The sequence below is a fragment of the Plecotus auritus genome, assembly GCF_963455305.1.
Source record: "Plecotus auritus genome assembly, chromosome: 6".
Classification (NCBI taxonomy): Eukaryota; Metazoa; Chordata; class Mammalia; order Chiroptera; family Vespertilionidae; genus Plecotus; species Plecotus auritus.
The window spans coordinates 73,008,601-73,296,958 of NC_137773.1; the positions used below are offsets into that span (position 1 = coordinate 73,008,601).

The 288,358-nt window shown below is 39.1% G+C and overlaps 3 protein-coding genes across 14 annotated transcripts; 2 read left to right on the top strand and 1 right to left on the bottom strand.

Moving 5' to 3' along the window:
* Positions 1 to 7,177: 7,177 nt before the first annotated feature.
* Positions 7,178 to 177,587, bottom strand: NEK1 (NIMA related kinase 1). 5 transcript variants are annotated; one of them, XM_080675790.1, is made up of 34 exons: positions 177,437 to 177,555; positions 177,012 to 177,135; positions 160,123 to 160,271; positions 159,621 to 159,717; positions 155,894 to 155,991; positions 145,335 to 145,418; positions 142,221 to 142,288; positions 142,006 to 142,092; positions 134,390 to 134,444; positions 132,134 to 132,334; positions 126,310 to 126,370; positions 117,213 to 117,367; positions 106,001 to 106,060; positions 105,694 to 105,753; positions 105,552 to 105,599; positions 105,314 to 105,388; positions 99,585 to 99,748; positions 93,381 to 93,483; positions 78,841 to 78,924; positions 78,363 to 78,437; positions 77,679 to 77,774; positions 62,383 to 62,514; positions 60,441 to 60,506; positions 60,129 to 60,357; positions 51,114 to 51,266; positions 43,179 to 43,355; positions 40,827 to 40,947; positions 27,247 to 27,335; positions 25,945 to 26,192; positions 19,656 to 19,807; positions 16,437 to 16,645; positions 14,768 to 14,898; positions 14,462 to 14,594; positions 7,178 to 8,407 (listed from the first exon to the last, which is right to left on the bottom strand). In XM_080675790.1, exons 3-34 carry the CDS (start codon positions 160,237 to 160,239, stop codon positions 8,394 to 8,396), a joined length of 3,642 nt encoding a protein of 1,213 aa, XP_080531916.1. In that variant the 5' UTR covers positions 160,240 to 160,271; positions 177,012 to 177,135; positions 177,437 to 177,555; the 3' UTR covers positions 7,178 to 8,393. The 5 variants fall into 5 exon arrangements, with proteins under 5 accessions (XP_080531916.1, XP_080531917.1, XP_080531915.1 ...); XM_080675791.1 differs by having other exon boundaries at positions 62,383 to 62,463; positions 177,012 to 177,587; XM_080675789.1 differs by having other exon boundaries at positions 177,012 to 177,587.
* A 158-nt stretch (positions 177,588 to 177,745) lies between these two features.
* On the top strand, positions 177,746 to 178,662 carry LOC308251995 (NTF2-related export protein 1-like). The gene has a single exon (XM_080675794.1). It carries the CDS (start codon positions 178,087 to 178,089, stop codon positions 178,426 to 178,428), a length of 342 nt encoding a protein of 113 aa, XP_080531920.1. The 5' UTR covers positions 177,746 to 178,086; the 3' UTR covers positions 178,429 to 178,662.
* Positions 178,663 to 192,639: 13,977 nt separating this feature from the next.
* On the top strand, positions 192,640 to 287,917 carry CLCN3 (chloride voltage-gated channel 3). 8 transcript variants are annotated; one of them, XM_080674085.1, is made up of 15 exons: positions 192,693 to 193,234; positions 206,318 to 206,421; positions 208,741 to 208,916; positions 255,371 to 255,528; positions 258,540 to 258,639; positions 260,444 to 260,631; positions 261,435 to 261,557; positions 262,920 to 263,126; positions 267,468 to 267,548; positions 268,472 to 269,017; positions 271,668 to 271,854; positions 275,511 to 275,909; positions 278,460 to 278,676; positions 283,300 to 283,375; positions 285,058 to 287,917. In XM_080674085.1, exons 3-15 carry the CDS (start codon positions 208,757 to 208,759, stop codon positions 285,214 to 285,216), a joined length of 2,601 nt encoding a protein of 866 aa, XP_080530211.1. In that variant the 5' UTR covers positions 192,693 to 193,234; positions 206,318 to 206,421; positions 208,741 to 208,756; the 3' UTR covers positions 285,217 to 287,917. The 8 variants fall into 8 exon arrangements, with proteins under 8 accessions (XP_080530213.1, XP_080530210.1, XP_080530215.1 ...); XM_080674084.1 differs by lacking the exon at positions 206,318 to 206,421 and having other exon boundaries at positions 192,683 to 193,234; XM_080674088.1 differs by lacking the exon at positions 283,300 to 283,375.
* Positions 287,918 to 288,358: the final 441 nt, after the last annotated feature.

Consider the following 288,358-nt stretch of genomic DNA (forward strand, 5'->3'; position numbering starts at 1 on the left):
TGTCTCTCTCTTGCTGCTTTTAAGATTCTTACTTTGTCGTTGGTGTTTGCCAATTTAATTATAATGTGCCTTGGCGTCGGTCTTTTGGGGTTCATTTTGCTTGGGACTCTCTGAGCTTCTTGGATTTGTGTGGGTTTTTTCTTCCCTATATCTGGGAAATTTTCTGTCATTATTTCTTCAAAGAGGTTTTCTATTCCTTGCTCAGCTTCCTTTCCTTCTGGAACCCCTATTATGCAGATGTTGTTTTGTTTCGTGTTGTCCCAAAGTTCCCTTAGACTCTCCTCCTGCCTTTTAATTTTTTTTTCTAGAAGTTGCTTTTCTTGGGTATTTTTTTCCATCTTGTCTTCTAGCTCACTGATGCGGTCCTCTGCTTCTTCTAGTCTACTCTTGATGCTTTCTATTGAGTTCTTTACAGCAGCGATGTCATTTTTCATTTCTTCTTGGTTCTTCTTCATTTCCTCTTGGTTCTTGCTCATATTGTCGAATTTGTCTTCCATTCTTTTCAGCCACCTTATGACCATTTCTCTGAATTCTTTTTCTGGAAGGTTGCTTGCCTCCATTTCGTTTACTTCCTTTTCTGGTGATGCCTGCTTTTCTTTCATATGCGGACTGCTTCTTTGTCTCCCCATGGTCTCTCTTCTCTGGGTGTCTGGTTATGTAGTTCTCTCTCTCCTGGGTTGATTTAAAGGCACAAAATACAGCACTACCAGGTACAACTCACAAGGCACTGAACAGGAATGTATTCACGATATTAATAACCTCCAATAAAGGTGACCACCAGAGAAAGGCAAATTAGGTGATAGGAGAGAAAGAAGAAGAGGAAAAAAGAAAGAAAGAAAGAAAAAAAGAAAAAAGGAGTGTGAAAATGAAATTGGGAAAAGGGAAAGTAAAGAGAAAAAAAAAAGTAAGAGAGACAAGAAAGTGACTAAGAGAAAGGGGAACAGACTATATATATTGGGGATAAAACTCCAATAGAACAATCACTAATCCCAGCAAATGCCAGCAACAAGTGCCTGGGGATTAGTACAAACTACAACACCAACTAATATGGAGTGAGGCAAGGGAAAGCTGAAGCACAAAACAAACAAAAAAATAAACAAAAGAAGAATAAGCAAAACAATCTCACAAAAAAAAGCATAAAAATTGGATATAATCTACATTGAAGCAAACAACAACAAAAGGACAGAGAGAAGGACAAGTTTATGGATAGCTCAGACAGCGAAGGGAGAGGTGTATGTGGACTTGGAGCAGGGGATTGGAGATTAGATATGTAAGTAGGGTGAAATTTTAACAAGGGGTAAACAGAAAGAATAGGGAAAATCTAAAGCAGTAAAAGGGTAAGACAAACAGGACACTGAAAAGGGGGAGGTTAGGAAGAAAGTGATGGCCTAAAGGTAGAGTTGAGATAGAGTAAAACGATGCTAAAGGAAAGATAAAAAATAGAATGTAGAACCCTAATCCCAAAATAAAATGAAGAGAAAATGAAATGATACTTTAAAAAAAAAAAAAAAAGATAAAATAGCAGTAGTAATAATACGGATTGAAAATAAAAATGTAATCATTAAAAAGGTAAAATCAAGTGATGAAAAAAGAAAAAAAGTTTCTTGATTAAAAGATGCAAAAAATGAAAATAAAAAAAAAATAAAAAAATAAAAAAATAAAAGGTAAAAATAAAATGTGAAGTAGTGAAGGTCATTCACTTCCTCTGTTTTTCTGTTTGGCACGCCTGTTTCTCAGTCCAGACAGTATTGCAGTTCCCTGCGATCCACTGCTCTTCGGAGTTGTAAGCCAGTCCTGATTTTAAGCAGGCGGTGTGTCTTAATTTCTCGTATTCCTTTATTTTTGATTACACAAGAGTCAATTTGTGATTCAGCCCCTGGGTGGCAGTGTTTCTGGATTGACTTCCGGGTCTATCTATGGCCTCTCTAGGCAGTGTTAGAGCCTTCTTTCCCTGTGGCACTCGCCACCGGCCTGTGGGAGTGGTCTGCCTCAGAGCTGACTCTCTGATGGTCACTCCCCGCTCCGATCCCCAGGTTCCAGAAAAACAACCTTCCCCTGCAGTCTCCCAGGGTGTCCCCAACTGGGTGATCCTATGTATTGGGCTTAGTAATCGGAAGCATGGATTTGAAGAGGAAAAAGCCCAAGTGTGCGAACTCCAGGACTGCGAGTAAGCCCAGGCACCCAGGGAGCGCACGGGCTGCGCGTAAGTCTGGACTGCCTGAAATTCTTAGGGTGTCCCTGCACTTCAGATCAAAATGGGTTGCTTTTTAGAGTGCCCTTCTCTTAGCAGCTCTGAGGACCCCTTTCCACAATCACAGATCATGCCAGCCCCTACAGCCACGGATTTTTCTAGGCACAGACTTCCCTGGTCCTCCAGCTCCCGCAAAACGCGCGTTCCTCTCTCCCGCCGGGACCAGAGACCTCACCTTATCCCAGGCGAAATCTGACCTTTCCGTGGTGGAGTGTAGAGCTCCTCTGAACCCGTGTGCTTGCGCCAGTTGGGGAGCGTTGTTCTGGGGCTCGCAGCTGTTCCTGGGGTGCCGCAGTTGTGGATTCTCAGGCTTCAGATAAGCTCCACTTTCCGGATCAAGATGGCGCAGACTCCGCGTCCAAGCCCGCAGCTCCGGGAGGGGACCCAGCCGCAGTTGGTGCTGCCAGGTCAGGGGAACCCCGTTCAGCAGTCCCCCACTTCCTTCTGGAATTCAGCTGTCTCCCAACCAGCCAACAAACACTCCTTGTGCGACCCTCAGCTGTTCTTTCTTTCTGCTCTGGGACAAGGCTCGGAACACGTCTGTCTATTCCGCCGCCATTATTCCCTCTCTTCCACCTCAGTGGCTTTAAATAAGGGAAATGTATCCTCTCACAGATCTGGAGGTCAGAAGTCTGAATCAAGGTGTGGACAGGGCCACACTCTCTCCGGAGGCTCTAGAGGAGGAACCCTCCTGCCTCTCCCAGCTCATCCTGGACATGGCTTTTAACCAGTGCCTGAGGATATGGGATTATGAAAGCCCTGCTCCCTTACCTTGGGTCTGGACAAGTTCTCAAACTTCTCCCTGGGAGATCAGCTGAAGCTACCCTTTGTAAAACCTGGCCTTAAACTGCACCCTCCCTGTCCTATCCCCACCTTCCTCTGTACCAGCCTCCCCTGGGGGCACTCTCTTAAGAAATCACCAGCACACAAATCCTTGTGTGGGGGTCTGCTTCTAAGAAACTTGGTTTAAGACAATATGACCCCCTCTTCCCCAGATAAAGGAAAAATGTTCATCCTTGTACTCACAACATACCTTGTCTACCTACTTCAGTGACACAGAACTAGCTCAGAAACACTAATCTGACACTGTTACATGAAACAGAAACAGAAAACTAAACAGAAAACTCTTAGAGTTACAGGGCGGGTACTTCATATTCTTCTCCAAGAAGGGACTATTTAATGAGACTGATTCTCCTGCTAGCATAATTTTACTTTTAAACTTTCTGATTTTTTTAAAAAGATGTCTCATTAATTTTTTAGAGAGAGAGAGAGAGAGACAGAGAGAGAGAGAGAGAGAGAGAGAGAGAGAGAGAGAGATACAAACATCAATCAATGATGAGGGAGAATCATTGATTGGCTACCTCCTGAATGCCCCACACTAGGAATTGAGCCTGCAATCCGGGCATGTGCCCTGACTGGGTATTGAACTGTGACCTCTTTGGTTCATAGGCTGACACCCAACCACTGAGCCACACGGGCTGGGCTGTCAGGTATATTTTTTGTTGTTTTTGTTTGTTTTTAAATAAATCTTTATTGTTCAGATTATTACAATTGTTCCTCTTTTTTCCCCCCATAGCTCCCCTCCACCCGGTTCCCACCCCACCCTCTGCCCTTAAGTCCCCCCCATTATCTTCATCCATAGGTGTATGATTTTTGTCCAGTCTCTTCCAACACCTCGAGCACCCCTTTCCCCCTGAGAATTGTCAGTCCACTCCCTTTCTATGCCCCTGATTCTATTATATTCACCAGTTTATTCTGTTCATCAGATTTTTTATTCACTTGATTTTTAGGTTCACTTGTTGATAGATATGTATTTGTTGTTCATAATTTTTATCTTTACCTTTTTCTTCTTCTTCCTCTTCGTACAGAATACCTTTCAGCATTTCATATAATACTGGTTTGGTGTTGATGAACTCCTTTAGCTTTTTCTTATCTGTGAAGCTCTTTATCTGACCTTCAATTCTGAATGATAGCTTTGCTGGGTAGAGTAATCTTGGTTGTAGGTTCTTGCTATTCCTCACTTTGAATATTTCTTGCCACTCCCTTCTGGCCTGCATAGTTTCTGTTGAGAAATCAGCTGACAATCATATGGGTGCTCCCTTGTAGGTAATTAACTGTTTTTCTCTTGCTGCTTTTAATATTCTTTGTCTTTTGCTCTTGGCATTTTAATTATGTGTCTTGGTGTGGTCCTCTTTGGATTCCTTTTGTTTGGGGTTCTCTGTGATTCCTGGACTTGTAAGTCTCTTTCTTTCACCAGGTGGGGGAAGTTTTCAGTCATTATTTCTTCAAATAGGTTTTCAGTATCTTGCTCTCTGTCTTCTTCTGGCACCCCCATAATTCTGATGTTGGTACGCTTGAAGTTGTCCTAGAGGCTCCTTACACTATCTTCAAATTTTTGGATTCTTTTTTCTTTCCCGGTTGAGTGTTTTTGGCTTCTTTGTATTTCAAATCTTTGACTTGATTCTTGCGATCCTCTAGTCTGCTGTTAAGTCTCCGTATAATACTTTTTATTTCAGTTAGTGTATGTTTAATTTCTAGTTGGTCCTTTTTCATGTCCTCAAGGGTCTCGCTAAATTTATCGGCCTTTTCTAGGAAATTCTTGAAAAACCTTATAACCATGGTTTTGAACTCTATATCCAGTAGTTTGCTTTCCTCCATTTCTTTCATTTGTGATCTGTTTCTTTGTCTCCGCATTTTCGTTGTTTCCCTGAGTTGATAGAGTGGCTTTGTGTGCTAGGTGTCCTATAGGGCCCAGTGGTTCAGCCTCCCCAGTTACCTGAGGTGGACACTCTTGGTGCACCCCTTTGTGGGCTGTGTGCACAGCCTTGTTGTAGTTAAGTCTTGATTGTTGTTGGTATCACTGGGAGGAATTGACCTCCAGGTCAATTGGCTGTGAGGATCAGCTGTGTCTATGCTGGGAGAACTTCTGTGCTGGAGACATCCTTATGATACAAGACTTGCAAAAGCCTCTGTGCTCAGCTTGGATGGGGCGGAGTCTCAGGTCAGAGCAGACAGCCTGGGCTTCCCGTCAGTCCTACCCTATGAGGCGCCCCTGGGTCTCAGTGTCCCTTGGTAATCGCTGCAAGCACCTCTGAGAGAAAGCCGGCCTCGAGTTTCGCCCGCTGCCAGACAGTCCAGTTTCTCCCCTAATGGGTCTGGGATCCCAGATTCTTGCCGGAACTGGAGTTCAGTTCAGTCGGGAACTTCCGTCCCCCTCCCGCTTGAGAAAGCCAGCGGCGCACTCAGCACCCAGTCCTCTCCACTCGCAGTCGCGCCTCCAGACCTCTGCCTTTCGCAGCTCCCCTGAGTCTCTGTGTGCTTTTCTCTTTTCCTGACAGTCCAGATTCCCCCTGTATGAGTCTGGGTCCCCAGGGTCTCACCCGGGACTGGGGTTCAGTGCGGTTGGGAGCTTCCATTTCCCTCCCACTTGGGATAGCCAGCCAGGCACTCAGCCACCCATCCTCTCCATGAGCACGCGCGTCTCAGTACCTCTGCCTCCTGCAGCTCCTCCGAGTCTCCATGTGCCCCTCTCTTTCATTCTAGTTGTAGAATTTCCACTCAGCCAGCCTTCCTGTGGTTCCTGATGATGTCCGTGTTGTCTTTTAGTTGTAGTTTTGAAATTGTTGTGCGAGGCAGCAGTTTAGGTGTTTACCTATGCCACCATCTTGGTTTCTCCCCAGGTATATTTTTTTGCAAACATTTCCCAATTCATGACTATCTTTTTTCTTTTTATTAACAACTAGAGGCCTGGTGCATGAAATTCGTGCACGGGGGAGGGGAGGGTGTCCCTCAGCCCAGCCTGCACCCTCTCCAATCTGGGACCCCTTGAGAAATGTCTGACCGCCCGTTTAGGCCCAGTGGGATCAGGCCTAAACGGGCGGTCAGACATCCCTCTCACAATCCAGGACTGCTAGCTCCCAACCGTTCGCCTGCCTTTGCCTGATTGCTCCTAACCACTTCCGTCTGCCAGCCTGATCACCCCTAACCACTCCACTGCCAGCCTGATCGACACCTAACTGCTCCCCTGCTGGCCCAATTGCCCCTAACTGGCCTCCCCTGCCAGCCTGGTCACCCCTAACTGCCCTCCCTGCTGGCCTGATTGCCCACAACTGCCCTCCCCTGCAGACCTGGTCCCCCCCAACTGCCCTCCTCTGCTGGCCTGGGTCCCCTGCAACTGTCCTCCCCTGCAGGCCTGGTCTCCCCCAACTGCCCTCCCCTGCTGGCCTTCATCCCCCCCAACTGTCCTCCTCTGCCGGCCCGGTCACCCCTAACTGCCCTCCTCTGCCAGCCTGGTCACCCCCAACTGTTCACAACTGCCCTCCCCTGCAGGCCATCTTGTGTCCACATGGGGGCAGCCATCTTTGGCCACATGGGGGTGGCCATCTTGTTGTCTTGGTGTGATGGTCAATTTGCATATTACTCTTTTATTAGATAGGATGTCCTTTTAAAAGTAAAATTTTATGAAGTCAGATATTTTTCTTTTATAATTTGCATTTTTAAAGTCTGTTTAAAGAACTTTTGCCAAACCTACTGACCAATAATACCCTCTTCGCCATGGGTACAGATGACCTTTCCATAAGAATACTCCAGAGCCACTTACCACCAAGATGAATGGAGATGACACAAACCCTGTTTGTCATTCCTAGTCATATATATATGACATTTTAAAAAATATGGCTAAACAACCTTTCTATTGTGTTATAACTTTTACTTGCTTTTCTAATACTTGTAATAGGTTAAAGACTTTAAAAAATCATTCTCATCTTTCAGGATTATAGAGAATTAAAGTACAGAATTCAAATATTCATCTACTAAGAAAAAAGATAAAAATCATCAGGTAAAAGAAATGAAAGTGTTCTCAGCTCTGTGTAGAATCATTCTATTGAAAACAGTGCTAATAAATATATGACAACCAACAGCGCACTTCAGGTAGATAATAAAAATTTAATAGTAATATCACAAAATAAACAAATTTATAAAAGTATTTAGTTTTAGATGCTAGAAATAATATACATAATAAATTCAGCATGGTACTGATAGTGCTGCAAGATTAGATTTTATTGTTCAAATTATAGATTATGCCAGTCAGGCTGCTTTGTACTTAAGTTTCAAAAAATCTACTTTTATTACTAAAAGCATCTGGACTTTATACATTGCTACTGAAACCATGTAATGCCTGGCATATTGCAATTGAAGCTGTCTGACTACCATCTTAATGATCCTCTCATAATGGAAATAAAAGAGGCAAACATTTCCCCCCTTTGGAATAACAGTTAAAAAAACTGTCAGTGTCAAAAACGATTCCTTTCTCCTTTTTAATCTCATATAAGCACATGCATGAGAGAACATTAAAAACAAAAAGGGCAACTTTATGCTATATGCTAGGTTGATGTTAAAATCCACAGACTAATTTTTAGATATAATATTTCTAGTTCTGGTCTTTTAAAAAAAGAAACAGAAGTAATTAACATTTTTAACATCAGGAAATATAATTTTGTTATTCTTTCATAATCAAATTTTTCAATTATTTCTAAGACTGTTTCTATAGCCTGTTTTTACTCAGCTAGTTCAGGAGACACACTGGTTGAAAAAGGGCTGAGGATATAAACTTTAAGGCTAAAAAATTCCATCTTCAAAATGTAAAGATTTAAATAGAGCCCTTGACAAGGTTATTTAATAACTAATTGCTGGTCATGAAAACAAGTAGACAGAAAAAAAGGGCCATATTTAAATGCTTAAATGAAAAACCACAGGCAGGTCTTTCACAACATAAGTAATTCTTTCAACATAAGGATATTTGCTGAAAGTAAAAGTTACCTTACTTCATGATACATCTTCTTCAAAACCATTACGCCCAATTCTGGATCAATGTCTCTTATGCTTTGGTTGGAAGATTTAATATAGTATATAGTCTGTAGGAGGTAACTATAGAACTCAACAAACAAAATAAAATAGATAAAATATTAGAATCTTAATTGAAAAATGTCATATTTGTCCATCTTTTCCATGCAATCAGCATGCCCATCTTAAATCTGACATATCATTTATAAAAGATTGCTACAGTCCCCACTGAAACTTGTTATTCTGATGAGCCAAATTCAAATGCTTCCATACAGGTGAGGATTAAAGAATGTTCTGAGGATTATTCATCATTGTCTGTAAAAAAAAAAGAAAGAAATTTAATTTGTATCTACTTGTAAAAAAATTGTATTTTTTCATGCTAAAGGAAAAGAGCTTTAATGTAGTTTTTATTATAATATCACATACTCAGTGTAAAATATTCAGACAATACAATGAACAATAAAGTGGGAAGCAAAAAATCATCTATAAGCCAAAGACAACCAACATTAATTTTATATAAACCTTCCCAGATCTTTCCCTGTGCATGTACAAATATCTTTTTAAAAATTACAATAAAATACAGTTTTGAGACATGAGTTTTCGCCCTTAAAACACATAACGAACAAAGAGATGAATAAATAATAAAACAAGATTATAAAACGTTAATGGCAGAATCTAGGTGGTGGGTATATGGGTAATAACTTGGAAAGTTCTTTCAACATTTCTATACAATGACAATTTTACAATAAAATGTTGAAAAAGAATAAGTCATAGATATATTCCATTTCAATGGCTGCATTTTGTCTTATTTTATGGATATGTCACAATTCAGCATTTCTATTTATAGACACTTCAGTTATTTCCATTTTTTTTTGTTAGTCTAAGAAAACACTGCTGAATGAATTAGAGCACTTAATTTAATCTACGATAACCATCGCTATCTTCCACATGCTAGCAAAGGTGATTGTTCATTTTATTCCTAGTGCCATCTCTAATCACGGCACTGCCTAAGACCCTTCACTAGCTCCCCACTGCCTCAGGACAGAGCCCTATATGGATTGCAAAGCCCTTCTTTTAAATATGTCTAGCCTTATCTACTTTCATTGCCCACTTTCCCTAAGCATCCCCTTAATTCATGCTTTAGTAACAGTGAATTGCTTATTGTTCCCCTAATGCAATATTTCACATCCCTCTATGTATAAGTACACATATTGATTTGGGGGTTAATTCCCATTAATATTTCAAATTCCAACTCTGATGTCCTCTCCCCTAGGAAGAATTACCCTGAAACCTTGATTTCTTCCAATATAGCCAGATCATTACCTTATGCAACATATATGTTACAATTATCACTCTGTATTACAATTTAATTACTTTTTTATAATCACACAATGTCTCAAATAGTCAGGAAAGTACAGAGAATAAAGTAATGAGCACACACTTACCTAATCCTTAGAATTAATTAAAGTTAACTTGTAGCTATATTGATTTGGATTATTTGTTAAGAAAAATCATGTTACAGGTACCAAGTACTCTTCTCCAACCTTATTGACTTCTCTTCTTCCACAGGGACTGTATCCTGAGTCTGATGTGTGTCCTTCCCTCCCATGATTTTTTACTTTTATTAGATATAAAATTGCCTTTAAACATTACAAAAATGATATCATGTACTAACTACTTACTCAACTGATCATATTTGTGGGGCTTATCCATATTGATAGATGAAAACTTAGTCCATTTGTTTTAACTGCTCTAGAGAATTTCATTACATAAACACAGTACAATATTTAAAGTGAATGTGGAAAGAAGGTATGTATTTCCTTCTTAAGAGACTACAAGCTTGGACGTATGCTAGTAACTTGCACCATGCCATATTATGAGAAAGAGCCACATGAAATCTAACTACTGTAAAAATTACTGAAGGTATTTTTCAGTCTGATATAGTACTATTTTATAAAATGGGGCTCAAGATCTCAAAATCAGGAATTCACAAGTTCCAGATAATGTTTTAATTTTATATTTCCAATTCTCTAATAATAAAAATAATCTTTTAACATTTTGGAGGAAAGCATTTGCTTTACACTAATAAGTCACAACTGATGGGCATTTTTAAGGACTAAGACTTGAGTTTTTCACTGACGTCTATGGACTTAGATTAGGGTTAGGGTTAGTGAAATAAGCCAGTCAGAGAAAGATATAGGGTTACATTCTTGGAATCTGAAAAAAAAAATTTTTTTACCCTTTAAAGCAGTGGTTCTCAACCATTTTAATGCTGCGACCCTTTAATACAGTACCTCACGTTGTGGTGACCCCCAACCATAAAATTATTTTCGTTGCTACTTCATAACTGTAATTTTGCTACTGTTAATGAATCGTAATGTAAATATCTGTGTTTTCCGATGGTCTTAGGCGACCCTGCTAGCGGTTCTCAACCTGTGGGTTGCGACCCACAGGTTGAGAACCACTGCTTTAAAGGAATCGACATATTATTCGAGCTCGAGGAACATTATATCATAGTCATCTCTTTTTTAAGAATAATGGGAATTGTTTCCTTTCTTTCAATACCAAAAATATCTCTGCGTAACTGACATGTTTTGTCTCATGCACATTGTGACTCATGGACTTAATTAGGTTTCCTGCTTTGCTAGAAAGATCAGCACCAAATTTCTGACTTATTTTCACAAAATGTAGAAACCATTTGAACATACACTTTGTATTCTTACTTCAGTCTTGGCTTAATATTATATTGTTTGCACTCATTTGCCTGATATGGTGAATTTCTCAAACACTTGTTCTTATTTTTATCTTGTATTGTATGTATTTTTAAATGCAATCTTTAATGTTTTCAAAACAAGATAAAATCTTATAAAAAATTACAGTTAAATTTAAGCATCGACATTTTAAATCCTCAATTTCAGTCTACAAATCATACTTATAAAGTAACAGAATTTTCTGACCAATATTCTAGAAATATATTCTTGTTCAAAATCATCAGAATCAGTTTATAAATTAATTTTGAAAAATTGGGTTCCTTACTTCATGATAAGATACTTAAAACAAAAAGACCAAATTTTATTATTTTGTTTGTTTGTTAATCCTCACCCAAGGATATTTTTTCCATTGATTTTTAGAAAGAGTGGAAGAGAGGGGGAGAAAGAAACATCAATGTGAGAGACACATTAACTGTTGTCTCCCACGCGCGCCTGCAACCAAGGTATGTGACCTTGACCAGAATAGAACCTGCAACCCCAAAGTTCTCGGGCTGATGTTCTATCCACCAAGCAAACTGGCTAGGGCAAGACCACATATTATTGACCTTGATAACCCACTTCATTCATTAAACTTGATTTTAAGTAACGTTGAGTTTTTCCAAAGAATTAAATGCTCTCAGAAAAAGGACTTAAACCAAAAAGGATAAACTCACTACAGACTGATTCATTTGCCTCTCAGCATAACCATTATTGCTTGTCTCATTTTTGGTTCTTATAAGTGTATTTCTAGTGTCACATGATCTCACTCATCTGGGGGAAATAACGAACAACATAAACTGATGAACAAAAACAGACCTGGAGACAGGGAAGCATCGATCAGACTGTCAAACCTCAGAGGGAAGGTAGGGGAGGGTGGGGGTAAGGGAGAGAGATCAACCAAAGGACTTGTATGCATGCATATAAGCCTAACCAGTGGTCACGGACAACAGGGGGGTGGGGCATGTGTGGGGAGGGGTTTGGGATGGGAATGGGGGGATGAGGACAAATATGTGATAACTTAATCAATAATGAAATTAATAATAAAAATAAAAAAAAAGAATCTGGTATATAAACTGTCACAGGGAAATTCCAGAAGAGAACTTTCAAGGTATTTTGTGTAATGGAACATCTTCATTAGACTACGTCTATATCTCTACGTTAAGTTCTTACATTTTTCCACCAAATGCTGTTATAGTTCTTTAACAATTTTTATAGAGAAGTGCTCCCTTAAGTTTCTATTGATAGATTTCACAGCAACCACCATTAATATAAAACATTTTATGTTTATTTGCTATAACCCTAAGGGGGCTAAAAGAAACCATAATGAAGAATAAGTGCAGCACTAATTACTGGCTTATGAAGGAAGACTGGTATATATTCAATGTATTACTTGTTGCTAACAACCCTAACTTTTTCTTGACAGTTATTCTGTTAAAAAGAATAGTACTGAAAATAGTGATTTTTTTAAAAATCCTCACCTGAGGACATGCTGAAAGAAAGAGAGGGAGGGAAGAAGGGAGACAGGGGGAGAGAGAGAGAGAGGGAGGGAGGGAGAGAGAGAGGGGAGGGGAAGAGAGAGAGAGAAACATTGATGTCTGAGAGAAACATCAATTGGTTGCCTTCTGCACATGCCCCAACAGGGGATCAAACCTGAAAGCCAGGTATGTGCCCTGACCAGGAATCCAAACTACTACCTTTTGGTGCACAAAATAACATTCAAACAACCGAGCCACTCGGCTGAGCAAAATACAGTGATTTTTGAAGCTATAAGATAATAGTACTGACTGTACCTGAAGATTTTCTAATTTTGATTTATCAATAACTATTAGAGTTTTTACAAGACTTACTTCTATTAAAACAATCCAAAGAAACATTTTTTTGTTGAGCTTTAGAAAACATATATCATAAAACTTTAGGAAAAAATAGTCAATGTAAATAAGTCTACATAATTATAAAGCTGCTCCCCAAATTAAAAAAAATATTGAATTTCATTTTAGTAAACAATTTTTCATGAGTCAAACTATCAAATATTTTTATAAGAAGCCTTGCTCTGAAATACTTGAACTGAATATTAACAGCTCTATTCCTATGGAAATCCAGGTATTCATCATCTCATGCCCAAACTCACCTACAGTTTCAAAACAGATTACTTCCAATCTTGGCACACTCCAAACCATCCAGAATACTGCTGCCAGATTGAACTTTATAAAACACCTCATTCATTACGTCAGTTTTTTTAAGTTCAAAAATCTTCACTGATTTCCTCTGTGTAGTTTACACACTTCACAGTGTCAGATCACAAAGACTAATTCTCAATAAGAAGCTTCTAATATGGTCAATTTAATCCTAATAGACATTAATCAGTTCATTCTATTTTCCTCACAAATTGTTCACTCTATATTTCTTTCAATTTTTCACAAACCAACCTCCTCTTCTCTAATTCCTACTGTACTAAAAAGTATCTTAGGATGAGCAATCAATTATATGTATGTATATATATTCTATAATAATAAAAGCGTAATATGCTAATTAGACCGGACCGCCGAACGACCTTCAGGACGTCCTTCTGGACAACCTTCCGGATGAAGCCAGGACTGAGAGGGCCGAGCCCCTTGCATGAATTTCGTGTATCAGGCCTCGTGTGTGTGTGTGTGTGTGTGTGTGTGTGTGTGTGTGTGTATATGTATGTGTGTTTGTGTTTGTGTGTGTGTGTGTGTGTATACCCACACCCGAGGATATATTTTTATTTTTATTGATTTTTAGAGAGAGAGACATGGAGAGGGAGAGAGAGAAACATCAATGTGAGAGAGAAATATTGATTAGTTGCCTCTTGGATGTGCCCTGACTGGGGATCGAATCCACAACCTAGGTATGTATCCTGACCAGAAATTGAACCAGCAACCTTTGGTGTACGGGACAACGCTCCAACCAAATGAGCAACCCAGCCAGGGCTATATATAGTTTTAAATATTTATAACTTATCTCCCAAGGAAATTGTAAACATGTAAGCAAAAATTAGGTCTTTTACTGTCCAGAGTAATGAAATGGGAGGCATTCTAGTACAAGAAGCACACAATAACTACGTTGAAAACCAATCTAAGTACATTAGATTGGAGATCATCTTTCTATTTTTATAGCAAAGGAAAGTGAAACTTAAGACAAAATAAATCACTCAATGTCACATCATTAGCCTCCCAGAGTCAGGACTGTGATACTGGTCTCTTGGTTCCGTGGTAAGTGCTCTTGACTACATTTATTTATTTATTTATTTATTTATTTATTTATTTATTTATTTATTTATTTCCCGCCCCCCCCCTCCCCCCCGTCCTCCACCTCCCCCCGTGCCCCTCTTGACTATATTTAAAGAGAAACAATTTTTAACTAATAACTTTTCATAAAGTCCTAACATATTTTTGAGTGATTCTATAGGTAAGTAGTTTCCAAATATAAAAATGGGTTACATTCCAATCCTTATGGATGAACTCTCCTTACTCTGAAAGAGATTACATTTAGTATTATTTAGGATACACTTTGCATATTGCTGAAGCTCATCAATTTACATTTGTCATGTTGTTATTTGCACATTTACTTAAAATATAAAAATGGGAGGAAATCTTACCTTCCTGATAGGCCCCATCTGCCATGACTAAATGAAGAATCTTGGCATAAAGATGCTGATGTTCGTTTCCCAAAATATTCTGAGCTATTGTTGAACAAATCTCTATATTTTCATCTTCATCTTCATGAACAGCCTATACCAAATTTCCAAATATAAAGTAATATTTGAATATTATCTTTCTCTAATTGGATACTTTGTTAGTCTTTTACAATAAATTTACTTACCAATAAGAGTCACTGACATTTCACTAGTAATTCAAACAGAGCATATTTCAAAATTAAATGTTTTAACTGACATTTCACTTACCTTTATTTTCTCATAAACTTCAAAGAACTTTTCAAAGCCTATTTCCTGCTCCAGGTGAAGTCTCAGCTCCTCTAAATGGTTAAAGACACTATCATATTCACACTCACTAGTTATCTCACCATCACTGTTATCTAAAAAACATTAAAAAGGTATTTTATAATTAAAAAAGACTAAATCAAATAATTATTACCCTAATATACTAAAATTCTATAAGTGAACAATGTCATTGAAATAGAATACTTTGGCACTGGCTGGAGTGGCTCAGTTGGTTGGGTGTCATCCTGTGCACCAAAAGGTTGCCAGTTCAATTCCCATTCAGGTACATGGGCTCAATCCCTGGTAGGGGGCATGCAGGAGGCAGCCAATCGATGTTTCTCTCTCTCATTCTCTCTCTCTCTCTCATTCTCTCTCTCTCTCTCTCTCTCTCTCTCCCTCCCTCCCTCCCTCCCTCCCTCCCTCCCTAAAAATAATGATAGTAAAAAAGAAATAGACTACTTTGTACTTTAAATATAAAGTTTTTGTCATTATAATATTTGTCATTTATACAGGTAATCAATCCACATAAATCTGTCTTAATAAGAACATTACTCTGAAAATCTTTTCTTTTGATAAAAATAAACAGTAAACCAGGATAGAATAAAAGCTTCCCTAGAGATGTCATCAAATGTAGCAAAAAAAAAAAATAAAAATAGAAAAAGCACACCCATATGTTCTGCATCATGGCAACCAACCCTAACTACTATTTTTAAAAAGTAGATATTAAACATGAGCCAAAACATTAACAAGCATGCAAAAAGCAGACAACCTAAAATACATACCATAAAACTTTAGTAAAGCACCTAAAAAGTATTATAAATGTTCTATATGTTTTATGCATGCCAAAGGTACCTTTGAAAAATTCCAGTAAAAAACAAAATTACTGAAGGATCACTCCTTTTCACATTAGTTCTTCTTCCCAAATAAATGCAGTTATTGGAATATACAAATTTTCTTTATATCTTAGCAGTAATGCTATGAATAAAGAATAGTTTCTAAACCAAAGTTTAAAAAGCTGCTTTAGTATTATCCCTTCTGGTTAACCACTGTATGTAAAAGCTCTTTGCAAAACATAAAATACTAAGAAAATGAAGTTATCATCTTTATTACTAAAGAAATAAATCAAGAAGTAAATATTATTCTGTCAAGAAACAGAATAAAAATGCTTCAAAAAAGCATTTCCATAATTTGAAGGGAAAGAAATGGAACAACTGTACATGTGCATTTGTGTGAAAAGAAAAAGAATAAATATGTCAGACAAAGAAGCATGCTTCAGTTTTATTTAAAACTGGAAATGGTTCAGCCTGACTGGTGTGACTCAGTGGTTGAGCATCGACTTATGAACCAGGAGGTCATGGTTCAATTCCCGGTCAGGGCACATGGCCGGTTATTGGCTCAATCCCCTGTGGGGGGTGTACAGGAGGCAGCCAATCAATGATTCTCTCTCATCATTGATGTTTCTATCTCTCTCTCCCTCTCCCTTCCTTTCTGAAATCAATAAAAATATATTTTAAAAAATAACAAAAAATAAAACTGGAAATGGTTCATATTAGATATCAGAAAAACATACTCTACTTGAAATACGTGTACACACTGGAAAAGGAAAAGGCCCACCACAATCGTGATCACGCACCCGAGTGCCACTCTTCATTGAGAGCGCTTTCGCTGCTGGGATTGTCCTCCTCATCGGCTGGATCTGTCCCATTCACAGTCTGCTCTAGGTCACTGTTCTTCAGGACTGATTCTTCCTCCTCGCTATATTCCTCCCCAGGTTCTTCTCTGAGTAACTGCTCCATAGAGGCCTGAAGCTCTTGTAAATCTGTGTCAGTTTCTTCAAACACACTGAAATATAAAAAACTAAACATTACTAAAGCCCACGTTTTTCTACTCAAACACTTAATACTCCAATACTTTTCTTTTATGTAATTTTGAAAGTTCAGCAAAATCTTGGTATGGATGTAAATAATTGCACACTATACAAAAAGCTTTCCATATAAACCCTCACTGGGCATCTGAACTCTTAGAAATGGAAATACTTAGGGAATTATACATTCAGGTTAATTGGATGATTTAGTAAATAAAATGGTCACCAGAAGTCTTATCTTTAGATGCTTATTCTTGAAAATATTTCTAAAGTATATAATAAGTAGACTTTACTGTAATTATAATATATTAACCATAATAATCTTATGTGGGGAATGTTTACAAGAAATTGTTCAGGATATTAATTCTATTTTTATGGAAATATAGATGCTGAAATGAACTAATTTATGTAAATAGTATTATACATTTATATAGTACTTTAGTTTTATCCTATTATTTAAATCTTATTCACACAATACTCACTTAAGAGACATAGAAACTGAATCAAAGTGTTAAAATGACTTATTTAAGGCCACACAGTCAATAAATGACAATTATAGGACTGAAATCTAGGTCCTCTGACCACTTCTATAATACCCCCAAAATGTACTCATACTCACAACATTATCTCTCCTATGATTTGTTTCTTTCTTCTAAAGTGGCATGTAAATAGGATAACGCCTTTCCTAAAGTTTACACTCCAATCAAATAAACAAATGTTTACTGAAGAACTAAAATATCAACAATATTATGTGAGACAGTGAATAAAATTTCCATTAATGGAAAAAGAAAATAATCTTTTAATGTAGAAATATCTTTATTATGTACTTATGTGTACAAACTCCTACACTTCGACTTTGTAGTAGCTATAGAATAGCAAAGCATCTATGAGGAAGAGAGAGTATCTAATTTTTTTGATCATCCTACTAGTAGCATTTAACTTACTACATTTAATTACAAAAGTAGCATAACAGGCACATCTGCTATGTGCCATTACCACAATGACTGAACACTGACCTGTGGATAAAACCCTCTAGTGGCCACCGGCCTAGAGGAATTAGTGGCCTCCATAATGGTAGTAAAATAAGCAGGACTGCTAAGTCTGCCATTGCAAGGAAAAATGAGATTATGATCTTTTATGAAATGAACATTTCAAAATTTGTCTCAGGTAATTCAAAACCTGATCCCAAATTCACCTTTTAGTAGGCTTTCTTATTAGTCAATTATGAGTAAAGTTTTTATTTAAATAAATTAATTTTTTCCCCAAAGAACACATGAAGAGAAATTTCCTGTATAGACATGGAGTAACTTACTTGAAAAAAATAACTTAGTTTTCAAATTTTAAAAATCATGTTAAAGGCTTCTAACTTAAATTTTAAAATAAAATTGTAATCAACTGGTAATTAAAAGAACGTAAGCCACAAATAAACGATAGTTTACTCAGATAAAATCGGATGACTTTATAAAAATTGAGGGAAAAACTGCTACCTAGCACTTTGTCAACCATAAAGATGCTGAAATGTTGTGTTCTACAATAGGCGTAATAAAAAGATAGTTAAAATGCTTAATGACCAGAGGTAAGCAGAAGAAAACAAAGATAAAAAGGTAACTTTTCCTCTAAATTTTGAGGGTATCAGCAAAATTCTACAGAAACCCGTAAGAATTTTTAAAAAGAAGGCAGAATTTAAGAGATAAAATTTGGTTAGAGATTTAAGAAGGGGTAAGACTTAAGAAAAACAAAGAGAGAAAATAAAATATAGCAGATGAAGTAACGCTGGCTCAAATATTATAGGAGGGGAAATGGTGAGACTGATATAATGCTTTCAATCAGACCAAAACCAAAGTTCTTTCTATTGAATGGCAGAGATGAAAAAGGAGAAAATTTAATTAAAAAAATCAGAAAAGAAATCACACAAATTCTAATATTTTGAATGTATTTCCTGGTGACTTAAATACACTGTACCTTCTCAAACACTTTATTCCAGGGTGTCCTGGTTTTATTCCCTGCCCCCCCGAAATTTGTAACACTTGTCTGAGGGGTGAGAGGGCTGACTGATATCAAAGAATGTGAAGCAGGATTACTGTCTAAAGGGCCATCACTTCCAACCATTCTCAGAAGTACTGGTTAAATGACCCTGCTAGATTTTTAGATTCCATATGAATCATGAAGAAAGGAATTTTGTGAAAGCAACTAAGTTACTTTACATGTAGAACACACAAGTAAGCATGTGCACACACAACCAAACAACTATCCCACCCACTAATTCCTCACTACCATGGTTTTGAAATCATTCCCATCAGGCACTAACCGGTTTGGCTCAGTGGACAGAGCGTCAGCCTGCGGACTGAAGGGTCCCAGGTTCGATTCCGGTCAAGGGCATGTACCTTGGTTGCGGGCACATCCCCAGGTGGGGGCGTGCAGGAGGCAGCTGATCGATGTTTCTCTCTCATCGATGTTTCTAACTCTCTATCCCTCCCCCTTCCTCTCTGTAAAAATCAATAAAAAAAAAAAAATGAAATCATTCCCATCAGAGATAGATGAGGACGGAGCTTTCTGGTCATCTTCTTGGGGAATTGTAGTGTAGTAAGTAAGCACTTCACAAATTCCCACTACAACTCGTATATCGTGTGGTGTTGCACTATTTAACAGTCATTATTCTGCTAACATTCATTCACTTAATATTTATTAAGCACCTACCAGGTGCAAGCCATTATGCTGGATGCTAAGTGGTGAATAAGACAGAGAACATCAGGAGAAACCATTTTCTTATATTCTCCAAGTGAGATTAAGTCATACTATGTTGAGGCAGAAATACATATCAAAATTTGCATGACTGTAGTTTAAATATGTTGTAAAAAGTTAAAGGAGTAGTGAAAAGTTAGCTACAGATCATTTTTAGAAAGTGTCTAGGTAAGTTAACATCTCTAGAACATTTATAAACTCAGAAATGCTGTTAGTGTTACTATCTATTAATCACTTCGCACTCACATGTCTTCAGAATCAGAAGGTCCTTCTTTAATGTGCTCGTCTTCAATGTCATCCATTTCAAGGTTGTCTTGCCGGACATCTCCTACCGTGGGGACATCCATCAGTGTTCTGAACAGCTTTGAGAGATCTGGAAGTGAACATGTCCTCAACATCTAAGAAAAGGCAACAGATTTCTTATCAGGAGTATGATTAGAAAATAAAAACAAAAAATTATAAAATTAGAGCTAAAGATAATTTTGTTATTATATATCAAAGGTTCACTTGCCCAAGGTAAGAATTCTTTTGAATTTCAATGAGGAAACTAAACATGGAGTTATGTTGGGATTCAACACATAGGTTTCAACATGAGGTCACCTTTAAATGGTAGAGAGAGGTGTTTATTTGGGATGTACTCATAGCATGGAACTGGAAATCTGTCAGGAATCAGGCATTGGTAGAAACTGCCAGTTTGCTCCTTCTCACTCGTGGTCCATACTGTGCCCTTTCATGGTATCTCTGCCAAGTCTTCCTTTACTGTCCTATGGCCAACCCTCCATATATATAGGGTGTCCCCCCAAAAAGTATACACGCACTTTGAATAATTATAAAGGCATTTTTTATTAAAATACATTTCATTTTCAAAATTGAGCGATCAGCTATTAAGTGTGCATACATTTTTTGGAGACACCTGTATTTTTTCCCAAATCTTGAAAGTTAATCTGAAGTGTGGCTAAGCACCATTACACATAATTGATGGCTCTTTGTACCACTTTATCACTAGGAGTTGCTGGCTAGCCAACAATGGTTAAATCAGAGTCCTCAAATTAGTGGGGGGAAGAAAGGAGGGAGGCAAAGTCCTAGCCAGTTTGAGAGCGTCGGCCTGGGGACTGAGAGGTCCCAGGTTCGATTCCAATCAAGGGCATGTACCTCTGTGGCAAGCTCGATCCCAAGCCCTGGTGGAGGTGAGACCAATCAACATGTCTCTTTCACATCATTGGTTTTCTCTCTCTCTTTTCCACTCTCTCTAAAAAATCAATGGAAAAATATCCTCAGGTGAGGATTAACAACAACAAAAAAGCCTAACAATGCTAAATGAACAATGGGCTGTGAGTGGAGCCTTTCCCACTCTGGAAGGCTAAAGACACTTCCATGTTCATGCTGAAAATCCTTGGTAGCAGCAGGTGAGAAGGAACTCTGCAAACCCAGCTAAGGAAAAACCCTGCTTACAGTTGAGGTGTTTACAATTTGATTTTTTTGTTGGATAAGACTGGGAATATGAGGAATGGCTTTTGTCCACTAACTTTCAACCATTAGAATGTCAATGGACAGACAGGGCTACAGATCAAGTATGTATTACAGTATAAGTCTCAGGGTTGGGTTAACCCTAAGGACTCTGTGAGATCTGAAACACGACTCCCAAGCCCCTGATGAACAGCATATACACCAGACGGGAGACTGTGAAAACACAACATTTAGCATATTAATGAAAATTTATCTACTTGGACAATTTGATTGGTACAATCTGTTTTTGAGAATAAAAAAGGATAAATTTCCATTATTGGAACATAATTTACATATTAAAGCACTCAAGAGGAAAAAATGGTTTCAATGGGCAAGATGGTGAAGATACACTGCTTTTTAAAGCATTTAATAGTATTTCTTTTGCTGAATCTCTCACTGTCAGCAGAATTTATCCTTGACTTATTATTTTAATGTTTTGAACCATGTATATTATAAACTAGCAGTATGCAAAATACACACCTAGTAACAGTTTCTCCAGAAACATGCTAATCAATAAAAATTAACGGCATATACTCCTGGATACGAAAGAGAGTGATTGCAGGGAGAGGTGGCTAGAGAGTAGAGAAGAGTCTACAGGGGGATAAACAGTGATAAAAAATTAATAGCATATATGCATTACATACCTAAATACAAAGCAACTACACAAAAAGATGCACTATTTTTTAGGTTGACATAAATTTTAGCCTGGAAAAAATAATCTTAATTCTAATTTATTCCTTTCACTCCTTAAAATAGCTTTCATAACTGAACATAAAATAACAGGAAGAATTTCCAGTGGTATGTCATTTGACAACCTTCCTCTCAGAATGGGTTTACACACCTACCAACCCAACAACTATCTGTCCTATGTTAAAAATCATTTAGGTTCGTAGTCTTCTTTGAAAGGCTGTTAAAGTTTTAAACAGAATATTTATCTTTAATCAGAAAATTTTATATAAGCAAACTTTCAGTTCTATAATTCTGATTCTAAGTTTTTTCATGTTGTTAAAGTAATATTCTATAGTTTTAACAATCATAGAAAGATATCTTTCTGAAAATAGCTATCTATAACATGTTGCCTTACATCTTCATTTATAGTCAGACTAATCTTTTTTCTAGATTCTTTATAGAATGATTTCACACAGCTAGCATTTGGTGCCATTATAAATCAATCAGGAGATCGATGTTTTAGAAAACTTTAAAACATAAAATACTCACTTTTTCATCAGTAGTATTTTTCATATAAAATTATTAATTAGTAATACTTTGGTTAGACTGTGAAATGGTTTATGATAAGCACATCTGTTTAGCTTCTGTTTACTGCAATTAAATATAACATTTCACCCTTGAAATTGTTTTTACAGTCCTGACCAGGTGGCTCAGTTGGTTTGAGCATCATCCCGTATACCAAAAAGATTGCAGGTTCGATTACCGGCCAGGGCACATACCTAGGTTTCAGGTTTGATCAAAGTGGGTGATCATATGGGAAGCAACCAACAGATATTTCTCTTTCACATTGATGTTTCCCTCTCTCTCTCTCTCATTAAAAAACATATCCTCAGGTGAGGATTAAAAAAATAGCTTTTATAAATATTTGCTTATTCCAACCCATAAACTGGGTTAAAAATGAATTTAAAACACTAATTAAAAAATTATGAGCACTTACCAAAGGCAAAAATCATGAACATTATCTAAGAACTAGAGGCTCGATGCACGAAATTCGTGCAAGGGGCTCAGCCCTCGCAGCCTCGGCCCTCACAGCCCCAGTTTCATCCGGAAGGTTGTCCAGAAGGACATCCAGAAGGTCACTCGGCTGTCCGGTCTAATTAGCATATTATGCTTTTATTATTATAGATTGTTATTTTAGCAAATAAAAAGAAGACATTTAAGGTACATGCGCTAGTTGTAAATTGTACATTAATATTTTCCCCACCTTACATTTGCTATAACAAGAAATCTTTGTAAGAGGTTAAATTATCCCACTTAAGGAAACAAATTATATAAATGTTTATCTTCATGATTCAAGGTCAGCATTATTTCAGAGATTTATGGGCTAGCCAGATATAGTTTTCTATCCTTGCCTGAAATGGCTACAGATTGCTTTGACTTTCTAGTGTTTTTTTCTTGCACTTTTCTCCCAAAGTACTTTTACAGAACTAGTGAGGTATAAACTAAGGTCATGAAAGTAAATCAAATAATTGAATGTATTATGTAAGGAGTCGTAATTTTATTTTTTTAAATTTATCTTTATTGTTGAAAGTATTACAATGTCCTCCTCACTCTTTCCGCCATTGACTCCCTCCACCCCGTACCCACCCCTCCCAAACTTTCACCACACTAGTGACTGTGTCCATGGGCTATGCATATATGCATATAAGTTCCCCCATTAATCTCTCCCCCTGACCCTTACCCCTGCCTTCCCTCTCTTTAAAAAGCTTTGGGCAAAAGACAGCTATACACCTTTAATACAAAAGAAATACATAACTTATATGATAAACCTTGTCTGTCACACCAAGTTTATATCTTTGAAAGTCTAATTACTATTAAATAAGTGAGTATTTAGCAATATCTATACTTTAAGATAAGCATAAGAAAATACTCCACAAAATAAAAACTTATCTAATTGGAAAATTAAATTGAAAATCAAAATGACATATTTAAAAAGCAATAAAGGACAAAAGAATTCAGCCCTAGCTGGTTTGGCTCAGTGGTAAGAGCGTTAGCCTGCAGACTGAAGGGTCCCAGGTTCGATTCCAGTCAGGACATGTACCTGAATTGCAGGCTCGATCCCTGGCCTGGTTGGGGAGTGTGTGAGATAACCAATTGATGTGTTTCTCTCACATCTATGTTTTTCTCTCTCTCAGGTGAGAATTAAATAACAACAAAAAAAGAACTCAGGCAACTCATTCATATGTAGATAAATATATAAAAAATATTCAACCTCCTAGGGCAGTGGTCGGCAAACTCATTAGTCAACAGAGCCAAATATCAACATTACAACGATTGAAATTTCTTTTGAGAGCCAAATTTTTTAAACTTAAACGTCTTCTAACGCCACTTCTTCAAAATAGACTCGCCCAGGCCGTGGTATTTTGTGGAAGAGCCACACTCAAGAGGCCAAAGAGCCGCATGTGGCTCATGAGCCACAGTTTGCCGACCACGGTCCTAGGGAAATACAAAAATACAAATTTAAAAAAATTAACACCATTACTCATTCATTAAATACACAATTTTTAAGTAAATGATAACAGTTGGTGCTATTTAGAGTACACACTCTCACATACTACTGACAGCATTATAAACTGTTTCCTAATGGGGGAAATGAGGCAATATATATATTTTTAAATTGCACTTACAGAAATTTATTTTATGGAAATAATTGTGGATGTGTAAAAAGATAAGGAGGATGGTAATCACAAAAATTGAAACATAAAGGCCAAACCTAAATAAAAGATTGGCTTAAAAATAATGATATAGCAGCCGAAACCGGTTTGGCTCAGTGGATAGAGCGTCGGCCTGCAGACTGAAAGGTCCCGGGTTCGATTCCGGTCAAGGGCATGTACCTTGGTTGCGGGCACATCCCCAGTGGGAGGTGTGCAGGAGGCAGCTGATCGATGTTTCTCTCTCATCGATGTTTCTAGCTCTCTATCTCTCTCCCTTCCTCTCTGTGAAATATCAATAAAATATAGTTTAAAAAAAATAATGATATAGCAGAATAAATGGAATTTGTGGCCATTAAAGATGATATGAGAGACTTTTTGACAATATGACAAAATGCTATTTTTTTTTTGGCACAAGGGTTTGTACTTTTATTTATTTTAATTTCTTTATTGAGTAAGGTGTTACATATGTGTCCTTATTCCCCCATTACCCCCCTGTATGCCCCCCTCTCATGCCCTCATCCCCCTGTTGTCTGTGTCCATTGGTTAGGCTTATATGCATGCATACAAGTCCTTTGGTTGATCTCTCCCCCTTACTCCCACCCTCCCCTGCCTTCCCTCTGAGGTTTAATGGTCTGATCGATGTTTCTCTGTCTCTGGATCTATTTTTGTTCATCAGTTTATGTTGTTCATTATATTCCATAAATGAGTGAGATCATGTGATATTTATCTTTCTCTGACTGGCTTATTTCACTTAGCATAATGCTCTCCATCTCCATCCATGCTGTTGCAAATGGTAAGAACTCCTTCTTTTTTACCGCAGCATAGTATTCCATTGTGTAGATGTACCACAGTTTTTTAATCCACTCATCTGCTGATGGGCACTTAGGCTGTTTCCAAATCTTAGCTACTGTAAATTGTGCTGCTATGAACATAGGGTGCATATATTCTTTCTAATTGGTATTTCTAGTTTCTTAGGATTAAAAAAATGCTATTTTTGTAGTATTATTATTTGTAATCATTTTATAATACATATTACATAGAAAAGCGGGTGAGAAAATGATTATGCATATATTCTATTTTGGTAAAAAGTTATATATAAAAATTTTGTATATTAAAAGTAACATAAAATGATATGTAATTTATTTGTATTTTTAAATTCTCTATAGAGATAATGCTCTATTTTCTTACCAAGAAAAAAATTGGTTACATATTTAGCAAGTGAGAAAAGATGTCTGAAAAACTTAGAAAGTGCATATAACATCTATTAATCTTTCTATATACAAATTAGGCAATATGATACTTCTATCCATTTAAAATACATTGCTTAAACTTAGTCTCATACCAACACTGGAAGTTGAGTTGGGTAGTGGGAAAGAAAGATAATGTAAGAGGGATCTTTTGCTAAATAAAAGAAAACCCTATAAAAAGAACCCTGAACAGGGAGCCAATGGAAGAGTCTTTGTCCTGATTGTTTTCAGTATCTCAGATGATAAAATGGAAGTTTCTTTGTTGTTTTGATGTATGTCTGAGTATATGTGCTTGTGTTTTTAAGGGATTAAAACTCAATATTATAGTTTATCAAAGAAAAACAATCCATAAAAATGTTACCAAATGAATAACATTTTCCATGTGAGGAGCATACTTGCCTTTGGGTTGTTTGCATCAAATAAACCAGTTGAAAGTCCAATCAGCAAGGAATTCTTGTTTTTCTTTTTTGGTGGTGAACCAGAGCGAGATCGAAGTGGAAAGGATTCTTCTGGTGAACACAGAATGGACTGAATTTGAGAGACTACATTCAAGTGTTCTGGGTGAACCACTTTATGGAAAAATGGTTCTGGGTGAATAGATTTATCTACATCACATTTAGAGTGCGGAGAATCACCTATTCCAGGTTCTGTGGTGTAAAGCAAAAATTATGTGATAAACTTATATAGCACTTAAATAAAATTTCTAAGTTATATTGATAAGGCACAACATTTAACACAAATTCTAGCAAAAAACCTTTATGTCTTCCAGAAAAACAAAATCAAAATATATACAGTAGTCCCCACTTAATGTTGTCAATAGATTCTGCAATTTTAACTGAAATGACATATAACAAAACCAATTTTACAATAGGCTAATTGAGATAAACAACAGTAAGTTCCTACTATGTCTCATCAATGTTATAAAGAAATGACTTTGAACAAAATGATGTTATTAGAGGACCTGCTGTATGTAATTGTACTATCTTATAAGTAATCTAATTTTCAGAAAAAAGATTTAATGTTATATACTTCCATCACATTGGAAACTAAAATGTACACACAGATTCAAGAAAATGTGAAGAAACACTGTTTAGACCAGGGGTGGGCAAACTTTTTGACTCAAGGGCCACAATGGGTTCTTAAACTGGACTGGAGGGCCGGAACAAAAGCATGGATGGAGTGTTTGTGTGAACTAATATAAATTCAAAGTAAAGGAGCAGAGGGGAGAGCAAGAGAACCCTCCGCTCTTTCGGCTCCGCGGGCCAGATAGAACAGCCAAACGGGCCGGATCCGGCCCGCGGGCCGTAGTTTGCCCACGGCAGGCTTAGACACTCATCTTTAGTTTCAGTTTATCTTTATTCCTATATGTTAGATAGAAAAAAAGTATGCTTTTTATATTTTAATTAATACTATTGAAAACAAGACAACTTATGCATGTCCTTAGTATATTGCCTTAGTTTTAGGAAGCAATTCTTTTCATTTTGAACATTTAATAAAATAACTGACCTAAAAGTTTTATTGCTCACACTGTCAAGCAATCCAGGCTTATAAATGCAGAGTCCAGTGCTCTATGTCTATTATATTTTTTAAATGATTGAGGTGACTGATAAGGAATAGTTTCCATTAATATCTTGTCCAAATAAAACAGGTTAGTGTTCACAACCTTCCAGAACGTAATTAGACCAATACAAGGATGCTTACCTATATGAACTTCATTAAGTTGATCCACCTTCCTTAAAATTCCTTCTTCAGAAACTTCATTTTGCTGAATAGTGATCCTATCTTCTAATCTGTCACATATAGGTACACCAGTTTAAAAAAAAAAACTTCACAGTTTACTAGAAATAGCACTCTCAAATATAAAAAAACAGAACTCAAGTTCACTGGCATGCTGTGATTCCTCTTCTAAATATTTTTCTCATTTATATGTATACTTCCTCTAATAAGCACAATATGTTTTTTACCCGGTTCAAACCTTCACCAATCATAATCATTCACAACAACCTCCCTCACCATTTCTTATAACAGCTGAAAATCTCTAGACTAGAATAATATATTTCAAAAGGTAGCAATAATTTATCTCTGTGGGTTTGGTTCATAGGCAGTTTTTATTTTCTTAATACTTTTTCATCTATCTCAAATTTAAGTAGTTTTTACTTTTTTAGTTATAAATTTTGAACAATTTTCTATTTTTACTTTTAAAAATATTTATTTTTAATCATACAAGTAATACATTTCTTCATTAAAAATGTAGTATTCCTTGGTTCCTCAAAAAGATCAACACAGGATTATCATATGCTGCAGAAATTCCACTCCCAGGTATACAACCAAAAGAACTGAATACAGGTATTCAAATGAAAACCTGTACACAAATGTTCACAGAATTACTATTAACAGTAGCCAAAAGGTAGAAACAACACTGGAAATGACCCATCATCATCTGCTGAATGTATATCAACGGCTGAATTGATAAAAATATATGCTATATTCATATAATGGAATAATGTTTGGCCATAAAAGGAATGAAGTACTGATCCATGCTACAACATAGATGAACTTTAAAAACATTATGTTAAGTGAAAGAAGACAGATACAGAAAGCCACATATTTTATTATTTCATATGAAATATCCAGAATAGGCAAATCTATAGAGATAGAAAGCACGTTAGTGATTGCCAGGCTGGGAGGATGGGAAAATGAGGAGTGCTGTTTTACGGGTACAGGGTTTCCTTTTGGGGGGTAAAAATGTTCTGGAACCAGACAGTGATAATGGTTGGACAACACTGTGAATGTATTAAAAATTATTAAATTGTACATTTTAAAATAGTTAAGACGATAAATTTTGTTATATAAATTTACCTCAATTAAAAAAAAAGTAGTGTTTCTTTTAGGACACCCCTAACCACTCAAATCCTAGTTTACTGTGCTGCTATCAGTTTGTTGGACATCTGACCATACTTTTCCTTTAAAGTTACAGACATATATATATGTACATCTATAATGATTTTACATAGAATTATATTTTCTAGTATACGGAAATGTTTTATTCAATATAAATTTGCTTAATTAATCACTCAATATTTTAGACCTACTTCCATATAAACAGAACTCACAGAAAATAGAAATGAAACTTAAACATTTGAAAAGCTATGTTTGACTTTACCAATAATAAGAGAGATAAACTAAGACCCTAAACCAGGGGTCCTCAAACTTTTTAAACAGGGGGCCAGTTCACTGTCCCTCAGACCATTGGAGGGCCGGACTATAGTTTAAAAAAAAAAACTATGAACAAATACCTATGCGCACTGTGGGCCCGGGACAAGTTGGCTGCTAAGCAGGACAGGCAGCGGCACCCGGTGGGCCAGATAAATGTCCTCAGTGGGCCGCACGTGGCCCGCGGGCCGTAGTTTGAGGACGCCTGCCTAAACCATGATACTATCAGATTGGCAAAAATAAAAACTCTGATAATAAAAGGTTAGCAAGGCTGTGGGGAAAATAAGACATTTTATACATTTTTTTCTGAAAGCATAAATAAGTACAACCTTTGGGGAGAACAATAATTGAATTACAAATGCAATTTATAAAAATGGAATTGACCCATTAATTACACAGCTATGTATCTATCCTATAGATATATTTACATTCAGGCAAAATGACTTTATTAAAAGGTAATGAAGGGACTGGAGAAAAATGGCAGCGGAATAGACAGGCTTGTTCCAAGCCTTGTCCCAGAGCAGAAAGAAAGAACAGCTGAGGGTCGCACGAGGTGTGTTTGTTGGCAAGTTAAGGGACAGCTAAACTCCAGGAGAAGGTGGGGGACTGCTAGACAGGGTTCCTCTGACCAGGTAGCCCCCACTGCGGCTGGGTCCCCTCCCGGAGCTACGGGCTCGGATGCGGAGACCGCGCCATCTTGAAAGGGAAAGCGGAGCTTATAGGAAGCCTGAAAATCCACAACTGTGGCACCCACCGAACAGCCGCTAGCCCCAGAACACCGGTCCCCAGTTGGCGCAAACACACAAATTCAGAGGAGCTCTACACTCCACCAGGGAAAGGTCAGATTTCGCCTGGGATAAGGTGAGGTCTCTGGTCCCAGCGGGAGAGAGAAACTCGCGCACTGCGGGAGCTGGAGGACCAGGGAAGTCTGTGCCTAGAAAAATCCGTGGCTGTTGGGGCTGGCGTGATCTGTGAATGTGGAAGGGGGTCCTCAGAGCTGCTAAAAGAAGGGATCTCTAAAAAGCAACCCATTTTGATCTGACGTGCAGGGACAGCCTAAGAATTTCAAAGGTGTACCGGCTGCTGAGACTTTGCGCGCAGACCCATTGTTCGCACACTTGGGCTTTTTCCTCTTCAAATCCTTGCTTCTGATTACTAAGCCCAATACATAGGATCACCCAGTTGGGAGCACCCTGGGAGACTGCAGGGGAAAGTTGTTTTTCTGGAACCTGGGGATCGGAGCGGGGAGTGACCATCGGAGAGCCAGCTCTGAGGCTGCCCACTTCCACAATCCAGTATTGAGTGCCACAGGGAAAGAAGGATATAAATACAGGCTAGAGAGGCCAAAGAGATGCGGAAGTCAATCCAGAAACACTGCCACCCAGGGGCTGAATCACAAATTGACTCTTGTGTAATCAAAAATGAAGGAATACGAGAGATTAAGGCACACCGCCTGCTTAAAAATCAGGACTGGCTTACAACACTGAGGAGCAGTGGAACACAGGGAACTGCAATACAGTCCGGACTGAGAAAAAGGCGTGCCAAACAGAACAGTAGAGGAAGTGAATGACCTTCACTACTGCACATTTTATTTTTTTTATTTTTTATTTTTATTTTCATTTTTTGCATCTTTTACTCAAGAAACCAATTTTTTTTCGTTTTTCCTCACTTGATTTTACCTTTTTAATTATTACATTTTTATTTTCAATCAGTATCATTACTACTACTATTTTACCTTTTTTTTAAAAGTATCATTTTATTTTCTCTTTATTTTACCTTGGGATTAGTGTTCTACATTCTATTTTCATCTTTCCTTTAGCATAGTTTCACTCTATCTCAACTCTACCTTTATGCCATCACTCTCTTCTTAACCTTTCCCATTTTGGTGTGCTGTTTATCTTATCCCTTTCCTGCTTTAGATTTTCCCTATTCTTTCTGTTTACCCCCTGATAAAATTTCACCCTACTTATATATCTAATCTATAATCCCCTGCTCCAAGTCCATACACAACTCTCTCTTCGCTGTCTTAACTATCCAAAAAATTGTTTTTCTCTCTGTCCTTTTGTTGTTTGCTTGAATGTTGATTATATTGAATTTTTATGTTTTTTGTGAGATGGTTTTGCTTATTTTGTTTGTTTGGTTTTTTTTTTGTTTTTTTAAATAAATCTTTGTTCAGATTATTACAATTATTTCTCCTTTTTCCCCCCATAGCTCCCCTCCACCCATTTCCCACCCCACCTTCTGCCCTTACCTCCCCCTCACTGTCCTCATCCATAGGTGTATGATTTTTATCCAATCTCTTCATGAACCCCCCATACCTCTTTCCCCCTGAGAATTATCAGTCCACTCCCTTTCTATGCCCCTGATTCTATTATATTTACCAGATTATTCTGTCCCTCAGGTTTTTAATTCACTTGATTTTTAGGTTCACTTGTTGATAGATATGTATTTGTTGTTCATAATTTTTATCTTTACTTTTTTCTTCTTCCTCCTCTTTAAGAATACCTTTCAGCAATACATATAATACTGGTTTGGTGGTGATGAACTCCTTTAGCTTTTTCTTGTCTGTGAAACTCTTTATCTGCCCTTCAATTCTGAATGATAGCTTTGCTGGGTAGAGTAATCTTGGTTGTAGGTTCTTGTTATTCATCACTTTGAATATTTCTTTCCACTCCCGTCTGGCCTGCATAGTTTCTGTTGATAAGTCAGCTGACAGTCTTATGGGTGCTCCCTTGTAGGTAACTAACTGTTTTTCTCTTGCTGCTTTTAATATTCTCTCTTTGTCTTTTGCTCTTGGCATTTTAATTATGATGGGTCTTGGTGTAGTCCTCTTTGGATTCCTTTTGTTTGGGGTTCTGTGCGCTTCCTGGACTTGTAAGTCTATTTTTTTCACCAGGTAGGGGAAGTTTTCGGTCATTATTTCTTCAAATAGGTTTTCAGTATCTTGCTCTCTCTCTTCTTCTGGCACCCCCATAATTCTGATGTTGGTACGCTTGAAGTTGTCCCAGAGGCTTCTTACATTATCTTCAACTTTTTGGATTTTTTTTTTTTTGCTTTTTGCTTTTTGGGTTGAGTGTTTTTTGCTTCTTTGTATTTCAATTCTTTGACTTGATTTTTGTGTTCCTCTTGTCTGTTTTTGGGTCTCTGTATAATATTTTTTATTTCAGTCAGTGTATGTTTAATTTCTAGTTGGTCCTTTTTCATATCTTCGAGGGTCTCGTTATATTTATCGGCCTTTTCTAGGATATTCTTGAAAAGCCTTATAACCGTGGTTTTGAATTCTATATCCAGTCGTTTGTTTTCCTCCATTTCTTCCGTTTGTGATCTGATTCTTTGACGCCGCATTTTCACTGCTTCCCTGAGTTGGTAAGGTAGATTTCTGTGCTAGGTTTCCAATATGGCCCAGTGGGTCTGCCTCCCCAGTTAACCTGAGGTGGACACTCTTGGTGCACCCCTTTGGGGACTGTGTGTACAGCCTTGTTGTAATTAAGTCTTGATTGTTGTTGGTATCACTGGGAAGAATTGACCTCCAGGCCAGTTGGCTGTAAGGATCAGCTGTGTCTCTGCAGGGAGAAGTTCGGTGCTGGAGACAGTCTTATAGGATTAGACTTGCCAAATTGCAATAGCCTCTGTGCTCAGCTTGGATGGGGTGGAATCTCAGTCTTGGCTTCCCGTCAGCCTTGCCCTTGCGCGCACGTGCATGCCTTCAGACCTCTGCCTTCCCGGCTCCCAAGTCTCTTCCTGAAAGTCCAGACTCCCCCCACAGGAGCGTGGGTCCCCAGTGGCTCGCCTGGAACTGGGGTCACTGCAGTCAGACTGGGGCTCAGTGCAGTCAGGAGCCTCTGACTCCCTTCCACTAGGGAAAGCCTGTGGCAACCTCCGCAAACTTTGTGCGCACTGGTGCGCGCGCGCTTTCAGTCCTCCGCCTTCCCCGGCTCCCGAGTCTCCGCCCGAGAGTCCAGACTCCCCCCGTAAGAGCGTGGGTCCCCAGGGGCTCGCCCGGAACTGGGGTTCAGTGCAGTCAGAACTGGGGTTCAGTGCAGTCGGGGGCTTCCTTCCCCCTTCCGCCAGAGAAAGTCAACCAGGCTCTCAGCCGCCCTTCCTCTCTGCGCGCACAAAGACCCTTTGCCGTACCTCCAATTCTCTGTGAGCTTTTCTCTTTCCTTCTAGTTGTAGAATTTTCACTCAGCCAGCTTTCCTGTGGTTCTGGATGGTGTCCGTTCTGTCTTTTAGTTGTAGTTTTGAAATTGCTGTGCGAGGCAGCATTTTAGGTGTTTACCTATGCCGCCATCTTGGTTTCTCTCCTTGTTTGTTTTTTTGTTTGTTTTGTTTTTGTTTGTTTTTTGCTTCTGTTTTCCCTTGTCTCACTTGATATTAGTTGGTGTTGTAGTTTGTATTAATCCCCAGGTACTTGTTGCTGGCATTAGTGGTTTCTGGGATTAGTGGTTGTTCTATTGGAGTTTTATCCCCATATATATAGTTTGTTCCCCTTTTTCTCTTAGTCTCTTTCTTGTCTCTCTTACTTTTTTATTTCCTTTTCCCAATTTCATTTTGACACTCCTTTTTTTTTTCTTTCTTTTTCCTCTTCTTCTTTCTCTCCTATCCCCTAATTTGCCTTTCTCTGGTGGTTACCTTTATTGGAGGTTATTAATATCGTGAATACATTTCTGTTCAGTGCCTTCTGTGTTGCACCTGGTTGTGTTGTATTTTGTGCCTTTAAATCAACGCAGGAGAGAGAGAACTACATAACCAGACATCCAGAGAAGAGAGACCATGGGGAGACAAAGAAACAGCCCGCATATGAAAGAAAAGCAGGCATCACCAGAAAAGGAAGTAAACGAAATGGAGGCAAGCAACCTTCCAGAGAAAGAATTCAGAGAAATAGTCATAAGGTGACTGAAAAGAATGGAAGACAAATTCAACAATATGAGTAAGAACCAAGAGGAAATGAAGAAGAACCAAGAAGAAATGAAAAATGACAACGCTGCTGTAAAGAACTCAATAGAAAGAATCATGAGTAGACTAGAAGAAGCAAAGGACTACATCATTGAGCTAGAAGACAAGGTGGGGAAAATTATCCAAGTAGAGCAACTTCTAGAAGAAAAAAATTAAAAAGCAGGAGGAGAGCCTAAGGGAATTTTGGGACAACAAGAAACAAAACAACATCCGCATAATAGGGGTACCAGAAGGAAGGAAACCGAGCAAGGAATAGAAAAACCTGTTTGAAGAAATAATGACAGAAAACTTCCCTGATATAGGGAAGAAAAAACCCACACAAATCCAAGAAGCTCACAGAGTCCCAAGCAAAATGAACCCAAAAGACCGACACCAAGGCACATTATAATTAAATTGGCAAACACCAACGACAAAGTAAGAATCTTAAAAGCAGCAAAAGAGACACAGAAAGTTACATACAAAGGAACCCCCATCAGACTAGCAACAGATTTCTCAACAGAAACTCATCAGGCCAGAAGGGAATGGAATGAAATATACAAAGTCATGCAAAGGAAGGGTCTGAATCCAAGAATACTGTACCCAGCAAGGCTATCAATCAAAATTGAAGGTGAAATCAGGAGCTTCACAGACAAAAAAGAACTAAGGGAATTTATTACCACCAAACCAGCAATGCAAGAAATGCTAAAGGGTCTGCTGTAAAAAAAAAGAAATAGGAAGCGAAGAAGGAACACAGGGGTGAAGAATAAAAATGGCGACAAATAAGTACCTATCAATAATAACTTTAAATGTAATGGATTAAATGCCCCAATCAAAAGACATAGGGTAACGGATTGGATAAGAAAACAAAATCCATATATCTGCTATCTACAAGAAATGCACCTCAGAAAAAAAGACGTACACAGACTGAGGGTGAAGGGATGGAAAAAGGTTTTCCAGGCGAATGGAAATGAAAAAAAAAGCTGGGGTAGCAATACTTATATCTGACAAATTAGATCTCAAAGTGAAGGACATAACAAGAGATAAGGAAGGCCACTTCATAATACTAAAGGGAGCAATCCAACAAGAAGAAATAACTCTGGTAAACATATATGCACCCAATACAGGAGCACCCAAATACATAAAAAATCTCCTGGAGGATATCAAGGGAGAGATTGACAACAATACAATCATAGTAGGAGACTTTAATACCCCACTATCACCAATGGACAAATCCTCTAAACAAAAAATCAGCAAAGAAACATAAATCCTAAACGACTCACTAGACCAGATGGAATTAATTGACATCTTCAGAACATTTCACCCCAAAGCCACAGAATATACATTCTCAAGTGCACATGGGTCATTTTCAAAGATAGACCATATGTTGGGACATAGGCAAAGTCTCCTCAAATTCAAGAAGATAGAAATCATATCAAGCATCTTCTCAGACCACAGTGGCATAAAACTGGAAATCAACTACAATAAAAACAACCCAAAGAAATCAAACACATGGAGACTAAACAGCATGCTATTAAACCATGACTGGGTTACCAGAGAGATCAAGGAAGAAATAAAAAACATCATGGCAACAAATGACAATGAAAATACAACAATCCAAAATCTATGGGACACAGCAAAAGCAGTCTTGAGAGGGAAGTTCATAGCTCTACAAGCCTACTGCAAAAAAACAAGAAACAATGGTAATAAATTACCTAACCCTACAACTCAAAGAGTTAGAAAGAGAGCAACAAGAAAAGCCCAGTGTAAGCAGAAGGAAGGAAATAATAAAGATCAGAGCGGAGATAAACAACACAGAGACCAAAAAAAACAATACAAAAGATCAACAAAACTGAGAGCTGGTTCTTTAAAAGGTTAAACAAGATTGATGAACCTCTAGCCAGGCTCACCAAGAAGCAAAGAGAGAGGACCCAAATAAACAAAATCAGAAATGAAAGAGGTGAAATAACAACAGATCCCACCAAAATACAAAGGATTGTTAAAAAATACTACGAACAACTCTATTCCAACAAACTGGACAACCTGGAGGAAATGGACATATTCTTAGAAAAATATAACCTTCCAAAACTCAATCAGGAAGAATGTAAACAGCTCAATATGGCAGTAACTATGGACGAAATTGAAGCAGTCATCAAAAAGCTTCCAGCAAACAAAACCCGGGGCCAGATGGCTTCACAGGAGAGTTTTACCCAACATTCAAGGAAGAACTAAAACCTATCCTCCTCAGACTATTCCAAAAAATTCAAGAGGAAGGAACACTTCCAAGCTCCTTCTATGAAGCCAGCATCACCCTAATACCAAAACCAGATAAAGACAACACAATGAAAGAGAATTACAGGCCAATATCCCTCATAAACGTAGATGCCAAAATCCTCAACAAAATTCTAGCAAATAGGATCCAGCAGTACATCAGAAAGATCATACACCATGACCAAGTAGGATTTATCCCAGGAATGCAAGGATGGTTCAATATCCGCAAATCAATAAATGTGATACATCACATAAACAAATTGAGAGATAAAAATCACATAGTCATATCAATTGATGCAGAAAAAGCATTTGACAAAATCCAACACCCTTTCTTGATAAAAACTCTCAACAAAGTGGGAAGAGAAGGATCATACCTCAACATAATAAAAGCTATATATGATAAACCCACAGCTAACATCATACTCAATGGGCAAAAACTAAAACCATTTTCCCTAAGAACAGGAACAAGACAGGGATGCCCACTCTCAGCACTCCTGTTTGACATAGTACTGGAAGTGTTAGCCATTGCAATTAGACAAGAAGAAGAAATAAAAGGCATCCAAATTGGAAAAGAAGAAGTAAAGCTGTCCTTATTTGCAGATGACATGGTATTGTACATAAAAAACCCGAAAGACTCCATAAAAAAACTAATAGACTTAATAAATGAATTTGGCAATGTAGCAGGATACAAAATTAATGCCAAGAAATCTATGGCATTTCTATACACCAATAGTGAACTTACAGAAAGAGAGACTAAAAAAGCAATCCCATTTACCATTGCACCAAAAAAATTAAGATACCTAGGAATAAACTTAACCAAGGAGGTAAAAGACCTATACACGGAAAACTACAGGACACTGAAAAAAGAGATAAGAGGAAGACGTAAACAAATGGAAGAACATACCATGTTCATGGATTGGCAGAATCAACATCATTAAAATGTCCATACTACCCAAAGCAATCTATAGATTCAATGCACTCCCCATTAAAATAACAACAGCATATTTCACAGACCTAGAAAGAACTCCAAAAATTCATCTGGAATAAAAAAAGATCCCGAATAGCCACAGTAATCCTGAGAAAGAAGAATAAAGTAGGAGGGATCTCAATACCAGATTTCAAGCTGTATTACAAAGCCACTGTCATCAAAACAGCCTGGTACTGGCACAAGAATAGACATATAGACCAATGGAATAGAATAGAGAATCCAGATATCAACCCAAATCACTATGCTCAATTAATATTTGACAAAGGAGGCATGAACATACAATGGAGTCAGGACCGTCTCTTCAATAAATGGTATTGGGAAAATTGGACAGATACATGGAAAAAAATGGAACTATATCACCAACTTACACCATACACAAAAATAAACTCAAAATGGATACAGGACTTAAACATAAGACGGGAAACCATAAAAATACTAGAGGAATCCACAGGCAGCAAAATCTCAGACATATGCTGAAAGAACTTCTTCACTGATACTGCCCCTAGGGCAATGGAAGCCAAAGAGAAAATAAACAAATGGGACTACATCAAAATAAAAAGCTTTTTCACAGCAAAAGAAACCATCAACAAAACAATAAGAAACCCCACTGTGTGGGAGAACATATTTGCAAATGTTATCACTGATAAAGGTTTAATCTCCAACATCTACAGGCAGCTTATACAACTTAATAAAAGGAAGATAAATGATCCAATAAAAAAATGGGCAACGGACCTAAATAGAATCTTTTAGAAAGAAGACAGAAGGAAGGCCAAGAGACACATGAAAGCATGCTCAAAGTCACTAATTATCCAAGAGATGCAAATCAAAACGACAATGCGGTACCATCTCACACCTGTCAGAATGGGTATCATCAACAAATCAACAAACGACAAGTGTTGGCAAGGATGCGGAGAAAAAGGAACCCTCGTGCACTGCTGGTGGGAATGCAGACTGGTGCAGCCACTGTGGAGAACAGTATGGAGTTTCCTCAAAAAACTGAAAATGGAACTCCCATTTGACCCAGTAATCCCACTCCTAGGAATATATCCTAAGAAACTAGAAACACCAATCAGAAAGGTTATATGCACCCCTATGTTCATGGCAGCACAATTTACAACAGCTAAGATTTGGAAACAGCCTAGGTGCCCGTCAGCAGATGACTGGATCAGAAAACTATGGTACATCTACACAATGGAATACTATGCTGCCATAAAAAAGAAGGAATTCTTACCATTTGTAGCAACCTGGATGGAATTGGAGAACATTATGCTAAGTGAAATAAGCCAGTCAATGAAAGAAAAATACCACATGATCTCACTCATTTGGGGATAATGAAAAACATTATAAACTGATGAACAAAAAGATAGTTACAGAGGCAGTAAAGCATCAAACAGACTGACAAATTACAGCGGGAAGGTTAGGGAGAGGTGGGGGAAATAAGAGATCAACCGAATGACTTCCATGCATGCATATAAGAATAACCAACGGATGCAAAACATTGGGGGGTGAGGGCATGTATGGGAGTGGGGTGGGGGGGAGCAATGGTAAGATATGTACACATATAATACCTTAATAAAAAAAATTAAATCTTGAAAAAAACAAAATAAAAAATAGCCAAAAAAAAAGGTAATGAATACATTGCAGCATGTAATATGAATCCATAAAGGACTTTGAGTTGTGGTTTATCCTATGTAATAAAGAGGGAATATGCTAATTGACCATCACTCAATCACAAAGATGGTTGCACCCACAGCTGAGGCCAAGTTCCCATAAGGAGCCTTAATAAGCAATCAGCAGGGACCTGAGGCTACGCTCTCCCCCGCTCCTGTGGGGCTTGACAGAGGACCTCAGGCCATGTCCCCCACCTGGCAGGTCTTGACAGGGGACCTTAGGCTGTGCCCCCCCACCCGGCAGGGCTTCTCAGGGGACCTCAAGGTGCACTTCCTGTCCTGGTGCTGGGCTAGGGGACCTCAGGCTGCTCCCCCTGCCCCAGTGCCAGGCCGGGTGACCTCAGACTGCAGCCCCTGCCCGGTGGGGCTTGACAGGGGACCTCAGGCTGCGCCCCCACCCTGGTGTCAGGCTGGGGGTCCTGAGACTCCACCCCCCACCCCAGCACCAGGCTAGGGGACCTGAGGCTGTGCCCCCCTGCCTGGCTGGGCTTGACAGGGGACCTCAGGCCATGCCCCCCCACCCAGGGGGCTTGACAGGGGACCTCAAGGTGCACCCCCAGTGCTGGGTCAGGGGAACTCAGGCCGCGCCCCCCACCCAGTGGGGCTTGACGGGGGACTTGAGGCTGCGACCCCTCCCGGAGCTGGGCCGGGGGACCTGAGGCTGCACCCCCCCTCCCGCCTGGCAGGGCTTGATGGTGGACCTCAGGCCATGCCCCCCAACCAGTGGGGCTTGCCCCCTGCCTGGCAGGGTTTGACAAGGGTGGGACTGGATCTAGCCCAACAGGGGGGCAGCCGGGTCTGGGTCTCACGCAATTTTGAGGAGCATATGGGTGGGCGGGGACTTGAGTCTGGGTTCCGTGGTGTGCCCCAGACTCTGACAGGAGGAAGGTTTTCATATACATTTACTAATTTTCTTTCATCTCTGACACTTCTATTATAAAGGGCAAATAGCAATATCGAATTATTTCCTCTAATTAATCCCCTTTTAATATGCACGAATTTCGTGCACCAGGCCACTACTATCCTATGAAAGAGACATCTTGAAAATGCCTAAAGAAAGTTGTCATTTTTTCATGGTGAAGGGACTGGAGTCCGTGTTAATGAAAACACCTTGGTGGCTGTGGTGGCTGGCAGTGGCTGCAGCAGCGGGGTGATGGGGCTGGCGCCTTCCCCTGATCAGCCTGGTCACCTCCTGCAGAGGGAGACCAGACTGTGTCTAGGCCCGTAAGCCATCAGTAGGACATCCCCTGAGGGCTCCCAATCTGTAAGAGGGGGCAGGTTGGGCTGAGGGACCCCCCACCCCCCAGTGCACGAATTTGGTGCACCGGGCCCCTAGTCCATATAATGGAATACTAAGTAGTCATAAGATAGAGGAAACACTGTATGTATTAATATGAAAAATATTCCTGGATTACTGACTAAAAATGTAAAGGATTGAAAATACTGTGTACATTGTATTAAGAACTAATTGAAAAGGGAGGTGGACTATATATTTGTTTTTGCTTATGTACATATTAAAAATATTTGGAAGGAGCAGAGAGTGGGAATTTATTTGGGATAGAGGTGGAAAGAGACTTCTTACTGTATGTCTTTACATACTTGTTGATTTCTGAACATAATGTCTAAAAATTAAATTACTTTTATAAGATATAGGATATAGGGTAATATTAGATTATGACAGTATTTTTTGAACTATATTTTTATTTATTTCAGAGAGGAAGGGAGAGACAGAGATAGAAACATCAATGATGAGAGAGAATCATTTATCGGCTGCCACCTGCATGCCCCACACTGGGGATTGAGCCTGCAACCCAGGCATGTGCCCTGACTGGGAATCGAACCAAACCTCCTGATTCATAGGTTGACACTCAAACACTGAGTCAGGCTGACCGGGCCATGATAGTATTTCTTAAAAGGGAATTATAGCCCAGCTGGCATGGCTCGGTGGTTGAGCATCTACCCTATGAACCAGAGGTCATGGTTCAATTCCCGGTCAGGGCATATGCTTGGGCTGCGGGCCAATCTCCAGTGTGGGGTATGCAGGAGGCAGCCGATCAATGATTCTCTCTCATCATTGATGTTTCTATCTCTCTCTCCCTCTCCCTTCCTTTCTGAAATCAGTAAAAACATATTTTAAAAAAAGGAAAAAAAAGAAATTACAAAATGGGATCCAGGTTTTGACAGATAAGAAAAAAGAGGTAACATACTCAGTTTCCTTTGTTTCCTCAGTCTCACTAATCCACACTTCAGTGACAGGGAAAGGTAAGCCATCATCTTTGTTTGTTCCACTTGGCTCTCCTAGAACTTCTGTTTCCAAATCATCAGGCTCTGAAAGCAAAAGCATAACAAAAAATGTCTCAAAGCAAAATTAGTTTAGAGAAAATGGAATAAATTTCTATAAATTATCATTACTTAGTTTTAGGCTAATGTATTAATGATAACAGTAAAAAGTACTGTGTTAACTCTGTAGTTCAGCTGTGTTTGAAATGACAGATTTTTCCTTTTGCATTTTTCATTGCAATAAAAATACTGAAAAGAAATAATGCACACTGTATTTTTATTGGCATATAAAATTTTCTCTTCCTTAAAATTTCAGTAATATACAATTTGCTTTTAAAGAAGATATAAAAAGTAGTTTAAAAATAACAATATCTGTGATTAGAAACAAGGAAGAAGAATAGACTATAATATCATGGATTAATAACTGACAGGGAAGTTCAATCACCAAAATCTATCTTCAAAAAACCAAAAAAAGAAAAAAATCTTATTACCTAGACTTTTACAATGATATTAAGAACATAATTGAAGTGCACTAAATCTAATTTGCTAGACCTTCAAATAATTAATAACCAGGGTACTACCTCTATTTTCTGGCAGTGGCTCATTTTTTACCTGGTTGATATTTTCTGAAAATAAACAATAATGAAAAGAGTTTTTCTTCTTCCTTTGTTAACTCCTCTCCAATTCTGATATCTATGTTATCTTATTTAAGCCAGCAGCATCCCCTCTTTTTTCCTAAAATTCAAATACTCTTTCCTTCTAGATTTAAAAAGTTTCCAATTAGCAGGCCTATTTAGAAAGATAATTTATATTGTATCAATACTTATAGTTACCTTTTATTCAAATGACCTTTTGGGATTATTCATATAAGGTAAGCACTTGGGGGAAATTCTTTTTTATTTACTTTTTCATGAACAATTGTTCTGTAGCACCTTAATCATATAAATATGACTCATTTTACAAAGTAGATTTGTGATTGTTTTGCTTGCTAAGTCTAAAATATTTACCATGTGGTTCTTTTTAGAAAGTTTGCTGACTCTTGCACTAGGCTATACAGCCTCTATTCTATGCCTAAAAGTGTTTTTATTTTTTTATTTTTTTAAATAAAAGGCTTATGATACCTACTAACTATGATTCTAATGAATAAGAATATTTAAGTTATTATGATGAATTAAAAATGGTCACACATACAGCAAGTCTCTGACATCTGTCTCATCTAGAAAGGGCCTCCTTCTCCCTGCCCCTTGAATTTGGCCCGGTGCTGTGATGGCCTTGACCAACTGAGTATGACTGAAATGTTGCTATGTCTGTTCTAGATCTAGCCTTTAAGAGAACTGGCATTGTCCACCTTGGAATCTGGAAGCCAAAGCCACCCTAAAAGAAGCTCAACTATTCAGGAAAGACTGAATGGCAAGGCCATGAGACTAAAATGAAAAAATGGAACCCAGCTGAGCAGGCCCAGCTGAGGCCTGCCAGGAAAGGGAGCCACATCATCTTGCACCCTCCGGATAAGCCCAGCTGACAGAGGAATACCCCTGAGTGATGCCAGCAATTGTTCTTCTCCAGCAATTAAGGGTTTCTCCACACGGCAGAGAAGGATCTTCCCAATTCCTAACTCACAAAAGTGTAAGATAAAATATAATAGTCGTGTTAAGCCACTAAGTTTTAAGACTAATTTGTTTTCCATGAATAAATAACCGAAACAGAATTATCTCAAAAACGGGTGCTGACATGACAAAAGCCTAAGTAAGACATGTGCACTGGCTTTGGGACTGGGCAACATGCAGAAGTTGAAAGGCTTCAAAGGGACAGTTGGTGAGAGACTGGCCAGTGAAAAAAAGTTATTGGCTAGAAAAGGGGTTTCTTGTTATATAGTAGCAGAAAATTTGGTACCTGTGAAAATAAGAACAACAGAAAATGTTCTTAACAAACTCCGTGATTAGCTAAGGAACTATCCAAGCAGAATGTTAAAGTGCCAGCTACCTTTTCTAGTAGTCTCTGATAAAGTGCAAGACAGAGAATGACTGAAGAAAGAACTGTTTCGTTTATATAAGAATTTAGAAGAGAAAACCCAAAATAATTCCTTCTAGGCTACAAAAGTTTCTTGAGGGAGACATGGCCTCAAGAGTTTCATGGACAAATGAATTTGGTAAATGATACATAGCATATCCCCTTCTTGGAGATTCATAGGCACATTAAAATATTAGAAACTTAGAAAAAAGAAGAGATTAAAGTATTATTCAATTAAATACAGCTCATTTTGACCCTTTAACACATACCATCCACATTTCCTTCTGGTTTCAATGACATCTGTGGAGACACCTCCCTAAACTTTGGACTGTTTGTCTCAACAGAAGAATCAACAGTAGTTGATGGGTTCATTTCAAGTGAAATACAATTTACTTGTTCTTCTCCAGCAATTAAGGGTTTGTACTTCTCCTCTTCAAGAGAAATCTCTGAAACAAAAAAAATGAAAAATCATGCTACATTTTCAAAGTGTTTTACCAGTAACATCATTTACAGAAAAGTTCAAAAATTGCATTCTTATAACAGGTAATTACTGATTAAGCTCTGTTATATATTAGAAATTAATAATTAATACCTTACCCCTCCCTTTCCACCTTGCAATGTCCAGTATTCATAGTCACAACCATTTTGCATTTTCTAGATATCTTTCCTGTTATATAATTCTTACTGCTACATAATGAATACTACTTGGTTTGCTAATATTATGTAGTATATAACAGCTTCCAAACACAAAAGAAGAAAATTTAACTCTTTCATAAAATCATCTTTTTTCTCCAAACATGATTCTTCTCTTCTAAAATTCATCATTAAATCAATGTTAAATAGTTACATCATTTTTCTGGTAAATGCTGTTATGCTAACCTATATTGTACAATATGATTAGATTTTCATTCTCGTACATGACCTTTCTTCTGAAGTTACCAGTTGCCTCATCTTTTTATTTTTTATTTTAATAAATCTTTATTCAGATTATTACAATTGTTTCTCCTTTTTCCCCCCATAGCTCCCCTCCACCCAGTTCCCACCCCACCTTCTGCCCTTACCTCCCCCTCACTGTCCTCATCCATAGGTGTATGATTTTTATCCAGTCTCTTCATGAATCCCCATACCCCTTTCCCCGTGAGAATTATCAGTCCACTCCCTTTCTATGTCCCTGATTCTATTATATTCACCAGATTATTCTGTTCCTCAGGTTTTTAATTCACTTGATTTTTAGGTTCACTTGTTGGTAGATATGTATTTGTTGTTCATAATTTTTATCTTTACTTTTTTCTTCTTCCTCTTCTTTAAGAATACCTTTCAGCATTTCATATAATACTGGTTTGGTGGTGATGAACTCCTTTAGCTTTTTCTTATCTGTGAAGCTCTTTATCTGCCCTTCAGTTCTGAATGATAGCTTTGCTGGGTAGAGTAATCTTGGTTGTAGGTTCTTGCTATTCATCACATTGAAAATTTCTTGCCACTCCCGTCTGGCCTGCATAGTTTCTGTTGAGAAATCAGCTGACAGTCGTATGGGTGCTCCCTTGTAGGTAATTAACTGTTTTTCTCTTGCTGCTTTTAATATTCTCTCTTTGTCTTTTGCTCTTGGCATTTTAATTATGATTGTGTCTTGGTGTGGTCCTCTTTGGATTCCTTTTGTTTGGGGTTCTGTGCGCTTCCTGGACTTGTAAGTCTGTTTCTTTCACCAGGTAGGGGAAGTTTTTGGTCATTATTTCTTCAAATAGGTTTTCAGTATCTTGCTCTCTCTCTTCTTCTGGCACCCCCATAATTCTGATGTTGGTATGCTTGAAGTTGTCCCAGAGTCTTCTTACACCATCTTCAACTTTTTGGATTTTTTTTTTTGCTTTTTGCTTTTTTGGTTGAGTGTTTTTTGCTTCTTTGTATTTCAATTCTTTGACTTGATTTTTGTGTTCCTCTTGTCTGTTTTTGGGTCTCTGTATAATATTTTTTATTTCAGTCAGTGTATGTTTAATTTCTAGTTGGTCCTTTTTCATATCTTCGAGGGTCTCGTTATATTTATTGGCCTTTTCTAGGATATTCTTGAAAAGCCTTATAACCGTGGTTTTGAATTCTATATCCAATCGTTTGTTTTCCTCCATTTCTTTTGTTTGTGATCTGATTCTTTGACGCCACATTTTCACTGCTTCCCTGAGTTGGTAAGGTAGATTTGTGTGCTAGGTTTCCAATATGGCCCAGTGGGTCTGCCTCCCCAGTTAACCTGAGGTGGACACTCTTGGTGCACCCCTTTGGGGACTGTGTGTACAGCCTTGTTGTAATTAAGTCTTGATTGTTGTTGGTATCACTGGGAAGAATTGACCTCCAGGCCAGTTGGCTGTAAGGATCAGCTGTGTCTATGCTGGGAGAAGTTCAGTGCTGGAGACAGCCTTATAGGATTAGACTTGCCAAATTGCAATAGCCTCTGTGCACAGCTTGGATGGGGTGGAATCTCAGTCTTGGCTTCCCGTCAGCCTTGCCCTTGCGCGCACATGCGCGCCTTCAGACCTCTGCCTTCCCCGGCTCCCGAGTCTCCGCCAGAGAGTCCAGACTCCCCCCCACAAGAGTGTGGGTCCCCAGGGGCTCGCCTGGAACTGGGGTTCACTGCAGTCAGAACTGGGGCCCAGTGCAGTCAGGAGCCTCCGACTCCCTTCCACTAAGGAAAGCCTGTGGCAACCTCCGCAGCCTTTGTGCACACTGGCACGTGCGCGCCTTCAGTCCTCCGCCTTCCCCGGCTCCCAAGTCTCCGCCCGAGAGTCCAAATTCCCCCACAAGAGCATGGGTCCCCAGTGGCTCGCCTGGAACTGGGGTCCAGTGCAGTCAGAACTGGGGCTCAGTGCAGTCAGGAGCTTCCGACTCCCTTCCACTAAGGAAAGCCTGTGGCAATCTCCGCAGTCTTTGTGCGCACTGGCACGCGCGCGCCTTCAGACTTCTGCCTTCCCCAGCTCCCGAGTGTCCGCCCGAGAGTCCAGACTCCCCCCGTAAGAGCGTGGGTCCCCAGGGGCTCGCCCGGAACTGGGGTTCAGTGAAGTCAGAACTGGGGTTCAGTGCAGTCGGGGGCTTCCTTCCCCCTTCCGCCAGAGAAAGTCAGCCCGGCTCTCAGCCGCCCTTCCTCTCTGCGTGCACAAAGACCCTTTGCCGTACCTCCAATTCTCTGTGAGCTTTTCTCTTTCCTTCTAGTTGTAGAATTTTCACTCAGCCAGCTTTCCTGTGGTTCTGGATGGTGTCCGTTTTGTCTTTTAGTTGTAGTTTTGAAATTGTTGTGCGAGGCAGCAGTTTAGGTGCTTACCTATGCCGCCATCTTGGTTTCTCTCCAGTTGCCTCATCTTTTAATGCAGTTGCTTTTTAAATTTAATTTTTCATCAGTAATTAACAGGAAAACATTGCTATAAGACTCTCCTAATATGGTCAGGCACAGGAGGTAATTGAGCCATTCCTTTTTTCCTCTTTAGAGAGATCTCTTAACTTCTTAATCTAATTGTATAAGCTGCCCTTCTATTTGGAATTCTCTTTATTCTCAAGAGTAGGAATCTATTTCTCTCTTTCATTACATCTCCTCTTTCCTAGATTCTAAGTCTTTCTTCTTTTAATCCTTTTCCTTTTACCTCACACCATGCATCCCGCCCACCCTCCCTTTCTTCCTTTTTGTTTAATCCCTCATTTATTTATTATTTTTTGTGGATAACATCCTATAGTAGCTTCCTAATATATGAAGGGTAAGTTTTGAGATGTTCCACTCTTGAAAAACATGTTCCCATCTAACACATAATTGAAACTTCACCTTGGTATATAATAGTAGGTTGAAAAGAATTTTCCCTTAGAATGTTTATGAAATTCCCCTGTTCTCTTCTAGTATTTCTGTTGAGGAATGTAATGTCATTTTTATTCCAGATCACTTTCTTTATGAATTGAATTATCAAAACAGACTTTGTACTTTTCTCATTTATTTCAGACTCCTCAGTTTGCTGAAGTACAATTTTAATCATGTCACCCTTTAGTTGTCAGACTAAACTAGGAGAAAATGCAAACTCCTTGGCATTTTATACACCATTATATATACTCTGCCTCACCAGCCTCCTCTCTTCCCACTCAAGTCTAACACTATGTCCTAAAATAATATGTATGTTCTTTTAGCTAGCTGAATATATAATGTTCTCTTTCACAAATAGTTTTTTTTGTATATATAACCTCTCATCCTTTGCCCCTCTCTTAGCTTTAACTTCTATTCATCTTTCAGGTTCTAATCAAGGTTTGGTAATTCCACATTATGCTAGCTCACCACATGTCTCCAAACCAGAAAGTGACACACTGAATTTTTCTGTTTATATCCTTTTTTCCCCAGTAAGTTGACAACTGCTTTAAATAAAGCCTGTACTGTGACTTGTTTAGCATATTCCTTAAAGTCCTGGAGAAATGCTTGGATGTAGTAAATATTTTCTTTTAATAAAATGGATTGGCACAAACTATATCTGTTTTTCAATCCTCATCTGGTATGCTATAACTTCCTTGAATCTTTTATCATTTTCCTATCAAATCCTTACACTCTTTGAACTTTATGTACATACCAGAGGCTCGATGCATGAATTCATGCACGGGTGGGGTCCCTCGGCCTGGCCAGCGATCGGGGCCAGTCAGGGCCACCTGGCCCAGTCCCAATCAGGGCAAAGGGGGGCTGGCTGGCCAGGGGGAGGGGCCATGGGAGGTTGCCTGTGGGAGCACACTGACCACCAGAGGGCAGCTCCTGCATTGAACGTCTGCCCCCTGGTGGTCAGTGCACGTCATAGCTACCGGCCGGTCGTCTGGCTGAGGCTTTTATATATATGGACTAGAGGCCCAGTGCACGAAATTGTGCACAAGTACGGTCCCTAGGCCTAGCCTGCAATCAGGGCCATCTTCCCTGGCTGCCAGCAGCTGGCCCCACCCCCTGCCACCACCCACCCTGGATCCCCATTTGCCATCTGGCAATGGGAGCCTGTTGGCCAGGGAGAGGGACCGAGAGGTCGGCCGTTCCCACCTGCTCACCGGCCCTACCGCTGCCACGGGTCGCCCTCTGTGTGTAGGGTGACTGGTGGGGTGGGGGCCTTGGCCTGGTGCTGCGTGCATCCCCCGCCACCCGCCCCGGTTCCCTGTTCGCCATCAGCGATCGGAGCCTGCAGGCTGGGGGGAGGGACCAAGAGGTTGGCCGTCCCCCCACTCGCCAGTCCTGACCCCTGCCGCCACCCACCCCAGTTCCCAGTTCGCCTTTGGCAATCGGAGCCTGCAGGCCAGGGAAAGGAACCAAGAGGTGGTCAGTGCACCTCATAGTAACTGGTCGAGAGGTCGTTCTGCTGTTATGGTCACTGGGCTTTTATTATATAGGACTAGAGGCCCGGTGCACGAAATTCGTGCACGGGGGGGGATGTCCCTCAGCCCAGCCTGCACCCTCTCCAATCTGGGACCTGGTGGGATCGGGCCGAAACGGGTAGTCGGACATCCCTCTCACAATCCAGGACTGCTGGCTCCTAACTGCTCGCCTGCTTGCCTTTCTGATTGCCCCTAACCGCTTCTGCCTGCCAGCCTGATCACCCCATAACCACTCCCCTGCCAGCCTGATTGATGCCTAACTGCTCCCCTGCCAGCCTGTTTGCCCCTAACTGCCTTCCCCTGCAGGCCTAGTACCCCCCAACTGCTCTCCCATGTAGGCCTGGGTCCCCCGCAACTGCCCTTACCTGCAGACCCAGTCACCCCCAACTTCCCTCCTCTGCTAGCCTGGTCCCTCCCAACTGTTCTCCCCTGCTGGCCTGATTGCCCACAACTGCCCTCCCTTGCAGGCCTGGTTCTTCCCAACTGCCCTCCCCTGCTGGTCAAAAATGTGTCCACATGGGGGCAGGATCTTTGACCACATGGGGGCAGCCATCTTCTGTGTTGGAGTGATGGTCAATCTGCATATTACTCTTTTATTAGATAGGATAGAGGCCTGGTGCATGGGTGGGGGCCAGCTGGTTTGCCCTCCTAAAGGGTGTCCCGGATCAGTGTGGGGGTTCCCTTGGGGTGTGGGGCAGCCTGGGAGAGGGGCCTGTGGTGGTTTGCAGGCCAGCCACGCCCCCCGGCAACCCAAGCAGAGGCCCTGGGATCTGGGATTTATTTATCTTCTACAATTGAAACTTTGTAGCCTGGAGTAGAGCCAAGCCTTCTGCTTGCTCCATGGCAGCAGCCATTTCTATTGGGGATTTATGTATCTTCTAGAATTGAAACTTTGTAGCCTTAAGTGGAGGCCAAAGCAGGCCAGGGCTGAAGAAGCTTGGCTTCCTCCATCACCACGGGCAACCCTAGCCTCCTGCTTTCTCCAGCTCCATGGCTGCCGCCATTTCTGTTGGATTTTATTTATCTTCTATAATTGAAACTTTGTAGCATTGAGTGGAGGCCTAGGCTGGCAAGGGCAGACGGAAGGCTTGGCTTCCTCCATTGCCAGGGAAACCCAAGCCTCCCTCCTGCTCTCTGTGGCTGCAACCATCTTGGTTGGGTTTATTTGCATATTCCCTCCTGATTGGCTGGTGGGCGTGGCTGGTGGCCATGGCTTGTGGGTGTAGCGGAGTGATGATTAATTTGCATATTACTCTTTTATTAGATAGGATATATTAGAGGCCCGGTGCATGACATTCATGCACTGGGGGGCGGTCCCTCAGCCTGTCCTGCACCCTCTTGTAGTATGGGACCCCTTGGGGATGTTCGCTTACTGGCCAGCAAGTAGATATCCTTCTCGCAGTCTGGGACCCCTTGCTCCTTACCGCCTACCTGCTCGCTGCTCCTTACCGCTTGGCTTGCTGCTCCTTAGTGCAGCTGCAGAGGCGGGAGAGGCTCCTGCCACCACGGCTGTGCTCGCCAGCCATGAGCTCGACTTCTAGCTGAGCGGTGCTCCCCCTGTGGGGCAGCTCCTGTGTTGAATGTCTGCCCTGGTAGTCAGTGCGCATCATAGCGACTGGTCATTCTGCTGTTTGGTCAATTTGCATATTAGGCTTTTATTATATAGGATGGTGTTGAACAACTGAACAACCAAAGGCCAAAAAAAAATGTCTAGACACAGACCCTACACACTTCACAAAAAATTAACTCAAAAATCGATAGCAAACCTAAATGTTAAATGCAAAACTATGAAACTCCTAGAAGGTAACACAGCAAAAAATCCTGATGATCCTGAGTTTGACAAGGACTTTTCAGATAGGATATCAAAGGCAAAATCCATAAAAGACAGAATTAATAAAATGTGCTTCATTAAAATTAAAAACTTTCCAAAAAAATTTAAAGACTTTCATTCTGTGAAAGACACTGTTGAGAATGAGAACACAAGTCAGACTGGGAAAAATTATTTGCAAAAGACATCTATATATATAATAGCCTAAACCCGTGGTCGGCAAACTGCGGCTCGTGAACTACATGCAGCTCTTTGGCCCCTTGAGTGTGGCTCTTCCACAAAATGCCACGGTCTGGGCAAGTCTATTTTGAAGAAGTGGCGTTAGAAGAAGTTTAAGTTTAAAAAATTTGGCTCTCAAAAGAAACTTTAATCGTTGTACTGTTGATATTTGGCTCTGTTGACTAATGAGTTTGCCGACCACTGGCCTAAACAATCGAACGACCAAACTGACCACCAGGGGATAGATGCTCAACGCAGGAGCTGTCCCCTGGTGGTCAGTGCGCCCCCACAGCCAACCTCCTGCAGCCCCTCCCCCTGGCCGGCCAACCTCCTGTGGCCCCTCCCCCCACCCACCCCAGCCAGGCCAAGGGACCCCACCCATGCACGAATTGTGCACCAGGCCTCTAGTAAATACATAAAGGACTGTTAAACAAAATATATAAAGAACTCTTAGAACCAAACAGTAGGTAAACAAACAATACAATTAAGAAAAGGGCAAAAGCTGGCCAGTTTGGCTTAGTTGGTTGGAGTGTTGTCCCAAACACTGAAAGGTGGTAGTTCGATTCCTGGTCAGGGTATACACCCAGGTTTATTAGTTCATTTTGTTCATTAGATTCCACAAATTAGGGAGATCATATGGTATTTGTCTTTCTCTGACTGGCTTATTTCACTTAGCATAATGATTTCCAGGGTTCCTTCTTTTTAGCAGTTACATAATATTCCATTGTGTAAATGTACCACATCTTTTAGTTTAATTTTTAATATTACTTCCAGTATAGAACAACAACTAGTTTATGCTTACCACTTGTAATGGTTGTGTTTTCCAATAGTTCTGTCTGCAGCTGTAGTTCAGCTTCTCCAAGTATCTTTAGAACAGAATCTGTGGGGCTTTTCCCCCAGACTTTTCTTGGAGATCCTCCAGGATCTAATTTAATAACCTCTCCCACTGTATGTCCTATAAGAAAAAGATACGATTTCAATGAAATAACATAATTTAGCATTATTAGAGGCCTGGTGCACAGATTCATGCACCTGTGGGGTCCCTCGACCTGGCCTGTGGGGATCAGGGCAAAACTGGCTCTCAAACATTCCCCAAGGGGTCCCAGATTGTGAAAGGGCACAGGCCAGGCTGAAGGACATCACCAGTGTAGGAATCCATGCACTGGGCCTCTAGTATGCATATAAGATCTTTGGTTAAATCTCTTCCTGCCCTCCCCCACCTTCCCTCTGAGATTCATCAGTCTGTTCCATGTTTCCATGCCTATGGTTTCAGCTCCTGCGTTGAGCATCTGCCCCCTGGTGGTCAGTACGTTTCATAGCTACCACCCCATCGGCCAGCCAGCCAGTTGCTTAGGCTTTTATATATATATATATATATATATATACACACACACACACACACACACACACACACTAGACTAGAGGCCCGGTGCACGAATTCATGCACCAGTGGGGTCCCTTGGCCTGGCTTGTGGGATCAGGCCGAAACCAGCTCTCCAACATCCCCCTAGGGGTCCTGGATTGCGAGAGGGCGCAGGCCAGGCCGAGGGACCCCACCAGTGCACAATTGGGGCCAGGGAGGGACACAGGAGGTTGGCCAGCTGGGAAGGGACCGCGGGAGGGCTCCAGGGCCTGTCTGGCCCGTCTCACTCAGTCCTGATCAGCCGGACCCCAGCAGCAAGCTAACCTACCGGTTGGAGTGTCTGCCCCCTGGTGGTCAGTGCATGTCATAGTGAGCAGTTGAATGGCCTTAGCATATCATTAGCATATTACGCTTTGATTGGTTGAACAGATGACCGGACACTTAGCATACTAGGCTTTTATTATATAGGACTAGTGGTCCGGTGCATGAAATTCATGCATGGGAGGGTGTTCCTCAGCCCGGCCTGCACCCTCTCCAATCTGGGACTCCTCGGGGGATGTCCAACTGCCGGTTAAGGCCCAATCCTTGGCAGTAGGACATCCCTCTCGCAATCCGGGACTGCTGGCTCCTAACCACTCATCTGCCTGCCTGCCGATCTCCCCTAACCACTCTGGCCTGATGGCCTTCTCACACCCAACTGCACCCCCAGCGGACTTCTCGCACCCAACTGCCCCCCACTGCCGGCCTGCTCGCCCCCAACTGCCTCCTCTGCCAGCCTGCTTGTCCCCAACTGCCCCCCCTGCCAGCCTGCTCACCCCCAACTGCCTCTGCCTCAGCCCCGCCACCATGGCTTTGTCCAGAAGGTCTCCCAGAAGGTCTCCTGGTCTAATTAGCATATTACCCTTTTATAAGTATAGAAGACTAGTAGATAAGGCAGATTCATGGTCTTCTATCCAACTGAGTGCTTCATGAGAAATAAAGGTTATATCAAAAAGAGCATATGATGATGATGCGTAAGAAAAGACTTTTAGGAAATGAATGATGAATAATAAAAGAGAAACAACTGACACTAATAATAAAAATATATCTATAATTACTTTTTAAATACTAAATAATTAAACTGTAGTTTTAGGGATTATAAAAATAAAAAATATATTATGTTTCTATAAAATTTTTACTTGAGAAAAAAAGCAATTATTGGGAGAGCACAAAAAAGATAAAATATAAATGAATACTTTTTCTATGAATTTAATTGAAGAGAATAGAAAACAAATCCTAAGCTAAATGCACTTATCGATTAAGAGTAGAGAAAAGTATATCTAAGAAATTTTGTTTTATTTTCTTATATATCTTAAGTAGGCAACTGCACTTTCTTTTTGACAATAATAATTTTGGGTAAACTTGAAAAATAAAATTAGGAAAGCAAAAATATGGGAAATTATCTGTTGAACTTTGAATTTTCAGAATGTTTGTTAATAATACCTTTAGCACTTAGGTATCTAGCAGTAATAGATAGAATATAATTTCAAATAATATGGGGTATAAGTCATAAACTTTCAATGGTACCCAAATATTTACTGATACAAATTTTGTGTACCAGTTCCATGGGAGTAAGTACCTGCAAATTAGCAGGTAATAATCAGTTTGTACAGTCAAAAAGATTACCAACAGGGAACCAATTAAAAAAAAAAGATGGTTGAAAAGAGTAGAGAACCCAAAAATAGACCTATGACTTACAGCCACTTGGTGTTTGACAAAGATGCCAAAGCAATGTAATATGTGTTTGGGGTCTCTTTAACAAAGGAAACTAGAAAACTGAATGTTCATATGAAAATATATACTAGTATATACTTCATACCCTTCGATGCAGGGAGGGAAAACCAGGTGGAACTGGTGGTCTCTGAGCAGAGGTGGCGGAACTGGAAGTCTAGGGTGGCAAAAGTGGCTTACGTTGGCAAGAAGAGTGCTGAAGAGTAGAAAACTACACAAACAGAGAATTCAGGAGAACTGTAAAGAGTCCCTTCGAGTCTTAAGCTGAATAATGATCAGCACATGTGTGAGGAAATTACTGTAGTCTAGAAAAAAGACCACCCGAAAGGAGTAGAAGGAGCAATACTTGGAGTTTACACAGGATCAGAAGTAGTCCCTGTTCCCACCAGCCAGAAAAGCAAATCTTATAATCCACAAGGCATCAAGTACATTACTCAGAGAGGTCTTTGACTCGGTAAAGGGAGAAAAATTAGCTACAGACTAAACATTGTTTTGGCTCCATCTAACAAAGCTTAAAAGCAAGACATAAAAGGGTCAAATGTTTTACAAATGAATTGTGTCTCAGAACAAAAAGAACAAAAATATTTACAGAAACACAAAAATATATAGCACCCATCAAAGTAAAATTAACTGCTTGCCCTCCAAACAAAATTTATCAAGCCTGCATAAAAAAGCAACTGAATTCAACTTATATTAAATAGAAAAAAAGTCTATCAATCAAAACCAAACCCCAAAAATGACAGAGATGATGTTATTAGTAGATAGGGATGTTTATAACTGTCATTATGACTGAATTCCATATGTTCCACAAACTAGAGACAAGACTGCTGATGATACTCACAGATAAGGAAAACATTAACAAGATCTATATTGAACATCTAGAAAGGAGCACTGAAAAATATAATGGCAAACAATCTGATGAAAACGATATACTCACAAATCCAAGAAGCTCAACAAAACCCAAGTAAAAGAAACATGAAGAAAAATGACATAAAGGTATGCCATAATCAAATTTACTAAAACAAAAGCTTAGTGAGAAAATCTAAAAAGCATTGAGAAGAAATAAGACATATTAATACTAATAATGAAGACTAAGAATAAAAGAAAAAGAAAGAGCTTGGCATGTTTTAAAAGAAGTGAGAAGTGAGTAGGTAGAAAGAAGTAGATAGGTCAATAGGCAAGGGAAAACCTCAGGAGAGCCTAGTGGACTATGAAAGGGACTTTGGATTTTTGTTCTAATTGCCATGGAAATCACTTGTTTTAAAATGGGAGAATGATGTGATATACTTTGACCCAATTAGCATAAAATATTTTCAAGTCTCTTTCTTCATAAAGTTTCACTGACTCTAAATTGCTACCAAGTAACACCAACCTACATCTCTATTGCCCTTCATAGCTCAGCTTCCTTAAAAGGTTCTAATTTTTTTAAAATTTATTGTCTAAAGATTTACATATGTCTCCTTATTCTCTGATTGACTCCCACCCCAGCCATTCCCACCCCGGGCAAGCCCCCACCACCCCAATGTCTGTGTCCATTGGTTAATTTTTTTTTTTTAACTTCCTCACCTTCCATTTGCTTCTTAATTCCTAGGCTCTATTTCTGCCCCTGGCACTCTAATGACACTGCTGTTATCAAGATCACAATGCCTTTTCCTGGACAAAACTAGTGTAAATTTTTTAGCCCTCAACTTGTCATCACTCTTTCTGAAGTCTTCTCTTCTTCCTTGTAATCCAGGCCACACTCAATTTCCTAACTCTAAATGTTCCTCATTTTGTTTTCAAAGTTTTTCTTCCTCTGACAAACTCCTAGAAGAGTTTCACATAAAGCCCTTATAGGCCTGTCTCCAAGCATATCATACATGTGTCCTCTTTTCTTTATCATCTTTCAGCAACTCAGTGAAAGTTATCAATACTTTTTGTCTATATTAGTACAAGGCCTTTAAAAAATGGTCTCAAGGACTTTTTAATCCTGAGTAAGATGGAATCAGATACTGGATTGTGCCATTGCCCAAATAACCAAAACAATTGAGAAAAATTTCTAAAACAACAATTTCAAGACATACCATCAAAAAATGCCATGTTATATAGAGAGGCACAAAGATAAGAATCAGATTTTTAGTCAGAAACAGTGCAAGTAAGAAGACAATGGAGCAACATCTTTAAAGCACTGCAAGAAAACACTGCCAACCTAGAACTCTATTCCCAGAGAAAATAACTTTTAAAAGTTAAGGTGAAATACTTTTCAGTATAAAAAGTTGAAAGAATCTATCACCTATATTACAAAAAATGTTAAAAGAAGTCCTTTAGTCAGAAAGAAAATGATACTACATGGATATGTGAACCTAAACAAAGACATTAAAAAATAGCAGAAATTGCCATTACACAGATAACTATAATGACTAATTTTCTTAGTATTGAAATCTCTTTAAGGATAATTATATTTTAAAATCTTGGGAAGATGAAGTAAGCATCAACCTGTGCCTCTTAATACAGCTGTAGAAGCCCGGATGAAATGCATAAGCTATTTGAGAACTCTGGGATGCAAACAGTAGCAGCCAGATTAGGGAAGAGGACAAAAATTCAAAGTACCACCAGTTTGGTGGTACCATTATCCCCCCTCCTCCACCCCCCATCTATTATTCCCCAGTCAGGATTCAATATGCCAGAAAACCATAAATGCACACTGTTTGAAGACCTCTCTCAGGAAGGGTAAGCTCATACTGTTCAGCAGAGCCGGTGTATAGGACCCTTCATGATATGGCCCTGCTTACCTCTTCCAAGGTTTCTTGCTTGCCATTCTATGTCTTGAATTCTGAACTTTGCCATCCATGCTGAATTATATCCATTCCCTGGGCTTCACATGCTCTCGTACTTTTCAGTCCTACTAATTCTCTGCTGCAAACACTCTTCTTGGCTTTGGTTTATTTAGCTAACACTTTTTTTTAAATAAATCTTTATTGTTCAGATAATTACAGTTGTTCCTCTCCCCCCCCCCCGCCAATAGCTCCCCTCTACCTGGTTCCCACCCCACCCTCAGCCCTTACCAACCCCCCACCACTGTCCTCATCCATAGGTGTACGATTTTTGTCCAGTCTCTTCCTGCACTCCCCTCACCCCCTTCCCCTGAGAATTGTCAGTCCACTCCCTTTCTATGCCCCTGATTCTATTATATTCACCAGTTTATTCTGTTCATCAGATTTTTTATTCACTTGATTTTTAGATCCACTTGTTGATAGATATGTATTTGTTGTTCATAATTTTTATCTTTACCTTTTTCTTCTTCCTCTTCTTAAAGAATACCTTTCAGCATTTCATATAATACTCGTTTGGTGGTGATGAACTCCTTTAGCTTTTTCTTATCTGTGAAGCTCTTTATCTGATCTTCAATTCTGAATGATAGCTTTGCTGGGTAAAGTAATCTTGGTTGTAGGTTCTTGCTATTTATCACTTTGAATATTACTGGCCACTCCTTTCCGGCCTGCATAGTTTCTGTTGAGAAATCAGCTGACAGTCATATGGGTACTCCCTTGTAGGTAACTATTTTTCTCTTGCTGCTTTTAATATTCTTTGTCTTTTGCTCTTGGCATTTTAATTATGATTGTGTCTTGGTGTGGTCCTCTTTGGATTCCTCTTGTTTGGGGTTCTCTGGGCTTCCTGGACTTGTAAGTTAATTTCTTTCACCAGGTAGGGGAAGTTTTCTGTCATTATTTCTTCAAATAGGTTTTCAGTATCTTGCTCTCTCTCTTCTTCTGGCACCCCCATAATTCGGATACTGATATGCTTGAAGTTGTCCCAGAGGCTCCTTATACTATATTCATATTTTTGGATTCTTTTTTCTTTTCCGGTTGGGTGTTTTTGCTTCTTCATATTTCAAATCTTTGACTTGATTTTTGGGATCCTCTAGTCTGCTGTTGGATCTCTGTATATTATTCTTTATTTCAGTCAGTGTATGCTTAATTTCTAGTTGGTCCTTTTTCATATCCTCGAGGATCTCACTAAATTTCTCGGAGGTTTCTAGAAGATTCTTGAGTAACCTTATAACTGTGATTTTGAACTCTATATCCAATAGTTTGGTTTCCTCCATTTCTGTCATTTGTGACCTGTTTCTTTGTCTCCGCATTTTGGCTGCTTCCCTGTGTTGATTGAGTGGCTTTGTGTGCTAGGTGTCCTATAGGTCCCAGTTGCTCAGCCTCCCCAGTTACCTGAGGTGGACACTCTTGGTGCACCCCTTTGTGGGCTGTGTGCACAGTATTGTTGTAGTTAAGCCTTGACTGTTGTTGGTATCACTGGGAGCAATTGACCTCCAGGCCAACTGGCTGTGAGGATCAGTTGTGTCTATGATGGGAGAACTTCTGTGCTGGAGACACCCTTATGGGTCAAGACTTGCTTCAGTGGGGCTTTGGTGCTCACTAAGTCTGCCCCCTGAGTGTGTCCCTTATGGATCTGAAGAGCTGTAATCTGGATGGTCCCACTCTGACCACTGGGTACACTGGCTCTTGGATCTCCAAGGAGGTGCAAATTTAGCCTCTGCCTGAGGCCACCCAGCAGGAGCTATGGAGAGATATGCAGATTCCTCTTCTTTGTTTGGGGTTTGGAGGTGCCCAGATGAGGCCCAGCTGTGAAGCAATGTAAGCTGCTGTCAAGCCTTGGGCCTTCTTTTGGAAGTTCTGGGGCTCTCTGACCCAGCTGCAGTTTGTTAGGTAATTTTAGATTGCAAAAGGCTAGGCCATTCATATGAAAAAGCCTCTGTGCTCAGCTTGGGTGGGGTTGTATATTGGGTGGGGCAGGGTCTCAGGGAATCAACAGGGCAGAGCAAACAGCAATGGCTGACCATCTGCCCTGCCTAGAAGAGGTCCCGGTATCAGTGTCCCGCGGTAATCACCACAAGCACCTCTGAGAGAGAGCCGCCCTAGTGTTCTGGACCGAGGCCAGACAGTCCAGAAGACAACAGCATACTCAGTTGCCAGTCCCTTTCTGAGCGCGCGTGCCTCCGTACCTCCGCACTTCACTTCTGCACCTCCTCTGAGTCTCAGTGTGCTTTTCTATTTTATTCTAGTTGTAGAATTTCCACTCAGCCAGCCTTCCTGTGGTTCTGGATGATGTCCGTTTTGTCTTTTAGTTGTAGTTTTGAAGTGGTTGTGTGAGGCAGCAAGTTCAGGTGTTTACCTATGCCGCCATCTTGGTTTCTCTCCTAGCTAACACTTTTTATTCCTTAGCACATCACTGTTTCCAAAAATCATTTTCTTAGCTCTCCCCAGAATGATTTATGCCCCGAGATACATATTCTTACAGTGCCTTCTGATTATTTCCTACCATATTAGTTATCAACTATAATGAATTGCCTCTTTTCTTGCCTCCTTTTCCAATAGACCCTAAGCTCCTTGAGTGAAGAGAATATGTCTTAACCATTATTGTATCTTCACTGCTTAGGAGTATGTGGAATATAATAGAATTCTATAAAGAATTGTTTCCTCAAAAAAATTAAATATGGAATTGCCATTTGAGCCAGTGATCCCACTTCTAGGAATATATCCTAAGAAACTCGAAACACCAATCAGAAAGAATGTATGCACCCCTATGTTTATAGCAGCCCAATTTATAATAGCTAAGATGTGGAAACAGCCAAAGTGCCCATTAGATGAGTGGAAAAAAAAGTTGTGGTACATTTATACCATGGAATACTATGCACCTGTGAAAAAGAAGGATCTCTTACCATTTGAGACAGCATGGAGGGACCTGGAGAGTATTATGCTAAGCAAAATAAGCCAGTCAGAGAAATACAAGTATCACATGATCTCACTCATATGTGGAATCTAATGAACAAAGTAAACTGATGGACAAAATAGATCCAGAGACATAGAAGTATGGAACAGACTCTGGAATCTCAGAGGGGAGGCAGGGGTGGGTGGGTCAATCAAAGAACTTGTATGCATATATGCATAACCCATGGACAGAGATGACAGTGTAGTGAAGGCCTGGGGTGGGGAGTGGGAGGCATGCTAGGTGGGGTCAATGGGGGGGAAAAGGGGAACATATGTAATACTTTCAACAATAAAGATTTTTTTAAAAAAGAACTGTTAAATAAGTAACAAATGCTGTGGAATCTTTGGGCTTTTCTCCAATAAAGAATTCTACAAAAATAGTCCATTAAAAAAATTACTTAAAACTTTAGTTAGACAGGGGTCAGCCTCGCTCTTTTAGAATGTAAGCTCCAAAGAGCACATATGACTTCATTCATTCACTGTTATATCTCTATCTAGTGCCTAGGAAAATGCAAGACAATAGTAGGTGCTCATAAATATTGCTGAATAAATATATTATTAAATGAGATCTTCTTAATACACCTGCTAAATGCCTAAGGGACTTAGTTCTGAGATTTCTGGCAATTTACTACTCTATTTCTCATCAAGAATTATTCCTGAAACAGATTAGAAAGTGTTAAAGTAATACAATTTAAATAGTATATATCATTAGTCTCCCCTCTCACACTTTACACTTCTATAATAAAAATCCTTGCTATTCTTAAGGTTGAATAGATTTTCCCCCATGTTTCACATATAACAGTATGTGAATTTCTTTCAGGTTCTTTCAATCCCTCTAAAGTGTTCTTTCCCTCAGAGTGTTCAGTCTACAAGTTTACATGTGTGCTATGCCAATATAGGATAAAAACACTGTCATACATACTGTCAGTTGCAGAGAAGGATGTATCCAATGCAAACTCATCCAGAGGAATCACAAGTTGACCTCCTGCCTCCCACTTCTTGCGATCAGGTGAAATCAATTTTTCTTTTTCATGCTCTTCGGCATTTTCATGCACAATTACCTCATCCGTATCAGGGTGACACTGCTTCCCCTTTTCATCTTCTTGAGCTTTAAGATTTTGATTTAATCTCCGTAGTATTTCTCGTTTATTCTGAAACAGTTAAAATGCTATATTTTATGATGTATATGATTAAGTAAAATGATTGAGGAAAAAAAAAGGAAAATTGTACCTACTGAAATGGAATTGTTAGTTTTTTGCATTTCTTCTGAGGTTTCCTGGGTATCAGTTAAACTTCTGTCCTTTAAACACAGATAGTTTCAGAGTAAGAAATAATGTTATTTTAACATTCTACCTCAAAATTTTTGTTACTTTTTGTTTTTCATTAAATTGTTCCTTGTAAGTTATTTTATTCCTATAAAAGTTAACACAACTTCCCACATTATCAGCAGTGAGAAATAGTTAAATATGATCAAGTAATAGGTTAAATATATAGTAAAAGGGCTAATTCTCAATTACTTGTCATATTTTTGGATTACTGATTACCTATTTAACTATCTTCTTCCTCTTGGCACCTGAATTTTTTGGTAATTTTAAGTCAATAATAGAAATAAAAAGAAAATTAATTCATATAGGCTCTTAATTAGAGCTAAGGAAAGTTTTGATGAATAAAGTAATTCGAGATAGGCTGTGTTATTTTGAAGCTTTCTTTGTTTCATGTACATATGTATGCTTATTAAGCAATACTACTAAACATAATTGAGAACTGGCTTTTTTACCTAAGCAAAGAGAGTAACAATAGTGAGTTCTGAGCCCATGTACCAAGGATAATATAAATTCTATCTTTTGATTAGCAAAATCATAGCAATCTTAGACACCTAGAATTTTTACATATATGAAAAGAAGAAGTTAGTAGTTATGAAAGCAAACTATATATGGACGACTCAGAGTATGGAAGAGCAATTTTAAAAGAATAAGTAAGCAATATTTACCAAGAAAACACAAAGAAAAACCATTTAGTTACATGAATTACCTTAATTTGTAGTATTTGAGAAAAATACAAAAAAGTATAGTGGTCAGTTTTAAAGCAATACATGTAATGAGACAAAGAGCCTTTTACCCAGTACAGAAGTCAGGAATTAGCAGTCACTACAACCAGAGAGGTCACAGCTACTTGAGATGTGAGACTGGGTACCAGGAGGGAACCACACAGTGGTATCTAAAGTTGAAGTGAACAACGTAGCACATGCAAAGTCGTTATCAGAAAGAAAAGAGACTAATCCTACTTAAAGAAAAACTATGAAGTTTTTAAGAATGACTAAGAAACTTGTCTTTTCCTACTCTGTCTTATTTTCAAGACAAACACAAAGGCTGTAAAAATTGGTGCACCAATAACAACTGTGTTGTCTACAAAAATTTAATGAAACTCAGCAATTAAAAGGCACAGACATTAATTACCAGGAGAGGAGAAATCAGGTTAATGTGTTGTATTATATAGTTCAGGAGACTTTTCCCCTTCTGTCTGATGAATTCTAGACTGAAATTCCACATCATGAGCCCATTTCCCTTAACCGTAGAACAGAGTTTTCATATTTTAGATGAGTACCTGGCACATTCTTCGGAGCTTAAACTTTATACTCACCCACATATCTGTGTTTTACTATCCATATGGCATGACAGATTCAGAAATAGGAGGTAAAAGAAATAACTGACGCATTATTTGTAATTATACTGACTCCTCTAACATTTGCTATGCCAAAACAATGAAAATAAATGTAAACATGTCTTAAACTTTATTCCTAGAGTTAATTACTTTAAGTACCAAAGACATTATTTCTTAAAAAGTACACCTTTGTTAATTATGAAAGCTGGGATATAAAAATGTTTTTGCTTTATTTTTGGTACATTTGTATATATATTTTATTTGTTCGATATTATTTTAAAGTAAAAGAGGGAGAGAGAATAATTTTAAAATAGTATTATCTACCAGGTGGTCCTAGATATAAAACTTATGAGCAGCAAGGCTCCAGAATTCAGAGTAGAGCAGACACAAAAATCTTAGGTAATTTTATTCCTGGAAAAACCTAATGGAACATTAGAAATTAATATAACTTCATTAAATTTAATCCTTTTAATAATCTTTTGACTCAAAAGAGTTCTAAATTTTAGGAAACTTACCATACCCACTTCCTTCAAGGCTGAAGTCACAGAAATAACAGGTCTTACATGATGCTTTGATGGCGAGCCACTTGCTTCATGCTGTCCCAAAGGAGGAGACATATCAGAACACTTTACTCCTTTAGACACCAACTATAATAAAGAATTTAAATACACACTGGGAATTTATATTTGCAGGAAGAGATAAAAGCTATATGAAGGTATATATAAGATCACTGTTTGCTTATACATTCTATCCGCATATAATTTTCTCCATTCCTCAATTTTCATGATGTAGGCAATGTGCCAGATCCTGAAAGCTCAGTGAATAAAGAGAAACATCTCAGGCCTCAGATGTAAATATAATTATGTGTCATGTCGTACCAAATAATACCTTAATATTTTATTAACAGTATTTCATTAAATGCTCTTAAAAAACAAACTGTCTTCTAAAAGACTAAATATTAGTCCTCTCACTTTAATACACTAAAACATTTAATCAGGAAAAAAACCATTTCATGGGAAGAAAAACTATTTCTTAATTTTACATTTGAAAATGTTTCTGTAATTTGTGCAAGTTTGGTACAATCTTCTTAAAGTTTAACACCAATCACTAAATGTAAGAACCCTCATTATAAAACTGTCAATATAAATGAGAATGGAAGAACTATTACGCACAGTGAGTAAGATTTATGTCATTAAATTATCATTTGTTATATTCATATAAGTGTTCATTTTTACCTTGCCACTTAGACTCTAAACAATGCAAAGTTAGATTCTGAAACTTTAATAATACCAGGAAATGGCATTTACAGGTATGGTCACATTAATATGGCAGCATCTCTGCTTCCTACTTTTATCTCTTTTTCAAACCAATAAACACAAATTTCTGGTGAGAATACATTTCACATGCAATATTTATTAAGTATCTTCTAAGCATAAGGTAGTAACACAATTCTAATATTTAGTCTTCTGGACTTTCGTTTTATGCTAGTATATGTTGTTAAAGAGAAGACAGAAGTATCTAACATGGTATTGAAGGAAAAGAACAAAATTTGAGAAATGACTTCAAGCCTTTTTATAAAGCTACAGTAATCAAGACATTATGGTATTGGTGTAAGAATAAACAAGTAGATAAATGGAACAGAACAGAACTCAGAAACAGAGCACACAAATATAGTCAACTGATCTTTAACAAAGGAGCAAAGGCAACTCAATGGAGCAAAGATCGTCTTTATAATATATGGTGCTGGACATAGATATCCACAAACAAACAAAATGTATCTAGACACAAACCATACACTCTTCACAAAAATTAACTCAAAATCTATCACAGACCTAAAAGTTAAACGCAAAACTATAAAACTCCTAGAAGATAACATAGGAGAAAATCCAGATGAACTTGGGTTAGGCAAGGAGTTTTTTAGATAGAACACCAAAGGCACAATCCATGAAAGAGAGAATTAATAAAGAGTACTTCATTAAAATTAAAAACTTTTACTCTGTGAAAGACACAATTGAGAGAATGAGAACACAAGCCACAGACTGGAAAAAGTTATTTGCAAGATATAAACACACAAAGAACTGTTAACCAAAATATATAAAGAAGTCTTAAAATTCAACAATAAGAATACAAATAACCCAGTTTAAAAAATGGACAAAACTAAAAAGACACCTCACCAAATAAGTGTACAAATAGCAAATGAGCATATGAAAAGATGCTCCATGCCATATGCCATTAGGAAATTGCAAATTAAAACAATGTGATACCACTGAACTTTATCACGAGTGCTAAAATCCAAAACACTAAGAGTGCCAAATGCTTTTGAGGATGTGGAGCAATAGGAACTCTCATTCATTTCTCATGGGAATGCAAAATGGTACATTCACTCTGGAAGATGTTTTGATAGTTTCTTATAAAACCAAGCAGTCTTACCATGTGATCCAGCAATCATACTCCTTGATATTTACACAAAGGAGTTGAAAACTTATGTCCACGTAAAAACCTGCACACAGATGTTTACAGCAGGTTTATTTATAATTGGTAATACTTGGAAGCAACCAAGATGACCTTCAGTAGGTAAATGGATAAAAAAAAAAAGGTGTGTATATATACATATATATGGGATATTATTCAGTGCTAAAAAAAAATGAGCTAATATGCCATGCAAAGGCATGGAAGAAACTTAAATGCATATTAACTCAGTGAAAGAAGTTAATCTGAAAAGGCTACAATACTGTATGATTTTAACTGTATGACGTATGACATTCTGTAAAAGGCAAAACTATGGAGACAATAAAAAGATCAGTGGAGCCCTAGCTGGTTTGGCTCAGTGGACAGAGCATCAGCCTGTGGACTGAAGGGTCCCAGGTTCGATTCTGGTCAAGGGCACATGCCCAGGTTGCGGGCTCATCTCCAGTAATGGGCATGCAGGAGGCAGCCAATCAATGATTCTCTCTCATCATTGATGTTTCTTTCTCTTTCTCCCTCTCCTTTCCTCTCTGAAATCAATAAAAAAAAATACATATATATATATATTTTTAAAAAGATCCAGGGGTTGGAAGGGGAGTGAAGGTGGTGGGAGGGATAAATATACAGAATATAGAGACTTTTAGGCTAGAGAAAATACTCTATATGATATTATAATGATGAATACATGTCATTATACATTTGCTCAAACCCACAGAGCATACAACACCAAGAGTGAAACCTAATGTAAACTATGGACTTTGGATGGTGATGTGTCTGTGTAGGTTCATCAATTATAACAAATGTACCTGGTAGAGGGTGGTAATAATAGGGCAAGTTATACATGTGTGAGGCAAGAGGTATATGGGAAACCTTTGTACATTCCTTTTAACTTTGCTGTGAACCTAAAACTGTTCTAAAAATTAGTCTTTAATAAAAAAAACAAGAGAGAGAAGAAAATACGGTTTTAACCTCATAGTTCAGTATTTCAGTATTGTGGAGAAAGTATGCTGATGTTTAAAATATCTATATATATAAAAGCCTCAGCAACTGTTATGACCGAACAACCGGTTGACCAGCTGCTATGATGCGCACTGACCACCAGGAGGCAGATGCTCAATGCAGAGCTGCCCCCTGGTGGTCAGTGCACTCCCAGAGCCAACCTCCCACAGCCCCTCCCCCTGGCTGGCCAGCCCCCCAACCAGCTGGCCAACCTCCTGGGGTCCCTCCCCCTGGCCAGCTCCCCGACAGTTTTGATTGCCAGCCAGGCCGAGGACCCCCACCCATGCACAAATTCGTGCACCAGGTGTCTAGTATTATATATAACTTTTTAAAAATCAAAGCTCTCACAAATGACTATAATCTCCTTGAAAGATTATATAGAAATATTTTGAAACTTTATGATTATCTTATAGAGTATACTCAAAAAAGGTTCCATAAATTTTGAGGAAATAAAAACAAGCTCCAATTAGATCTGAACAAATAGCCACATTTTTAGAATAATGTTATTTCCCTAGATGATTATTTTGAAGGAAACAAATTAATTTAAATTCTGTCGTTATTTTGTAAATCAGTAATAATTTCCCTACTACGTATCACATTTATTAGTTGTATTATGCCAATTCACTTAAAAATGATTTCTGCTATTTCAATGAATAAGTTTGATGTGATTTTTGTGAGAAAACAAATATACAATATCTGATTAAAATTAATTAAACAACACATTCAAAGATGTATTAAGTGTGAAGCACAATTCTAGATAATAAGTATTGAAAATGAATGATACATGGGAACTATGTGTGATGATAGATGTATTAAGTAACCTTATTGTGGTAAATGTTTCACAATATCTACACATATCAAATCACACTGTACATCTTATACTTAACACAATGTTATTTGACAATTATATCTCAGTAAACCTGGAGGCGGAGGGGAACCCAATATATTGTAGACCAGAACCAATGGCAGTAAATAATTTCAAACCAAAGAAAAACAAAATAAAATGAATGACACAATGCTTTCTCTCAGAGGATTATAAACTAGAAGAGAAAGGGGAACACATAAATCAATCAGTGTGGTACAGAGAAATAAAAGTAGATAGATGTGTGTTAAATGATCTGGGGAAAAACAAACAAAATAGAAACCACAGAAAGAACTGTGTGAAAAGCCAGGATGGAAGACAGTTTGAGTGGCCTTCCTTCCAGAGTAGCCAGTTTGAATGGCCATTCATTGTTTAAGGAAGTCATGAAATACAACTGAATGGGAAAGGTCTGCACTCAAAGTCCAAAACGCCCCTTCACTAACCCTGTGATTGTTATCATTGTTTCTTATCCTCTCTGCACTTCAAAATGCTTCTCTCTAAAATGGGAATGCTGCACTCACTGTCTCTTTGGTATAGGGATTAAATGGGATAATTTACGTAAGGTGTACAGCTGTGTGTGTAATAAATGGTAGCAATTATTATAGTTCAGCAAACATCTATTTAGATTTTATTAAATAAAGTCATTTGGCTTAAACACTAAAAGTCTGGTTTTGAAACCTGATGAAATGAAGAAACTTGCACAAAGCAAAATAAAAACAAGACCTTCCATCTATGTACAATCAGAATTTAAAGTTTTTGTACTACAAAAAAAGGTTTTATGACACAGAGGTCAATAAGCAGTAGAAACCTGAAAGAAAATACTTTACATTATAAAAATTTAAACACTAAGATTTTAAAAAAATAATAAAGAGTAATTTAATTGTATGAATAATTAAACAGGAAAAATAGCATTAATTTAAACAATTTTACTAAAGAAGAGCACCAATTTCCCTTCTCAACCTATGATACAATTTGCATTTATGCTTATAAAGAGTATCTCAAAAGTCATTTCCAGAAATTATTGGGCAGATGCCTATGATAGGAACATTAAGAAAACTCATAATAAAAGAAAAAAAAAGTCACCCATATGCCTACTGCTCCAACTAATTATAACTTAATTCATCTATACTTTTTAAAATGTTTATTCATATGCACACATAATTGTTATACAACTTAAACAAGGCACTGGCACAACTCTCGGAAACTGTAGACTTATGGCCTAAGAAAAATTTTAAATTCTCTTGGGAATACTTAGCAGGTATTAAAGAATGGCAAAAGTCACATAAAGAGACTGAAAATCCTTTATCTTGACTTTATATTATTAAGATGTAAATTATACTGAAGAGATATTTCTATATTAATCTCAACCTTAAGAAAAACCAAAAGTAACAGAGACAAAAATATATACTGATAAAATGTATGACTTACAGTATGAGACTAAAGATAATCACATTTAGGACAGTGCTAAAATTATGTTAAAAGATGGACGATCTCTACTAAATTCTCTTCATACTACTCATCTTCGTGCCCACAGATGCAAATCTCTTTTTTTAATCAACTAAAGATACTTTAATGAAGAAAATGTTTCACACATTACTATTAAAATTTCACTTTATATTATTAAAATCTGCCTGGCTGACATATTTGTATATGGCTAATAACTAATAGATAGTCTATGATCTAAGATATATTTGATCCAATGTATAATACAACATTATTACCTTTGTAATAATCACTGTCAGCAGCCTTCAGTAAATGCTTATGTTCTACTAGAGGCCCGGTGCATTCAGTAAATGCTTATGTTCTACTAGAGGCCCGGTGCATGAAAATTCATGCACTAGAGAGGGGGGGGGGTCCCTCAGCCCGGCCTACCCCCTCTCACAGTCCAGGAGCCCTCAGGGGCGGGAGGCGACCCAGCGATCAGGGGGAGGTGATGCCCCATCACACCTCTGCTGCTGCCACTGCCGGCAGAACAATCCTAGGCCGGCCCTGGTTACCTGAGCCTCAGGTGGCCCTGGGCGGCTCTGGGTGGCTGGGCAGCAGCCATCCGAGGCTTGCCTGCGCCTCGGGCCGGCCCTGGGCAGCTTGGGGGGCTGAGGAGACTGGGGGACTCCAGCCTTGCTGTGTGCCTGCCACCCCAGCGGGGCTGAGGGGACTGGGCACCGCCATATTTGAGGGCATGGCAATCAATTAGCATATTCCCTCCTTATTGGCTGTAGGTGCCACCATCTTTGAGGGCGGGTCAATTAGCATATTCCCTCTTTATTAGATACTATAATCAAACATATACTAGTTTTTCCCTGGGTCAACTAAGCTAAACAAATCAGAAGAAGCTAAAACAATGAGCAAGCAAAGAAACTCAGACATTTGAAATTTAAAGCAAAGAACTAAGACCAACAGAACATCCTGCTAACTCTAATAATTACAAAACTAAGTAGCTTTTTGAAAATTTAAAGGTAATTTGGGGTAACTATTGAGACATGGCAACATTATTCATTATAAGCCAAGTTAACACATATCATTAACTTATTAGCACAGTAGGACTTTGGCCTTCTGTGTAAACATCATCAGCATATGATTTATAACCTGAATTCAGCTTAAGGCTATTCTTCAATGTTAACCAGATCTTGAGACAAAAGATAATAACATATTTTTTATTGTAATAATAAGAGAAAACATTAGACAGAGACCTTAATTCAGAAAGTCCGTCCAATGGGACAAACAACACAAAGGTTAAATTAATTAAACTACAAAAACAAAACAAAGTTTCATAGAAGACAAAAGTATAAAATCTCAAAACAAAAAATTTTGTTACAGAATTGGTCATCCACTTAAGTCCAGAATACATATTTCATTCTATACACAGTCTTTCAAAATCCATAGTTTTAAAAAAAATTTGCAACAAGGATAATACATTGACCTGAAAGTTTAATAGGTCAGGTTAAAAAAACAAATTGCTTTAGGAATCTTTTATTCTAGACATTTTCTCACCAGGTTCATAAATTCAACACTTTTCCACAAAAGGTTTTTAATTATCAATGTAAAACTTATTTTATTTTATGTCAATTATTCTGTTCGCCTAAATATTAACCCGCAGTGCCACCAAAAGACAAAACTCAAAATTTCACCAAACAGTGAAGCCATGTTTATAAACATATGAAACTATCAGTTTATATTGCTCTTAAAGCATAGATAAATGCAACTACTATTTCATCTCTCAATGATGAATGGTCAATAAAGATTTAATATATATTCAAAAATATTATTAAATGGCTTGATTTCATATTTTGAATATAGATTAATTCCACATGCAATTTTATATAACCTAAAGATATAGCATGGTCAAATTTTATCAAATTCATAAAACTCTTGTCTCTAAAGGACCAAAAATATAAAGATATTTGTATATGAGTAATTTTTCTGAACTAGTATGGCTATAATGCATTTATAAGAATGTCTAGCCCTGACCGGCTTGGCTCAGCGGATAGAGCGTCGGACTGAAGGGTCCCAGGTTCGACTCTGGCCAAGGGCATGTACCTTGGTTGCAGGCATATCCCCAGTAGGGGAAGTGCAGGAGGCAGCTGATCAATGTTTCTCTCTCATCGATGTTTCTAACTCTCTATCCCTATCCCTTCCTCTCTGTAAAAAATCAATAAAATATCTTTAAAAAAAGAATGTCTAACGAAAAGGGAGCTAAAAGGGGGAAGTGTTTCCATCTTGGAGGAAGCCTATAGGCAGACCTATATGGCAGGCACAAAGAATAGGATAAATAAATAAAAATGAAATAACAAGAAACAGCTAACCACAATTAAAAAGGAACACATCGTATTCAAAATATAGTCTCTATTCTAAGACAGAATTTCTCTAATTCAATTTTTTCACTGAATTTTAACTATTAAATGCACTGTATCCATTTTATAAACTGAATTTCTTTCTTACATGTTTCACTCTCAATATGAGTATATATGCTAGCTGAGAAAGGCTAGCTATTCTTCAATGTTAACAGATCTTGAGACAGAAGATAATAACATATTATCTACTTGTCATAAGAGAAAACATTAGACTGAGTCCTTAAATTCAGAAAGTCTGTCCAATGGGACAAACAAGACAAAAGTTAAATTTATTAAACTAAGAAAACAAAATGAAGTTTCATAGAAGACAACAGTATAAAATAACAGGACAAGGACTCTCTGCCAAATCACTACCTCTTGTAACCACAAATCTGTATTATTTGGGGGGGAGGGGTGGAATCCTATCATTGTACATGAAAATTACTTTCCATATTAAAGTCCTAATTAGTACTACCATGTTTTAACATTAATTATGTCAAAGAGAAAACTTATAAAATTGGGTATACATGCCAAATATTTAATAATTAAGGCAGCCATTTTTACGATTTATTAGATCAAAGAAATTTGAGAATTCAATGAAAGATATGTGGTCTTACTGAAGGAAAATGCAACAACATACATACAGTGAAACTTTTAACTAACATTTCAGAAAATTTAATAATGCTAACTCCAACTGTGAATACTATGATAATCACTCCTAAATTAGAGCAATGGGCAATACATACATATAAAGCCCTTTATACTGTATCTAGATTATGCTGTTAGACTTTCTATTGACATAATTACTCAGTAAAATAACTTTAATCCATTTTATATAGATTAATCTGGAGGTAAGTACTTACATTATAAAGACTATTATTCTAGTAATTTAGACTAAACAACATTAGAGATCAAGCCCTTCATTTAGGACAGTGGTCGGCAAACCATGGCTCGCGAGCCACATGCGGCTCTTTGGCCCCTTGAGTGTGGCTCTTCCACAAAATACCACGGCCTGGGCGAGTCTATTTTGAAGAAGTGGTGTTAGAAGAAGTTTAAGTTTAAAAAATTTGGCTCTCAAAAGAAATTTCAATCGTTGTACTGTTGATATTTGGCTCTGTTGACTAATGAGTTTGCAGACCACTGATTTAGGAGATGAGGAAATAAAGGCCTAGAAACATTAAGCCAGTTCCCCAAACAGATTAATTGGCAGAGCTGAGACTGAAATTCAGGTGTTTAGATTCCCAGTCTCATTTTCCTCCCAGTTTATTGAGATATAGATATACATCACTGTATGATTTCCAGGTATACAGCATAAAGGCTTGGCTTACATATATTGTCAAATGATTACCACAATAAGTTTTGTTAACATCCATCATCTCATATAGATACAATATAAGGAAAGAAAAAAATCTTTCTCCTTGTAATAAGAATTCTTAGAGTTTACTCTCTTAACTTTCTTATATATATCATATACCAATGTTAGCTATATTCATCATGTTGTACATTACATCCCTAATACTTATTAATCTTATAAATGGGAGTCTGTATCTTTTCACCACCAATTTCTTCTTCCCCAATCACTACCTCTAGTAACCACAAATCTTGATTTTTTCTAGCCTCCTTTTGTTAGTAAACAAATGTTTACAGAACAGTTCTCTATGCATAACTGAAATATCATGAGCCACAGAATTCCCAATGAATTTATTTTGTGTTACTATTCACCAGGTACCCTGCTGACATTTGACATGGCAAATCAGTTAAGCTTCATTGGTTGAAAGCAATAGAAACTAATTCTGAAGAAAGGGAGGAGGGGAACAGAGGGGAAAAAGAGAAGTAGGAACTCAAAAGCAAAAGGAATCTCTGCCAAAAACCTGAGTACCTTTATGAATCTAGGTGACAGAAACTAATCTGTGATTTTCTTGAGGTTCTCTTACAGCATTAAACAAACTCCAACTTGAAATCTTGTGATATTCTGCTCAAGCTTCAAGCCCTGGGAGAGAATTCAATTGGTCTACTTTAGATGACCTGCCTATCCCTCAGCTAGCAGAGCCAGGAAACCTCCCCAAGTGAAAATGGGTCCCTTGCCTATTGGATCTCAAAAGCCAGGCTCACTACCACAGTTTAATGCTGCCACCATAAAAACACTTCTGAAGGAACGTGAGGAAATACAAAATTGTATCATACTAGCAAGTAGTATTACCTATCAATAATATAGTCATACACCTGTCATTTGTGCACTTTACAACTATCTAAGCCTAAGGCATATCTGCCATTAAAAAGAAGATATATACAGAGAAAAAAGTTTTATACTGGTTTTATGTAGCTTGGAAAACTTTAAGGGGAGTTTTTCTTAGGCTGCATTGTAAGTACATGAATGCTCTTGAAAGTACCTTGAATGGGTATGAGGTCTAATGCAGCCTTCTGATAAGAGAAAAGCATTGGCTTCAATTGGTCATCTGAGAAAACAGAATGATGCTGATACTTTTGCAGGTTTACAACTGTCCAGTCATAATAATATTATCTCTATATAATAAAAGCCTAAGCAACTGTTACGGTGGAACGACGAGAATGACCGGTCACTATGATGTGCACTGACCACCAGGGGGCTGACGCTCAACGTAGGAGCTGCTCCCTGGTGGTCAGTGTGCTCCCACAGGGGGAGCACTGCTAAGCCAGAAGCCGGGTTCACGGCAGGTGAGCACAGCGGCAGTGACGGGAGCCTTTCCCACCTCCATGGCAGCGCTAAGGAGCAACAAGCCAAGCAATAAGGAGCCTGCTGTGAAGGAGCAGTGAGCCGAGAGGTAAGGAGCAAGTAGGCAGGCGGTAAGGAGCAAGGGATCCCAGACTGTGAGAGGGATGTCCGACTGACTGCCGGCTTAGGCCTTATATAATAAGAACTAGAAGGTCGGTGCACGAAATTTCATGCACTTGGGGGGAGGGGGTTCCTCAGCCTGGCCTGTGCCCTCTCACAGTCTGGGAGCCCTTGCTCCTTACCGTCCGCCTGCAGTGGAGACAGGAGAGGCTCCCGCCCCCACTGTTCGGCTCGCCAGCTGTGAGCCCGGTTTCTGGCTGAGCGGCACTCCCCTGTGGGAGCGCACCGACCACCGGGGGCAGCTCCTGCATTGAGCGCCTGCCCCTGGTGGTCAGTGCACATCATAGCAACCAGTCATTCCACCGTTCAGTCAATTTGCATATTAGGGTTTTATTATATAGGATGTAAAGCATCCACTCAGAGCTGAATCACTATTGGACATAATTTGTAAAATGTACTTGTTAAACTATAAAAACCTAAAAGTGCTCCCCTCCTCCTCTCCTTCCACCTCCTCCACCACCTGTGAAACTTTTTTGCTCCAGAGGCTTAGGGAAAGTTAAGGTCATACTATGAAGACCATCAGAGGAGCAGCTTTGAAATAGGGACCTCAGTATAAGTAGTATCCTAATTCTCTTTGTGTTCTTATGTCTATTGATGTCAAATAAACATATCTTGCAGAGATTTCTGAAACTGTTAATGTCCAGTGATACTTGCAACAAGGAGCATGATTCTAAATTGAGCTCATAATGTGTCAATTTAAATGGATAAGATTAATGGCAAGACTAAGGATAAGAACATTGTGAGGGAATGAAAGATGGGGAGTGTGTCCACCAGTCTTATAGGCCTGTATGGCAGGTTGAAAGAATGGGACAAAGACAGAAATAAAATATACAACCAAGAGTAAAATGCAATAAAGGAGGAACTCATCATGTTCAAGATATAGACTCTGGCCGAAACCGGTTTGGCTCAGTGGATAGAGCGTCGGCCTGCGGACTGAAGGGTCCCGGGTTCGATTCCGGTCAAGGGCATGTACCTTGGTTGCGGGCACATCCCCAGTAGGGGGTGTGCAGGAGGCAGCTGATCGATGTTTCTCTATCATCGATGTTTCTAGCTCTCTATCCCTCTCCCTTCCTCTCTGTAAAATATCAATAAAATATATTAAAAAAAAAAAAAGATATAGACTCTGACTTAACCACAGAATAGATTTCCACAGATATGATGTGTGAATTCTGGAGTTCTCTTTCACTCATTCTTGTATAGCTAAATGTTTCTTTCTCATTAGGAATCTGGTAAGAAGAGAATCTACCTCTATATTACATCAATGGGTGGATTTTCAAAAATCACATTAACAGATGCACAAAAAATGTTTGATAAAAATCCAAATCACATTTCTGATAAAATTGTAAAATCTAGAGATAAAACCCTATTCCTTACTATTTTACCATACACAACAGAGAAATAAATGAAGTACATCCATTAAAGACAGAAACAAAATAGTATCCCTATCCTTATTTAACATTATCTTGGAAGTTCTGGCCAATGCAGTTAAGAATAAAATGGAAGGCACAATTTTCAAAAAGAAAAAATCAATGTGAAGTGCATAAGAATAAAGACCTCAACACTAGGTAAACCCAGTTTCAAATCCCTGTTCTGCACTTACTGGAAATGTGACTTCATCTAATTGCTTTACCCTTTCAAATACCTGCTTTGTAAAGCTGTAAAGATTAAACAAAGCAATACATGTGCCATGGTTATAATGTGCCTGACATAAAGTAAATAGTAAATAAACTGTAGAGGTTATTTTTATGATGTATATCATAACTATTTGCCGATGACATAGTCTCATGCTACAAGCCCATAAAATTAACTGAAAAGTGGTAAAATAGGTAAACTCATTGCACAATAAGCAAAACAACAATTTCTCCAAATATCAGCAATATTCTATCAGAAAAAGAAACCTATAAATACAGAAATGCAATTTTAAACTATCAATAAATAACCTTTACAAGAAATATAACAAGCCGAAACTGGTTTGGCTCAGTGGATAGAGCATCGGCCTGCGGACTGAAGGGTCCCCGGTTCGATTCCGGTCAAGGGCATGTACCTTGGTTGCGGGCACATCCCCAGTAGGAGGTGTGCAGGAGGCAGCTGATCGATGTTTCTCTATCATCGATGTTTCTAGCTCTCTGTCCCTCTCCCTTCCTCTCTGTAAAATATCAATAAAATATATTTAAAAAAAAAAAAAAGAAAAGAAATATAACAAGTATCCATATATATAAAAAACCATGGGCCATCACGAACGAAACAACCGGATGGATGACCAAACAGGCTGCGTGGGGCAACCAGGCGGCAGGGGGGCAGTGAAGGTCGACCAAATGACCAAACAGCAGGCTGCATGGGGTGACCAGGCTGGCAGGGGGGCAGTGAGGGGTGACCAGGCTGGGGGGGGAGGGGCCAGTGGGGGCAACCAGGCTGGCAGGGGGGGCAGTGAGGGGTGACCAAACGACGGGACAGCAGGCTGCATAGGGTGACCAGTCCAGGCGGGGGGCAGTTCGGGGCAATCAGGCCAGCAGGCAGAGGCGATTAGAGGCAGTCAGGCAGGCAGACAGGTGAGTGGTTAGGAGCCAGCGGTCCAGGATTGTGAGAGGGATGTCCGACTGCCGGTTTAGGCCTGATCCCCGAGATCGGGCCTAAAACGGCAGTTGGACATCCCCTGAGGGTTCCCGATTGGAGTGGGTGCAGGCTGGGCTGAGGCGCCCCTCCCCCCATGCACGAATTTCGTGTACTGGGCCTCTAGTCTACATTATAAAAGGCCAGGGGCCGTCATGACCTAAACGACCAGACAGATGACCAGTCACCAGGAAGTGCATGGAGCACCTCTAGGTCCCTCCCCCGCGGCCCACAGGCTCCTATCACAGCAAGGCTGGTGGCCGGCGGGCAGGCAGGGCAGCGGAGGGGTGGGCGGGGCGAGGCAGGCATGGTGAGGTCATTAGCCTCCGGCCCAGGGCCGGGCTGGAGGCCTAACGATCTCACTGCTGCTGCAGTGGCTGCGGATCAGGCCTGGAGAGAGGCCCAGAGAAAGAGTCAGGGCCTTATCTGCAGCCACCACGGCTACTGGCGGAGGCTGAGGATCAGGCCGGAGATAGGCCCGGAAAGAGAGTCAGGGCCTGATCCACAGCTGCCGTGGTGGCTGCAGGTCAAGCCCAGAGATAAACCCAGAGATAGGCCCTGAGATGCTGACTGGCATAGAAACCGACCAATCAGAACCTAATCTGGGTGAACTCGAAGGCAGAACCTAAGGTGGACGCTAAGGAGGGGTTTTAAGGGCAATAGCTGTTTGGTGTAAGGTGTAAGAAAGCAGTTCAATTTTTTAATAGTCGGTTTGGCAATATAGTGCACATGGCTGGCTATCAGTGCAGTTATAGGGATTATGTAATTTTGTCTGCCAAGAGCATCTCCTCCTGCTGAAAAAGCCCCCCCCCCCACATTTAAGCAATCCTATCCTATATAATTTATCTATACTATTAAAATGGTAATATGCTAGTTAGCCCGGGTCGACCGGCCATCTTCCATCCGGACAAAGCCATGGTGGTTGGGGCCGAGGCAGAGGCAGTTAGGGGTGATCACGCCGGCATGAGAGGGCAGTTGGGGGTGAGATAAGGCCGGCAGGGCATTAGAGGTAATGAGGCTGGTAGGGGAGGGCAGTTGGGGGCAAGATCAGGCCGGCAGGGGAGGGCAGTTGGGGGCAACCAGGCCTGCATGGGAAGGCAGTTGGGGGCAACCAGGCCAGCAGGGGAGGCCAGTTGGGGGCAACCAGGCTGGCAGGGGAGGGAAATTAGGGGCAATCAGGTCAGTAGGGGAGAGCAGTTGGGGGCGATCAGGCGCAATCAGGCAGGCAGGCAGAGAGGTTAGAGGTTAGGGGCAATCAGGCAGGCAGGCAGAGGGGTTAGGGGCAATCAGGCAGGCTGGCAGAGGGGTTAGGGTTGATCAGGCAGGCAGGCAGGTGAGTGGTTAGGAGCCAGTGGTCCCAAATTGCGAGAGGAATGTCTGATTGGAGAGGGGGCAAGCTGGGCTGAGGGAACACCCCTGTGCACAAATTTCATGCACCCGGCCTCTAGTGAGTTAAAAATAATCAAAATTGTGCAAGAGATAAAAAAGAAACAATGAGTAATGTAGATATTTAACATACTCCTGATTAAAAACTATTATAAACTTATCAGTTCTTCTTAAGCTAATTTGTAGGTTTAAGGTAATACTGATCAAAATTCCAACAGGATTAAAAAATTATCCTAAAATATATCTGATAAAGAAAGAAACAGCAAATAACTAAGCATAACATATGTTAAAAAGAAATGAGGGACAAACTCTATTAGAAATTAAAATATATTCTAAATTCATAATTACTAATACAATGTGGTACTGGTAAAATAGAAAGAATGGAGCAGAAAAAAGCATGACACATATTTGCTATAGATGCTTTCTCTAGTATAATAGAATTTAACATATCTTAAAGGTAGCACTATAAACAGTGGAAATCGAAGGAAGGTGTAGCCAATATATGATGCTGGGACTTTGATTAGCAATAATAAAATAAATAAATAAATTAGGTTCTCACCTCAAATCAAACCCCAAAATAACAGATCATCCTTAAATAGGAAAAAGAGAGAGAGAGAAAGCGGGCAATACAGCAATAGAGAGGAGAAGAGGAGGGAGGGGAGGGAGAAGGAGAACTAATGAGAATTTTAAAAAAATAGAGTTACAAAATTATAATTCTGACATACTACGCAGTAAGAGATACAAGGGCATTAACATGACCAGGATTAAGAATGAGCTAAATCTTACATTATCTTCCCATGCTCTCTTTTCTCTCTCATATGCTTCCTTCCTCTTTCGTTCCAATTGTTCTTTTAGTACAGCAGCACGTGCATTTGCTTGGGCCTGAAAATAAAAACAACAAAATTAGTTACCAGAAAGAAGGGCATAAGAGTGTGTGTTTTTCAGGTCTATACAAATATTTACTTTTTAGCCAAAAAAGAAATGTGTGTGCACACATGTCTTTGGTGTCCCAGAATAAAAATGTAAGCTCACTCTATATTTCCAGCACCTAAACCAGGATTCAACAAACAGCAGCTGCTCAATACATGTTTGTTGAGTGAAAATAAATGCAGGCACACTCTAATGGAAACACAACTGTGAAAATTTTAAATGATAATTATTATACATGAACTTTATTATTTTTCATAGAAGTGAACAATTACATTTTTCATTTATAAGGTTACCATTTTTCCTTTTTAAGGTTAGCTCTGTGATGGTTTAATGTATTTATACCATGGTTTCATTAAATTTATCTCCATAAATATGATATAAAGAGTGAAAAAGTGCTATTTCTTAGAAATCAAAAGTTGAGGAATAAAGGGGAAAGAAAAATTAAGGCAAGAGAATACGATGACTGGACTACAAAAGGCTTAACACAATTCTCTATCTAAGGTTTCAATTTTCTCTAAGAAAACCATTTCCAGTCTATACCTTAAGAGCTTCAACTCTTTTACGTCTCATGTCAGCCTCCTCACTTCCTTGTCCTTCAGAATTATCAGCTGCTTTCTGTAAAATAAGTAGGGAAGCAAACCACTTAGGATAGAACTTCAAATTCGGTTCAGAGAATATGAATAAACTAACATCTAACTATGTAAAATGGTAAATTGTTCAATGTTACTAATTTGTTCTCACAATTAATTCTTATGTACAACAAGGAAAAAGATAAAAAGAGGATGATAGAAAACGTAGCATTTAATAGGTCCATGGGTACTATTTATATTTTCCTCTGAGAATTCTTCTGGAACAAATAAATGGTATTATCAATTTTAAACAAGATTTACTTTACCCCCTTTTAGAGTTTTCTGGTTTTTGACTTTCACTGTCTTGATCAGATTTTGTGTTGCATTTTAAATCTTAACCTATTATAATGTCATTCAATTATGTTTTCTAAAATTGAATGTCAACCTGCCTTTTCACCACGGAGTTTGGCTCTAATCTGTTGGCGCTCATTGAAATTCTGCAATCTTATTTGTCTCAGCCTTGCAAGATAAACCTATAAGGAGAAAAAAAACAAACACATTTTAATTTAAAAGAAAAACTACCAACATTTTTTTTTACTGCTAAATCATTGTTAAATTAAAGAAAAGGATTAATCTGAATACCACAAATAAAAGTTTCAAAATCTTAGCTTTCAATTTTTTAATTTAGATCAACTTATTTCTGAAAAGAAATACATTGCAATTATAAATTTTTAATTTTATCAAAAGAAAAGAAATTGAACTCAGGATACCGAATAACAGTTATGGGGCAAAATTATGACACAGTATGTCAGTCAAAAAAATATTAACAGGTCCCTATAGACCTACAAAAATCCTCAAATAATTGTTAAGCATTTAAACCATGCAGGAAAGGAAGGCAATAAACTCAAAAACGGCTATGTGACGGAGGAAGCGAACATGCGGGAAGCATACCTCTTCCTCTTTGTTCCTTGGCTTCCCTCCTCTTGAAGAGCTGGACCTGCCTCCATACATAGCTGCCAGGTTTTGCAGGATTCCCTGTTCATCATTTAATGTACTAAGTTTAAAGAATGACTAAGGCTACAAGAGCATCTTACCTAGGAATATCCAGGTGCCACTTTATTTCTTTTGGCTAATACTGGTCATTTATTTCTAGCTGATAAACTGAAAACAAACCCTGACCTTTTCCTTATCAGTTTAACCAACATATTCAGTGACAACAGAAGGAAGCAATTAAACCCCATAGATAATTATCTGAAACAGAGACCAGCTATGTTTTTATTAGCCATATAAGTAAACAGGTTTCCAAAACTGCTTTGGAGGTTAGCTGAACCCCAAATCAAAAATTTCCTCTACAAAGGGCCAATCATTTCTACATGTTTGTTTACATACTAAATACACAAACACAATACAAACTATTTGAGCTTAAACTTTTTGCACTCGGGCACGTCCTATTACTATACTACAAAGAATCATAGCCAATCACAAACTGATTCATTTTTTAACATAGTTTATCATAAACATGATAATTACCTTACTAGAAATTAATACCCTTCAATAAAAGTATTATAGATTGTTGAATTATCCATTTTCTCTTCCTTCAGCACATAATTGTTTCATGTTCCTCCTAATTAAAAAAAAATCTTCAGTCCCACTTCTCCATCTAATGTCTTTTTATCAGCTTGTTGAAAGTGTACTTTTTATGCTCATCACCTCCATTTTCCTGCCTGCCATTTCTTTTTTAACCCACTACAATCTGTTTTCTGATCTCACTGTGACTGAAAATTTTCTAAGGTTACCAATGACCTCTAGTTCACATTCAAATGAGTAGATTTGAGTAGATTTTGCATTTAACATTTCCACTGGAAATTAGTTTGGGCTAAATCTACTAAATTTACATAAGCATTCTTTTCTCTCATAAATATAATGTATGTTCACTGTGCAAAACTTATAAAGTGAAGAAAATATAAGTAATTCATAATTCTATTACCTGGCAGGCAAAATTTAAGAATATTACCTTCCAAATTTCCTTCTATGTATATGCATGAATATACACACGCTTATTTTTACAAAAATTAATGGAATTTTACAATATTCCAATTTTTTTCACTTAATATTAACATTAATGTTCTGAGTCTCTTTCTACATTCATTATCCTTAAAAACATTATTCTTAACGGACCACATGATATGCATAATATTCCACTAAATAGTGAATTATAATTTACACATCAAAAAAAAACCCTCTCTTCTCTTTCAGTATTTAAAACAGCACTCTCTCCTGAGATCTTCCAATCTTTACTATTTTTCACAGGCTTTTCTCTTCTTGGCTCATTGCTAATGTCAATATTTTCTAGAGATTCATTCTCTGGCCCTTCTTTACTTTCTCATTCCCAGGCCTTAACATATGTTGCCAATTCCCAAATCTAAACCAACCTCACAGTCCTTTTCTCTTGAACTTCTGTGTATACTAGTATACAATTGACATCTGGACAATGCTCTTACGTAGCGAAGGTTCTTCAAATTATTTATAGACCTGACTTCATCATTCTTTTTACTACATGATCTTATTCCTACCTCAGTTATTGATCACAGATGGATATCCAAGTCAGAAAGGTGGGAATTACCTCTTTCTCTACTTTCTCTCTCTGTGTCTCATCTGACTAATATAAATGACTACCAAATACTAAGTCTACCTTACAATAACTCCATAATTTTTATCTCTAGTTTTTGCCTCCAGAAGAGCTTCCTAACTTATCATCTTACCTCTGGTCTCACTCCCCAACACTGCCCCCCCGACCCACCCACCCAGTCTAGTCTCAATGCACTCAGAGAAACCTTTCTAATATTCTCTTTCACACTGAGCCCCACATAAATCCATTATTTTCAGAATATATTCCACTTTCTGTTGAACAGCAGATAAAGCATCTCTAGTCTCATCTCTCAATCATAAAGCCTACATCCTAGCCATGACAACTACTTGTGGTTTACGGACTATCGTCTACTCATCATCTCAAAATGGCTAACTCATCTTCCAAAATGCAAACCAAACTTCTCACCCCAGGAAAGCTTTACCCACGCCTCCTTCAGTGAGTTAAGTGTGACCTGCCATACCATTTTTTGTATATAACTCCCATAGTAGCATTCATCAGAGTGGTAGAAGGGCAATATTCTATGACAGTTAAGACAATGGACTGTGACAGGCTGTGAAGTCTGGCAGTTCATGTATTTGTCAACGCCACCTAACCACTGCTGACCTTCAGCAAAATTACTAACTAGTAAACTTGCTGTAAGACTGGCATAATAATACCACCCACTTCATGGGTGTGCAGAACATGTAAGCATGTTCTGCCTTCCCCCTCTTGCAGCCTGAAAAAAGGATTCTACCCACTCAGTTTCCTCCCCTCTTCAAGATCTTGGCATTAGCTTGTCAGTTACTTGAGCTTTGGGGATACAGACCATAGGGTGGGGGAGGTGAGGTGAGGAAAAACAAGGAATAGGCAAGGCTGGTCAAAGATATGAGGTGAACTCTGAAAAGATGTATGGGAATATCTACATAGTTACAGGAGAGTGGGTAGCAAAATGAATACTGGTACAGATTATATCTTCCGTTCATGGTATTTGAAAAATACAAGTAAAACATATCTGAGTTATTTTGATGCAATCTTTTTAACATTTTAATTTGAAATATTAAAGGTGAAAAGTATAGGGATGTTCTGTACATCTTTTATCCAGCTTCTCCCAATTTTATCGCCTTGCATAACTATAGTATATTATCAAAACTAGGAAAACTGGCTCTGGTACAAACCATAGAGCTTGATTTCAGCAGTTATACATGCACACATTTGTGTCACTACACCAATGTAATTTTATTACACGTATAGCTTTGTTTAACCACCAAAATCTAGATACTTAATTGTATACCATTTCTGTAACACTTCATAGCCATATTCACTACTCCTATTCCTAACACCCATCAACTATTAATATGTTCTCCAACTCTATAATTATATTTCACAAATTATATATATGCACATATATATGTATATATATGAAATCATACAGTGTATATCTTTTTGAGATTGACTGTCTTTACTCAGTATTATTTCCTTGCAGTTTGCTCTTGAGTATATGTCACAGAGAAAGAAAAATTTTTTATATTCATTTAGAAACTTGTATTCAAGTGTTCTTGGCAAGTTTACTCTTATAGCCAAAAACTTAAAACTACCCAGATGTACTAAAATGGATGAACAAATTATGTTATATTCATACGATGGTATCATATTTAGCAGTGAAATGGAATGAAGCATTGAAGTCTTTCTTTTTAGAGTGTCTCTAACCTATATAGTTTTTAAATTTCAGTTATCCAAACATGGAAAATTTTGAATTCCTACACAAGTATATAAAATAACTTAAAATCCATAGTTTCTTTAAATTACAATTCAACCTAAAAATTATATAAGTTTCAAATGTTTATTCATAGGTCAGGAACTTTGACTTCATTTGCCACAGAACCAATATTATGATTTACTAGGATTTCCCAAAGCCGTTAATAAAATGTATTGATCAAATAATTTAACTGTAGCAGTTTTCCAATTCTAGAGGATTAATCTTTAAGATCCAGAACTTAATCATAACTATTTAGGTTTGTTTATTTATAATGTGATTTTTAAAAGTATTAGAAAACACACATTAGGTTTAAGACATAACCTCTTTACAAATATATCATGAGTACTAATATGTATCAATGGAAAAATATTATGTGCTGCCTTAAATTACTGATGTTGACATACTTTTCTTGAAGAATCAGGGTTATTATTTTAAACTAGAGGCCCGGTGCACGCATGCACCAGTGGGGTCCCTCAGCCTGGCCTGCGGAAGCGGGCCAAAACTGGCTCTCCGACATCCCCTGAGGGGTCCTGGATTACGAGAGGGCACAGGCCAGGCTGAGGAACCCCACCAGTGCACAATCAGAGCCAGGGAGGGATGCGGGAGGTTGGCCAGCCAGGGAGGGACCGCGGGAGGGCTCCAGGGCATGTCCAGCCCATCTCACTCAGTCCAGATCCGCTGGACCCCAGCAGCAAGCTAACCTACCAGTTGGAACATCTGCCCCCTGGTGGTCAGTGCACGTCATAGCGAGTGGTTGAGCGGCCTTAGTATATCATTAGCATATTACACTTTGACTGGTTGAACGGATGACTGGATGACCAGACACTTAGCATATTAGGCTTTTATTATATAGGATATCCATCACTGTAGTGTGTTATAGGTACAGTTATTATACAAAGATATTTAGCAGTTATAATGTTGAATTGAGAAGCAAAAGTTGTCGTAACCCAAAAATTTGCATTAATGACCAGTATAAAATTAGTCCCCACAAATTACTCCAACCCTACTTAACACCAGTGTTTAGTTACATTCAACACATCAAGGTCTCGGTTAGTCAATCTCTCCCTGATTGCTGGGTGTTGTAAATGTCTGACAATATAATGCATACCTAATACAAACTGACTGACAAAGTAAATTGCTAATCTTGCCAAAGATGAACGATTTCATGAAAATGAAGACAGTGATATTGGAAAATTGTTCAGATTACATGCAAAATCATCTATAAATATGACAGAAAGAAAATACAAAGAATTATGATATTAGTCTTTGAAAATAGTTTGTGTATTAAAAATTAATAAAAGATCTTTGGAAAACTGACAAAGGCTCAGCCATTTTTTAAAAAATGGCTCCCTTTTACGATGTTATAAAAGTAAAACCTAAAAAACAAGAAGTGAAGGATATAGCATCTTTCATCAATATGAATTATTTTTCACATGGGTGCATTATCATTATTTCAACGACATATTATAATCCTATATAATAAAATCCTAATATGCAAACTGTCCCCTCAACCAGGAGTTTAACCAGGAGTTCAACCAAGAGTTTGACCAGGGGGCGGGGCCAGCCCTCCCTGCCCCAGACAGCAAGGCAGGTGGCTAGGAGAAGGGAGGCCCAGGCCTGCAGCTGGCAGCTGCAAGGGACCCTACTCGTGCACAAATTTCATGCACTGGGCCTCTAGTATGTTATAATCTTATGAACTATTGGCCAGGCAGGAGTTACAACACATATGTTACTGCCTGAGTAATTTATGAATTTTGTTAGTTTTTTCTTTTTTTTTGGTATCAAAACTGAACAACTACAATCCCTCAAAGTTTCAATTTTTAAAAAAATTGAAGGCTTCTTCAAGAGGAAATACGAGTCCCAGCAGTTGTTAAAAGCCTTCCACTGATTCCTGCTAATAAGAGCCAAAGTGTTAGCATTAAAACGTGCAGACTGGTACTGACTCCTTGAAAGAAAAATCCCAGGGACAAAATTAGAATACTCTTTTAAGAAAGGTTAAAATATCAATGCATTTGGTGGCATGAAAGCTAATATTATTTGAGAAAATATGAACATCAATGACTCTAATGTAATAAAGAAAGGACTGAAAAATCAAATTATAAATGTAAAGCAGATTTAGGAATGAATACCTTTATCAATTTATCTCATTCATATTTTCCTTTTTGTGTATGCACAAGAATTATATAATAAAAAATAACTCTAAAAGAAGTATTTAAAAAAGTATAAAATAAAAAAGTTAAGTGATAAAAAGCACTATATCAAGTTAAATTGGCAACATTTTTCCTCTTTTAATCATATGTAAATAAACAATATGTCTTATAGCCAGAACTTGAATTTGATAAAAATACATATAGTATTCATTACACAATCGTGTCAGAAAAATTATAATCCTCCCCAAATTAATTATTTTCCAAATACAGATTTGCAAATATAACCAAAATTCTGATAAATATAAGACAGAGTATTTTTAAATTATATTTTCAAGGTAAATACCTAATTAAATTATTTTTTTACTCTTTACTACAAAATGTGAATCCCCATTTTAGCTGGATTTACTTTAAATGTTCTTTTCCCAATATCAACAAAGCTGGGCTAAGGAGGGTCTTCTGACAGGGTTGAGAGAATTAGGCATATCACTCTGAGTGACTGTTCCCATGGATTTCTGATTATGTTTTCAAAGTAGGTACTCCATGAGTTGTCTACCATACTCCTCTCACTCTCTCCTCTCTAATTAATTAATTAGTGCTGATAAACTCTTGGAAGGGGGTCATGCCTTACTTATTTTTATCCTAAGTGCCTAATAATACCTCACGCAGTATAGATGTGTAATAAATTCTTTTCAAAATTTTTTTACCTATTTTTTGTTAATCCTCACCCGAGGATATTTTTCCCATTGATTTTTAGAGAGTGGAAGAGGGCAAGGGGAAGAGAGAGAATGGAGAGAAGAACAAGGAGAGAGGAGAAAGGGAGAGAGGGAGAGGAGGAGACGGGGAAAGAAGGGGAGTGGGGGAGGGGGAGGGGGGAGAGAGAGAGAGAGAGAGAGAGAGAGAGAGAGAGAGAGAGAGAGAGACATCTATATAAGAGAGACACATGGATTGGTTGCCTCTCACACTGCCTGGACTGGGGCCTGGGATTAAACCTGCACCCTGAGGTACATGCCCTTGACCAGGAATCAAACGTGAGACCCTTTGGTGTGCAGGCCAATGTTCTATCCACTGAGCCACACCAACCAGGGCTAGATGTGTAATACATTCTTGTTGCATAGAATCAATTGTTTACATGCTGAGCATATTAATAGCAATTATTCTATTCCAATTCTATGGTTAATGATCATCTCGTCCACAGCAGGGAACTAATTCAGTGGTACTGAAAACTTGTTTCCTTTTCCCCAACGAGGCAAGAGAAAGGTACCATGAACTATCTCTCCAAGAAAATAAGGGAGATAGAATTCAGGTAAAAACTACAAATGGCATTATCAGGGAACTGCAAAAGTCTGATATTGTTAAAGTTCAAGGGATAAAGAAGGTAACAGAGAGAGGGAAATCAAGAGCAGTGAGAAAGCCAAAGGATGAAAGCTTTGTGCTAAGCTGGAGAGGTTTTAATTTACTCTCAAAGCAATAAAGAACCACTAAATAACTCTGAGCACATGAGCAATGTGTTCAATTTTGCTTTAGAAAGATCACTTTGGCAGCTCAAGTAAAAGATGTGTTAGACTAAATCAAGACTAGAAGTAAAGAAATGAAAGAACTAGCAAGAGATAATTATCACAACTACAGCAGAAATAATAAAAATAGAAAGGAGAAGATGGATGTAAGATATTCAGAAAGTAGAAAACACGGAATTTCATTACTGACTGAATATGAGTTGGGTGGGACAGTGACAGAGAGGAGATATCAAAAGATGTCTTGAATTCCCAGTAACTCAAACCAGAAACTTCAACATCAAGCCATCTTTGATGGTGTTTCTCTACAGCAGTATGGGTAACACATGAAAGCCAGTGGGTTTGAAGACAATGACATGAATTTAGTTTTGGAAATAGTAAGGATGAGGTACCCGGTAAGATGGTTCAGGTAAGATGAAATAAGCACATGCCACCCTTATTTCCCACTGAATGTAATTATAAAATCTACAGAAATGTCCATAAAATCTGAGTACTCTGTAAAGAAAAATCAGCAGGAAAATTAGAGAATACCAGAACTCAAAGTACCATATTAGCAAACATGTGATGAATGTACCACTCTAAAAAACATGGTTATCTTCTACCTAAACCTAACTTGGCGAAACTCCTGAAACTGAGCACTCTGGTAATGACAGAGATGAGAGAAACCTTCTTGTTCTGGCTTAAGGAGTAGGAGGGACTCACAGGGAAAACTCAGGGAGCAGGTAGGAAATCTCCCCCCTTTTTTCTTTTTCTCTTCCTTTTCCCCTTTCTCTTGTGTCACAGCCCCCAGGAAAGCTCACTGCTGTGGTGAGAGCTGAGACAGCAACAGGAGCTTATAGGAACTAAAACTCAGGAAAGACAAGTTTTGTCTCCTGGGACACTAAAGCTCCAAGAAGGCAGAGTCAAAACCTGTGCCCCCTCCATTCTTCTTTTCTCCCTCCCCCTTCCTCCCTCCACTTGGTCCCAGAAGTGGTAAAATCCTAGATATACGAGTCTTATATCTAGAATAATGAAAAGTGAAGGCCCAGAGAATAGGAAAGCATCAAGTCTATGGCATCAGAAAAATGACCCCATAAGTTATTTATAAAGTCCTAGGCTCACCTATTACCTGTGTGTATGTGGATATAATCCTGTTCTGCATACCAAAGTCTTTGAGCATGGAGCAAAGAAACAGACTTCTACCCAGATCCCAGACAGACCTCACTAGGCAGTGCACACATGGAAAGGACCTGAAGGACATTGTAAAGCTATGAGAAAGGAAGTGTAAGTAGAACCACAGAAGAAGGGTTAGGAACTTGCAGCCTGAGTCTACAAGCCAATTGCCTGCTAAAACAAATATAATCTATAATCTCCATAAAATTTAAACAAAACCCAGAGTCTAATAGTATAATATTCCAAATGTCCAGGACACAATCCAAAATTAATCAGCATACGAGGAACCATAAAAGTCTCAACTTCCTTGGGAATATACAATAAACATAATTAGATGATATAGATGGTAAAATTATCTAAAAGAAACTATTATAAAAGTGCTTGAACAGCAATAAGCAGTGGTAAAAAAAAAAAAGGTTAAAATAGAGGGTACTAGAAAACAAAGAGAAGATAGAAAAAGAAAACATATGGAAACACAAAATAAGAATACAATTACCAAAACAAAATACTCACTAAATGGATTAAATAAAGTAAAATGAGTATAAAAAGGGAAAAAGTAATAAACCAGAAAAGAGAACAGAAATGATCTAAACTGGATAACAGAGAGAAAAGAAATGAGCAGAGTTTCACAAACCTGTGGAACAAGTTCATGTCATCAGAGAACCAGAGAAGAGAAAAAGTACAGTGTTGAAAAATAGCTGAAGAAATAATGGTTCAAAATGGCATAAGGCAAAGACCTACAAGTTCAAGAAACTTAACAAACCACCAACAGAATAAACTTAAAGAAATCCAAGCCCAGAGAAAACTTAATCACACTGCTGAAAACTAAAGACAAAGAAAAAAATCTTGGAGCATCTAGAGACAAATAAGACATTACCTATAAGAGAAAAATAATTTGAATAGTAGTCTCATCAAAAACTATAAAGTAACATTTTTAAAGAGAAAAATGAAATAAACTGTTAACCCAAAATACTACATCCAGCAAAAATATTGTTTAGAAATAAAGATGTTTAAACTTTTTGTTTAAAAATAAAACTAAGAGGATTTATAGCCAGTACACCTGTTCTAAAATAATAAAATTTCTTCAGATGGAGGAAAATGATATAAGAAGGAAACTTGGAAAATTAGGAATGAAGGAATACCAAGAGAAATAGTAAATATTTGGTACATATTACAAAGTATTCCTGTTCTCTTGAGTTCTTTATATGTTTGAAGTTATAAGCAAAAATTATAACATGGCCTGATGGAGATTAAAATTGTATGTAAATGTATATGTAATATACAAAACAACTATGGCAAAAAAAAGTTTAAAGGGAAGAGAGTGAAGTGACCTATAAGATAGAAAGATTTCTACATTCTAATTGAAGTAGTAAATTATTGTTTATTGTGAAAAGTAAAGTCTGTTTTTTAATCCTGTTATCAACCACTAAAAGATATATAAAAGGAAGTTATAGCCAAAATCACAAAGATTAAATGAAATTAAATAACAAGAAGTATTCAAAATGTCTAAAGTCAGCAAGGTTTTAGAAAGAGAAACAAAAACAGAGGAAACAGAAAAAAATAAAATGTTATACCTAAATCTAAATAAACCAATAATTATATTTAATGTCATTAAATGTAATAACATGATGTAATTACATTAAACACCAATATAATTACATGATATAATTACATTCCCAACAATTAAAAGGCAGGAATTGTCCTGGCCTGTGTGGCTCAGTTGGTTGAGCATTGTCCCATGCGTCAAAAGGTTGCCGGTTTGATTCCGTTTAGGGGCAATTTCCCAGGTTGTGGGTTTAGTCCCCAGTTGAGAGCATGCAGGAGGCAGCCAATCTCACACTGATGTTTCTTTCTCTCTCTCTCTCTCTCTCTCTTTCTCCCTTCCTCTCTAAAATCAATAAACACATAAACATTTTTTAAAAGGCAGGAATTATTAGAAAGGATTTAAAAATCCACACAAACATAGATTAACTACATAAAAACTCACCTCAACCAATCATTATAGATTAAAAGTAAAGAACATAGAACTATAACTATGCCTGTCACACAGTAAGCACCCAATATATGATAAATGTTAACAATATCAGTACTATAATCATCAAATTGAATGGAGTGGGAAAGATTACTTTTGAATAGAGGAAGTTATAGTCTTCTCTGAGACTAGAGAAAACAAAGAAAGATTGAGTACCATAATGGATAAATTTTTAAGTATGGAGGCAGAATATCTGAGGAAATGTGAGACTCAAGCTTAATTTTCTCTGTAAAGTAAAATAATCTTACCTAATAAAAGAGAAACATGCAAATTAACCATCACTCTGCTACGCCCACAGCCAATCAGAGTATGCAAATTAACCCAACAAAGATGGAGGTTAATTTGCATATGCAGGCGTGGAGCGGAGCAGAGTGAAGCCTGCTATGAGGGGGAAGGGGGCGGCGGAGGGAGCTACTGTAGTGGTACTTCAGACAGAAGCGAGGACTTGCGGCTCCAGGTGGCCCGGGAGCGAGGAGGTGCCCGGGACCAGGGACTTGCCGGCTCCGTACAGCCAGGGAGCAGGGACTTGCCGGCTCCCGGGCGGCTGGGAGTGAAGCCAGGGGAAGGCCTTTTCTTGCACAAATATCGTGCAACGGGCCTCTAGTTATTTTCATAGAGAAGGATGAAGGACAAAATCATTTAGGAAAATTCCCACTGTGGGCAACAGGAGAGGCTGTTGACCATGAAGCTATAAAATGATTGTTGAGTAGGACTGACAGCTTGGCAGAAATCAGAAATCATAAATTGATCTGACATTAATCATTAGAGCTTTAATTTTGTCCAGCACTGCTCAGCTTGAGTGTAGAGATAGTCCATTCACTAGCTAAATTAGACATAATAAGGAGAGATATGCCAACTCAGTAAAAAGGGCTCCCCAGGGAGGACAGGATAGTCAATTATACTTATTAATATAAGTGAGTGAATGTAATTTTCATGTTACTCCAATGAGTTTAAAGGCATCTCTTTTGGAAAGCACATAAATGTCCATCAACTGAAGTATAAATAAAAAAAACTATGGTACAAGCAAATAATAAAATATGACTCAAGAATTTAAAAAGAACAGACTACTGACAAACATCATCCTAAAAAATTATAGCCCATATGACCGATAATTTTATATAAAATTCCAGAAAAGACACAACTATAGTACAGGAAACAGATCAGTGTTTGCCTATGGCTGGTGGTAGACTGACTGTAAAGGGGCAGAAGGAAAATCTTCCCCCCAATTTTATTAAGATATAATCGACATATAACATTGCATCAGTTTAAGGTGTACAACATCATGATTTTGGGTATATGTATATACTGAGAAATGAGTACCACAATAAATTTAGTTAATATCCATCATTTCATATAGTAGCGATTTTTTTTCTTGTGGTGAGATGAAGAAACTTTTAAGAGCTGATGGAATAGTGCTATACCATGCCTGTGGCAGTGGTTCAATGACTATAAATCTTCTAGACTGCAGCACACATCCCCAAACAGAGCTTAGCAGTTTCCCTGAGTTAAGGAAACAGCAGTCAGGATCCTAAAATTTGCAGGATGGAGTACCAAAGAACAGAGAGTTGCACAGAGAGGAGTACTGGAGATTTGTAGGGGGTTTCCTTTGAGTTTCTTGCTGAGTGACAACAGCATAATGTCAACAATATCACAGGTTTACTTAGGACTGGGAAAGTTTAATTCTTCCAACAGCCAGAGTGGAAAGACCTCCAATCACAGGGCATTAAGTACTCAAGAGTACTGTCCCAACAAGGGGCCAAATTAGACTCTAGACTGCAGGCTGTTCTGGACCTGCCCCCAAGTTAGAAGCAAGCCTTGCAAGACTCATACTATTCCATGTAACTTAACTGCATCCTAGGATAAAACCCCAATATATTAAAAAAGAAAGATAAAATACACAATGCCTGGTATCCAATCACAAATTACCAGGTATAGACTCAGGAATGATAAACAAAACAGAATTAGTACACAAGGTCATTAAAACAGCTATCACAATTATATTTCACATGATCAAGAAGATAGAGAAAAGAATAAGTATTAAAAAGACAGACATAAAAAGTATTAAAATTAACTAAATATACTTTAGGAGATAAAAAATTTAATATCTGAGGTAAAAAATATATAATATCTGGATGGGATTCAAAGCAGATTACACAAAATGGAAGAAAATTAATGCACTGTAAGATATAGTAATAGAAGCTATCCAAAATGAAACAGAAAAAAGAGTGAAAACAATTGAACAGAACGTAGCTGTTGAGAGAGCATCACACAGTCTAATATATGGGTACTGAGCATCCTAGAAAGAAAAAGAGAGAGAACAGAAAAATTTTGTTGAAGAAATAATGACTGCAATTTTTCCAAATTTTGATAAAAATTATAAACCCAGATCCAAGACGCTCAATGAGCCCCAACAAAATAACCATGAAGAGCACATCAAGATACAGCATAGCATAATTAAATCGCTTCCAGAGATAAAGAATGTTAAAAGCCATCAGAGGAAAAAAACACATTACATCTAGAGAAAAAAATAAGAGTAACAGCAGACTTCTGGTCAGAAATAGACATGCCAGACGATAAGTAGAGTGATATCTTTAATGTACTGAAAGAAAAAAACTTTCAACCTATAATACTATATGTAACAAAAATCTTTTTAAAAAAGAGAAAAATATTTGTTGAGACAAACACTGAGCAATTTCACCAGCAGACCAGCACTACAAATTATCATTTAATAAAGAGTACAAAATAAGAACATTTCCCAACAAATCTTGCAAAGTTTCTCTTGAAAAAGATTACCAGAAGACATTCTCCAGCATCAAGAAAAATAAACTGAAGGAAGAATAGGAGGATGCAAGGAACAATGCTACAGGGAAAAAAATATATAAATCTTGATAATTCTAAGTACTGTTTTAAAACATTTTAAATTAAAACCTGTAACTAAAATTCCTGATGCTGTTAACATGTGAGGTATGGGGCAAAGGAAAATGCTGGAGGATCTCTTCTACTATCTATAAGAAGCATGAAAATAGAGATTAATTCCAAATATTAGAGAAATATAAACTACTGTTTGTTAAAAGGATAACCATTAAAAAACTTAGCTATCTTTCTATGACATATTTCAAAGAAAAATATCCTAAATTGGAATAACTGCATTAACTCATAAAGATACCAGTTATGAACTTACAGTAGATATGTCTAATCAAAATATGTTACAATATAATTGACCTATTTCCTATGTGAGCATGATATTTCATGGAGTGCTGAGCTGAGAGAAATAATCAGTGTGTACCTCTACAAGTCATAACTTTTAATACACTTTTGTTTCTAATTTGCTTTTGAGTAAATGTGTAATTACACATACTTATCCAAATGTTTATTTCCTTTTTTCTTTATATTCTCTGCTACTTAAAAGTATTTAAAACCAAAAGCATATGGAGAAATAAAATGAGCAATAATATAAAAACTAATTTATTCACTATAAATATCTGGGTTGCTACACTTACTTTAGCTATTTTTAAAGGGAAGATACAGCCATGAACTTACTCCCAATTAATCAAACCAACAACAGAATTTTACCCTAGCTTTAAAAGATATAGAAGAGGAGTTAAGTAAGTTAAGATACATCACAACTTTACATTCTCCCAATGTTTACAGGAAATGTTTGTAAAAGATTACACTTCTTTTCATTTATACCTACCTTATTCCAGACCTTCACTTTGAATACTAATTATGTTCAAAAACCTCAAGAGAAAAAAATCATACCATATGTCCTTCAGCTCGAGCTTTATTCTGCCTTGCTTCCCATTTTCGTTGTAGGTACTCTTCTACTTGTTTAGCTCTTTCCACAGCTAGCTGCCCCCTTTGCCTGAATAATATAGATAAATAGCAAATTCAGAAATTCTGAACATTAAATATTCCATAAAGTTAAAAATTATTCTAAATCTTTTCTTTGTTGCAGAATATGAAAAAAGGCTGATATGAAATAAAACCTTCCTCTATAATGAAGAAATACCTACATGTATATTAGTGTCTACTACCTAGAACAAATTCTTTACTGTTTTAAGTAGAAATAAAATCTATACTATTATTCCAAATCTTAACAAGGTTACTCTTACATTTATTTAATCAATTCTACTTATAGATACATAAAATTGTTTTAGACTATACCTAATTAAAGAAGAATCTCAATAGCTTCCAAGTACAGGCAGTCCTCAGGTTACGTTGGACTTGACGTACGTCATTTCGTGGTTATGTTGCCATCTCCCATTTATTTATTTTTTTTTAAAAAAAGTTCCGTCATTTCGACGTATGTACATATGTGCTTTATGTTTTTTATTATTTATTTACCACAAAGTCAGGAATTGTTATCTTTCTTTTAAAATTTTTTTACTGTTTTACTTCATTACTGCTCTGTATGTGCTCCACGTGAGTGACGTAGGTGCTTATGTAGGTGGGTTCCGACTTACGGTGAAAATCAAGTTACGTCGTGCCTTAGGAAAGGATCTCTGATGTAACCCGAGGACCTACTGTAGTTAAGTGTATTTCAGAACTCTGTGTAAAATATATCTAAGATCTTTCTCTTAATCAGTATTGAAGTAAAATTAAAGCAGTATAGTAGCAATTTCAAAAATGATTAAAAAGTTTATTTGTGTGAAATTTCAAAAATACAGTAAAAAGCAATGCCTGAATTCCTTAAATATCAGCTCTATGAAAAAGTAAAATAGTTATGTTAGAAAAAAAATTAATAGCACAGTTATTTGTTTTTATCTTTTCCAATTATATGTCTCTATCTTCCTTTGACAATTACTAAAGAATGTAAGCATGTTGAGTCCAGACTACAAATAAAAATATCAATAACATTTATTGAACATCTAATATATATTGTGCCTATTACCATGCTAAGTATAGGAGACACAAAAATAAATACAACCCAGCCCCAGTAAATCATAGAACTCAGAGCATAGTATCAATTCCAGTTAATTTTGGAGGTGAGGAACAGAGATGGAGTTATTGTCTGTGCTCCTATTGGGATTTTGGCTACTAAACCACACAAGCTTCCTACAGTCTTTCTTTAGGACCGTAACTAAGTTATGGTCTGAAAAACACATGCAATATGCCTTTTCTGTCTTTCAGTAGGTTTAAACACTCCTGATTTTTATGCCTCAAATAATAATTTCCTTTACATGTTTTGTTAACTACTAACTGAAATATAAACATTTTTTAGAAATGAAATTAAGCTATTAAAACTTAAAATCTGTTCCACCACAAATCTATGAATGAACGTGCTCTAAGGTTCATTTACCTTATGTGATGCTTAAAGGAGATTCTTGTGAAATTTCCATCCCTGGAATTTTCTAGGATTATATAATCTCTAAAGCTGGTTAAGAGCCTTTTATTATGACTCTCTAAGATATATCCTTAGATATGTCTAGGTAGCTAAATTTTAATCTAGTTTCACATTACCAAATTCAGAAAAACACTCCACCCAAGCCATGGTAGCTTGAGTAGATTAAGAATAATGAAGGAGAAAGTTGTTTATGCTTCTGTAGTGCACATGTGCTATACTCTACCAATCATATTATGCACTGCATAGCTCTGAGATTAATAAGGTACATCTGGTCTGGATGCAACATATGTCCTCAATATATATAGGCAAGACTGTATCCTAGCCTACTACAGCCCCATTTAAATAAAGCTGGGCCTAAAAAGGGTAGACAAAATTTCAGAGGGTATGATGCTCAGTCATGTCTACTGAAACTACAGGTTAACTGTTAGGCTCTTTTGGGGGGTCCTGGAGGCTTACACCACCATCTATAATTAGATTAAATTTCTGTCTCTCTGGTATGTGTCTTCACTGCATCAACTTCCTTCTTTAACCTTTACAGAACTAAATTGGGTTTTATTTTCCATCCTAAGATACTATGTCTAATATTTGTCAGTCTGAACCTCCAACTGACATATGTTAATACAACAGTTGCACAGAATTATTTTGCTAAAAACCTGGTTATATGTACTATAGCTTTGATTTATAGACTTTTCACACAATTTATATTTATACTAGTGGCCTGGTGCACAAATTTGTGCACATTGAAAGAAAATTAATTAGAAGAAATATTTTAATATTGCTATTTGCCTTTTCTCTATAATAGAAGTGTCAGAGATGAAAATTTGTAAAATGTATATAAAAATAATATATATATTAATAAACAATAACATGAAATAACAGAGAAATGTTATAAAAACAACAAAAGCATGATATAAAAACATTGATAAAAACAATGACTGATAAATTGATTAAACTTATTCTAATATCTCCCTGTATACCACACCACATTAAGAGTAAAAACACTTTCAGAGTGCTTGACTAATTTCCCTTGTGATAAAGTATTTACAATTTTAACTTTAACGTCACACGCTCTTCGAACTCGAAAGCAACATATAACTGACCATGTACAAAAAAGTAGGAATATTCCTACTCTGTCTAGAGTTTGCCCTTGTGATTTATTAATAGTCATCGTAAATGCTGGCATCACGGGAAACTATCTTGGAATTAATTTAAATGGGAGGCCAGTGTCAGACGGGGACAAATATCATGTGACAAATCAATTCTTGGAATCAGAACAAACTTCCACAGATCCTGTTAATACTTTAGCTTCGATTATGTTAGATCGCAATCTTGTGATAAAAAAACTAGTACCATTACAAAGGCCCCATTTAATATTAAGATTTCTCAGTAGCATGATGAGTGCACCTACTTTCAATTTTAATTTATGACACGGCATTCCCGAAAGAGTAATACTATTAAGAAATTCGACGGGAAAATTTTCCTTTTCGGCATTATCCGTTGAATTAATGGAATCATCCCTCAAATAGGTGTGAAAATCTCCATTGAGTATATCCAAAATTTCTTCATTTATGAACATGCTCATTTTTTGGACAAAGAATCGCATGTTTAGATATATTTTAATATTATCTATAGATATACTATTTCCAAAGGCAGCTTCAATAATAGATCCATTACAAATCATTTCATGGGGGATTTCAATAATATCCATTCCTAAATGAAAACTGCTATCAAGTTTGCCATCTCCAACTTTTACTAACCATTCGCTATAAGCAGAATTCTCTGATCTCATATTTGTTTTTAAGAGACAACTGTCTGAAACATCCCCAAACACTACAGTACTTTAAACTCGTTTGTACTATAGCCGATCGCATAGCAGTTGGTCTTCAAATACATTCTGTTGATGACTCCAGCTTCTTTCGGCCTCAGAGGTACATTGTGCCAATAGTTGGTCTTCAGACATATTCTGTCAATGCTGCTGCTTTCTTTCAGCTTCGTAATGTCAACAAAAACAACCAAATTCATGATCGACAATGACAGATAGAAACACACGTGTGCAATTGGCACCAGCGAGAGCTTTATATGTATTACACATGCACAAGTCAACATTTATTTTTAAACTAGAAGCCCGGTGCAATCCGGGACCCCTCGAGGGATGTCAGATTGCTGGTTTCAGCCCAATCCCTGCAGGCCAGGCTGAGGGACCTCACCAGTGCACGAATCTATGTACTGGGCCTCTAGTATGCATACAAGATCTTTGGTTCATCTCTTCTCACCCTCCCCTCTCCCCCTTCCCTTTGAGATTCATCAGTCTGTTCCATGCCTGTGCGTTGAGTGTCTGTCCCCTGGTGGTCAGTGTGTGTCATAGCTACTAGTTGAACAGTCGAATGGTCACTTATGCTTTTTTTTAACTTTTCTTTTTTCTTTATTGATTAAGGTATTACTTATGGGCCCTTATCCCCCATTCCCCCTTCACCACCCCCCCCAGCTCATGCCCTCACCACCCTGGTGTCTGTGTCCACTAGTTGTGCTTATATGCATGCATACAAGTCCTTTGGTTGATCTGTCCCCCTTACCCCCACCCTCCCCTACCTTCCCTCTGAGGTTTGACGGTCTGATCGATGCTTCTCTGTATCTGGATCTGTTTTTGTTCATCAGTTTATGTTGTTCATTATATTCTATAAATGAGTGAGATCGTGTAATATTTATCTTTCTCTGACTGGCTTATTTCATTTAGCATAATGCTCTACAGTTCCAGCCATGCTGTTGCAAATGGTAAGAATTCCTTCTTTTTTTACCACAGCATAGTATTCCATTGTGTAGATGTACCACAGTTTTTTAATCCACTCATCTGCTGATGGGCACTTAGGCTGTTTCCAAATCTTAGCTATGGTAAATTGTGCTGCTATGAACATAGGGGTGCATATATCCTTTCTGACTGGTATTTCTAGTTTCTTGGGATATATTCCTAGAAGTGGGATCACTGGGTCAAATGGGAGTTCCATTTTTTAGTTTTTTGAGGAAACTCCATACTGTTCTCCACAGTGGCTACACCAGTCTGCATTCCTACCAGCAGTGCATGAGGGTTCATTTTTGTCTGCATCCTCGCCAGCACTTGTCATTTGTTGATTCGTTGATGATAGCCATTCTGACAGGTGTGATCACTTAGGCTTTTACTAGTATATACATATAGATTGCCAGTGTGCGTCATATGCACTGGCCAGTCAGTCAGTCGGACGGACATAGAGTGGGTCACTCAGCCTTTTATATATATAGATACACTTACTTTAGGAAGATCTGACTAAAATAAAACAAAATAAAGCCAAACCAATTATATACTAGAAAGATCAATAAACCAGGGGATAAAAGCCACACATAAAATTTGCTTTGCCATCTCAAAAAAATGGGCATTTATATGAGAGTCTTTATAGCCTCCCTTTCTCAAAAATGGAGAGTCTACAAGTAGCTTAACTTCAGGCTACTGTACATTATTCAATAACTAGAGGCCCGATGCACAAAATATGTGCAAGAGTAGGCCTTCCTTCCGCCGGCTGCTGGCACCGGCTTCCCTCTGGCAACCAGGACCCAGGCTTTCCTCGCAGCCCCGGCTTCATCCGGAAGGTCGACCAGAAGTACGTCCAGTCTAATTAGCATACTATGCTTTTATTATTATAGATGTTAATTTATATTCACCTCAATTATTTATCTCCGCTTAACTACCTTTAATCATATTTTTAATTGGGGGAATCATAAAGTATTCTCCTTAAAATGACAAGGAAGAGGTAATGTTTTTGCAAAATGATATTCTGAAAATATTTTATAAAAGAAATTGTCTAAGAAAACATATTTGCATACTTAAGAAAAAAGGAACTATGCAAATTAAAACTACTGACTGCTACCATATTAAATTAATTCAATGGAAGAAAAGAAAAATCTGATAAACAGGATCATAGCCATAAATCAGAAATGAATGTGAAGAGAAAACAAGCCAAAACAACAAAGAGAAAAGTGGAGTTCTAAGTGATGAGGAAAAGGAAGACAAAAAAAAACCCCATGGCTTTGTAGTTTTGCATAAAGTGTGATTCCATTTAAATATATTCTGATTTATTTAAAGCAAGTGGATGAAGTTATTACAACCATATGTTAACTCAAAGTTATCACATGTTCCTTTAAATAGTACATTCAGTCTATAAAATACAAATAAGCTATGAAAAGTCAGCTGAATTGAGGAGCTATATGTTTGCCTAATCAAAGGCCAAATTTGCACCTGAGAAAATTACTGCACCCAGAAGGCAAAAAAAAGTCAATGAAATCAATGGAGAAAACATTCACAAAGTGTAGATACTAAACTAGACATGACATAAAACAAAATTACAAACAAGGATGCATTTATGGATCATTACAGTCCGACCTGTTTGCATTGGCTTAGTTACACATGGTCTTCAATCTCTTCAAAGTTTCTCTAATAGCATCAGCATTAGAGAAATAATGATGGACTGCAGCCCCATTGGGAAATCCTGAATGTACTCCAGGTGATACTCCTCTTTAGGTAAATATGCACAATGACTTTTACTACTTTCTCTGAAGCAAAGCACAAGCAACTTCTACAGAACACAGCTTACCTTTCTGGAAGCCTTCGGCCATATATTTCTCCTTTCCATTTAGCTTCATTATCTTCTGCTCTTTGTTGCTGCATTCGATCAAAAATAGCATGATAATGTTCATATTGTCCCCGAGGAGAAAAAGATGATGGAGCCACAGCCCCTCCACTGCCAAAAAAGGTAGCCTAGGAATAAAAAAAAAAAAAAAAAAAAAAGAGCTCTCAAATGATTGTCTCATAATACCTTAAAACACCCATACCATCTTCAAAAGAAAAAAATTCAACACTTGACTTTTAAAAGGCAATTATCTAATTTGAAAATATTAATAAACATATTGCCTAAGGAAAATGTCTTCCTACTATATTATAATCATTAATAAAAAAGTAATATGCTTTATAACTAACAATAAAGCATAATTTAATGCAACAAACAAAAATATAAAATGTCACTAAATTCATGTAAATAGGAAAAAATCTGGTCTTAATTAACATGTTTTGAAACAAGATTCTAGTATACATTTTATGTGATCCCATTCTTTTAAGTTTAAATATGTATAGCTTATAAATAAAGCAGAGCTGCTTTTGTAACATTCAAAATTATATTTAACAAAAACATTTGCATATGGTATTTAACATACCCCAAATCCTTCAATTCAACAAGCAATGAAGACACAAACACCACTGAAACATGCTCTAGGTATAAATAAAAGAAACAAAAACACCATATAGATTCTTAAGCACAAAACTAGAAAAATATTTCATGCCTATGGCAAATGAATGGTCATAGGCACACTCTAAAGCAGGCGGTACTGAGCAAATTTACAAAATAGAAAAAAAATTGTCAAAAGTAAAAAAAAAATCTCTAAAAATAAAAAAATTAAAGAAAAAACACTGGAAAATATATTGTTCAACCCAGCCTTGAAAGCAATGGAGAGAGAGAGAGAGAGAGAGAGAGAGAGAGAGAGAGAGAGAGAGAGAGAGAGATTTTAAATGAGCCAGAGTATTAAAGCAAAAATAAGCAATGTATGTATATATTTGGGTGTTGGCAGTAGGAGGAGAAATTAGGAAGATATATAATTAGAAGGAAGGCAAATAGGGGGCATTAAGCTTGGTCATTAAAGGTTGGTACAGCTAACTACTATCAAACCAGGGTGTTTGAGTTCATTTAATAAACAACAGAAACCATTTATAAACTTTCTAGTGGGAATAAAATACAAAAACAGTTTTTAAGAAGTTCAGTTAAGGCAACTTATTCATAATAAACAGGAATAAGAGAGAGAACAAGGTTGAGGATAATTAGAAGACTTGTTGCCCTGACACCAACTCAAGAAGCCTAGAAATAAAAGGCATTCAACTAAAAAGTAAGTGATTGTAGGGAGCGGCTATAGAGTTAAGCCTAAGATTGACCTGTGGCAGAGCCAAAAACAAGTCCCAGTTAAGCTTGACCTTGTGGCCACCTTCCTGGGTAACTAATGGGCTGTGGGAGGTGCAGCAAGTGCTGCCAAAACAAGTGAAACTCACAAGAACATTGTAACTATGGTGACCAGCTCCTTGTTTGTCTGACTATAAAGTAAAGCCTCAGCTTACAGGCTGGGGTCTTTCTGTGTCCTTATCCTGGCACAGGAGATCCACCAAGACCCAGCTATATTCTCTTTGTCTATCTTTTCTTCAATCCTTCACCACCCTCACTCAGGCTCACTGAACCCTTGGCTGAGCTGGCCTGGCACAAGTGATGAAGGGAGTTCTGGATTCTCCATGGGAATGATGGATAAAGGCAAAAACTAAGGATATAACCTCAGACACATAAGAATTCAAGCACATAGAAAACTCAAAGTTATAAACTAGAGATATCAGAAAAGGGTAAGAGTTAAAAAGAAGTGTATAATGTTGCAGATGTCACAGTGGAAGATTATCACTGAGATGAGGAAACCAATGACCTCAAATGCAGAGGTCAAAGCACTGAAAATAAGACATACTGCTATGACTAAAGTTGAGTGGTAACATTTAAAAAACCCATTTCTGTGAAGTGATGAGAACAGAATCCAGAACACTGACAGTAAAGAAGAAGAGCTTCCAAGTGATAACATCTTAAGGAAGAAGTCTGAATAAATAAAAAAAATACAAAGAAAAGTATTAGAATCAAATAAAAGAAATTTCAGTGTACTCTACAAGATAGAATTTGTGTTAACATCTTGACACAGTGGGTTGCAAATATTATAAGAAAGATTAATTTTGCCCAGCCAACGTGGCTCAGTGGTTGAGCATTGACTTTATGAACCTGGAGGTCACAGTTGGATTCTCATCAGTCAGGGCACATGCCCGTGTTGCCCATTGTGGGGTGTGCAGGAGGCAACCAGTCAATGATTCTCTCTCATCATTGATGTTTCTATCTCTCTCTCCCTCTCCTTTCTGTCTGAAATCAATAAAAATGTATTTTTTTAAAATCAGAAAGATTAATTTTAAAATATCAGCTCAAGATAAATACTGATAACTGATTAAAGATGTCTGAATAGCAAGAGACGAAAGTTGCTAGAAATAGGTAAGAAAATTAGGCAGGAAACTCCATCTAGGTGTTCCTCACACATCTCAAAATGTCAATCTCAAGGCAAGCATCAGAATCAGAATTCTGATGAAAGATAGTCATTTCTCCAGGAGAGGGTTTACTATTTGAGTTTAGTCTGGTGTGAATATCTTCTTAACTTCATTTGAGTGCTTCAACTTTTTTCTTTAACAAAATTATGTAAACAAAAGTATGTAAACATCTCTGAAGAGTCCTATATTGAAAATAACGTTGAAAATACTGTACTAGAATACTGAAGCAATATGACCTTTGAAAAGTCACTTATTTCACCCAATATAACTACAGGTTGATGAATTTTGACAAATGTATACATTTGTGCAGCCACTATCACAATCAAAAGCACATCCATCACCCCAGCAAGTCCCCTCATGTTCCTTTGAAGCCAATGCCTCCCCACTCCAGCAACTACCTATCTGCTCTGTCCTATAAATGAGAGTTGCCGTTTCTATAATTTCATATAAATGGAATCATGCAATCTGTACTCATGTCTGGCTTCTTTTACTCAGTATGTTTTGATTGTTCTATGTTGTTGAATGTATTAACAGCCTACTCCTTTTTATTGCTGAATAGTATTCCAATATATTTTCAAACAACAGATATGCCTCTTAAATATTATGATCAACACATGATCAAACTATATATGTGGAATATTTCATAATTTTTCTAAAAACACGTTCATAAGAGATACATCAAAAATGGATAAAGCAAAAGTTTCCCAGATTTTGCAGATACTAAATAATCAAAGACAGCTGGTTATTTATACTATGAAGAATGACTTCATTATTTAGAGGTATATAATAATATTAATTTTGAAATACTTCCCTTAATATTTATTTTTTATTTCATCTTTATTTTGGGGATTTCCTTTATTTGATTAACATTATACTGAGCCTCCAGGTCCTTATAAACTGTTCAGAAATCAAATGGTCTAGGAAGTTAAATATTTCAAACCCCACCGGGAATAAGCACAGAAATTAACATAGATTTAGAGTCATGAGAAATATTTTTAGGGCAAATAAATTACTTTATGAATGCTCAGTGACAACATTATAGAATTTATAAAGTGAAGCAGAAATCTGTTAAATACGTATTATCTAACACTGTGGAAAAATTGTCTCAATTAGTTATCAAACAACATTGACAAAAATGAACTTTAGGATTAAATACACCTTTAGACAGGATAATAAAAAAAGACAGGATATTTTATTGCACAGAAAAAGATATACACAAAGGGAGAAGAAAAAAATCAAACTCAACATTAGTCATGGATTTGATATGAAATACTTGACAATATCTGAGGGCCTAACTCTGATTGGTAAGTCTTTACTTTCCAATCAGATAAGAGGTTATTTTAGAATGAGTCAAATTCTGTCTGAGTTATTCCTCTTCATTCAGGAGGTAATAAGTTGTACTTCCTAGTAGATAGTATAGTACAAAAATAACAAAATGAAATTTTAAAGTAAAATTGTATTACAGAAGATTGTATGTCTATACTAATACAGAATTAGAAAAAGTGACTCAAGAAAGTCAGGATAGAACATATATGTCTACATAAACCAGACAAAGCAGACTTTTATTCATATCATAACTTTTGAAGAATAGAAACAAGTAAGAATGGTAATCAATTCAAACTGACAAATATATATTCAGCACCTAAATATCAAGTTTAATGAGCATGTGTCAGGGGGATTAAGTTTAAAGAAGGTTGACTAACAGTTGATTGGATGGTACAAATTAATACAGAGGAATAATAATGTATTCATTTTTACGGCTGTGTAACAAATGCCCACAAACTTAACAAATTAAAACAATATCCATTTATTATCTCATAGTTTCCCTTGCTTAGAAGTCTGGGTATCCTGCTCAGAATCTCACCAGGCAGAAATCAAGGTTCAGCCAAGGCTGCAATTCTCAGCTGAGGCTCAGGGTCCTTTTCCAAGCTCACTGGTTCTTGGCAGAGTTCACGTCCTTGTAGCTGTAATGGCTAAGGTCACCCTTTCCTTGGCCAGAGACCACCGCCAACTCCAGGAGATCACTAACTTCCTTGCCATGTGAATACTTGCCTTTTTCCAGGCCAGCAGAAGCATACCTATCTCTAACCTTCTTCTCCCCATCCAGGCTGCTATGAGGGAGTTGTGAATCAGATATTAATGAAATCACAGGAGTGACTATCGCCTCTACCATCACCGTCTGCCATAAAATAAAGCCTAATTAAGGAGCTGCTATACTACCATATTCACAAGTTCCACCAATACTCAAGGGGAGGGAAAAATACAAGGTGTGTACACCAGGGGTCAGGAATTTTGGGAACCATCTTAGATGTCAGCCTACACAGATAGGTAAAGATGCTCCCCAAGCAAAAGAGGAAATGCAGTGTAAAGATTAGCAGAACACAGAAAGAAGCAGGACATTAACATATGAGACCTGGCTAACCAAGCTCCAGGAACTGCTCTTAAATTTTTTAAAAATAAGAACTTAAGGCTCAGAAAACTTAAGTAATTTGCATACAGTTATATATTACTAGTCTGGATCTATCCAAAGCAAATGTTTGAATTAACAGGGCTACATAAATTGTTAGTTAGGTAACTGGTTATTTAATAAATAATTAATGATTAGCTTTCTTGTGTTTTTTTTTTAAGGTTGGAGATGGGAATGAGAGTGAGGAGGTAGGGAAGGCTACTATCAAATACAGAGAAACACAAGTGCAAAAAAAAATTAAGTAGACCTCACTCCGTAAGGAAACTACAAGTACGGTCTTTAGTTCAGCATGACTAGAGCATACCGTGTATGGTAGGGAATGGATGGACAGAAGCTTAGAGAGATTGATAGGGGCCAGATTAACATAGGTCTTCTAAAAACTTAAATCTTGGAGGACACATGAAGCTGCAGAGGATTTAAGGCAAATTTGATTTGACTTGATTTTAAATAGATTCTTCTGGCAGGAAAAGTGTACCCACAGCCTTTACATAAAAAAATTTAAGCAATTATCAGTCACATATTAGGTATCAATACAAGTTACATATCAAATAAAAACTAAGAATTCATAATAGATGCTGAAGAATTCTAGATAAAATGTAAATGTACACCTAAAGAGAGCCAATTATATATTTTAAAAAGCAAGGTGAAACTAGGAAAAGAGTGGCAGTACTATATTGGTATCAAGTGCCTACCTTTACTTCACCACCTCCTCCAGCACTTAGCACGTTTTTCCATCCTTGTTCCCTGGCCCTATTTATTCTCTCCAACTTTGGGGGGAAAGAAACAAACAAACAAAACACCATTTCAAGTATTTAATATAAAATACATAAAATACATTTAGTGATGAAATGGAAATCAGTGTTCTTTTTTTAAAAAGTGTATGTGGGGAGAGAGTGGAATATACCAGGAAAAAATGAATTATCCTCTTACCCTTTCCTTTTCTTGCCTTTTCATCTGTTCAGCCTTCATTAAACTAATCTGTAACAATTTTAAAGACAAATTTCTTAGAACCCTTGAAACTAATATCATCTGCAGCTTGGCAAGGGAAGAAGAATAAGAGCAAAAAAACTACCTGATCTTTTTGTTTCTTTGCTTTATCAATAAATTCCAACCTTCTCTTTCTTGCTGCTTCCTTAAATAAACAAGAACATTTTTATCAATAATAATTTCTACTTTTTCTAGGACATCAGGAAAGTTAGCACACCAAAGGTAGAGAGAGGTATGCCCAGGGAGGTAAAAAAGAAATGTCAAAGGTTTTTTTTGTTTGTTTGTTTGTTTAAGAAATAAGGAGGAAAGGTTTGGAGGTTTTTCTATAGCTTTTGTTTCTTTTATAATTATTTTTGCAAAGCTTTAAAATAAGCAGACAGATGTCTTTATACCTCAAACATTTTCCTCCTTTCTTCTCCAGGATTCACTTTCTTCAATGGAGTTTGATGGGCCTGGACAAAAAGTAAAACTACAAATTAGATAAGGATTTGTTATCTACATTTGTATCTGCATTTGTTTTCTACATTGATATACATAAAGAACAGTGGCTTTCAAGCTTTTCCTAAAAGTAACCAGCAGTAACAAATATATTTCACATCCAGACCCAGTAAAGACACACACACACACTCCCAAAGTTTCATAAAATACCTTTACCATGTTTAGTAGATTTGTTACTTTCCATTCTATCCCCTTTTAAAAAGTCCCTGCTCTTCACCCATTAAAATAATTTTGCCACTACTAATACAGAACACTCTACAGTTTTTAAATAGTCAAGAGAGAGCTCTGGGGTCACTGTTATGGAAGTTTAAGGGAAAAACACACAACTGTAGATATTGCTCTTCATAGTTTACAAACACAGAGTTAACATTTTAAATTATGTTCTATTATATAAAATTTAAACTAGTGGGAAATGCTACTCAGAAGCTTTGTAAAAATACACATTCCTTCCATGTAACAGAATATTATTTGGCAATAGAAAGGAATAAAGTAACTGATACATGCTACAACATCAATACATGCTACAAACTTGTAAACATTATGCTAAATAAAAAATCCAGTCGAATATTGTATGATTCCAATTATATGAACTATCCAGAATAAGCACATGTATATAGAGACAGAAGTAGATTAGTGGTTCCTGAGGGGTATGAAGGTGGGGGACAAATGGGAAGTGAATGCTAATGGTGGAAAAGATTAGGTTGTTATAGAAATGTTCTAAAATTGATTGCAGTGATGGTTGCACAACTCTGGGAATACACTGAAAATCATTTAACTCCAAACTGCAAATGGATGAATTGTATGATATGTAAATTATCTACATACTTTATAGATAAGACAATTGCATATCTACATGTCCACCCAGGTATACATTCCTATTGAGCTAATAATCGCAATAAAGCTGTTTTTAAAAAATACGTATCCCAAAAAGTTGTTGAATCATAATTTTTGGACCTGGGGCCCTGCATTCTATATATTGACAAGTTTCATGGGTAACTCCTATCTGGCAGGTCTAGCACCAGTATCAAAATTGGTGAACCACAAACACCAAACAATTTAAAAATATTAATGCAAGCATTACAGATTCTTACTATAAATGATCAGCTTTTAAACAGGTTAATAACAAGAATAATGTAGAATAAGAAGAGAATGTTTAAATAAGATACCTACAAACTCTAGTGTAAGTTACAAGAAGTCATAAATTATATTCACCTTTTAATGTTCCATATTGCCTTACATATAAAATACTCAAACATTTGTGAAATAAAAATATCAAACTGTTTCTCTGACATCACACAAGTAATTTCAGAACACTATGTCTATACAGAAGAGAAAAATATGATAACATAAAACATTCACACTAAGAGAAATGTTTTTGTGTTCCTTTTTAAAATCAGAGGCAAAATACTGAAATGTGTTCATGGAGCGCCCTCTCGTGGCTTAATAACCACTCTTTTGTTATAACAGAGCCTTTAAAAAATAACTTACAGGGGAATGGAGCAAAGACAGTTTTATGATATGTAAGTATTTTATGATATGCTGAGTAATACGTAATATATATTAGCTAAAATTGTGAAATTAAAATTAAATGAAATACAATATCATTAAGCAATATGGTTTTCCTTATGAATTCATTTTTAAGTTTGATAGAAAGTTAAAAAATCTAAAAGATGCTTCTTTAGATTTCCAGGGAAAAAAAAAGTCTTTATAAAAAACAGTCATGTAAAAACCCAGGGGGAAAAACTTACTTTTAAAATCTTATTTAAAACAATTCCAATATTTTGTTAGATTTGAAAAACTTTTCAGACATTTGATTGCCACTTCTTTTTTTCTATTTATTATTTTTCCTCTTAAATTTTTTTCTACTTTTTATTGTGGTTAAAATACACATAACATTTACCAATTTAACCATTTTTTAAGTACAGTTGTGTAGCATTAAGAACATTCACATTGTGTGCATACAAATATAGTTTTAAGTGGTATATATTAAAATAAGCTGTATGATATTTCAAGTACTGATTAGTATCTAGTTCTCATTGTTCTGGTTTAGAAAAATCATATTTATTTGCCTAAAAAGTTTAAGGACAACAACTTGCCTGAAATCCAGAACATATAATTATCATCTAAATCATTTATGGGTCATTTAGAATATTTGATAGAATATCTATTATTCAGAATATTATTAACTAGAATCTTAACATATCAGAGCATGCTGCTCTTGCATACTGAATAATATTAATTGAAAATGAGAGAAACATTAAGAAAACCCATATATTTCTTGATTCTATCAGCCATATGAAAGAATAGATTATACACTTGGCTACAATCCTCCCTAAACATAAGAGGCCTTCTGTTATATCATTAGTCCAATCTCACCTAGAGTTCTGACCCCTCCACTCAGTCAGGCTAAAACTTGCTCAAGAGATTAAGACAATTGCATATCTACATGTCCACCCATGTGTACATTCCTTATTGAGCTAATAATATAAAGATAGTCCCCAAAATGATAGATTCATTCCCAGAAAGTCTGCATGTGTACAGCCAAATGTTAAAATGAACTGTGGATGTAATAACTGCCATTTTGGAATAAACATCTCAAAAACCGTCTATGAAATATCTTTACTTTGAATCATATTTCACTGAACTCCATTAGAAGACATAAAACATTTCCAAAGCAATTTTGATCCAAGGCATGATTTTTTAAAAAAGAAGACATTCATAAGAATGCAATCTGACTCATTTCATAACATTGAAATATAATTCAATCACTAATAATAAAGAAAAATTTACAGAAAGTATATATAACATTAAATAAAAACATCAAAATACAAAATCAGAGCTACATTAAAAATACAGGCAATATAAATGTAATGTTTGACTACTGGGAATATGTTCCTTTCCTTTCATTATATAAACTGTCAAAAGTATAATAAAAGACCACAGCAAATTTATTGAAATACATACTTTATAGAAAGAAATTCAGATCAAAATCATACTACTTAAATTACTTCCAAGAACCAAATCAAGTTTCTATCTCAAGAATTAAACATATATATAAAGGATCATTTTCTGCTCAAATTTCTCTTCATCACCTCACACTGAAATAATGTTACCTTTAGGAAATAGGGATGAAAATTCAAAAATACTGGACTTCTGATTGTGCCTAAAAACAGGGTTTTTATTTGGCCTTTAACCAACCCTATTCACTGCTCTTAAAATATTACAGGATATTGCTTTACTGACTTGGAATTCACTTTATTCAATAATTTATTCACTCTTTCTTTTTTTTAAAGAAACTTATTAGACTCTTACTTTGTGCAAAAATGTATAAAAGATGGTTCCTAACTTCAGAGAGCTGAAAGTCTAATAAAAATAATAAGAGAATATATATAAGGTGCTAAAGCAGTTCAAATAAGGAAGAAATTATTTTCCTGCCTTTTGTGGGGAGGGTACATTTAGGGAAGAAACAAGAAAGGTCTTGTATTTGAGGTGTTTCCTACTACCTCTCTTAGATCAGTGAAGAGGTTTTTTTTTATTAATCCTCACCAAATCAATTTAAAAATTGGTTTAAAAGAGAGAGGCATGGAGAGAGAGAGAAAGAAACATCAATGTGAGAAACACTGATCGGTTGCCTCTTGCACATGCCCCGACTGGGGATTGAACCCATAGCCTGAGTATGTGCCCTGACCGGGGATTGAACCTCCAACCTCTTGGTTTATGGGACGATGCTCCAATCACCTGAGCCACCTAGCCAGGGCAGTCAGTGAATAGCTGTCAACACCAAAGCCACACTGCCAATGTGACAGTCTCCCAGGCCAGTGGTCGGCAAACAGGCTCGCAATCTGCCGAGGTTTGCCGCTCTGTTGACTAATGAGTTTGCGGACCACTGGGATAGGGGCTTAATCACAAGGAACAACAACAGCCTGTAATTATTGGAATCGAGAGTCTAGGTCAGTGGTCGGCAAACTCATTAGTCAACAGAGCAGCAAACCGTGGCTCACGAGCCGCATGTGGCTCGTGAGCCGCAGTTTGCCGACCACTGTCTCAGGCTATAATACCAGCATTATATTTTTACTAGAGGACTGGTGCATGAAAATTCATACACTCGGGCAGGTCCCTCATCCCTGCCTGTACCCTCTTGCAGACCAGGACCCCTCGGGGGATGTCCACCTCAGGGGATGTCCCTGGGGGATCGGGCCTATGCTGACAGTCAGACATCCCTCTGGCAGCCCGGAAGCCCTCAGGGGATGTCCGACTGATGGCGGGGAGCGGGCCTAAGCTGCAGTTGGACAGCCTTAGCACTTCTGAGGAGGTAGGAGAGCCTCCTGCCACCGCCGCCGCTGCACTCACAGCCCTCAGCCCGGCTTGTGGCAGAGTGGAGCTCCCCCTGTGGGAGCGCACTGACCACCAGGGGGCAGCTCCTGCATTGAGCGTATGCCCCCTGGTGGTCAGTGCGCATCATAGTGACCGGTCGTTCTGGATCATTCTCCCATTAGGGTCAATTTGCATATTACCCTTTTATTATATAGGATAATCTAGTGCTAACAAAGTGAGCAGTCATCACACAACTTGCTCATTTTTTTTTTTCAGGCCTTTGTCTCTTTATTTGGAGTATAAGATTTGAGGAGAGAAGAAATATGGTGTTTACTTTGTATTTTCTAAGGATTTACAAAATAATCCAGTATCCATGTGACATATACCTAGCTACACAGAAAGAGAGGCAAAGAAAAGAAGAACATTTAAAAAGAAGGAGGGGCTAACTAATGAACAAAGACAAGAAAGAAAAAGCATATACATGGTGTAATCAGTAACTAGTGCTAATTATATTAAGTTTTAGTATCTTTAGTACTACTATTAATAATACTTTTAGCAGACCACTTATCTTTCTAACTAAACAAAATCATTACTAAACCTACTTTTTTCCTATTGACCATATGAAATAAGCACACATTCCAGTGTTCTCAAGAGACTTAACCATTATCATTTTCTCTCTCCAGGTTTTGTTTCTTGGTAGTTATCTATTTGCTAAAAAGAATAACAAAATGGCTTTTGTAGAGGGTTTTGGTTGTTATTCATTCTTTTAAAGAACATTTGAATGACTTGTAAAAGTCTAAGCTATTTGTCCAGAACCAGTGAAAACAACAACAAAAATCCTTGCTTTCAAGGGCTTTTGCTCTGTTATGGAGGAGATGGACAGTCGGCAAATAAAGGAAAAACACATACAGCATTAGACAGCGACAATGTGGAAAAAAACAAAGCCGAACAGAGCAGAGAGAACTCTGGGCATGGGGAAAGGGACAGTTGTCAAGGATGAAGGCTCTATTCATAGGTCTTAAGCACAGACCTGAAGGAACTAGTAGAGAAAACTACAGTTTTCCCAAGGGAGAGTCCTCCAGGAAAAGGGAATAGAAAGTACAAATGCATTTTTGTACTTTATATTAAGGGCTTGACACGTTTGAAGGCAATGAGGTTCAGTCAGCATGGCTGGACTGGGAATAGCAAGGGGGGTCAAAAAGTGAGGCTCAGGGAGGTAAGGGGGCATAAGAGGGCTCTGCAGGCCATTGTAAGGGCGCTGGCTTCACCCTGAGTGAGAAGGAAAGCCACTGGAAAGTTCCAGGAGGAAAGTGCAACAATGTGACCTTCATTGTCAGAGGATCATTTAGGCTGCTCAAGTGAGAACAGACTGAAAAACCCAAGTTTGAAAGCAGTGAAATCAGCCAGGAGATTACTATTATAACACAGGTGAAAGATGAGGGGGACAGGGAGGACTAATGTGGTGAAAAAATAATGAGAAATAGTCAGGACATGAATGTATTTTGAAGGCAGGGTTGCTAGGACGTGATGTTTAAAGAGTGGACAATGATGACCCCAAAGGTTTTGATGAGAACAAAGGAAAGGACTGAGTTGCCATTTACTGAAATAAGAAGGAACAGTTTGGGAAGGAGGTGGAATCAGGAGTTCAGTTTTACACAAGTGAATTCTGAGGTGCTTATTAGAAATCCCACTGGAGATATGAAGACAGAGCTCAAGCGCGAAGTTGAGGCTGGAGATACCAATTTGAGTGTCTGTTTAGAGATGCTGTCAATTAGAGAGAGAATCTAGTACAAAAAGGAAACTATCCAAGGACAGACACCTTAAGCCTGTCAGCATTTAGAGGTCAGGAACATGAGGACTTGCAAAGGAGGCTGAGATAAGCAGTCAACAAGGTAGGAGAAGAAACAGAAGAATGTAACACTTTGGGCTCAAATAAAGACAATGCTTAAAGAAGAAGAGGGTAATCAAGGGAATCAGAAGCTGAAGGAGAAGAAGACAACTGACCCCTGGACTTAACAACATGGAGGCCACTAATGCCCTAGTCAAGAGCTATGTTGTAACAGCTGTGTCGAGGAAGCCCTGAGCGGAATAGATCAAAGGGAAATGAGAAGAGGGGTGGCAGACAGCACAGACAATGCCTTGGGAAAGTTCTGCTGTTTAAGGAAGCAGAGATATAGGGAAGCAGCAAGAAGGAGATATGGAAGATAAGGAAGTGGTTTTTTTTTAAGAGACTGAAGACACAACATGTTTGTTTGCTAACAGAGATGACTCAGTAGAGAGAAGAAATATAATGATGTAGAAGAGAGCCCCAAAAAGGAAAATAATAATAATAATATACTAGTACACAAATTGCAGAGCTGATTACAATTGAGAACAGATCATCCAAAGTAATAGAAACAAAGGCAGAATATTTCAAACAGATATGACTGACTGGCAGAAGTAGTGTAGAAAATTTTTGTTATAATGGCTTCTATTTTCTCAGTGAGATAAGAAGCAAGGTCATTTGCCTGAAGTGAAAAACAAGGAAGTAAAGAAATTAATCACCTAGAAAATGGAAGGGTAAATGAACTGAGGAAATATCATAGGGTAGCCAGAAGGTGCTCATTTGACATTGTTGGTTATAAATGTAAAGTGAGCATAGTTAGAATACGGCAGGAGAGCTGAGATGGAATTTAAGCCAGAAGAGGAAAATATAGCCAAAACCGGTTTGGCTCAGTGGATAGAGCGTCGGCCTGCGGACTGAAAGGTCCCAGGTTCGATTCCGGTCAAGGGCATGTACCTTGGTTGCGGGCACATCCCCAGTGGGAGGTGTGCAGGAGGCAGCTGGTCGATGTTTCTGTCTCATCGATGTTTCTAACTCTCTCTCCCTCTCCCTTCCTCTCTGTAAAAAATCAATAAAATATATATATATATATATATATATTAAAAAAAAAAAAAAGAAGAAGAGGAAAATATAAACTAGGAGGGAATGGGCAATGAAAAAATAACAAGTTCCATGGGTCCAAATAAGACAAAGACATTTTTGGAGGCAGTCTTTGAGGAATGCGCAGGAAACATAGGAGGTAATGGTCAGGGAGTGGGAAGTTTACTGTTGAAACAACAGAATAGTTGCTACTATTATCACATTTGATGGCATATTACAGGTGAGAGTTCTGAGGTATGGTAAGAGACAAGATCATTCATTGAAAGAGAACAATCAAGAAAATAAAAGGCCATGCACTGTTGGAACGGTCATCATTTTGAGATACTAAAATCATCAAGAATGATGACAGAGAGAAACCAAGATGGTGGCATAGGTAAACACCTGAACTTGCTGCCTCACACAACCACTTCAAAACTACAACTAAAAGACAAAATGGGTATCATCCAGAACCACAGGAAGGCTGGCTGAGTGGAAATTCTACAACTAGAAGAGAAGAGAAAAGCACACTGAGACTCGGAGGAGGTGCAGAGGTGCAGAAGTGAAGTGCAGACATACGGAGGCACGAGCGTGGAAAGGGCTAGCAACTGAGTACGCTGTTGTCTTTTTCAATCGGGAGGGAGACACAAGCTCCCAACTGCTCTCAACTCCAGTTCCAGGTGAGACTCTGGGGACCCAGACTCATACAGGGAGAAACTAGACTGTCTGGCATTGGGCCAGAATGTGAGGGTGGCTTTCTCTCAGAGGTGCAGTGATTATTGTTCCTGCAAGGTGCCGCAGGACACAGAGACCCGGGACCTCTTCTAGGTAGGGCTGATGGTCAGCCATTGCTGTTTGCTCCACCCTGGTGATTCCCTGAGACCCCACCCCACCCAATTTACAACCCCACCCAAGCTGTGCCCAGTGGCTTTTGCATATGAATGGCCTGGCCCTTTGCAGTCAGAAACCAAACGTACTGCAGCTGGGTCAAAGAGCCCCAGAGCCTCCAAAAGAAGGCCCATGGCTTGATAGCAGCTTGCATTGCTTCACAGCTGGGCCTCATCTGGGCACCTCCAAACCCCAAACAAAGAGAAGGAATCTGCAGATCTCTCTGTAGCTCCTGCTGGGTGGCCTCTCTCCTTGGAGATCCAAGAGCCAGTGTACCCGGAGGTCAAAGAGAGACCATCCAGCCTACAACTCTTCAGATCCATAAGAGACACACTCAGGGGGCAGACTCAGTGAGTGCCAAAGCCCCACTGAAGCAAGTCTTGACCCATAAGGGTGTCTCCAGCACAAAAGTTCTCCCATCGCAGACACAACTGATCCTCACAGCCAACTGGCCTGGAGGTCAATTCCTCCCACAGATACCAACAACAATCAAGGCTTAACTACAACAAGACTGCACACAGCCCACAAAGGGGTGCACCAAGAGTGTTCACCTCAGGTAATTAGGGAGGCTGATTACCTGAGGTGAACACTGGGCCCTATAGGACACCTAGCACACAAGCCACACTATCAACACAGGGAAGCAGCCAAAATGCAGAGACAAAGAAACAGGTCACAAATGACAGAAATGGAGGAAAGCGAATGACTGGATATAGAGTTAAAAACCACGGTTATAACGTTACTCAAGAATCTTCTAGAAACCTCTGAGAAATTTAGTGAGACCCTCAAGGATATGAAAAAGGACCAAGTAGAAATTAAGCATACACTGACTGAAATAAAGAATAATATACAGAGATCCAACAGCAGACTAGAGGATCCCAAGAATCAAGACAAAGATTTGAAATACAAAGAAGCAAAAAACACTCAACTGGAAAAGCAAAAAGAAAAAAGAATCCAAAAATATGAAGATAGTGTAAGGAGCCTCTGGGACAACTTCAAGCGTACCAACATCCGAATTATGGGGGTGCCAGAAGAAGACAGAGAGCAAGATATTGAAAACCTATTTGAAAAAATAATGACAGAAAACTTCCCCTACCTGGTGAAAGAAATAGACTTACAAGTCCAGGATGCGCACAGAACCCCAAACAAGAAGAACCCAAAGAGGACCACACCAAGACACATCATAATTAAAATGCCAAGAGCAAAAGACAAAGAGAATATTAAAAGCAGCAAGAGAAAAACAGTTAGTTACCTACAAGGGAGTACCCATATGACTGTCAGCTGATTTCTCAACAGAAACTATGCAGGCCAGAAGGGAGTGGCAAGAAATATTCAAAGTGATGAACAGCAAGAACCTACAACCAAGATTACTCTACCCAGCAAAGATATCATTTGGAATTGAAGGTCAGACAAGAAAAAGCTAAAGGAGTTCATTACAACCAAACCAGTATTATATCAAATGCTGAAGGTTATTCTTTAAGAAGAGGAAGAAGAAGGAAAAGGTAAAGATAAAAATTATGAACAATAAAGTGACAACAAATACATATCTATCAACAAGTGAATCTAAAAATCAAGTGAATAAAAAGTCTGATGAACAGAATAAACTGGTGAATATAATAGGATCAGGGGCATAGAAAGGGAGTGGACCGACAATTATCAGGGGGAAGGGGTGTGGGGGGTGTGGGAAGAGACTGGACAAAAATCGTACACCTATGGATGAGGACAGTGGGGGGGGGGGTAAGGGCAGAGGGTGGGGTGGGAACCGGGTAGAGGGGAGCTATGGGGGGAAAAAAGAGGAACAACTGTAATAACCTGAACAATAAAGATTTATTAGTAAAAAAAAGAATGATGACAGTGAGTCAGGTATTAAACTCTTCCAAAAATGAGGGGCTGCAGATGACCCTAACATGGAGGGGTAGCCGGTGATTCAGTCTAGTGGCAAAAGTGTCAGAGCTTGGGGAAGAGGTGAGGGGTTAGGAAGCAGAAAATAGTCTGACAATGAGAAGGAAAACACCTCCCTCACCTTACCCTAGAGTCCAGGGCAGGGGTGGGCAAACTTTTTGACTCGAGGGCCACAATGGGTTCTTAAACTGGACCGGAGGGCCAGAACAAAAGCATGGATGTAGTGTTTGTGTGAACTAATATAAATTCAAAGTAAAGGAGCGGAGGGGAGAGCAAGAGAACCCTCCGCTCTTTCGGCTCTGCGGGCCGGATAGAACAGCTGAATGGGCCGGATCCGGCCCCGGGCCGTAGTTTGCCCATGGCTGGTCTAGGGCAGGGGTGGGCAAACTTTTTGACTCGAGGGCCACAATGGGTTCTTAAACTGAACCGGAGGGCCGGAACAAAAGCATGGATGGAGTGTTTGTGTGAACTAATATAAATTCAAAGTAAAGGAGCAGAGGGGAGAGCAAGAGAACCAGATAGAACAGCCGGATCCGGCCCGCGGGCCGTAGTTTGCCTAGACTCAGCAGTAATAAGGGGTTAGAAAGAAAGTAGTGACCAAGCAAAAGAGCTGCACAACAGTGTGGTCAAAGATAAGCCAGACTTTAGAACAAGAGCAGTGAGGGCAATCTTTAGATTAGAATACAAGGAATTTTGCTGACAATGTACTATAAGTAGGCTTTGTGGATATATTTAAATGCTTGTGAATTCTCAAGTACAAAAATTTCCCAGATTTTTATCAAGTGTATCACAGATTTTTACTTGTTTTATGCACACACACACAAATGGCTCTGCTTAGGTTGTTTAAAAAATTATTTCACTTATAACATCACTTTCTTTTTTAATGTGCTAACTACTTTGGTTAATATAACTTAATGTTTCTTTATGACTTCTGTTAAGTCTTCTTGGTTTTGGAAGACTGGTGAAGCAGAGAACAGCAATGTTCTTTAGTAACTAAATTAAAGCAGTCCTATGAATGTCAAGATAATGGAACTGAGCTGCAATAAAAAAAAAAAAAGGTCAAAGTGAATTTGTTACTAATGACACAGTTTGTAACATGATCATACCTGTTTATTTTTTTGGAGTGGCTTCTTTTCATGTAATTTTTTCTCTCCATATTTCTTATATGTTAAAGGCACTCCATATTTAGCAGCAGGCTTTGTAATTTGCTGAGCAGAAGACACAACAGAAGCCAAGCTTTGTCCTGAGGCAGGTCTTTTAGCTACATGAAAAGATAAAAATAATTTTTCCAGCGTTCTATATGTTAATCTTTAATTTCAAAATTCTTCAAGATAGAACTTTTTCATTTTCATAATCATAAACAGCATGTAGTTTGAAACTTTTCATTAAACATATAATTCCTTAGCACACATCAATGCCTTCATTATAACTATTTTTCTAAAGCCACTTTTTGAAAGAAGCAAAAGTCACACTCCTATAAGATGCTGAAATTTCTCATATAAAAAAAAGTACATCCCTCAATTTGACTGTGGGTGATTACTGCACCCATCTGTGAATATTCTAGAAAGCACTGAACTCTAGGCTTTAATTGGGTGAACTGAACAGTATGTGAATTACATCTCAATAAAGCTGTTAAAGATAAATTTTAAAAAGAACATTCACTGTTTTAGAAGTTACTTTCAAAATCAGAACATAAACTTTAAGAACAATTGTTAAACATTAATTCTATAGCTATGAGCAGCTTAATATTTTCTTCATATACAGTCTGAATGTCTATACTTACAGACTTATTGAAGAACACACACTTTAAAACAATTATTATATCTAAGGATCCCATGAAACAGGTACCGTTATATACTCCAGGTGGAAATATGAATTGGTCAAACTATCTAGAGGGCTATCTATGTTAAGAAGAATGTTTACTGAACTCTTCAAAAATTCATCTGGAATAAAAAAAGACCCCAAATAGCTGCAACAATCCTGAGAAAGAAAAACAAAGTAGGAGGGATCTCAATACCAGATATCAAGCTGTATTACAAAGCCACTGTTCTCAAAACTGCCTGGTACTGGCACAAAAACAGGCCTATAGACCAGTGAAATAGAATAGAGAACCCAGAAATCAACCCAAACCACTATGCTCAATTAATACTTGACAAAGGAGGCAAGAGCATACAATGGAGTCAAGACAGCCTCTTCAATAAATGGTGTTGGGAAAATTGGACAGATACATGCAAAAAAATGAAACTAGACCACCAACTTACACCATACACAAAAATAAACTCAAAATGGATGAATGACTTAAACATAAGATGGGAAACCATAAAAATATTAGAGGAATCCATAGGCAGCAAAATCTCAGACATATAACAAAGCAATATCTTCACCGATACAGCGCCTAGTGCAATGGAAACTAAAAAGAAAATAAACAAATGGGACTACATCAAAATAAAAAGCTTCTGCACAGCAAAAGAAACCATCAACAAAACAACAAGAAAGCCCACTGCATGGGAGAACATTATTTGCCAATGTTATCACCGATAAGGGTTTAATCTCCAACATTTACAGGGAACTCATACAACTTAACAAAAGGAAGATAAACAACCCAATCAAAAAATGGGCAATGGACCTAAGTAGATACTTTTCAAAAGAGGACATAAGGAAGGCCAAGAGACATATGAAAACATGCTCAAAGTCACTAAACACCTGAGAGATGCAAATCAAAACAACAATGAGGTATCATCTCACACCTGTCAGAATAGCTATCATCAACAAATCAACAAATGACAAGTGCTGGCAAGAATGCAGAGAAAAAGGAACCCTCGTGCACTGCTGGTGGGAATGCAGACTGGTGCAGCCACTGTGGAGAACAGTATGGAGTTTCCTCAAAAAACTAAAAATGGAACTCCCATTTGAGCCAGTGATCCCATCTCTAGGACTATATCCCAAGCAACTAAAAACACCAATCAGAAAGGATATATGCACCCCTATGTTCATAGCAGCACAATTTACCATAGCTAAGATTTGGAAACAGTCTAAGTGCCCATCAGCAGATGAGTGGACTAAAAAACTGTGGAACATCTACACAATGGAATACTATGCTGCTGTAAAAAGGAAGGAACTCCTACCATTTGCAACAGCATGGATGGACCTGGAGGGCATTATGCTAAGCGAAATAAGCCAGTCAGAGAAAGATAAATATTACACGATCTCACTCATTTGTGGAATATAATGAACAACATAAACCAATGAACAAAAACAGATCCAGATACAGAGAAGCATTGATCAGACCCTCAAACCTCAGAGGGAAGGCAGGGGAGGGTGGGAGTAAGGGGGAGAGATCAACCAAAGGACTTGTATGCATGCATATAAGCCTAACCAATGGACACAGACACCAGGGTGGTGAGGTCATGAGCGGGGGGGCATGGGGGGGGGGGGGAGAATGGGGGGATAAGGGCACATATGTAATACCTTAATCAATCAAGAAAGAAAAAAATAATGTTTATGAATTGATTTTAAAGAAATGGAGAAACAAAAATTTATACACGAGGATAAACCCTGCAGCATTATGTATTGAAGCCTAGACAAGGTTCTCTCTTAAGACAAGGATACATTCAAGAAAAACAGTTAAACTAACATAACTAAAAGAAAAGCCTACTCTACAGAGAAACCAAGATGGCAGCATAGGTAAACACCTAAACTGCTGCCTAGCACAACAATTTCAAAACTACAACTAAAAGACAGAACAGACACCATCCAGAACCACAGGAAAGCAGGCTGAGTGAAAATTCTACAACTAGAAGGAAGGAGAAAGGCTCACAGAGAATTGGAGGTACGGCAAAGGGGCTTTGTGCGCGCAGAGAGGAAGGGCGGCTGAGAGCCTGGCTGACTTTCTCTGGCGGAAGGGGGAAGGAAGCCTCCGACCGCACTGAACCCCAGTTCTGACTGCACTGAACCCCAGTTCCGGGCGAACCCCTGGGGACCCACGCTCTTGTGGGGGGAGTCTGGACTCTCGGGCGGAGACTCGGGACCCGGGGAAGGCGGAGGACTGAAAGTGCGCACGTGCGCACGCGCGCACGCGCTGGTGTTCACAAAGGCTGCGGGGGTTGCCACAGGCTTTCCCTAGTGGAGGGGAGTCAGAGGATTCTGACTGCACTGAGCCCCAGTTCTGACTGCAGTGAACCCCAGTTCCAGGCGAGCCCCTGGGGACCCACGCTCTTGTGGGGGGAGTCTGGACTCTCGGGCGGAGACTCGTGAGCCGGGGAAGGCGAAGGACTGAAAGCGTGCCCGCGCCGGTGCGCACAAGGGCTGCGGAGGTTGCCGCGGGCTTTCCCTGGTGGAGGGGAATCAGAGGCTCCTGACGGCACTGTGCCCCAGTTCTGACTGCAGTGAACCCCGGTTCCAGGCGAGCCCCTGGGGACCCACGCTCTTGTGGGGGGAGTCTGGACTCTCAGGCGGAGACTCGAGCTGGGGAAGGCGGAGGACTGAAAGTGCACGTGCGCTCAGGGGCGGGGCTGACAGGAAGCCAAGACTGAGGCTCCACCCCATCCAAGCTGAACACAGAGGCTACTGCAGTTTGGCAAGTCTAATCCTATAGGGCTGTCTCCAGCACCGGGCTTCTCCCAGCATAGACACAGCTGATCCTTACAGCCAACTGACCCGGAGGTCAATTCTTCCCAGTGATACCAACAACAATAAAGACTTAATTACAACAAGGCTGTACACACAGTCCACAAAGGGGTGCACCAAGAGTGTCCACCTCAGGTTAACTGGGGAAGCAGACCCACTGGGCCATATTGGAAACCTAGCACAAATATCTACCTTACCAACTCAGGGAATCAGTAAAAATGCGGGGTCAAAGAATCAGATCACAAACTAAAGAAATGGAGGAAAACAAACGACTGGATATAGAATTCAAAACCACTGTTATAAGACTTTTTAAGAATATCCTAGAAAAGGCCGATAAATATAACGAGACCCTCGAAGATATGAAAAAGGACCAACTAGAAATTAAACATACACTGACTGAAATAAAAAATGTTATACAGAGACCCAGAAACAGAATAGAGGAACACAAGAATCAAGTCAAAGAAGTGAAATACAAAGAAGCAAAAAACACTCAACCGAAAAAGCAAAAAGCAAAAAAAAAAATCCAAAAAGTTGAAGATAATGTAAGAAGACTCTGGGACAACTTCAAGCGTAACAACATCAGAATTATGGGGGTGCCAGAAGAAGAGAGAGAGCAAGATACTGAAAACCTATTTGAAGAAATAATGACCGAAAACTTCCCCCACCTGGTGAAAGAAATAGACTTACAAGTCCAGGAAGCCCACAGAACCCCAAACAAAAGGAATCCAAAGAGGACCACACCAAGACACATCATAATTAAAATGCCAAGAGCAAAAGACAAAGAGAGAATATTAAAAGCAGCAAGAGAAAAACAGTTAATTACCTACAAGGGAGCACCCATACGACTGTCAGCTGACTTCTCAACAGAAACTATGCAGGCCAGACGGGAGTGGCAAGAAATTTTCAATGTGATGAATAGCAAGAACCTACAACCAAGATTACTCTACCCAGCAAAGCTATCATTCAGAATTGAAGGGCAGATAAAGAGCTTCACAGATAAGAAAAAGCTAAAGGAGTTCATCACCACCAAACCAGTATGATATGAAATGCTGAAAGGTATTCTTAAAGAAGAGGAAGAAGAAAAAAGTAAAGAGAAAAATTATGAACAACAAATACATATCTACCAACAAGTGAACCTAAAAATCAAGTGAATTAAAAACCTGAGGAGCAGAATAATCTGGTGAATATAATAGAATCAGGGGCATAGAAAGGGAGTGGACTGATAATTCTCAGGGGGAAAGGGGTATGGGGAGTTCATGAAGAGAATGGACAAAAATCATACACCTTTGGATGAGGACAGTGAGGGGGAGGTAAGGGCAGAAGGTGGGGTGGGAAAGGGGTGGAGGGGAGCTATGGGGGGAAAAAGGAGAAATAATTGTAATAATCTGAATAAAGATTTATTTAAAAAAAAAAAAAAGAAAAGAAAAGCCTACTATTTACATCTTTCAAAGATATTACAGAAGGTCAAAGAATATAATCTATATCAACAGCTTCCCCAAATCTTCTTTCCTCTATTTTCCACATCTATTAAGGCACCTCTCTGATCAAACTGCCCTTTATCCTAAGTAGCAGCTTTTTTTTCTACTTCTTCCAGCCTACTATCTCAGGATCTTATCATGTGATAAATCTATTTAAATCAGTCTCTTCTAACAAATATTCTTCCTTTTTAGGAAGGGAAAGGAGAAAAAAAATTAACCAGTAGTTCCCAATGAAATGCCACCAGTAAACTCAGTTCTTCAAAGAATATTTAGCTGTATTAGAAAATGATCATCATATAATATTGAAATTTAAAAGAAACAAATCTGTTTATATCACAAACCCAATTTTCAATTGTTATACATGTGTTATTATAAGAAAAAACACAAATATAACAGTATGTGTTAAGATTCAAGTTTTTGGCCGAAACCGGTTTGGCTCAGTTGATAGAGCGTCGGCCTGCGGACTGAAGGGTCCCGGGTTCGATTCCGGTCAAGGGCATGTACCTTGGTTGCGGGCACATCCCCAGTGGTGGGTGTGCAGGAGGCAGCTGATCGATGTTTCTCTCTCATCGATGTTTCTAGCTCTCTATCCCTCTCCCTTCCTCTCTGTAAAAATATCAATAAAATATATTTTAAAAAAAAAAAGATTCAAGTTTTTGTTGCTGTTGTTACTCCTCACCAGAGGATATATTTTCATTGATTTTTATAGGGAGTGGAAGGGAGGGAGGATGGGGGAGAGAGAATCATTGATGTGAGAGAGACATCAATTAATTGCCTCCTGCACTCACCCCAACGGGAGCCATGGATCAAACCTGCAACTCAGGTACGTATCCTTGACTGGGAATTGAACCTGCAACCATTCTGGGCACAGGCCAACACTCTAAGCATTCAGCAATACCAGCCAGGGCAAGATTCGAGTTAATTTTTATTTTCTTCTTTTAATTTTTATAAAGAACACATATTATTCAAATAACTTAATAAACTTTTATAAAAATAAAGAATAATATCCATTTGATCGGCAGTTTAGAGATTAGTAAGCAAGTTGGGTTGAAGAGATGAGATATATAGTATGCTAGCGTAAGGTTTTTCCAAACACATACTCCAAATGTATCCTGACAGGAGCTAGGAAATGTGAAAAAAATTTTCCTGTGAGAGTTCAACTGTAAAACTAATCCAGGCCACAGATATACAAAGTCATAACATTGTAACCCGGCTACATGTATTAACATCCCCCAAGACATACTGGGTATGCCAGTAAAGGGGCAAGAGGCACAAAAGATTAAAAATTTAAGAGTCCCAAGAAACTATATAAATAGTCCCCATTCACTTTCTAGAGAAGAGAATTACTTATCTGATCTTTGAGCATTTTTCAGACTCAGAGACAAAGCTACCAGGAGGATAAAGAATATAATAAAGCATTGGAGCCCACCAAATATTTATAGGCCCATCAGCAATACAACTCCTATTTTAGTCCCATGCTATTAAACATTTCATCCATCCAACTGCTCTTACAACAAAATAACTTTCTAATTCCTACGCAGGCTTACCCATGTGGAAAGAATGTGCTGACATGGTGCATTTCTGGCCTTTGTGACAATGAGGCTTTTAATTAAGATTTGACTTATAGGCTTGACTTTGACTGCAAAGAGAGATGTGCTGATTTTGCCGTGTCTGTCCTTGTGAATTTTATTTAGAGTGAATTGATTTGCCAGGAACTGACAGTCTCTGCACACTGAGAGAATGAGTCAGGAGTCTTTAAGGAGAGCTAAGTATAGCTGGCCTTCCTGGGGGAACCACCACACCACTTGCAGCTTATAAGGACCCAGTTCAGGATAGATCATTCATTTTTATTAATCTGCTCACACTCAAAATGGAGTAAAACAGGAAAAACATTATGTTTGAAAAACAATGTACTAGCCCTGGCCATTGGTGCACAGTGGTTAGAGAGTCGGTCTTTGCAGGACACGGGTTCAATTCCTGGCCAGGGGCATGTACCTGGGTTTGATTCACCTGCCCCTATGAGAGGAGTACAGGCAACCAGTCAATGTGTCTCTCTCATGTTGATGTTTTTTGTTTTTTTCTCCTCTCTCCCTCTCCCCTCATCCCTTCTTCCCTCCCTTCCACTCTCTGGAAAAAATATCCTTGGGTGAGGATTTACAAAAAAAAGAAAAACAATATACTCTTCAAATCTTAAATAATGTCTACTGATTTTAGAAATCCATTCTGAAGTCATTCTATATGCAAAAAATATTTTTCCTCTCACATAAATATATGTATATACATATGCATGGTATAAAAACCATACCCACAATGCTACAAATATTCTACTGTGGCCACATTAAAAAAATTATCCTTGATAAAGTACCTAACTTCACATTAATTTATTTGTTAAATTATAGAATATAAAGTATTTCTCAAGGAAAAATATTTTACATAAAGATGTACACACTTAGTTAAGACATTTTAATAACATCTGTGACAATGTTCTCAGAATATCACCTAAGCATTTGATAAAGACAGAAATTTTCAAAACAGATGACACTTGATATGTTTATTTTTTCGTTTAAAATATTTATTTTACATCCGTGGAATCTAGACCAAGCCTCCCATGAACAGTGAAACGTAACAAAAGGCCTCTATACATATGCATCACATCATGTGCTCCTTGGCCTCACTGCAGGCTTCACTCAGTGTGGATGTGCTGGCTTAAAAAAACTCTCTCTCATTAACGGAATGGAAACCCATCACCAAATGACAACCAGAGAAGAAACAGAACTACCATTAAAGTAGTCATTAAAATAACTAGTCCACCAAAGAACTTGTGTGCATATATGCATAGCCTATGAACACAGACAATAGTGTAGTCAAGACCTGGGGGGAGGGGGGGAAGATGCTGGAACAGGAAGGAAAATAGGGGACATCTGTAATAGTCAACAATAAAAATAAACTTAAAAAAATAATAATTAGTCTGCATTTAATGCATATTAACCAACTCATCAACACAGTTTCAGTACAGTGTCTTAAAGCAGTTTTTGGTCATGAAAAATAGCAAGACATAGATCAGGCTTTATTTGTTTATCCACAGGCATTTCTTAAACCCTAGGAACACCCTCAACGTCCAGGAAATTTTCCATACATCATCCATGGATGGCATTTCTTACAGCCCAATGATCTACAGTCATCATAGACCACTGTGCATAGCTGGTGCTGCACACACACTGACAAAGGGAGATGGAAGTTGCCTACATTTACAGGGACTGACAGAAACACTCAGCGGAAAGTCATACCTGAGTGTGGTGATAATGTCAGGACACTGGACTGAGTATGACATTCAGAAAGCTAGGCTTCTGTTTAGGAGGCTGACAGTGCAGTACTAGCAGAACACCAAGTTATAAACTGACTCTTAATTTTTTACTCCTTCACTATCATTTTATTAATTCTTTAAAAAAAATTTTTTTAGCCGAAACCGGTTTGGCTCAGTGGATAGAGCGTCGGCCTGTGGACTGAAGGGTCCCAGGTTCGATTCCAGTCAAGGGTATGTACCTTGGTTGCGGGCACAACCCCAGTGGGGGGTGTGCAGGAGGCAGCTGATCGATGTTTCTCTCTCATCGATGTTTCTAGCTCTCTATCCCTCTCCCTTCCTCTCTGTAAAATATCAATAAAATATATTTTTAAAAAAAAATTTTTTTTAGCTACAGTACAAGGAACAATATTATATTAGTTTCAGTTATACAATCTGGTGATTAGACATTTATATAATTTACAAAGTGATCACCCCAATAAACCTAATATCCACCTGGTACCATACATAGTTATTATATTACTGATTATATTCCCTATGCTGTAATTTACATGTAAGACAGATTTCATTTAACTAAGGCAGACAAAAAATAAAAATTTTGCAATTAATCAGAAGGCATTATATATTATATCATAAATAATTTAAATATGCATTTCATCTGGATTAAATTTATCTATAATTATACCAATTTATTGTGTCTACATATATCTCTAGTATAATTAGTAAGTATTACCACTTAGTATAATTAGTATATTAATTATTGCAAACAGGTTAAAGGATTCATTAAATTTCATTTACCTGGTATAAGCTGCGCTCCAACTTTGGAAAATGTTTTTAAACAAAATTCTTCTGCAATAAGCTTAGATTGAAAGAGAGGGCAAAGTAAAAAAAAAATACATTAATCACAATGCATTTTTTCCTTCCTCAATCACATAATTCATTCATCAAATTCCTCTTATGCTCACTGCCTCCCAATATTACCAATTTATTTTTACTTCTCCAAACAAGCTTTTTTCCAAATTAACCTAATTTGGAGGCCCCCACACACTGCTTGCTGTTCTATAGATCAGCAATTTAACACAACTACCTCCTATCTGAAATAACCTCTGTATTCTATGTGTATTCGCATCCCTTATTTACTTCAAAACTGATAAAGAATTACTTCATTACCCCCTTCTCAGATTAACCTCTCAGTTATTTCAACTTAACTCTGAATCTTCTCAGCATCTCTAATAAGTTTTCACTCTTATCAATATATAACTGTAAACATTATTGGCTAATATTTATTCTAACAAAATTTAACAAGTGTCTTTTTTTTGTTATTGTTGTTAATTCTCACTTGAGGATATTTTTTCTTCTCCTTTTTTTCCCCTAAAGCCAGAGGTTTACTGATTTATTTTTATTTTTTATAATCCTCACCCAAGGATATTTTTCTATTGATTTTTAGAGAGAACGGGAGGGGTAGAGACAGAGACAGAGAGACATCATTTGGTTGCCTTCTGCACACGCCCCGACCAGGGCCAGGGATCAAGCCTGCTACCAAGGTACATGCCCTTGACCAGAACTGAACCTGGGACCCTTCAGTCCACAGGCCAACGCTCTATCCATTGAACCAACTGGCTAGGGCCAGAGGATATTTTTTCCATGGATTTTTAGAGAGAGTGGAAGGGAGTAGGGAGAGAGGGAGGGAAGAAGGAAGAGGAGGAAAGAGAAAGAGAGGAAGGGGAGGGAGAGAGAAGGAGGGAAGAAGGGAAAGAGAGAGAAAGAAACATCAATGTGAAAGAGACACACTGAATGGTTGCCTATCGAACCTGCAACCCAGGTACGTGCCCTTGACTGGGAATCAAACCCAAAACCTTTTGGTGTGCAGGCCAACACTCTAACCACTGAACAACACCCAACACCACCAGCCAGGGCAACAAGTGTCTCTTTTTACTATTACTAAAATATTCTGTGAATATTTTATGAACATATTTTGGGAAGCAAAAATCATTAGTATTGCCTGCAAGTAATTTTCTCCCCCTTACTACATTTGTTCCCCTCTTTAAATACAAACTATTACACCAACCAAGATTTAACTCAATTTAAGTCTGCTCTTTTTTCTTACTAGGTGGCAGAAGCAAGCTAATTTTTTATTTTCCAAGAGAAATGAACGATGGTGGACAAAATATTCCTACAGTGGCAGTGGACCAGAGGCTTCAACAGGCAAAAACTGTAACTGAGATGGTTGTCTTTCCCAGCAAGGATCCCCCTAAAGCAGTTCTTAAAGTCTCATACCAGCAGAGTCAGCATCACCAGGAAAATATTAAGTATGCACATCCTCAGGCTCCACCTCTGAATGTGCTTTACCAACTCCAGGCTGCTCCATATTGGGTAATTTCTTCCATTGTTTGAATTTAAATCTTTCTTTTCCACAGTGTGAATGCAAATATTAATTGAGAGATGGGGCATGTAGACTCCAAGAAGATTCTGGAATCCCTATGTTGTGCTGTCCAATAGAATTGCTACCCATATGTAGCTATATGGATTAAAACTTTAAATAAATGTAATTTGAAATTCAGCTCCTTAGTCACACCAGTCACATTTTAAATGCTCACTAAGCACATATGTCTGTCTAGTGGCTATAAAGTTGGATAATGCAGATACAAAACACTTCATTATCACAGAAGGTGATGGACAGCACTCAATGGAATACCTAGTGAAGCAGAGCTTATTCATGATTTGTCAAGCCACATCCAAGAAGAAGTTTCTAGAGTGTGCAAGACTGAGAAGTAGTGATACTGAAAATAATAGTTCGTAAGTTTCAGTAAAGCTCATAACTTGTTTGAAAGTTAAAGCCTTAAAAAATGTATCACAAGCTTTCTCACTAGAATACTGAACAAGTGATATTACAGTCATGCATCACATAATGTTTCTGTTTCCCTCAACAACAGAACACACATGTGATGGTGATTACCATTTAGACTAGGTGTGAAGTAGGCTATATAATCTAGGTTTGTGTACTCTATGATGTTCACACAATGACAAAATTGCCTTAACAATGCATTTCTTAGAACATACATCAGTGGTTAGCGACACACAACTATACAGCAGAAATAAGTCTGAAGAACAAAAGATAAAACTTTGCATGAAGAATGAAATCTCAGTGGTGCTTAAATAGCAAAAGGGGCTAAGTATATGGAGAAACCAAGATGGCAGCATAGGTAAGCACCTAAACTGCTGCCTCGCACAACAATTTCCAAACTACAACTAAAAGACAGAATGGACACCATCCAGAACCACAGGAAAGCTGGCTGAGTGAAAATTCTACAACTAGAAGGAAAGAGAAAAGCTCACAGAGAATTGGAGGTACGGCAAAGGGGCTTTGTGCGCGCAGAGGGAAGGGCAGCTGAGAGCCGGGCTGACTTTCTCTGGTGGAAGGGGGAAGGAAGCCCCCGACCGCACTGAACCCCAGTTCTGACTGCACTGAACCCCAGTCCTGGGCGAAACCCCGTGGACCCAGGCTCATACAGGGGGAGTCTGGACTGTCAGGTAGAGAGAAAGGCACCCGGAGACTCGGAGACCCGGGGGAGACCTGGGGGAGCCCCGGCAGGCAGGGTTCCAGAGGCACACGCGCCAGTGTGCACAAAGGCTGCGGAAGTTGCCACAGGCTTTCCCTAGCAGAAGGGAGTCCGAAGCTCCTGACTGCACTGAACCCCAATTCTGACTGCACTGAACCCCAGTTCCAGGCAAGCCCCTGGGGACCCACGCTCTTATGGGGGGGAATATGGACTCTCAGGCGGAGACTCGGGAGCCGGGGAAGGCAGAGGTCTGCAGGCGCGCGCATGCCAAGGCGCACAAAGGCTGCGGAGGTTGCCACAGGCTTTCCCTAGCAGAAGGGAGTCCGAAGCTCCTGACTGCACTGAGCCCCAGTTCTGACTGCACTGAACCCCAGTTCCAGTTGAGCCTCTGGGGACCCACGCTCTTGTGGGGGGAATCTGGATTCTCGGGCGGAGACTCGGGAGCCAGGGAAGGCAAAGGTCTGCAGGCGCACACGCGCGCAAGGGCAAGGCTGACTGGAAGCCAAGACTGTCTGCTCCGCCCTGAGACTCCACCCCATCCAAGCTGAGCACAGAGGCTATTGCAATTTGGCAAGTCTAATCATATAAGGCTGTCTCCAACACTGAACCTCTCCCAGCGTAGACACAGCTGATCCTTACAGCCAACTGGCCTGGAGGTCAATTCCTCCCAGTGATACCAACAACAATCAAGACTTAACTACAACAAGGCTCTACACACCACAGTTATAAGGCTTTTCAAGAATATCCTAGAAAAGGCCGATAAATATAACGAGACCCTCAAAGATATGAAAAAGGACCAACTAGAAATTAAACATACACTGACTGAAATAAAAAATATTATACAGAGACCCAACAACAGACTAGAGGAACACAAGAATCAAGTCAAAGAATTGAAATACAAAGAAGCAAAAAACACTCAACCGAAAAAGCAAAAAGAAAAAAAAAATCCAAAAAGTTGAAGATAGTGTAAGAAGACTCTGGGACAACTTCAAGCGTACCAACATCAGAATTATGGGGGTGCCAGAAGAAGAGAGAGAGCAAGATACTGAAAACCTATTTGAAGAAATAATGACCGAAAACTTCCCCTACCTGGTGAAAAAAATAGACTTACAAGTCCAGGAAGTGCACAGAACCCCAAACAAAAGGAATCCAAAGAGGACCACACCAAGACACATCATAATTCAAATGCCAAGAGCAAAAGACAAAGAGAGAATATTAAAAGCAGCAAGAGAAAAACAGTTAATTACCTACAAGGGAGCACCCATACGACTGTCAGCTGATTTCTCAACAGAAACTATGCAGGCCAGACGGGAGTGGCAAGAAATATTCAAAGTGATGAATAACAAGAACCTACAACCAAGATTACTCTACCCAGCAAAGCTATCATTCAGAATTGAAGGGCAGATAAAGAGCTTCACAGATAAGAAAAAGCTAAAGGAGTTCATCACCACCAAACCAGTATGATATGAAATGCTGAAAGGTATTCTTAAAGAAGAGGAAGAAGAAAAAAGTAAAGATAAAAATTATGAACAACAAATACATATCTACCAACAAGTGAACCTAAAAATCAAGTGAATTAAAAACCTGAGGAACAGAATAATCTGGTGAATATAATAGAATCAGGGGCATAGAAAGGGAGTGGACTGATAATTCTCAGGCGGAAAGGGGTATGGGGGGGTTCAGGAAGAGACTGGACAAAAATCATACACCCATGGATGAGGACAGTGGGGCGGAGGTAAGGGCAGAAGGTGGGGTGGGAACCGGGTGGAGGGAGCTATGGGGGGAAAAAGGAGAAACAATTGTAATAATCTGAATAAAGATTTATTTTAAAAAATTAAAAAAAATTAAAAAATAAATAAAAATTTAAAAAGGGGGCTAAGTATATACTAAACATGTAATGTCAAATACTCCATTTGTTAATAATCACAATCTGTCCTTTTCTCTTTCCATACTACAAATTCTACATAAATCAGGATTGACTATTTTCTTTTATTGCTGGCAAGTTGAATTCCAGTGCTTCAGCCTTGAGACTGTATGTCCTAACTGCTGGTATTGAGGGAAAGAAACCTTAGCAAGATTAAATGAAGTCATTCTTTCTTCTTTAGTACTTGCCAAAAAATAATAGTACATTGCATCATAAAACTGCCCTTGAAAATGTTATTGATAACAAAGGAGTCTCATAAATGACACCCACATTTCAGAGACTGTTGCTGTATCCTATACAAGTAAAAAGTGACCTTAAGGATGGAGGCTGGTTGACAGAGAAACCCATCAAGTGATTAGAAGGTTGGATTTTTAGTCCCACTCTCCCCTCCAGGAGAGCAGGACTGGAAGTCGAATCACTCACTAAGGGTTTATGATTTAATCAATCACGCCTCCATAATGAAACCTCCATAAAAAATCCAAATTTGGACTGGTTTGGAGAACTTCCAGGTTGGTAAACATGCCAGGAGGGTGGTATACCCCAGATCCACAGAGACAGAAGCTCCTGCACTCCGACCCTGGTGAACCTTACCCTATACACCTCTTCCTCTGGCTATTCATCTGTACTCTTTTAATAAACTGGTAAGTGTTTCTCTGCATTCTGTGAGCTGCTCTAGCTAATTAACTGAACCCAAGAAGGGGTTGTGGGAACCTTTGATTGGTCAGAGCACAAGTGACAACCTGGACTTGCAGTAACTTAAGAGGGGCAGCCTTGTGGGACTGAGGGATCTGAGGCTATCTCCAGGTGTAGTGTCAGAACTAAGCTGAATTGTAGGACACCTGCTGGTATCATAGAATTGCCTGGTGTGAGAAAAACGACCATTTGGTGATCAACAGTTAAGGATTAACTTAAGAAGAGACATAGAACGAATGTGTTCCCTCCTAGAGACGGACTGAAAAGTAAATAGGGAGGGGAAGTACACAGGAATGGAAAGAAAGGTGACCCCAGAACTGTTTGAAAAAGCAATTCCCCTCCAAGTTCTGATGTGTTTGCTCTCCTCAAAACAGAGGAGGGCATGTTCTACTTAAGACCATAACCCTACTGTTCAATTTTAATTCTACAGTAAAAAAAAACATACCTGAGGTGAAAGAAACTTTTCAATGCGTTTGGCTATAAAACCTTTCTCCAATATGGAGTTGACTGATGGTCTATCCCTAGGATTTCTTTTAAATAACTGAGAGAGCAAACAGCGGAGATCATAAGAATAATGCAAAGACACAGGTGGAAAAGATCCAGATATTATCTTCAGTACCAGGTTTTTCATATTGCCAGCTTCAAACTAAAATTCAAAAAATAAATTAATATACATAACACATACATACATTGGAAATGGGAATATCAACAATGACAATAGTTCATTTCCTATCCATTATAGAACAGAAATACAGTCCTCTTCCAAATATTTTAATCACATATGCTCTCTAGAGCAAGGTTCACTTGGTTATTTATAAATATATTTAAAAGAGAATACCAGTCCTCATAGTACGCTATAACTTGCTATAAGAGTTTTAGTTATTGATAATATTAAGAGATGGGGTATAAGTAATAATTAAATATTTTATAAAAACATAACAATAATAAAGATGAAAACAAACAAACCAACCTGGTGGTCTTCATTTAAGACCTGCCTTCCTGTGCTCTTATTGTAGTAACTACAACAAGACATCAATTACAGAACTAAAATATTTTGGGGAAATATAATAAAGTACTAATTAGTTGCCTTTTAAATACTGTTCATTATTTTTAAGTGTGTTATGTTCCCAAAAGCCATGGAATCAACAAAATGCAGCAAATATTCCAAAGTCATAAGTCATATTAATGGGAATACTATATATTAGTATTAAGCACAATATAATTCTAACTGAAATTTAAAAAAATGGACTGGGCAGTTTAAAATCTTAAGATGATTTCATTTGGAGTGTAAGTAAAATTAAGCTTTGACATCTCAGCTAAAATAGTATAGAATGCAAAACTTGGTATAAATTAGGCACTGGTGATTATACCAATTATAGTATAGTTCTGTTAAATGTTAAATTCTCTTAGCACATTTCAAATATGTCCTTCAGTTGATTAAAGATTTGAACACAATTCAATTGTATAGAAATATTTATGTACATAAGAAGAACTCCTAAATACAAAAAGACTTGTTACTCTATCTCTTCACCACGAAGAATTTTTATCTATCTCTCAACTGACAAACTCTTCATAAATAAAGGTAAGAGAATTACTTAATTTCATGTGTCCACTTAAGAGTCAACAATTCCAAAATACAGAAGCAATGGTGACAGGTAAATGTAAAAATATTCTGATTTAGACTTAAAATGACTGTCACAGAAAAACTAACCCATTCTTCTAAATACAGATCCAATAATGATCATCCCATATCACTTTGGCAGTCTGTAATTTTTTCCTTAAGAAACAAAAATAAAATCCAAAGCAATACAGTAGGAGAGTATGCAAACCTAAGAAAAACAAAACAAAACACAACAAAGAAAAATACTCCTCAAATAATATCAGGAAATAAAAACAGGCTATAAAACTGCTTAAATAATATAACTAAACTTTTCAGGGAAAAACAAAACAAACGCACTTTATAGATTATTCTAGAATAAACCTAAAAGGAAATGATAAAATATTACAAGGAGTCATTACTGGTTGAAAACATTGCTTTTGGTATTTATTCACTTCTTTATATTTTTTATGTATTTTCTTAAGTTTTCTGTAATGAAAACACCCCACTGTTTGAAAAATTTTTAAAAAACAAATTCTAAAATGGAAAGTGATTAAAAATCAACCTATTTAGGACAAGGACTTCCCCTTTTTGGTTTGGTATGTGCCATGTCAAAGAGTCTCAAAAGTGAAATTTTTAAAAACTCGGAATTAAAAGGTATTTAAATTGATAAAAAAAATCCCTTTATAAATATGTTGAAAATGTTCCATAGATAATTTCAATTCCAAACACAGATAATTTGGTTGTTTTGATAAAAACTGCTAAAATAAAACAAATACAATTTGTTAAACTAAAATATCAAATTCATATATGAACTTAACATTAAAAGTACAGCAAATTTCTGTCTTTAGAAATAATTTTTCAGAAAAATGTATGATATATGTATTACAAGAACAAATACATAACATGAAATATGTAATATATGCATACATATTAAGGGAAAATAAATTAAAATTTATACTTATGAGAATTTGAGAAGTTTAAAAACTGACAAAGAATTCCTAGTACAAAAGGGTCATCTGAAAGATGGCATATAATTTTTAAAAAAATATTATAGTCACTTTTTGACATAATTTTTAAAATATTTCAGAAACTTCTACTTACTGCATGTTTCAGTGTGCACATCTCATAAAGAACACATCCCAGAGCCCAAATGTCACTAGGAAACAGAAGAATAACACATTTTTTTAAGTTTCAGATTTTCTTAACATTTTTTTCACTTAAAGAAAACAACAGCAGCATGAAAATGCAGTGCAAAAATATGTTCCATAAAATATGTCCTTTAAAACTTAAAATTTCAACCATAACCAAATGATGAAAGCAGCTATCTCAGATTAGACAAATTTAATATTAAAAAAACAAAATTGGTAAATTTTATGAATATTCCATTCTTATATTATTTCAATTCAAATACTTTATTCAATTATTTCCAATATGGTACATCTATACAATAGAATACTATGCAGCTGTAAAAAAGAAAGAACTCTTACCATTTGCAACAGCATGGATGGACCTAGAGAGCATTATGCTAAGCGAAATAAGCCAGTTAGAGAAAGATAAATATCACACAATCTCACTCATACATGGAATCTAATGACCAACATAAACTAATGAACAAAAATAGAAACATCAAACAGATTATTGAAACTCAGAGGGAGGGCAGGAGAGGGTGGAGAGGGGGAAGAGATCAACCAATGAACTCATATGCGTATATGCATAATCCAAGGACACAGACAGTGGGTGGTGAAGGCTTGGGGAGGAGAGGGCAATGGGAGAAAAAAAAGGGACGTATGTAATACTTTCAACAATGAAGGTTTATTTTTTAAAAAATATGATTTCTAAAAATATTAAAGTAGAACACTACTACTTTAGTAAATATGAAGAAAATATTAATTTACTAAAATTAGATCTCAAATAAACCTGAGAGCCAAGTGAAACATTAGGTAAGAGTAAATATGATAATTTATTTTACTCTAAATTAAAGACTTAGTTATACTATCTTCTTTACATATGATCTCTTCTCCTCTTTTTTTTTTTTTTCTTAAATATATTTTGTGGGAGTGCACCAAGATGGCAGCATAGGTAAACACCTGTACTTGCTGCCTCCCACAACCACATCAAAATTACAACTAAAATACATAACAATTATCATCCAGAACCGCGGGAAAGCTGGCTGAGTGGAAGTACTACAACTAGAGAGGTAAAGAAGAAAGCGCATTGAGACTAGTAGGAGGTGCAGAGGCACAGAACGGGCTGGGACCCGGGTGTGCCGCTTTTTTAATCAGGAGGGAGATACAAGCTCCCGCTTGCGCTGAGCTCCAGTGCTGGGCGAGACTCAGGGGGACCCAGACAAATACAGGGACTGTCTGGCATCAGGGCAGGAATGCAAGGGTGGCTTTCTTCCAGACGGAGGTGTTTGCAGCAGTCATTGTTCCCGTGCTGGGACCTCCCAGATGCAGGGCTGACTGGCAGCCATTGCTGTTGGCTTCACCCTGGAGATTCCGAGACCCTGTCCTACCCAATTTACAACCCCACCCAAGCTGTGCGCAGCGGCATTTGCATATGAATGGCATGTCCTCTCTCAGGCTAAAACCTGTAAAACAAGCTGCAGCTGGGTCAGGGAGCCCCAAAGCTATCAAAAGAAGGCCCAATGCCGCACCAGCACCAGCCTACCTTGCTTCACACCTGGGCCTCGTCTGGGCACTTCCAAACCCAATATAAAGAGGAGGAATCCGCAGATTTCTCTGTAGCTCCTGCTGGGTGGCCCCAGGCAGTGGCTGACTTTGCAACTCCTTGGAGATCCAAGAGCCAGTATACCCAGTGGTCAGTGTGAGACCATACCAGATTACAACTCTTCACATCCATAAGTGACACACTCAAGGGGCATACTCAGCAAGCACCAAAGCCCCACTGAAGCAAGTACTGCTCCATGGGGGCATCTCCTGCACAGCAGCTCTTCCATTGTAGACATAGCTGGTCCTCACAGCAAATTGGCCTGGAGGTCAATTCCAACCAGTGATACCAACAGCAATCAAGGCTCAACTACAACAAGACTGTGCACAAAGCCCAAAAAGGGGTGCACCAAAAGTGTCCTCCTCAGGTGAAGGGAGGCTGAGCCACTGGGCCCTATAGGACACCTACTACACAAGGCCACTCTATCAACTCAAGGAGACTTAGCAGCTACCCAGTACATAGAAACAAACACAGGGAGACAAAGAAACATGTCACAAATGAAAGAAATGGAAGAAAGCAAACTACTGGATATAGAGTTCAAAACCACAGTTATAAGGTTAAAGATCTTAGTGAGAATGCCATAAAAATGGAAAAGGACCAGTCAGAAATTAAGCATACACTGACTGAAATAAAGAATAATATACAGAGCCGAAACCGGTTTGGCTCAGTGGATAGAGCGTTGGCCTGCAGACTGAAGGGTCCCAGGTTCGATTCCGGTCAAGGGCATGTACCTTGGTTGCGGGCACATCCCCAGTAGAAGGTGTGCAGGAGGCAGCTGATCGATGTTTCTCTCTCATCGATGTTTCTAACTCTCTATTCCTCTCCCTTCCTCTCTGTAAAATATCAAAAAAATATATTTAAAAAAAAAAAAAGAATAATATACAGAGATTCAACAGTAGACTAGAGCCGTGGTCGGCAAACTGTGGCTCGCGAGCCACATGTGGCTTTTTGGCCCCTTGAGTGTGGCTCTCCCATAAAATACCATGGCCTGGGCGAGTCTATTTTGAAGAAGTGGCGTTAGAAGAAGTTTAAGTTTAAAAAATTTGGCTCTCAAAAGAAATTTCAATCGTCGTACTATTGATATTTGGCTCTGTTGACTAATGAGTTTGCCAACCACTGGACTAGAGGATCCCAAGAATCAAGTCAAAATTTTGAAATACGAGGAAGCAAAAAAACACCCAACTGGAAAAGCAAAATGAAAAAGGAATCCAAAAATATGAAGATAGTGTAAGGAGCCTCTGGGACAACTTCAAGCATAACCAACATCCGAATTATGGGGGTGCCAGAAGAAGAGAGAGAGCATGATATTGGAAACCTATTTGAAGAAATAATGACAGAAAACTTCCCCTACCTGGTGAAAGAAATAGACTTAAAGTCCAGGAAGTGCAGAGAAGCCCAAACAAGAGGAATCCAAAGAGGACCACACTAAAACACATCATAATTAAAATGCCAAGAGCAAAAGACAAAGAGAGAATATTAAAAGCAGCAAGAGAAAAACAGTTACCTACAAGGGAGTATCCATATGGCTGTCAGCTGATTTCTCAATAGAAACTATGCAGGCCAGAAGGGAGTGGCAAGAAATATTCAAAGTGATGAATAGCAAGAACCTACAACCAAGATTACTCAGCAAAGCTATCATTTAGAATTGAAGGTCAGATAAAGAGCTTCACAGACAAGAAAAAGGTAAAGGAGTTCATCACAACCAAACCAGTATTATATGAAATGCTGAAGGGTATTCTTTAAAAAGAGGATGAAGAAAAAGGTAAAGATAAAAAATTATGAACAAAGTGACAAATACATGTCTACCAACAAGTGAATCTAAACAGTAAATGAATAAAAAATCTGATGAACAGAATAAACTGGTGAATGTAACAGAATCAGGGGCATGGAAATGGAGCAGACTGACAATTCTCAGGGGAGAAGGGGGTGTAGGGAGGGAGCAGGAAGAGACTGGACAAAGATCTTTTATGCATGTATGCAGTACCTATGGACACAGACAGTGGGGTGGCGAGGGCCTGGTGGGGTGAAAACCGGGTAGAGGGGATCTATGGGGGGATAAAAGAGAGACATCTGTAATAATCTGAACAATAAAGATTAAATATATATAAACATATATATGTATATATATGTATATATATATATATATATATATATGTGTGTGTGTGTGTTTGCTGTTGTCATTTTTTAAAATAATGCTTTATTGCTGCAAGTATTACATATGATCCCTTTCCCCCACCTCCAGCCCATCTCCCCAACCCTGCTTTCCCTCTGAGATTCCACACTCTGCTCCATGCTTCCATGTCTCTGGATCCACTCTGTTCATCAGTTTGTTATTTAGATTTATTGATTTCAGAGAGGAAAGGAGAGGGAGAGAGAGATAGAAACATCAATGATAAGATAGAATCATTGGTCGGCTGTCTCCTGCATGCCCCCTACTGAGGATCAAACCCGAAACCTGGGCTTGTACCCTTGACCAGAATCGAACCTGGGACCCTTCAAGTCCGTAGGCCGACGCTCTATCCACTGAGCCAAGAAGAGCTAGGGCGAGCTCTTCTCTTTTATCTTAAAAATAAACAAAGGTATTTTTAATACTAAAAGAAAATACCTCTATTTTTAAAAGAAAAATAATACTCAGAGTTACAGTGGTCCTTAGAAATCAACAAAAGCAAAAACCACTGCTCCTGAAAGTTGAGTTTACTAGAAAAGAATAAAACCCATTATTAGAATTTCAAGATTATCTTTATCAGATGTCTCACAAGAAATCTACAAATATACACTTGTAATCATAATCACCAAAATCTATTTAATATTAAGATTCAGCCAAAACCGGTTTGGCTCAGTGGATAGAGCGTCAGCCTGTGGACTGAAGGGTCCCAGGTTTGATTCCGGTCAAGGGCACGTACCTTGGTTGCGGGCACATCCCCAGTAGGAGGTGTGCAGGAGGCAGCTGATCGATGTTTCTCTCTCATCGATGTTTCTAACTCTCTATCCCTCTTCCTTCCTCTCTGTAAAAAATCAATTTAAAAAAAAAAAAAAAAAAAGCCAAAACCGGTTTGGCTCAGTGGATAGAGCGTCAGCCTGCAGACTGAAAGGTCCCAGGTTCGATTCCGGTCAAGGGCATGTAACTTGGTTGCGGGCACATCCCCAGTAGGAGGTGTGCAAGAGGCAGCTGATCGATGTTTCTCTCTCATCGATGTTTCTGACTATCTATCCCTCTTCCTTCCTCTCTGTAAAAAATCAATAAAATATATTAAAAAAAAAAAAAAGATTCAACTGGGAAAAGAATGTAAATGTAATTAAGATATTTAGTAACTTGTACATGTTACAGACTAAACAGTATAAACAAAAACAATAAACTAATGATTCTATTAATAAAATACTTTAAAATACATTTATAAAAATATGAATTGTGAAGTATAATCAATGCTGCTTATCCATTACATTTTTAAAGCATTTTGTCACAAAATTAATTTTATATAAAATTCTTTAAAGGATGATTAAATCCATTCTTACTTGAAAGAATATTATTTACAGTTGACTTATCCGCAGGACACCGAAATAACATTAAAATGTAAAATTACTTTAGTTCAAAGAAAATACTGTTCTCTTTTAGAATATTCACTAATAATATATTCAATAAAATAGACTTACTGTAACAAAAGTTTATTTAAAATATACATTGGTAGGATGATGTTCTCAGCCTCTATGCTCAACTCTGAAATAGAGCTTCCTCCTCATCCTCAAAAAAAAGGTGAGGGAGAGGGAGAATAGATAGCAATAATACCACGTGTACCAGCTAATAATGCAGATTTTTTTTGCAATAGATGGAGATACACATATGTTGATATATATGCGATTTGATATGTATGCTATTTTGTTGCATTGAAAACAAGCTTCAAAACTTCATATGTAACATTTTCTGAGGGTGTTAACATCATAGATATTTTTACACTTAAAAATGTCGAATTTTGTGCCAAAAAAAAAAAGAGCATTTGCGGGAAGTTTTAATTCATTACTTTATTTTGAAGAAAAGTGCTGCTGAATACTTCAGGAAACTTATGAACATGCTCCATCTCAAGATACTTGTAAATGCTGGTTTAAATGCTTTAAAAGTGATGATTTTGATGTGAAAGACAAAGAACATCCAGGTGAACCAAAAATGTTTGAAGACCAACAATTACAAGCATTATTGGATGAAGAAGCGTGTCAAACTCTAAAACAACTTGCAGAAAGATTAAATGTTGCTCAGCAAACAATTTCCAATTGTCTACAAGCAATGGGAAAGATTTAAAAGGAAGGAAAATGGGTGCCACATCAAATGAACGAAAGACAAATAGAAAACCGAAAAGTCATCAGTAAAATGTTGCTTCAACGGCACAAAAGAAAGTCTTTTTTGCATTAAATTGTGACTGGTGATGAAAAGTAGATTTATTTTGAGAATCCCAAATGCACAAAATCATGGGTTGATCCAGGTCAGCCATCAACATTGACTACAAGGCCAAATCGCTTTGGAAAGAAGACAATGCTCTGCATTTGATGGGATCTGGAAAGTGTGGTGTATTATGAGCTTCTAAAACGAGGTGAAACCATTAATACTGATCGCTACGGACAACAAATAACCAATTTGAACCACACTTTGATTGTAAAATGACCAGAATGGGCCAGAAGACATGGAAAAGTAATTTTGCTTCATGATGATGCACCATCACATACTTCAAAACCAGTTAAAGACACCTTAAAAGATCTTGCCTGGGAAATATTAACCCACCCGCCATATTCACCAGACCTTGCTCCTTCAGGTTACCACTTGTTCTGATTGACGGCACACGCACTTCTGAGCAGCACTTCAAAACATACGAAGGAGTGGAAAATTGGGTCTCTGAATAGTTTGCCTCAAAACAAAAAAAGTTCTATTGGGACAGTATCCACAAATAACCTGAAAGATGGGGGAAATGTGTAGCTAGCGATGGACATTACTTTGAATAAAGCACTTTTGATGTTTCTCTTGAAATTATCGTGTTTTCTTTGATTACAAAATCCACATTATTAACTGGTACACCTGGTACATGCATTATTGCCAGCTATCAATTTTTACCTTTTAGCTTCTATGAGCACTTTCAAAATTAACATCAATGCTTTTTGGGTGGCATTTTTCTATTAGAAAGACTGAGAGAAAATAAAGGGTAATTGGAATTCAGTGGCAGAATTTCTTTTTCCATTTACATTTATAGTCTGGTAACCACAGCACAACTCAGTAATTAGAAAATTTGAGGTTGGAAGCCAGATGCCTGGGACTTTGAAGTTACTTTATATTGCTCTGCATTTGAATTCCACCTCGTCATGGTCATGGTGCTGGAGGAGAGCGTGGAAGCCTCACGCCTGCTGCAGAGTTTCGAGCGCAGCTTCCTGGCAGCGTGTGCGCTGGGCTCCTTGCCCTGGCAGGTGGGCAGCAGGGTGCTCTGAGTGAGAGCAGTGGGTGGCGAAGGACTGGTGAGGGGGGCGCTATGGACTCTCACCCCTGCCCCCCCCCCCCCCCCCCCCCCCCGCCATGGGATGGTTCCGCCTCCTCCGGGTGCATCCCCGCTTCCACCCCGTCTCCGGAGCAACGCATCGGCGCCGCCCCACTGCGTACGCAGCTTCCTGGTGATCGGTTGGTCATCATGGCGTAAAGGCGTCACAACCATTAGCATATTAGCTCTTTATTATATAGGATTATAATTCAGTAGGAAGTTACTATTACAAAGAGAAAGACCAAAGAAAGCCCTCTATTTCCAAATATAATTTCAATAATAAACTGATTCTTTCTATAGTTCCTTTAGCAAGATAATGAAATAGTTTCTTTACAATTCCCCTCATCATATATTTTTTAAAAGTGTGTGTGTATATATTTGCATATGTATATTACTGATTTTAGAATATTCTTAAGGCTAATATAGTATAATAGATGTAGTTAAAGGAAATATACATGTAACAAATATTTTAAATACCTTTTATTATTGTAAGGTTTGTTTTCACAGATTTCAGGTGACAAGTAGTACGGGGTACCTATGCAAGTTCGAGCCAGTTCTACAGTACTAGAACAAAAAAAGAATTATTGGAGAAGCTTAAGTTACTTAAAGATATTAATTATCACATATACATCACCATGAATTTAAACTTTACTGAGGACATATCAAAACAAAGTTTAAAACTGATATATTACCTATTTAGAACTCTAGCAATTCCAAAATCTCCAAGTTGTATTGTCCCATCTTTGGTTAAAAATATGTTCTATAAATGTAAGAAAAAAACCCAAAATTATTATTACAGTTCGGTTCTGAGTCAACTTTTTTCATAAAAATGAATGGAGTTTTAAAAATGCTAGGATAACTCGACATCCACATGCAAAAGAATGTACACCTGTATCTTATATCATATACAAAAATTAACTCAAAATGGACTCTAGATGTAATATAAGAATTAAAACTCTAAAACTCCTAGAAAAAAATACAGAAGTAAATCTTCACTGGGCTAGGCAACAATTTCTTAGATATGACACCACAAACTGAAGCAAAAAAAAAAAAAAATAGAAACTGGATTTCATCAAAATTTTAAAAATTATTATACATCAAGGAACACCATAAAAAAAGTGACAGCCCACAGAATTGGAAAAAAAAATATTTGCAAATCCTATATCTGACAAGGAATTTGTATCCAGAATAAAAACTTTTACAATTCAACAGCAACAATAAAAGACAAATAACTCAGTTTTAAAATAGGCAAAAGCACATATTATATGAATACATTTACATCATATGTCCCAAATAAGCAAATCCATAGAGACAGAAAGTAGATTAGTAGTTTTCAAGATCTATGTGTAGTAGGGATAGAGAGTGATTGCTAACAGGTACAGGGTTTCTTTTTGGAGTGATAAAATATCTTCAGGAATTAGGAAGTGGTGATGATTTCACAACCCTGGGAACATACTAAAAATCATTGAACTGTACACTTTAAGTGGGTGGATTTTATGGAATATAAAATGTATCTCACTAGAGCTTTAAAAATTGAATCCCAACCTCCCCCTCAGTCAACTGTCTAAAACTTCTAAGTAGCCCTAACCGGTTTGGCTCAGTGGATAGGGCATCGGCCTGCGGACTGAAAGGTCCCAGGTTCGATTCCAGTCAAGGGCATGTATCTTGGTTGCGGTCACATCCCCAGTAGGAGGTGTGCAGGAGGCAGCCGATCGATGTTTCTCTCTCATTGATGTTTCTAACTCTCTGTCCCTCTCCCTTCCTCTCTGTAAAAAATCAATAAAATATATTTAAAAAATAAATAAAATAAATAAAACTTCTAAGTAGCATAAATGTAACAAATTAATCTTAAAATTTTCCAAAAATGGGGGGTGGGGCAAGGGGCAAGCAAAATAGGTGAAGTGGATTAAGAGATACAAGTTTAAAGTAATAAAGTAAGTCATGGGTTGTAATGTACAGCATAGGGAACATAGTAATATTTTAATAACTTCATATGGTGACAGATGATAACTAGACTTATTGTGATCATTTTGCAATGTATATATTAAATCATTAAGATGTACACCTGAAACTAATAGGATATTGTATGCCAATTATACTTCAATTTTTTAAAAAAGTGCAGATCCTTGGGCATCATCCAAAAAAAAAGGTAAAACCGTCTGTAGAAATAGATTAAAATTTTTTTAAATTTCCAATAATTTACCCAATCATTTTGCATTTATAAATACAGAACTCCAATACCCTATCAAACAGTGAAGTCAAGATTTTGTGGGATAACATGAATTAAAAATTCATCTTTATCAGTCAGGGGATTTGAATCAGACACATGCTCAAAGCCAAAGATGACACAAACTGGGGTTAACAGGGATGGAGTAAAATGGGATGAAATGGGACTAGGTGGCAGAGGGTTGGGGGACAGAAAAACTGAACTTCCACTACAGTTTCTCTTCTTCTCATTATTCATCTTGTGGCTGTTAGGCTATAAAGAAGCTTCAGGCCTCAGGTAAGACAGACACTCAGCCCTGACACAGGAAACAAACTTCCTTTCTGAAACCAAGAGAGCCTAAGTGAGACAACCATGGAACCTCTATGCAAAGATGAGTGAGATGTGGGGACAAGCCATACATATGAAGAATATAATGCAAAGAAAAATAGCCCCCAAAATCATCAGAACATAAATTCACTCTAGATCTAATTATTAAAAAAAAAGTCCAACAAAAAATTATAAGTAAAATGTTTAGAAATTGCAGAGATAAATGATGAAGGGATAAACATCCATTGAAAAAGAACAAGGCATTATGAAATAAGAACCAATCAGAATGTGAAAATCCATTTTAAAATCTTGCAGAGAAAAAAATTATTATTAAAAAAATAGATGAGAGCCCTGGCAGGGTAGCTCAGTTGGTTAGAGCACTGTCCCAATATGTCAAGTTTGCACGCTCAATCCTCAGTCAGGGCACATACAAAAATCAACCAATGAGTGCATAAATAAGTGGAACAACAAATCAATCTCTCTCTCTCTCCCTCCCCTCCTCTTTTTCGCAAATAAATACATATAAAAAAGTTTTTTAAAAAGTAGATGAGATAAGCACTAGTTTACACAAAATTAAAAAGGTAGGTTGATGAAATTGACCTATAAAATGCAACAGAGAGACAAAGAGATCAAATATGAAACAAGATACTTAAAGGGATAGATTAAGAAGCTCCATCATGTCTAGAAAAAAATCCCGAAGACAACCTTGAAGATAGTAACAAGTCATATTTGAAAAAATATAGCTAAACATTTTCCATAACATTTACTGAGAAATACACATTCCCAGAACAAAATTACACAGCATAATGAATAAAAGCTGACCCTCATCAATGCGCAACACTGAAATTTCATAACAGGGACGAAGAGAATATCCTAAAATCTTCCAGAGAGAAGAAAGAAGGGTAAGAATTATGGCTTTAAATTCCTAAACAGCAACTAGAAGTCAAGTGACAAGTGAGCGATATCTTCAAAATTCTTTAGGGAAACAATTTCCAATCTAGAAATTTATATCCAATTATCATTGCCTTCCACAAATCCATTTTTAAAAATATTTTTCTGTTATAATGAGAAAGCAAAGCAAGATATAGGAAGATATAGAAAGTAGGCAGGAGGTCTAACATAAGATACTGGTGAAGACTTCTAGGATTAGAGTGAAGAGAGAAAACAGATAATCTGATGCAGATTGGATTGGGTTCAAAAATTTTGGCTCAAGACAATGCTGGTTCCATGTCCATATACATTCAGAAGTTACCAGTAAATAAGTGGAACATACCTGTGATTTTATGTCTCGATGAAGAATTTTTCTATCATGTACATGTTTCAGGGCCAAACATATCTGTACAAACCAGTCCAAAATCTAGAGGAGGAAAATGAGAGCTGTCATTTCTTTTAAATTTTACATTTCACAGTGCCCTTTTCTTCACCACTGAAAGGATTCAGGAATGAGTTCAAGTCTTTCAAAAAAAAATGTAGCTATAATTTATTTTTGATTTGTAGTAACTAACATTACATAGGTATTCAAGCCAACTGGCACATTAAAGTTAGGCATATACTAACTTTAAAATGTAAGAGACTGCTACTGAATGTCAGAATAAATATGTAAAGAAATTTCTAGAGAGCAGTAAAAATGGAAATAATTTATATTTTATTATAGTATGATAGGCGACTTCTGTTTTTAAGTTGTTGTTTTTTTCTATAATGCTTTAACATAAAAATTATAAGAGGAAAAAAATCAGGGTGAAAAGTTGGACAACATGTCTTGCTTTTTCTCTCTCCCCACATTTCCCATACATAAACACATTCTGGAATCAGCCACTTGAAAGTAAAAAGGTTTCATTTATTCCTCAGATAAAAATAATTCCAAGCAGATGGCATTTTGAAATGAAATATATATATATATATACAATAGAAGAATACATAGGTTCTTTGATTGAAACAGGACTTTCAAATGATGACACAAACCTCACAAATCACAAGAAATAAGAATGACAAAGTTGACTATAAAATTTAAAGCATCTGCATAACAAAAGATATAATCAAGTATAATAATCATATGAGAAAATATCTGCAGCATAATTGAAAGATTGCTAATTCTCTAATATGTACAAGTTCTTTCAAATCACTGAGAAAAATACTGGCAGCCAAAATAAGAAGTGGACCAAAGACTAGAAAGGCAAGTGACTGGGGAAAAATAGCCAATAAACACATATATAAAATACTAACCTTCCTCCAAATAAAAAAAAATTCTAAATAAAATACTAACTGAACCTGACAAAAATGAAATAATATTTTTTTGACAATGTTGGTCAAAATGTGGGGAAATAGGTCTTTGCATACCCTATTTGTGGTAACGTTAATTACAGTCATTTTGCAAAATATGCAAAAATTTTATATTCACATACCAAATGAAAGAACTAATTGCAATTTCAAATTTATCCTACAAATACAGTTACAAATACAAAAGGAAGTTTACAAGGATAAACATCCCAGCACTGTTTGTCAGAGCAAAAAAATATAAATAACCTAAATGCTCTTCAAGGGACCTGGTTAAATATATTTGATAACACTACACTAAAAATGCTATGCAGCCACTGAAAAGAATGAAGTAGTTCTATGTACACTGTTAAGTGAAAAAAAGAATGGTGCAGAGCATACTCTTGTTTTTTAAAAGTATATTTATGTATATTATATACCTGAACTCTACTAGGTGTACCAGGTAATAATGCGGATTTTTTCAATAGTTGGAGTTACACATATGTTGATATACACTGAGTGGCCAGATTATTATGATCTCTTAACACATAATAAACTGGCTACTCAGTGTATATCCTATATAATAAAAGGCTAATATGCAAAATGTCCCCTCGACCAGGAGTTCGACCAGCAGGCAGGCCGGCCAACAACCCATGTCCCCTCCCCCTGGCCAGGCTGGCCAAACCCCAACCATGCACAAATTCATGCACCGGGCCTCTAAAATATATATATATATATATATATATATATATATATATATACATATATATATATATATACACACATACACACACACACACACACATATATATATATATACATACATACACACACACACGTACATACATACATATATATATATGTTTGTGTATATATATGTGTATATATGTACATATATATATATGTACACTGAGTGGCCATATTATTATGCGTTCAGAGGTCATAATAATCTGGCCACACAGTGTATATGGGATTTGATATGTATGCTATTTTGTTGCATTGAAAACAAGCTTCAAAACTTCATATGTAACATTTTCTGAGGGTGTTAACATCATAGATATTTTTACACTTAAAAATGTCGAATTTTGTGCCAAAAAAAAAAGAGCATTTGCGGGAAGTTTTAATTCATTACTTTATTTTGAAGAAAAGTGCTGCTGAATACTTCAGGAAGCTTATGAACATGCTCCATCTCAAGATACTTGTGAATGCTGGTTTAAATGCTTTAAAAGTGATGATTTCGATGTGAAAGACAAAGAACGTCCAGGTCAACCAAAAATGTTTGAAGACCAACAATTACAAGCATTATTGGATGAAGAAGCGTATCAAACTCTAAAACAACTTGCAGAAAGATTAAACGTTGCTCAGCAAACAATTTCCAATCGTCTACAAGCAATGGGAAAGATTTAAAAGGAAGGAAAATGGGTGCCACATCAACTGAACGAAAGACAAATGGAAAACCGAAAAGTCATCAGTAAAATGTTGCTTCAACGGCACAAAAGAAAGTCTTTTTTGCATTAAATTGTGACTGGTGATGAAAAGTGGATTTATTTTGAGAATCCCAAATGCACAAAATCATGGGTTGATCCAGGTCAGCCATCAACATTGACTGCAAGGCCAAATCGCTTTGGAAAGAAGACAACGCTCTGCCTTTGGTGGGATCAGGAAAGTGTGGTGTATTATGAGCTTCTAAAACGAGGTGAAACCATTAATACTGATCGCTATGGACAACAAATAATCAATTTGAACCAGGCTTTGATCGTGAAACCAGAATGGGCCAGAAGACATGGCAATTTTGCTTCATGATGATGCACCATCACATACTTCAAAACCAGTTAAAGACACCTTAAAAGATCTTGCCTGGGAAGTATTAAACCACCTGCCATATTCACCAGACCTTGCTCCTTCAGATTACCACTAGTTCTGATCGATGGCACACACACTTTCTGAGCAGCACTTCAAAACATATGAAGAAGTGGAAAATTGGGTCTCTGAATAGTTTGCCTCAAAGCAAGAAAAATTCTATTGGATGGTATCCATAGTTTACCTGAAAGATGGGGGAAATGTGCAGCTAGCGATGGACATTACTGAGATCAATTTCTTCACATGATTTCAAGTCACTGTTTAGTGTTTTATCATTTCAATCTGCAAGACTCCCTTTAGCATTTCTTTCACTGCAAGTCCAGCAACAACAAATAACCTCAGCTTTTGTTTATCTGGGAATGTCTTAATTTCCCCCTCATTTCAAAAGACAGTTTTGCCAGATATAGGATTCTTGGTTGACATATTTTCTTTTAGAACTTGAGTACATCAGCCCAATTCTTCTGGTCGCCAAAGTTTCTAAGAAGAAATCTGCTAACCATCTTACCAGAGCTCCGTTATATATAATAAGTCACTTCTCTCTTTGTTTTTGCCTTTTAACAGTTTAATTATAATGTCTTGGTGTGAGTCTGTTTGAGTTCAACCAACTTGAGAGTTTGCTGAGCTTCCTAGCAAATTTTTGATTTTTTCAGCCATTAATTCTTTTTTTTTAAATATATTTTATTGATTTTTTTACAGAGAGGAAGGGAGAGGGATAGAGAGTTAGAAACATCGATCAGCCGCCTCCTGCACACCCCACCCCCCCTGGGGATATGCCCGCAACCAAGGTACATGCCCCTGACCGGAATCGAACCTGGGACCCTTTAGTCTGCAGGCCGACGCTCTATCCACTGAGACAAACCGGTCAGGGCTCAGCCATTAATTCTTCAAATGTTCTCTCTGATCCTTTCTCTCTCTCTCCCCTCTTTCCAGGACTCCCATAATGCATATGTTGGTCTACTAGATGATGTTCCACAGGTCCCTTATGGTCTGTGCACTTTTCTTCCACCTTTTTTCTTTCTGTTCCTCAGATTCAATAATTTCCACTGTCATAGCTTCAATTCACCAATTCTTTCTACCTGCTCAAATCCACCTTTGAATCCCTCTAATAAATTTTTTATTTCAGTTATTGTACTTTTCAGCTCTAGAATTTCTTTTTGGTTTCTTTTTAAATTTTCCCTTTATTGATATAACCATTTTATTCATACATTGCTTTCCTGACTTTCTCCATGTCTTCCTTTACTTCTCTGAGCATCTTTAAGACAGTTGTTTTAAAGTTTTTGTCTAGTAGATTACCATCAGGTCTTGTTCAGGGACAGTTTTTGTTTATTTTTTTCCTTTGACTAAACCATACTGTCCTGTCTGTTTGCCTTGTTAGTCTTTTTGTACGTTTTCAGCCATTAATTCTTCAAATGTTCTTTCAAATGTTGTTGAAAACAAGTTATTTGAATCTAATAATGAGAGAACTATGGAAAGAAAATTCTCCTCCTTCCCCAGTGTTTGTTGTTTTCAATTTTTGTTTGTTTTTAAATTGTTGTTTGCTATCTCTGAGCTGAGGATCAGCCTGAGGTATAAACTTAAAATCTTTTCAGGTCTTTCCTAAGCCTGCATCCTCCTCTACAAATGCATGATGACCTTCTAATTCCCCTTGTATGTGTGGTTGTTTTTGAAAGTCCTAGTTTGTAATACCTGGCTCCCCATAAAGGAAAAGAAAGAGATGAGGCAAGAAATAAAAGGGTATGGCCCTTTAAATCCCTTAGAAGTTACTTCAACCAGAAGGGATGGGACTTGTGGGTGAGGTGAGGGTGAGGGGACAAAACAATAATAGCTGCCTACCTCTACCTCTTTGTCTATCCTTGAAGATCAGAAGTAGCTATCAATGATCAGAGCACAGATCCCTAGTATTTGAAAGTCAGGGACCTTTTTGCTCAGCATGCAAGCTGCTCCTGAAATGCTGCATGGCTAGTTGCCTTGGGACCGAGAGATGGAGAATGAACAACTGCTACTACAAAGCTAAGAGCTGAAATTATCTTGAAAGTTGCAAACCTTCAACAGACTCCAGAGATCCCAAATAGTTACATAAAACAGGTTCTGCCACTGTAATTGTATTAGTGGGGAGATAGATTCCTAGTGCTTCCTACTCTGCCATCTTCCCAGAATCCTCTCCATCTGCATTTACTTTCTGAAATATGTTGTTACTTTGTCCTATCTTAATCAAGTGACCAAATCTCTGACAACTTTTTAGATTTTGCCTTCCCAAGTTTAGATCCTAAATTTAGGAAAAAATAAAAATTTCAGGTTATCTCTCACTATATATAAATTAGCTCAATGTTGTTGTAAGAGCTGCATGGGAAGACGTGGTTAACATAACAATCACTAGCTGACAAGTAGAACAAGGACTCAAAACCAAATCTTCTTACTCCCAAGTTCTATGTTCTGTCTACTAGGTTTAATTGTGGAAAAGGAGATAAGTAAAGCTTGAGAATTATGACATTACCTTACTTAGTAATGCTTATTTAAAATATAAGTCAAGATCTCACCTTACCATATTTTCAAGTTGCTACTAAGAACCTAAAAGTCTCCACATGTACGGTATTATCAATCAACAGCTTAGTTGTGCCAATTTGGTGTCTACCACAGACACAGCTTTCCTAAGTACCCTGATATGATATAAATAAGAACTGCGATCTCTGCTCTAGTGTAAATTACAACCTAGTTGGGGAAATAATTCTGAGGTGAAGTTATTCAGAGTACATTAAGAAGGGTGCATGATTTAGGAAAAATAAGTGTAGACTTGGAGTACAATGGAGCACCATGTAGTTGTTAGAAGCAACATTTGCACTCATAGCAAAACAGATGAGTCAGAAACATAGCACTTAGGGGAAAAAAGTAAAACTAAATGAGTTCTATAATAGGTGTACACTTAAAATACATGTATACAAAACAATGATAGCTGTTTTGCAAAAACACATAAAATATTAATTAAAAACACTAGAATAGCTGCCTATGGAAAGAAGGGGAATGGAAATGGAGTTATGAAGATAAAAGAGTAAAAATAAACAAAAAACACAGGCTTTGTTAGAATGCAACATGATGCAGCTATTAAAATTAATATATTTGATCTATATAGACTAACAAGATAATGTTGCAGTGATAATGGCAGGATAGAGCATGATATACATAATACCCTATTTCTGAATGTGTGTCTCGATTTTTACATGTGTATGTGCAAGTATGAAAAAGAAAGCCTGGAATACAGCAAACTAATACTCAGGGACGGAGCAGTGGAAAAGAGGACTCTCCATTTCTGAACTCTTAAATAATTTTGCAATTTACTTTTAAGTTGGTAAAAAGAAAGTTCTATAAAATTTGGAGTTGCAAAATGGCTATCATTGTTAGACAGAAGCACGTTTAAACACTATGTGATTTTGGGAACACTACTAAACCTCTCTTAGATTTCTTAGCTAGTAAACAGAAAATAACTACATTAATTCATGAGGGGTTTTAAGAATCAAAACAGACAACCAAAAAAAAAAACAAAAACACAACACTCCTAGCACAGTACTTCCTCCACTCCCCTACGTAAAAGCCTACAATAAAATTAAGAATGTGTGATAATGAGAAACACAATTTAGAGAAACAAAAGGTCATGGAAAATCAGACTTAAGCTGAGCTTTAAAAAAAATAGAATATTAATAAGAGAGAGTTGGAGGTAAGGTATTATCAAAATAAAGAAATAATCAGAATAAGCACATAGGAGGAAGAATGAGATGTATAAACATGTGTCCCAGTGCATGCTCAATAAATACGTTAAGTTTAAGAATTCTAGGAGAAACCAAGATGGCGGCATAGGTAAGCACCTAAACTGCTGCCTCGCACAACAATTTCCAAACTACAACTAAAAGACAGAACGGACACCATCCAGAACCACAGGAAAGCTGGCTGAGTGAAAATTCTACAACTAGAAGGAAAGAGAAAAGCTCACAGAGAATTGGAGGTACGGCAAAGGGGCTTTGTGCGCGCAGAGGGAAGGGCAGCTGAGAGCCAGGCTGACTTTCTCTGGCGGAAGGGGGAAGGAAGCCCCCGACTGCACTGAACCCCAGTTCTGACTGCACTGAACCCCAGTCCTGGGCGAAACCCCATGGACCCAGGCTCATACAGGGGGAGTCTGGACTGTCAGGTAGAGAGAAAGGCACTCAGAGACCCGGGGGAGACCCGGGGGAGCCCCGGCAGGCAGGGTTCTGGAGGCGCACGTGCCAGTGTGCACAAAGGCTGTGGAGGTTGCCACAGGCTTTCCCTAGCAGAAGGGAGTCCGAAGCTCCTGACTGCACTAAACCCCAATTCTGACTGCACTGAACCCCAGTTCCAGGCGAGCCCCTGGGGACCCGCGCTCTTACGGGGGGGAATCTGGACTCTCGGGTGGAGACTCGGGAGCTGGGGAAGGCAGAGGTCTGCAGGCACGCACGCGAGCAAGGGCAAGGCTGACTGGAAGCCAAGACTGTCTGCTCCGCCCTGAGACTCCACCCCATCCAAGCTGAGCACAGAGGCTATTGCAATTTGGCAAGTCTAATCCTATAAGGCTGTCTCCAGCACCGAACTTCTCCCAGCGTAGACACAGCTGATCCTTACAGCCAAATGGCCTGGAGGTCAATTCCTCCCAGTGATACCAACAACAATCAAGACTTAACTACAGCCAAAACCGGTTTGGCTCAGTGGAAGAGCGTCAGCCTGCGGACTGAAAGGTCCCAGGTTTGATTCCGGTCAAGGGCATGTAACTTGGTTGCGGGCACATCCCCAGTAGGAGGTGTGCAAGAGGCAGCTGATCGATGTTTCTGACTTTCTATCACTCTTCCTTCCTCTCTGTAAAAAATCAATAAAATATATTTAAAAAAAAAAAAAAAAGACTTAACTACAACAAGGCTGTACACACAGTCCACAAAGGGGTACACCAAGAGTGTCCACCTCAGGTTAACTGGGGAGGCCAATCCACTGGGCCATATAGGAAACCTAGCACACAAATCTACCCTACCAACTCAGGGAAGCAGTGAAAATGTGGCGTCAAAGAAACAGATCACAAACGAAAGAAATGGAGGAAAACAAACGACTGGATATAGAATTCAAAACCACGGTTATAAGACTTTTCAAGAATATCCTAGAAAAGGCCGATAAATATAACGAGACCCTCGAAGATATGAAAAAGGGACCAACTAGAAATTAAACATACACTGACTGAAATAAAAAATATTATACAGAGACCCAACAACAGACTAGAGGAACACAAGAATCAAGTCAAAGAATTGAAATACAAAGAAGCAAAAAACACTCAACCGAAAAAGCAAAAAGAAAAAAAAAAAATCCAAAAAGTTGAAGATAGTGTAAGAAGACTCTGGGACAACTTCAAGCGTAACAACATCAGAATTATGGGGGTGCCAGAAGAAGAGAGAGAGCAAGATACTGAAAACCTATTTGAAGAAATAATGACCGAAAACTTCCCCCACCTGGTGAAAAAAATAGACTTACAAGTTCAGGAAGTGCACAGAACCCCAAACAAAAGGAATCCAAAGAGGACCACACCAAGACACATCATAATTAAAATGCCAAGAGCAAAAGACAAAGAGAGAATATTAAAAGCAGCAAGAGAAAAACAGTTAATTACCTACAAGGGAGCACCCATACGATTGTCAGCTGATTTCTCAACAGAAACTATGCAGGCCAGACGGGAGTGGCAAGAAATTTTCAAAGTGATGAATAACAAGAACCTACAACCAAGATTACTCTACCCAGCAAAGCTATCATTCAGAATTGAAGGGCAGATAAAGAGCTTCACAGATAAGGAAAAGCTAAAGGAGTTCATCACCATCAAACCAGTATTATATGAAATGCTGAAAGGTATTCTTAAAGAAGAGGAAGATGAAAAAAGTAAAGATAAAAATTATGAACAACAAATACATATCTATCAACAAGTGAACCTAAAAATCAAGTGAATTAAAAACCTGAGGAACAGAATAATCTGGGGAATATAATAGAATCAGAGGCATAGAAAGGGAGTGGACTGATAATTCTCAGGGGGAAAGGGGTATGGGGGCGTTCAGGAAGAGACTGGACAAAAATCATACACGCATGGATGAGGACAGTGCGGGGGAGGTAAGGGCAGAAGGTGGGGTGGGAACCGGGTGGAGGGGAGCTATGGGGGGAAAAAGGAGAAACAATTGTAATAATCTGAATAAAGATTTAAAAAAAATAAAAATAAAAATAAATAAATACGTTAAATATATGAAAAGAATCCACCATTCCTCATGTGCTTTGGGAGGTTGTCAGCTGAGGAAATGCAGTTACTGTATATACAACTAGGAAATGGACACTGACATATTCCTACAAGATAGGTTTTGATCTGTAACAGTGGATTGTATGTTTTTGTTGGGCCTCTTTCTCTTCCACTGTATTGAAAATTGGTCTGGAGCTACATGAAGACCAAAAGGTGTCAGAGCAGGCCTATTCTAGAAAATGGGCACAATTGGGAGAATATCAAGGAAACAGCTGTGCTTTGGAGATTACAATGTCCAAGGATAGCTCCATAGTAGCACTCACTGTGCTCCATGCTCTACCTCTGGTGCCTAACTTGGGTGTGAAAGGCACTTGAATATTTGTTGGATGAACAGATTTGACCTTCTTATCTATCTATCTATCTATCTACCTACTTATTTGTCTATTTATTTCATTTGTGGGCTTTCTTCTCGGTGTAAACTCCCCAGCCTTTTTTGACACTTTAATTTCTCATGTTCCTTTTTTTCTGGCAACAAAAGTGAACTTCTCAAATTGGCCTCTTTCAGACTAGAATGGTGCCAAGCTGTCTTAACTTCCCTTCACTCTAACACCACTCTGGGGAGCAGGGCAGAGAAACATATCCTATCACAATATGGGGTACAGAGCTCTAAAAGTATGAAAAAATAATGTTAAAAGCCATTTTGAGACCCAGGAATAGTAAAAAAGCACGTGAATTCAGGGAAACTATTTTTACACTGCAGTAATTTCTTTTTGAAGCCTATTTATCTAGGCACGTGCCAACAGTATAGTATTGTATGAGTGATGTGAATTAAAGCTTCCACAAATGTAAAATAAATAACTAAATAAATAAATAAATAAAGAACATTAAGGAATAACAGAAAAAAGTAAGATTGCTTAGGTAGGATAGGGTCATATTTTAGAGATCCTTGAAATCAAAATAGAGGTTAGATTTCATGAAGTTGCCTATACTAGGCTTCTAGAGATGCAGTTACCTAGAAAAGCCATATTTTAGGAAAACATTGTCTGGCAACAGTAAGCCAGATTGACAGGGTATAAAATTAACCAGTTATAATGAATAATTAAGTTATATACATAAATATAGGTATTATATATATGTGTGTATATACATATACAGACATACAAACATATATATATACACATACATACACACACACACACACACACACATATACACACAAGCACAGTATATTATACATGGAACAATATTACAGGCAGGAAATGAGATAGAGAACTGAACTAAGATGGGAGCTATTAGTACAGGAATGTGACTAATATATTAGAATATGTTACTGAACTGCCCCAGTAATTACAATTAGCATTTGTAGTTATAAATAAATAAATGCATATATAAATAACTTTGAATTACTTCTAAATAACATTATGGAGGAAGAGTAAATCTCCTACATGCTAACTCACCTGATCCTCTTGAAACAAAATGCCTTTCTGAGCATTTATTCGTTTAAAAAGATCCCCTCCTTCACAGTAATCCATCACTATGTAGAGAGAGCCATTTTCTACAAAATATAAACATTAGATTCCATTTTTTAACATGTGTATCAAAAGCATAAAGAAAGGTACCAAAAGGTTTACTGAAAAGAAGCAATTAATTAATTGTGTTCTGTTAAACCAGAAGTAGAATAACACTCAAAAGAATTAGAATGCAAAGGCAAGATATACTGATAACACAGACATTCAATAACTTGGGTTAATAACTCCATCATTAATATTTTTTCTACCAAGAATACATAATCTTATTGGATAGCAGTGTCCACATTGACCCAAACATCTCTGGAATACAGACAATATGTAGACAGATATACAAATAATTCCTTGATTTATGATGGGGCTACATCCCAATAAACCCATCTTAAGTTGGAATGCATATTTTAATACTTATTATTAATTACTAGAGGCCCGGTGCATGAAATTCTTGCACGGGGGGGCGGGGGGGGAGAGGGAGGGGAGTCCCCTCAGCCCAGCCTTCACCCTCTCCAATCTGGGATCCCTCTCACAATCCTTGACCGCTGGCTCCTAATTGCTCACCTGCCTGCCTGCCTGCCTGGTCGCCCCTAACTGCTCCCACCCCCGCCAGCCTGATCGCCTGTCACTGCCTCTGTGTGCCAGCCTGATTGCTCCTAACTGTCGCCCCTGCTGGCTTGGTTGCTCCTAACTCTCCCCCGCTACAGGCCAGGTCTCTCCCAACTGCCTCCTCCCTGCCGGCCTGGTCACTCCTAACTGCCCCCAACGGGCCAGGTCACCCCTTATTGCCCCCCTGCCAGCCTGGTCGCCCCCAACTGCCCCCCCTACCTGCCTGGTCACCCCCAACTGTGCCCCCACTGGCCTAGTTGCCCCTCACTGACCCCCCCACCAGCCTAGTCACCCTCAACAGCCCCCCATGCCCACCTGGTTACCCCCAACTGTACCCCCCTGCTGGCATGGTTGCCCCTAACTGCCCCTCCCCCACCGGCCTGGTAGCCTCTTATTACCCCACCCCCTGCTGGCCTGGTCACCCCCTCATGGCCCCCCGCCGGCCTGGTTGCCCCACATAGCCTGCTGTTCAGTTGTTTGGTCATTCCTCACTAAGCCCCCTGTGTGCCTGGTTGCCCCATGCAGCCTGCCTTGTTCAGTCATTTGGTCGTCCCATCACTAACCCCCCTGCCAGCCTGGTTGCCCCTGCCAGCCTGGTCACCCCACGCAGCCTGCTTTCAGTCGTTTGGTTGTCCCGCACTAACCCCCCTGCCAGCCTGGTCACCCCAGGCAGCCTGCTTTTTTAGTCGTTTGGTCGTCCCTCACTAACCCCCCTGCCGGCCTAGTCATAGGCAGCCATCTTGTGAGGGTGCGAGGGTTAATTTACATGTTACCTCTTTATTATATAGAATACTTTCATGACTCTTTCTGTGGGTAGACACTTCTTAATCCTCCTCTCCACCTTTATTCTTATAAAAGAATAAAATTATGCTTATTCTTCCCAAGTAAGGAAGAAAGGCCAATAGTGCTTCTAACATTTACTAAACTACTGCTTTCTAGTGAAACTATTGCAACTCAAAGAACGTTTCTAAGTTTTCGCTTCTCTCTGTGCTTGTGGCCTTATTTCCAGCAGTACTTATTTCTTGCACCTTGTGGTGGTGTTATTACTTGTAGTGCTGATATTCCCTTCTGATACAGTACTGCTTCTAATGTGCCATGGATTGGGAACCTATATAACTAATTCAGAATCTGTTATAACACTTTATGATTGATAAGAAAAGATTATTCAAATATACATGTGAGAAATCACAATGCAAAAAACCCTATAATCCACTATTTATAAAAATACATATAGGATATTAACATTTATATAGCATAAAAACAAAAAGCAAAAAATTATGTACAGTATGCTATTCTTTTATGTATGCTTACTAATGCATAGAGTACTTCTGGAAAAAAAACACAGTGATGAACTGTGGTTAACTTCAGGAAAGGAAACTAGGTACCTGAAAGGTAGGAATAGAAGGCAAACCTTTTACTGTTATATAACATCCGAATTTTGTATGATATGCATGTATCAAAAATAAATAAAACCATCAAAAGATTTTTTTAAAAAAAGGTAAATGTGTATTTGTGTGTGAGAGAGAGAAAAAGACAGAAACAGAGATAGGAAGACAGAGGAGGTTAAATAAGAATGGAGAAAGGGATGGAGAAGGAATCCTGAAATAAAATGCTGGAGCTTTAGTACAAACATTCTGTAATGTTTTCTGCTGCTTAAACATTGTTCATTTGGGGGATAAATACTACTTAACATATAAGGTTAACTGAAAGGTCTTTTCTCCATGAGGGAAGTACTAATCTATTTTGTATCCCTTCAATCATTCACACATCTGAGTGCCAGGCACTTTGCACAGATGCTAGGGATACAGAAATATAAGACACCACCCTTATGTTTAAGTAACAGGTAGAGAAAATAAAAATGTATAACACATATACTCAAATATATAATGATACAATACAAACCCCCACTTTTTCAATAAGATCAAATTTTTTAAATGTATCAATTTTAGAGATACAGATAAAAGAGTAAAGTGTCTAATATATTTAATATTAAATCTAGTTATACATTTATATACCCGTAAATATTGCTTTCTCTCCACTCTTATATTATATGAAACATTTTATTTATTGATTTTTTAAGAGAGAAAAGGATACACACACACACACACACACACACACACACACACACACACACAGAGAGAGAGAGAAAAAGAGAGAGAGAAATATTAATCGGTTTCCTCTTATATATGCCCCAACTGGGGATGAACCTGCAACTCAGGTATGTGCCCTGACCAGGAATAGAAACTTTTTGGTGTATGGGATGGCACTCAACCAACTAAGCCACCTGGCCGAGCTATATCAAATGTTATCCAAACTTTTCACATCTATTTTCAATATCAATGTTTATCTGGGAGCAAGAATACTTTAGCTCTAATTCAGACTCTGAAACTGGTATGTGATGTGACCCAAAACAGTCATTTAAACTAACATCTACTTTCAATCTAGATTGTATTCCTGTTTTATAATTTATAGGGATTTATGATAATAAGGGGAATGACTTCAACAGGATTTCAATAAACCACTTTAACCTGCCTTTAAAGAAGCTTATCTTTATTTTAGTTCCTGCATTAACAAATATAATGGAACTTATTTCCAAATCATCAATACAGCTAGGGCATTTTAAGAACTTGAGAACACTTTTTCAACATACCTCAATATTATAAGAATCAGGTATACAAGAGAATACCAATGAATAGAATACTTTCTAAAGATCAGAACATTTTCTCAGTAGCAGTACTGGTAGCAATTCAAAGCAGTTTAGTTTAACCAAAAGATGTAAACTACTGTTCTAGCTTCGTCCAAATTCTTGCACTTACTAACATTGCTTCTTTTTAAGAAATTATAGTAACAGTGAGCCAGTATTAAACTATACAGGGATAGTGTGGTGCATTATCCTAGAATCAAGCTGATATTCATATGCATACATATTGAAGCAAAAATGATATACTTTCCTTCCTGTGAATATATTCACAAAAAGATTCCTTATAAGGAAAGTATCCAAATGTCATCATATGGCTTAGGAGTTTTTGGAACTCTCTTGAAAACTGTATCTGACCTTCAAATGATTCTCTATACTGGACAATATTTGGATGCTTCATGTTTCCCAACACTGCAACTTCTCTCCTTGATTCTTCCCTTTCTTTATTGGACATCTTAAGTGGGAGGAAAAGAAAAAATACTATATTAAACATTACTGCACAATTTAAAAGTCCATAAATAAGAAAGTAGTTAAAAAATAATGTTAACAAAGAAGCACGGTCCAAACAACAAAATATTGCCAGAAGTGAAAAAGAATGAGTTGAATCGACAAGTAAACACATTTTGAGATGTTCAAACTAGATTTAGTTATAGAACAGTAGACATATAAACACAAGCACATATCATAAAAAAAATATGAAAGGATATATAGACTATTCTGAAATTAGTGGCTCTCCCTGGGATTACGGCAGTCTTCCACTTTAGATTATACATTGCCATTTTCTTTTTTAAAAATCTCTAACAATGAACCCTTTTGTAACCAGATATTACTTGAATAACCAAATGAAAAATATACTTACTCTTGAGATGTTAATTTCCTTGATAACATATTGTCTGCCATCTTCTGAAGATTTAACAAGAATGGCTTTTCCAAATGAACCTTCTCCAATCTTCTGTAGTCTAACATACTTCTCCATAGTTATTTTTCTAAGGCATCTTAACTGATAGACTAGACAGAAACAAAAATAACTGTTAACAGAGATAAGCACATCTTCTATAATAATTAAGTTTAATTTAAATTATACTTCCTTAGTGATATGTGTACTTAAAAATAATATTTTAAATATTTACTGAAAGTTAAATAAACTTAATCTCAACTTTATTCATGCAACGTAGTGATAGCTAAAAAGAGAAAAACAGTGACATTTCAATTTTATTATTTTGTTTATAAATATATTTTTACTGATTTCAGAGAAGGGAGAGGGAGAGAGAAATAGAAACCTCAATAATAAGAATCATTGATCGGCTGCCTCCTGCACGCCCCCTACTGGGGATTGAGCTTGCAACCCAGGCATGTGCCCTTGTCAGGAATCAAACCAGATTTCCTGGTTCATAGGTCAACACTCAACCACTGAGACACACCAGCTGGTCGATATTTCAATTTTATAAGAAGGCTTTGTAACGTTAAATACTGTATATATTTAACATATATGGAGAGGGAAACAAACTTTTTCTTATATGAATTAATTACTAGCACTACTTTATTATCTCCAATAAGACTGTTTCCCAATGTTATTTAATTAATCCCCTATTATACATTTAAATTATTTACATTGTTTACTATTATAAAAAAAAAAAACTTCAGATAAAATTTCCATGCATACATTTTTATGTACTTATTACTTACAAAAATTCCTTAGTATAAATTCTTAGTTCAAAGAATGTGAACATGTTAAAGCTTTCAAACATATTGCTTAACTGTCTTACAGAAATGACTAATAATGTATATTCTAACCAGCAATGCATAAAAGTGCTTGGCCCGACCAGTGTGCCTCAGTGGTTGAGCATCGACCTACAAACCAGGAGGTCATGATTCGATTCCCGGTCAGGGCACATGCCCAGGTTGTGGGCTTGATCCCCAGTAGGGGGCATGCAGGAGGCAACTGGTCAATGATTATCTCTCATGATTGATGTTTCTGTCTCTCTCCCTCTCCCTTCTTCTCTGAAATCAATTTTTTTTAAAAAATTAAAAGTGCTTGCTCCTAGGTACTCTTTTAACACTGGTATTATTCATTAAAATCTTTGAGAGGCAATTAAGGGTAGTAAAAAGCACTGAAACCCTGGAATCAGAGAACCTAGGTTTACTAGTAAATCCTAGCTTTATCACTTATTACTTATGTGACCTTGGGCAAGCTACTCATCTTCATGTGCCTCAGTTTTTCCATCTGTAAAATGTGGATAAAAACAGTCTGTACTTACAGAATTGTTGGGAGGATTAATTTCAGTCATGTACTAAGAACAGTGCTGGCACATAGGGAGCACTGCCTCACTTTCAGTTCTTGTTATTCATTACATTTGATGGGGAAAACGGTGCCTTTTCTTTTGCATAACAGTGAATTTTAAAAAGTGAATTTGAAAACTTCACCCATGTTTATTGAACATTGGTATTTCTGATCTTTGAAACACTTCATCCATGTTCTTTGTCCATTTTTTTCTGGAATAGTCTTTTTAAAATTAGGAGGGAGGGCCAAGATGGTGACATAGGTTAAACACGGTACTTGCATCCTCCCACAACCACATCAAAATTACAACTAAACCACAGAACAACTATCATTCATAACTGCCTGAAATCTGGCTAAATGGAAGCCCTACAACTAGAGAATTAAAAAAGTCACATTGAGACTAGTAGGAGGGGTGGAGGCGCAAAACGGGCTGTTCCAACACCCACGAGTGGCTTTTTTTTAATAGGATGGGATATCTTGGCCACAGAGGCCTCCCGTGATGAACAAGGGGTCCCAGCCCCACACCAGACCCCTCAGCCCTGGATTCCAGTGCCTAGAAGAGAAGTCTCCATAACTTCGGGCTATAAAAACCAGCAGGGATTGTGGCTTAGTGACCCAAAGGCTGCTGGAATACCAAGCAGTTCCTTTTTAATAGCTGGCTCACAGACTTACTCCCTCTGAATTCCAGGGATGGGGCGGCAGAAAGGATTCAAGGACATATGGGGAGGCACTAAATTGTTTGGCATTAGAGCAAGATTGGGGGGCAGCTTTCTCCCAGACAAAAGTGTTCGTATAGGTTATTGTTCCTTTGCTGAGACCTCCCCACCACAATGCATATTGGCAGTCACCATTTTTGAGTCTCCATCAACCTGGCCCACAGTTTTCCTCACCCTGGTGACTCCCTGAAGCCCTGTCCCACCCAATTTGTAGCCTCACCCAAGCTGTTTGCAGTGGCTTTTCCATGTGAACAGCCTGTCCTGGCTCAGGCTTCAGGCTTTCCTAAAATGTCTCAAACAAGCAGCAGCTGAACTCAGCATGCCCCATACCTCTTGCTAAGTGGTCCCAGGCCCAGCACTAGCAGCAGCCTGCCTGGTTCACAGCTTGGCCTCTCCTGAGCACCTCCAACTCCAACATAAGTAGCAGCCATCTGCAGATTGCTCTGTAGCTCAGGCCAGGTGGCCTTAGGCAGGGCACAGGTAGTTGCTGACTTTGCACCTCCCAAGAGGCCCCAGAGCCAGTGCATCCAGTGGACAGCTTCAGACCATGCCGGATTACAACCCTACCATATCCACGAGCAACACACTAAAGGGGCAGACTCGAAGAACACCACAGCCCCACTGAAGCAAGTCCTGCTCCATGGGGGCATCTCCTGCACAGCAGCTCTTCCACTGTAGTCGCAGCTGGTTGGAACAGCCGATTGGCCTGGGCGTCAATCCCTCCCAGTGATGCCAACAGCAATCAATGCTCGACTACAACAAGACAGTGCACACAGCCCACACAGGGGAGGCAGCTAGAATGCCCAGCTCAGGTGACTGGGGAGGCTGAGCCACTGCGCCCTACAGGATACCAACTACACAAGTCCACTCTACCAATTCTAGGAGACATAGCAGCTCTACCTAATACATAGAAACAAATACAGTGAAACAGCCAAAATGCAGAGACAAAGAAACATGTCACAAATGAAAGAACAGAAACAATCTCCAGAAAAAGAACTAAATTAAATGGAAGCAAGCAAACTACCAGATACAGAGTTCAAAACAATGGTCATAAGGATGCTCAAGGAACTTAATGAGAGCTTCAAGGATCTTAGTGAGAACAACAATAACATAAAAAAGGACCAGTTAGAAATGAAGGATACACTAAATGAATCGAAGAATAATTTACAGGGAATCAACAGTAGAGGACACTGAGAATCAAATCAATTTAAAATATGAGGACGCAAAAAACACCCAATCAGAACAGAAAAAAGAATCTAAAAATATGAAGATAGTGTAAGGAGTCTCTGGAACAACTTCAAGCATATCAACATTCGCAGCATGGGGGTGCCAGAAATAGAAGAGCAGAAGCAAGAAATTGAAAACCTATTTTGTAGGGAGCGATTATAGGGTTAAGCCTCAGACTGACCTGCTGGCAAAGCCGCAAACAAGTCCCAGCTTAAGAGGGCACAGCCTTCTTAGCATAATTAAGCTTGACCTTATGATGCTCCCTAGATCCTTCCTGGGTAGCTAATGGGCTGTGGGAGGTGAAGCAAGTGCTGCTAAAACAAGTGAAACTCACAAGAACACTGTAACCATGGTGACCACTACCTTGTTTACCTCTGACTATAAAATAAAGCATCAGCTTGAAGTCTGGATCTGTTCTGTGGTCTCAGCCATGCACAGAAGATCCACCTAGACCCAGCTTATTCTCTTTGTCCATCTTTTCTTCATTCTTCGCCGGCCCTCCCTCAGGCTCACTGAATCCTTGGCTGTGCTGGCGCAGCACACTATTTGAAAAAATAATGACTGAAAATTTACCTTATCTGGTGAAAGAAATAGACTTACAAGTCCAGTAAGCACAGAGAGGAACACAAAGAGGCCCACAACAAGAAACATCATAATGAAAATGCCAAAGATTAAAGACAAAGAATCTTAAAAGCAGAAAGAGAAAAGCTGTTAATTACCTACAAGGAAATGCCCATACGACTGTCTGCTGATTTCTCAACAGAAACTTTGCAGGCCAGAATGGAGAGGCAAGAAATATTCAAAGTGATGAAAAGCAAGGACCCCAATCAAGATTACTCTACCCAGCAAAGCTATCATTCAGAGTTGAAGGTCAGTTAAAGAGCTTCACAGACTAGAAAAAACTGAAGGAGTTCACCACCATCAAATCAGTATTACATGAAATGTTAAAAAGAAACAGAGGAGAAGAAAAAAAGAGATCAAAATATGAACAATACACCATACACAAAAATAAACTCAAAATGGATAAAGGACTTAAACATAAGATGGGAAACCATAAAAATATTAGAGGAATCCACAGGCAGCAAAATCTCAGACATATGCCAAAGCAATATCTTCACCGATACAGCTGCTAGGGCAATGGAAACTAAAGAGAAAATAAACAAATGGGACTGCATCAAAATAAAAAGCTTCTGCACAGCAAAAGAAACCATCAACAAAACAACAAGAAAGCCCACTGCATGAAAGAACATATTTGCCAATGTTATCACTGATAAGGGTTTAATCTCCAACATTTATAGGGAACTCATACAACTTAACAAAAGGAAGATAAACAACCCAAATAAAAGTGGGCAATGGATATAAATAGATATTTTTCAAAAGAAGACAGAAGGAAGGCCAAGAGACATATGAAAACATACTCAAAGTCACTAATCATCCAAGAGATGCAAATCAAAACGACAATGCGGTACCATCTCACACCTGTCAGAATAGCTATCATCAATAAATCAACAAACAACAAGTGCTGGTGAGGATGTGGAGAAAAAGGAACCCTCGTGCACTGCTGGTGGGAATACAGACTGGTGCAGCCACTGTGGAGAACAGTATGGAGTTTCCTCAAAAAACTAAAAATGGAACTCCCTTTTGACCCAGTGATCCCACTTCTAGGAATATATCCCAAGACACTAGAAACACCAAACAGAAAGTATACATGCACCCCTTTGTTCATAGCAGCACAATTTACCAAAGCTAAGATTTGGAAACAGCCTAAGTGCCCACCAGCAGATGAGTGGATTAAAAAACTGGTACATCTACGCAATGGAATACTACACTGCAGTAAAAAAAGAAGGAATTCTTACCACTTGCAACAGTGTGGATGGAACTGGAGAATATTATGCTAAGCAAAATAAGCCAGTCAGAGAAAGATAAATATCACATGATCTCACTCATATATGGAATATAATGAAATAAACTGATGAACAAAAACAGATCCAGAGACAGAGAAGCATCAATCAGACAAGACTGTCAAACCTCAGAGGGAAGGTAGGGGAGGGTGGGGGTAAGGAGGAGAGATCAACCAAAGGACTTGTATGCATGCATATAAGCCTAAACAATGGACACAGACACCAGGGGGGTGAGGTCATGAGTGGTGGGGGGCAATGAGGATAAGGACACATATGTAATACCGTAATCAATAAAAAAATATGAACAATAAAATGGCTATAAATACATACCTATCAACAATTGAATCTAAAATAAATGAAAAAGAAATCTAATGAACAAAATAAATTGATGAATAAAATAGAAACAGAGGCATGGAAACATGGAACAGAATGACGAATCTCAGAGGGAAGCGGGCAGAGAGGGGTGGGAAGAGATTAACCAAAGAACTTATATGCATTCATGCATTACCCACGGACGCAGACAATAAATAAGGTAGCAAAAGCCTGGGGCAGGATTGGACCCCGGTGGAGGGGGGCAAGAGGGGAGAAGGGGGGGACATCTGCAATACTCTCAACAATAAACAGTTAAAAAAATAAAATAAAAAATTACTTTTTAAAAGCTTCGTTAATGAAGATGTGAACCCTTCTCTATCATACATTCTTTTTTCCTTTTATGCTATTAGCTTTTCTTTCTTTTTTCTTAATTGATCTTAGAGAAGGAGGGAAAGAGAAAGAGAGAAACACTGATAAAAGAGAGATACATTGATTAGTTGCCTCACACACACTCTCTGACTGGGGATCGAACCTGCAACCTAGGTATGTGACCTGACCAGGAATCAAACCCACGACCTTCTGGTACAAGGGACAATATTCCAACCAGCTGAGACACACCAGAAATTAATGCACTGGGGCGGGGGGGGGGTGTCCCTCAGCCCAGCCTGCACCCTCTCCAATCTGGGACATCCCTCTCACAATACAGGACTGCTGGCTCACAACTGCTCACCTGCCTGCCAGCCTGATCACCCCCTAACCACTCCCCTGCCAGCCTAATTGACGCCTAACTGCTCCCCTGCCGCCCCGATTGCCCCTGACTGCCCTCCCCTAACAGCCCGATCGCCCCCAACTGGCCTTCCCTGCTAGCCCGGTCACCCCTAACTGCCTTACCCTGCCGGCCTGGTCGCCCCCAACTGCCCTCCCCTGCAGGCCTGGTCTCCCCCAACTGCCCTCCCCTGAAGATCTGGTCGCCCCCAATTGCCCTCCCCTGCAGTCCTGGTTGCCCCCAACTTCCTCCCCTGCCGGCCCAGTCACCCCTAACTGCCCTCCCTACTGGCCACATCACCCCTAACTGCCCTCCCCTGCTTGCCTTATTGCCCACTACCCTCCCCTGACAGCCATCTTGTGGCAGCCATATTTGACCACATGGGAGCAGCCATCTTGTGTGAGGGTCAATTTGCATATTACCTCTTTATTATATAGGATTATATAGGATAAAAGTTTATTTTGATATTGACACTCTTGTACTTAGCTAGTTATTAATAACTAGAGGCCCAGTGCACGAATTCATCCACGGGTCGGGTCCCTCGGGGTGGCCTGAGGGGATCGGGCCCCAGCTTGCACCCCCAGCCTTGCAGCTTCGCAGCCCTGCCTGGCATCCCGCCTTGGCCTGGCGCCGCCCCCTCACCTGCTCCACCATCCGGCCACAGTCCCACTCTCGTCAGGGCCCATCAGGGCCAGCAGCACCTACTCTGCCACCGCTGCCAATGCCACGTCACCCACGTCCACCATGTTCCACGCCGCCCCCTGGTGGTCAGCGCATGTCATAGCGAGCGGTCGAATTCCTGGTCTCCCGGTCAAACTCTCACTCAAAACGACAGCCCGAAGGGACAATTTGCATATTAGGCTTTTATTATATAGGATAGGAAAGGAGGAAAGAGAAGGCCAGACATTATAGGCTTATCATTTGGGCAACTTCACCAGGAAACTGCACTCCCCAGGAAACCACAGGGCTATTCCCGGCAAAACGCTGGGGGAAGCGGTCCAGCAAAGGGAAGACAGATGCATGCCCAGTAATGTTGGGTGACATAGGGAAGGTACTTGCCTGTCAGTCAACCTTGGAACAGAGATGGTTGGCCTGAATGGGTGTGGACACTGTAAGCCTGGGAAAATTTGGGAATACATAATCCCCTAAACAAAGGAATTCTCTCTTTTTTTGCTCCCCACTCTTAGCTTCCCTAGACTCATGGGGCTCTCTTGTTTTGCTCCTACCCATGTTTCCCCCATAGCCATGTGGCCCTGCAGACTCTACATGCAATAGACTGATGGACTGAAGCAGGGAAACACAGATCAAGCTAGCCTGATGCTGGATTGGACTGTGCAGACATGGAAAGGCAACTCTGGACACTGGTTCTGATTTTAGCTCTAATGAAGCCCTAGCTATACTTCTTTTATGGTGGGACAAAAGGAAATGGGATTTTGGAAATTCAGGGATTTAATTCCACGGAATGCCTTCTACCATATTGCATCCTCCTGTGCAAGTCTCAGGAAACTATTTTTCTCCGGATATCACAAGAAATCCATACCCACAAGCAAATGGGAGAGATGAGGCCCTCTCCCCTCTATTAACAATATGAACAAATGTATCAATCTTTTCTTATATTTCTGCCTTTGGTATAATTAGACTCTTACCATACCCAGATATTTGATTAAGATCATTAGAAGCTTTAGCAATAGTAATTTCAGGAGACTGGTGGGGACAGAAGCCAAATATGCTAGGTAGTGAAATCTTTAAAAAAGTGAAAGAGTCCTGGCGGCTATTGCTCAGTGGTTACAGGGTTGACCTGCACAGTGAAGGGTCATGGGTTCAATTCCTGGTCAAGGGCATGTCCCAGTTAGAACACGTGTGGGAGGCAACTGATTAATGTTTCTCTCACATCGATGTTTCTCTTTCTCCTTTTTTCTCTCTCTCTGCCCCCCTCCTCCTTCCCACTCTCTCTAAAAATCAATGGGAAAAATACCCTGGTGTGAAGATTAACAAAAATTTTAAGAATTAAAATTTTTTTAAAAATTGAGAGAGAGGGGAAAGGGAAGGACAGGTGGAGAGAAAAAGTGGCAAAAGCAATCATTAGTGCTGCAAGATCACCATTATTGTGGAGATACATGAATTCACTATGTTAACCTAAAACTAATAAATATTTAATTCACCTAACTTGCTCTTTTCTATGCACTGCAAGCAGGCTTTCTATGTCTGAGAAAATGAGCTTGTCATGAAGACTATATTAAAATTTCTGTGACAGTTTACCATATTTCTCATTGAAAATGAACAAATCCATGTTCTCACTTCATTTTCTTAATACTAAAATGTTTTATTTTTCATCTAAGGAATTATCCAATTTCCTTAAATGACAAAATTCATATTCTAGGTCTATAAGACTGAAGGCCAGAACTCAGCCTGTGGTAAAAATCAATTCCCTATAAAATTTTGTAGGAAAGAGCTTTCTTCTACCTTAGAAAACATTATAACCATTTTCCATTTCAAAATTTCTGGAAGAAATTACAAGCCTTTTAGAACTTTAAGAGAAACAGGAAAATAACTATTACAAAAGCACTACAGCATTACCAGTGAATTAAAGTAGGAGAGTCATTTCAAACACTTTCAAGCCAACTTTGATCAAATGGCATAATATAATAGTTATCTGGGCACCAGCCAGAATTTAATGATTTCTCCAGGACATGAAAGTATATCATATTACTATGTTATTTAGAAAAAAAATATTAAGATAAACTCATCTTAGAAAACTAAATTTCATAAATCAAATTGCATTAAATAATAACCACATAATGAGATTATTTCACAGCCATCATTATTTTGTAACTTGTGCCAAGAAAAATAAAATAAAATTAGTAAGTTTGGCCCTGCCTCAAAATTTAGTTGCCAATTCCTTTCAAGGGACCACACTAACAAGATGGAAGCTCTAAGAATCTCTAATATTGCATTCTGCCACCTACCGCATTACTGAGTGAATATTGTGGTTTTGACAACTCAGTAAAGTAGAATAGGATCTGCCCCTAGTAGAGAAGAAAGATGACTCTAATTGCCATCAAATAATGTCAAGTGCAGACACCTTTATGAACAATCCAAGACTTGTGGTCAACAAGTTTCAAATCAACTGACAGCCCTCTTTTTCTGCAGAGTCCACATTAGACTAGTGTAGGACACTAGAGGAAGTAAAAGGGAAAACATGATAGATTGCTTTCACTGTTTCACAGGATATTTAACCAAGCTATTTATTTCCTAGTTGCAAGACTTTTCAGCTGAATTATAACCCTAGAAGACTTTCAAACCAAATGAAAGAAAAGATAACAAAATGTACCATAGGCTTACATTTCCAAAATCATCATAACACGTAACTGGAACATAAAAATCTGTTCTAATTTCATTATTGTAATAAACTTAGATTACAAATAAATGTTTTCCCTTTTCTTTTTTAAAAATATGTTTGTTTGAGAGAAAAGGAGAGGGTGAGAGAGATAGAAACAAGGATGAGAGAGAAACATTGATTGCTGCCTGCCTCCCATTAGGGATCAAGCCCTTTCTAAGCTTCAGCTTCCAAGATCAAATAAAAATCACAATACCAATTTGATAGTATTCTTAAGGTCTCTTACAATTATAGCAATTCAATCTCCATGAAACATGCCTGATATTGAAGATATTCAAAGCATAAAAGCAAAGAGTTATGTGATACAACAAACAAAGCAAAGGATTTGGAAAATAAAAGCTACATGAACAAAAGCAAACCACCTGACTTCTCTGAGCCTTGGATACTTGATCTAAAAACACTGATCAGTTCAACATAATGCTATCTTAAGGGCCCTACAACTATAATAATCTGAGACTCAAGGAGAAGAAAACAAAAGAGCCAAGTGGGTCAGAAAACAGGAAACTGCAACACTGTTTAGAATTGTACTATTAGCCACAAAGAGTAGAAATAATAGAAAGATATAGCCCAAGTCTTCTCTTCAGAAAAATGAAAAGAAGACACGAGTCATTATTTTAGCCTAAATCTTTAAAAAGTCAAAAAATAAACTACAACTTATAAACATATCAAATGAATATACATATTTACCTCTACTTCTTCCTCAAACCTAACACAACTTTGAAGGGATAAGAAAGGCAGAGGAGGAAAGAAAGCAATCACAACAAAATTCTGGAAGCTGCCAAACACAAAAACAAGCAGCAACTGGCTTGGGAGACTAAAGAAAGCTGCATACAAGCCAGCGGTGGGAAATAACTCAATTCCCACCACAGACTAGCTCAATAATTGGAAGCACCAGGTGCTTCTGAGAGTGAGGATAATATTAGGAATAAAACAAGACTGGGTGACTGTGTCAGAAGCAGTCAGACACACAGTTTGCCTCGTCCTCTCCCAATCAAGAGATTACCCCTCTCTCAGCTCGGTAGAGGACTAGAGATTTCTCTAGATTGGGGATCCTGACAGAGCTGGGAATGGAAATGCCATATATAAGCACACCCATTTTGTTGTGCTTCACTTCGTTGTGCTTCACAGATGTTGCCTTTTTTTTTACAAAATGAAGGCAAGACCCACTATCAGCAAAAAACATTATGACTCTCTTTATTGCCGGGGTCTGGAATCAAACCCACAATATCTCCGAGGTATACCTGTACAATCTGGGAGATTAAGTGAAAGTCTACTTTGGAAATGGTGAGACACTGTTCCAACCATGATGGTGAAACTCGTAACAGACCATCCCACCTCCCAAAACAATCATAAACGCTGAGTAAAATATATAAAACAACAGATAGAAGTTGAGGGGCTTGCCCTGACCCGTTTGGCTCAGTGGATAGAGCATCAGCCTGAGGACGGAAGGGCTCCGGGTTCGATTCCGGTCAAGGGCATGTACCTTGGTTGCGGGCACATCCCCAGTAGGGGATGAGCAAGAGGCAGCTGATCGATGTTTCTCTCTCATCTAAGTTTCTAACTCTCTAGTCCTCTCTGTAAAAAATCAATAAAATATATTTTTTTAAAAAAAGAAGTTGAGCCGAAACCGGTTTGGCTCAGTGGATAGAGCGTCGGCCTGCGGACTGAAAGGTCCCGGGTTCGATTCCGGTCAAGGGCATGTACCTTGGTTGCGGGCACATCCCCAGTGGGAGGTGTGCAGGAGGCAGCTGATTGATGTTTCTCTCTCATTGATGTTTCTAGCTTTCTATCCCTCTCCCTTCCTCTCTGCGAAATATCAATAAAATATATTAAAAAAAAAAAAGAAGTTGAGGGGCTATAATAATTGAAAGATAGGAATATACTAGTGAGTTCCATATTTACCCCAACCGTTTTCCTGAAGTCATTTTCCAAATTGTGGCAAGCAGAATGGAGCTTAAGTAGAAAGCTGCAGTCTTAATGGGCTGAGGAGAGAGTAGTTTAGGGCTGCCAAAATCTTGGAGAGGAGGGGAAAAAACTGAGTAGCTCTAGAGTCTAAAAATCTGCATAGCCCTAGCTGGTTTGGCTCAGTGGATAGAGCATCAGCCTGCGGACTGAAGGGTCCAGGGTTCGATTCTGGTCAAGGGCACATGCCCAGATTGTGGGCTTGATCCCCAGTAGGGGGCGTGCAGGAGGCAGCCCATCAATGGTTCTCTCTTATCATTGATGTTTCTCTCTCTCTCCCTCCCCCTTCCTTTCTGAAATCAATAAAAATATATTATTAAAAATAAATAAAAATCTGCATATAAATTTCTCTCTTATCAGTTAGCCCATTCCTAAATTGTGCACACACAGGGCAAGAATAAAACAGGCTAGTCCCAACAAAACTAAAACCAATCCTCAACAGGATCAAGGTTATCAGCTGATACTCCCATCAGCTTGCCAGAACAAAACAACAATTTTTGGAGGATAAATGTTCCAGAAACTCTAAGATGTTTCAATCACAAGTTCTAACATCCAGTCAGTAATTATGAAGCATGTTAAAAAAAACAACAGAGAGACAAACAACCAAAACGAAAGAACACACACAATAGACTCGAAAATGACTCAAATGTGGAGTTATCAGTAGGGGATTTTAATAACCATGATTAACATGTTCAAGAAAATAAGAGAGAAAGATGAACAAAGTTATTTTTTTAAGATGGAGAATTTTTTTAAAAAAATTTTAAAGATGGGGGAGTTTCAACAAAGAACTGGAATGTATTTTTTAAAATTAAATGAACATTCTACGGTAGAACTAATATATCTGAAATTAAGAACCAACAGCAGATAGGATTAGTAATCTGGAAAATGAACCAATAAAAAAAAATCGTCAAAAGAACAGAAAGAAAAAGTAAGGAAAAAACAAACATGAAAGAGAGAAAGAAAGAGAAAGAGAGGAAGGAAGGAAGGAAAGGAGGGAGGGAGGGAGGGAAAAGATGAATGGAATAGGAAGATTCAATATCAGAAAGATTTAAATTCTTAAATCTCTAAATTTAATGCTGTCTTAAAAAAACAAAAGCTTTGGGAGTGAGAGATTCGACAAGCTGATTTTAAAATTAATATGAAAAAAGCAAGAATAGCCAGAGAAATACTGGGGGGAAAAAAGACCAATGAAGGAAGGCTTGTTCTACTAGATGTAAAGACACATTATCTTATACTAGAGGCCCAGTGCATGAAAATTCATGCACTGGAGCAGGGGGGTCCCTCAGCCCGGCCTGCCCCCTCTCACAGTCCTTAGAGGCAGGAGGTGACCCAGCGATCAGAGGAAGGCGATGCCCCCATCACACCTCTGGTGCTGACACTGCTGGCAGCGCAAGCCTCCGCCGGCCCTGGTTACCTGAGCCTTGGGTGGTCCTGGGCGGCTGGGCAGTCGCCATCTGAGGCTTGCCTGCACCTTGGGCCGGCCCTGGGTGGCTGGGGGACTGAAGGGACTGGGGGACTCCGGAGGCAGGCGCGCAGAGCGGCCAGACCCGCCTGGGGGAGGGCCCGGCCGTGCCACATGCTTGCCGCCCCGGCAGGGCTGAGGGGACTGGGCGCCACCATCTTATGGCTGTGGGCGCCGCCATCTTTGAGGGTGTGGCAGTCAATTAGCATATTCCCTCTATTAGATAGGATAATAAGAGAGGAACATGCTAATTATCCGTTACACCGTAACATCATGACCAATCTACAGGTGGTGGAGAGCTACAGGAGGGCGGGGCAGCGAGTTATGAGCAGCGGAGAGCTACCAACGGTAGTGGGCAGGTGGCCTGCTGAGGCTAGCGGCAGCAAGGTATTCGCACAGTACTCAGGGCTACTAGTAAAGCTATAATAATTATGAATTGGCAAATCATAGAAAGTCCATAAATATATATTAAAGTTTTAACTTGGTGGATGACCATGGAGACATTTCAAATAGGTAGGGAAAAAAATGAATTTTAAAACAAATAGTATTTAGACAATTAGGTAGTAACATGGAAAAAAAAGTTAACTCTATTATTCATTTTATTCACTTTCTACCAACTTAAATTCCAGATCAGCCATGGGCAAACTACGGCCCGCGGGCCAGATCTGGCCTGTTCGGCTGTTCTATCCGGCCTGCGGAGCCGAAAGACCGTACCCTTTTATGTAATGATGTTTACTTTGAATTTATATTAGTTCACACAAACACTCCATCCATGCTTTGGTTCCAGCCCTCCGGTCCAGTTTAAGAACCCATTGTGGCCCTCGAGTCAAAAAGTTTGCCCTCCCCTGTTCCAGATGATAAAATACTTAAATGTAAACACTAAAAACATAATAGTAATAAAGTAGAACATGAGAGGATGATTTTTATGATCTTAGAGTAGAATAGCTTAGTATGACACAAACCCCAAAAGCCTTAAGGGATTAATATGACTACATAAAAATCTTGCATAGCAAAAACTAGTATAAATAAAAATTCGAATGACAAAAATAAAATATATTTATATAATTTAGATCAGATCACCAAGGGTTCTTTTGTCTAATAAATAAAAATCTTCTACATGTTCATAGAAAAAATAAACCAACAGTAAAATGGACAAAGAATATGAAGTTAAAGTTAACAACAAAAAGGAATATAATTGATGTTACAATGTGCAAAGGTATGCAATCACACATGAAAAATACAATGTAAAAGTACAAGAGATAAGTTTTATTATGTATATTTTACCATGATAAAAGAAGTCTAAGAGATAGTGTTTTTTAGCTATCAGAATGGTCAAATTCAGAAAGTTTTTTACTGTACTGTGTTAAAGAGGGATATAAGAAAACAGAATGTGGTGAGAATACAAACTGGTACAAATACTAAGGAATATTAATTTGGCAGTATCTACCAAAATTATAAATGTTCAGTCATTTTGACGCAAAAATTCCATTTATAGGAATTTACCCTATAAACATTTTCAAATGTATGAAAATGAGACATGTACAAAGTTATCCTCTGCAGCACTGTTTGAAATGGCAAAACTTAAATATCCATCAACAAGTCAAAGAGAAAGAAGCAACATTTATATAGATACAATTTCTAAGTACCAGAATAATAAATAGTTCATACTCCCCTTTGTGTATTAAAAGGAAATATACATGTGTGTTTCTACTTACATTTATTTATATATACAGTATGTATATATATATATATACACATATACATGTATATATATCCCTTACATGTGTACACACACACATAATTGCTTGTATAGGTCCGTGTCTGGCAAACTGCGGCTCACGAGCCACATGCGGCTCTCTGGCCCCTTGAGTGTGGCTCTTCCACAAAATACCACGGCCTGGGCGAGTCTATTTTGAAGAAGTGGCATCAGAAGAAGTTTAAGTTTAAAAAATTTGGCTCTCAAAAGAAATTTCAATCGTTGTACTGTTGATATTTGGCTCTGTTGACTAATGAGTTTGCCGACCACTGGATAGGTTAAGTAATATCTCTGAAGAGATACAAAATAAACTGGTAATACTGGCTGCTTTCAGGAAAGAAACTGAGTAGTTGAGAAGATTTTTTAAACTATATAAATGTATTATCTATTCAAAATAATACATTAAATTGAGGAATAATAACTACTGATAGAAAGTAGGAAGAATGTTACCTAAATCAGTATTTCTAGTTAAAATCCTCGAACAGTTCTCCATTTCCAAACTTCTAATCCTGACATCCACTGTTTTCCTATATGGTATCATTCTTTTTTTCAAGTATGTCAACTATGCTCTCCCCACTTCCCCCAAAAAATATCTTGCCTCTAGTCAAATTAGACATTTTTTCTCACATTTTACTAAAAATTTCTTTAAGCCATAAATAAGCAATGTTTGACATAATAGTTATTTGCACGAAATATGACAAATGTCAGAGTATATGAATGAAAAACTTTAGCCCCACCCATCTCAAACAATAAGTCACTTCAGCTTTATGATGGACAGGATGTCCTAAAGGGAAACATTGGTAAAGGAATGTCAATAGATTCCTTATGGTGCTGTCTGCAGCTACAATCCATTCATATAATTCTCCCAAAATAATAACTACCATTTGGGATTATGGGAGAGGGTCAGTTTATCTTCTCAGTAAGGAAAGTTCCTGCCTTATTTTTCGTTACTCAAAAAAGCAGAAAGCAAAAATAAGATTCCTACTAGTTCCCCCCCCCCCACTCCCCCCGGCAAAAAAAAATTTTTCTTCTAAGTTTATTCAGGCAACAACTAATGGCTTCCCTAGTGGAAACTACCAACATGTAAATAATTTACATTCATGAATGGGGTCATGATCATGACTTAGGAGGTAGATTAGAGTAAAATTTACTTGGAATTCAATGTCAATGTATTATTAAAATGACCTCAAAAGAACTCCTGTGGCCAAGTTCCATAAACCTTACTAAACTAATGGTGACTTTTACTGTGCAAAAACCTGTTTTCCCACAAAACAGGCTCCTTACCTTTCACCCAGAACAATAGGCAATTTTAAATGAAGATCTGTGGATCTCCTCACACCAGACAAATCTAAACTAAAAACAAAGGACTACTTCTCTCCATATCTGGCTTCCCTCCGTCATCTCTACAATACTGCTGCATCATAAGAAAAGGCTATTATCAGTTTATATTGGATATTATTTTTAATCCTTCATAAATATTTCTGATATAACTTAGAATGGCAATAATTTTTCTGCTTCTTGATCTTGGAGAATAAAAATTAGGCCTGTATAAGAAATGAGTCATGAACTCTGAAAGTAGAACTTTTAATGCCTTACATGTAGAAATTGTTTCAAATTATGGAAACTGAAATATAAAATTACAGGCCAACCAGTTGCTACTCATTTTCTAATTAAATTTATGTGTAACGTAAGATTGGAGACAACATGTAAGCCTGTAAATGATTGCTTATTCATACCAAGATTTCTATTACTTTAATAGATTTTTGCTTAAACAATGTGCAATGATTGCTTTGCAATACATATTGCTTAGAGAATTAACGTTCTAGTGAGATAAGGGTTATTATTTTTCCGCGCACTTATGGTATCTATGCAATCTCTACATAAGCAAGTCTACGCAAGGTCTCCTCATTTCCAACCTGATTTTGCCATTTTGCATACCACTCATTGCTTCCCCCAAGTAGAACTCACCTCAACGACACAGGACGTTAGTAGGGATAACGGTGATGATCTATTAGCAAAAGTCTAGGTGTAGCAATCTTCCTATGGGACTTAATGAGGCAGAGGCATCATCCCGCATTTCGAAAATGACATCCTGAAAGAGAAACCAAGTCTAACCAGCAGCTGGCAGCCCACTATGAAGGGGGGCAGTGAGACTCCCACACCTGACAACAGCCTTAGCCTGACCGCTCACTTTGGACTCGGTCCCAACTCGGGCAACGCCCTGTGAGACAGGTACACACTACCCGGACGAAACAAACTGGTTTCTGAGCCCCTTGGAAACGGCAGGGCGGCAGCCGGGGGAGTGCCTCGGATACTGCCTCTCCAACTTCAGAGGCGGTGGCCGGTGGCCGCGGCGGGGTGGGGACGGGCGGCCTTCGGGACTGGGAGGCTACCTCCCTGCCACGCCCTCCGGCCTCGCAACGCCCGCGCTAGATCCCGGGGTATGCAGGGAAGTGCTAGGGACCCCGGGCTGAAGACTGCAGCCTACCACCCCTGAAACCCTGGAGCGAGTGCAGAAGGGGGAGCGGTCGGCGCGTCACTGGCGCTGGCGTGTGACGTCAGCGCGCTGAAGCAAGCGCGCAGTGGAGGTGGCTGGGAAAGAGCAGCTCCGAGGGGCGCGGAGCGGCGGGGCCGGGGCGGGGGGCGGGGCCGGGGCGGGGCGGGGGCGGGGCTGGCCCGGGGCGGGGCCAGGGCACTGCAGGCGGGACTGGTTAAGGGAGCAGGAAAGTTGGAAGGGAAAAACGGGGCCTCCTCCTGGGCGAGCAGCGGAGGGGCGCGGAGCCTCCGCAGGCTCGCCCCGCGACCTCTGGGGGCTGGTTCTCCGAGGAGCTGTGGTCTGCGAGGGGAGCGCCGGAGGAGGGCTGCCCGCCGCCCACGCTGACCCCGGCCTTCGCCGGCGAAGCCTCGGCTCTCTCAGGCGCAGGAAGCACCTGGGTGGAGGCCTCCTACAGGAGAGCCAGTGGTGGCATCAGTAGACTTCAAGACCTACGTGGATCAAGCCTGCAGGGCTGCTGAGGAGTTTGTCAACGTCTACTACACCACCATGGATAAGCGGAGGCGTCTGCTGTCCCGCCTCTACATGGGCACAGCCACCCTGGTGTGGAATGGAAACGCTGTTTCAGGACAAGAGTCCTTGAGTGAGTTTTTTGAAATGTTGCCTTCCAGTGAGTTCCAAATCAATGTGGTTGACTGCCAGCCTGTACGTAATGAAGCCACCCCAAGCCAGACCACAGTCCTCGTTGTGATCTGTGGAACAGTGAAGTTTGAAGGCAACAAACAACGGGACTTCAACCAGAACTTCCTTCTGACTGCCCAGGCCTCACCTAGCAACACAGTGTGGAAGATAGCAAGTGATTGCTTCCGGTTCCAGGACTGGGCCAGCTAGTGGAGCAGGCGTCAGCCCCAGCTCCAGAGGGAAACACAGATCGCAAAATGTGGGGACACCAGTTCCTTTCTGTTGTGGGCTACATGCCCAGGTGAACTGCATTTTCTCAAGTCCAAGGAGCCCCTTTACGAGTATTCTTACTTGTCATAGTTGCCTTTTGGTAGTACAGTTTTCTATTTTCCTACTTGTCCAGTAGAGACCCTGGTTCTGGAAATTCTGACAAATAAAATAAAATAATACTACAAAAAAAAAAAAAAAAAAGGAAAAACAGGAGAGTGTAGTTTGAAGTAGTATGGCAGAAGTTGATTTAAGATAAAGCATACTATAAATTTGTCCCAGACATAAGACACTGCAAAAATAATTTTTTAACCTGAAGACTTTTATTTAAAAATGCCGCATTTTAAAAAATTTTTTTTACCGATTTCAGAGAGGAAGGGAGAGAGAGAGAGAGACATCTATGATGAGAGAGAATCATTATCAGTTGCCTCCTGCACACCCCCCACTGATCTCACCTGGTTCATAGGTGAAGGCTTAACCACTAAGCCACACCAGCTAGGTGAGATGCCACATTTTTAAAAGTAATTTTGCTTTAAAAAGCAAGCCTTTTTCTAGTATATTTTGGATGATTAAAACAAGAAAGTAATTTTAAGTCTCTAAAAAAATTTTTAAGTTATAATGTGATATTCTACACCTATACATCTAATGTGTGTATAAATTCATTGTCAGTATATTGAAGGGGGGGTGGTATTCTAAGTACTTTTCTTTATTGCAGGACTTTCTAAGATAGAAACATATTTCCTAATAAGGGTGTTGTCCTGTATTCCTACAGCTAAAGTGACTTATCCCAAGATACTGGAAATTACAAACTTGAAGCTAAAGACGGATGGTACAACTCCATCCGTGTATCTGTTGTACACAAGTTATATGTAGCTTGGGGAGACTACTGATTTTGCCAGAGACCTCAAAGATCAAATGATTTAGATCTTTACTTCAAAGAAATCTGTCTCCTTTACCTTCATCCCTTTCCCAACACACCAACACCAAGACCTTCTTTGGGTTCTCCTGTGGGTCTGTGATTTAGTCCTGCTTTGAAGACAAACTTGATTCCCACCCAGCATGTAAATTGAAAGTTTTGGGCTTCTTTGCCAGCAGATGGCACTGCAAGTCATTCAGCCTGGCAAACTGGAGAAAATCTGCTTCAGTTGATTTACACTTTAACCTCCATACAAAAGACTTGTTTTCCTCATTTTCTCACTTCTAGGCTAACCTCCTGTGACCCTTCCACCCCAGTTAGTAAGTAGGAATTTTGGTGTCTGAATGCACAATAACTCTAGTTCTTCCCACGTCCCATTGTACAGCAAAGCAACATGAAAACATTTGCTAATTGCTAAACTAGCAAATTCTTTTTGGCTGTTTTCTTGAAGAATGGTTAGATATCACCTTAGACCAGGGGTGGGCAAACTTTTTGACTCGAGGGCCACAATGGGTTCTTTTTTTTTTTTTTTTTTTTTTTTTTTTTTTGTATAGGATGACATTTTCCTTGCTTTACTCAGAACATCTGATATGTTTTTTTTTAAATAAATCTTTATTCAGATTATTACAATTATTTCTCCTTTTTTCCCCCATAGCTCCCGTCCACCCATTTCCCACCCCACCTTCTGCCCTTACCTCCCCTCCACTGTCCTCATCCATAGGTGTATGATTTTTGTCCAGTCTCTTTATGAACCCCCCCATACCCCTTTCCCCCTGAGAATTATCAGTCCACTCCCTTTCTATGCCCCTGATTCTATTGTATTCACCAGATTATTCTGTTCCTCAGGTTTTTAATTCACTTGATTTTTAGGTTCACTTGTTGATAGATATGTATTTGTTGTTCATAATTTTTATCTTTCCTTTTTTCTTCTTCCTCTTCTTTAAGAATACCTTTCAGCATTTCATATAATACTGGTTTGGTGGTGATGAACTCCTTTAGCTTTTTCTTGTCTGTGAAACTCTTTATCTGCCCTTCAATTCTGAATGATAGCTTTGCTGGGTAGAGTAATCTTGGTTGTAGGTTCTTGCTATTCATCACATTGAAAATTTCTTGCCACTCCCGTCTGGCCTGCATAGTTTCTGTTGAAAAGTCAGCTGACAGTCGTATGGGTGCTCCCTTGTAGGTAACTAACTGTTTTTCTCTTGCTGCTTTTAATATTCTCTCTTTGTCTTTTGCTCTTGGCATTTTAATTATGATGTGTCTTGGTGTAGTCCTCTTTGGATTCCTTTTGTTTGGGGTTCTGTGGGCTTCCTGGACTTGTAAGTCTATTTCTTTCACCAGGTGGGGGAAGTTTTCGGTCATTATTTCTTCAAATAGGTTTTCAGTATTTTGCTCTCTCTCTTCTTCTGGCACCCCCATAATTCTGATGTTGGTACGCTTGAAGTTGTCCCAGAGTCTTCTTACATTATCTTCAACTTTTTGGATTTTTTTTTTTTGCTTTTTGCTTTTTCGGTTGAGTGTTTTTTGCTTCTTTGTATTTCAATTCTTTGACTTGATTTTTGTGTTCCTCTTGTCTGTTTTTGGGTCTCTGTATAATATTTTTTATTTCAGTCAGTGTATGTTTAATTTCTAGTTGGTCCTTTTTCATCTCTTCGAGGGTCTCGTTATATTTATCGGCCTTTTCTAGGATATTCTTAAAAAGCCTTATAACCGTGGTTTTGAATTCTATATCCAGTCGTTTGTTTTCCTCCATTTCTTTCGTTTGTGATCTGATTCTTAGACGTCGCATTTTCACTGCTTCCCTGAGTTGGTAGATTTGTGTGCTAGGTTTCCAATTTGGCCCAGTGGGTCTGCCTCCCCAGTTAACCTGAGGTGGACACTCTTGGTGCACACCTTTGTGGACTGTGTGTACAGCCTTGTTGTAATTAAGTCTTTATTGTTGTTGGTATCACTGGGAAGAATTGACCTCCAGGCCAGTTGGCTGTAAGGATCAGCTGTGTCTATGCTGGGAGAAGTCCGGTGCTGGAGACAGCCTTATAGGATTAGACTTGCCAAATTGCAATAGCCTCTGTGCTCAGCTTGGATGAGGTGGAGTCTCAGTCTTGGCTTCCCATCAGCCTTGCCCTTGCTAGCACGTGTGTGCCTTCAGTCCTCTGCCTTCCCGGCTCCCGATTCTCCGCCCGAGAGTCCAGACTCCCCCCACAAGAGCGTGGGTCTCCGGGGGCTCGCCTGGAACTGGGGTTCACTGCAGTCAGAACTGGGGCTCACTTCAGTCAGAACTGGTGTTCAGTGCCGTCAGGAGCCTCTGACTCCCTTCTGCTAGGGAAAGCCTGTGGCAGCCTCCGCAGCCTTTGTGCGCACTGGCGCGAGCGGACTTTCAGTCTTCCGCCTTCCCCGGCTCCCGAGTCTCCGCCCGAGAGTCCAGACTCCCCCCACAAGAGCGTGGGTCTCCAGGGGCTCGCCTGGAACTGGGGTTCACTGCAGTCAGAACTGGGGCTCACTTCAGTCAGAACTGGTGTTCGGTGCCGTCAGGAGCCTCTCACTCCCTTCTGCTAGGGAAAGCCTGTGGCAGCCTCCGCAGCCTTTGTGCGCACTGGCGCGAGCGGACTTTCAGTCTTCCGCCTTCCCCGGCTCCCGAGTCTCCGCCCGAGAGTCCAGACTCCCCCCACAAGAGCGTGGGTCCCCGGGGGCTCGCCTGGAACTGGGGTTCACTGCAGTCAGAACTGGGGCTCACTTCAGTCAGAACTGGGGTTTTGTGCCGTCAGGAGCCTCTCACTCCCTTCCGCTAGGGAAAGCCTGTGGCAGCCTCCGCAGCCTTTGTGCGCACTGGCGCGAGCGGACTTTCAGTCTTCCGCCTTCCCCGGCTCCCGAGTCTCCGCCCGAGAGTCCAGACTCCCCCCACAAGAGCGTGGGTCCCCGGGGGTTCGCCCGGAATAGGTGTTCAGTGCAGTCAGAACTGGGGTTCAATGCGGTCGGGGGCTCCCTTCCCCCTTCCGCCAGAGAAAGCCAGCCAGGCACTCCGCCGCCCTTCCTCTCTGCGCGCACAAAGACCCTTTGCCGTACCTCCAATTCTCTGTGAGCTTTTCTCCTTCCTTCTAGTTGTAGAATTTTCACTCAGTCAGCTTTCCTGCGGTTCTGGATGGTGTCCGTTCTGTCTTTTAGTTGTAGTTTTGAAATTGTTGTGCGAGGCAGCAGTTTAGGTGTTTACCTATGCCGCCATCTTGGTTTCTCCTCCCACAATGGGTTCTTAAACTGGACCGCAGGGCCGGAACAAAAGCATGGATGCAGTGTTTGTGTGAACTAATATAAATTCAAAGTAAACATCATTACATAAAAGGGTACGGTCTTTTTTTTATTTCAATAGTTTTATTCATTTCAAACATTTTAACAAGAAGAATGTAAACACTATTATAATTTGAAACTTCAAAAAATGGAGGAATCATAGCACAATAACATACCTTATATTGAAGATGGCAAAGGCAAAATAAAATTGCCTAACAAAGGAAAGGTACAAAAGCCTTTCAAATTAAACTTAAATATAATAAAATAATTTAAAACTAAAACACATAGAAAAGAACAAAATGTGTAAACAGTAAATTAAACATTTTCTTTAGTGCAACTTCCAAATTATGCCCGGGACGTAGATGTAGATGGCAATGTAGACTGGGTTGAAAGGTTTTTGGTCTTTAAAACATCAACTTCAGTGGGAACAGTGTTGTTGTCTCCTTTTTAGCTAATGCTCTGATACTGTGCTCTCCAGGGCGTGTCTCCCTACATCACCACGATAACATGTCTACGCATTCCCAGGGTGATGTCGGGAGATGCGTCCGCGGGCATTACAAGGAGCCTCTGGAAGATTGAGAGGTTGTTCCTTCTACTGAATGGGCGGATATAAATCCGCCCACTCAGAAGAAGGAGCTGCGGCTGTGTTTCCCGACGTTGCCATGCTAACACTGCAGCTGGTGAAGGAGCGGAGGGGAGAGCAAGAGAACCCTTGGCTCTTTCGCTCCGTGGGTCTGACAGAACAGCCCAATGGGCCGGATCCTGCCCGCGGGCCGTAGTTTGCCCACGGCTGCCTTAGACAATTATTTTTGCTCCTGTCATAAACTGTTAGTGGGAATTATAAACTACAGTTTTTGTAGAAGGCATGCTAGCAATATGTATATCAACAAGTTCACTTCTAAAAGAAGTAGGTGAAGATGTATTACAAGAATAACCATTATTTTTATAACCAGAAAAAGTAGAAATGTTAATTCTAACAATAAGAACTTGACTAAATAAATTATAATACATCCAAACAATAGAATATTCTGAAGCCATTAAAAAGGGTCAGCGGGGAGGAAAAAACAAATTAAAGAAAAAGGGTCATTGGGACCTATTTTTACTGACAGAAAGATACCCTTGATATATTGTTGAGTCAATAAGTCAAATTACTCTAACCTGGATTAAGAGGATTACCCAATGATTTCCCTTTCTGATTTATATACTTCTGTAAAGTTTAATATTTTTTTTCTTTTTACAACAAGAATATTTGAATTTCTTTGATTCCTTTTATTTAAAAATTTTATTGGATTTTTCTTTCAAACAACAAAAAATATCTTTGCTGCTTGCAACAACCCAATAGCACAAGTACACAAAAATAAGGTCTGTAGCCTATCTACCCAAAGTCACCCTATGCTTATTCCTGCAAGAGGCCAATGTTAATAGTTTTTCAAATATCTACGTTTTTTGTAAGTTCATAAAAACATAAAAGAGCATTTATTCATATATATTTGTTTTAATCTTTTAAAATGAGATTATAGTATACATATTGTTTTGCAACTTGCATTTTATTTAACAGTATATCATGAATATCTCTAGAGTTCAACTAATTCTTGTTAATGATATCAACATTCCATGATATGGATGTACCAAAATCTGTTAAATAGGATTGCTGGGTCAAAAGTATGCTTTTTCTTTTACTTGAATAGATACTCCTGTGCTTTGGTTATACATTGCTGTGTAACAAACCACCATAAAACTTAGTGGCCTACCGCAATGATTTATTATTTCCTCACAATGTTGTGGCCAGGAAATAAGGCAGGGTTTTGTTGGCTGGGCTCACTCAGCTTCATTCAGTGGGCAACTATGCTGAACTGGATGGCCTGAGAAGATTCAGTCACATGTCTGGTGCCTTGGCACTCCTCAACTCTTTCTCTTTCCACGTGGGTAGCTTGGGTTGTCACATTATGGTCTTGGGATAGTCATACCTCTTTCATAAAAGCTGGCTTCACATAAGGAAAAAATAGAAGGTGCCAGTCTGGCTTCATATAAAGAAAAAAATAGAAGGTGCCAGTCTTTTTTTTTAATCCTCACTCGAGGATATAGTTTTTTTCTTTTAGAGAGAGGGAGAGAGAGAGAGATGGGAATGTGAGAAACATCAATAGTTGCCTCCCACACGCATCCCTACCAGGGATTGAACCCCTAACCTAGGAATGTGCCCTGATTGGAAATGGAATCTGCAACCTTTTTGTGTACAGGATGACACTCTAAACAGCTGAGCCACCCAGCCAAGGCAAAGGTGCCAGTTTTTCAAAGGCTAGGGCAAGGTCACTTCTGCCATATTCTTGGTGAAAACAAGGTTCAAGGCCAGGCAAGATTGACAAGAAGGGGAGGGATCAATGTTGGTCTAATTTGTAGACTTATCTACTATATCCTGGATTACTTTTCAAAAGTTTTAAGAAATTCAAACTCCCAGTAGCCTATTTCCACCACCACTGGATGTTTCTCTCTTAATTTTGCAAAAACTTGGAATTTCTTCCTCTGTGTCTGCCTGTTATATCCCCTGCCCCTTTTCTACTTATCTTTTTTTTTTTTAAATATATTTTATTGATATTTTACAGAGAGGAAGGAAGAGGGATAGAGAGCTAGAAACATCGATGAGAGAGAAACATCGATCAGCTGCCTCCTGCACACCTCCCACTGGGGATGTGCCCGCAACTAATGTACATGCCCTTGACCGGAATCGAACCCGGGACCCTTCAGTCCGCAGGCCGACGCTCTATCCACTGAGCCAAACCGGTTTTGGCTCTACTTATCTTTTTAAAAAATCAATTTGTAGGTGCTATTTATAAAATATAGAAATGAACCCTTTGTCATATTGTGGAACACATATCTTCTGACAGTCTCTCACTAACATTTTGATACTTTTTATGGTATCTTTTTATATGGCCAAAGATACCTATATGGTATCTTTGGCCATATAAAAATTTGTATTTGATCAAATCTGGCAGTCTCTCTCTCTCTCTTTTTTTTAGGTTTCTCATTTTGCCAAGAAAATATTCTTTCACCCTTAAAGCCATCTAAATAATCTTAATATTCTTGTCTCTTGTTCAATAAGTTCAATACATATGAAATTTATTTTTGTATATGATTAACATAGAGAAACTAGCTTTGTATTCTTTTGGAGAAAAGTTAGTTATGCAAAAACCATTTATTATATGTGATTTCCTTTTCCACTAATTTGAAATGTAAACTTTATCATATATTAAGTTCACTATTTGTATTTTTATCTACTTATGGATTTCTCTTTCATTTATCATTTTGTCAATTAAAAAAAGAAAAAGTGCCCTGACTAGTGTGGCTCAGTTGGTTGGAGCATTGTCCCATACACTGAAAGGTGGTGGGTTTGATCCCCGGTCGGGGAACATATGGGAAGCAAACTGATTGATGTTTCTCTCTCTCCCTCTTCTCTCTAAAATAAATTTTTTTTTAAAAAAAAGAAAAAGTGTGTTTTAATAATTAAGAAATACTATAATAATATTTTTCATTCTGAAAAAGAAATGCCAACACTAAAATAATTTTTTAAATTTTAATAATTATTTATATTCTTATATATTAAAGATGGTTAAAGTTATACTTGTGGGCCTCTTTACTGGTAGAAAATAAATAGAAATTCCTTAAATCTTTATTAATAGTGCTTTATACTATCCCAAGTGGAAAGGGACTAGCTATATTACTAACGTATTCTACTAGAGATTTTACAGAAATATATTGTTCTTTATTCACAGTGGATTGAACACTATGCAAATTATATGGATAGGCATATTCAAGACATACAGGTATTGTTATTCCTTCTTTCCAGAAAGCAGGCAGCAAGATGAAACAAATTAGAGGATAACAAATTTAAGCAAATAGTTGGTGGTAGATTTACAATAGAATATTTTCCCTTTGTGAAGTTACTAAAAGACCACATGTTTGTGTAGGTATATGTATTTGATCAAACTATCCTGACATACAAGCAATCTTTTTTGATTTAAGAAAAGAAGGCTTTAAACTTTAAATATGAGGAAATGCATGCTCTAAAATCCAGATCTCTTGCAGACATGTAATACATACAAAAAAGAAAAAGAGTGTCTTTACATTTAGGACTCTATCTCTCTACATTCTAAAATCTTCGATTTGAAGCTAATTCCTGAAAGCCTACTCTATCTAACTTTATGTAGTTTGAACTAATCATTAGCTATAGATAGCTTGGACTTAAACTGTAACAGTCTGATTAATTTCTGGATCTTAATCAGGTACGCTTACCTCAATATGCAAAGATAAAGGAGTTATCAGTACTTCAGTTTCTGGCTTTCTGGGTTGGGTCACCTGCAAGAGCTCATGGAATAGCTATCTAAAGAGATAGATAGATCATAACCTATTTTTAGGAAGAATAAAGTAAAACATTGAATCCTTAGCTGTACAGAGCCTGAAAAAGGAGTCACCTCATGAGACTGAATTGAGGATATACTTGGTTGAAATAACTGAGAGTCTATCAAGTTCCAATGAGGCTTAGATAGTTTTCTAGGAAAGAATCACATGAACCTGGAAGATTATTTGCAATGTCAAAAGCTTCAAATGTAATCAGGAGTACAAATCTATTCAATATAATTTCACATTCTTTCTCAGGGAAAAAGGCAAAGAACAAGAAAAGGTCATTTTCAACTATTTCCCTGATGCTGGTGGAATCAGGAGGAAATTCTAGACTATAACCATATCACTATTTTCCTAGTAGAATATCTTAATCCCTTTTCACTCCCTCTTCTCAATGTGTATGAAATATAAGCAATAAAGTTACAGTTCTTTTTTTCTGAAACTCACAAACACATGAAATAGATCTATACAGTTTTATTCATTTCTCTTATTTTCTGTAGAACAGTGTTGTTGTTTTTCCCCATGTATTTTTCAGCTATTATAGGAAATAATCCTACTTCCAGGTTTTTTACTTCCAAGAAAATTTACAGCAACTTGACTGGGTTCAGGGAATAAGAATCCTGCACACCCCACATTGGGGATCAAGCCCGCAATATGGGCCCTGAACGGGAATCAAACTGTGATCTCCTGGTTCATAGGTCAAAGCTCAACCACTGAGCCAAGCCAGCTGGGCCAGAGGGCTTTTAAAAATGCATATAACACCTGTGGTCAAAAGATAATTTATGCAACTTATAGTAGGCAGAATAATGGCCACTCAAAGATATCCCAGCCCCTACCCCCATCTCTGGAATCTGTAGATATGTTAGGTACATGGCAAGGGGGAATTAAAGTTGCTAATCAACTGACCTTAAAATAGTGAGATGATTTTGGATTATCCAGGTGAGCTCAATGTAATCACAAGAGTCCTTAAAAGTAAAAGAGTTCGCCGTAACTGGTTTGGCTCAGTGGATAGAGCGTTGGCCTGCGGACTCAAGGGTCCCGGGTTTGATTCCGGTCAAGGGCATGTATCAAGGGCATGTACCTTGGTTGCAGGCACATCCCCAGTAGGGGGTGTGCAGGAGGCAGCTCATCGATGTTTCTCTCTCATCGATGTTTCTAACTCTCTATCCCTCACCCCTCTGTAAAAAAATCTATAAAATACACTTAAAAAATGAAGAAAAAAAACAAGTGAAAGAGTTCAGAAATGGTAGGATCTGAGAAGGACTCAAGCCCTAGCTGGTTTGGCTCAATGGAGAGAGCACAGCCTGTGCACTAAAGGGTCCTGGGTTAGATCCTGGTCAAAGGCACATGCCCAGGTTGAGGGCTCCATCCCAGTAGGGGGCATGCAGGAGGCAGCCAATCAATGACTCTCTCTCATCATTGATGTTTCTCCCTCTCCCTTCCTCACTGAAATCAATAAAAATATATTAAAAAAAAAAAAAAACTTAACCCACTGTAACTTGATTTGAAGATGGAGGAAGGGGGCGATGAGCCAAGACGTGGCACAGGAACAGATTCATCCCTAGAACTAGAAGGAAACACAACTCTGCCAACACCTTGATTTTAGCCAGGGAGATTTGTGTTGGAAATCTAACGTGAAGATCTCTAAAATAATGAATTTTTGCTGTTTCAAGTCACTAAATTTATGGGCTACTAATACAAATGCCTATCCTCCTAAGGTCCCAGGAGCAGAGAATGGAGATCGGGTTGATTGGTATACATTTTTGCAATGTGTGGGAAAAGCAGGATCTGTAAAAACTCCTTATTGGGTATTATTTCAGCCCTAGGAAACTCCTTCTTTATCATCCCCCTCCAAGTAAAGGATCTGTAAGAACCCCAATTAACAGGACCCCTTCTGGAACACTTGCTGAGAGGGAATGAGATTCTGTAGGAAGTGCTTATATTAGGGCACATAAGATGTTCAAAGGATCTAGCTGTACTCCTTACTATCTGAAACACCCAAGTCTGTCGAAGACGTTTAACACCTCCAGATTCTCACCTCCTGGGGAATTACAGAGAAAGTTCTTCCTCAGATGGAATCTATTGTTTTATCACCAAGCTATCACAGAGCACTTTGTTTAAATAGATTGTCCCATGTCTAATGTAGTGGTTCTGACTGAGTCCTGCTCATTAACTGGGAATAATTAAAAATATGCTCACTCAGGCCCAAACTTGGAACAATTAAAACAGAATTTCTGAGAGTGGGGCCCACGCCCCAGTTTTTTTGTTTTGTTTTTGGTTTTTCGAAGCTCCCTAGACAGTTCCGATGCATAGTTAAAGTTGAGAACTCCTGACAAAATGGTTGTGTATGTCAGAAACAATTGATGTTAAAATAAACAAGTTCTCATGAAGGAATAAGGCAGTGCACAATATTACAGATCCAAATGTATAAGTAGACTTGTTCTTGCCCACTTATAAAATCCATGTAGGAACTAATATACTACCATAAAAGGATTTATGATTTATTTATAAAAGGATCACAGAAAGCACATATAATTGATTAACAGACTGTGACTATTGTCTCTCATTCTCAGATTCTGTGTGCCTCTTTCCAAAATTAGGCTATCCATCTGCAGTGAGAGAAGAAAATACATGTCTGTAAAATCTCTTGTGAAAAAATCCATTTAGTTTAGAAAAGTTTTTGCTTCTTTTTTCAACATTGTTTTCTTAAAAAATAATCTAAGAAACTTGTTTAACAGTTTCCCAAGTAAAATAAAATAATATTGTGCTTGGAATTATTATGACTCTGCTAAATCTACCTTGATGAAAGTAATGAAGGAGTCATAAGAAGTTTGACTGCATCATCACCATGGACATAATACCAGCTCTGATGCTCAGAATTGTATTGAGAATACTCAATTCTTCCCTGGAAGAAAAAAAAATAGGATGGACAAAACTCATGTGCTAAGCATGGATAAGTTAAAAATCTGTGAGACATGGTGGTCAGATAAAGTTAGTAGGGCATATACTTGTAACATAGAAAATGCTGAAATGACCAAGAGATGCCTAATATTCATGAGGCACTAAACATACAAGAGGCACTAATATTCATTAAACATTATATATTCCTTACACATTAAATATACATGAGACATTCAACATTCACAAGTTTTAGTTCTGCCACTCAGTGGTGACAATCATTCTGTGTCTACACGTCCTGTACAAGAAGTGCAAAACCTGTACATGCTCAGCAGGTTACTTGGCAAGCTACAGCTGTGGCCAGATATTCTTGCCCTGCATCTCTCCAATAGCGTCAGAGTGTGTCATTGGCACCTCCCACCCTTGTCCCCTTGCTCAAACCCCAACTCTGGTCCAATTACAATTGCATCAACAGGAAAGCTAATGTGCCAACAAGAGAGACAGGACATATGAACATTGCATAATCACAGGTTTCAATTCGAGTCTTTCCATCTCATTTGCACCCTATCATAAGTGTGTTAATTTTCTTTCCCTTTGCTTCTCATGATGTTTTAGCCTTTCTTTCCATGACCTCTAGGATAGCTCATCTGGTAGTATATTTGGAGGGTCTCAATGCATTGAGGTAATTTCTCAAAAAACATGAAGCAGGTAATATCTGGGTATTACTCAGCACTGTATGTTATAACAAATTATTTTTAAAAATTTTAATTGTAGAGAGAGAGAGGGAGAGATAAACATTGTTCAGTTGCCTCCCACAGGTACCCAACCTGGGCACGTGCCCTGACTGGGAATGGAATTGGCAACCTTCTGGTGTATGGAACTAGCTCAACCAACTGAGCCACACCGGCCAGGGCAACACAAGATTTAAAAAAAACAATTTTACCTGCTATCCTATAATTTTCAAAGCTTTATACTCAAAAGAATGTCTCTCTGAGTGTACATTTTCCTGGCAACAAGAAACAGAATCCCTAATTTTGGCAGGTTCTAAGGTATGTCCTTAGAAGGCCTTTTAATCTTTAGGCTTTCCAAATAAACTAGATTAACAGTTTTTAGAATATTTATTATAGTGGGTATAGTTTATTTTAATTGCAAGAAGCTGATTATCTTGATCCTGGAAAGGTCACTTGAAAATCCCTCTGATTACTGTACATATTGGGTGACTAGACCTCATTGTTCCAGAATTAGTAGCAAGAACTTTTGGTGTTTTTTTTTGCCAACTTGTTTCAAGTGGCCTAACCTGAGATTCAGAGTAGGGAAACCTACTGCATAAACCCCTGTAATTTTATGTAAGGCTAGTGACAGGGAAGGGCAAAGGGGGTTCTGAAATAAAGTTACACTGAGAAAAACCTGATTCATGGGTTGGTGGTTGTCCTGAATCAGAAAGTGAATGTGAATGAGTGACTTGAATCTGCGAGGTTATCCGTGAGTGGAAACAGATGAGTTGAAAAAGCAAGTGCTCAGGCCTCTTAAGGCATAAAAACCCTCTTGGGTGAGGGTATCACAAAGATTTCCTTTTCTTACCCACCCCCCTCCAAAAAACAAAAACAACACCCCCTCGCCCCCAAACCACCTCCTATAATGGGGAAGAAAGGGGCACTCTTTCATCACCTGTGGTAGGTGACTGTGCATTTGAAAACAGTGACTCCATCTTCCTTTCTACTACTTTTGGAACTGGAATTCCTACAACTGTTACCTATGCCTGTCCAACCACTGTATTTTAAGAGTGTTGGGAGCAGATAACTGGCCCTTTAGTTTTACAGGTGATAGTGATACTCTGATTGTGAAGAGATTGTTACTCTTAATAGATGCATGTAAAAGTATACAGGGTTAAGGTATCATAATGTCTGCATCCTTCTTTCACATGCTTCATGGGGTAAAAAATACACCCAAATATAGATGACACAAATATAGCAGAACTTTTGAATCTAGGTGACTGATCCCGTCATACCCACGATGAAAACCCTTCAAAATCATATTCAGTTGTTATATGCAAGTTGAATTTACACTTGAAAACATAATCCTTATATATTTCCTCCCAAATACGTAATTTGCAAGCATTATTTCTGAAAATGCATAGTGGCTAAATTCGGGTTATCGGTTTTCTTTACATGCATGTCAGGCACATAACCGGCGAGGCGACCCCATTGCACCACCTGCCTGTGACCTATAAGCACAGGCAGCATGGGCTGCTGGTCTCAATTCAAAGGCCCACGTTTCTCTCGATCTAAGTGAGAATTAAGCGCTTGTCCCCGGCGGCTTTTGCTTTTCAGTTTTGGGACCGACGTTCGCCGGCGTTTCACGCGCAGCTCCGGGGCACGTCGCCGGCGTGGAAGCGGAGCTCCGCGAGGACGCAGGGGCAGGCGCCCGTCTGCGGCCTTCGGAGGCGGCTTCTCCGGTGACTGTCACCATCCTTCCCCGAGGTCAGCAGCAGGGCAAACAGCAAAGTCAGAGTGACGCGCACTGATGCGCAGGGAGGGTTTCACACCCTGCGCGGCCCCGCAGCGCCCGCCTGCTCGCCCGCTCCTTCCCCCAGCGCCCCGCTCCCCCTCGCCCCGCCCACTACATCCGCATGGCCCAATAGGCGCCGACGCGGCTACGACCGTGGCCGGAGGAGGAGCTGTTGGGGCGGCCGGACGCTGAACAGCCGTTCACGTCTACGCGGTGACGTCACGCGCCGACGCACCTGTCGGGCGCTCCGGATTCCTGCTGCTTTTCTTCCCCTTCCGTGGGTCGGGGACGCTCTGGTTCGGAGCCTGCAGCCCCTTTTTCGTAGTCAAAATTCGTCCGGGGCCGCGTGTTGAGGAAGGAGGGTGTGGTGGATTGAAAGCCATTCTTCTTCGTTCCCGAGTTAGACCATGGGTTTAGTTTTAGTCTCTTAAGAGAGAAGTGATGTTGAGATTTTTATTTCTAATTTTGGGTAGAGAAACAGGTTGACTCTAGGGCCCAAAGCAAGCGGATTTAACTTATTGCTGTTACCGTGTTTGAAGGAGGACCCAGATAAAAGTCCCACCGGGCAAAATTTTCGTAACCTCGTCGGTAGAAAACGCCAGGTGTCTTAAATTGCGATAGTTTTGGTTGTGTTAAGCTTCATCAGGCGGAGCTCCCAGGGCTAGCTAGGTTTTAGGTTGGAAACAGATGCAGAATCCAAAGGCAGCGCAGGAAACAGCCACCGATGTTGCTATGCCTCTGAGCTGCAAGGTGAGTTGCATTCTGTAAGTGAAAATTTGTGAGCTGTCCTGTTCACGGGTTTTGGGTCAACTTTGATACCAGGGCTGTCATCTTGGTTTATCTTAGAATACATTTACCTACATAACGTTACATCCACCCTAATTAGATGTATACCCTCGAACATTCTTTAAGATTTCACCTGTTTTGTCCAGGAAACGTCGAAGGATTTTTGAATAGAATGGAAGTAGTTTCCAGGAAAAGATTAAATTTGAACTCAGTGGGATTTGCTTTCGCTAAATTTGCCCGCATTTAAAGTAAATATCGGTTTATTTTTCTTTTTAGTTTAGGTTTTTGTGTATATCAAGACACAGTTTGTGTGTATATATAAAACGTTGGAGTTTTGATCTTAAACTTGGACCAGAAGCTTCCTGAGACTCAAGTTAATTTTGCATTTGCGTTATTTGTATAGCATTTTAAAACTGGATCACATAGAAGGTAATATACATACACACTATGCGTATTTGTTAGAATTGAATCAACAGTGGCCATACCATTTTTTTTTTTTTTTTTGTAATTCAAAAGTTCAATTCTGCGAACTATAAACTTTCTATGCAATTCAGTTACTGCACCATCATTGTGGCTTGTGTCATTGATTGTTGAATCTTCCCAGGAAGGCTTTTCTTTTCATATCCAAAAGTTAATGTAGAAGATTTGTTTCTTGATGAGGACTTTATGGAAGTAATTTAACTGATGTCAGTTTTATGTGCCTTTGTGAGTAACTAGAAAATACTGTGTAGCTCAAGAGTACATAAAGGAGTTAAAATGCTAATGTGTCTATTGTTGATTTTTGTCATAAAAGTTGCTGATTGCATAGAATGGCTAGAAAAACAGGTGTGATCTGCAGAGAATTTCTCAAATTGAGTATGCTGTTATAACCTCTGGTTAATAGAAACAGCCAAGGTTGGCAGAATATATGACAAATTTCATCCCACTCCCACATTCTACCTCCCACACTCTTCAAAGACTTTTTTTTTTTACGGTATAGCTTACATACAATATCATATTTTTTTCAGATGTCCAACATAGTGATTCTACATTTATATTCCTTATGTGATCCCCACATGTCTATGTCTAATAACTCAAAAGACTTTGATTCTTTGTTTGAAAAAAGGGTCAAATGATTTTAAGAAGATGAATGTTTAGTACGTAGATCGTTACTTGGAAATTGTTTTAGCATGTGTTTTCAATCATGTTACTCATTAGGAATGTAAATATTTGACCAGGTTTTGCATGTATATAGTTCAAGGAAACATTTGCTGAGGTTATGATTTTATGTTAGCAAATTGGCTATTTTCCAGGTCATGTTGGTGGTAGGCTTTCCATTTCCTGTTGTGACATGTTGGTAATAATTTTCAGACCGCTCAGGAAGCGAGGTTTGATCTCTGTAGTGGGTAAGATATCAAAGCAGTATTCTGTGGGTTTTGGCCACTATGACTACTTTGAAGAACTTTCAGCTAAGTTTCTAGTCAAACTTATCAGCAGTGATCTAAAACATACAGTATGACATAATAAGTGTTAATATTTATTGAGTGAATTCTATGATTCAGGATCTTTCCTAAGTAGTTTTTATAGATTATCTCAATTCTCACACCAACTCCATGAAGTAGGTACTTTCCAGTGTTCCCATTATACAGATGTGGAAACGGAGGCATAGAGAATTTAATTAATTTTCCCAAGGTCTCGATAAGTGTCAGAACTGACACTGAAGCCTGGCATGATTTCAGAGCTCTTGCTCTCAGTGCAGGTAGGACTAATTAAAATGTTACAAGAAATGATAGGATGAGAGGGATGGCATAATAGGTCCATTGCTTTTTCCAGTTATAAAAGTAATGTAAAATTACAGAAACTCTGGAAAGTATTGTTTTTTTCTTTGAAACTCTCATCCTACTATAATAAACCCCGTTTTGGTATTTTTGTACTAGTATATGAACATTGCAGCTATGATTCATTTTGATTCTTAAAGATAAATGTTCCTTAGTTAAGTACAAAATGGAGGATGAACCCCTGTGGGGAAACTGCCTATTTGCATTGCTGAAATATGGAGATATTTGATCTGCAACTTTGACTTGAACAAAGTTAAATAAATATGTTTCTTGACCTTAGGGGAAGTAGTTGATAGTTTGTCTTGTAAAATCATGAAAAGTATTTGGTTTTCAAAGTGTAAGCTTTCCATAGCATCTTTTTGTTGGATTTTTGTTTACTTTTCTTTGTTGTGATAGTCTGAGCCTTATATTTGTGTGTGTTTTTCCTTTTAAAATCATCTAGCATTTAACTTTTGAATGACTAAAATTTTTATGAATCTAGGACATTTTCTTCAGAGCTGACAGGTTACTTCCCTTAGCAGGTTATCCATTGCATACTTTTTTGGAAGACAAATGTATATGGCATAGCAATTTACACATCCAGCTAATAAAATTAACAGGATAAAACATCAAGTAGTATTACTTTTGGGAGAAGTCAGTTTCTTGTCAGATGTTATATGGGTTGACAATTTGTATCAGAATAAATTCTTGCTACTGTGATGTTCCAATCTTAGTTTCATGATGTTATATGGCAGTGGTCGGCAAACTCATTAGTCAACAGAGCCAAATATCAACAGTACAATGATTGAAATTTCTTTTGAGAGCCAAATTTTTTAAACTTAAACTTCTAACGCCACTTCTTCAAAATAGACTCGCCCAGGTCGTGGTATTTTGTGGAAGAGCCACACTCAAGGGGCCAAAGAGCCGCATGTGGCTCGCGAGCCGTGGTTTGCCGACCACTGTTATATGGGATTGAGGGGTCATTCCTGGGTAAAATAAACTTGAGAAACTTCGCATAAATTTTGATTATAAAGTTAATTTTTACGACAGTTTTTTTTTCCAAGAACCTTACTTATGCTGATAGCCGTTATAATTCTAGATGGGGATATGCTTTATTTGACCATGAAACCTTTTACTGGACTTATGTTCTGTGCACATACTCATCTGCAGATATATTTGTTGTCTTCTTGGCTCCATAGCTTGACTCATGCCAATAATTTTGATTCAGTTAACCTCTTCTCCCATCTCTGCCTCATAAAATCCTCCTTACCTTTTAAGGTCCAACTCACATGTGTCTCTTCCAAAGAAGGCTTCTCATCATCAGATACAGTGGAATGTGGTCTTTTATCTGAGCTCTTATAAAAGTTCTTCTGTGACATCTGTCATGTATTGCCTTTTATTATGTGGATATATAGTAATTTATGGAAAATATTACATCCCTTTTGAGGACAGTATATAAAGTAATTTATACTAAAGGTTACTGAAAGCCACAAACCCTATACAAATATGCCATTAATCACTAAAAATTGTTTATATTTTGTACAATTTCTGGTATATTAGTAGCTATTCTATAAACAGAGAATGAATGAATAAATTATTGTTTAAACCAGGAGTCCTCAAACTTTTTAAACAGGGGGCCAGTTCACTGTCCCTCAGACTGTTGGAGGGCCGGACTATAGTTTAAAAAAAAAACTATGAACAAATTCCTATGCGCACTGCGGGCCCGGGACGAGTCAGCTGCTAAGCAGGACAGGCAGCGGCACCCGGCAGGCTAGATAAATGTCCTCGGCGGGCCGCATGTGGCCTGCGGACCATAGTTTGAGGACCCCTGGTTTAAACTTATTGTCACATTTTAATATTTGACCTGTACCTAGCACATACATTTCTTAAAATACTTATATGAGAACTAGAGGCCCGGTGCACAAAATTCGTGCACGGTGTGGGGAGGTGTCCCTCAGCCCAGCTTGCACCCTCTCCAATCTGGGACCCCTCGGGGGATGTCCGACTGCCTGTTTAAGCCTGATCCCAGTGGACTCTCACAATCCAGGACTGCTGGCTCCCAACTGCTTGCCTGCCTGCCTTCCTGATTGCCCCTAACCGCTTCTGCCTGCCAGCCTGATCAACCCCTAACCACTCCCCTGCCAGCCTGATTGATGCCTAACTGCTCCCCTGCCAGCCTGTTTGCCCCTAACTGCCCTCCCCTGCAGGCCTGGTCCCCCCCAACTGCCCTCCCCTGCAGGCCTGGTCCCCCCCCCAACTGCTCTCCCTTGCAGGCCTGGGTCCCCCCCAACTGCCCTCCCCTGCAGGCCTGGTCCCCCCCAACTGCCCTCCCCTGCAGGCCTGGTCCCCCCCCAACTGTTCTCCCTTGCAGGCCTGGGTCCCCCACAACTGCCCTCCCCTGCAGGCCTGGTCGCCCCCAACTGCCCTCCTCTGCCGGCTTGGTCACCCCTAACTGCCCTCCCCTGCAGGCTTGATCGCCCCCAACTGCCCTCCCTTGCAGGCCTGGTCCCTCCCAACTGCCCTCCCCTGCTGGCCTGATCACCCACAACTGCCCTCCCTTGCAGGCCTGGTCCCTCCCAACTGCCCTCCCTTGCTGGCCATCTTGTGGTGGCCATCTTGTGTCCACATGGGGCAGGATCTTTGACCACATGGGGGCAGCCATCCTGTGTGTTGGAGTGATGGTCAATCTGCATATTACTCTTTTATTAGATAGGATAGAGGCCTGGTGCATGGGTGGGGGCCAGCTGGTTTGCCCTGAAGGGTGTTCCGGATCAGGGTGGGGGTTCCCTTGGGGCGTGGGGTTGCCTGGGCGAGGGGCCTGTGGTGGTTTGCAGGCCGGCCACGCCCCCTGGCGACCCAAGCGGAGGCCCTGGTATCTGGGGTTTATTTATCTTCTACAATTGAAACTTTGTAGCCTGGAGCAGAGCCAAGCCTTCTGCTTTCTCCGTGGCAGCAGCCATTTTTTTTTGGATTTATGTATCTTCTATGATTGAAACTTTGTAGCCTTACGCGGAGGCCTGGGCCGGCCAGGGTGTGCAGAAAGCTTGGCTTCCTCCATCGCCACAGGCAACCCTAGCCTCCTGCTCTTTCCAGCTCTATGGCTGCCGCCATTTCTGTTTGGGTTTATGTATCTTCTATCATTGAAACTTTGTAGCCTTGAGTGGAGGCCTAGGCCGGCAAGGGCAGGTGGAAAGCTTAGCTTCCTCCATTGCCGGGGAAACCCAAGCCTCCCTCCTGCTCTCTGTGGCCGTAGCCATCTTGGTTGGGTTTATTTGCATATTTGCTCCTGATTGGCTGGTGGGCGTGGCTGGTGGGTGTAGTGGAGTGATGGTTAATTTGCATATTATATAGGATGCTTCTTACATATAGTCAGTTTCTCTTCCCTGCCATCATTGATCTTGAGACTTTTATCCATAGCTTTAGTTGCAGACATTTGGAATTGTCATTTTGGGGGTGGGTGGGTGGTACGGATTTTAATTTCTTTCACTCAGATTGTGCATACTTTTCTGTCAGCTTACTAACCAGCCAGATAGCTGACTGACATACCTTTGAAATTTAGTTGTGGTCCTCAGTCCTGATCAGTCTTCTTTATGAGTGAGGCAAAATTTTGTTGGAAGCTATGAAAAATTAGTGTACCACTTCAGGCTGTTAGTCACTTAGCCACCTATTTCCAAGGTTTTTCTATTTCTGTTCTTTATCCCCAAACCCCATTCTGGTGGTGTACTGCTTTGTGTTTGCAGTTTGGGGACTTAGATTATATTCCCTTCATTGTAGTCTGATGTTGAATGTTGAATAGGTTGTATAATTCTACAGTTGGAAAGAACATTCTGGTCTTGAGGCCTGTAGGCTGTAGGAGAAAAACATTTGTTTCTTTCAGCAATTTTGAATTAATTAGTCAAGCCAGAAACTTAGCAGATATCTTAGATTTCTTCTTCACCATTCCCACATTTTAGTTAACACATCCTCTTAAATATTTCTCAAAATGCATTCTCCTCCATATTGGTATGTCTTATTTCAGTACTAGAGGCCCGGTGCACGACATTTGTGCACTGGAGAAGGAGGTCCCTCAGCGTGGCCTGCACCCTCTCGCAACCCGGGATCCCTTGGGGTCCTTAACGCTGCTGCATAGGCGAGAGAGGCTCCCGCCACCGCCGCTGTGCTCCCCAGCCATGAGCCCGGCTTCTGGCACTCCCTTGTGGGACCACACTGACCACCAGGGGGCAACTCCTGTGTTGAGTGTCTGCCCCCTGGTGGTCAGTGTGCATCATAGTGACCAGTTGTTCTGCTGTTTGGTCGATTCGCATATTAGCCTTTTATTATATAGGATTATATAGGATGCCCTCACTATCTTATATTTAGAACTAGAGGCCGGTGCATGAAATTTGTGCACAGGTAGGGTCCCTAGGCCTGGCCGGTGATCAGGGCCGATTAGGGCCTCCCTTCCCCCAGTTGCCGCTGCTGGCTGGGGCCTTCCTTCATTCTGCGCCGCCCCCTGGTGGTCAGCGCACGTCATAGCGAGTGGTCGAACTCCCGGTCGGTTGAACTCCCTAGGGGATAATTTGCATATTAACCTTTTATTATATAGGAGGAAGGATTGTTCAATGGTGTACTAGAATAAGGGCCACCTAACTTTTCTCCTTATCTTTAGTCCTTCAGTCTCTTGCCCTTCTGATCTGTCTTCCACACTGCTGCTAGAATTAGTCTGCTAAAATTTATATCTGATCATGTGGTTTCTTTTTTTAAAACTGTTAGTGGTTTACCATGTGTATAAATGAGTAAATAAGTTCCTTAGCATGACATGAGCCCCCTCCCGCCTATTTTTTTTGTTTGTTTGTTAATCCTCACCCAAGGGTATGTTTTCCATTGATTTTTAGAGAGAGTTAAAGGGAGGGGGAGAGACAGAGAGAAACATTGATGGCAGAGAGGCACATTGATTGGTTGCCTCCTGCAGGCACCTGAATGGGGGCTGGAAATTAAGCCTGCACCCGAGGTACATGCCCTTGACTAGAACTGAACTCATGACCGAGGTCAGTCCAAGGGCTAATGCCTAGGGCACCCCTTCCTTTTTGATTTGGCCTGTGTTTTCCTCTTCAGCTACTCTTTAGTTCCCTTCCTCTTCTCTTCTATAAGCTACCCAAGGAGATTTTGTTAGGATGCTGCTGAGTTTTTGCACATTTTGTGTGTGCCTGTATTGACTTTTAATCTTACATACTTACCCTAGTTAACTCATCCTAATCATTCAATGCTCAGCTGAAACTTTCCCTCTGTTACTAAATGTTCACAGATTTTCCCAGGCAGCATGCTTATTCCTTTTTAGCGTTAAATACCTTGTATATGCCTCTCCTGTGGTACTTATCATACTGTAGTTATTTGTATGTCTTTCACCTTCAATGCCTTGAGAATAGGGACCATGTTTATTACCCCGCATGGCTTTGTGCCTGGTATATGCTAGCTGCTGAGTAAATGGTTACTGAATGAATTAATAAATGACTCTGTGCCCTGGCCAGTGTGGCTCCGTTGTTTGGGCGTCATCCTGTGCACCAAAAGGTTGCTGGTTTGATTCCTGGTCAGGGCACATGCCTGGGTTGCAGGTTCGATGCCCGGTAGGGAGTGTGCAGGAGGCAGTCAGTTGATGTTGTGCTTTCAGATCGATGTTTCTCTCTTCTCCCTTCCTCTCTTTCTCTCTAAAAATCAACAAACTACTCTTAAAAAAAATACAACAAAACAACTCTGAAAACTAACTTTGGCTACTAGATACATGGTGATCCTGTAAATTCATATAGGGAGAGTAGGAGGACTGGCAAATTTGGGGCAAATATGTCTACAGTTTGCGTCTTGCTGATTTGAGTTCTTATATAACATCTAAGTAGAGATGTGCCATTCATTTGTTATACATTTGTTATTCATTCATACTATAAATATTAATTGACCCAGAGAGATTTTGTAACTATAGACAGGGTTATTCTAAAATTTATATGGAAAGGTAAAGGAACCTGAATAGCTAATACAGTTTTGAAAAATAAGAATCAAGTATGAGAAATCAATCTATCCTATTTCAAGACTTAAGGAGAAGTGTATGTTCCCAGCAAAGGGAGCAATAAAGGCACTGAAGCAGGAGACAGGAAAGAGCCTGCTCGGACTGAGAGGAAGAAGATTAGTGAGTAAAGAGCACTTGCAAGAAGTACACCAACAGCCGAAACCGGTTTGGCTCAGTGGATAGAGCGTCGGCCTGCGGACTGAAGGGTCCCAGGTTCGATTCCGGTCAAGGGCATGTACCTTGGTTGCGGGCACATCCCCAGTGGGGGGTGTGCAGGAGGCAGCTGATCGATGTTTCTCTCTCATCGATGTTTCTAGCTTTCTATCCCTCTCCCTTCCTCTCTGTAAAAATATCAATAAAATATATTAAAAAAAAAAAAAAAGTACACCAACAAAAAATGAAGCTGGAGAACTAGGCAGAGGCCAGACTGTATGCAGTGGTCGGCAAACTCATTAGTCAACAGAGCCAAATATCAACAGTACAATGATTAAAATTTCTTTTGAAAGCCAAATTTTTAAAACTTCTAACGCCACTGCTTCAAAATAGACTTGCCCAGGCCGTGGTATTTTGTGGAAGAGCCACACTCAAGGGGCCAAAGAGCCGCACGTGGCTCACGAGCCGCAGTTTGCTGACCACGGGTATAGGGCATTGTCCGCTATGTTTGAGTTTGTCTGCTAAGGGTGGTGAGAAATGATTAAGACTAAACTAATTCATGGAGTTGGGAGAGATTACTGGTCAGATTTGCTTTTAGAAAAGACCATGCTGGCTGCCATGTGGAGATCAGGTTAGAAGAGGTAAAGGTGATTTTACATAGATCATTTAGGAACTTACTGCAGTAAACCAGGCTTTTTATCCCTGAAGATTTTCATTGGTTATTGCTATAATCTTCATAACTCTGCAAAAATATATTTTCAAGCTATTATCTATAATAATAAAAGTGTAATATGCTAATTAGACGGGATATCTTTCTGGATGACCTTCCGGACAAAGCCGGGCTCCTGGGTGCCCACCGGCAGCCAGAGGGAAGCCCAGGTGCTGGCAGCCAGGGGAAGGAAGGCCTACCCTTGCATGAATTTCGAGCATCGGGCCTCTAGTCTATTATAATGTTTTGAATATATTTCTGACAATTAAAAAGGAAAGATGACTAGCATTGTTTGCATATTTTTTTAATATGCAGAATTTCAGTTGCTGTATTATGATTTAAATATTCGTTTGTAGGCAAGCCTGGGGATTAAGTTTAGAACCTAAAAAGATTTAACGCTGGTGTCCATATTGCTTCTTTATATTTTCTTTATTGCCGGGACTGACCAACAGCCCCTGAACGACGGATGAACAGATTACTCAGACACAATTTGACTGTGAAAGAGAGGACTAAGGGGCCCCTGGCCTTAGTAGCCAGGACAGCCTAGCTTGACTGCTTCCTTAGCTTTTTATTGGAATTTTTATCCTTAGATACAATCAGTAGGGTGAGTAATCTTGGGAGGACACATGTGTTTACATTGTCCTTTAGGCAAGGGCATCCAGGGATTTATCATAAGGATTCCAGTAAACACCTGGGGGTCTGCACATGCACAGAATTGTTTGGAAAGGAATAATTGGGCACAGCCTTCGACATTTCCCTAAGTCTCCCCTAAGTCAGAATTCCAATAAATAGGGGAGGAGGCCTTCCACACACTTCCCTTTTATCAGAATGTCCTCCTTACAACTTTCCAACCAAGTCTTTTGTGCTCCCCAACACTTTGTGCTATCATAGAATTTTGAATACTTTATAGCAGTGATGTTCTATAAAAATATTTGTGTTGTAACTGCATGCCATATATGTAATTTTAAATTTCGTAGGAGCCACATTATAAGGTAAAAAGGAAATGATGAGGTTAACAATATATCTTTTTAACCCAATATGTCTAAAATATTATTTCAACATGAAATCAATATAAAATTATTAATGAAATATTTGATTTTTTTTCTTATTAAGTCTTAGAAATCCAATAGATGTTTTACCTTAAAGCACATCTCAATTTGGACTAGCCATGTTTCAAGGCTAGTGGCTACTGAACAGACAGTGTATACAGCTCTATAGGTTTCTGGAGTAGTTTTTTTATTTTTTTTATTTTTTTTAATTAGCGGATATTGTGGAAGGCAGAATTCCAAGATGACCCCCAACATCTGCATCCCCTGGAATACAGATGTCTCTTCCCAGTTATTCAATCAAACATGAAGTGCTGCTTTGAAGTGATCTTGCAGATATAAAGTCCCAAGTCAGCTGACCTTAAATAGAGAGATTACACTGAGTGAATCTGATCTAATTAGGTTAGTTTTATTTGTTAAGTTATCCAATTTATGGAAATAATAGCCCATACAGGCAGGCCTGAGTTTAATAAACTTTTGGGACAGAGTTGGTTGCTCTTGTTATAAAGAACGGTGTGGCGTTCTAGATGCCTCAGAGGTGTTAGTGCAATTAAGTTTTTTAAATATTTTGAAAGAGTGATATTGCCAGTTAACACTTATGGTTCTTGAGGGACTTTAGGGATAAAATGGAGGAGACACATTGAAAATTGCTGATTGAGGTCACAGTATACAGAAAACCTGTAACTAATTTTTATTTGGTGAATGTTATATGTATTAAGCCCTTTTAGTGTGATTATCACATAAAGAAGTGAAGAATAGAATGTCTGTGTTCTTTGCAAAATCTTAGTCTAAATGCTTTGATACATCAGAATTAAAATGATTCTTGAACTGTTAATGATTTTTTTTTTCAAAGTCTTTGGTTAATTTACTCAAGAGCCACTATTTAATTTGATTGCCTTTATGGACACTGCAAAATTCTTAGTATGCATAGCTATTTTATACTATTCTACTTTAACATTTACCTTAAATATAAAAACTCTTGCTTTAATTAGTACATTGTAACAAATTCAGTATGTAATAATAGGCCATTTTTGGTAGAGGTAACCATAAAACAGCAATAAAGTTGTAAAGCATTACATATTCAAAATTTTCTTTGTAATTTATGTGCTAGTTTTTAGTTGTTCTCCCCAGACCATATTAGTGCTGTTAGAGAGAATATTTGTCTATTGAAAAATCAATACATTTATATTTTTTACTTTATTGCTTGGATAAACAATTTGACATTTATTACCCATCTATTATGTACCTGTCACTACCATATGCTGAGAATAAAAATATGTTCTCAGGGAGCTCTCAAAACTTCACCTTCTCTAAATTAGGAAATCTGCACTAATAAAAGAGAAACATGCAAATTAACGATCACTCTGCTACATCAAGCCACACCCACCAGCCAATCAGAGCAAATATGCAAATTAACCCATCAAAGATGGGTACATTTGCATATGCAGGTGGGGTGGGCAGAGCCATGGCCCGCCCCAGGGGTCCAGGTCCATCGGGGATGGGGGAGGCCTGGCAGGCAGAGCCAGACACCGCTGGCAAGGTACCACCATCAGGGCCCTGGGAGGCAGGGTGGGTAGCGCCAGACGCCACCTGTGGGGTCCGGGTCCATTGCAGGCCCCAGGAGGGGCAGCGGCCTGCCTAGCCACTCCTGCGGGGCCCTGGGAACATCGCCACCCCAGGGAGGAGCCGCTGGGCCATTCTTAGCCACTCCCCTGGGGCCCCGGGAACATGCCGCCCTGGGGAGGGGAGGCCAGCCTGCCTAGCCACTCCCATGGGGCCCGGGGAACATCTCAGCCCAGGGGAGGCACGGCTGGGCCTGCTTAGCCACTCCAGTGGAGCCCCATGAACATCACGGCCCCAGGGAGACGCGGCCGGCCAGCCTAGCCAAGCCTGCAGGCCCCGGGAACATTGCTGCCCCAGGGAGGCACGGCTGGGCCTGCTCAGCCACTCCCGTGGGGCTCGTGAACATCGCAGGCATGGGGTTGCTGAGACCCAGACAGGGCCTCTGGCCACAGATTCACAGCTTCATGGAGATTGGCTGCCTGGTGGCCACATAGCTGGGCCACAGGGTGCCCGTTCAAGATGTGACACAGAGAGGAGGTGCAGGAGGAAATCCAGAGAATGGGATGTGGCGGTTCAAGTCTCACTTCCTTTGGGCTTTGTTCTTCTTGGTCTTGGTTCTTTTCTTTTGGGCCTGGAGCCCAAGCACTGCAGGGGAGAGGGATGGATGAAGGCCGAATGTGGAAGAAGAGGCTTGAGGCCCGACTGCGGGGCTGCCTGAGGGGCGGCTCCAGGGCGAGTGCCACAGCTTTGGCAAAGCAGCTGGCCAGGAGGTGGGTGTTCCAAGGGGCGTCGAGCAGCGCCTCGCCATGCCTCTATGAGGACACCCCACACAGGCGCTGCCTTCGCCAGCAGGCTCTGGGAGACATCTGCAAATGCTACTGCAACTTCTAACATTCTGGGCAAAGAACTGACCCTGTGCCCCTCTGGGTACCAGGCTTGCTAGGAGTGTGCTGTCACCAATGCCATAGATCAAAGGCAAAAACCTGGCGAGGCGGGGTGCACCAGAGGGGACTCAGGCTGGGGCAGGGGACCAGTGGGCAGGGATCTGCCTCGTCTGCAGAGAGAGAGGTTCTGCAGTGGCCCCAAGATGCGGGTGGGCCTGGCCAGGGATCAGGGGGCGTGGAAGGACACTGGGGTGGAGGGGCAAGGACCCGTAGCCCTGAGGCGGGGGTTGAGGGGGCTGCCACCTCAGTGGAGGGGTGCCGCACTGCAGGGTACCGGACTGATGTGATTCAGAGAAGCTCCCAGTGCTAACTGGCGTGTCCCAGTGCCTTCACTGAGCTTTGATGGCCAATTGAGATACTAGATAAGGAAAATGAGGGAAGAAGTGAGAAAGAAAAAGGAAAGGCAAACAACACAAAAGACTGGAAGGAACCTGTAAACCCATTGTCACTTAAATAGGGAATATAGTCAATAGTGTTGTAATGATGGTATGATGCCAGGTGGGTACTGGAAATATTGGGGAACACTTTGTGAAGTATATGATTGTCTAACCACTATTCTGTAACTAATATAAAACCTGAAACCAATACAAAATAATATTGAATGTAAAGAAATGAAAATAGGAGTGAAATTTTTATAAATTTCAAAGTTTAAATAAAGGCTGTAAAGGAAGGAAGGGGGAGAATAAAAATAGTGTTTTTCATTTTACCACCTTATTGTCTTTTCAGTACATGAAAAATACAGTTGTCTTTATATGGTGCTTTTATACTTTTCTAAGTCATTATCTCATTTTAATTTCAGGACAACTTAAAGACAAGATAATTATTCCCTCCACTATTCAAAGAAAGGAAATCTTGGTGTCTGGTCCCAATGAGTCAATCATCAAGCCCTTGTTGTAAAGCAGGGTTAGTAAAATTTTCTCTGAGGGGTCATATCTATACTAATAAAAGCCTTGGGGGTGATCAGGCCAGCAGGGGAGGGTAGTTGGGGCAATCAGGCTGGCAGAGGAGCAGTTAGGTGTCAATCAGGCCGGCAAGGGAGCCGTTAGGGGACAATCAGGCAGGCAGGCAGGCAAGCAATCAGGCAGGCAGGCGAGTGGTTAGGAGCCAGTGGTCCCGGATTGTGAGAGGGGTGTTCGACTGCAGGTTTAGGCCCGATCCCACAGGGTCCCAGATTGGAGAGGGTGCAGGCTGAGCTGAGGGACACCTTCCCCAGTGCACGAATTTCGTGTACTGGGCCTCTAGTGTGTGCAATAAATCTGTTTTAAAAAGTGATATTTTATTTTTCTATAAAATGTATAAAAGCTTTACAAATATTTTTACTTATTATAGCTCTTTGAGGTTAATTTCCATGTGAGGAAGGAGAATTTATTGAGGACAAGAGATTGTCTGAAAACACTTCAGGTCTTCAGTACTAGAATTTTGCACTAGAATTGGAGTATGGTTCCATTCATCGTTTATTTTCTGTATGTACTTATGATATGTAGGAAGTCTTGTTTTACAAGGCTTACTGGTTTTGTTATTGGTAGAAGTGGAGCTTTTGGGGTGCCAAGGAGAAAATAATTTCCTGAGTTCCCCACAGAAGGATGGGGTTTTGTGGAAAGTTTTATTGATGATGTAAAATTAAGGGGGTTCTGCTCCAAGGTCCTGTCTCCTTCTGTCCTGCCATGGAAAACGTCAAATCATGTCTTTAGCAGGGCCAGGATTAAGGCCACTGCCAAGAATTTCTGCTCCATATTAAAGTCCAGTTCAGTCCAGCATTTGGCTAGTTTAGCTTGTGTTCCTGCTGCAGTCCATTGTGTGTGGGGTCTGCATGGCCATGGGCAATGCACCTGGTTGAGGGAATAGATAAGCACTCAGGGTGATTGCTGGTCACAGAGCAAGAGAGAAAAGGAGACAAGCAAGGGAGAGGGGACTCTTTGGGGATTTTTTTTAAAAATTGATATTTAGGGAGAGAGTTTAGAGGAACATTGGTGTCAGAGCAAAACATCGATCCGCTGCTCTGTGCACATCCGGTCCTGGCAATCCAGCCTTCAACCTGCGCATGTGCCCTGGCAGGGAACAGAACCAGCAACCTTTTGGTGCACAGGATGACGCCCAACCTACTGAGACACAAGGCCAGGGCTATCTGGGTATTTTAACCTTCCTAGATTTTGCAGGCTTGCATTGGCCCCACCCTCCTTGCCATCCATTGTTTCCCAGGCTAGACTGACAGGCAAGCCACCTCCCCTACATCACCTGGACTTCACTGCGCATGCGTCCATCTCCCCCTTGTTAGATCCCTTCTCCCAGTGATCTGTAGGGAATGGACCCGTGGTTCCCCGGGGAGTATGAAGCTATATTTATAATGATGACCAGATGACCATGTTTATAATGTCTGGCCTCCCCTTTGCTCTCTTCCTACTATTAATATTAATAAACCGGCCTAGGTAGTTGCGACAATAACATTTTTACTATTTTTATGACTACCTTGCAAGTCCCACACATGAACCTTCCAAGTCTGTTGCTAATGTCTACCAATTTGATGTTGAGCAAGTAGGTAGATGTATTTAAAAATTTAAACCAGGAGTAATACTATTTTTAAAGTATAGAGAGTAAGAACAATGAAAATGTATACTTGTTTGGTATGATCTGCTTTGAAAAAAATGAAAATTGTTACATATTATCATAGCTTCCGTGGCTGATCTTTAACTATGGGCTCTGAAGATTTAAATTTTAAAATGATGAAAAGAGAATGAAATTAATATTTAAAGTTAGCACTTGTCCCTGCTAAAATATACAGAAGGGACAGTCTCACTTTTAGACCTGGTACTTCGGCCATCTTTTTCCTTTGACCTGTGGCCAACTATTTTGGAAATCCCTCCAGAGATAGTCTGTACATGCACAAGCAATTATATATTGTATTCACCCTACCCCCACATGTATTGTAGTATACTGTAAACACTTCTCTGTACTTTGTTCTTTAACTTAACAATTGACTTTGGAGATTGTTTTATACCACTAACTAAAGATACTCTTCATTCTTTTTTACAGCTGCATAATGAGAATAGAATTATTAAATCATCCTAAAAGATTTCACATGATAGATGTTTAGCAATTGTTAGAGTGAATGAACTTAGTATTTTTTTCAATACAGAGATCAGAAATTTCCTTTGTCATGTTAAACTAGAAGGTTTTTATTATATGTTGGGAAAAATTTTAAACAATTTTTCCCCTTTTTTTCAGATAACCAAACAGCTCAATGGAGTCTGAGCAGCTGTTCCATAGAGGCTACTATAGAAACAGCTACAACAGTATAACAAGCGCAAGTAGCGATGAGGAACTTTTAGATGGAGCAGGTGTCATTATGGACTTTCAAACTTCTGAGGATGACAATTTGTTAGATGGTGACACAGTAGTTGGTAAGTTTAGCATTGCAACTCTTAATATTTGTAGTCATGAATATCTACTAATCAGTATATACTTATTTTACTGAGGTTGCATATTGGGGTAACTTTTTAAAAATTGAGGTGATTCATGTAACATAGAACCACTTTTAAAGTGTACAATTCAGTGGTATTTAGCACTTTCGTAATGTTGTGCAAGTACTGCTCTTTCTAGTTCCAAACATTTTCATTACCCCAAAGGAAAAGCTTATATTTGGATAAACTTTAAAATTTAAATGTAACTTAATGCAGAGATGGATACAGCTTTAATTGGGGTTCTCAAATAAACAGAACTAATAGGAAAAATATTGATGTGTAGGAAGAGATTTTTTATGAGTGATGGGCTCACATGATTGTGGAAGCTGAGAAGTCCCATGACCTGCCATCTGCAAATTGGAGGCCTAGGAATGTTGCTGGTATAATCCTAGTCCCACCCCTAAAGGCCTGAGAACCAGGGGAACCAGTGGAGAAGTCCCAGTTTGAGTCTGAATGCTCCAGGAGCACTGATGTCCAAGGGCAGAAGGACATAGATTATATCCCAGTTCAAGCAGAAAGCAAATTCACCTTACCTTTGCCTTTTTGGTCTATTTAGATCCTTAATCGATTTTATGATACTCACTTTCGTTGGTGAAAGCATCTTTTTTTCAGTCTCGCAATTCAAATGCTAATCCCTTCTGTAAGGACCTTCATAGACATATATACAGAAATAATGTTTTACCAGCGATGTGGGCAGCCTTTACCCCCCAGTAAAGATGCATAAAATTAACTATCACAATAATCATCAAATTCTAAGTGTGGAAATTGATGAATTTCTATAAAGTGAGCACCTCATATAACTACCCCTGTATCAATAAACAAACATTATCAGGACCCCCAGAATCCTTCCTTGTTCCCCCTTCCAGTTTCAAAGTAACTACTATTTTGATTTCTATTACTGTAGTTTAGTTTTGCAGGTATTTACCTTTATCTAAATGGAATTATACCACATATCTATATATATATAAAAGCCCAGCGACCGGAACGGCGGAACAACCAGAATGACCAGGTGACCGGTGGCTATGACACACACTGTGGCAGCCAACCAGCCTGATCTGGGCCCCGATTGCTCCCACCCCCCACCAACCCAGCCCTGATTGGCCCCCAACACCCCAATCGGGTGGGGCCAGACAGCCAACTGCCTGCGGCCCCTCCCCCCCGCTGGCCCGGCCTGATGGGTCCCCATCCGGGCAGGCCGGCTGGACCCCACCTGTGCACAAATTCCTGCACCGGGCCTATACTAATGAAAGGGTAATAAGCTAATTAAACTGGGAGACCTTCTGGACATCCTTCCAGACAAAGCCATGGTGGTGGGGCTGAGGCAGAGGCGGTTAGGGTGATCAGGCCAGCGGGGGCGGGGGGGACAGCTGGGGGTGATCAGGTTGGTAGGGGGAGCAGTTGGGGGCAAGCAGGCAGGTAGGGCGGGGCAGTGGGGGCAATCAGGATGGCAGACAGAGTGGTTAGGGGCAGTCAGGCAGGCAGGCAGGTAAGCGGTTACGAGCCAGAGGTCCCAGATTGCGAGAGGGATGTCTGACTGCCGGCAGTCGGATATCCCCTGAAGGGTCCCAGATTGGAGAGGGTGCAGACCGGGCTGAGGGACACCCCTGTGCACAAATTTCGTGCACCGGGCCACTACCGGTAGTAATATATATACTTTTGGGTCTGGTGTTATTTACTTATGCTTTGAGCTTCATCTATATTGACTATAGCAGGACTTTATTTCCATTGCCATTTAGTATCCCATTGTGTAAATATGCTGCAATTTATCTATTTTATGCATTCTATATTGTTGATGGATATTTAATTTTTTCTTGTATATTTTGTATGTTAATAAAATAATGTTGCTGTGAATTTTCATGTGCATGTTTTTTCATGTGCATGTGCACATTTTGTACACAGTTCTTTGGGATTTATGTCTTGGAATGGAATTCTTAGATGACAGGATATGTGGATCTTAGTACTACCAGATGCTTCAGAGATAGTTCCAATGTGGTTGTAGCAAGTACATTCTACCAGCCCTATGTGAGAGTTCTAGTTGTTCCACATCTTCACCAATACTTGATATTATCAGTTTTTAAAATTTTGGCTATTTTAGTGTAGGTGCAGTAGTCTTGAGTTTTGATTTTAATTTACATTTGCCTGATGGCTTATGAGTTGAAGTACCTTTTGTATGTTCATTGGTTTTTTAGATTGCCTCTTTAGAAGTGCTTCGGTATTTTGGTATTTTTGACTAGTTTTTGAGTTCTTTATGCACTCTGATTATAAGTCCTTTGTCAAATATATGCATTGCAAATTTCTGCTCTTTCTGTGCTATGCCCTTTCATTTTTTTACTGGCATCTTCAGATAAGTATGTTAACGCTTCTAAAGAAATCCAGTTAATCTTTTCCTCTTTTGTGTTTTTGTTTTAAGATATCGTCCCACACCTCAAGGTCATGAAGATCCTTTCCCATTTTCTTTTAGAAGTTTTATTTTTTTGTATCTTTCACACTTAGATTTATAATCTATCTGAAATTAACTTTTATATGTGATATGAGTTAGGGGTTCAGATTCATTTTTTTCCTATATGGATAACTAGTTAACCCAACACTAGAGACTTTTTTGAAAATAATTTTGTATCTTCTAGAACAGTGGTCAGCTAACTCATTAGTCAACAGAGCGGCAAACTGGGCTCGGCTTGCGAGCCGCATGTGGCTCGCGAGCCGCAGTTTGCCGACCACTATTCTAGAAGATATAAGTGATTAACAGAAGATCTAAAACTTATTCCATGTGGCAAAGTCATGATAATTTCAGCTATGATAAATTAAAATTTTTTTTTAAATTGATTTGAGGGAGGGAGGGGAGAGAGGGAGGAAGGAAAGGGAGACAGAGAGAGAGAGAGAAAGAGAGAGAGGGGGAGAGAGAGAGAGAGAGAGAGAGAGAGAGAGAGAGAGAGAGAAGGATCCTTCATGTTAAGGGCTTTTATCTGTGAACTTTTCTGGGAGAACTGAGAAAATAGTTGGGTAAATCATGTTTTGTGTTGTGGTTCTAATTAAGAATTTCAGTTGAAAAAGCCTCAGTAGTTATGAGCTAAGCCTATAAAATTATAAGATGAAGTAAATACATAAAATTACAGGGAGTTTATGGATCAGTTTAAACAGTTCTAAACTACTGATATTTAGAGGAAATTCCTTGGAAGAATATTGATTTTTAAGAAGTTATAACTTATTAATTCTAATGATTTATTTATGACTAGAGGCCCGGTGCACGAAATTCGTGCACAGGGAGGTGGGTCCCTCAGCCCAGCCTGCACCCTCTTCAATCTGGGACACCTCGAGGGATGTCCAATTGCCTGTTTAGGACCGATCCTACCGGACATCCCTCTCACAATCCAGGACTGCTGGCTCCCAACTGCTCACCTGCCTGCCTTCCTGATTGCCCCTAACTGCTCCTGCCTGCCAGCCTGATCACCCCCTAACCACTCCCCTGCCACCCTGTTTGCCCCTAACTGCCTTTCCCTGCAGGCCTGGTACCCCACAACTGCCCTTCCCTGCAGGCCCGGTCGCCACCAACTTCCCTCCTCTGCCGGCCTGGTCACCCCTAACTGCCCTCCCCTGCAGTCTTGATCGCCCCCAACTGCCCTCCCTTGCAGGCCTGGTGCCTCCCAACTGCCATCCCCTGCTGGCCATCTTGTGGTGGCCATCTTGTGTCCACATGGGGGCAGCCATCTTGTGTGTTGGAGTGATGGTCAATTTGCATATTACCCTTTTATTAGATAGGATAGAGGCCTGGTGCACAGGTGGGGGCCAGCTGGTTTGCCGTGAAGGGTGTTCCGGATCAGGGTGGGGGTTCCCTTGGGGCGTGGGGTTGCCTGGGCAAGGGACCTGCGGTGGTTTGCAGGCTGGCCATGCCCCTTGGCAACCCTAGTGGAAGCCCTGATATCTGGGGTTTATTTATCTTCTATAATTGAAACTTTGTAGCCTTGAGCGGAGCCAAGCCTCCTGCTTTATCCATGGCTGCAGCCATTTTTGTTGGGATTTATGTATCTTCTATAATTGAAACTTTGTAGCCTTGAGCAGAGAAGGCCAAGGCAGGCCAGGGCTGCGGAAACTTGGCTTCCTCCATCGCTGGGGGCAACTCAAGCCTCCTGCTCTCTCTAGCTCCATGGCTGCTGCCATTTTTGTTGGAATTTATCTTCTATAATTGAAACTTTGTAGCCTTGAGTGGAAGCCTGGGCCTGCCAGGGTGTGCGGAAAGCTTGGCTTTCTCCATTGCCGGGGAAACCCAAGCCTCTGGCTCTCTCCGTGGCTGAAGCCATCTTGGTTGGGTTAATTTGCATTCTCCTGATTGGCTGGTGGGCGTGCCTTGTGGGTGTAGCAGAGTGATTGTTAATTTGCATATTACTCTATTAGATATGATGGCTTTTAAGAATATCGTTGGTAAATAGTGACAGTAAATAGCTTTCTCCTTCCCAGTCCCCCTTGCTTTGCTCAGCTGGCTCTAGTAAATTGTTGAATGGAAATGATAATTGCAGGCATCTTTTGTCTTGTTCTGACCCTAAAGTTTAACCATTAAGTATTATCTCAAGGTTTTAAGTATGACATTTAATCTGGACTTTGGTGTTACCTTTTATCAGATTAAGTAGGCTCACACCTATTCTTAGTTAAGAATATAATTTCCCTCCATTTTTTGAGATCATTATCTGATTTATATGTCCTTTTTTCTGTAAACTTTAGTTGATTTTTAGGTGTATTAATGTATTATTATTTTTTTTGTAAATTGCTGGATTTGATTTGGTTATGTTTTATTTAGGTTTTTTGCATATATTTTCCTAACTGGGATTGGCTGATAGTTTTTCTTTGTCCTTATTATGTTTTGTTATCAAAGTTATACTCCCCTCAAAGTCAGTTGTAGTGATGCCTTTTTCTAGTCTCTGGAGGGGTTTATGTAACATTGGCATTATTATTTCTTCCTTAAATTTTGGTAGAATTTGCGATTGAAATTCTTGGTTTAGAATTTTCTTTGGATTAAGCTTTTAAATTATGTTTCAAGCTATTTAATGGTTATAGCACTGTTCTTTTTTTTAAAAACATATGTTTGTGTTGATTTCAGAAAGGGAGAGAGAGAGACAGCAATATGAATGATGAGAGAGAATCATTGATAGGCATCCTCCTGCCCGCCCCACACTGGGGATCCAGCCTGCAACCCAGGCATGTGCCCTGACCAGGAATCAAACCATGATCTCCTGGTTCATAGGTCGACACTCAACCACTGAACCAAGTCGGCTTAGCACTATTCTTAATGTTTTTAGATCAATTTGGTAAGTTGTATTTGTCTAAAAAATCGTTCTTTTTATTTAAAAAAATTATTGGCATGAAATTGTTTTAATGATTATAGTTTCTGCAGTCATGATAATGACTTTGTCATTCTGATAATGGTTGTGCCTTTCTTCTTTTCTCTCCCTCTCTTCCTTTTCTCCTCCCCTTAATAGTCAGTGTCAGTTTAGATTTATCAGTCATTAGTCTTTCTAGTGAACTACTTTTGCCTTTGTTGTTCTTTTCTATTATGTATTTGTTTTCTGTTTTATTAATTTCTGTTCTTAATTCCTTCTACTTTCTTTGGATTTATTTTCCTGTAACTTTTTTTAACTTTTTGAAATAGTTGTTTAATTTTTAGCCTTTTTTCAGGTAAATATATTTAAAGCTAATTTCTCCAGATACTGATTACTCTTTTCACCAATTAAAAATCCCTTCTAACTTCCATAATGATATCTGTTTATACTTATAGGTTATTTAGAAATGTAGTTCATAATTTCCAAACCTATGAAGAATTTCTGGTTATATTTTTAATGGGTTTACAACATTATTACATTGCTGTCAAAGAATATACATTGTGTAATATCAACATTTTCAAAAATTTTTGAGACTTGCATTGTGGCCCAGGATAAAGTTTATTTTTGTAAATGTTCCACGTATGCTATAGAAGAGTATATAATATGAAATTTTTGGTGAATGGTATTCTCTATATACCCATTAGGTAATATCTGTTAATATTCTGTTGAACTCTTTTTTTTTCACTTAACTTTATTTCTCCTTGTTTGTTTCTATCAAGTATGTGATAATGATGCTTTAATATTTATCTTTAGACTTAAATATCACCGTTTTTTGTCATTCTATAAATTTTTGCTGTATATACTTTGATCTCATGTTATTAGGTTATATCTTCCTGTGAACTGAACCACATTACTTTTATTGTGAAGTGAAGTGACTCTATTTTCCAAGTATACTTTCTTTCTTTAAAGCCTCCTTGGATATCAGTATAGCTCCCAAATTTTCTTTGGGTTTAGGGATTGCATGCACCATTTTTTCAAACCTTTTACTTTCATACTTTCTGTATCCATGTGTTTTAGTTGAGACTCTTGTAATCATGTTGAGAGCTAAAATGGCTTATGTTTGTGAGGGATGAATATTGTAAAACCGTTCTGTTTTTTATATTTTCTGGTTTGTCATTTTTGAGAATTCCTAAGTCCTCTTTTTTTAAAAAAATATATTTTATTGATTTTTTTACAGAGAAGGGAGAGGGATAGAGAGTTAGAAACATCGATGAGAGAGAAACATTGATCAGCTGCCTCCTGCACACTCCCCATTGGGGATGTGCCCACAACCAAGGTACATGCCCTTGGCTGGAATCGAACCTGGGACCCTTGAGTCCGCAGGCCGACGCTCTATCCACTGAGCCAAACCAGTTAGGGCTAAGTCCTCTTTTTTTAATGCTGCAGTAACTGTGTAGTATGATTTGATTGTTGTTCTTGAAAGTTTTGCTATTTCTCTTCTCTTCCCCCCTCACCCCATGATGCTTTTGCTTAAGGAAGAGGACTGACAACTCAAGTTAAAGTTTGATGTCATACAGAGTGTTCAAATATAATTGTAAAGCACCTATACTTAATGGGTAAGCTACAGTTAATCTGACACTTTTAAGAGTAATTTATTTAGTTTGAGGAGTAAAGGATATAATTTTTGTTAATATTTGTCTTATACAAGTGATTATATTGGCATTTTATTTATTTATTTATTTTTTCTGTCTTTTTTATTTTTATTTTTATTTATTTATTTTTTTAAAATAAATCTTTATTCAGATTATTACAATTATTTCTCCTTTTTCCCCCCATAGCTCCCCTCCACCCATTTCCCACCCCACCTTCTGCCCTTACCTCCCCCCCACTGTCCTCATCCATAGGTGTATGATTTTTGTCCAGTCTCTTCATGAGCCCCCCATACCCCTTTCCCCCTGAGAATTATCAGTCCACTCCCTTTCTATGCCCCTGATTCTATTATATTCACCAGATTATTCTGTCCCTCAGGTTTTTAATTCACTTGATTTTTAGGTTCACTTGTTGATAGATATGTATTTGTTGTTCATAATTTTTATCTTTACTTTTTTCTTCTTCCTCTTCTTTAAGAATACCTTTCAGCATTTCATATAATACTGGTTTGGTGGTGATGAACTCCTTTAGCTTTTTCTTGTCTGTGAAACTCTTTATCTGCCCTTCAATTCTGAATGATAGCTTTGCTGGGTAGAGTAATCTTGGTTGTAGGTTCTTGCTATTCATCACATTGAAAATTTCTTGCCACTCCCGTCTGGCCTGCATAGTTTCTGTTGAAAAGTCAGCTGACAGTCGTATGGGTGCTCCCTTGTAGGTAACTAACTGTTTTTCTCTTGCTGCTTTTAATATTCTCTCTTTGTCTTTTGCTCTTGGCATTTTAATTATGATGTGTCTTGGTGTGGTCCTCTTTGGATTCCTTTTGTTTGGGGTTCTGTGGGCTTCCTGGACTTGTAAGTCTATTTCTTTCACCAGGTGGGGGAAATTTTCGGTCATTATTTCTTCCAATAGGTTTTCAGTATCTTGCTCTCTCTCTTCTTCTGGCACCCCCATAATTCTGATGTTGGTACGCTTGAAGTTGTCCCAGAGTCTTCTTACATTATCTTCAACTTTTTGGATTTTTTTTTTTGCTTTTTGCTTTTTCGGTTGAGTGTTTTTTGCTTCTTTGTAATTCAATTCTTTGACTTGATTTTTGTGTTCCTCTTGTCTGTTTTTGGGTCTCTGTATAATATTTTTTATTTCAGTCAGTGTATGTTTAATTTCTAGTTGGTCCTTTTTCATATCTTCGAGGGTCTCATTATATTTATTGGCCTTTTCTAGGATATTCTTGAAAAGCCTTATAACCGTGGTTTTGAATTCTATATCCAGTCGTTTGTTTTCCTCCATTTCTTTCGTTTGTGATCTGATTCTTTGACGCCGCATTTTCACTGCTTCCCTGAGTTGGTAAGGTAGATTTGTGTGCTAGGTTTCCAATATGGCCCAGTGGGTCTGCCTCCCCAGTTAACCTGAGGTGGACACTCTTGGTGCACCCCTTTGTGGACTGTGTGTACAGCCTTGTTGTAGTTAAGTCTTTATTGTTGTTGGTATCACTGGGAAGAATTGACCTCCAGGCCAGTTGGCTGTAAGGATCAGCTGTGTCTATGCTGGGAGAAGTTTGGTGCTGGAGACAGCCTTATAGGATTAGACTTGCCAAATTGCAATAGCCTCTGTGCTCAGCTTGGATGGGGTGGAGTCTCAGGGCGGAGCAGACAGTCTTGGCTTCCCGTCAGCCTTGCCCTTACGCGCACGTGCATGCCTTCAGACCTCTGCCTTCCTGGCTCCCGAGTCTCCGCCCGAGAGAGTCCAGACTCCCCCCACAAGAGCGTGGGTCCCCAGGGGCTCGCCTGGAACTGGGGTTCACTGCAGTCAGAACTGGGGCTCAGTGCATTCAGGAGCCTCTGACTCCCTTCCACTAGGGAAAGCCTGTGGCAACCTCCGCAGCCTTTGTGCGCACTGGCGTGCACGCGCGCTTTCAGTCCTCCGCCTTCCCCGGCTCCCGAGTCTCCGCCCGAGAGTCCAGACTCCCCCCACAAGAGCGTGGGTCCCCAGGGGCTCGCCTGGAACTGGGGTTCACTGCAGTCAGAACTGGGGCTCAGTGCAGTCAGGAGCCTCTGACTCCCTTCCACTAGGGAAAGCCTGTGGCAGCCTCTGCAGCCTTTGTGCACACTGGCACGCGCGCGCTTTCAGTCCTCCGCCTTCCCCGGCTCCCAAGTCTCCGCCCGAGAGTCCAGACTCCCCCTGTAAGAGCGTGGGTCCCCAGGGGCTCGCCCGGAACTGGGGTTCAGTGCAGTCAGAACTGGGGTTCAGTGCGTTCGGGGGCTTCCTTCCCCCTTCCGCCAGAGAAAGTTAGCCAGGCTCTCAGCCGCCCTTCCTCTCTGTGTGCACAAAGACCGTTTGCCGTACCTCCAATTCTCTGTGAGCTTTTCTCTTTCCTTCTAGTTGTAGAATTTTCACTCAGCCAGCTTTCCTGTGGTTCTGGATGGTGTCCGTTCTGTCTTTTAGTTGTAGTTTTGAAATTGTTGTGCGAGGCAGCAGTTTAGGTGTTTACCTATGCCGCCATCTTGGTTTTCTCTATATTGGCATTTTAAAAAAAGAATGTTCTTATTATAGAAAATGTTAAACACATGTATAGGGAAAAGTATTATGTAGATTCTTGTTCTTATCATTTAGGTTAAATAATTACCAGCTCATGGTCAATTTTGTTTCATCTCTACTTCCTTCTCACAATTATTTTGAAATAAATCTGAAACATTGTATCCTTTTAGATAGATATGCTGATAAAGAGTCTCTCCTTGATCAAACTTTAGTCAAGCACCTCTGAATTCTCTTCCCAATTAGGTATCTCATTTTGAACTTGTTTTATTTAGTATTGCTCAGTTTTGGTTAGAATCTGGTAAAGTTGGTTTAGCCTGAATCCCCTACCCTCCTCAACCTCCTGGATCTTCATTCTCCACCATCCTCAAGGTAATATCACCCTTGTCTGCCTTATAGCAAGAATCCTATCAGGGCTGTTTAGCCAGAACCTCCCCCGCTCCTCTTACCCCAGATGTTTCCTCTTTGTAATGCCGGGGGCGGGGGGGGGGTGTCTTTCCCAGCATCTGGAAGGGTTCAGGAATCTGAAGAAGGTGCTGCGTGTAAATTGATAAAAAGACTACAAATATAATATAAATTTGTAATCCATGGGGGAGCCAGAGGAGCTTAGCTGTAGGAACCAAGTTCTCCTGAATCTCCGGACCCCTTACTCTTTATTAACACAAATTGTCCTAAGGCAAAGTAGATATACATATCAAAGGTTAAGGTTTAGTATACAGTAGGCATTGTTAGATTGGGGGAACTGCCTTCGGCTGTTCAGGTGTTTGGCCAGCAGGAGGCAGTAACATGTAGATTAAAATGCCTTCAGCTGTCTGGTAGCAGGTAATATATGCAAATCTTTAGGTGTGGGGAAATGCCCTTAGCTATTCCAGCAGCAGGTAATATGTATTCAGCCCTGCTGAGTCCCCAAGTTCCATCAACCTTTTGATGAAACTTCTTGCATTTATGACATGCTGGAATTAGCTTCCGGCATCTTACTAATTTTTTTTCAATCCTCATGGGAGCATATGTTTTTTTATTGATATTTAGAGAGAGAGAAACATCAATGTGAGAAACATCTATTGGTTGCCTCTTGTACATGCCCCATCAAGGGATCAAACCCACAACCTAGTTATGTGTCCTGTTGGGTAATCGAACCTGCAACCTTTTGGTGTATGGGATGACACTCCAACAAACTGAGCCACCTGGCCAGGTCCTCTTAGTAATTTTTTAAAAATTTTATTTATTGAATTTCTTGGTGTGACATCCTATCTAATAAAGAGGGTATATGCAAATTGACCGTCACACAGCCACAAAGATGGTGGCGCCCATAGCCACAAGTTGGCGTTGCCCAGTCCCCTCAGCCCCTTCGGAGTCCCACTGTTCTTTCAGCCCAGCCTGGGGGGGTGGCAGGTGCACGGTGTGGCCAGACCCGCCCTCAGCCCCCCAGTAACCCAGGGCCGGCCCGAGGCGCAGGCAAGCCTTGGATGTTGGCTCCCCAGCCGCCTATGGCTGCCCGAGGCTTAGGTAACCAGGGAAGGCCAAGGCTTGCACTGCCGGCAATGGCAGCAGCAGAGGTGTGATGGGGGCGTCACCTTCCTCTGATTGCCAGGTCACCTCCCATCCCTGAGGGCTCCCAGACTGTGAGAGGGGCAGGCCGGGCTGAGGGACTCCCCCTCCAGTGCATGAATTTTCATGTACCGGGCCTCTAGTTTGGTTAATAAAATTATATAGGTTTCAAGTGTACAGGTCTATAATACATCATCTATATGTTGTATTGTTTGTTCGCCCAGTCAACTCTCTTTCCATCCTCATTTATCCTCCCTTAAAATATTTTTATTGATTTCAGAGAGGAACAGAGGGAGAGAGAGATAGAAACATCAATGATGAGAGGTAATCATTGATTGGCTGCCTCCTGCAGGCCCCCTACTGGGGGCCAACCCCACAACCTAGACACTGTGCCCTGACCAGGAATCAAATTGTGACCTCCTGGTTCATAGGTTGTTGCTAACCACTTGAGCCACAACCGCTGCGTGTCCCTTTTTTATCTTTATTGTTGAAAGTGTTACAGATAGTACCCCCTTTTCTTCCCATTGACTCCCTTCCACCCATACCCGCCCCTCCCAGGCCTTCACCACATGACTGTCTATGTACATGGGCTGTGCATATCCTATATAAAAAAGCGTAATATGCAAATCGACTGAACAGCTGAACAGCGGAACAACCATCCGGACAATCATCTGGGACCATGCTATGACACCCACTGGCGCCAGGTTAGCCAGGGCAGGTGCAATGCGATTGGTTGGGGGCCTGGCCATCGCCCCATGATCGCCCCACAGACAGGCCCAGGCCACCGACTGGTAGAGCGACCAATCGGGGGGCTCCATGATCGCCCGAAGGAGGGAGGCCCAGTCCACCCCTTGGCGGGCTGCAGTGGGTGGACGGGGCCTCCTTCTGTGAGGTCCCAGGTGTCGGCGGCTGGAGGGAAGCCAGGGTTCCAGGTGCCAGCGGCCGGGGGAAGGAAGGCCTACTCTTGAATAAATTTCGTGCCTCTAGTATGCATATAAGTTCCCAGGTTAATCTCTCCCCCCCTCCCACCTTCCCTCTGAGATTCATCAATCTGTCCCATGCTTTTGTGTCTCTGGATCTATTTTCATCAGTTTATTTTGTTCATTAGATTCAACATATTGGTGAGATCATGTGTTACTCCATACATCACCATTTATCTCCCCTATACCCTCCCCCAGCAATCACCACACTGTTGTCTGTGTCCATGAGCATTTTCTTTTTTTAAAAATTTTTATTTTTTAATTCTCATTCAAGGATATTTTTTCCATTTTCAGAGAGAGTAATGGAAGAGAGGAAAAGATTAACATTGATATGAAAGAAACACATCGATTGGTTGCCTCCTGCATGTACCCTGACCAGGGCTGAGGAACCTGCAACCAAGATACATGCCCTCTACTGGAATCAAACCTGGGTCTCTTCGGTCCATAGGTTGATGCTCTAGAGCTTAAAAAATTTTTTTGCTCAACCCCCACACCCACTACCCACCCCCCCTCCTCTGACATCCATCAGCCTGCTCTCTATGAGTCTGTCACTATTTTGCGTGCGGTTCATTTTGTTCATTAGATTCTGTACATGAATGAAATCATGATATTTGTCTTTCTCTGGCTGTCTTATTTCACTTAGCATAATGCTCTCCAGGCCCATCCATGCTATCACAAAGGGTAAGATTTCCTTCTTTTTTATGGCTGAGTAGTAGTCCATTGTGTAAAGGATAACGGGTTTGTTTTTTTATCCCCTCATCTACTAATGGACACTTGCACTGCTTCCAAATCTTGACTATTGTAAACAACGCTGCCATGAACGTAAGGATGCATCTGTTCTTTCAAATTAGTGTTTTGGGTTTCTTTGATTATATTACCAGAAGTAGAATTGCTGGGTCATTCGGCAGTTCCATTTTTAATTTTTTGAGGAAACTCCGAACTGTTTTCCACATTGGCTGCACCAATCCCACCAACAGTGTGCAGGGTTTCATTTTTCATCCTCACCAATACTTGTTGTTTGTTAATTTATTGATGATAGCCATTCTGACAGGTGTGAGATGATATCTAATTGCATTTCTCTGACAATTAGTGATGCTGGGTATTTTTTTATATATCTATTAGCTATCTTTTTGTCCTCAATGGAGAAGTGTCTGTCTATTTAGGCCCTTTGCTCATATTTTAATGGGATTGTTTGCATTTTTGGTGTTGAGTTTTATAAGTTCTTTATACATTTTGGATGAGATTCATCAGTCTGTTCCATGCTTCAGATGTATCATTGGTGAATATGTTTCCCCATTCAGTGGATTGCCTTTTCATTTTGTTGATGGTTTTCTTTGCTGTGCAAAAACTTTTTAGTTTGATGTAGTGCCATTTGCTTATTTTTTTCTTTTGTTTCCCTTGCCTGAGGATATATATCAGAAAAAATATCCTTTGGGTGGTGGGCAGACAGTGCAATATAAAGATCATGTATCATGGAATTAATTGTACATTTGAAATCTATGTATCTTTTTTTTCTTTATTTTTTAAAAATTTAATAAATCTTTATTGTTTAGATTATTACAATTGTTCCTCTTTTTCCCCCTCATAGCTCCCCTCCACCCAGTTCCCACCCCACCCTCTGCCCTTACCACCACCCCCACTGTCCTCATCCATAGGTGTAGGATTTTTGTCCAGTCTCTTCCCGCACCCTCCACACCCCTTCCCCACCCCCCCCCCCCCGAGAATTGTCAGTCCACTCCCTTTCTATGCCCCTGGTTCTATTCACCAGTTTATTCTGTTCATCAGACTTTTTATTCACTTGATTTTTAGATTCACTTGTTGATAGATATGTATTTGTTGTTCATAATTTTTATCTTTACCTTTTTCTTCTTCTTCCTCTTCTTAAAGAATACCTTTCAGCATTTCATATAATACTGGTTTGGCGGTGATGAACTCCTTTAGCTTTTTCTTATCTGTGAAGCTCTTTATCTGCCCTTCAATTCTGAATGATATAGCTTTGCTGGGTAGAGTAATCTTGGTTGTAGGTTCTTGCTGTTCATCACTTTTGAGTATTTCTTGCCACTCCCGTCTGGCCTGCATAGTTTCTGTTGAGAAATCATCTGACAATCGTATGGGTGCTCCCTTGTAGGTAACTAACTGTTTTTCTCTTGCTGCTTTTAATATTCTCTCTTTGTCTTTTGCTCTTGGCATTTTAATTATGATGTGTCTTGGTGTGGTCCTCTTTGGGTTCCTTTTGTTTGGGGTTCTGTGCGCTTCCTGGACTTGTAAGTCTATTTCTTTCACCAGGTGGGGGAAGTTTTCGGTCATTATTTCTTCCAATAGGTTTTCAGTATCTTGCTCTCTCTCTTCTTCTGGCACCCCCATAATTCGGATGTTGGCACGCTTGAGGTTGTCCCAGAGGCTCCTTACACTATCTTCATATTTTTGGATTCTTTTTTTTTCCTTTTCTGGTTGGGTGTTTTTTGCTTCTTTGTATTTCAAATCTTTGACTTGATTCTTGCGATTCTCTAGTCTGCTGTTGGATCTCTGTATATTATTTTTTATTTCAGTCAGTGTATGCTTAATTTCTAGTTGGTCCTTTTTCATATCCTCGAGGGTCTCACTAAATTTATTGGCCTTTTCTAGAAAATTCTTGAAAAACCTTATAACCGTGGTTTTGAACTCCATATCCAGTTGTTTGCTTTCCTCCATTTCTGTCATTTGTGACCTGTTTCTTTGTCTCCATTTTGGCTGCTTCCTTGAGTTGATAGAGGGGCTTTGTGTGCTAGGTGTCCTATAGGTCCCAGTGGCTCAGCCTCCCCAATTACCTGAGGTGGACACTCTTGGTGCACCCCTTTGTGGGCTGTGTGCACAGCCTTGTTGTAGTTAAGCCTTGATTGTTGTTGGTATCACTGGGAGGAATTGACCTCCAGGCCTATTGGCTGTGAGGATCAGCTGTGTCTACGCTGGGAGAACTTCTGTGCTGGAGACACCCTTATGAGACACGACTTGCTTCAGTGGGGCTTTGGTGCTCACTGAGTCTGCCCCCTGAGTGTGTCCCTTACAGATCTGAGGAGTTGTAATCTGGATGGTCCCACTCTGACCCCTGGGTACACTGGCCCTTGGATCTCTAAGGAGGTGCTAATTTAGCCTCTGCCTGAGGCTACCCAGCAGGAGCTACGGAAATCTGCAGGTTCCTCTTCTTTTTTTGGGTTTTGGAGGTGCCCAGATGATGGCCAGCTGTGAAGCAATGCAAGCTGCTGTGGGGCCTTGGGCCTTCTTTTGGATCTTCTGGGTCTCACTGACTCAGCTGCAGTTTGTTAGGTAAGTTTAGAATTCAAAGGACCAGGCCATTCATATGCAAAAGCCTCTGTGCTCAGCTTGGATGGGGCGGAGTCTCAGGGCAGAGAAAACAGCAATGGCTTTGTGGGGTGGGATCTCAGGGTGCAGCAAACAGCAATGGCTTCCCGTCAGCCCTGCCCTAAGAGGCCCCTGGGTCTCAGTGTCCCGCGGTAATCGCTGCAAGCACCTCTGAGAGAAAGCCGCCCTTGAGTTTTGCTCAGACAGAGTCTCCTGGTATGCGTCTGGGTCCCCAGAGTCTTGCCTGGAACTGGAGTGCAGAGCAGTCGGGAGCTTTTGTCTCCCTCCTGATTGAGAAAGCGAGCCGAGTACTCAGTTGCCAGCCCTCTCTGCGTGCGCACCTCCGTACCTCTGCCTCCCGCAGTGCTTGTGAGTCTCAGTGTGCTTTTCTCTTTCCTTCTAGTTGTAGAATTTCCACTCAGCCAGCCTTTCTGTGGTTCTGGATGATGTCCATTTTGTCTTTTAGTTGTAGTTTTGAAATTGTTGTGCAAGGCAGCAGTTCAGGTGTTTACCTATGCCGCCATCTTTGTTTCTCTCCTGAAATCTATATATTGCTACAAGAAATGTTTGAGATTTTACTGCCTATGTTTTCTTCTAGAATTTTAATGGTTTCATGTCTTACTTTTAAGTCTTTAATCCATTTGAATTTAATCTTTTGTATGGTATAATAAGGTGGTTTAATTTCATTTTTTCCCCATGTATCTGTCCATTTTCCCAGCACCATTTATTGAATAGGCTGTCTTTACCCATTGTATGTTCTTGCCTCCTTTGTCAAATATTAATTGATCATAAAAGTGTGGGTTTATTTCCGGGCTCTATATTCTGTTCCATTGAGCTATATGTCTGTTTTTATGCAAGTACCATGCTGTTTTGATTATTATGGCTTTGTAGTGTAGTTTGATATCATGTAGCATGATTCTTTCAACTTTGATCTTCTTTCTAAAGATTGCTGTGGCTATTCGGGGTTTTCTTTAGTTCCATATAAATTTTTGTAATATTTGTTCATGTCCTGTGAAATATGCAATTGCTATCTTTGTAGGAATTGTGTTGAATCTGTAAATTACTTTGGGTAATATAAACATTTTAATGATGTTAATTCTTTCTACCCATGAGCACAGTATATGCTTCCGCTTGTTTGTATCTTCTTCAGTTTTTTCTTCAGTGTCTTTTAATTTGCCAAATTCAGGTCTTTTACATCATTGTCAAATGTATTCCGAGGTATTTTATTTTTTTGATTCACTTGTAAATGGGATTCTTTTCTTAGTTTCTCCTTTTGATAATTCATTATTGGTGTATAAAAATACAACTGATTTCTGGACATTTATTTTGTCTCTTGCTACTTTTCTGAATTCCTTTTTTCCACTCTAGTAGTTTTTTGGTGGAATCTTTAGGGTTCTCCATGCCATCTGCAATAATGACTTCTTCCTTTCCAATTTGAATGTTTTTTATTTCTTTCTCTTGTCTGCTGTGGATAGGCCTTGCAATACGTTGTTGAATAAGAGTGGTGAAAGTGGACATCCCAGTCTTCTTCCTGATATTAAGGGAAACACTTGTAGTTTTTGCTCATCCTATCTAATGAAAGAGTAATATGCAAATTAACCATCACTCTGCTACACCCACAAGCCATGCCCACCAGCCAATCAGGAGCGAGTATGCAAATTAACCCAACAAAGATGGCTGCAGCTACAGAGCGAGCAGGAGGCTTGAGTTGCCCCCGGTGATGGAGGAAGCCAAGCTTTCCGCACACCCTGGCTGGCCCAGGCTTCCACTCAAGGCTACAAAGTTTCAATTATAGAAGATAAATAAATCCCAACAAAAATGGCTTTGGCCATGGAGCAAGTAGGCCCCTCACCACAGGCCCCTCGCCCAGGCTGTCCCACACCCCAAGGGAACCCCCACCCTGATCCGGGACACACTCAGGGCAAACCAGCTGGCCCCCATCCATGCACCAAGCCTCTATCCTATCTAATAAAAGAGTAATATGCAAATTGACCACCACTCCAACACAAAAGATGGCTGCCCCATGTGGATACAAGATGGCCGCCACAAGATGGCAGTGGGAGAGACCGGGCCTGCAAGGGTGGGCAGTTGTGGGCATTCAGGCCAGCTGAGTAGGGCAGTTGGGAGGGACCAGTCCTGCAAGGGAGGGCAGTAGGGGGCAATCAAGCCTCAGGGGAGGGCAGTTAGGGGTGACCAGGCTGGCAGAGGAAGTTGGGGGTGACCGGGCCTGCAGGGAAGGGTAGTTGGGGGGGACCAGGCCTGCAGGGAAGAGCAGTTGGGGGGGACCAGACCTGCAGGGGAGGGCAGTTAGGGGTCACCAGGTCTGCAGGGGAGAGCAGTTAGGGGCTACCAGGCCTGTAGGGGAGAGCAGTTGGGGGGGGAGGGACCAGGCCTGCAGGGGAGGGCAGTTAGAGGTGACCAGGCCTGCAGGGGAGGTCAATTAGGGGCAATCAGGCTGGCAGGGGAGTGGTTAGGGGTGATCAGGCTGGCAGGCAGAAGCAGTTAGGGGCAATCAGGAAGGCAGGCATGCGAGCAGTTGGGAGCCAGCAGTCCTGCATTGTTAGAGGGATGTCTGACTGCCCGTTTAGCCCCTCAGCCAGGCTGGCCACACCCCATGGGGTAAGGGTCCCCACTGGGGGCTTGACCAGCCTGAAAACAGCCCTCGAATATCCCTCGAGGGGTCCCAGATTGGAGAGGGTGCAGGCTGGGCCGAGGGACACACACCCTTGTGCATGAATTTCGTGCACCGGGCCTTTAGTTGGGTATAATGTTGGCTGTAGGTTTGTCATATATGGTATTTATTTATTTATGTATTAATTTATTTACTAGTGGCCCAGTGCATGAAATTCATGCACGGTGGGTGGTGTTCCTCAGCCCGGCCTGCACCCTCTCCTTCTGGGACCCCTTGAAGGATGTCCTACTGCTAGTTTACAGGGATCGGGCCTAAACTGGCAGTCGGACATCCCTTTCGCAATCTGGGTCTGCTGGCTCCTAACCACTCACCTGCCTGCCTGCCTGCCTGCCTGTCTGATTGCCCCTAACCATTGTGCCTGCTGGCCTGCTCGCCCCCAAATGGCCCACCCTCGCCAGCCTGATCACCCTCAACTGCCCCCCGTGCCAGTGTGCTTGCCCCAACTGCCTCCCCTGCCAGCCTACTCACTCCAACTGCCCCCCTGCTGGCCTGCTTGCCCCCACCTTCCCTGCCCAGTGGCCTTCTCGCCCCCAACTGCCCCCCTGCTGGTCTGCTTACCCCCAATGGCCCCGCCCCCCACCAACCTGATCACTCACAACTGCCGTCCCATCCTGGCCTGCTCACCCCCAGCTGCCCCCCCTGCTGGCTTGCTCACCCCACCTTCCCTCACCACTGGCCTGCTTGCCCCCAACTGCCTCCCTGCTGGCCTGCTCACTCCAAACTGCCCCCCCACTATCCTGATCACCTCCAACTGACCCCCACTGATGTCCTGCTTGCCCCCAACTGGCCCCCCTGCTGGTTTGCTTACCCCCAACGGCCCTGCCCCTCCAGCTGATCACTCACAACTGCCATCCCATCCTGGACTGATCACCCACAACTGCCCTTCCCTCTTGGCCTCTAACCTCCTCTACCTCGGCCCCGCCACGATGGCTTTGTCCAGAAGAACGTCCAGAAGGTCTCCTGCAAGGTCTCCCAGTCTAATTAGTATATTACCCTTTTATTAGTGTAGATAGAGGCCTGGTGCACGCGTGGGGGCCAGCTGGTTTGCCCTGAAGGGTGTCCCGGATCAGGGTGGAGGTTCCCTTGGGGCTTGGGGTGGCCTGGGTGAGGGGCTGAGGGCCGTTTTCAGGCTGGTCAAGCCCCCCAGTGGGGACCCTCACCCCATGGGGTGTGGCCAGCCTGGCTGAGGGGCTGAGGGCTGTTTTCAAGCTGGCCACACCTTCTTCAGGGTGGGGGTCCCCGCTTGGGTGCCTGGCCAGCCTGGCCAGCCTGGGTGAGGGGCTGATGGCTGTTTGTAGGCTGGCCACCCCCCTTCAGGTTGGGGTCCCCATTGGGGTGCGTGGCCAGCCTGGGTGTGGGGCTGATGGCTGTTTGCGGGCTGGCCAAGCCCTCCAGCGGGGACCCATGGGAGTGGGGCCAGCCTGGGTGAGGAGCTGAGGGCTATTTTCAGGCTGGCCATGCCCCCCGGTCATCCAGGCTCCCAGCCCCTCCTTTTTTTTTTTCTTTTTTTCTGCGCCTCCTTGAGCGGAGTCCAGGGTCAGTTGGAAGCAGGTATCTGGGATTTATTTAACTTCTATAAATTGAAACTTTGTAGCCTTGAGCAAAGGCCAGGGCGGGTGGGAAGCTTGGCTTCCTCCATCGCCGGGGGCAACCCAAGCCTCCTGCTTGTTCCTGCTTTGTGGCTGCTGCCATCTTTGTTGGGTTAATTTGCATACTCACTCCTGATTTGCTGGTGGGAGTGGCTGGTGGGTATAGCGGAGGTACGGTCAATTTGCATGTTTCTCTTTTATTAGTGTAGATTGCCTTTATTACGTTGAGGTATGTTCCCTCTATTCCTGTTTTTCTGAGAGGTTTTTTTTTTTTAATCTTTATTGTTTGAAATATTACATATGAATCCTTTTAACCTCATTGACATCTCCCTGCTTGTTTCCACCCCCCAGCACATGCCCTCACTCCCCTACTGACTGTGTCCATGGGTTATGCTTATATGCATGCATACAAGTCCTTTGGTTGATCTCAACACCCCCCCTCCCCCCACCTTCACCCTGAAGTTGGATGGTCTGTTCAATGCTTCTATATCTCTGGATCTATTTTAGTTCATCAGTTTATGTTGTTCATTATATTCCACATATAATGTGATATTTGTCATGTGATATTTATCTTTCTCTGACTGGCTTATTTCGCTTAGCGTAATGGTCTCCAGTTCCATCAGTAACAATAAGAGTTCCTTCTTTTTTACAGCAGTGTAGTACTCCATTGTGTAGCTGTTCCACAGTTTTCTAATCCACTCATCGGCACTTAGACTGTTTCCAAATCTTAGCTATTGTAAATTGTGTGCTATGAACATAGGGATGCATATATCCTTTCTGATTGGTGTTTCTGATTTCTTGGGATATAGTCCTAGAAGTGGGATTACTGGATTGAATGGGAGATCCATTTTTAATTTTTTAAGGAAACTCCATACTGTTCTCCACAGTGGCTGCACCAGTCTGCATTCCCACCAGCAGTGCAAGAGGGTTGCTTTTTCTCCACATCCTCGCCAGCACTTGTTTGTTGATTTGTTGATGATAGCCATTCTGACAGGTGTGAGGTGGTACCTCATTGTTTTGATTTGCATCTCTTGGATGATTAGTGTCTTTGAGCATGTTTTTATATGTCTTCTGGCCTTTTGTATGTCCTCTTTCATAAGGGGTTTAGGTCCTTTGCTATTTTTTGATTGGGTTATCTTCCTTTTGTTAAGTTGTATGAGTTCCCTATAAATGTTGGAGATTAAACCCTTATTGGTGATAACATTGACAAATACGTTCTCCCAGGCACTGGGCTTTCTTGTTTTGTTGATGGTTTCTTTTGCTGTGCAGAAGCTATTTTTAAAAATCATAAATGGATGCTGGATTTTATCAAATGTTTTTTTATGCATCTATTTATATCATGTGGTTTTTATCCTTCATTTTGTTTAAACAAATCATGTTTGTTGATTTGTAAATATTGATCCATCCGTGCAGCCCTGGAATAAATTATCCCAGTTGATCATGGTGTATGATCTTTTTAATGTATTGCTAGATGCAATTTGCTAATATTTTGTTGAGGATTTTAGCATCTATGTTCATCAGGGATATTGGTCTATAATTTTCTTTCTTTTTAGTGTCTTTATCTGGTTAAAATGGATAAACTCCTAGAAATCTTCCAAATTTAAATCAGGAAGAATCAGAAAAGACCAATCACAACTAATGAAATTGAAGCAGTAATTAAAAAACTCTCAACAAATGTAAGTCTAGATAGATGGCTTCACAGGTGGATTTATCCAAACATTCAAAGAACTAACACCTATCTTTCTCAAACTATTCCAAAAGATTCAAGAGGAGGAAGACTCGCAAGCTAATTTTATAAGCCTAGCATCCTACGTTCAAATCCTTAGTAATTTTTTATTGACAAACCTTCTAATTCCCTCTTGGTTATAAATTCCCACTTCCTTGCTGTATTGGGAATTGAACCGAGTTCTACTAGTATATTGAGGTCTCTTATCCCCTGTTGCAATAATCCTGAATAAAATCTATTGTTACTCTTTTAACTATAGTTCAGCTCTGGTTTTTCTTTGACTATATGTATATATTTCATTTTGTATCTTTAAAATATAAGAATTCCTTTAAGGTTATTATCACATCTAAAATACGAATTATTCCTTAAAATAAAATATATTGTGTATTTCACATTTCCCAAACTGTTTCATAAAAAACTTGTACATTGAAATTGCTTGATATATCTTTTAAGTCTTTTTGTTTTTACTTATTTATTTATTTATGTATGTAGGTATGCTAATCCTCACCCTAGGATAGATTTTCAAGAGAAGAAGATGGAGAAAGGAGAGGGAGACACATTGATGTGAGAGAGACACATCGATTGGTTGCCATCTGCACGTGTCACCACCTACCGGGGCTGGGGTCGAACCTGCAACTCAGATACATGCCCTTGACTAGGATTTGAACTCTTGACCAGTATGTCCATGGGTTGATATGCTAACTGTTGCACAATACTGGCCAGAGCTATTTGTTTTGTTTTTAATTCTATAACCCATTTCCTTCCTTTCTTTTTCCTTGCTACTTGTTTGTTGAAGAAATCATGTCATTTGTTTCCTAATTTGGGTTTTCCTGATTGTGTTCCTAAGCTGTCACTTAACATTTTTCTGTGTTTTCTATATTTCTTATAAATTGGTATTTAGGAAAAAAACATTTTTAAAGTAATTCTGTTATAGGTTTCTTGGATCATGTGTGTTAGGAAGGACTTAAAATTTGAACATTATAATACGATAGTCATATGTTGTATACATATAGTTATGATATCCTAGTCATCTGTAGTCATCTGTTCTGACTCCCTGACTTATATACCTCATAGAGGTTGTGATTTAGCCTGTATCCCACATCAAGTTGAAGTTAGAATCTAGGGTGCATTTGGAAGTAGAAATATCTTTCCTTTCTAAATTTTTTGTGCTGCCACTTTAGTATTTTTGTTCTTCAGAAGTTCCTTCCTGAGCATCCCTCCCACCCCCACTCACTGTACCTAGGAATTTGAATTTGTCTTCTCTTTCTACTTGAGACCCACTTTAATTGTAATTTAGTTTGTTAATCTGGTAATACCTAATCTGTGTCAAAGTCCTCTTTTGCCACACCTTCCAGCCTTTATCCTTTTCTAAAGTCTAATTATAAAGCATTGTATCCTGAGTAATAATTCTTTTAGGTGGCAGCCATGGATCCCATAAACATGAGATTTGTTTACTTTTGAAATGTAAAAAATTTTCAGATTTCTTATTATAAAAGTAATATATTTATGCAAAATGTAAATATATATTTGCTTAAAAATTTAAAACAATGTGGAACTATATAAAGTAAACACTAGCCGAAACCGGTTTGGCTCAGTGGATAGAGCGTCGGCCTTCGGACTGAAGGGTCCCAGGTTCGATTCCGGTCAAGGGCATGTACCTTGGTTGCGGGCACATCCCCAGTGGGAGGTGTGCAGGAGGCAGCTGATCGATGTTTCTCTCTCATCGATGTTTCTAGCTCTCTATCCCTCTCCCTTCCTCTCTGTAAAATATCAATAAAATATATTTAAAAAAAAATAAAAATAAAGTAAACACTAAATGTGCCATCATCCTCTCCACTCCACCTCATTCCTTCCTCAGTGATAACAATTGTTGAGTTTGGTGTGTTGCATTCTAAACTGAACTCTATAAAAATACATACAATTTATATATTGTATATACATGTACATATATAAAATTTTTGTTAACTAAAAGTAATTAAAAATTACTTATGGTAAACTTTTACTTATATTAAACACAATATATTTTATAGGGAAGGTATTCTTCCCACTCTAGCTAGTGCTAGCTAGCTATCATTTTCATTTTTCCTTTGTGACCAAGTTGTAAGTCAAGAAAAACAAGAGAGTGTCTACAAATACCAGGAAAACTTGTAGTTAGATTTTCATTTTATATAATGGCATGAAAGAATGGAAATAGTATCATAAAAATTAAATTATTTATGAATGTCATATAGCATGTAATTTTTAAAAGTTTTATAATAGTAGAACTTTATCAAAGGACCACAAAGGACCAAATTTAATGTAATAAAGTTAGTTCTTTGGCAAAGCTTTCCTTATCTAAAAAAACTATTTCCAAGAAAAAAAAAAAAACACACACACACAAAAAAACTCACACGGTCAAATCACATTAATAGCCAGAATCAGATTTTATGGTATGAATTCTAGTCTGTGTTCCTTTCCTAAAACCTTTTCCTCAAATCCTAGGTGTGATTTTATGAGAAGGTCTGTCTTTATGATGTTCACACTTTTTGAAATATAAATACTTTATTTAACCTAATTAAAAAATACCTCAACTAAAATGTGACTCCTCTCATTTTTTATTATCCCAGTTCTCATATAAATGCCTTGAATTGGAGTGGACCTCAGAGGTTGGCACATTCAATACTTAGGAAAATAAATTTTATGGAACCCCAATTGCTTCTAAGGAATAGTACATTTTTATTTAGTGGCACTGCAGCAATATTGCTATTTCAGGAGAATGTCCTAGTCTAGAGGAATCACCTTAAAAGTAGCTGTACAAATTATGAGCATCAGCTTTTTTTTTTTTAATGACAGTTTGAAACAAAAAGAGTTGCTTTATTTATGAATTTCATAAAAATTTCCAGTAAAGACCCAATTGGAGTTACCTTTTGAGACACATTTTACTAAAAGCCTTTTTTAAAAGCACAAAGTATTTGTGAAATAGGACAAGTAGGAAGATAGGAAAATCTCCTACCTACTGAATCTGTTTTTGCATTGTTTCACAAACAATAGCCAAATTACTTACTATGTTAATATGTTTTCTTTATTCTGAAAAGGTGGAATGTCTTACTGGTTAGTTCTTGAAAGAAGGAAACAAGAGGCTGCTGAATGGGATTAGTGAGATAAAATACTATTCAACTGCTCAGTTACTAAGTAGAAGTCTAAAGTACATTTTAGATAACTAAAATTGACTTTTAAAACCAAGTCTCTTGAAGCCTTTGATATGTTCTAGTTCTTTATGACTTACCTGACAATACTATATAAAAATTAGTACCCTTATAAAATCACACAACCTTAGAGGGTGGCTCCCTTTTTTCTACATTACTAGGTATAAATGAAAAGGGGCATTGTCTACGTCAGAATTTCCTTTTCACATATCTATATTAAATGCTTTGTTCCCCTGTATATTTATCTTAAAATCAAAAAGAAATAATGCTCTGTTGTCTTACTGTAGTTGCCACTGACGCTATAGAAGCTCTATTGTGAATGCTTTAAAATTCTCAAACCAGTTTTGTCTGTTATACTTGAAGCTTAGTCATCATCATACGTAGCAGGACCTGGTTAAGAAGGCTGTTCCGCCTCTAAGCCTTGCTAGATTGTAGCTACTAGCAACCAGGCTGCAATAATTTCCCTTTGATGACATCATCCACTGTGGAAGAACACAGTTGCTTTAGCGAGTCGAACTACGTACAGTTCTAACCCTCATCAAATATGGCATCTCCCTTGCCTGCTGCAGCAGGGGTGGAGGAAATGCCACTGTCTTTTTAAGCTAGCAAGCTTTTCTTTTTCTTCTTCTTTTTTAAAATTCTAATCATGGATGCTTCTTCTGATCCTTATTTGCCTTATGACGGGGGAGGAGACTATATTCCCCTGAGGGAATTACATAAAAGAGGTAATATCATCCCCTTGCTATGAATCCACTGTGGGTATGTTTTGCATGCGGCTGGGCGGTTCTCTAATTGAAACAGGTTCTTGGTTGTCCTTTAAATACTTCAGTATGTTGTTTAGTTGGCCTGGGTTGTTAGCTATGGGCAAATGCAACCTTCTGAATGTTCTGTAGTCCTCTCTGATTGTTTTCTCTGTGCAGATTAGTACTGCTTCAGATCACATCGGACTCCGACTCCATCTTCTGTATGAAATCCTCTTTCTATTTAACTGGAAAATGAATTAATCCGCTTTTACAGCTAACTAATGAAGTGCTGATTGGCACCTAAAAAATAATGTTTTTCTTCCTTCGGAAAACTTGTTTCCTTTAATTTATACAGGAAATCAAGTGTGTGTCTGTGTACCATTATATTTCAGCAGCTGCCAGTTACCATGTAGCTTTCACGCCACAAAGTAAATTTATAATAAAAGCTGACTAGCATTTTAGAACACTGAAAAGACAGTAAAGATGAACACATTTTTATGTTAATATTTTTTAATTCATTAACATTAACTACATTGTCTTACACAGGTAGCTTTTAAAAATTGATATGATAAAAAATTTAGGGTAATTTTTACACATCAGAAAAAATAATAGTCATTGGTTTGTAAAAACCAGAAAAGCACCCAACATTCACATAAATCTTTTGGCAGGTACTGTCAAGTTCTCCTTAAAACTGATTACATGTTAATTTAAACTGCTTTTTATTCACTTTTCTTAAACTGGTTATACTAAAACTAGGCTGTTGACAATTGTTCTAGAAAAATAAATTGACAGAAAACTATCTTAGGTGACTTTATGAGCCATGTTAGTTTGAATTACTGCCTATTATTATAAACTCATATTATGTTTTAACCCAAACTTATATTTATGAAATAAGTCATGATTTTCCTGAGCATATATAGCCTGTTTTATTTAAAATATAGTTTCTATTCTGACAACACTTTTTTTTTTTCATAAGTTCCACTGGAATTATTTTTTCACTTTAATTTCTTTTTTGATTAAGGTATTACATATGTGTCCTCATCCCCCCATTACCTTCCCATTGGAATTGAAAAGTTAAGATAGTCAACAAATATTTATTGGTTGCATTGTCTGCTAGATACTATTTTAGGCTCTGTACAGCTAGATACTATTTTAGGCTCTGTACATTATATATCCTATAGTATTTTGTTGTTAGTAAAAGCTTGTTTTTCAGATTTTGAGAAAAACTGCACCAAGATCATGTTACATATACAGTATTGTGCTTCTCTTACAGAGTTCCCCTCTTAATGAAACATATGTAATTACATATATATGTAAAATAATATATATAATTTTAGAACACTTGGGGAAATAACCAAATGAAGAAGAAAATAAAAGTTTTTCATAATCTTACCACCCAGAGCTGTTGCCCCCACCCCCTTCCCCTCAGTTCTTAGTGTGTGCATTAACTCTACTTTTTCCTATGTTACCATCATCTTTTTTCTGTTAAGGATATCTTTAAACAGGAAGCAACTTGGATGAATGGTGACTGTTCAAATGTCACAGTATTTGTAAGTAATTAAACTGTAAAACAAGACAAATTATGTTTTCTTTGAGCTATTATAACATCTGTTTGTTGATGATAATTAACCAAAAGATCTAGGCTTGAGAAACTTAAATTGTCAGTGTTAAGCTTAACTATCTTTGACATAACTTACTTATAGAGTTCATCTCTGTATAACATATGCAAATAATAAGAAATAAGCCTAAGTGTATGTGAGAGTAGGCATGGTTACTGACACGGTTATTACTAAAATATAGGCTTTTTGTGTCTATTATATTTTCATTAATAATCCCTTAGGAATCTTGCTTAAGTCTAAATCAGTCTTTCTCTCGGCAGCCCAGATAGATTCCTTATCCCTTGATGAGACTTACTCAATTAATATAAGCTAATGTTATTTGAATGTAAAATTGTGTCTTTGTAGTACCGATGAGTTAGTTATTAGGCTTACTTGACTGTACTGTAGTATCTTAGTATCTGAGGGTAAAAGGTTGTTTTCCATAATTTATAAGCTATTATAGCCATGGGTCAACACAAAGGAACTGGAGATGTGGAGATAAGCAGCTAACATAAATCAAGAAAACTGAATCAGGACAAAACAATGACTAGAACTATATCTTCAGGCTGATAAAAGGTGAAGAGGCAGACAATGGAAGTATGAAACTGTAAAGTAAACATGAAACTCAGAGTATTAGAGTTAGGGATTACCTTTTTTGGAGTAAATTACATTTAATACTACTTTTCTAGGTGAGATGGTAAATGATGTAGCTTCCTACTTAAGTGAATAATATAGAAACTGGAAATGTCAGTAGATTAAAAATAGAATTAGTTAATATATTGTTGATAGATTAGAAATTTTGACATTTTAGAAATAGCCATCTTTTGGGGTAAATTTCCTACACAGATGCTATCAAGTTCTTTCATGAAATGTCTCTTTAATTTTAAAAAAAATCTTTATTGCTCAAAGTATTATATAAGTCCCCTTTTCCCCCCATTGACCCATTGTAGCCCGCCCCCACCCCCATCCACCAGTCTCTTTCATTTTTGTCAGGGAAAAAAATCTTGCTTTATTTGGATTGTCAGTTTTATACTTTGACTTTTTTCTTAATTTGTTCATGAAGTTTAATTAGTTTCGGGGACCGGGGTGGAGGGTGGGGGATGAATTCTTTCTTCTACCAGGCCCTATCTTGGATTTGATCTTTTGGGCCTTGAGCCTGCCTCCATTTATTCCCTGAGGGATCTTTAAAACTTATTTCAGTATTAATTGTTTTATTCAAAGAATTTAGTTGAGCTCTTGTGTATGTATAAAGCACTACTTGGTTCTGTAGAGAAAGATGGTGGTACTAATAGTAATATTAATAATAGCTAATAGTGTAGAATTTACCGTTTGTCAGATACTGTTTTAAGTGCTTTAGGTGTATCAAGTCATTTATGTGTAACAAATAATTTTAATCCTCATTGCAGACTTGTGAAGTATGTATTGTTTTAATCCCCATTTTTCTGTTGAGAAAACGGAGGTAAGCAAATGTTAAAAGTCAGGATTTGATCCAGAAGATTTGGCTCATACTCTAATCATGCTTCTTACTATATATATATCCCTGTAATAACCTGGCATTTTGAGTCTGGAAGGAGCATAAGAAGGCTTCCTAAGTTAAAAACAAAGAAACAAACCCCAAGGAAGTTAATAAATTTCTAGGGAATGGTATAGACTACATGTTCTCTGGGACTTTACGGGAGGAAGAGATCAGTCTCTTTTTGACAAGTGTTTTCAAAGTAGGCCAAGTCTTCAAGTACACAAGGGAATTTGATATGATGTTCCTGGGGGAGAGGATAGAATGAGTACATGCTCTGGTGGGAATAAATGCCTCATATGTTGTTCTCTGATTAGTTTTGTTATATAAATGGGTCATACAAGGGATAATATAGAAAGATGGTAGGTAGAAGAGTACCGATTCTAGAGGAAACTTGAATGCCAGACTAATACCACAAAAATTGTGACCTTTCTATTGAAATAAAAGTTTGCGGTCTGTTTTTTTTTATTTTTAAGTTTGTACTTGATATCATTTCTTGACATTCATTAGCTAAGAGATGTATTTAAGTAGTTTTTTTGTTCTTATTATAATAGATGAATTTGTTCATTTTTATTCCCTCCTAAAAGTATCAGTAGTTCGCATTTTTTGCACATTATTTGGAAATCCAGGTACTAGATGATATTCTTACTGCCATAGGGACATTTTGTAGGCTCTTTGTAAAATGATTGTAAGTATCCGGTCATTGTTGTGCTTCTGTTAACTAATCTTTTAGCCAAGTATAAAATTAAATCTGTTCTTACAAATTAATTCATCTAAGTGTCTGTAAATTAAAAGAACAAAATAAAGATTCTTTATTTGATGTTAGTAACTCTTTGTATTCTAAAACAATACAAAGCCTGTCTTTAAATTTATTTGCCCACAGTATCTGAGTTTAAAATCTTCAATAAAATTTGGTTCAGATTACTATCTTTAGCTCTATTTTCTAAAAATAACCTACACTTTACTATGATTAATTTTATACCATCTCATGGTGTGTCGTAAGTCATAAATGCTTTGTGTATTAAGATTTCATAATGTGAGCAGATCTGCCACATAGATTAGGTTTGTAACTTTGGCTCTTTTTCCCAGCATCGAGGACTTTTCTTTGTGCCTACACAAAGGCACAGAGACTGATGGCTTACATTGTATTTTAAAGTTTGTTTTTAATAAACATGTTTAATTTGTAATTTTTTGTAGTCCCTTTCAACCATAATTAGATAAAAAATGGATTTACTTTAGTTTTTCAATTTATTTCTCATTCTATTTCAGAGAACAAATTTCATAATTTAAAAAACTCATGTAATATATAAATCATCTTATATGCAGATAATAAATGAATATGGAATTTCTTTCCAATTATACAAATGTTTTGATATCCACTTTATTATCTCTACCTAAGAAGTATCTTTATTTTGGGGTGGCAATAGAATAGAGAAGAAAACAGTGAATTGGGTAGTAGGCTCAGCATTGCTGCTGACTGGTTTTGTGTCTTCGGTCAACTTCTTTGGGATTTGGTTTTAATTTCCAAGTCTTTGCAGTTTAAATGGATGGCAGTTAAATATGGCTGGATGGCAGAATAGATTTAAAGAGTACATACTTCATTTATCCTATTCATTTTTCCAGCAGACATTTAATTGACCACCTACTAAATACTAGGCATGGTGCTTGCCATTACCCTTTTAATCTTTCATTTGGGAGTCTGCTAACATTCTGGAACTTCCACTATCAACTTACAACATTTACTTTCCCCTTCCTCACCAGGATGAACTTTTCTTTTTTTTTTTTTTTTTTTTTTTTTATTTATTTTTTTTTTTAAATAAATCTTTATTCAGATTATTACAATTATTTCTCCTTTTTCCCCCCATAGCTCCCCTCCACCCCTTTCCCACCCCACCTTCTGCCCTTACCTCCCCCCCACTGTCCTCATCCATAAGTGTATGATTTTTGTCCATTCTCTTCATGAACCCCCCCATACTCCTTTCCCCCTGAGAATTATCAGCCCACTCCCTTTCTATGCCCCTGATTCTATTATATTCACCAGATTATTCTGCTCCTCAGGTTTTTAATTCACTTGATTTTTAGGTTGGCTTGTTGATAGATATGTATTTGTTGTTCATAATTTTTTCTCTTTACTTTTTTCTTCTTCCTCTTCTTTAAGAATACCTTTCAGCATTTCATATAGTACTGGTTTGGTGGTGATGAACTCCTTCAGCTTTTTCTTATCTGTGAAGCTATTTATCTGCCCTTCAATTCTGAATGATAGCTTTGCTGGGTAGAGTAATCTTGGTTGTAGGTTCTTGCTATTCATCACATTGAAAATTTCTTGCCACTCCCGTCTGGCCTGCATAGTTTCTGTTGAGAAGTCAGCTGACAGTCGTATGGGTGCTCCCTTGTAGGTAATTAACTGTTTTTCTCTTGCTGCTTTTAATATTCTCTCTTTGTCTTTTGCTCTTGGCATTTTAATTATGATGTGTCTTGGTGTGGTCCTCTTTGGATTCCTTTTGTTTGGGGTTCTGTGGGCTTCCTGGACTTGTAAGTCTATTTCTTTCACCAGGTGGGGGAAGTTTTCGGTCATTATTTCTTCAAATAGGTTTTCAGTATCTTGCTCTCTCTCTTCTTCTGGCACCCCCATAATTCTGATGTTGGTACGCTTGAAGTTGTCCCAGAGTCTTCTTACATTATCTTCAACTTTTTGGATTTTTTTTTTTGCTTTTTGCTTTTTCGGTTGAGTGTTTTTTGCTTCTTTGTATTTCAATTCTTTGACTTGATTCTTGTGTTCCTCTATTCTGTTTCTGGGTCTCTGTATAATATTTTTTATTTCAGTCAGTGTATGTTTAATTTCTAGTTGGTCTTTTTTCATATCTTCGAGGGTCTCGTTATATTTATCGGCCTTTTCTAGGATATTCTTAAAAAGTCTTATAACGGTGGTTTTGAATTCTATATCCAGTCGTTTGTTTTCCTCCATTTCTTTCGTTTGTGATCTGATTCTTTGACCCCGCATTTTCACTGAATCCCTGAGTTGGTAAGGTAGATATTTGTGCTAGGTTTCCAATATGGCCCAGTGGGTCTGCTTCCCCAGTTAACCTGAGGTGGACACTCTTGGTGCACCCCTTTGTGGACTGTGTGTACAGCCTTGTTGTAATTAAGTCTTTATTGTTGTTGGTATCACTGGGAAGAATTGACCTCCGGGCCAGTTGGCTGTAAGGATCAGCTGTGTCTATGCTGGGAGAAGCCCGGTGCTGGAGACAGCCTTATAGGATTAGACTTGCCAAATTGCAATAGCCTCTGTGCTCAGCTTGGATGGGGTGGAGTCTCAGTTTTGGCTTCCTGTCAGCCCCGCCCCTGCGCGCATGTGCGCTTTCAGTCCTCCGCCTTCCCCAGCTCGAGTCTCCGCCTGAGAGTCCAGACTCCCCCCACAAGAGCGTGGGTCCCCAGGGGCTCGCCTGGAACTGGGGTTCACTGCAGTCAGAACTGGGGCTCGGTGCAGTCAGAATCCTCTGACTCCCCTCCACTAGGGAAAGCCTGTGGCAACCCCCGCAGCCTTTGTGCGCACCGGCGCCGCGCGTGTGCGCACTTTCAGTCCTCCGCCTTCCCCGGCTCCTGAGTCTCCGCCCGAGAGTCCAGACTCCCCCTACAAGAGCGTGGGTCCCCAGGGGCTCGCCTGGAACCGGGGTTCACTGCAGTCAGAACTGGGGCTCAGTCAGGATCCTCTGACTCCCTTTCACTAGGGAAAGTCTATGGCTACCTCCGCAGCCTTTGTGCGCACTGGCCCGTGTGCGCCTTCAGACTTCTGCCTTTCCCAGCTCGCGGTCCGAGGCTTCCTTCCCCCTTCCGCCAGAGGAAGTCAGCCAAGCTCTCAGCCGCCCTTCCTCTCTGCGCGCACAAAGCCCCTTTGCCGTACCTCCAATTCTCTGTGAGCTTTTCTCCTTCCTTCTAGTTGTAGAATTTTCACTCAGCCTGCTTTCCTGTGGTTCTGGATGGTGTCCGTTCTGTCTTTTAGTTGTAGTTTTGAAATTGTTGTGCGAGGCAGCAGTTTAGGTGTTTACCTATGCCGCCATCTTGGTTTCTCCCCCCCAGGATGAACTTTTCTTATCAGTAAGGTCACAGAAGGAGGGAAAAAAGTACTTTGGGGACTAGACTTCCTGCTCTTAATATACAGAAGAAACTGGGTAGTTGGGCAATATGTAGGGTTTTGGATTTCTGCCTGTCTTCTTCCATAATTAAACAAAATATTGAATATGTTTTATATGTGTGTGATAGGACAGTAACCTGCATTATGAGCTTAAATGATAAGAATCACTGCTGTCACATCTTTTGAGATCAATCCTAGAGGTAATAATAATTTTAGGAATAAATATATAACTACTTTTTCATGTAAAATTGTTATTTGGATACTCCCCTTTGAAAAAAGACTTAGGCTGCTGAGTATGTGTGGCTTTGAAATTTACCAAAAGCTCAACCTAAGGTGGAACCATGAAGTAAGTACTTTTTTTTTTTTTTTAGCTTAGTTCACCAAATATATATTGAAGGCCAGTTGGTGGGAATATAAAGGTTTTTATTGATGAGAAAGCAGATAATTTCATTAATGTTGTACTCTCTAGTTAAGTATTTATCAAATTTCAGTTTTTAACATGTTGGTTATGAAATCAATTGGGTTTGTGACTAGTATTTAAAAAAAAAAGTGTCAGAGTATATGCCACATAGTAAGTATATTAAACTTTGGTTTAACTTAGGTATGTATCTGTATACTATGTCAGTGAGAAATGTCCTGGTGTGGGCCAGTCAAACAAGTTTGAAAACCAGTTTCTTAAGTATACAATTAGGAAGGCAGCTAACACTTTCTTTTTAGGCAGTATGTCTGTGGCCTACGCTGAGTCTGGAACAACCTCAAGATGAGAATGGGGTGTGTTACTGTCCCAGACCTCTGCTAAAGCATAGGGATGTGAGTGCTGGTAGCAAAACTGTGCCCATGATTACTATTGCAACATTTTTTCATTGCAGTATTTTAAATAACATAGGACAAGTGGTTTGAAACCAAAGGCAAAGAGGGATGATGGTAGTGATGAATAGGTTTGTATTAATTGTCTGAAAGCTAAATACATGGGCACAAGGGTTTTGGGAGAAGGCACCTAACTTGGAAAGGAGAGTGTCCAGATATCGTAAAATATACAAGCAAACAAACCATGAGATTATTTTTTAGGCAGTATTGCATAGTGGTAAGAAATGCCTTTGAAGTCAAACTACTTGAGTTTGAATCCCTCTTCCACTACTTACTAGCTTTGTACCCTTGGGCGTATTTCTTAACTCCGTGCCTTGTGCCTTGTTCTAATTTATAAAATGGAAACAGTGATACCTATCTCTTGGGGTTGTGAGGATTAAATGAGCTAATAATACATGTAAAGTGCTAAAACAATGTCTAGTACACAGTAAAGTACTCAATAAAGATAGTTGTTTCATTATTCATATTGACACCAGATAGATAACGATTTGTTGCCTCTAGGTGGGAAATATTATTTTAATTCTGATGTAATCTAGTTTGTCTGTTTTTTCATTTGTCAGTTATATTGCCTAATCCAAGGTCACAAGGATTTACTCATGTTTTCTAAGAAGTTTTATAGTTTTAGCCCTTACATTTTGGTCTATGATCCATTTTTAGTTAATTTTCGTGTATGGTATGAGGTATGGGTCCAGCTTCATTCTTTTGCATGTGGACAGCCAGTTGTCCCAGCATTTGTTGAAAACACTATTCTTTTCCCATTGGTGAAAATATTACTTTAAATAATAATGAATATTACTTTCTACAGATAATATAAAAACTTTTTTGTTGAGATTACAGATATTAGTATATAATGAATTTGTGTTTACATAGGTATGCATGAATTTTATAAAGTTCTGTTTCTAGGGAAAAATAAACAAGGCATGAAATATTGTTAATAAAGTTATTTGCAAGAAAGCTGCATGCCAGTTATAGCTCAATGACTGGATAATTTCTCCCACTTGCTGAGGTATTTTAGTGTTGGTAATACTTGAACTGTGAAATATTGTTCGTGATATTTGATTTGTAAAATGTTCAATTATGGAAAGGTTGGCTATTGACCATACTTTTTTGGATATTTGTTTTTATGTTCATGTCAGGTATAATGAATTACATTATCTGATAAAAATCTGTAAGATTTTTGCACAATATACAGTTGTAGCAGAGCTCATTAGTCACATTTGTAAGATTCCACGCCCCTTTGTAATATTTTCAGTCTTTTAGTTAATATTAATATCTTATGAGTAATATAATACATAGTAATCCTATCTAATAAAAGAGTAATATGCAAATTGACCGTACCTCCACCACACCAACCAGCCACGCCCACCAGCCAGTTAGGAGCGAGTATGCAAATTAACCCCAACCAAGATGGCTGCGGCCACAGAGAGAGCAGGAGGGAGGCTTGGGTTTCCCTGGTGATGGAGGAAGCCAAGCTTTCCGCACACCCTGGCTGGCCCAGGCCTCCACTCAATGCTACAAAGTTTCAATTATAGAAGATAAATAAATCCCAACAAAAATGGCGGCAGCCATGGAGCTGGAGAGAGCAGGAGGCTAGGGATGCCCGCGGTGATGGAGGAAGCCAAGCTTCTGCAGCCCTGGCCTTCTTTGGCCTCCGCTTAAGGCTACAAAGTTTCTAATATAAAAGATAAATAAATCCCAACAAAAATGGTGGCAGCCACGGAGCTGGAGAGAGCAGGAGGCTAGGGTTGTCTGCGGCGATGGAGGAAGCCAAGCTTCTTCAGCCCTGGCCTGCTTTGGCCTCTGCTTAAGGCTGCAAAATTTTAATTACAGATGATAAATAAATCCCAACAGAAATGGCTGCCCCCATGGAGCGAGCAGAAGGCTTGGCTCCACTCCAGGCTACAAAGTTTCAATTGTAGAAGATAAATAAATCCCAGATCCCAGGGCCTCTGCTTGGGTCGCTGGGGGGCGAGGCCGGCCTGCAAACAAGCACAGGCCCCTCTCCCAGGCCACCCCTCACCCCAAGGGAACCCCCACCCTGATCCAGGACACCCTTCACAGCAAACCAGCCAGCCCCCACCCGTTCACCAGGCCTCTATCCTGTCTAATAAAATAGTAATATGCAGATTGACCATCACTCCAACACACAAGATGGCTGCCCCCATGTGGTCAAAGATCCTGACCCCATGTGGACACAAGATGGCCACCACAAGATGGCCAGCATGGGAGGGCAGTTGGGAGGACCAGGCCTGCAAGGGAGAGCAGTTGTGGGCGATCAGGCCAGCAGGGGAGGGCAGTTGGGAGGGACCAGGCCTGCATGGGAAGGCAGTTGGGGGTGATCAAGCCTGCAGGGGAGGGCAGTTAGGGGTGACCCAGATGGCAGAGGAGGGAAGTTGGGGGTGACTGGGTCTGCAGGGAAGGGCAGTTGGGAGGCACCCAGGCCTGCAGGGGAGAGCAGTTGGGGGGTACCAGGCCTGCAGGGGAGGGCAGTTAGGAGTGACCATGCCTGCAGGGGAAGGCAGTTAGGGGAAAACAGGCTGGCAGGGGAGCAGTTAGGCATCAATCAGTCTGGTAGGGGAGTGGTTAGGGGTTGATCAGGCTGGTAGGCAGAAGCGGTTAGGGGCAATTAGGAAGGCAAGCAGGCGAGCAGTTGGGAGCCAGCAGTCCTGGATTGTGAGAGGGATTTCCGACTGCCCGTTTAGGCCCGATCCCATTGGGTTCGGGCCTAAACGGGCAGTCGCAAATTTCTCGAGGGGTCCCAGATTGGAGAGGGTGCAGGCTGGGCTGAGGGACACCCCCCGTCGTGCACGAATTTCGTGCACCGGGCCTCTAGTATAATATAATAGGCAGTATTGCATAGTGGTAAGTGTTGTTTTTTTAATTTAATTTATTGATTTTTGGACTGAGGAAGGATGGGAGAGAGAGAAACATCTACTTGTTGTTTCACTTATTTTTACATTCATTGCTTGATTCTTGTATGCTATTGGCCCGGTGCACGAAATTTGTGCACGGGGGTTGTCCCTCAGCCCGGCCTGCACCCCCTCCAATCTGGGACCCCTCAGGGGATGTCCGACTGCTGGTTTAGGCCCGATCCCTCTCACAATCCGGGACCGCTGGCTCCTAACCACTTACTTTCCTGCCTGATTGCCCCTAACCACTCTTCCTGCCAGCCTGCTCGCCCCCAACTGCCCCCCCACCGCTGGCCTGATCACCCCTAACCACCTCTGCCTCAGCCCCGCCACCATGACTTTGTCAGGAAGGACGTCTGGAAGGTCTCCCAGTCTAATTAGTATGTTACCCTTTTATTTGTATAGACTAGAAGCCTGGTGCATGAAATTCATGCACGGGGAGGGGGTGTCCCTCAGCCCAGCCTGCACACTCTACAATCTGGGACCCCTCAGGGATGTCTGACGGGCAGTCGGACATCCCTCTCACAATCCAGGAATGCTGGCTCCCAACCCCTTGCCTGCCTGCCTGCCTGCCAGATTGCCCCTAACCACTCCCCTGCCAGACTGATGGACGCCTAATTGCTCCCCTGCCAGCCTGATTGACGCCTAACTGCTCCCCTGCCGGCCCGATTGCCCCTAACTGCCCTCCCCTGCCGGCCTGGTTGCTTCTAACTGCCCTCCCCTGCAGGCCTGGTCTCCCCCAGCTGGCCTCCCCTGCAGGCCTGGTTGCCCCCAACTGCTCTCCCCTGCAGGCCCGGTCCCCCCAAACTGCCCTCCCCTGCAGAACTGGTCGCCCCCAACTGCCCTCCCCTGCAGGCCTGGTCCCCCCCAACCACCCTCCCCTGCAGGTCCGGTCACCCCCAACTTCCCTCCCCTGCTGGCCATCTTGTGGTGGCCATCTTGTGTCCACATGGGGGCAGCCATCTTTGACCACATGGGGGCGGCCATCTTGTGTGTTGGAGTGATGGTCAATTTGCATATTACCTCTTTATTATATAGGATGCCTGGCCAGGGATCAAACCTGCAACCCTAAGAGTATTGGGACGATGCTCTAACCAACTGAGTTCCCTGGCCAAGGTCCTAATGATGTTTTAAATACCAGAATATTTGAGCAGAAACAATAGCTTGTGTTTATTGATTTCCTACTGTTTGTCAGATATATGTATGATTTATCTCCAGTCCATATACCATATTCTAAAAGTGAGTGAGAAATCCAGGTACCTCTAAGAGGTGCTGGATCATGTAGTTAATAGGTGGCAGAGCTGGAATTTGAGTCTAGGTCTTTCTGATCTGAAAGTGCAGTAAGGTCATGGGATTTCTCTACTAGGCACTGAAAAGAAAGTGATCTTTTCTCCAATCTTTTTCGTTGCTGTTTTTCACCCATTAGGTAGTAGAGGGTAGTCACTGGCATCTGGTAGGCAGACCTCCAGAAAAGTTGTTTTAAATTTTTTCTTGTTTTAAATTTGGGGAGATACTACTTTCAGATCACACCTTCTTCCAGTCTATCTAGGGCAGCTGTGGGCAAACTACGGCCCCGCGGGCTGGATCCGGCCCGTTCGGCTGTTCTATCCGGCCCGCGGAGCCGAAAGAGCGGAGGGTTCTCTTGCTCTCCCCTCTGCTCCTTTACTTTGAATTTATATTAGTTCACACAAACACTCCATCCATGCTTTTGTTCCGGCCCTCCGGTCCAGTTTAAGAACCCATTGTGGCCCTCGAGTCAAAAAGTTTGCCCACCCCTGATCTAGGGTCTAGGTAGCAGGAGCTATCCTTTATCTTTTTGAAATTTAGTTGTCAAAAGTAATAGACTTCTACTGTCTTTGTGTTTCTCTGCTCAAGGTTTACATTTCCAGGAGATACAGTTTGATTAGTTTAACTTGAATCATGTGCCTTTTTCTTTGCCGGGATTGAGGCCTTCACTAGGACTGCACCCAACGAGGAATAGAAGTTTCCTAAAAATAATTGGGTTCTGTTAAAGAAAGAAGGAAAAAGGTTACCAGGCGAGCAGAAACAAGGGTCCATTATACAAATGATAACTAACCCTAATCTGGGGATAGTTACTGGACAATGTGTTTGAAATTTGGAGATATATCTGGTTATTAATATTGAATATCTGGGTATTGGCTTGGGAAAAAAGTTAAAAACAAGAAAAAAGTGAAAAAAATTAATTGGAACCTAATCAAATCTCTTCTGGTTTTATGGCTAACCATTTACTCTCTTGCCAGTGTTATGTGAAACACCCACCCAAATTACAGATGCTATGCTCTAATTAACAACGATATATATATTTTTAATTTCCTCTTCTCATGTCCACCAATTGCTTTCCGTAGTGTTCTCCCAGAGAGATGGTAATACTTTGAAAGTTATGGGTTGTTGAAGGTTTTCCTCATCCACTTGTGTTCTTGCCTGTGACTTTTACAAATATTGCTCATTTTTTGTTTGCTCTTTTGTTTTGATATCCAGTTATGTTATTTTTCTTCATAAGCAGATTCAGGGAGATTCAAAAACTATATTAACCCCATGATAGTTCCAGAGTCTTTATAAATACATTTGCATCCCTATTTCTGCCTTACCCTCTTTCTCTGTGGCTGGAAAATAGTAAACTGAAGGCAATCTTTAAATGCTAATTTAATCGATTAATTGGACAGAAAAAATAAATTCTTTTTACTATATCTTTTTTGTAGCTATCATCAAAAACATTATTTGATCTCAAATTAAGATAATCACCTATTGTAATACAAATATACAAAGATGTAAATTAAATAAATGCAGAATAGTTATTAGATTAAAGAAAATTCTGAGGTACCTGGTGGTGCACAGAAGCCCTATTATATGTTTCATTTCTCTTTATAGGGCTTATTAGAGGACCCGGCCGTTGGTGGTCATGTAATCACTGATTTTCTATTCTGATTTTGGAAGTTTTGGTTCTCTTATATAATTCATTTACAATAAATCAAACTTACATTTAATTCAATAGAAATAAATAAATAAATAAATAAATAAATAAATAAATTTAATTAATTAATTGGAAAATAGGATAACTAAGTAAGTACACCATCATGTTCATTCCATGTGCTGTTTGTAACACAAACTAACCCAAAGGTTTATAGTATGTCACAACAGTTAAATATAGTAATCTGAAGTACACTGAAAGCGATGTGCAATATGCAATTAATGATTTGAGATAGTTTTAGAATGTCTGCCTAGTAATAAAAATATGCTAAGTAGTGAAAAGCTTATAAATCAGTGTGGCTAGTATAATATTTATATTTTTGGTTTATAGGAAGTTTTAAAGGCTGAAGCTAATTGCCAGTCTAACTATTGTAAATCTCTTGTTTACTCATTCCCTCCCCTTGCTTCCCCAGCAAACCCTATGTAGCTCTGTAGAATTGGTTTTTCATCTGTTCTTTTTTCAAGCCATGGCTTATTAATGCTAATAAGCCTTTTTGTTTACTTAAAGTCTTTTAAAAGCCAGAAACCTATCACTCACAACTCCAAGGTATTGGCTTTTAAGATTTTGCTTGTTACATGAGTTTCAAAAACTTAAATTTGAAACTCAAAAGCTATGATACTGAACCTTGTTCTCTGACATCTGCTGTATTTCTGCTCCTGTGGCTGTGGATGTCTCACTGAACTGGTTTGGGGAAGATAGGTGGAGAGGACAGGGAAGTCATGTTGGGTGAGGAGCCTTGATTAGCAGTTCCAAAAGGCATTCCAGTGTATCTCTACTACTGTCTTCACAGATAAATAAATGAGCTGCATATGCTTTAAGAAATGGGAAGCCCAGGGCAAATCATGTCATTTTATGTTAATAAAATCCTAATATATAAAAACCCTGGGTTTGCCACAACTGGAGGCTCGACCAACTGGAAGTCAGTCCTGCAAGCAGCGCTGGGTTGCCGTGGTGACCCAGCACTGACTGCTACGGCAGCAGTGTGGTGACCCAGCACTGATTGCTGAGGGGGCTGCGAATCAGGCCCGGAGAGAGGCCTGAAGAGAGAAGCAGGGTCTGATCCATAGCCTCTGTGGCAGCTGTTGATCAGCACTTGCCTCTCTCACCTCCATTTCTCTCCAGGCCTCCACCAGGGCTGCTGATCAGCCCTGCCTTTCTGATCAGGCCCCGTTGGTAGGTCCAGAGACGCTGCCTGGCATAGAAACTGACCAATCAGAACCAAATCTGGGTGAACTGTGAGGAGCAAATGGCTGCCTAGGAGGCGGAGCTTTTGATGCTGACTGGCATAGAAACCGACCGATCAGAACCAAATCTGGGTGAACTGTGAGGAGCAAATGGCTGCCTAGGAGGCGGAGCTTTTGATGCTGACTGGCATAGAAACCGACCGATCAGAACCAAATTGGCTGGCAGAGGAGGGCATTTGGGGGTGAGATCAGGCTGCAGGAGAGGGCAGTTGGGGGAGAGATCAGGCCAGCAGGGGAGGGCAGTTAGGGGTGATCAGGCAGGCAGAGGCAGTTAGGGACGATCAGGCTGGCAGGGAAGGGCAGTTGGGGGCGAGATCAGGCTGGCAGGGGAGGGCAGTTGGGGGCAACCAGGCTGGCAGGGGAGCAGTTAGGTGTTAATCAGGCTGGCAGGGGAGCGGTTAGGGGGTGATCATGCTGGCAGATAGAAGCAATTAAGGGCAATCAGGAAGGCAGGCAGGCAAGCGGTTAGGAGCCAGCAGTCCCAGATTACCACCTTGGTCTTCTAGGCTTCCTTCCCGAAATCTGCTGTAGGAAAGCCATATTATAATTTCCAAATTAATCCTTGTAATATTATTTTAGGAAAGAGAGAGATGTACTTTATATCTGAAGAACTTTAATTTGTGCAAGTTCTATGCTTCATTCATGCATAAGATGAAGTTAGTTAACTTACACTGTTGCTTATAAAAATTTTATTAATACATATAATTTATATTCATCTCATTTTAATATATGTAAGTTAAACTCTATACAAATCAGTGAACTGTACACAAAGAAATGATAGGTTGGGAATATCTAAAAACTATTGTTATTGTTAGGAAACATAATACCTTTAAAATTACTCCTAATGTGGGATGTGTAGGTATTCTTGTGATCCCATTAGAAATGTGAATGTTCCCTACCCAGTTTAGAGTATGAGAGAAAATCTTTCCTATTTTCTTTCTTTGTGCTACTCAGATTTCCATGTTTGGCAGAACAAGCTATAAAAGAAAATATATGAAGTGTCACACATATATTAAAGTAAAAGCCTGAATATTTTTTTAGTGGCCAGCCAATTCTTAAATTATATTTAGCAGTTTTTTGCAATAACATACTTTAAATTAAAAATATTTATTAATTTCACAGTCAATATGGTATCCTTCAATTGTCAGTAATAATCTAGTACAATAAGCAAGAAACAGGATACAAGGAGAAAGGTACTTTCCTCTTCCTGGAGATTCCATTTAATTATATTTACTAGAGTCCAATAAATATTCTAACCAGCTCTATCTCAGCAAAATGTTTTTATTTTCATACCCAAATCTATCTTATTCACTGTTCAAGCTAATATGAAGGACCCAAGTCATAAGAAGGACCCAATCTCTTTTAGAAATAATTTAAAGGGGAAATCTGTTTCTGTGGGCTCCCCCAAAACCAAGATCAAGCTGTATTTCCCTCTTTACTGTTTTCATCACCTTTGCTGTGTCAAGTAGAAGCAAGTAGTCATGAGGAGACAGATGACCTTCAAGCAGTCTGTTGGGGACACAAGCTGCTCTGGCTAATTTCCACCTCAACATGTGCAGTGGCAGCCCTAGATATTCTAGTCTAAGGGACACAATGTGCAAGATCTAAAACATAATACATTGATCCACAAAGTCCTTTGGTTTAAAAAGTATGAGCCCTTTATTTCTGGTGTTCACATATTTAGAATTACCACATATAAATATTACCGAGCTGAATGAGAGTTCATCTGCAGGTTCACGCAGACTGAAAGAAATATACAAGCAGGAGTTTTTAGTGGATGAAAGAATTCACTTTTTAGATTGGTGCCAATGCGGAGAAGGGATGAGCTTGCATTCCAAAATACCCGACTCCCCAATGGTTTACAGACAAGAGGCAAAATCATTGCCATCACGAATAAGGGGTTTGGGATTATTGATGAAACTGATTGGTCAAGAGTGAAGTAAGTAAGGTAAATCATGATGTCAGGTCTTGAGGTGAGCTTCGTGGTCCTGCAGTTTGGTTTCATGGGGGTCGTTTCACTTTAGGGCTCAGGAGCTAAAACACAATTTAGGGCATGATGTTATCTTCAGCTTAAGGAAAGCCGTACCTTGTGACGACTAGTTAGTAGGGCTTGGCTGTTGTTTCTTGCTGCCTTAGGAAGTTAAAAAAATGTAAGGGAAAGGGCCAAGGCTATGGAGCATGTTGTGAAGAAACTGAATTGAGTGCTAGGGCTAAAGTAGTACCACCCAAATTAAATCAAAATCATACATTAAATCAGGACCCTCAGTTGTACATAGTTTAGATGTCAGAGTTTCTACAGAGTAATTATTTGAACGTCACTGAAGTCAAGACACATGGCTAAAATAAATACTTTTTGCTACTTCATAAAAAAGAATAATAGTCTCTACTTTTTTACTTCCTAGTTCTTAAGTCTGTCAGAGGAATATGTGCCTTTTTTGCTATTCACCTACATTGGTGCAAACAGCTTGGAAATGCTTATTATTGGGGCTGATGACATTGCGTTGGGTACACATTAAGTGTATAGAAATTTTGTTTTGTATTTTTTGCATAGAAGAGTAATAATTAAGATCAGTAGTCCGTGTTTCTTAAATTCTACCCAGATATGGGCACATGGTGGGGAGGGAATTTGAAGTTTGTAAAATATGTCATAGTATACATTTAAAAAATATTTTTTCAAAGTACACTTAAAATAATATTTTCTTTTAAGTTCAGACTTATAGATGTTGAAAAATAGTGTACCCTTTACCCAGATTCCTGAAATGTTAGGTTTACCACATTAGTTTATTCTGTCTCTTGTTCTTTCTCTTGCTATTATATATGCTATTATCTGTGTAATATATAATACATATTAATATATATACTAGTATATATATACACACATAGGCACCACATATTTTTCCTGAACCATGTGGGAATAAGATGCAGACATAATGCACTTTTACTTCTAAATATTTTAGTGTGTATTTCCTTATGAGAAGACATTCCCTTACACATAGCCACAGTACAATTTTCAAAATCAGAAAATTGGCATTGATTAGTGCTGTTATCTGAGCTACAGGTTATTTTCACGTTGGCCAGTTGTCCAACTGTATTCTTTTATATAGAAGAAAAAACTTTCTTTTTCTGGTCCAGGATCTAATAATCCATAAGTTTCCTTTAATGTAAAACAGTTCCTCTGTCAAACTTTGATTTTCACGACTTTGACAAATAACGCAAGCCATTTATTTTGTAGAATTTCCCTCAATTTGGGTTTGTCTTGTTTTTCCTCATAAAATTCAGTTTATGCATTTTGGGTCAGAGTACCACAGAAGTGATGTTATCATACCAGAAATCCGTAGAGGCCTATGGCACTTCCCTCCAAAAACATTTTTTAAAAATTACCAGTTTTTTGTTTTTGTTTTTGTTTGTTTACTTATTTAATTATTTTTTAAAATTTTTTATTGTTTAAAGTATTACATGAGTCTCCTTTTTCTCCCATTGACCTCTCCCCGGTCGTTCCTAGCTCCCAGCACATGCCCTCACCCTCCTACTGTTCTGTGTCCATGGGTTATGCTTATATGCATGCATAAAAGTCCTTTGGTTGCTCTTTTACCTCCCTCTCCCCTGCCAGTTTTAATGTTACATGGAAAGCAGAGTCAGAGAGTCTCACATTTGTCAAGATATTATACACTGTCGTATTCATTCTCCAGTTCTTTCTCTTAAGAAAATTTGTGGCCTTTTAGTTAGCTTTTACCAAGTGGAAATCGCTGAATAAAATCAGGATAGAGGCAGAAAGAAAGAGCTGGTGTACTTGAGCTTTAAGTGTAAGGTTTAGAGTATATGTTTTATGTGAATGAGCATATGGGCCATTGCAGGGATTGGGCTTTTAAACCCTCGGTAAAGAACGATAAATTATTTATACTTGGAGTACTTCTGCCAAAACACTGAAATCAATATACTATTCTCCTTTTAGAAGTTTTACATCTTTCAAAGGCAAACATTCAAATGTATTGAGTAGGAAGGTAAGAGAAAACCCTGTTTTATCTGGTAGAAAGAAGTAAAAGACATTTAAGTTTATTAGAACAATATTCAGTATTCATTATACTTTTTAAAATATTAACCCTTTCTATATTAGTGCTAGTTCCTACTGCCTCTTTGAATGATCAAGAAACAGAACTTGCAGCCTGCAGGCTTCTATCAGTAATAAAATTAGTTTTTAGTACTGACGTGACTTTGTGCAACTCTCCCTTTCCTTCACCCTCCAGTTGATTTGTGATAATCTGTTGCTCTAAACTAGGCAGTGTTTATTGTGATTGGGGAAAGTTCAGATTCTAGCTTTGCCAGATGATAGTTTTGTGAAGTGACTTAACATTTATGATAGTTTATCTGTAAATAAAAGGGAATGAGTCATTTTAATCACCAGACTGCAAGCCTTAAAGTCATACAGTAAAATAAGCAGGTTTCTTGTGTTTTATTTTTACAATGTTTGTTTAAACATTAGTATAGTGCTGCTCTATATTCTCTATCAATTAGTTTTATTTCTATTAAAATGACACACTTCTAGATTATTACTTTTGGTATAAAGACTACATTACTGCTACATAATTTAAAGATGTAATTTGTAATTATTTATGCTAAAATCACCTATTTGAAATTGTGTACCAGCTTTTCTAAGTTTTTAGGGCTTTAGAAAAATTTCAAATGCTTCTTTACTTATATGTCTTTATTATAAGGTATGGCATATATAATAAAGACTAGACGCCTGGTGCACGAAAATTTGTGCACTTGGGGGGAGTCCCTCAGCCTGGCCTGCACCCTCTTGCAATCTGGGACCCCTTGGGGGATGTCCGACTGATGGCTTAGGCCCGCTTCCCAGGGGATTGGGCCTAAGCTGGCAGTCAGACATCCCTCTGGCAGCCTGGGAGCCCTTGGGGGATGTCCAACTAACGGCTTAGAGGGAAGCAGGCCTAAGCCATTAGTCAGACATCCTTAGTGCTGCCGTGGAGGCAGGAGAAGCTCCTGCCACCGCTGGCTGCTCTGGCCAGTCATGAGCTGGCTTCTGGCTGAGTGGCACTCCCCCTTTTTTGCTTATCTGCTCCATGGTGGTCAGTGTGCATCATGGTGACAGGTAGTTCCCGGTCATTCGGCAGTTAGGGTCAGTTTGCATATTACCCTTTTATTATATAGGATATTTAACATTTAAAGATGACTTGTCCAAACTTACTTAGCTGTCTTGGACTAGAGCAGGGGTGGGCAAACTTTTTGACTCGAGGGCCACAATGGGTTCTTAAACTGGACTAGAGGGCTGGAACAAAAGCATGGATAGAGTGTTTGTGTGAACTAATATAAATTCAAAGTAAAGGAGCGGAGGGGAGAGCAAGAGAACCCTCCGCTCTTTCGGCTCCGCGGGCCGGATAGAACAGCCGAACGGGCCGGATCCGGCCCACAGGCCGTAGTTTGCCCAGGGCTGCCCTAGCTGGTTTGGCTCAATGGCTAGCATTGGCCTGCGGACTGAAGGGTCCCAGGTTTGATTCCAGTCAAGGGCACATGCCCGGGTTGGGAGCTTGATCTCTAGCTGGGGGCATGCAGGAGGCAGCTGATCAATGATTCTCTCTAATCATTGATGTTTCTCTCTCTCTCTCCCTCTCTGAAATCAATAAAAATATATTTTTTTAAAAAAAGGACATGCCATAATCACTTTGTGTTATTTCCAAATTTTACATAATTTTTTCTTAATTTGAGTCATTTTCTTAATTTCTCTATTTTATTGTAATGATTTGTAGTGATACTATTACTAATGAACTTCTAAGAAGGTTACATAGTTCACCATTGTTTCTCATAAAACATAATCATTGTTCCTCTTTTGTTTATAGGAACTCATTACACAATGACAAATGGAGGCAGCATTAACAGTTCTACACATTTACTCGATCTTTTGGATGAACCAATTCCAGGCGTTGGTACATATGATGATTTCCATACTATTGATTGGGTCCGAGAGAAATGTAAAGACAGAGAAAGGCATAGACGGGTAAGTATTTTCAGTCATTTAAAAAAATATAGTACATAATTAGATCCTTTAATTATATATTTCTGCCAATGATCTCTGACTGTCAAAATATATGTTATACATTAAAGTAATTTTAAGCATTTTTTTAGTTTATTTATACCCCATATCTTTCCAGAAAGGATTTGAGGTATCTTAAAATAAAATTAAAAAGTGTGTACTAAGACAAAATAGAAAGGAAAAGGAAAACAGGGCCCATGAGGAGGGAAGATCAAGTCAAGTTCAAGATTTGGAAGTCAGCATGATTTTGGGCTTTGATCAGCACAGCAGCTATGGCAAAACAGGAAACGTTACATAATTCTCATTATTCAAAAGTAATTACTTTCTGGGGACGTAGTTTTATGCAGTATTGCTCTCTTATCTCTTTTCTCAGTTTTTAAATTCTGAAATGTTTCTCAAATTGATATTGAGTGTTGTAATAAATCGCTATTCAAAAAAAGTGGCTTTTATTGAAGAGTACAACTTATGGATCTTTCTTGTTATGAGTTGTGACTTACTGGTATAATGTAATCCAAAAATACATTTAAAAAAAAAGAGATAGAAAGAAATCTCTTTCACCGCAAAATTTCGAATTCCAAAAAGCCCTTTGTAACTTTGGAGTCTGCAATCTATATATATATCAAAGTCTTAAGTGTCCGTCCAACCGTCTGACTGGTAGCTATGACACGCACTGACCACCAGAGGGCAGACGCTCAATGCAGAAGCTGTCAAGATGCGCACTGGCCATTTACAAAGAAACGGCACCGCGGACCTGGCGCCCACAGACAAACATTTGGCTTCCCCCAAATGGGATACTGGCCCCACCACCACCCCAGAGCGACACCCCACCAAATTGCAGCCAATGCTGCTGAGTCCCCATGGTGCAAAATGCAGCCCACAGCCCAGCCCAACCTGGAAACAGTGGCTGTGGGTGCCAGGTAATGACGTCACGTAGCAATGCCTGGCTTCCTCTCCCTAGCGACTAGCGTCCTTGGAGTTTCTTCAGCCCAGGAACCCGACTTGCTTTATAGCCAGGTGCAGACATTTTACAGTTTAACTAAATGTCTGTGAAGTGTTTTCTCTTGCCTCATCTCATTTGATCCTCATGGAAGTCCTGGAGAAGGTAGATAGGAGACTCAGTAGAATCTTATTTTCATTAGCTGGAAAACAGAGGTTTAGAAACTTGACCCGAATGAAAAGAAGTAAGAAAAATGTGGAACTTGAAAATGACTTCGGGTTTTCTCACTGCGCAGAATATAGTTAAACACTGCTACAGTTAAATATTTTACCCTTTGTTCTCCCTGCATGATCTACAATAATAATCTGCTTCGTGTTGTTATTTACTGCCGTGTTGCTGACAGTGACCTGAAAGAGAAGTTGGGGTGCTTCACTGGGCTGGAAAAAGTTTAGCTAAATCAGAAAGCAGGTCTAATTAAGCAAGTTTATTCTATCTATATAAAAGGCTAAGTTGACTCGCATATGCGCGATACATATAAAGTTCTCGCTGGTGCCCTCCTATGGGACAGTTGAGCACTAAAGTCCTACTCATAGGATATTTCTCCCCCGCCCCTTTTTCTTAGCCAATTTTATCTCTGTGCTGGTAGTAATGTAGTTTCTAGAATATGGCTTTTTTCCCCTTTTTATTGAATTTATTGGGGTGACACTGGCTAACAAAATTATACAGGTTTCAGGTGCACAGTTCCATAACACATCATCTGTACTATATTGTGTGTTCACCATCCCAAATCAAGTCTCTGTCCACCACCATTTATCTCCTCATACCCTCCTCCAACCTCCCCCACTCAACCCCTCCCCCAGTAATCAACACTCTGTTGTGTCCATGAGTTTTTTTCTTTCTTTTTTGTTCAATCCCTCTACCCCTTCTCAGCCCTCCACCCCCCAGCTGTCATCCTGCTCTCTATGTATGAATCTGTGTTTTTTTTGCTTGTTAGTTGATTTTGTTCATTAGAGTCTACATATGAGAGGAGTTGGATGGTACATGTCTTTCTAGAATATGGCTTTTTAAAGCAGCAATCCTAGTAAAACGGGTTTAGGTTTAGAAGTGCATGCTTACTAAGAGAGGAAGACTTGGCTTCTTGTGTCTTAGTGAGATCTGGAAATCAAACCTGTTAACACCATGCTAATCTCACCTCCTCCACATTCAGTGGAGGACACATCTACCTTACACAGTGGTAAAAGAGGGCCTCTGAACCTGCCAGTGGGATAGGAGGTCTTCATTCCTGCATATTTACAGACCTATACATTTATTTGTAAACTTATTTATTTATTTATTTTTAAAATATTTTTATTGATTTCAGAGAGGAAGGGAGAGGGAGAGAGAGATAGCAACATCAATGATGAGAGAGAATCATTGATCAGCTGTCTCCTGCACACCCCTACTGGGGATGGAGCCTACAACCCAGGCACGTGCCCTTGGCCGGAATCGAACCTGGGACCCGTCAGTCCGCAGGCCGACGCTCTATCCACTGAGCCAAACCAGCCAGGGCTGTAAATATATTTTTATAGTCCCTTTATTCACATGAGTGTTTTGTACTACATTAATGGCATGGAACTGTTATTCACTGACCTTACCTTTTAAAGAATGTAATAATCCACTTAGGTTCTAGGAGCAGAGAATGACTAGGGAATGATCCACATTTCAAGCTTTAATGTCTTATTGCTGTGAATATAAAAGATGCATACCAGCTAAATTTGATATGGTTTAGACCAGTCTGGGTCAGACTTTATATGGTTTGTGGGTGGATCCTTTGTGCTCAAATTCTGAGGTTCTTATTAAAATACGTATCTCTGGGTAAATGTTTATCATTGGTTTACAGGTATAGCAACTGATAGTGGTTCCACCCCAAACTCACCTTTCCCATTATTTAGTGTAGAAAGTACTGTCCTGTGTATAATAACTGAGAAAATTGTTAGATTTTAGGATTGTGGCTTCTAGTCATAGTTTGAAAATAAAGCGTAAGCATTTCTAATTTCAGATCAACAGCAAAAAGAAAGAATCAGCATGGGAAATGACAAAAAGCTTGTATGATGCGTGGTCTGGATGGCTAGTGGTAACACTGACAGGATTGGCATCCGGTAAGGAAACTTTTTATGCCGTCCTTTTCTGGTTAACAGAACAATAAATAGGTCTCTCTCCTTTCCACAATTTTTTTTTAGGTATTGTTGGATTTTTTAAAATCATTTTTATTTTGTTTCTTTTTTCCAAAAATCTTCTTAAACACAAGACTAGAAGGCAGGAGGCTTCTGAGTCTAGTTTTGGCTCTATCCAATTTTTTAAATCTTTCTGGGTTCAGTTTCTGTATCTGTAAAGTACATGGTTTGGACCAGATGATCAGTAAAATATCTTTTAAAGTTAACTTCATAATAACTAACTAATATTTATTGAGTGCTTCCTATGTGTCATACACTGCTCTAAAAGCTTTATGTTTATGTAAACCTCATACAATTCTATGGTATATGCCAGTGATTTTCAACCTTTTTCATATCATGGCACACATAAACTGATTACTAAAATTCTGTGGCACAGCAAAAATGTATTTTTTGTTGATCTGACAAAAATAGGTATAATTTTATTGTTGTTGTTAATTCTCAACTGAGGATATTTTACATTGCTTTTTCAGAGGGGGAGGGCGGGAGGGAAGGTGGAGAGAGAGAGAAACACTGAAGTGAGAGAGACACATCAACTGGGGTGGGAGCGAACCCACAACCCAGGTACATGCCTCTGACTGGAAATCAAACCACGTGCACTCTGGTGCACAGGCCAATGCTCTAACGACTGAGCATGCCAGCCAAGGCAAAAATAGGTATACTTTAGATTCATTCACACCATACAGCTATTGTGTTGGCTGTTGTCACTTTTTTTTATTTGACAGTGTAAGGGAAAAGAGGTCAGTGCCCCTGACTAAATAGTCAGGTATTGCATGTTTTAAAAATTCTTGCAGCACACTGGTTGAAAATCTCTGGTATATGTGTTATTGTTATCACCATTTTACAGATGAGGGGACTGAAGCACAGACAGAGGTCATATAAGAAATAAATGGCCAAGCAGATTAAAATTCACGCAGTTTAGTTCAAGAGCCTACACTTTTAACCACCATGCTAGAGTAACCACAAAGTCCATATGTGTGAGATTTTTAAGAATAGCATTGAAGATCTGAAAACGAACATTAAGGACTGTTTTAATGACTTTCAGCTTCCACCGTGGAAGATTATGTCCAGAAGAGCATGAGAAAAATTTAAAATTTGTGTGCATAATAGAGGGAACTACTGATATCTCTAATTGACATGCATAAGAATTATGACTCATGGATCTTTTTATATGGTGAAAAGGACCTAGATTTTGGCCATAAATTTGTGTATTTTTTTGTATTCTGGCAGTAAATGATCTTGATGTATTTGATCTTTTGTTATTTAAGAAAGAAATGAAAATCTATCACAGTAATTAATTAATGCTAGGAGTTTCACTAATTATTTCTAATGGACATTAAATTAATTCTGTTAACTTTTGGATTGAAACATACTACTAAAAACTCTGACTTCAGTAACCAGGTTTGTGAACTTCCTGCCAGGTAGCTGTCTTTTGAAGATGTTTTAGTATCTTTTAAATACCTTTTTAAAAAATCACAATTAATTTGAATGATGTAACTAGTTTTAATTTCAAACAAAGAACAACAGTTTTAAAGAATAGGAATTTACAGTTTTTAAAAAGTAGTATGAACTTAAGATAATGAAAATTTGAAAATCTTAAATTCACATTATATTACCTATATGACCCTTTATTTGTAGGGAGTCTCCTATTTTCCTTGGCTTTTTTAACTTGATGGTTCTTAACTCCCCAAAATGAACTTAATTTTTTACCACCTCCTACTTGTTTTTATAGGGGCATTGGCTGGATTAATAGACATTGCTGCTGATTGGATGACTGACCTAAAGGAAGGCATTTGCTTTAATGCTTTGTGGTACAACCATGAACAGTGTTGTTGGGGATCTAGTGAAACAACATTTGAGGAGAGGGATAAATGTCCACAGTGGAAAACATGGGCAGAGTTAATCATAGGTCAAGCAGAGGTAAGTCTTCTTTGTCTCAAGATGAATTAATAATTGCTGTAGAGAAATGAGTCTCCAAATTCATTTAATTATAGAGTTAACCACATATTAGATGATTGCAACCTGCGTTAAAGGGAAAAAAAGAAATATAATAGGATAGAATGAAAAATATGAGGCTACTTTACAGCAAGTAAAATATAAGTATTGTTTCAAGAAGCTCTTATATTAATTACACAGTCACATATGAGTCTACTGGGCTATGATGTGAAATATATTTCTTATTGTAGAAAAGAAGTGCAGTAGGATCTGTGTAACCACAGAAAGTTGTCATGAAGTCAGGTTACTACAACTGCTTAACATATATTACATCACAATTATTTGGGAAGTATGAATTATCAAAAACTTTAGGAAAATAAGGCCTAACTGGAGATATCTTAGAGAAATCCATAGATTTTTCTTCATGGCATTACAGTATTGAAGTGTGATTATCCTGTTCTTGATGTTCTATAATGAACATTTTAGGAGTTAGAATATTATATAACATGTTACAGGATCATATATGATATGTTTTTAAAAATTTGCTATAGCTGAATTTTAGAGATTAAAGTATAGCTGAGGCTCTGCACAATAAGACTAAGGCTCCTTGGGATAGATACAAATACGTTTTCGGTTTCTACCTAAATGTTTGTTCCTGTTCCTGTAAAGCTTTTATTATTGTGGAAGTAAACAGGAGCCTTTACAAGTTTTACCCATTCCTTATGAGGCACTTGCATTAGTGGTGCATTGTAAATTAAACTCATACTACTGAACTGTTTGCTTTATAGGGTCCTGGCTCTTACATCATGAACTACATAATGTACATCTTCTGGGCCTTGAGTTTTGCCTTTCTTGCTGTTTCTTTGGTAAAGGTATTTGCTCCATATGCCTGTGGCTCTGGAATTCCAGAGGTAAGCTATGCAATACTTAGTACTAGTATCCTTAAACATTTAGTAATTGTTATGATGCTTATCTTTCTTGCTTCTAGGGAAAGTAGTTGTTTTTTGGGGGGGACATGGTTTGTTTGTAATATAAAAAAAAGAAAAGTTTAGCTCTAGCTGGTTTGGTTCAGTGGGCAGAGCGTCAGTCTGCAGACAAGGGTCCCAGGTTCGATTTCAGTCAAGGGCACATGCCCAAGGTTGCTGGCTCCATCCCCAGTGGGGGCCTGCAGGAGGCAGCCGATCAATGATTATCTCTCATCATTGATGTTTCTCTCTCTCTCTTCCTCTCCTTTCCTCTCTGAAATCAATAAAAATACATTTAAAAACAAAAAAGAAAAGTTGAAAAAATGTAAGCTTATTGTAGACATTGAAAGAAATTCTGCCCTATAGTCATTTCACCATTTACCTTGGAGGTTGATTTTTTTTTTTTTTCTTAACACTAATTTATCACATGGCTAAACAAATAGCCTGAGACTTACTTAGATCCCAAGAACCTGAAGAAATACCTTGTAGCCTGAAGTTATTTGATAGATTAATTGATGTTTAGATTTAAATACATTCATTCTCTCTATATAAATATAACTTAATTAAATAAGTTAATTCTTGAATTTGGCAGATAATATTTATAACCATTTTATACTTTAAAATAAACATTGGGTCATAGTGAGTCAGTAGCACAAACTTTAGTGTTTTATTGTTTATCAACAGTAAAGGAGGCTATAGTTAGGATTGAACATCATATCAACTCATTTCTTTCCCCTTTGTATTTTTCTGTGTTAAATAATTTACCACTTTTCTAGTGCATTTCTTGTAAACACTAAATTGTAGTGATTTTCAAAGTCTATTAAGAATATCTTCAATAAGGAGCAATATCATACAGTATTTAACAGTTGTCACTTCTTAACGTGTAGGTAAATATTACACATAATTATAGGACACTGAGAAGGCATAATATCTTTATTTCTGACACAGAATGTCTGAAATGTATCTAACTATATTATATTTCTACAACAAATACTCAAATTTGTCTTTTTCTGGTTTGTAATTATCTTGTATTAAGGTCTGTATTCCTTTGAATGTGGCCTAATATTTTAGTTTTGTTTGTGAGATAGGGTTGCCTTCTATCCTTGCTTGGGAACAGTGTTAGAATATGATATAAATTTATTATATGTAGCATATTAGTTAAAGCTTTTGAAAAATTAATTGTAAATTCATAGTCCACCAAAATTTATGAGGTGGTATTCTGAGTAAAATAAGAGAGTCACTTAAGTTAGTTAAATTCTCATGGTTCTTTTTAAAGGATATTAATCTGCCTTAATCTTTCCTTTGTAGATTAAAACTATTTTGAGTGGATTCATCATCAGAGGTTACTTGGGAAAATGGACTTTAATGATTAAAACCATCACATTAGTACTGGCTGTGGCGTCAGGATTGAGTTTAGGAAAAGAAGGTCCCCTGGTACATGTTGCCTGTTGTTGTGGAAATATTTTTTCCTACCTCTTCCCAAAGTACAGCACAAATGAAGCTAAAAAAAGGGAGGTAAGTGTCTTTTCTAGTTTATTTGACATATAAATATCTGTCATATACACTTAATTCAGTTGAAGAATTTTCTAGTGTAAAAATCACATTTACTCTACTTTTTGGATACATTTTGTGTTCAGATTAAAATTACAAAGGGAAAATTGTTTGCTTCTTTCTCTTTTTGTGAATAATCGCTAATTGCTTTGCCTTACACCTCTCCTCTGAAGTGTTTCTCAAATGTAGTATTATTTTACTCTTCTCTCTCAACATCAGTATTTCTCCAGGGTTGGAAATATTAACAGCTGTGTTTTCCTGAAGTGTCTGATGCCAGTGGGCGTGTGTGTCATCTGCAGAGAGCTGTCTGGCACCAGGGGGAAGTTCTGAGGGCCTCTAGACCGCCTAAGGTTTAAATCAGATTTACATTAAAGATGTAGGAACTCCTTTTTATTCAGCTGTTAGGGAAGTTTCTTTTGCCATTTTTTTAAAGACCAGCCTGAGATCATCCAGGTGGTCTTTAAACTTTACAGATTATAGAGTTTCCCTGGTGTTTCTAGATTGCTCTGGATGTCTTTTAGGAGGAAGGTAGGCTCCTGGGATCTTCTGTGTTAGCTCTAAACTTGGGAGGTCCAATCCCATCCTGTTTTCCCAGTCTAATCTGCAGTTCTAGATGGTGTACAGTATTTTATATCTCATTAAATATTGAGAATTCAGGGGTTTCTGGCCCTAGCATAGGAGGAGCTTTCAGCCTGTTGTGTTTTATACTACAATGAAAAAAGTAGAGTATTTTTATCAAACTATTTAATTCCTCAATTGAAATAATTCCAGTTCATTTTAATGCTAGCACTGAAACGTCCTTACATTGGCAGTAGTCTAAAAGTGGAACATTTCAGAGCATCATTGCTCTATCTCTGGATGATAATTGTGACTTCAGTACTGTCCTGTATAACAGCGATTTTCTACCTTTTTCATCTCACAGCTCACATGAACTAATTATTAAAATTCTGCAGCACACCAAAAAATACATATTTTGCCAATCTGACAAAAAATAGGTATAATTTTGATTCATTCACACCAGAAGGCTATTGTATTGGCTGTTGTCATATTTTTATTTGACAAAAGGGAAAAGAGGCCAGTATCCCTGACTAAATAGTTAGGTGTTGCATGTTTTAAAAATTCTCATGGCACACTGGTTGAAAATCACTGTTATGTAATTAGGATAACTAACATTGTTATTGATTACTTACTGTGTATCTGGTTTTATGTCAGATTCTTTACTTGCACCTTAAAATTCAATCCCATGATAATCCTATTAACATGGCATTATTATTCTCATTTATAGATAGGTAACTAAACTAAATCTTGGCTAATTTGCCCAAGATTACGTGTCAGAGTGTGGATTAAAATTTATTTTTCTTCCATTCTAAAGTCTATACTCTTAACTACCCTACTACTATTACTACTACTACTACTACTACTACTACTACTACTACGACTGTGTGGACATGTGTTTATGTCTTCTCAAAACAAAACCTAAACTATACTAGGGTAAGTTAGTGGTTAAATGAAACTATAGCATTCATCTCCTCAGTTCAGTTTTTTTACTTGCTATTGTATCATGACATTTTGGGGGTAAGATTTACATTTTTATTTATTCACTAGAGGCCCGGTGCACGAAATTCATCCACAGAGGTGGTGTTCCTCAGCCCAGCCTGCACCCTCTCCAATCTGGGACCCCTTGAAGGATGTCCTACTGCCGGTTTACAGAGATCGGGCCTTAAACAGGCAGTCGGACATCCCTCTCACAATCTGGGACTGCTGGCTCCTAACCACTCACCTGCCTGCCTGCCTGCCTGATTGCCCCTAACCACTCTGCCTGCCGGCCTGCTCGCCCCCAACTGCCCCCTGCTGCCAGCCTGCTCGCCCCCAAATGCCCCCCGCCAGCCTGATCAAACCCAACTGCACCCCCCCTGTTGGCCTGCTCACCCTCAACTGCCCCCCCCTGCTGGCCTGCTTGCCCCCACCTTCCCTCCCCACTGGCCTGCTCATCCCCAACTGCCCCCCTCCCCTGCTGGCCTGCTCACTCCAAACTGCCCCCCCCCCTGCTGTCCTGATCACCTGCAACTGACCCCCACTGACGGCCTGCTCATCCCCAACTGGCCCCCCTGCTGGTCTGCTTACCCCCAACGGCCCATGCTGTCCCATCCTGGCCTAATCACCCCATGGCAACCCAAGGTCCCAGCCCCTCCTTTTTTTTTTTTTCTTTTTTTTTTTTTTCCAGCGCCTCCTTGAGCAGAGGCTAGGGCCGGCTGGAAGCAAGTATATAGGATTTATTTATCTTCTATAATTGAAACTTTGTAGCCTTGAATGGAGGCCAAGGCTGGCTAGGGCTGCGGGAAGCTTGGCTTCCTCCATTGCTGGGGAAACCCAAGCCTCCTGCTGCAGCCAACTTGGTTGGGTTAATTTGCATACTCGCTCCTGATTGGCTGGTGGGCGTGGCTTGTGGGCGTAGCAGAGGTACAGTCAATTTGCATATTTCTCTTTTATTCGTGTAGATTATAAGTGAAAAATGTAATTAATTAGAAAATGTTATAGAAATTTAATTCATCTGAATTTTAATAATGTTTATGACAAGTTTATTCTGTCACCTTAGTATATAAATGTCTAGAGCAGGGGTGGGCAAACTTTTTGACTCGAGGGCCACAATGGGTTCTTAAACTGGACCGGAGGGCCGGAACAAAAGCATGGATGGAGTGTTTGTGTGAACTAATATAAATTCAAAGTAAACATCATTACATAAAAGGGTACGGTCTTTCAGCTCTGCGGGCCGGATAGAACAGCCGAACAGGCCAGATCCAGCCCGCGGGCCGTAGTTTGCCCACGGCTGGTCTAGAGTTTACTTGTTAGGGTATTTGTTAATGAAAGCATTAAAGCCTCATATTTTGTCTTTCTTCCTATATCCACTTCTTTGACATTTTTTAATTAAATGATTCTTAAATACTTATTGAAGAGATTAAAATGTGTGTTATAGGTGTATGGGTGTTAGTTTGATTGTAAAATTATATTTTATTAAATGTAGAATTAGAAAAGTCAGGTAAATATGTTGTCTTCAGTTCCATTAATGGGAAAAACAAAACAAATTGTAAGTTGAATTTTCTCACACTTCTTCCCTAAACAAAGTCTGTATTCTTAAAGCCAGATACGATTTAATTAAAACACATACTTGTTTATTTTTAACTTACCAAACAGTAGTCTGACTATATAGTTTGTACTCTTAATCATTTACAATTTAATTTTGATGATTTCTAATTTTTTTTTCAGAAATGTAAAAATTGAGCATTTGAAGAAATGTTTTGGTAGCCTCAAATATTTACTAAAGTAGTGAAAAGAATAAAGACTCTTAGAAAAGCAATTAGAGATAGATGCCCAATGTGTAGTTGGCTTCACACTGGTGGGATTTGGGGAGTGTCCAAGTGACAGACCAGGAATTGCAGAGAAGATCCATAAGAGAGTTTATTATGTGGGTTCTGGCTGGTGAGGCTGTATCCTAAGGGGCAGCCATTGTTTGTGCTGAAGGCTCTCCATACTGGTAGTGGCAGTATTTTCAGAGGACTTAGGGTAGTGAAAACATAGGGAAACTCAGTAGTTTTTAAGTTCCCTGGATATTTTACTAGGATTTGGACTAAGGCAATTATTAATTACTAGGGGCCCGGTGCACGGATGCATGCACATTGCAAGGAAATTAATTAGAAGATTTGTGCGGTAATTATGTTACTACAAAAAATTACATGTCAAAATAGTATATATAATATAGTATTATAAAATTAAAACATGCGTGTGATTGGCGCTGAGAGCTTTATATGTATTGCACATGCACGAGTCAATGTTTATTTTTAAATTGCCAGTGCGCCTCATATGTACCTGCCGGTCAGTTGGTTGGACGGTCAGATGGATGTACAGTCGGACACTTAGCCTTTTATATATGTAGATGACACAGCTCTAAAATACGAAGAAATTATATCCTATTTAAAAATAAGTAAACACCCCTAGCCAGTTTGGTTCAGGGGATAGAGCGTTGGCCTGTGGACCGAAGGGTCCTGGTTTTGATTCCGGTCAAGGCCACATACCTCAGTTGCAGGCTACTCTCCGGCCCAGGCCCTAGTCTGTCTGGCCATGTGCAGGAGGCAACCAATCAATGTGTTTTCTCTCACATCAATATTTCTCTTTGTCTTTCCCTCTCTCTTCCACTTTCTCTAAAAATCAATGGAAAAATATCCATTGATATTTGTTTGAATTATTAAAACATGAAATAAACCACATCCTTTTTTTTTTTTTTTTTTTTTTTTTTTTTTTTTTTTTTAGGTGCTCTCAGCTGCCTCAGCTGCAGGTGTTTCTGTGGCTTTTGGTGCACCGATTGGAGGAGTTCTTTTTAGCCTGGAAGAGGTAGGTAAAAAAAAGAATACAGCAATTAAGGTTATATATAATTATTATTAAAGTATATTTTAGCATACTTTTCAGTTTTATATCTAGTTAGTGAAGTAAGTATAGACTTTGTTTTTAAGTTTTCAAATTTATTTTCATAAACTTATTTTTCACTCATATGTAAACGCTAATATACTATATATGTTCTTTACCTTGAGAAAAATCTTTTTAAAAATATTATTTACAAACATTAGTTATTGTTTAAAATTTAACTTGGCTGACACATTAAAGTAAGCAGATATGAATTTGATTTAATAAAGAAATATTTAAAACGATCTATCCCTATTGGCTTAAATACAGCCTTTTTATTTAAAATTTTTAATTAATTCCTAAATCATCTTTGTAAGTTTTTCTTCTGTGAATATTTATATTGCAGTTATTGATGTTTGAGGAGATCATTTTAATTGCTTTAGTAGAATATTTTGTTTTTGTTTTCTCTTTGGTGCTTAATACTTTTTACACATTTACACAAAAATATGACTAGGAGTGTTTTAAAATGTACTTTTCTACTTATTTCTATTTTTCATCTTTTTTTAATTTAATGTAGAAGAGGTAAATCAAATACTTCTGTATGAGCTAACAGGAGTTGGTGGCAGTATATTTATTGTTTACTATGATTGGAAGTGAAACTCATTTTGAAAATAAATGCTAGGTATTTTAAATAATTATTAGACATTTATTACTAGTTGATATTGTGAATATATAATGAGGTGATAGTTTAAGTTAATAAAACATCAATATTTTTATTACCATAATGAAATCCATTCTATATAAATTCTAGTGGCAGCAAAATTTAGAGCTATAATATTTACTGTTCAAGTTATATCAGAAACATTTTATAAAATTATACCATTAATTGTTCTTTTTCTTTTTTTTTTTTTTAGGTTAGCTATTATTTTCCTCTTAAAACTTTATGGAGATCATTTTTTGCTGCTTTAGTTGCTGCATTTGTTTTGAGATCCATTAATCCATTTGGTAATAGCCGTCTCGTCCTTTTTTATGTGGAGTATCATACACCATGGTACCTTTTTGAACTATTTCCTTTTATTCTCCTCGGGGTATTTGGAGGGCTTTGGGGAGCCTTTTTCATTAGGGCAAATATAGCTTGGTGTCGTCGACGCAAATCCACCAAATTTGGAAAGTATCCTGTCCTTGAAGTCATTATTGTTGCAGCCATCACTGCTGTGATAGCTTTCCCTAATCCATATACTAGGCTCAACACCAGTGAACTGATTAGAGAGCTTTTTACAGACTGTGGGCCCCTGGAATCCTCTTCTCTTTGTGACTACAGAAATGACATGAATGCCAGCAAAATTGTTGATGATATTCCTGATCGTCCAGCAGGCGTCGGAGTATATTCAGCTATATGGCAGTTATGCTTAGCACTCATATTTAAAATCATAATGACAGTATTCACTTTTGGTATCAAGGTAAGTGCCAGTGTGGGGTGATGTTTAACTAATCTTGCCATGATCAAAACTTGTATGTGGAATGAGAGATGAAATTTTTATGTAAAGGTGGTTGTTTCATAACCGTGGCCTGAAAAAGTTCTTATCTTTTGGGTTTAATTTTAAGAAATGAAAAAAAAAAAAAAAAAGAAATCCTTAGGATATATTGTTGAGCCATGGTATCTGTTAATTTGTAACAAATTACCCCCAAATTTAGCATCTTAAGATAACTTATTTTGCTGTTGATAGTGGTCAGTGATTTGGTAAGGACTCAGCTGGCATGTTTTGGTCTCTCATACAGTTGTCATCAGACATGGCTAAGGCTGCTCATCTCATAGACATTCATTTGTCTGGCACCTGGTCTGAGAAGATTCAGACAGCTAGAGCTGGAACATTTGTCCTTTTCTAACATCTTGCCCTCTGTGGTTTTTCTGGCATGGCGGCCTCAGGGTGGTTAGATTTCCTACGTGGTAGCTCAGGTTTCCAAAAGCAGGTGTCCCAAGAGGACCATCTCTAACCTAGCCAAAGAAGTCATACAGCATGCCTTCTATTGTGTTCTGTTTGTCTAGACAGCCACAAAGGTCCACCCAGGTTCAGGGAGAGGGCTATATATTCTACCATTTAGTGGGAGGAGTGTTTGAAATTTTATGATATTTCTAAACCATTTCTTAGTTTACTATTGCTGCAGTAATAAATTAGCACAAATTTAGTGGCTTAAAATCACCAAAATTTATTACATTTCTGGAGATAAGAAATCCAAAATCGGACTTACTGGGTTAATATTAAGGTATCCATAGGGATTTTTTTTCCCACCCAGCCTTCTAGAGGCTGCCCACATGCTCATGGCCCCTTCTTCCATCTTCAAAGCCAGCAATAGATGGTCAAGTCTTTTTTCCCTCATCATTCTGAAACTCACTCTTCTAAATCCTTCTTCCACATTAAAACACCTTTATTATTACTTTGGGCCCAGCCAAGATAATCCAGGATAATCTCCTGTTTGAAGGTCAGCTAATTAACAACCTTGATTCTGTCTGCAATCTTAATTTCTCCTTGCTACATAACATAATGAATTCACAAGAATTAGGATATCCATATCTTTGGGAGGCCATTTTTCTGCTTTACCATATCCCTGTAGGATTTACCTTGAAAGGACACTGCTGAAGCAAGAGTTAAATTACTAAGCCCAAAGCTTTTTTCCATCAAGGACTTGGTCCTTATGCCCTGGGAAATTGCTTTTTTCTAACTTATGAAAGTGAGAATAACATTTGATAGTGATTTGCCAGTACATATAATTCTATTATGTGACTGTCAGTGATGTATATGGGGAGTCAGCTAATCCATGTTCTTTAAATTACTCTACCTGTAATTCATATAATAATATTCTCTAGTGTTAGTGTGCTTTCACAGCTGTACATTGTGGGGAATAACAGCTTGATTTTAACAAAATTGGAGTGGTGTTGAAATATGGTCTTTTGTTGTTTTTTTAAAATTTTTATTTAGTTATTATGAAAGAGAGAGACAGAGATTTGTTGTTCCACTTATTTATGTATTCATTGGTGACTCTTCTATGTGCCCTGACCAGAAATATGGTCTCTTTTGTATTGTCCTCTGTGTTTAGTCCACATTATATTAATTAAATATAATTAAATGTAAGGGTTAAATAATAAAAAAAACCTTGAAATTTTCCTTTTTCTTCTTAGTGAATCAAATTAAAGGAGTTGTTAAAGCTCCTAGTTCTACAGTAAGTTGATTTTCTGTAAAAAACAACAACAAACACACACCCTCAGCTGAGCTACAGGACATCAGAGGCACATTACCCTCTGCTTTGGCCTAAGGATCTAACTGGCAGGAGAATGAAAAACATATTTTGATCCCTTCTATTTGGATATCCATTTAATGATCCTGATATATTCTTTAACTTGTCAACACTTTGTGCTCAGCTTATTTCATATCCACAACAGTTTAGAGCTATTAGTTTTTTAATAGTTTTTAAATGATCTTGCTTAATTTGTTTACTGTTTCTATTATCCTCATTAGATTCATATGTATGAATTAATTAAAAGGAGAAAAATATTTATTGACTAAACATATATATATTATATATGCATGCATATATACATATAAATATATAATATAAAATCACTACACAATTATTGGGACACCTGATAACATTGCCCGCTTTACATTGTACACTTAAGAGGGATAGCATCTAATATTTCTATCATTTTATAAACAAGTAATATATAGGAAGGACATAATCTTGGAATAAAGGGCAGTACTTCATATTGAATTGATTTAGAATTATGAAAAGTGCTTTGTACTGTTCTTTTTCTTTCCACATTTTACCATGTACTAATGAAAATTTTGTTAGGGGTTGGCATTAAGGAACCCCTACCTAGAGAAATAACCCTTGGGTTATTTTCTCTTTGGACTAGAGAATGTGATATGTTACTTTGTAACTAAATTCATGGAATTGTTAGGATACTGTATAGTAAGATTTTGCTAAAAGTTTTAGGATTTTGCTATGTCAATGTGAAAAGAAGCAAAAGTGTTAGAAAGAAATCCACAGAACATAGGTTTCAAGCATGCAGGTGAGGACCTCTGCCTTATCGTGTATTCTGTTTTGTTGTAGGTTCCTTCAGGTTTGTTCATCCCCAGCATGGCCATCGGAGCGATAGCAGGGAGGATTGTGGGCATTGCCGTGGAGCAGCTTGCGTATTATCACCACGACTGGTTTATCTTTAAGGAGTGGTGTGAGGTTGGGGCTGACTGCATTACTCCTGGCCTCTATGCCATGGTTGGTGCTGCCGCATGCTTAGGTAACAGCCACTGTGTTTGTCTGTGTCTGGATGCCTGTGAGTCTGAGAGAGAAAATGAGTAAGAGCTTGCTCATGCTTAATTGGTGGGGTAGAGTTAGGGAAAAGGTGAGGCACAGGACAGAAGAAAAGAGTGTTTTCACAGAAATGAAACAGTACTACTATTACATGATACTAGAGGCACAGTGCACAACATTCGTGCACTGGGGGTGGGGGGGCTCCCTCAGCCCGGTCTGGGCCCTCTCAAAGTCCAGGACCCCTCAGGGGATGTCCGCCTAAGCTGGCAGTCAGACATCCCTCTCATAGTCTGGGACCCCTCACTCCTTATCACCCACCTGCAGTGGAGGTGGGAGAGGCTCCTGCCACCACTGCTGCGCTTGCCAGCCATGAGCCGCCTAAGTGGTGCTCCCCCTGTGGGAGCGCACTGACCACCAGGGGGCATCTCCTGCATTGAGCATCTGCCCCCTGGTGGTCATTGCACGTCATAGCGACTGGTTGTTTCGCCGTTTGGTCGATTTGCATATTAGCCTTTTATTATATAGGATCTACAGTACTAGGTTTTATTTTACCTGCCTCTGAAAACTTGTTAATGCAAAAATTTAATAAAAATTTAATCTTTTTAATATCATTTAATGCTTTATGATAGAAAACATCTCAGTACATCATAGGCTTAATTTGAATCCTGTCCAAGAAGATTTTTGGTTTTTTCATTGTCAAGGGTCTTACCTTCCCTCCACCAGCTATAGCCTGGTTCCTAAGGTTAGCATGCCCCAAAGCTACAGAGTAGCTTTACTTGGGCTCTGCAGTTATGTATTTTTAGCCTCAGTAAAAGGTTTCTTTACCAGCCCTCCCTCATGTAAGGTGTATTTATAGAAAAATGAGAAAAGTCACTACTCTTTTAAAGAAAAGAAAAGCAAAATATTTGCATTAAATACTTATGAGTCTATTTATTGTCCTGTTGGGCATGAAAAGTAGTTGTTTTATATTTAAAATGTCAGCTAAACTTTGGTTATAATATTTAATAATAGTTGGTATTTTGACTTATTTTTGTTCAGTACATCAAAATTGTGCAAAGTAATTTTTGGTCTTCAACAGTGTAATATCAAATGAAAGTGAAGGACAGAATCATTTTCACTAAAATAGCAAGTATTTATTGAGTACCCACTTTCTGTTTAGCACTCTGCTAGGTGCAGTGAGTCATAGAAAAAGAAGTATAAACCATGAACCCAACCTCAACTATAATCAGGTTGGGTAGACAAGACCCACACTGAGAAAACAATAGTGAGCAATAATGATTATATATTGTACTGCAAGAGTCTATGAAAATTGAAGCAATCTAGAGGAAAAAATTTAGTAATTTAGGTAGGGTAAAACATGAACTTTATTTTTAAAGATTAGTAGAATTTAGAGGACTTTGTTGAAGAATATAATAATGTGAAGACAAATTTGAATAGGAGTAGATTTAGTATCCATGGGCCTCTGAAGAAACTGATAGTATTGAAGTACAGAATGCATTTTGGATACTTTTGGAAAATGAAAAGTTGGATGCTGAGAAGGAGCCAGACTGTGAGACTGCCATGGTTTAAGTTAGGATAAATTTGTATTAGGAATCTGTCAGATCTGTGGCAGTCATGCCTTTGCCACATGTAGCTTGATGACTGGGAAAGTTCCTTTATCTCCTTTAAAAAAATTTTTTTTTAAATGGAAATAATAAATACCTGTCTCCTACAGTTGTTTTGAGGATTACCTATATGTATAATAGCCTAAGCGACTGTTATGGCAGAACGACCTGAATGACAGTCACTAAGATGTGCACTGACCACCTGGGGGCAGATGCTCAACGCAGGAGCTACCCCCTGGTGGTCAGTGTTCTCCCACACAGGGAGCGCTGTTCAGCCAGAAGCCAGGCGGTAAGGAGACTGCTGCTAAGGAGCAGCAAGCTGAGCAATAAGGAGCGAGCAGGCAGGCGGTAAGGAGTGAGGGATCCTGGATTGCAAGAGGGATGTCCACTGAGGGTTCCCAGACTGCGAGAGGGTGCAGGCCGGGCTGAGGACATCTGCCCTCCAACCCCCACCCCCACCTCTAGTGCATGAATTTCATGCACCGGGCCTCCAGTATGAGATAAAATGTATATAAAGCTCTTAGCATAGTGCCTGGTAAAATAAGTGCTTCATTAAAAAATAATTTTAAAAACACTTTTGTAAACTGACTAGGACATGTCTGGCATAGTATAGATAGATAATAGTAGGTTCTTTCTCCCTTCTGTTTTTAGGTTAAAAAACAAGAAGGAAGAGTTTAAGCTTAATATAGAATGAACTGGTGAGCCCTGGTAGGTTTCTGAGAGAAGAAGCAACATGGTGAAAGTGTTACTTAGGAAAGGTTAACCTGGGGACATGGCTTAGAAAGTGGATTGAAGGTAATAGGCTTGGATTTAAGGAGGTAACACAAAATAGTATTAAAATTAAGGAACAAAGCCTTGAGGGTCTGGACTAGGTTGGTAATAGTGAGAATTTCAAAAAAGATACTCATAGATATTTTGCAGAGCAAATCAGATAAGACTAGGTAAGAGTCTAGGTGTTGGGATAAAGTAAAAGGATGAACCAAGAATGATTACCTAGGTTGTCAGGAAGAATGTAATGCTGGCTGTTGGAGTCAGGGAAGTTGTAATGGGGAGCTCTTTGGGAAGAAGAGTAGTTTAGTTTTAAGTGTGTGGTGTTTTCTGTGACAGTGCCTTTGCACTGTCTTTTTAGAGGAAGTAGAGACAAGCACAATAAGATGAAGCGTGCACAGCTGGAGACATGGGGCAAAGGCAGCCATAGAGGAAGACATGTGGGGGAGACATCAGCATAGAGAAGGTAGTTCAGAGTGGTGATTGGGATAGATGATTAGATGAGTTTTCTGAGGGAGGGAATATACTGCTACCATAAATCACAAGGCATCAACATATTTTACTTATTTTGAAAAAATTTAGAGGAGAGAAATATAGTAAATTAATATTCTGCCCACATATAAATTTCATTTGTAAGTTGGTAATAAACAAGATAGCTATGATGTGCTTCACCAAATTCCTTAAGAATGAATAATAATCTTTTTTAAAATATGTTTTATTGATTTTTTACAGAGAGGAAGGGAGAGGGATAGAGTTAGAAACATCGATGAGAGAGAAACATCGATCAGCTGCCTCCTGCACACCTCCTACTGGGGATGTGCCCGCAACCAAGGCACATGCCCTTGATTGGAATCGAACCTGGGACCCTTCAGTCCGCAGCCGACGCTCTACCCACTGAGCCAAACCGGTTAGGGCAATAATAATCTTTTTTTTTTCTTTAATAATCTTTTATAAGGGTGAAATCATGTCTTTGCTATCGCAGTGAACCAAAATGGCAAAGTTGTTTTGGTTGGACAACTATAGTTTTTTATAGGAAGCAAACAGGTTTTGAAATGTTATTTGAAATCTTCTGTGCTATAAACAAAGATGATTGGTGTCCTTTTAGATCTTATCAAAATAGTAATAATTATCCTAATAGTAGTTTTTGATGATAATCCTTTTCACTAAGTTCTACTTACAATTCGTATTCACTTGCCTAGTGCAAAAATTCTACTAGCAAGTATTGATGAAGCTCCTGTCCTTCCTGACCAGTGGTGCTTATTTTTTTCAGGTGGAGTGACAAGGATGACCGTCTCCCTGGTGGTTATTGTTTTTGAGCTTACTGGAGGCCTGGAATATATTGTCCCCCTTATGGCTGCAGTAATGACCAGTAAATGGGTTGGAGACGCCTTTGGTAGGGAAGGCATTTATGAAGCGCACATTCGGTTAAATGGATACCCTTTCTTGGATGCAAAAGAAGAATTCACTCATACCACCCTGGCTGCTGATGTCATGAGACCTCGAAGGAATGATCCTCCCTTAGCTGTCCTGACACAAGACAATATGACAGTGGATGACATAGAAAACATGATTAATGAAACCAGCTACAATGGCTTTCCTGTCATAATGTCAAAAGAATCTCAGAGATTAGTAGGATTTGCCCTCAGAAGAGACCTGACAATTGCAATAGGTACCTTTAAAAAAAAAATACACACACACACACACACACACACACACACACCTTTATAAGTATCATTATCTAGATATCTAGGTAGATAGATATAGATATATAGTAGATTTCTGGAAGATAGGAAAGCAATAAAGTTTAATTGGTTGGGTTTGTGGAGGCAGGTCTTATATTCTTTAGAAAAGGAATTCATGCTTTCATGGATTGTTTTCCTGCTAAATAGAGTTTTATTTTTGACTTGGCATTGTTATTAGTTTGGAGTCAGATTCTTTTCCCCCCACTCAGATAAGCCTTGTTAAGTTGATTTTTCTTAATTAACATATAATTATTCTTAATTAATATATAAGACCTTAGCAAGTGCCAGGGCATCCAGCGAAATACATTCTTCTATTTAATAAAGTTGGCTTATTTGAATGCAAGTTATTGAAAATTCCATCTTCATTGGTCTGTTTCATACCAGATTCACAAGGTGTTTTTTTTTTTTTTAGTTTTTGGATTTAGGTTTATAATATTAACTTGTAATATCTTGTTTAAAGTGAAAAAAGTTATTGAAATTTTATTTTTGGTTAAACGTCAGGTTGAAAAAGTATGTTAAGTGCTGTTGTATTTTGAGCTAACATTCCTGAAAAAATTTAAAGGCATTAGCCACACTATGTTATTTCCTGGAAATAAATTAAACTTCTTCCCTGAGGAGGAAGCAATTGTGTTCCTCCAAAATTAACTTTTCCTCTTACCCAATAGTACTACAGTCTTAATCAGGAGACCCATAAGGCTTCTAGTCGTTTTCTACACAAGCTGACTCTCCCCCCTCACCTCCAAAGGTGATAGTGAATATTTTCATGAAGTCATTGCTTTGACACTCGGCAGTTTTTAGTAGAGGACCCTGAGCTGAAAATGTCAAGCTTTTGGTCTGTCTCCAAAGGTCACTCATATGAGCCCGTCATCTCCCTTTCAACTTATCCCTGTGGCAATTGCAGAAGGATTGTAAAATATTTCCATTCTTGTGCCATTGCAAGAGGAAAGACTAGACAGTGTAGATGAGAGTATTTCTCAAATCAAACTGGAAAGAAACTCAATTTGCAAGAGCTGTTAAAGTAGAAAAAAAAAGAGAAGGAAATAGCTTTCGGAGAATATCGTACTCAGTTTAGGAAAAGGCTTACACCTTTAGAAGATTTTTTCAAAGACCGGCAATCCCATCATTCCAAGTTTTGCTCTGAGTAATACAATAGTAGTTGCCAGAGTGGGCAAAGTATGTGGTCAGACTTGTCTCTAGGTGTTTCAGCTTCTAAATCATTGCCATGGCAAACCTACAATCAGAGAATTTCATTGTTTAGATTCCTGTTCTTTAGGTTTTAATGGTAGCCAGGCAAAGAAACAGAAAAGATCAGAATTTTGGAATTTACATCGAAATTTAAAGAAAGAAGGCCAGGTTTTAAAAAGAAGGTGGTAAAGTTAAGATTTACATTCTGTCAGTGGATGTATTTTTTAGTTTTTGTTATTGTCTTGAGAAATAGAATGGTGGGTTGCCAGATAGTGTTCACAAGGGAATAGAGGTACTTTAGATATGTGAGATCAAGTCACATTCTCAGAAATGTTAGTCACATGACTTTTTGAACACACCTTAAGTATTTACCCACATATATTTTTGTAAAGTTTAAGTTTTTGAATGGGGAAAGTGGACCTGTATGTTAGGTTTTACACATATAAGCGTAATATATAAAATGCCTTATTAAAGGACAGTTTTGAATATACACTAAACTCAAAATAGATGCATAAAGCTGGCTATTTTATTTTTGTATTCTCTCCATTTCCTGGATTTCCTTCTTGTTCCCATGGTCTATCCCCTTCTTCTACAGTTTTCTGCCTCATTGCCACTTCCTGTCTAGCACTCAGAGCGGGGAGTGGAGGTAGGCAGCAGGACCGAAGCATGTGAAGCCGAGCACACCAGAGGGGGCAATTATCACAGCCCTTACAGATAAAACCTAGGAAGTCAGTCTGTGCCCATTATGTGCGTAATTGTAGTTTCAACCCACTTGTTCATACTCGTGACTCATCTAGAAAATTAAACGTTAACATTAGCAAAGAGAGAAGGAGCTAATTCACAGTGGTGAAGTACACACCATTGTCTAAGCAAGGATGAAGCTCTTTTCAGTCCCACCTCCCAGGGAGGAAAAGTGACTGTTGGCACAGGCAGCTGTTATTCGATGATGAATTCCTATAATTTGTGCAGGTTTAAAAATCTCATATTCCAAACATGCTTCCTTATCCCCCAGGGTTAATAAACAGCTTCATTGCCACTAAAGATAATTGAACCATGATTTACCAAAAAATATTTTATTTACATGAAGATATTTTGTTGGTGATGGGTTCTGATTCTGTCAAATATAAGAAATGGCTAACTGGCTTTTTAGTTTATTCCTTTCTTGTTTAAGAAGATAGGAAAAAATGAAGGGACCAAAAGTCATGATGTACATTGCTTTATTTGTTCAATCTCTGACCTTGAAGTAAAATAAAATCTGTCAAATTTAATTTTAGTCTCCTCTGTCTCTTCAGAAAGTGCCAGAAAGAAACAAGAAGGTATCGTGGGCAGCTCTCGTGTGTGCTTTGCACAGCACACCCCGTCTCTGCCAGCAGAAAGTCCGCGGCCCTTGAAGCTTCGCAGCATTCTTGACATGAGCCCTTTCACAGTGACGGACCACACCCCCATGGAGATCGTGGTGGATATTTTCCGAAAGCTAGGCCTGAGGCAGTGCCTTGTAACTCACAATGGGTAAGTTTCATCAAAAAATCAGTTCACTTGTCAGAGGTTTTTATCCCTTTTAGTGGAATTCATGTGCACTTAATAGGAGAGAGTGTAATAAGCTCCCAAGTGGGAAAGTCTGTCTTAGTGTGGCTATAAATACAAGATCAATCAGATTGACACCAGAGAATAAGAAAAATGTCAACTCCCAGATCGTTGCCAAAGTGTAGTGACATTCGTCAGGCAGAGGTGCTGAAACATCTCCGGCACCTACGTGGTGCTTCAGGCATTTCCTCCTGTGGACGAGAGGTCGCCCTGACCTGTGTGGAGGACTGCAAACACCTGCTTCCTCTTGTCTTTCGGTTTTAAAATATGTATTTCTAGTGCAGAATAACTTTCTAGATGTTCGGCCGTTTACTGTGTCAGTCGTTATTTAATTTATCATGTAACAAGGGAAATAATATATAATTAAATGAAATTTGTAAATTAGCTGAAAACTTCCTTTAGCAAATGCTTTGTTTCCTGTTTTCTACCTTCTTCACTTACAGACCTTTTACATACAAATACTCATGTATTTAAAATGCACAAATTGATTATTTTTTGCCCTTTACACATAAACTGCCAGTATTTCTGAGGATGGGGAAATAGGAAGGTTGCGTTTGGCAAATGTCACAGGGATTGTGGAGAGTAACACACAGTATTCCCTGGTCACATACTGCTCCCTCATGTTCTGCTCCCTCTGTTCCTGACCTGGGACCTGCTTCCCTCCCATTCTCTCTCTACCCCCCTCCCCCCCTTTATGTTACTGTTCCTAGTTGAGACACTTAAGAACATTGTTTTACCTGAGGGCTGAAATGGAAAGCTAGAAATGAGGAACAGAGGATTGTGCATAAACTGCATGCATAGCCTGAAGTTGGTTGAAATATACCAAACACTTGGAATCACAGCAGGTTTTCTAAAATATCATTTTGTACAAAATATGTGACCCCTATCTAGAGAAAAGAGGGAGAAAGGACAAAAATAAAGGAAATTTTTTTATTGAATACCTTGCCCATTTAACTTTGTAGCCCCTCTGCAGAGTCGGTGGCAGTATCCCGACTTTATAGATGTAGGAATGGAGCTCAAAGAGGTTTGGTAACTTGCCCAGCCACATGGTTAGCAAGTCAGAGATCAGGGAATAAAATATATTTCCAGTTTTAAAACCCAATGTCTTGTTATTGTTTTATAATGTAATTTACTGATAGAATCTTAACCTACTACTGTTTTCTTGGACATATATGATACTGTATTGTGTTAGGAATAGAAATATAAAGCTAGAAAATTATATCCATGTTTAATGGTTTCACTGTGCTAGCCAGTTAAAATAACTTGAGATAATATGACGTAAATCATTAAAGAGATAAAGGTCTTGATTAGGGGCAGGGAGGTTGGAATTGTTCAATATCACAGATATTGATGGGAAGAGATGTAAATAGTAAAAGAACTTTTTTTCTTTAGTGTTTTGTTTAATTTGAAAAATAATGGTACCAAACTTCACTTTAAAAATGAGTACATGTTAAATGGAGTGACTTCATAAAGCTTTACTGCTTCTTGGGCCCTTTTAATTATAAATGATTTAGTGGGAAGCTAAGATGAGTTGTTATGAACTTTTACTTAATTTGAGTTGTTCTCTGTGCCTGCCATGGTGTGTCCTTTTATGTAAGACCAAATATACTGTCATTCTCTAGTCATGATTAACTATGTCCACAAAGCTATACGAGTTAATTACTGTATTTCCCTTTGCTGATTAATTCCCAGGTTTCGGTAGCACAGACATTGGAAAGTGTATTTAGAAGAAAGTGTAAAAAGAATGAAGTGGGGGGAAAGGGAGGGTAGTTAATTAAAATCTTACCTGATACTGTCTGTTTATAGGAAAGCGTGTGTGTGTGTGTGTGTGTGTGTGTGTGTGGCTTTTTTTCTAAAGGAACACATTTAATTGCCCTGATTATATTTTCCTTATTTCTGTCCTATAAGGAAAACAGATGGATAAATATGAAAAAAGAAGAGATCCTTTGGGGTGGTGGCTCTTGGGATTTTTTTCTTTGAAATGTGTAAGAAAGTAGTGTTTTATTCTCACTTTAAATCATTTAAGATTTAAACTCAGAAAAAAAATTGTATCTTCTGGTTTTTAGTATAGATTATGAAGTTCCAGACAATTGCTCACATTTTATAGTTTATACTGGGTCCTTAGAGGTGGAAAATAACTATTTGGGGCAAGGGATATAACAAATCTGGAACCTTGGATGCCAGGAGAAAATGAGACCTGAGAGACCAGGGGAAGTATGTCTGTAAAGATGCCAGTGATCGATGTCTAACCTTTAATTTTAATTAACAGAATTTCTCAGAATCTTCGAGTCTTGGTGGAACTAGCAGGATGTTAATAGGCATTGTCCCAAAAGAGTTTTGTGATCATATAAGTTTGGGAAGTATTGGATTAAATATAATTGAGGTTTATTTATTGTGGAAATTCACAGAACTTATAAAATGTTGGTATTATTTGATTCTCAAATGGGATAATAGAAAACAAGTTTTCCAAACTTATTTGAATATTAAACCTTTTTTTGATGGAGGGACAGGGTTAGAACTCTCATGTTTGTTTTTTCTTGGAACAGACTTTGAAAAATGTTGGGTCATGCTCTGTTAACTCTTACATCATTGTTTGTTAGCCCATAAGAAACAGCAAATCAGTCTTTACATGAGTCACATTTTGCATTGATTTTCCTTACATTTCCTGAAATTAACAAAGCAGCACTGAACTGGCCTAATGCTCAAATCACTTTTCTCCATTAACTAAAGAGAAAGGGATATATGTATTTTCTTCTTTTAGGGCTATTACTTTGTAAATATAATCACTGCTTTGTAAAACTCTAAATTTGCCATTTGGTCCTTAAAAACTTGTAATTTTTTTTCCCCATTGTGTACCTTGTGGTTTGGCAGAGCTTACTAATATATTAACTGAAATTAATCACTATATAATTGAATAGAAAAGAATGAAATAAGAATTAGTTTAGAATAATTTTAATTGTCAAGTTTTTCACATATCCTGACTACAAGTATAAATTCAAGTGAATTGATGTTTTTTGTTGTTTATTTGACCTTAAACATCGGAGAAGAACATCTGCTGAGTGAGTGCTCATTTTACGTAGCGCAGTGTCTGAGCTTTTTTGGAAGGGATCTTGCTCTCGTGCTCTGCAAATTTTTCAGTTTATCTTGTTCTCAGTGATCAGTACATTATTAAAAGAAAATAATGAAAAACATTAGCACAGAACCTATTTATGTCTTTCCTATTCCCTACCTTCCCTGCTTCCCCACCTCCACATCCAGGCATCACCCTAAGGAACTCTTTTATAACTGACTTATCTTAGGACTGGGCTACTTAGACTGTGTGAAGTCCTCTGGTGACACCCTTCAAGAAGTCAAAATGTTCAAAGGCATTTTAATAGTAAAGTTGACTTAACCTGATCACCAGGGAAATATAAATATGTTCAGTTACCCTGAAGGGAATGCTGGGTGGGCTTCCCAAATTTAAAGATTAAAAGCTTTTTAAGGTATTTTAAAAATATATATATTTTTATTGATTTTAGAGAGGAAGAGTGAGGGAGGGAGAGAGAGAAAAACATTGATCAGCTGCCTCCTGCACACACCCTATTGGGGATTGAGCCCACAACCCAAGCAATGTGCCCTTGACCAGGAATTGAATCCATGACCTTTTGGTGCACGGGACAACACCCAACCAACGGAGTCACACCAGCCAGGGCACTTTTTAAGGTTCTTTGACATTCACTGTCTATATTGTCATATACTATAGTTGAATTCATTGACTTTCATTATAAAACCGGTAACCAAAATTTTGTTTCAATAATTAAAAGTTTAATTATTTTCAAGTATCCTGAGAATTTATGTCTATTGTTTTGCTTGATGTTATAATAATACATTAACTGAGAATTAATCATTTAGAAAAAATTCATAAAGTGAAAGTGATTTTGACCCCCTAATCTTAAACATGTCTTATATGCTTACCTTAAGAAGTAACATTCAGTAGCTCCTGAATATTATGGTGTGTTTGTTTGGGTCGGCATTATTTATTTGGTACACATTGCCTTTAATTTTAATTCCAAATAATAGTAAAAGAAAGGGATTTCTCAAGTCTCATAGGCAATAAAGTCTAAGACTTCTTCTATCTTTACATTGCTGAGGTAGAGCCAAAAAATACCTGCTGCATTGTGACATTTTAGATATTAGAAAAATATCTTCTTCAAAGGAGGGAACAGTGAAAATGAAACTAAATTTCAGAATTTTATAGTTGTATATTAATATTTTTTGTACTTTTCTTTGTAGTCATCTTCATTGTAAACTTTTATCATTTCGATTTTTAACTTAACAAGGAAAATAACCCATCAGTATTTAAAAATAATACCATGTCACTTTTGAAAGTCAGTAGAATTTATGGAATTGGGACCTGGGATTTCAAACCATTTTTGTTTTTATTTTTCTAGAGTTCATTAAAAGCATTCTTATGGTCCATGTTTTTATTCTTTCTTTCATTATCATTATGATTGGAACCTCTTTTAATTTAATTTCTCACAGTTATTAGCATAACATGATCTGTTTCAGGATTGTCTTGGGGATCATCACAAAGAAGAACATATTAGAGCATCTCGAGCAACTAAAGCAGCACGTCGAACCCTTGGTGATTAGATATATCAGATCTCCTCACTAGACACCTTAGAAGTCAGGAGGCATGAAACTTGTGAACTGTTCCGTTCTCTCTTTCCCAGACACCTGCCCAGCAAAGTCCTACATGCTGCCAATTCCATTTCTATCTCATAATATGCCTGTAAGATAAATTTAACTGTATGTAAAATTTCATTCATGGGAAGTAAGCAAAAGTTAACATCTCATCACAACCATTAGTTGCAATTTAAGAACTGTAAAGAGTTTGGTAGTTGACTGAGTAAATATTACTGGACATTTTTAAAGTAACACAACATATCTGTCTACTTTAGTGCTTACACCAGTCTCAGAGGATGCCAGATTGATTAAAAATGTCTACCCCATCACCCAAACCCTCCCCATCCTTTAAAAAAAATGTTTCCTGATCTTGTGGTAAATTGAAGCTCATAAATCATTTTAACTGAGCTTAGCAATGTTAGATTTGCCGACAATTAAATGGATTTTTTTTATGGGCACACTAACTAGAGCATAATATGTATGTGTATATATATGTGTGTGAGCATAGCATTAGTTCTTTTTCTGCTATACCCTCCATACCCTCAATACTTTCAAAGTCAATAATGTGTCTCTTGCCATTTCATTAGTGAACTGGACCTAGAATATGTTTGTGCCCTTTTTGTATGATGCTTCTAGAGTGCTGTAAGCAGTTTTTAGGGTCAAATGCATTTGTTCTAACAGGCTCTATGTCCTTCCTAGTGGTTTAATTACTAAAGATAAATTTTGAATTATTATCTTACCTCATAACCTAAAAATTGTCTGGCTTTAGCAATAAATGCCTGAAATTATTTTGCCGTGCAATTGTCATACCTATATAAACTTGTCCCAGTTTGTTTAATACACAACTAATTGTGTATTCCTGTTGTATGCTAATATTTCACAAGTGTTTCATGCATCCTTTTAAAAAACTACTAATCAGAATAATAAGTAGCTACTCATTCATACTGCTTTGTGCTTTACTTATACTATTTTAGGACTGCTTCTTGATTTTTTCTTCTTTTAATGTAAGCATTAACAATAAGACTTTCATAAAAGCACTGTATCTTAACTTTTTGGGCCAAAATCAAAAATATAAACATTGATGAGTGTTGGGTTGTCTTACAGATTGGTTCTGGCTTCTGAAGTTTGCTATTGAAGTTCTGTGTTGACCATTTTATCTCAATTGTATGTGCTTTCATGAAGATTCTGCATACAACGGGGCAATCTCTGTTTTTTAAAAGTTAATTTTAGTTTTAAAAAATGGAATATTGAGGAGGTTTGGTCATCAAACATTTTACTGCTTTTTGGTGTGATGGGAATGAATATTCCTTCTCAAATGGGATTAGTATAATTTTTTTTCCATACATCCTCCCATTTTTTTTGTTACTTTTTTGTTGGCATTCATTAGTCAGAGTAGCTCAACTTCAATGACAGTCTCAGTGGAAAGAATATTGTACTATTAGTGACTATAATACTTTTTATATCAAAGGATGGTAGCTGGGTAATCTGATTATCTTTACCAATAAAATATTTTTGAAAGTGTAATATCAGGCACTTGCTTTGCTCTATTTCTGTCTACAAAAATGATTTAGCTATAAATGTAGCTTCTAATTTTCTTTTTCCCTTTTATTTTAACGGCAGTCTTCTCTTTATCCTTTTCAGGCGCCTCCTTGGCATTATAACAAAAAAAGATATCCTCCGTCATATGGCCCAGACGGCAAACCAAGACCCCGCTTCGGTAATGTTCAACTGAATCCCGTAGATGAGGAGAGAGAGGAGGCAGAAGAGGAAGTTCATTTGTTGAATAGCACAACTCTGTAACCTGAGGGAGTCGTCTACCTATAGTTCTCCTTTAAACAAAAAAAGAAAGAAAAAGAAAAAAGGAAACATAGAAGCCAGGCTTTTGCAACATGGTTTGCAAATAATGCTGGTGGAACGGAGGATTTGTTTGGGGAGGGAAAGGAGAGAGAAGGAAATGAGTGAGGTATTTCCCCATCTAAGGAGAGCAGCCAACCACCTCCTCTCATTCTGCACTGGATGCGTTCAGCTGAGGATGTGCCATGAAAGTGCAGACTTGAGCCCCAAAGGAGAGGGCCCTGGAGCCCTGAAGCACCCGGCCTGTTACTCCAACTTTGCAAAGACGTGTTATCAGTCCCCGTTTCTGGAGGGGTTACTTTGAATTGAGCCATCTATAAGACTGCAGGTCTTGCCCTTTTTTAATCAAAACTGTTCCGTTTAATTCATGAATTGTATAGTTAAGCATTACCTTTTTACATTCCAGAAGAGCTTCTCTCTCTTTCTTTCTCTTTCTCTCTAACAAAGCCTCTTTAAATTGGTGTGCCCTTTTGAAGCAATCCTTTCTCATATTGAGATGTACTGTGGTTTTACTGAGGTTTCATCACAAGAAGGGAGTGTTTCTTGTGCCACTAACCATGTAGTTTTTTTACCATCACTGAATGCTTGGAGCCGACACATGCACCATAACAAAGGCCGATCAAACAGGTACAATCTTGAATGAAGCATGAATGATATCTCTCAGCTTATGTGCTGTGTGGTTCAGAATCTTTTTGTTTTCCCCCCTCTCAGATTTTATAGATAATGTGACCTGGTCTTATGCATATTTTCTATTTCTAAAACTGCTATGAAATACAAGTACTGTTCAGCATAAGGAAGCACCATGCTACTGCTCTGACAGTAGAGAAGTAACTATTCTGTTTAGCTGTATCTGGAATTAACTGCATGTTTAAACACTGGAATTTTTTTTCTTCTTGAAATTAGATCAGTCATTTTTTTTCTTTCCTCAAGATATTTTACTGCTGACACTGAAGAAATGTAATTCATAACTTGCACTAAATGTATATTTCTTTTCTTAAAAATTTACCATTCTTATTTATATTTTTATGGATTAAAATTTATAAAATACAGATCAGTTAATATCTCACTTAAATAATTTTACCTTTTTAATGTGATTTTTATAGACTAATTCTGACTTACAAATATGGAGATATGAACAAAGTTTACAATGGGAACAAGGGTTTGAGAGAGGATGTGGTTATTTCTCTATGATCTAATGTGTACATAAACCTTTTTCTGATCTTTCACTGCCATCCCCTGGATTCTATCATCTGACCTGTCCATTCTGACTCATTAACTGGAAAGTTGAAACACTACAAATCACTTTGAAGATTAAAATCAGGCATTAAATAGTGTTTACCTTTAAAAAAAACCCACGAAAACAATGAAATTGCAAAAATATCAGTAAAATTGTAATCAGAACATCACCTTTGAATCTTTGGGTATGTCACATCTAGAGGTATTTAATGATGTTTTGACTATTCACAGTGCATTTTTTGCAGGATGAATTGAAAATGTATTGGGGTGTGTTTGGGATTGTTTTTGGAAATGTCTGTCTTAATCATGGTCTTAATTCACTGTCGGCAAAGGTAGTTTTCTTGAAGGACTGGCCTAAATATTCTGTGATTGTGCATTTTTGGTTGGAAAGTGATTTTTTGCAGACATTTTCTGAAACAAACTGGCAATGAGCTGCTTTTTTGGAAGTGAGTCTTCCTTTTTTAATATATCTGTAAGATGGGTAAAATCTTGAAGATTTATAAAATCATGAAGCCATATTAGAATGACAATTTTAAGTTGAACAAAATTTTAGAAACTCGGTGAAACATTCTTAGTTTTGCTATCTGCCTAAAATTGGTACTTTGTCCAAGACACTTCCCCACTTTGGCAGATTTCAAGTTTTCTGGCCCCCTTCACAGTTTGACCATCCAGAGTAAGATCATTTCTGAATGATGGTTGTGTGTATATTATCTCCAGCTTGTCTGAAGTGTGCAAGGCGCTGCTGGAGTGTGAGTTCCTCAGCCCTGGCTACCGAACAACTTAATGGCCTGTCCTGTTATAAGCCTTCGAAGGAGAAGCGAGTTTCTTTGCAGGTAGCTTCATCATAGTAAACTTAACATGGATTTCGTTTTTCATGTTAGGTCCTCCTTTCATTGCCCATCCTGCTTCAGAGACTGACATTTCAGGGTGAACACTCAAGGTGGATATTAATTTTCTTCTTGGTGTATTTCTATCCCTGATGTGTCTTACAGCTGAAATACAGGACAAGTGCCATATTTTTATGCATTCAGTGGTTTTCTTTGGGATTACGATCTGTTCCATTTTTCTTCATGATATGTTGAGGTATGTCTGCTTTTTAATCAAACTGTGAAGTAGTGGAGATCATGAAATATATGTGCCTGGGTGATGGGCAAATAATACGTGGAGCACCTTATTTGCATCCCTTTTTGGAGAAGGTATGATGAGAATGGGCAAGGGTGTCAGCATTTCTTCCTAATTGTTTTCAGTTTTGGTTCATGAAGAATGCTTAGTTTGTTAATCTGTGATGTTGCCTAGAGCTGTATTTATCTGTTTTTATTTATACTAGTATAGTAAAGCTGCATATCATTACAGTAAAAATGATTACTGTGATGAGTTAATCAGAATATCTATTAAAATCTATATGACAATGTGTGGTTTGCCCTTCAATTATACGTATAAACCCTTCCACTTTTACTCTTTTTGCAGTGTAGGCCAGTATGTCTGGTACCAGCAGCCTTAAAGGGGTGATATATTTGTAAAGCTTCTCTCAGATTACAGAGCCATTAATGCACGGTGCAAGCAAGAAGCAACCAAACAGCAGCTGCTAGATTGAACAGCAGGTATATACATACCAGCAATAGTACAGAGCCTCCCTCTCAGTGCAAATTGCAGGTTGACAGAAAGATTTCATTTGTTTACTTTCAAAACCATGGTGTTTATTACGTTTAAATATATTTTTATTGATTTCAGAAGGGAAGGAAGAGGGGGAGAGAGAAACATCAATGATGAGAGAATCATAGATCGGCTGCCTCCTGCATGCCCCCTACTGGGGACTGAGCCCGTAACCCTTGACCAGAATTGAACACTGGAC

Coding starts and splice junctions, on each gene's coding strand:
- NEK1 (XM_080675789.1), bottom strand. CDS start 160,239: ATGGAGAAGTATGTTAGACTACAGAAGATTGGAGAAGGTTCATTTGGA. Junction 99,749..105,313: donor GAGGAGGTGGTGAAGTAAAG/GTAGGCACTTGA, acceptor TTTTATTCCTAG/GCTACCTTTTTTGGCAGTGG. Junction 26,193..27,246: donor ACTTAATGAAGTTCATATAG/GTAAGCATCCTT, acceptor TTTACACCACAG/AACCTGGAATAGGTGATTCT.
- LOC308251995 (XM_080675794.1), top strand. CDS start 178,087: ATGGATAAGCGGAGGCGTCTGCTGTCCCGCCTCTACATGGGCACAGCC.
- CLCN3 (XM_080674084.1), top strand. CDS start 208,757: ATGGAGTCTGAGCAGCTGTTCCATAGAGGCTACTATAGAAACAGCTAC. Junction 208,917..255,370: donor AGATGGTGACACAGTAGTTG/GTAAGTTTAGCA, acceptor TTTTGTTTATAG/GAACTCATTACACAATGACA. Junction 258,640..260,443: donor ACTGACAGGATTGGCATCCG/GTAAGGAAACTT, acceptor TTGTTTTTATAG/GGGCATTGGCTGGATTAATA.